The 288,358-nt window shown below is 37.2% G+C and overlaps 6 protein-coding genes across 13 annotated transcripts; 3 read left to right on the top strand and 3 right to left on the bottom strand.

The window, feature by feature from the left end:
- Positions 1-125,126: 125,126 nt before the first annotated feature.
- On the bottom strand, positions 125,127-160,567 carry MMUT (methylmalonyl-CoA mutase). 2 transcript variants are annotated; one of them, XM_028097765.2, is made up of 13 exons: positions 160,433-160,567; positions 156,358-156,781; positions 154,724-155,091; positions 150,994-151,151; positions 148,841-149,012; positions 147,589-147,837; positions 138,904-139,015; positions 137,711-137,826; positions 135,457-135,572; positions 132,961-133,092; positions 131,650-131,797; positions 127,738-127,905; positions 125,127-125,388 (listed from the first exon to the last, which is right to left on the bottom strand). In XM_028097765.2, the coding sequence occupies exons 2-13, from the start codon at positions 156,740-156,742 to the stop codon at positions 125,260-125,262; spliced, it is 2,253 nt and encodes a 750-aa protein (XP_027953566.1). In that variant the 5' UTR covers positions 156,743-156,781; positions 160,433-160,567; the 3' UTR covers positions 125,127-125,259. The 2 variants fall into 2 exon arrangements, with proteins under 2 accessions (XP_027953566.1, XP_027953565.1); XM_028097764.2 differs by having other exon boundaries at positions 160,437-160,564.
- Positions 160,158-181,936, top strand: CENPQ (centromere protein Q). 3 transcript variants are annotated; one of them, XM_088023945.1, is made up of 10 exons: positions 160,325-160,887; positions 161,170-161,244; positions 166,321-166,458; positions 167,422-167,470; positions 168,705-168,831; positions 169,900-169,968; positions 174,797-174,926; positions 180,057-180,176; positions 180,312-180,389; positions 181,468-181,936. In XM_088023945.1, exons 3-10 carry the CDS (start codon positions 166,357-166,359, stop codon positions 181,597-181,599), a joined length of 807 nt encoding a protein of 268 aa, XP_087880071.1. In that variant the 5' UTR covers positions 160,325-160,887; positions 161,170-161,244; positions 166,321-166,356; the 3' UTR covers positions 181,600-181,936. The 3 variants fall into 3 exon arrangements, with proteins under 3 accessions (XP_087880072.1, XP_087880071.1, XP_027953567.1); XM_088023946.1 differs by lacking the exons at positions 160,325-160,887; positions 161,170-161,244 and adding an exon at positions 160,158-160,245; XM_028097766.2 differs by lacking the exon at positions 161,170-161,244.
- A 9,042-nt stretch (positions 181,937-190,978) lies between these two features.
- GLYATL3 (glycine-N-acyltransferase like 3) lies at positions 190,979-204,659 on the top strand. The gene is made up of 5 exons (XM_028097519.1): positions 190,979-191,056; positions 195,379-195,486; positions 196,463-196,589; positions 200,642-200,768; positions 204,245-204,659. Exons 1-5 carry the CDS (start codon positions 190,979-190,981, stop codon positions 204,657-204,659), a joined length of 855 nt encoding a protein of 284 aa, XP_027953320.1.
- A 15,210-nt stretch (positions 204,660-219,869) lies between these two features.
- Positions 219,870-220,944, top strand: CUNH6orf141 (chromosome unknown C6orf141 homolog). Of its 3 annotated transcripts, none has more exons than XM_088024352.1 (2): positions 219,870-220,316; positions 220,374-220,944. In XM_088024352.1, exons 1-2 carry the CDS (start codon positions 219,937-219,939, stop codon positions 220,540-220,542), a joined length of 549 nt encoding a protein of 182 aa, XP_087880478.1. In that variant the 5' UTR covers positions 219,870-219,936; the 3' UTR covers positions 220,543-220,944. The 3 variants fall into 3 exon arrangements, with proteins under 3 accessions (XP_087880478.1, XP_087880477.1, XP_027953246.1); XM_088024351.1 differs by having other exon boundaries at positions 220,353-220,944; XM_028097445.1 differs by having other exon boundaries at positions 219,870-220,944.
- A 9,394-nt stretch (positions 220,945-230,338) lies between these two features.
- Positions 230,339-244,677, bottom strand: LOC114204623 (cytochrome P450 2K6-like). Its single transcript, XM_088024350.1, has 8 exons — positions 244,521-244,677; positions 240,507-240,656; positions 238,795-238,955; positions 236,489-236,662; positions 235,726-235,871; positions 235,187-235,370; positions 233,200-233,341; positions 230,339-230,526 (listed from the first exon to the last, which is right to left on the bottom strand). The coding sequence occupies exons 1-8, from the start codon at positions 244,645-244,647 to the stop codon at positions 230,339-230,341; spliced, it is 1,272 nt and encodes a 423-aa protein (XP_087880476.1). The 5' UTR covers positions 244,648-244,677.
- Positions 244,678-257,200: 12,523 nt separating this feature from the next.
- RHAG (Rh associated glycoprotein) lies at positions 257,201-276,559 on the bottom strand. 3 transcript variants are annotated; one of them, XM_028097680.2, is made up of 10 exons: positions 276,367-276,559; positions 268,302-268,485; positions 267,566-267,716; positions 265,401-265,548; positions 265,130-265,296; positions 263,069-263,206; positions 262,357-262,478; positions 258,984-259,057; positions 258,586-258,659; positions 257,201-257,865 (listed from the first exon to the last, which is right to left on the bottom strand). In XM_028097680.2, exons 1-10 carry the CDS (start codon positions 276,521-276,523, stop codon positions 257,833-257,835), a joined length of 1,248 nt encoding a protein of 415 aa, XP_027953481.1. In that variant the 5' UTR covers positions 276,524-276,559; the 3' UTR covers positions 257,201-257,832. The 3 variants fall into 3 exon arrangements, with proteins under 3 accessions (XP_027953481.1, XP_027953482.1, XP_027953483.1); XM_028097681.2 differs by lacking the exon at positions 258,586-258,659; XM_028097682.2 differs by lacking the exons at positions 258,586-258,659; positions 258,984-259,057.
- Between the last annotated feature and the right edge of the window lie 11,799 nt (positions 276,560-288,358).

Below are 288,358 nucleotides of genomic sequence, written 5' to 3'. Positions count from 1 at the left end.
TTTAATAAGAGCAACAGTGTCTAAAGTAACTTGGCGGAAATAGGTGGCACCCTTGCTTGAAGCCCACCAAGGGAGATTTGGCATGAAATCTCCTTAAAAGCACTTTGACCCTAAAGAGATTGATCTCTTACTTAGGGCCAAAGTAACCATAGGGGAGACACCATTCGCTAAACTATGCCAAAATACCAGAGAGGATTTCTACCTTGCAAACATTTTCAGAACTTTTCTAGGAAGGAACTGTTGTACTGATAAGATTTTCAAGTGTGTCAAGTTTATCTACCCCATTTATTACCACATCCTAATCACCTCTTCCTGTAATTCAATCCTCATTTCTTCCCCTCCCAAGCCCTACTTCTATGTACAGACCTATTGATCCATTATATTTTCTCTATCCCAGTTCCGTAATCCTTTGCTACTCTGACTTTCAATTCTGACATTATTTTCTCATTGTTTGGATATAATGATTCTGGAGTCCTCTTTCTGGGGTCCCAGTCACACATAAAGTGACATTGAATGACAGGTAGAGAGAAAGGACACAAAATTAAGTCCCTTGTCTGTACTAACTTTTTACTAAGGTTGCCTCTTAATTATTTTTAAGAATGCAAAAGCAGGGGGCAGGGATGGATGAAATGGCTGAAGAGGATTATGAAGTCCAAACTTTCAGTTAGAAAAGAAATAAGTCACGGAGATAAGGAGTACAGCATAGGGAATATTGTTAATAATATTGTAATAACTTTATATAGTGACAAACAGTAACTAATCTTATCATGGTGAGCACTGAGTAATGAATATACATGTCCATTCACTATGTTGTATACCTGAAACTAATATAACATTGTATGTTAATTCTTCAATGATAATAATTTTTAAAAAGAATGCAAAAGAATTACAAGTAGCACTTAACTGCAAGGTACACTTAGTTACAAGGGTGTGACGGGGTAGGGGGAGACTGCTAGAGTTGGGGGAGAGATGAGAGTGTGCAGGTTCAAGTTTTTCTTTAGGTTGTATTTATTAGGCCTATGTGTCTTTTTTACCTGGCCTATTGAAAGAGGTATTTTGTTGAAAAGAGAAAATGATGATTGATAAGACATACTTTGATGTTATCTGTCCAAGAAAAATGTCCCCAAGCTAAGAAATGGTTCAAATATGTAGTACAACCTGTGACTTGAGAAAATAGTTGAAAATGACCTGCTTAAAATGACCCCTCGTTACTTCCTTGGGGCTCTGCTTCAGAATTCTATTTGATACTACTTCAACACCTTCCATGGGCCCAAGGGCCAGAAGCTGATCTGAATGTTTTGGTGAGAAGATTTTTTGTTTTGTTTTGTAAGCTGAATATGGGACACAATTTAACCTCAGCTTATTCACACATTTAATACCTTAGCACAGAAACCAAATTATCAATGTTTTGAGAACTTCTAATTCAGAAATCGAGGTCAGAATGTTTTATAACCAAAAGTTATGAAACCCATGATATAGGTAAAAATTGTTTTTGGTGAATTAATTAAAAAGAAATAGAGTATCACTCATTCTATATATTTTCATAGTATAGATTTTCATGACATGTACTTGAACTCTATCAGTTTATTTTACCAGAGTAAAATAAAGTTTTATTAGAAATATATCTATGATGAAATCACCATTTTCTTTTGTAAAAAGAAGTAATTTCCTTGGCATCACATGCTATTTATAAATAGTTTTTTATACAGTCATTAGATGTTTTTGTTTCGTTGGCTTCTGACCCTGAAAAATTTTCTGGTATTAAAACAAATTTACAGTTTTGTTTTATTACTGAAATGAGTTTTTATTAGAGTGCCCTTTCTCTTTCGAGTTTCTGTCAGTCTCAATTTCCTTTGAGCATAGCAGACATTTTTCTCATATTATATATTGATTCCTAGCCAAAGAAATAACAAGAGACAGTAAAATCACAAAAGACGGGTGCACAAAGAATTAGTTCAGCATTTCAAGCAACAGAAACACATATGACACACTGTGTAATAACTGCCACTGACGGTACTAAATAATCTTTATTTTGTGTCTTTAATGGCATACTTGATTTATACTTCTGATTTTGTGTGAGCCCCACGAATCATTTCTATCGCAGACATTATCATCTTTTCTAAAATTAAGGTTATGAATGTAATCATTAGTATTTTAATTAATATCTTATAAAGAATACATTTATGTATATAACATGGTATTAGGCTTTCTTGTGGAACTTTTAGTCTCTAAAACTTCCGAGCATTTCAGACATACACAGGACAATCATAAATGAGGGCATATGTCAATTTATGGGTTGAAAAGTATCTTATTTGCCCTTCATGACACATAGAAGCAATATTGTTAACTCTTGTGGATGTTCATTGTAACAGGTTCTAATGGAGTGTCTAGACTGAGGATCATGAAAGCATAGACTCGAGTCTTTGTTTTGCTATTAAATGGCTCTGGATCTTCAGGCAAAGCAATCTCTGCATGGTGATTTACTCATCTGCAAATAGTGAGGATTGGGCTAACTGACTTGGGGGTTTCTTCCAGCTCTGAAAGCTGTGATTCTGAGTCAAATATTTTTCCCTCATTAGCAATCAAAAGAAATGTTGTGTGTTCACTTTCTTCTTGACTAATAGTCAATGGTAAAACAGAGGGACTTATTTTACAATTGACTGAAGAGGACACAGCAGAGAGCCTCACCAAAATAATTGTAGAATTCTCATGAAAATTAGAGAAAAACAGAACATTTTTGACACTTTGTACATGATGATTGTTTTCTATTCTTTTATACACATGCAGAATTTATAATGTGGAATTTGACTTGAATATGTTCTGTTGCCACTTTGATGCCCTAGACTATCTACGTGAAGCACATGACTTGAATATAATGTTCAGACATTGCACTTGTTACTCTCTGCATTGTAGCAAATAATATAATTCCCAAACATACCTTACTGTCTTATATATTGAAAGTTCTTTAAAAAATGTTTCTTATTAGAGTCTTTACAGCACCAGTGCAGTCAAGAATTATTTTTCCCCCAATATATAGAATGACTAGCTCTTTTGATAAGATTGAACTTAGAAATTCCATTTAAGTTTTATCTGACACGTTAATGAAAATGATGCCAGGATTTTTCTGGGTTAATTGGAAAAATGATATACTATATTTCAACAATATAAATATTGTCAACTTAAGTAGATACTTAATATGTGGGTACTATTAATACATAAAACATTGTCAAATAGTGACGACATTACACACTCCTGCTCTATTTCCATGTTTTTCAGGGCACAAAACTTTGTGATTTAATAAGAAATCATAGTGTGATTTTTTGAAAACATTTTAAATGTCAAACTCAATCAATAGTACACAGAATCCAGTTTTTTCACCTCAGTGATGACAATATGAATACCAATTAACTAAACGTGCGTATGTACTGAATCTGATGACTTTGTCACTACTGCACTTAGCTGATACTGTTAGGTATATCCTGATCTCAGAAGTGCTCAAGTATCAGCATCTTAAATCAACAAATTGTGGTCTATATTTATAAAATATTCCTGCACAGTACTAATTTGAATAAAACAAAAATCACAAATTCAGTATCCACTAATTGTAACATAGTAAGTAGGTTTTTTTAAAAGATTTTATTTTTTTTATTTATTTGACAGAGAGAGGTGGAGAGAGTATGAGTAAGGGGAGCAGTAGAGGGAGAGGGAGAAGCAGGCTCCCCGCTGAGCAGGCAGTCTGACCCGGGGCTTGACCCCAGGACCCTGGCATCATGACCTGAGCCGAAGGCAGACACTTAATAACTGAGACACCCAGACGCCCCAAGTAACATAGTAAGTATTAATATTGCATATGCCCTTCCAAATTTTGGCCAAAGCAAAAATTCTACCCTGCATTCCAGATAACTCTTTTTATATGCAATTGGATATATCCACTCAGAAGTTATTCAAGCACCTCAAATTAAAAGGGTCACAAAGATGGGGCACCTGGGTGGCTCAGTCAGTTAAGCATCCAACTCTTGAGTTAGTCTCAGGTCATTCATCTCAGGGTCCTGGGATCCAGCCCTGCATCTGGCTCTGCACTCGGCAAAGAGCCTGCTTGAGATTTTCTCTCTCTCACTCTCCCTCTGCCTCTCCCCCATGTGCTCTCTCTCTCTCAAATAAATAAATCTTTACCAAAAAAAAAAAAAAAGGTCCCAAAGTGAACTTCCTTCCTTTCAAATCACCTCTCTTCATGTATCTTTCAACTTGGTTAATGATATTACTATTTGCACAGTACTTCTGTTAGAAACTTCAGAAACAACTGTTTATAACGTTTCATCTTTACTCTCAACCTCCCAACGAATCTTTATAACTCCACCCTTCAGCATTATACACAAAATCATTGCATTAATTCATTTTACATGAAGCCTTATGGGATTGCTGTATTATTCCATTGTAAGGCATATTTTCCACACATTGTTTTTGAAATGTGTGCATTTAACAAAGATTTTCCCCCTTCATCCAAGAAGCTGTAATTAAAAGAATAGTGCATTTTACAATAAGTCTGAGAACTGAATAAACATGATTGTGATGGTTGATTTTATGTGTCAACTTGACTGGGCCAAGGGATGCCCAGATAGCTAGTAAAACATTATTCTTGTAGTGTCTGTGAAGGTGTTTCTAGAGGAAATTAGCATTGTCATTAGTGAATGAAGTAGAGCAGGTGGCCCTCTCCAGTTTGTGTGGGCTTCATCCAATCCATTAAGGATGAGAAAAGAATGAAAAGATGGAGGAAGAGTGAATTTACCCTCTCTTTGAGCTGAGACACCCATCTTCTGCTTTATGACACATGATAAAAGGCAAAACTGAAAAAACGGCTTAACTTCAATAAGTGTGTATGTGCTGAATGAAATTACAGCTAATAACATAAACACTATTAAACTTTTTTTTCAGTTTTGCATCTTATCATTGCACAATATTTTTTATCTTGTTTAATATCCTTAAATGTAAATTCTATCATTTCTGATTATATCATCATTCCTGCTTTTTTGTTGTTTATACGGACTGGTTATCCATATTTACCCATCCTATTAGTTTTAACATTTAAAACTAAATGCCACTTTGTATTAAATGTGTGATGTGTGCGTGTGCGTGTGTGTGTGTTTGTGTACATTTGTTTGAACAGCTGAGATTAGCACTTTTTTCTTGAACCCAGTGTTACAACCCTTTTTTTTTTCCACATTGGTTATAAAAATACAGATACGTGATTTTATTCTTCCCTTTTTTATTATTCTCCAGTTCACTTATATTACTTTTTAATAAGAAACTAATGGCTTTAATATTTCATAAACAAGTTACCTACTGTTTCCTGCATTGGTTTTTGTTTTTTTTGTTGTTGTTGTTGTTTTTAAAGATTTTATTTATTATTTGACAGAGAGAGACACAGTGAGAGAGTGAACACAAGCAGGGGGAGTGAGAGAGGTAGAAGCAGGCCTCCCGCCAAGCAGGGAGCCCGATGCGGGGCTCGATCCCAGGACCCTGGGACCATGACCCGAGCCGAAGTCAGACGCTTAACGACTGAGCCACCCAGGCGCCCCTGTTTCCCACATTGGGAATCACTGTTTTCTCCACAACAGTGCAGAATTCTCCCCAGTCTTATTTTTTTCCCAATAAAATTAGATTTTTAGAATATTTTATTCTACCTTCTCTTTTCTTTTGCCCCACTCCCAGCTAAGACGTCTGGAACACTTTTACTTACTTCCTCTTCCTCCCCACCCATAGTCCCCACATACCCAAGTCTTTCTGAGACAATTTAAGATCTACTAGAAATTTTCTCATCTATTTAAATAGCTCTTAATTGGCATTCATATTACACACTCCAAGTGAGTTTATTATTATCTGCAAATTACTTATGTCACCAAGCTTATTTCACAAGATTATTTATTTTTTCTTTATCTTCCCCCACTTTGTTACCTCTATTTATTCGTTTATTTACATAATCATTTCACAGGTGTTCTCTGTACATGAAAATGTGAATAATATAGTTTCAGATTCTTTGCACATTTTTAATGTTTTCCTCATAGAAAGGATGAACAATATTTTGGCTGAGTAAAGGACTTCTGGGTCCTTTTATCTCAGCAGACTTCTGATTTATTCCACTATTTTAGATTCTGGCATTGCAAATAACATGCCCAGCACAATCAGATATTTTTCTCTATGCAAAAGCTTGTAATTTTTTATTTTGAAATGTATAAATTTTCTCTTCATCCTTTGAATTCATGCCCAGATGTCCAATTCATGTGTCAGGCTATAATAATTTTTTTTATTACCCACAATGGAAATTGGTGAAACTATTAAATTTTACATTCAGATCTTTTTTCAGTTTAGGGAAGTTTCTTTCCCTCTAATTGTTTAAATTATTGTACCTTCTTTATCCTTTTTCCTTTTCAATCTGGATCACCTATTTTACTCATATCACATCTCCTATAGTGATCTCCCAAGTACTTCATCTTTTTATTTATGATTTCTTTCTCTTTACCTTTCAACAGTCTGCTAGGAGCTATTTGTTGCCCATGAACTTCTGACAAGTGGTTATCTCCTATGATTTACTAAATGTTATATTTTAAAAATCATGATTTTGAATCCCAGACTTATTTTGCATTATATTTGGCTCTTCTTATGTGATCTTATTTTTCTTTTTTATTTTCAAGTTCATCTCCTTCTTATGGCAGATTTTATTTGATTATTTCCATATTCCAATTATTCAATGTGGATCTCCTTTTTTTGAAGGATGGATCCGTTTAGATGGATGATTGTTTTCTCTGAGTGCCAATTGGATTTATATCTGATAGCTGGGATATCCTTAATAAATAGAATAATGCAGTGGAGAAAGACAACACACACTCTAATCTTGTGCACTATTATTCTATCTTAAGCTGTCTGCTTTTAAGTGTCACACCCTCCCAAGCCTGTAAGGGAGGGGAGACTGATCCCATTGTTCAGTTTCCCACTAGCCATTTGTGCCTCAGGGGCAACTGGCACTCACATCTAGGCCATTATCAAACAACTTCTCTTCCTCCTCCACCCCTCCCCACACACACACATAGATCCAAAGGACAAGAACTTGCTATGGTTAAACTTGTGGTCTGTGCCTTTAGACTTTGCATCTGTCTCCAATCAAGTTTTCAGCACACAGGTGAACAATCCCTAAACCCATTCAACAGAGAAAAGGAGATCATCTAAACATAGAAGTCAGAAGGTCTCTAACTCCTGGGCTCATGAGAGGAAAGTTGTTTGGAATTGAAGATAGAAGGAAAGGATTCCTGTTCAGATTGCTAGTCTGGTTATTAATCACCAGAAAATAAAAAACCCAAAGTCCAAGATAACATTATTCTTTTAAAAACATTGTAGGCTTCCTATGTATCAAACTGTAATTCACACCATCAGACAAAAACCACACCCACATCCTTTCTGAGACATGTTCCTCTATGTCTGGGTTGTGTGTGTGGCTGCTATGAGGAAATGCCCTAAGATTCTTCAGAAGCACAGTAAGGCATGTCCTAAATATAATTAGTGGCCTTATTGTTTACCTGGAGGCTCAAACTTAAATCTTTCTGATGACCTACCAAAGGGTTTTGTAGGTATACCTTATATTTTGATCTTTGCCCTGAAGCTATTTCTCTTTAAGAGCATTTGTGTTTGAAAAACCGTTCTGGCACTTCTGTATTTCCTCTAAGTTCTCGTGGAGCCCGACAATGGGCTGGATCTCATGGCCCTGAGATCATGACCTGAGCTGAAATCAAGAGTCTGATGCTTAACTGACTGTGCTACCCAGGCAAACCTAAGTACTGTTTGAAAACTAAATATTTCATCTTTAGTCCCTCTGGCTCTTCTCATATTCTATCACAGAGAGTTGGCAATCTTAGCATTCTATCTTGAAACATCTTCAGCAAGAACCAGAGATCATTAGATAATATTTTCTCTTTCCTATGGTACTGCAGACAAGAGTTTCACTGTTTTGCCAGTATGTAAGTTTTCTCTGGGCTAAAATAACAGTTTTCTCACTGTCCTTCAAATTTTCACCAGTCTTCTTTTCAAGGCCCTTCTAGCTTTCTCTAATTAACACGTTGTGGCTCTTCCAGATTTTTCTGTCACTGGTCCCCAAACCAATGCCATGTATATTAGTTTTGTGTTATAACAGTGTTCTACTTTATGGCAGCATCCCAAATTCTGTTCCAGTTATCTATTGTTATAGAACAAATTGTTCCAAACTTAGTTAAATCAGAAGCAAATTATTTATTTATTTATTTATTTATTTATTTATTTATTATATCACAAATCTTTAGCTTGGCAGAACTCAGCGAGGAGGACTTGCCTCAGCTGCATGTGAAATGGCCAGGCCACAATTACTTGGGGCCTCCTGGGAATCTCTCTCATCATGTGGTCTCAAGGCCTCTCCATGAGGTCTCTCCACATGTTCTTTCTATCCGCCATTTAGAGTTGTTTAATTCCCTCCATGGCTGTTCAGGGCCCCAAGAACAGGTATTCCAAGGGACCAAGCAGAATGCTGTAAGTTCTTTTAAGAAGTACCCTTTGTGACACAGGGTCAGCACTAATTCAATGAGAAAATGGGACTCCACAGGGGCATAAATACCCAGAGGCAAGGATTATTGGAAGGGAGGGTCAACCTACAAGCTAACCATGACAGTCAGCTTTCTGCTCTTATACCCCACCCACAAGTCTTTAATTTAGAAGTTATTACATAGTATTGTACACATTCATTACTTTAGTTCCTCTTTTATGTTAACAACCTTTAAAGAGACTAAGCCTTTTTTTTAAGTGCCTTTTAAGTGACAATAGTCAGAGTTTACATTTATTATTCAGGTATAATTATTTAGTGTCACTTTCAAAAGGATCTCATTTTGGTGATGAAATATTTGGTCATTCTTCTCAGTATTATTATATCTCTAGCAACTCAAGCAGTATCTGGGACATACTTAATTGGTAAAAAAAAAAAATAGATGTCTGTTGAAATACTCATTTTATCAATCATTAGGTCTGTAATAGAGAATGACATTTGAAATAATAAGTAGTATGTTATAATTGCAGCATTAAAGCAAGAGAGTTTATGCTTCTTTGTGAAGGAATTACTCTAAAGTCCTTTTTGAGGTTACTAATTGCTCAATCTTAAAAGTCACATCAATCTGCATATCTGATGAGTAGGGTCACAATTTTCTAAAATAGGTCTTCACTTATAGCATTCAAAAAGCATTGACATTAAAGTCTCCTAAAATAAATGCACATGAATATTTTCTATTTTTCAAACCACTTCCTCAAGTCACTTACTTTTTTTTCTATTGATCTTTGTTAGATCTTCCTTGCATTTTTCCCTTTAGAGAACACAGGATTGAATGCAAGAGTCAAAAATTTCTAATGACATATTCTCAATTGCCTTTTAATATGCCCATAAAAATGATCTTTTAAAAAATAAGTACTTCACAAATAGAACAAAAACGTTTTGATTTATTTTTGATGACATTTACATTTTCTTATACATTCCTTGAAGAAAAAGGGGAGGGAGTAATCTTCAAAGAACAAAGAGAAAGACAACAAGGTCACCTTTAAGATTCTATCTCATCTATATCTCCAGTAGCAGGAGTTCCTAGTTTATATTTGGCTTCCAAGTATACACAGGAATATAAATTTTAATGTATTTCCTAGTTACAATTCTTGCCATGATGTCTTGGCAGTAGTCACCAATCAATGAGTATTTGTTAAACAATTGCCTAATTTCATCTGCCATCATTTTACCAAGGCTCTAAAATGAATTTTGTTTATCAATTCCTCATATTCTCAGTGTGCCCCAGTTACCCATCAATACCAGCAATGATATTTATTTGTAATACGTTTTGCCATTCCTGACAGTGCTATTAAGTACAAACAAAAATCCAAACAGCTAGAGTTTATAATGCAAACCATGAAACAAGGTCTACTTGATTTACAAGGTCTACATGTTTAATGAGGTTAGACTTTGGGATGATTTAATAAATTAAAGCCACTTTCTTGCCTAATATAATACCTTTGCTGCACTAGTTTTTAGATGTTTCATAGCACACTATCTCTGCCATAGTTCAATGTTAGTAAGACCTCACTACTGACAATATTGCTTCCCTGAATATAGAAGAATACAACAAAAGCAACAATTTAAGATTCAGATTAAAAGAATCAGTGTTTCGGGTGCCTGGTCATGATCCTGGAGTCCTGCGATGGAGTTCCACATCGGGCTCCCTGCTCGGCAGGGGGTCTGCTTCTCCCTCTGGCCCTCTTCCCTCTCATGCTCTCTGTCTCTCATTCTCTCTCTACCAAATAAATAAATAAAATCTTTAAACAAAAAAGAATCAGTGTTTCATTTCCAGTTACAATATAGAAAATTGCAAATAACATTGCTCTTACTGTAAGAACCAGAAATTGTAAGAAATCTTTTTATAAACATAATTTTTATTAAAGTCATTGATGAGAATGATGTGCAGAAAAGAGTAGAACTTTTGTTTCTGGAGTTAAATCCCTGTCTGGATATTAGCACTTAAGAAGCTTAGAAGATTTTGTTGTAACAAGGAAAAATGAGCTGATTTTTAAAAAATAGTGGATCTAGAGAGTATTATGCTAAATGAAATAAGTGTCAGAGAAAGACAAATACCATATGATTTCACTCATACGGGGAATTTAAGAAATAAAAATGATCATAAGGGAAAAAAAGAGAGAGAGAGGCAAACTGAGAAACAGATTCTTAACTATAGAGAACAAACTGATGGTTACCAGAGGTTGGGGGTGGGGGGATGGGATTAAATAAATGATGGGGATTAGGAGGGCACTTGTGATGCACACCAGGTGTTGTATGGAAGTGTTGAATCACTATATTGTACACCTGAAGCTAATATTACATTCTGTGTTAACTAACTGGAATTTAAATAAAAACTTAAAAAATTTTTTGTGTGTGGATTGACATGATGAATTGAATTGAAGAAGCCCTAAACACAAAGCTTATTCTCCTCAATCAACAATTTTCTCCCATAGGACATTTTTGTCGTTGTTGTTGAGAGGTCAAGAACGTCAAGAACATGGGAAACTGAGAACTGGAATGAAAAACAGCAAAGTATTTTTTTGTCTTACAATGCTAAGGATCCAAAGCAATGCTGGGAGAAATGTCCTGATCCCATCCTAAAGATATTTAATATTATTAGAAGTAAACCAAACTAAATAAGGGTACAACCCAAGTCCAACACAGTTCAATACTAATTTGATCAAAGAGATCATCCTTTACCCTGGAATGTCTGACAGTTAAAATAATGAGTACTTTCCTACAGAAAAAGCAATATACATTTCCATCTCTAATAATATCTTATGCACAGTATTTGACATAAAACCTTAAAAAACGCAAGATACCTGAAGCAAAAATATGTTCCCCATAGTCACGGAATAAAGCATTCAGTGGAAGCAGACAGACAAATAAATGACTCAAGTGTCCAAAGCAGCAGATAAGGACTTTAAAATCCTTTATATACAAAAAGATTTAGAGAAAAAAACAAAATGAGGGAGGAGTTGGAGTATTTATAAAAATAAATAGAAACTCTAAGAAAGAACCAAATGGAAATTGTAGAATTGAGAAATACATAATATTTGAAATTAAGAATTTATTGGATGGACTTTACAATAGAATGCTCACAGAAGAATAAAGGACCACTGAGTCAGTCACCTGTTTGAAATGATCAAAATCTAGAGTATGTGTAATAGAATCCAGAGAGAAAGAAGAAATTGTTACAAGAGAAAATGGCTGAAGGTTTTTGCAAAATTCATGAAAGACATCAACCACATGTTCAAGAATCAAGCAGGGTAAGTACAAAGATAATCATAGTTAGGCACATCACAGCTAAGCTGCTGAAAATAAAATAAAATTGGAAAACCTTGAAGGTAACCAGCAACCAGGCATATTACATTAATAAGAAAAAATTTAGATGTCTATTTCTCATCAAAAATAATTGACATAAAAAAAGGTAATTGATTGACAGCTCTGGAGAGTAGAAAGAAAAAAGTGCAACCTATAATTCTAATCTGCTATATCTTTCACAAATAACTATAAAATAGTCACTTTCAAACAAAAAAAAGTTCAGAAAATTTATTAGCAGAAGACCTGAACTACAATAAATATTAATACATATTATAAGTAAATTATATGACAATAAAATAAAGATACTTGGGGAAATAAATGGAATTATATGATTTTAAGATTTTTGCATTGTTAATGAAATGACATAAGGCTAATTAAGTTAGCCTGTCATAAATTAAGTATGTATATTGTAATCTGTAGTTTAACCACTATAAAAAACAGAGGCATAGCTAAAAGGTCAATAAAAAGTTAAAAAGGACACTAATAAATATTACATTAGTTTTTTAAAAGGCAGGAGAGACGAAACAAACAACATTTGGGTTAATTATGGTTAACAAACAGCAAGAACGTGTACTTAATATTGAAATAAAATCAGATACTGGCATCTTGATAGCTTGGTACTCAGCTAAATATTTTCATCAAATCCTTGAAAAACAGGCAATGACACTTTAGAAATATGATTTCAACTCAAGTGATTGGAACTGATTATAGGCAGTGACTAAAATAGCACTGAACATATAGATAACTGATTCAGCTTCTTGTTCAGTACTTATATAATCTGCAAAATGTGAATGATAGACAGATGCTTTCCATTCCCTAACCTAAGAATAATAAACAAATCACACAATAATATGCAATATCTATACAAATATATACAACAATGTAATCTTTTCACTTTAAATATGAGATATATATATATGTTATACATGTATACACACACATATATGTAGTTTTGTGGAATATATTTCAATGTGTCTGACAAGAACTGGTCCTGTGAGCTCGAAAAATAAAATTCTTTAGATTTCTATGGGACGCTATAGCTGTCAGAATTTTCTAAGTTTATGTATAGAGCTATGTCTTTACTATGTATCTTGAATGTATCTACATTAATAATGACAATTATTTCACTTCAGGAGGCAACCAATGATCCACTAACTCTGGAACTTAATGTAAAAAATTATGAAAAAATTGATATAGTGAAGTCGATATTTTCATTTCAGAGTAGTTATGGCCCCTGAAATGAAAGTTTTGGTGCTTATTTCCCCCGTGGATAGGATTATTTATTCATAGGAAGGCATTATATCTTTAATTCTAACCCTCCATAGGCCAAGTGACAGCTGACTTCTTCCTCCTGTTTTTTTTTTTAAAGATTTTATTTATTTATTTGAGAGAGAGAGAATGAGAGATAGAGAGCACGAGAGGGAAGAGGGTCAGAGGGAGAAGCAGACTCCCTGCCGAGCAGGGAGCCTGATGTGGGACTCGATCCCGGGACTCCAGGATCATGACCTGGGCCGAAAGCAGTTGCTTAACCAACTGAGCCACCCAGGCTCCCTTCTTCCTCCTGTTTAAAATTCACTGAATTCTTTCATACCTACCAAATTTCCTATTCTTGAAGATAAATCAATCCTCTCTCTTCCGCCTTTATCATCTTAGATCAGCAAAAATGATTCTTCATGGAAGTGGTATACTAAAAGAGATTTCCATAATAACAGAATTTCTTTTTTCCTTTTCATAAAATTTTCCAGACTGAGTCTTCTAAGTAATCTGGTGTCTTCTATGGAAATGGGAAATAAATTTGAATTATGAAGAGCAACCACTAAAAAAGGTTTTTAAAAAGTATAACTGATATGCTAAAAAAAGAAATGAAATCATATAATATGCTCAATTAAAACTACAAGAGGAAGAAAAAGAGTGGAAGACAAAAACAAGACAAAAGAACAAGGGTAACAAATAGAAAACAGTAACAAATGTGGTAGACATTAATCCAACGATATCAATAATCACTTTGAATGTCAATAGTCTAAACGTACCAAGTAAAAGACAGAAATTGTCAGAGTGCATCAGAAAACATCTCCGGTTTAAATACAAAGACACATATAGTTGAAAAGTAAATGCATGGAGGAAAATATACCATATTAACACTAATCAAAATAAAGTCAGAGTAGATATATTAATTTCAGACAGAGCAGACTTTAAAGTAAGGAAATTACCAGGGATAAAAGAGGTCTTCACATAATCCAGGAGTAAATTCTGGAAGATGGCATAACAATTCTTAATACGTATGTGTCTAACAACACAGCATCAAATTATGTAAGGCAAAAACTAATAGAACTGAATTCCATATGTCAACAGGCTAAAAAAGAAAAATCACATAATCATATCAATAGATGCAGAAAAAGCATTTGACAAAATACAACATTCATTCACAAAGAAACTCTCAGTTAAGCTAGGACTAGAGGGTAATTTTCTCAACTTGATAAAGACTATCCACAGAAAATCTATAGCTAACATTATACTTAATGGTGAGAAATTCAAAGCTTTCCTGCTAAGATCAGGTACAAGGTAAGGATGTCCCTCTTATTTCACCTTTTCACCATCAAACTAGAAGTCCTTTCTAATGCAATAATTCAAGAAAATAAAATGTATACAGATTGGGAAAGAAGACATAAAATTGTCTCTGTTCATGGATGACATAATTTTCTACATAGAAAATCTGAAAGAATTGACAAAAGAATACCTGGAACTAATAAGCATTACAGCAAGTTCGCAGGATACAAGGTTATTGCACAGAAGTCTATTGTTTTCCTAAAGACTAATAACAAACAAGTGGAATCTGAAATTAAAAATACAATTCCATTTACATCAGTACACTGAAAATGAAATACTTAGTGATAAATCTAACAAAATATGTTTAAGTTTTATCTGAGGAAAACTACAAAACTCAATGAATGAAATCAAAGAACAAAATAAATGGAGAGATATCCTATGTATATGGATGAGGAAGATTCAATACTGTCAAGATATCAGTCCTTCCCAACTTGATCTATAGATCTGATACAATCCCAAGTCCCAGCAAGGTATCTTATGGATATGGACAAACTGATTCTAAAGGTGGATAGGCAAAAGACCCAGAATAGTCAATACAGTATTATTAAAGGAGAAGAACAGTCAGAGGACTGACATGACCTGACTTCAAGACTTAATATAAAGCTACAGTTATCAAGAGACTATGATATTAGTGAAAGAATAAACAAATAGATCAATGAAAAAGAATATAAAGCCCAGAAATAGATCACCATAAATATAATCAACTAATCTTTGACAAAAGAGCAAAGGCAATACATTGCTACAAAGATCCTCTTTCACAAAAATTAGTGCCAGAACAACTGGACATCCACATTTCAAAAATGAATCTAGACACAGACGTACACCCTTCATAAAAATGAACTCAAATAGGATTACGGGCCTAACTGTAAAATGCAAAACTACAAAAATCCTAGAAGATAACATAGGAGAAAACCTAGATGACCTTGGCCTTTTTAAATAAAACACCTATCCATGAAGAAACAGTTCATATGCTGGACTTTAATAAAATTAAAAACTTCTGCTCTGTGAAAGACAGTATCAAGAGAATTAGAAGACAAGGCATAAACTGGGAGAAATTTTTCTAAAAGACACATCTGATAGTCTTGTTATCCAAAATATACAAACAAATATGAAACTCAACATAAGAAAACATACAACTCAATTACAAGAAGAGCCAAAGATCTTAACAGACATCTCACTGAAGAAGATATACAGACTGAAAAAAGCATTTGAAAAGATACACAACATTATATATCATCAATGAAATATAAATTAAAACAATAATAAAATACCACTACACACCCATTAGAATGGCCAAAATCTGGAACACTGCCAACACCAAATGCTGGTGAGAGTGTAGAGCAATAGGAACTCTCATTCATTGCTGGTGGGAATACAAAATGTTACAGCCACTTTGGAAAACAGTTTGGCAGTTTCTTACAAAACTAAACATATTCTTACCATATGATTCTTCAATTGTGTTTCTTGTTATTTACCCCAAGAGATTGAAAATACATCCACACAAAAATCAGCACACAGTTATTTATAGCAGCTCTATTTGTAACTGCCAAAACTTGGGAAAAAATAAGATGTCCTTCAGTAAACAAACAGATAAATAAACTATGGGGTATCCAGATAATGGAATTTTATCCAATGCTAAGAAATGGGCTATTAAGCCATAGAAAGACATGGAGAAACTTAAATGCATATTACTAAGTGAAAGAAGCCAATCTGAAAAGACTACATCTTGTATGATCCCAATTATATAAAATTCTGGAAAGGGCAAAATTGTGAAGACACTAAAAAGATGAGTAATTGTCAGGGGTGTGGTGCTGATGGGGGCAGAGATGAATAGGTAGAGCAAGGATGATTTTTAGGACAGTGAAAATACTCTATAATATTTTAATGATGGATATATGTCATTATACTTTTTATCCAAATGCATTGAATGTACAACATCAAGAATGAACCTTAAGGTAAACCATGGACTTCAGATGATTATGTTTCAATATATGTTCATCCTTGATTTTTTTTTAATATTTTATTTATTTATTTGACAGAGAGAGAGACACAACGAGAGAGGGAACGCAAGCAGGGGGAGTGGGAGAGGGAGAAGCATGCCTCCTGCTGAGCAGGGCGCCGGATGCGGGGCTCGATCCCAGGACTCTGGGATGATGACCTGAGCCGAAGTCAGATGCTTAACGACCAGCCACCCAGGTGTCCCTGTTCATCCTTGATTTAAGTAAACAAACAAACAGCATTTTGATTAATGATTTTGATAATAGGGGAGATGATACATGTGTAGGGGCAGAGGATATATGGGAAAACTCTGTATCTTCCTCTCCCAACTGCTCTAAAAAATAAGTCTATTAAAAATGAAATTGTGAAAAATTAATAACAACCAATTTTTTAGGAAATTTTTTCCCATAAATATTTATTTGTAATTTATTTTTTAATTTAAATTCAATTAACTAACATATAGTGTATTATTAGTTTCAGAGTTGGAGGTCAGTGATTCATCAGTCTTATATAATACCCAGTGCTCATTATGTCACATGCCCTCCCCAATGCCCATCACCCAGTTACCCCATCCTCCCCCGCCGCCCTCCCCTCCAGCAACCCTCAGTTTGTTTCCTATGATTAAGAGTCTCTTATGGTTTGTCTCCCTCTCTGATTTCATCTTGTTTTATTTTTCCCTCTCTTCCCCTATGATCCTCTGGGTTTTGTGGGTTTTTTTTTAAAGATTTTATTTGTTTATTTATTTGACGGGGGCGGGGACAAGAAGGGGGAGCAGCAGGTAGAGAGAGAAGAAGTAGGCTCCCCACAGAGCACGGAGCCTGTTAAGGGGCTCCATCCTAGGACCCTGGGATCATGACCTGAGCTGAAGGCAGACGCTTAACTGACTGAGTCACCCAGAGGTCCCTATGATCTTTTGTTTTGTTTCTTAAATTCCACATATCAGTGAGATCATATGATAATTGCCTTTCTCTAATTGACTTATTTCACTTAGCGTAATACCCTCTAGTTCCATCCACATCATTGCAAATGGAAAGATTTCATTTTTTTCAATGGCTGAGTAGTGTTCCATTGTGTGTGTGTGCGTGTGTGTGTGTGTGTATACCGCGTCTTCTTATGGGCTCTTTCCATAGTGTGGCTATTGTGGACATTGCTACTATAATAACAACAAATTTTAGTCTTATCTTTGAACTATTTTGTTTTGAAAGCCTTTCAAGATTTCAGATCTACATTAGTATCTAGGTGACGATTTCAAGCATTGGGTGAAGGCTTTAAAGGAGAGAGAGTTAGAAAAGGGGCAGAGAAGGGTAAATATCATAGCACAGTGCAATCGCTGTAAAGACATAATTGTCTTAATTTTAATCATTTGTTCCTGCTCATTTTTCATCTTGCTGCAGATAATATGCTTTTGCATTTTAACAAGTTATTCATATAAGTGCAAGTTTCTTCATTTTTGCTAAAAATGATGTCATCCTTGGGGCAATGTTAACTTAAATCTTTGTTTTTGACAGTTGATTGATTGCTCTAGCTGGTGTCTTATCTTGATATAGGCAAACTGATAACACTGAGACTCCAGGAAGAAATAGGCAACTACAAAGAAGATTGCTGAAGGAAAAAAGATAAGAGAACAGATCAAAGGCATAAAGATAAATCAGAAATTAATAGTTAAGTTACAGGATATAGGTGGTAATATGGTAGAAAATCAGTGCAGTTAAAATAGGATAGGAAGGATGGCTCTGAGGTTGCCTCTGGTTATACTTAGTACCACAGTAAAGCTTGATTATACACTTGGCAAAAATAATTTTTAAATAATTAAAATTAACACTAAAAATCTAAAAATCCTAATTTTATAATTACTGATCATACTCTGTGACAAGTATGCTAAGAGTAGAATATTTGTATACAGTTCATTTTGTCATTAACGTGTCAGCATGCAGTCAAACAATGTTTTTCTGAGTTAATAGATTAGTTCTTTTACTCCCCACACAGTTTTGTGTGGTTTTGTTATGCATTTGTAATATAGTTAGGTTGCTTTATTACTGCTTGTACCTCATTTTGTGTTCCCCCGTGGGAAACATTTTAAATTCATAGCATATTTGTCACAGAGTATGATCAGTAATTATAAAATTAGGATTTTTAGAAGGGAACAAATATATACGAATAATGAGATGCAGGTTTCTTACTGTAGGAGAAAGGAATTACAAATATGAATGGAGAAAGGCTAGATTGAACCCTTGGGTGTTGAACTATAACTGGATGAATCAGTATGTACTAACAATTCTTAACAAATACATAGAAAAGTACATAAAATCAATATAGATACTGTTCTAGATGTCTGTGTATATCCACTGAGAAGACCAAGCAGAGTAACACCTCAGTAACAATGGACATAACCAGTGCCTGTATTTTGGTTTCTAAACACCATTCTGCAATAAAAATGAAAGAGCTCTGAGGAGATGGTAGATTTCAGGAAAAGTACCAGATGAGAGTGGAACACTTTACGTTGCCAGAAAGGATGGAAACGCTTAAAACAAATTATTGGAGATATAGAAAGGAATAAATCTGAAGGAATTTCCAATGACCAAATCGGGGATAAGTTGAGCCAAAAGATAAATAATAATAATGAACTATAAATCCTAGACTAAAATAGCCATGAGTCCATGCCAATATAGATACACCACTTCCATGTACTAAAGGAAGGAAATGGGCAGTTCTTCCTCATAGTAAAATTCCAATTAATATATGTACAAGGCATGATGGAAATAAGTTACTGTTTGGCAAACACCACAGTAAAAACTGTCGCAGGCAAGATTCATCAATGAACACTAAAATTAGTAGGGAAAAGTATGATCAGAAACAGGATATTTACATAATTTGACAGTATCTTTCCACAAGATAATTATTAATTACAAAGAGAAAACAGTAGCATTACAATGGAGAAATTTTTTAGGCACCACCTAAACCAAGTTGTCAAAGTTAGCATCACCCTTAATAACACGTATCAACATTACAAGACTCCTCTTAGACATAGCATTACATTTGTGGTCCTCTTACAAAGAATGCATAATCTGAATTTAATCATCCAGGAAACAAAAGACAAATCCAAATTGGGAGAGACATTCTACAAAATAATTGGTTATTTCTCTTCAACCATAGGGTCATGAAATACAAAAAAAAAAGGATTGACATGACAACCAAAGGCAATATGGGATCCTGAATTGGACAGTTTGGACAAGTGGCAGTTGAATAAGGTTTATAGATTAGTTAATAGTATTGTTGCATCAGTGTTAATTTTGATTTTCATCCTTGTGTTAATTAAACTATTAATCTTTGTGCAAGAACTTGTAGTTCTATTTTTTCAACTTTTCAGTTCTCTTTCAGTTCCCTCTTGTGTATGTCCAAAATTATTTCAAAATGAAATTTAAAAATAAACAAAAAGCAAATCATTTTTACAATTAATCAAAGCTTTTTTAGCTAAAATAATAGCTACAAAAGAGTGAGAAAGATCTTTTAATAAGCATACCATAAATTACATATTAAATTGTGTTTTAAATTTCACAGAAATATCTTCTTTGGAGACGATTTCAGTAACAATTCTTTTTTTAAAATGCCTCTCAAATACTTTTGCTGGAATTGCCACAAAAGTAGATCCGGTGCCAATGAGAATATTAATTACTTTATTTTAAAAGTTGGGTATTTTTCCACTATTATGCAGCTAGGATAGATAGATAGATGATAGATAAGAGAAAAATAGATGGTAGACGAATAGATGATAGATAGAAACATATACATATATCTTCATATATTCATTCCACCACCTTGCTCCAAAACAATTACATCTGGTTTTAAATATTATGATCACCCACAAAGAAGAGATTCTCTACCCTTGAGGATATTTAAAGCAAGTCCATTGCAATAATTCTTAAAGTCACAAAATATGTTTGGGCAATGAGAGATGTGTTGGAATTGATGCACAGACTTCTAAAGTGACCGCTTCAAGTGTGGTAGCACCCATAATTTCTGCTATGTTTATAAAATTGGTTTCATTCAAGGTTTGGTGATACACACTCTAAGGACCCAGGAGTTCATTTTGAAAGCTGTAATTCAACAGCATCAGGCTAAGAGGGCTTGACTGACTTGTCAAATAGGATTTGCCCTGCTCTAATTGCTATGCTTATGTCATAAATCTTCATAACTGAAAACAATTCACATTTGTTGGTTACATTTTTAAAAGATAGAAGAGTTATGGGTAACAGCAGTAACTCTGAATGTTCCTATAAAAATCTACATTATGGCGTCCTCTACCCAATAAAATGGGAATGACTGGCTTTTGTATTTCAATTATTGCACAAAAGCATTTTTAGGGTATTAACAACCAGCTGATAGTGGCCTTTCCCATTTCATGGCATAATATTTTTAACTGTAAAATAATAATCATGTTTTATTCCACTCTTTGCCATTAGTTTTTCCCCTCTTGCCCTCATCAATCTTTGTAATTACTATGTAAAAATCAACTTGCAAGTTCTTTAATGGCTTAGCTGTGTGAAACATCAATTTAGTATTATTTACATACTGGAGAACATAAATACAATTATCAATTAATTTGATTAATTTTATTAATTCAACATAGCTGCATATTAGGAAAATGTCATTTTCCTTTCTTTTTGTATTAATTTTGCATTAATTATTATATAAAATCTACAATAATTATATTATTCTAAACATCACAATAAGCTTGAGGTGTCATTTGTTCTTCAAAATAAATTTACTCATCATTCTTTACAGTATGAAATAATTTGGAATAGTCTCTCAAAAAGATGTGTTTTTAAACATAAAAAGAAATGGTAAAATTCAATATTCGTTTGAAATAACATTAAGTTAAAAATTCATTATGTCTTTTCTTCATTTAATATTTGGCTTCACATCTCAAGGCTGTTCTAGAACTTAGGACCTAGCCGCTATTTTTGGCTCTGCATATAATTGAAAAGATTTGAGTCCGTTAGCTAATGAAGATCACAGCTCATACTTTAAAAGTGCTTTATGGCTTAGAAAGAATGTATTATTGTGTCATTACATAGATAAGAAAGCTAAGCCTCAGAAAAGTGAATGTTTTATCCAAGGCTATCCAAGTATAAAGTATCTTTTCCCCAACATAACATAGCTACCTTTATAAAAGGGCAATTTGACAACTCTTACAGCTTCTCATGGTTGAGGAAAAAAAGCATCCAAAGAATAATTTGGCTAAAGGAAATATTTTCCTTAAGAAAAAGCATTCTATAGCTAATATAGCCAAGTTATAGGTTTTATACTCCAGGTATACATATCTGTAAGGATCATGATGAGCTAGAGATCAATCCTCACTCCTACATTTCATTTATAATTTTTCTGTGAAGTAATCTAACAACTCCATTCACATTAATTGCTCCTTTCTTAAAAATCCTTGGTGTAGTTTTGGACAACACTAATCTCCTTTATTGTTATCTAATTTTATTTTTTATTTTTTTAATTGTTATCTAATTTTACCATGATCAATTATTTTCTTTCCCCCAGTACATTGTAAATCTTATGAATGGAATGTTCAATACTGGTAATATTGTAATGAATATATTACAGTTCATACCATGATATTATATATAATAGCAAAAAATAAATATTGATTTATTGATAGACTCATTCATTCAGGACAATGAGTATTACATATTTATACTATTTGCAAATTAGTCAAACAGTATGTGACCCATGTCAGTTATTTTATATTTCAAAATAATATAAACTGGATCCAGTTATTTTATATTTCAGGCAGTAGAAGGGATTACCTTCATGGCACATACTAAAAGGGGCTTGTATGCAGGGCTACAAATAAACATTTAAGTGAAGATGAAGTAACTGGAAAAAAGACTAATCCAGCGTCAGAATTATTGTTTTCTAAGCATAAGACAAAGTAAAAGGGTAGTGATTTGTGCTGGTTGTTGGAACTAAGAAATATAATCTAATATATGGGTCTGTCCCCAAAGACAGCCAGAGCATGGTGACAAGGACTACAGTAATGGAAGACAAGGGATGGTGAAAACACCCCCTTGGAGCACAAATACCAATTTTGTAAAGGGAAGAAGGAAGTAAGTCTGGCAAGCCATCAATCAAGGCACAGACAGAGGAGTGTGTTGCCCCCTCTAACAAAGCTGGGAGAGTTCTAGGAAGGGCTTTAGGAAAGACACTGTAGTTAGTGGTTTTTTAAAAATAAAAATTCATATTGAATAATATGGAAATAAAGGAAGATGTAAATAAATCCTAAAGCTTTGTCATTGGGCACAAACTTTTATGGTTACAATGTTTTCCTGTTGAATTGACTCTTTTATCATTATGAAGAGTCCCTCTTTATTTCTGATAATGCACCTAATTTTGAAATGTCTTTCATCTGATATTATATGCAAGCAAAGCTTCATATTTTTACTTTTTGCATTCTATTTTTATATTATTCTATATTTTTCTATCTATTTACTTTCGACCTTTCTATCACTATATTTAAAGAACATTTCTTTTAGATAGCAAATAATTGGATTTTGTTTCGATTTTTATCCATTCCAACAATTTCTGAATTAAATTAGCATGCTCAGTCCATTAATATTTAATACAGTTACCAAATGTATCCCAGAAAGCTCATGAGTGGGCTTCTTGATAGAGTCTGCGGTATGACAAATAGGATCTGCATCCCTTTAAGGCCCTCTGAGAGTCCTATCTGCTGCTCTGCCGGCCTCTTTCCACCCCACAGTCATGCAACTCATGACTCAGTATTCTGGTTAAGAAATGGGCTCTTTGGCAGCACCATGCACAGATAAGGAAGCAGGCACCCACTCACATGCCCTTATTTTCCCCCATAGGAGAAATCACAGGCCAAGAACCCTTGGCACTTAGCTGTGACATCTCGTGGAAGAGGTGATGCAGGTAAAGTCAAATGTTCCTCTTATCCTCTCCCATGCATCCAAATTCACACTTTTTTTTCCTCCAAAGTGTGCAAGAGTTATTCCACTAGACGTGTAGACTGTGGATTTCCACAGAGGTTCCCTCATCTGTGGGTGATTGTCTAAGAAAGTATTCTCCAGGAGCTCCTAGACTATGGCCAGTAGGAGCTAGAGCTAGTTTGCAGGCCCCTGTACAGTTCAGAGATGGGACCGAGGTCTGTATGCCTAATACTTGACTCACTAGTTCATGAGACTTGTCCTGGGTCCCTTGTTATACGGTGCTGAGTCCCATGTCTCCCACAAAGCCACTTTTGTACATGAACAGAGCAAATTGTTATTGTTGAGTGTGGGACATGAGTGACGAAGGTCTCATTTGGCCATATTGCTGATGTCACTCCACAAATTCTCAAATTGGGTTTTAAAAAAATTAATTCAGCCATATACATTTGTGAGACACACCTCAAACATAAATATATTGCAAGTTTGACAATAAAGGAATAAATATTTTAATGAATGAAAACTGGAATCCTATGTATCAGATAAAATAGACTTTATATCAAAAAATATTATATAACGGACACCTGGGTGGCTCAGTCGTTAAGCGTCGGCCTTCGGCTCAGGTCATGATCCCAGGGTCCTGGGATCGAGCCCCACATCGGGTTCCCTGCTCAGCGGGGAGCCTGCTTCTCCCTCTCCCACTCCCCCTGCTTGTGTTCCCTCACTCACTGTGTCTCTCTCTCTGTCAAATAAATAAATAAAATCTTTAAAAAAATATTATGTAATATTTGATGTCAGCCTATATTGAGAAAAGATCTGATTCAGCAAAAGAATATAAGAAATATGAACTTTAAAAAAATCTAAACTTGTGATTAACTAATAAGAGCCTGAAAATATAGAAAGAAAGAAATTACAAAAGTTCAGTTCAGTAAACTGATCCAGCGTCTTTGTAAAAGTTTTGATACACTCCTATAAATAATTGCAGGACAGTAAAAAAGAACATAAAGAATAGAACTAAAAATGTTAACTTGTGTAATTAGTAAATATTTATTCATTCTTCTCAAACACAGATGAATCATTTACAAAAACTAACTACATAAAACAAGTGTCAGTATTTCAAAATGACTCCCATGACAATATATTTCAAACTTAACATTACGGCTCCAACAATTTATCCAGTGACTCAGAAGGGTAACAATTTTTAATGGGGTTCTAAAAGTGACAGGGCTTTGTATCAGATCCAGGCTGAAGAACAAGATGCTCTATCGTTCATTTTGTATGTTCTCATATGTCTAATTGTGCTAGAAATATGTGTGGTAAACATGAACTCCACATGTGGTCTCTGGTAAGCCCCCGGGGAAAAAATCAAAACAAATGAGCATAGGGAGAAAAAGAGAGAGAAAAACAAACCAAGAAACAGACTCTTAACTGTAGAGAACAAACTGATAGTTATCAGAAGGCAGATAGTTATCAGAGGGTGGGGGATGGGTGAAATAGTGACGGGGATGAAGGCGTGCACTTGTAATGAGCACTGGGTGATATGTGGATGTGTTGAATCACTATATTGTACACCTGAAATGAATATTGCACTGTATGTTAGCTACCTGTAATTTAAATAAAAACTTTAAAAAAGTATGTATTTTAGATTGCGTGTTAAAGTCTTATGGGTCTTTTGTCTCCGTTTTTTTCAATTTTTTACTAATATTTCAGATTGGATCATTTCTGTTGATCTATCTTTGATTTCATGGATTCTCACTTCTGCTGTCTCCAGCTGAATTTTAAACCCATTCAGTGGCTTTTCCATTAAAAGTTATTGTACTTTCTAGTTCTAGAATTGCCATTTGGCTCACTATTACAATTTTTAATTATTTGCTGACACTTCCCCAGCTGTTCATTCATTACAGAAATTTTCCTATAAACCTTGAATATATTTATATGCCAAATTAAAAAAATGTAACATCTTAGTTGTGTTGGCATCTAATGACTGCTTCATTCTTAGATAAGAGTCACATTTTTCTCTTTTCATATCTATAACTTTTGGATGAATACAGACATAAAGGAGACTATTGGTAGTCTCTGAGTAGTGATGAACTCAAACTCTAAATCTTCCTTATAGTGGGGCAGCAGTTGACATTTCTGACATTTTTTTCAGCTGCCGGCTGCTACTTTTTCAGGGTCCCCTTGGTATTTCTGTGTAATAATTTAATTTTTAATTTTTAACTGTGTATAATTTAATAGTCAGCTAATTATTTGGGCAGATTTGGGGACTCAGGTTCCCTATGACCCTCTCTCTTTCAAAATTTTTTTACTTAAACTTCTACTTCCTCTAGCCCTTAACTCTTTCACACCTCAAGCTTATACACCTGTGATTTTCTCAATCCCAAGATACGTATGGATCAGGGAGTACTCTCAGGCAGAAGTTCACAAAGTCACAAACCTTTCATCTTCCAATTTCTCTTTCAAGGTTAAACTTCTATACAGCTTCTGTTAGTTTCTTATTGCTCTCCAGTGCCTAGAAATAGTTGGGTTTTATAATTATCTCTAGGAGAATTAGAGAGTACCAAGCTATTCTGAAACTCCCAATATGTTTTTTTTTCTGATTTTCCAATTTTTATTTACATGTGTAGTATTTTTTCTTTAAGTTTTTACCTGAATTCCAGTTAGTTAACATATAGTGTAATATTCATTTCAGATGTACAATTTAGTGATTCAACACTTCCATACAACACTCAGCGCTCATCGCAAGTGGACCCCTTAACCCCCATCACCATTTCACCCATTCCCCCTACCCACCCACATCCCCTATAGTCACCCTCAGTTTGTTCTCCATAGTTAAGAGTCTGTTCCTTGGCTTGCCTCTCTCTCTTTTTTCCTCCTTTGCTCATTTGTTTTGTCTTTAAATTTTACATATGTAAAATTCCAACATGTTTAAATCTAGAGAAATTTTCATGTTAAAAATCAAGATCATAAGGGGCGGAGCAAGATGGCAGAGGAGTAGGAGACCTGGATTTCGTCTGGTCTCAGGAATTCAGCTGAATAGGGATCAAACCATTCTGAACACCTACAAACTCAACAGGAGATCGAAGAGAAGAATAGCAACAACTCTCTGAACAGTAAAGCGACCACTTACTGGAGGTAGGACGTGTGGAGTAGTAAATCCGAGGTGATACTCAGGAGGATAGATGGCGGGGGAGGGGGCCTCTGTTGGCTGCTTCTGGCAGGTGATAGAGCCGTGGAGCACAAAATTGGAACTTTTAGAAGACAGCTCCGCAGAGGGACGTCGCTCCAGTGGCTAAGCGGGGGGTGGAACCCTCATGGGACAGTGTGGTCTCAGGACCCTCGGGGTCACAGAAAGACCGGGGGTGCCTGAGTGCAGCAGAGCTCCCAGGTATCGGAGCGGGGAAGCCGGCTGCAGAGACGGAGCCGAGGCGCGGGCTCTCAGCTCAGGGTTGCCATAAACTGTGATCTGCAGCCCAGTCGGGCCACTGCTCCTCCAGCAGGGACCCAACAAGCGGCAGAGCTGGTGAGACTCCCCTCCCTCCCCAAGGAGGAGCGGCGCGGGAGTGCACCACAGGGATCTGCTGGGTTTGGAGACTCCACATGGGGTCGGGAGCCAGAGATAGAAAGGCTCAGTCACAGGCCGGGTGAGCATGCAGAGCAGCCGGAGACCAGGGAGACGGGAGCGACTGCTTTTGTCTGGAGGCGCACTGAGGAGCGGGGCCCCGAGTTCTCAGCTCCTCCAACTGGAGATTGGGAGGCCACCATTTTCACCCTGGTCCTCCAAAGCTGTACCGAGAGTTGCAGGGAACAAAAGCTCCTGAGATCAAACCCGAGCAGCTTGCTTAGACCGGACCGACAAGGGTGGGGCAATTCCGCCTCCGGCAAAGACATTTGGGAACCACGTCAACAGACCCCTCCCCCACAAGATCAGCACCAACAGCCAGCAAGCCAAGACCAAGTTTACCGATCAAGGAGAATGAGAGAACTCGAGCACTAGGGAAATACTGCACATAGAATTCATGGCTTTTTTTTTAGCATGATTCAATAGTTTTTCAAAGTTAATTTTTTTAAATGTTTTTTTTTTAAATTTTTCTTTTCCCCTTTTTCAACTAACCTCTTATCAATCCCTTTTTTTAAAAAAAACAGTTTTTATTTTTCATTTTTAGAGTCATATTTTATCCCTTCATAATAGTTACCCTTATTTTTGACATATATATATAAGTTGTTCTCTCTTTAAAATTTTGAGATACAGTTTCTTCTAACAGATCAAAATATACCCTAAATCACTAGTATATGGCTTTGTTCTAGTCTCCTGCCTGATCACATTCTCTCCCTTTCTTTTATTTTCTTTTTCTTTCTTTCTCTTTTTTTTAAATCTTCTTTCTTTTTTCAAACAACTTCTTATCGTATCAATTCCTTTTATAAAATCTTTTATAATTTTCATCTTTACAGTCATCTTCCACCCCTTCATTGTATCAAACCTTATTTTGTACATACATAAGTCTTTATTCCTTTAAAATTTTAGGAGGCACTTTTTTCTAACAGACCAAAATATGCCCAAAATCTAGTGTGTGGCACTGATCTATGCACTAGCCTGATCATATTTGATCATATTCGGTTTTTTTCGTATTGTTCTATTTTTGTATTTATCTTTTTCTTTTTGTTTTTTTTTTCTTTCTTTCTTTTCTCTTTCTTTTCTCTTTCTTTCCCTTTCTTTTCTCCTAGTTTCAGGTCTTCTCTGATTTGTATAGAGTATATTTCCTGGGGACGTTGTTAACCTGTTAGCATTTTGTTCTCTCATTCATCTATTCTCCTCTGGACAAAATGACAAGATGAAAAAAAATCACCTCAGCAAAAAGAAAAAGAGGTAGTACCGTCAGCCCGGGACCCACTCAATACGGACATTAGTACGATGTCGGACCTAGAGTTCAGAATCATGACTTTAAAGATACTAGCTGGGCTTGAAAAAAGCGTGGAAGTTATTAGAGAAACCCTTTCTGCAGAAATAAAAGAACTAAAATCTAACCAAGTCGAAATCAAAAACGCTATTAATGAGGTGCAATCAAAAATGGGGGCACTAACTGCTAGGATAAATGAGGCAGAAGAGAGAATCAGCGATATAGAAGACCAAATGATGGAAAATAAAGAGGCTGAGAAAAAGAGAGATAAACAACTACAGGATCACGAGGGCAGAATTCGAGATATAAGTGATACGATAAGACGAAACAACATTAGAATAATTGGGATCCCAGAAGAAGAAGAAAGAGAGAGGGGCAGAAGGTATATTAGAGCAAATAATAGCAGAGAACTTCCCTAATGTGAGGAAGGAAACAGGCATCAAAATCCAGGAGGCACAGAGAACCCCTCTCAAAATCAATAATAATAGGTCAACACCCCGACATCTAATAGTAAAACTTTGAGTCTCAGAGACAAAGAGAAAATCCTGAAAGCAGCTCGGGAGAAGAGATATGTAACCTACAATGCTAGAAATATTAGATTGGCAACAGACCTATCCACAGAGACCTGGCAGGCCAGAAAGGACTGCCATGATATCTTGAGAGCGCTAAACGAGAAAAATATGCAGCCAAGAATACTATATCCAGCTAGGCTGTCATTGAAAATAGAAGGAGAGATCAAAAGCTTCCAGGACAACAAAAACTAAAGGAATTTGCAAACACGAAACCAGCCCTCCAAGAAATATTGAAAGGGGTCCCCTAAGCAAAGAGAGAGCCTAAAAGCAGCATAGATCAGAAAGGAACACAGACAATATACAGTAACAGTCACCTTACAGGCAATACAATGGCACTAAATTCATACCTTTCAATAGTTACCCTGAATGGAAATGGACTAAATGCCCCAATCAAAAGACACAGGCTATCAGATTGGATTAAAAAACAAGACCCATCAATATGCTGTCTGCAAGAGACTCATTTTAGACCCAAAGACACCCCCAGATTGAAAGTGAGGGGGTAGAAAACCATTTACCATGCTAATGGACACCAAAAGAAAGCTGGGGTGGCAATCCTTATATCAGACAAATTAGATTTTAAAACAAAGACTGTAATAAGAGATGAAGAAGGACACTATATCCTACTTAAAGGGTCTATCCAACAAAAAGATCTAACAATTGTAAATATCTATGCCCCTAACATGGGAGCAGCCAATTATAGAAGGCAATTAATAACAAAAATGAAGAGACACACTGAGAACAATACAATAATAGTGGGGGACTTTAACACACCCTGACTGAAATGGATAGATCATCTAAGCAAAAGATCAACAAGGAAATAAAGACTTTAAATGACACACTGGACCAAATGGACTTCACAGACATGTTCAGAACATTCCATCCCAAAGCAACGGAATACACATTCTTCTCTAATGCCCATGGAACATTCTCCAGAATTGATCACATCCTAGGCCACAAATCAGGTCTCAACCAGTACCAAAAGATTGGGATTATTCCCTGCATATTTTCAGACAACAATGCTTTGAAACTAGAACTCAATCACAAGAGGAAAGTCGGAAAGAACTCAAAAACATGGAGGCTAAAGAGCAACCTACTAAAGAATGAATGGGTCAACCAGGAAATTAAAGAATTAAAAAAAATTCATGGAAACCAATGAAAATGAAAACACAACTGTTCAAAATCTTTGGGATATAGCAAAGGAAGTCCTGAGAGGAAAGTATAGAGCAATACAAACCTTTCTCAAGAAACAAGAAAGGTCTCAAATACACAACCTAACCCTACACCTAAAGGAGCTGGAGAAAGAACAGCAAATAAAGCCTAAACCCAGCAGGAGAAGAGAAACAATAAAGATCAGAGCAGAAATCAATGAACTAGAAACCAAAAGAACAGTAGAACAGATCAACAAAACGAGGAGATGGTTCTTTGAAAGAATCGACAAAATTGATAAACCCCTGGCCAGACTTATCAAAAACAAAAAGAGAAATGACCCAAATCAACAAAATCATGAATGTAAGAGGAGAGATCACAACCAACACCAAAGAAATACAAACAATTATAAGAATATATTATGAGCAACTCTATACCAGCAAATTAAATAACCTGGAAGAAACAGATGCATTCCTAGCGATGTATCAACTACCAAAATTGATCCAGGAAGAAATAGAAAACCTGAACAGACCTACAACCACTAAGGAAATTGAAGCAGTCAACAAAAATCTCCCAACAAACAAAAGCCCAGGGCCAGATGGCTTCCAAGGGAAATTCTATCAGACATTTAAAGAAGAATTAATACCTATTCTCCTGAAACTGTTCCAAAAAATAGAAATGGAAGGAAAACTTCCAAACTCATTTTATGAGGCCAGCATTACCTTGATCCCAAAACCAGACAAAGACCCCATCAAAAAGGAGAATTACAGATCAATATCCTTGATGAACATGGATGCAAAAATTCTCACCAAAATACTAGCCAACAGGATCCAACATTACATTAAAAGGATTATTCACCACAACCAAGTGGAATTTATCCCTGGGCTACAAGGATGGTTCAATATCCGCAAATCAATCAACGTGATACAATACATTAACAAAAGAAAGAACAAGAATCATATGATCCTCTCAATAGATGCAGAAAAGCATTTGACAAAATACAGCATCCTTTCTTGATCAAAACTCTTCAGAGTATAGGGATAGAGGGTACGTACCTCAACATCATAAAAGCCATCTATGAAAAACCTACAGCCAATATCATTCTCAATGGGGAAAAGCTGAGAGCTTTTCCCCTAAGGTCAGGAACACGGCAGGGATGTCCACTCTCACCACTGCTATTCAACATAGTATTAGAAGTCCTAGCCACAGCAATCAGACAACAAAAAGAAATCAAAGGCATCCAAATCGGCAAAGAGGAAGTCAAATTCTCACTCTTTGCAGATGATATGATACTGTATGTGGAAAACCCAAAAGGCTCCACCCCAAAACTGCTAGAACTCATACAGGAATTCAGTCAAGTAGCAGGCTATAAAACCAATGCACAGAAATCAGTGGCATTCCTATACACCAACAACAAGACAGAAGAGAGACAAATCAAGGAGTCGATCCCACTTACAACTGCACCCAAAACCATAAGATACCTAGGAATAAATTTAACCAAAGAGGCAAAGGATCTGTACTCAGAAAACTATAAAATACTCATGAAAGAAATTGAAGAAGACACAAAGAAATGGAAAAACGTTCCATGCTCATGGATTGGGAGAACAAACATTGTGAAGATGTCAATGCTACCTAGAGCAATCTACACATTCAGTGCAATCCCCATCAAAATACCATCCACTTTTTTCAAAGAAATGGAACAAATAATCCTAAAATTTGTATGGAACTAGAAGAGACCTCGAATGGCCAGAGAAATCTTGAAAAAGAAAAGCAAAGCTGGCGGCATCACAATTCCGGACTTTCAGCTCTATTACAAAGCTGTCATCATCAAGACAGTATGGTATTGGCACAAAAAACTACACATAGATCAATGGAACAGAATCGGGAGCCCAGAAATGGACCCTCAACTCTATGGTCAACTAATCTTCGACAAAGCAGGAAAGAATGTCCAATGGCAAAAAGACAGTCTCTTCAACAAATGATGTTGGGAAAATTGGACAGCCACATGCAGAAGAATGAAACTGGACCATTTCCTTACACCACACACAAAAATAGACTCCAGATAGTTGAAAGACCTAAACGTGAGACAGGAGTCCATCAAAATCTTAAAGGAGAATGCAGGTATCAACCTCTTCGACCTCAGCTGCAGCAACTTCTTCCTAGGAACATCGCCAAAGGCAAGGGAAGCAAGGGCAAACATGAACTATTGGGATTTCATCAAGATAAAAAGCTTTTGCACAGCAAAAGAAACAGTCCACAAAACCAAAAGACAACCGACAGAATGGGAGAAAATATTTGCCAGTGACATATCAGATAAAGGGCTAGTTTCCAAAATCGATAAAGAACTTATCAAACTCAACACCCAAAGAAGAAATAATCCAATCAAGAAATGGGCAGAAGACATGAACAGACATTTTTCCAAAGAAGACATCCAAATGGCCAACAGACACATGAAAAAGTGCTCAACATCGCTCGGCATCAGGGAAATCCAAATCAAAACCTCAATGAGATACCACCTCACACCAGTCAGAATGGCTAAAATTAACAAGTCAGGAAACGACAGATGTTGGCGAGGATACAGAGAAAAGGGAACACTCCTACACTGTTGGTGGGAATGCAAGCTGGTGCAACCACTCTGGAAAACAGTATGGAGGTTCCTCAAACAGTTGAAAATAGAGCTACCATATGATCCAGCAATTGCACTACTGGGTATTTACCACAAGGATACAAATGTTGGGATCCGAAGGGGTACGTGCACCCCAATGTTTATAGCAGCAATGTCCACAATAGCCAAACTGTGGCAAGAGCCAAGATGTCCATCAACAGATGAATGGATAAAGAAGAGGTGGTATATACACACAATGGAATATTATGCAGCCATCAAAAGGAATGAGATCTTGCCATTTTCAATGACGTGGATGGAACTGGAGGGTGTTATGCTGAGTGAAATAAGTCAATCAGAGAAAGACATGTGTCCTATGACCTCACTGATCTGAGAAATTCTTAATCTCAGGAAACAAGCTGAGTGTTGCTGGAGTGGTGGGGCATGGGAGGGATGGGGTGGCTGGGTGATAGACATTGGGGAGGTTATGTGCTATGGTGAGCGCTGTGAATTGTGCAAGACTGTTGAATCACAGATCTGTACTTCTGAAACAAATAATGCAACATATGTTAAGAAAAAAGAAAAAGAAGAAGATAGCTGGAGGGGAAGAATGAAGGGGAGTAAGTCAGAGGGGGAGACGAACCATGAGAGAGGATGGACTCAAAAAGAAACTGAGGGTTCTAGAGGGGAAGAGGTGGGAGGATGGTTAGCCTGGTGATGGGTATTAAAGAGGGCAGATTCTGCTTGGAGCACTGGGTGTTATGCACAAACAATGAATCATGGAACACTACATCAAGAACGAATGATGTAATGTATGGTGATTAACATAACAATAAAAAAATTAAAAAAATCAAGATCATAAAATAAACTTCATCTTTTTCTTTCAGAAATTTTGTTAGCTAAGATGCTGCACTTTCAAATCTCCCCGGTTGTTCTAGGTTTCACAGCTATTTCATGGGTCTACCAGTTTCAGTCATTTTAACATATTGTATGTTCAAACCATAAAATCATATTTGCTAACACATGGGAAAATCACATTTATTAAATGTCTAATCTGTGACAGACACTGCACTAAGCATTTGGCATGTTATTTCTTTTAACATCTGTCTTGTGCCCAAGTCCATACTTGACTTGAAATACGTGGTGCTCCAACTTACTTCCTGATTGGACATGAATGATAATGGTGACAACTGCTCTTGGATCTGATATCTGCCACATTGCTGGGACACCCGTCACAGCATGGTTCATAAAATCTCTTTTGTATATTTAAAGATTTTTTCCCTGATGCAACTAGTACCTTATATCACATCACCTAATAATGGCCTTAGATGCTACTCTCCTGCTATTTTCAATTTTATGAACTAACCTTAGAGTGACTTTGGATTTTGCCACATTGACATCATTCCTTCTTGTCTTTATATTTTAGAAATGCATGTGCTGCCTGCTCTTTGAGAGCATCGTTTCTCTCCGGTGGTGCTGAAATTATTTTAAGTTTCAAAACACAAAGACATTTTCTATTATATTTCTGTTGGACCTCTAGTATTAGTCGCATTTTACTTGATAAACGCATTCAGTTTGTTGAAAATATTCGGACAAATTCCTTCAGAACTGATAATAAAAATCATCATCTAACTACAAAGCAGCCTCCCCTGAGGAAAATTAATTAATATTGTTAAACAGAAATGAATTGACTTAAGAGTCATCTGCTTCATGAACCTCTGCATTGCAAAGGCATTTCTTGGGGCCTATAGGGAACATATTTTACCCCCTTAGTGTCAGTATCTAGTCTTTGGCAAACGGATTGTTAATTGCAAAACTTGTTCATTTTTTGTTTTTGTTTTTGTTTTTTTCCTGGGGAGGCTATCAGATCCTTAAGCAAACATAACCAGTAGAGACTAAGATGTGCATTCGCTGCTAAGTTTCTTGCAATTGATAGTTCAGGATTCTCCGGATATTTGCTCTAGACTTAAATTTTAAATCAGTAGCTCCAAGGAACGATAGCATCAAATTTTAAGGTAATACGGGTGCTCTACAGAGATGAAATGATCAGGCAAAAAGCTATGCAGCCAAGATTTTCCCCTGAATTACTCCATAACTGATCCAATGCTGTTGATGTCGGCATAGATACCACAACTTGCACCATTGATGTTGGACACTAGATATTAACGCTATAATCCAGACTGCCTCTGAATGGTTCTGAGGCCAGTCCAAAAAGAATGGATTTCAAGGCATCTGCTTCTTCACACTCATTTCTTTTTTTTCTTTAAATTTTTTTATTGTTATGTTAGTCATCATACATTACATCATTAGTTTTTGATGTAGTGTTCCATGATTCATTGTTTGTGCATAACACCCAGTGCTCCACGCAGGACATGCCCTCTTTAATACCCATCACTAGGCAAAGTCTCACATGACTGTGTTTGATGGATATAGCCTGGGCCATACTATACTTGCGCCCTGGCTGCTAAGGAAGCAAGGGAAGTGTTTCTGACTCCCATCTTGGGAAAGCACAAACAAATGACTTATGAAATGTCCCAACAGATTCTTAAGGGTACTGTTCAGCCAAAAGTCTGGCACATTTTGGCTAGATGGTCATCAGCATGTGGGTGAAAATTGGGCCATGGATTTAGGTGCTACCAGCCAGGAAAAGTAGATAACATAATACAACTATTCGCCATACTTATATTTGTTGTAATTTGTTTCTTTTGTTATTCCTGAAAGAGAACTTGTGCCCTATTTTTAGGGCAAAACAGAGTCCATAGAAATATGTGGAGAAGACTTAGATATAAAGATGATTGTCGGTAGAGTTGCTGCCCATGCGGAAAGCAGGGCAAACAAGTATTTTACACAGAAGTTTGCTGGCCTCTATATTCCTAAGAGCATCCTTATAAAATGAAATAATTTATAAGAGGAGATGGAGAGGCACCTCATCTATGGAAACACTAGGAGCTAGAAGAGAAATTTTAATGGAGATTTACACTTACATATTATATAATTATTGGATATATATTTATATATTAAAATGAATTGTTACATATGGCTATATTATATATATATTAATGTAGAGTTTAGTGGTAGTGCCTCTTTTCCTAATTGTTATTCTCTTCCTCAGACAAGTTTCATATTTTGACAGAGTGGGTTTTTTACAAGCAACATAGAAGGAAGTCTAAAGAGCAGTCGTAACAACTCACAGAGAAAGAAGCAGCAACAACAAAATTAGCTTATCTTTTTAAAGATTTTATTTCTTTATTTGAGAGAGAAAGAGAGCACACAAGCAAGGGGGGTGGGGAGGGGCAGAAGCAAACTCCCCACTGAGCAGGGAGACTGATATGGGGCTAGATCCCAGGACCTGGAGATCATGACCTGAGGCGAAGACAGATGCTTAACCAGACTGTCACCCAGGTGCCCCTAGCTTACCTTGTCATGAGTTGAAGCAGTGATGTCTAGATATGCTTGATTAGAATTGGAGGAATGGGATACTTTTTACAGAGGTTTTTTATTTTATAAATCTTAAAGACAAAGCTGCAGTGAATAATGGGCACATTTACTTCTATTATGGAAAATAGGAAAAATCCAACATCTCCAAATAAGGGAGTTCCCAACTTCCCCAAGATCTTCTCCTAGAGATTCCCATAGACACATTTGTTCTTGAAGGAAAAAGAGCATTCATATATAATGTGAGATAAAAATTAAAAGCTCCTAGAATTTTGTTATGATTCTCTTTTAAGTCTTCCACAGAGAGCTTTGTAAAAAGAAGAGAGAGAATGAAAATCAAAACCTGACATGCAGAGTTTATTTTTTCGCTTAATGTTGGTGATGTTTCTTTATTCCGCTTTGTTTGTTTGTGATGTTTAGGTCATTTTGAAGAAACCTGAATGTTGTTATCTCACAGATTTTCTTTAAATAAATAGCAAAAATTGTATCTCTTAACGGGTTTGGTGTATTACTTCTAAGGGTCTTTGCATCTATCCATCCATACGGTCAGATATATCCTTGATCTTTGACCACACCCAGCAATGTAACAGATTTCTTACATTAAATCCTACATATAGAAAATGTATGGCAGATTCAGATCCAAGCATGGCAAACACAGGAAACGGAAACTCAGATTCAGTTACAATGGGGCGCAGAAGGGCAAGGGAGGAAAGTAGTACAGCCTTAGACACTTACTTATATCTATTCATCTCTCTTTGGAAACAGAGTAGGGTTCCTGATTTCTGGATGTCATCACTACCAATGAAATGTTCTTCCATTCAGCAATGTCCACAGATCACTAAAGATCACACGTTGCCTAGCAATGTTGCACATTTTCCTAGTATGCTTGGTTTTCCACTGTCCAGAATGAACATTTCAAACTCTTCTGTTAACAAGTCCACCACGCGTTTCCCCCTCTCCTGCCCCAGCAAATGGCTTTGTCTCTCTTTTCATTAAAAAAATGAAGCACCACAACTAGTAACCACACACCTACCAACCCATCTGTATCTCTCTTCATCTGTAACAGCTCTGCTTCCACACCACACAGATGAGTGCAGTGTGTGCTCCCCTCAAAGTCTCACATATCCTCTCTGATTAAAATCCCATTCCTCTGCCCAGGAACCCCTTTCAATTTTCTTCCTTACATCCTACAATACCAATTTCTCTGTCCCTAGTGGATCCTTCTCAATCACTGCATACATAATTATTAACTTCCTCCTTAAAGAAAAAAAATAAAAACAAGCACAAAAATTATTCTTTTCATAGCACATCCAGCTACCATCTCAATTTTTCAAGATAGCTAGTGAATAAATATAACTGAAAAATACTCTTCTCATGGCAGATTTAAAACCATCTCTGCTGGTTTTTAATATTAACTATTTTGCCTCCTTTACCACCTGTACCCTGCTTGACGTATTAATTTTGGGATGTGTCCAAAGCTGTCCTGGGTCTCTTTCTCTTCTCTCCATAGATTACCCATCTAAGAAAGCCTATCTATTTTTCTTATTTCAAATGCTACCTCCACATCAATGAACCCCAAATTATTCTCTCTAGCACAGATGCTTCATATGTCAGAATCTTTCTAAAACTTCCTATTTCTGACTTACTGTGGTCACAAGACTCCTATCCTCCATCAACAACTAGTCTTTCCTTCTCAATAAATACTTTCACCTTACCTGCATTATTTGAGGCCAAATACGCAGAGATTATTCTTGATTCTTCTTTTTCATTCAACTTAATAGCATTGTAGGAATCTGACTAATTGGACTGGACTGCATAAGAGGTTCATAGACACTTTTTGACCAAATTAGAGGCAGGCATTAACTTAGATAAAAATCAGCCTAACTCATTTGGCCTCTTTTCCAGGCCATTCTTCTAATATAAACCTTCTCAATACTGCCACCATGACATGAGTGAGATTCAGTAAATGAAGGTTGTAAGAGATATCACACTAAGGGGAGGAGAGTCCATTTTTCCCACCATAGGCTTATTCAGTATTATATCTATTGTTGATACGTCAGTATATTATTGATGCTGCAGCTAAAGCTTTATGTGAGTATATGCAGAGCAGATGGCCCTGCCCACGCTGCTTCTTCTGAGAAATAGAATGAAGGAGAGGGTTTGAGATCACATCAGAGAATACAGCGTGCCACTCACTTTACAACTCTCCAGATAAATCAACACATACACACACTCTCTCTTTCTCTTAGTTTTACTTTGTTCACTATTTAATGGGTATTCAGTTTGTTTCCAGGTTGTTTTCTGTTTTGGGTGTTGCTCCAACAGTGATACAATCAACACAAAGTTATAGGTTGTTGGTTTTGGTTTTTCTGAGTTCTTTTTTTTTTTTTTTTTTTTGGTTTCTCTGAGTTCTAAATTGTGCTTACTTTCTGGGCGCTTGTTTTTCATTCTTTTTTTCGTGTTCAAAATTATAGAGCTGTCAACTTTGATTTATAAGATACAGTGTATATACAAACTCTGTATCTCAGAGTAAGGAGGTGGAAAACACACTGGGAGTCAGAAAGTCATATTTCTGCCGCTGTGTGGCAACAACTGCTTTACAGAATGTAATTGTGTTCCCGTGTCTCAATTTTCCCATCTCCCTCTAAACTTCCACAGTGATAATGTGAAAATAAAAAGAAAATATAAGTAAGATGTGCCCACATAAAGATGTGTATTAAGATTGCTATGGGAAAGGGGCAACATTTGTTTCCCTATCCACCCTGACTCCGAAGAGCCTAGACCCGGCCTAATTATTCATGACTTTGGTTTTCTATTTATATTTTAATAAAAATACTGTATAAAAATACACACACCCCCCCACACACATCTTTGACATAAGAGCCATTCTAAAACATTATTATATTTATGGCCAAGGTTTTTTTGATGAACAGAAAACGTATTGTGTGGCTAGTTTCCAGACTGCTTACGTTCCATTTGTTCTCCTTTCATCTAACACAAGGTTCTCAGCCGAAGCACTGTCGACATTTTGGGCAGGATAAATCTTTGTTGTTGGGGGTTATCCTGTGCTTGTGGAAGATTTGGCACCTTTCTTGTCCTCTACCCTCAAGATACCAATAGCACAGATACACTCCCAGTTTTAACAACCAAAAAATGTCTTCAGACACTGCCAAATGTCCTCTGAGGGGGCGCCGTGCACAAAATCGCCCTTGGTTGAGAGCCACTGTTGTAACAGAATTAGAAATGGCCTTCCTTATAGATGACTTTCCTGGGAGTTAAGGCATAAATTATGTTTCATTACCATTTATTTGTGTAAGATGAGGTCAATTTGGGAGACCTGTTTCCAGAGCAGAAGGGATAAGAGGGTGAAAATCATAGAGAATCTAAGTGTCAGTTCATATATATGTTTCCTGTTCACCGTCATATTGAAAATGTATCAAAAACTTCCTGCTGAATATTGATTATGAACTTAGAAAATTCTTAAGACCTGCACATGAGTTAAGAAGGAAAGAACTACATTTATTTACTGAAAATTGGTGGCCCAAACACTGTGTGTGTTTTTCATATATTATTTTTCCTTTCAGTATAGTAGGGAAAAGCATGGGTTCTGTAGAAGACAAACCTGAGCTTGTTCCATTTTAGCCAATATATAGTTGTACAACATTGTACATGTTATCTAACTTCTTTTGAGCTACAACTTCCTCCTTTGTACATATGGTTAATAGTTTCTACCTCGTGGATTATTGGGAGATTTAATTGTGACAATGAATGAGCAAAGTCACAAACTCTCAAGCTGTAAATATTCTCAAATGTGAAATAGGAAAGTCCTTCATCACAGTAAAATAAAATAGAGCAATAGGTCCTTTAAACTTCATGCCTTTTAAATAAAATTTCAATGATTTCTTCTCCTTATCTTTTTAATTTTTTTGGCATACATTGCAATTCTTCAAGTTTTTCAGCCTTAGGAGATAAATGCTATATAGCAGATTCTGCCAGATTAAAAGTAACAATATCCTTTGGCTTATTTGCAGTAACAATTACTGAGCTATTCTGAGACCCAGTGTCATCTGTAAAAACAAAAGTCTGAATATTCAAGAGTGAATGTATTTTTAATGCACTCTATGCATAATAACAATGAATTATAAACTGACAATATGTCAAAGAAGGGAAAGTAAGCATCTCACCATTCCCTTCCTGATGCTGTTTATCTTTGAGATCACCATATTTATATAATTAGTAAAAAGCAGAATTTTAAACACTATGTTTGATTTTATGAGTATAATACAGTCAGTTGAAATGCTCAATTTTTGTCAATTTTGATATCACAGTGACACAGAAATAAGCAATGACCTAGCAACTGTACAGATAACTATTTGATTCTTATTTTCTCTGTCTCCAGAAAAGCTAAATTAAATTGGAAAGCAAGTATAATATCATTAAGTTAACTCTTCATATAGATGATTCTTGGATAACAAATTTTGGTAGGAATTCTAAAAGATGAGTTTGGAAGGGATCTAAATCATAGACCAATGAGGAGCAACTGAGCAAATTACATGCTGCTACATCATGCATGTTGTGTTTCAGTGAAAAGTCCAACGATAATAACTCCTACTTTTGACTTAAATATGTCATTTAGGCTTATACTTTTAATCTCAAATATTAAAGATTTTTAAATATTATACATATTAAAGATCAGCTCATGATCAGATCTATAGAACTACTAACTTTCATTTACATTAAGATAGTATAAATTCCTACAGTATCCCTATAGAAAAAAAAAATGTATCTCTGTAAAAAAAAAAGTGCTTAAAAAATTGAATCACTGTATCAGGAAAATATAGACAAGTTTTAGACAGGAAGTCAACTGCAACCATAGTAGTTAACCATCTCCCACATATAAAGAACTTACTTGATAATGGGGAGTAGTTGCTAGAACAATGTGTTATTGGGGTGTTAACTAAAAAGGTTGAGTTTAGATCACTGTATAATTTCTCCTATCTCTCTGTGAGACCCTTTCAGAATCATCTCCCATCCCATCGCTTGTGCTCTTTCACCTGTAAATACCTGAAAGGGTTGGTTTACTCTCCAAGTGAATATTTATAGTGCCTACTTCTGCCCTTGATTCTTGGTGGTTCATTTCTGCACAGACACTGTAACAGGACCTCACTGCCTCCCAAGGCAGCCCTCTTGGACAATGCTTCTTTAAGATGGGTCCAGGGGTGCTCTAATGCTCCAATCTCTTTAAGTACATGATTTTGTATTCTCCCAGAGAAACTTCCAACTTTGGTCTTAAGCTTTGTAAATAAGCTTAAGCAATCTTGCACCTTGCTTTGAATGTGGGAATTTTTTTTTAATTTTTTATTGTTATGTTAATCACCATATATTACATCATTTGTTTTGGTGTAGTGTTCCATGATTCATTGTTTGTTCATAACACCCAGTGCTCCATGCAGAATGTGCCCTCTTTAATACCTATCACCAGGCTAACCCATCCCCCTACCCTCCTCCCCTCTAGAACCCTCAGTTTCTTTTTCAGAGTCCATCATCTCTCCTGGTTCGTCTCCCCCTCTGACTTACTCCCTTTCATTCTTCCTCTCCTGCTATCTTCTTCTTTTTCTTTTTTCTTAAAATATGTTGCGTTATTTGTTTCAGAAGTATAGATCTGTGATTCAACAGTATTGCACAATTCACAGCGCTCACCGTAGCACATACCCTCCCCAATGTCTATCACCCAGCCACCCCATCCCTCCCACCCCCGACCACTCCAGCAACCCTCAGTTTGTTCCTGAGATTAAGAATTCCTCATATCAGTGAGGTCATATGATACATGTCTTTCTCTGATTGACTTATTTCACTAAGCATAACACCCTCCAGTTCCATCCACGTTGTTGCAAATGGCAAGATCTCATTCCTTTTGATGGCTGCATAATTGAATGTGGGAATTTTTGATATCAGTTGTGTGGTTCTTGGTATTTGGGGTCTTAGCCAAAGTTACACAGTCACAAATTAGCTTCCTTTTTCAAGGGCAATAAAGAATGCATTCATACATCCAACATACATACATCCAACATACCTACATCCAACTTAATTTATTGAAGATCAGCTAGTGTTTGGGATTCAGAGTAGAGGAAGAAGACTTAGCCGTGGTTAAGAAGAGGGCTAATAAGAAGAAAGGAATAAAAGATGATTACAGGGGCCACCTGGGTGGCTCAGTCGTTAAGCGTCTGCCTTCGGCTCAGATCATGGTCCCGGGGTCCTGGGATCGAGCCCCACATCAGGCTCCCTGCTCAGTGGGAATCCTGCTTCTCCCTCTCCAACTCCCCCTTCTTGTGTTCCCGCTCTCTCTGTGTCTTTCTCTGTCAAATAAATAAAAAAAAATCTTTAAAAAAAAGATGATTACAGATGGAGGTAGTTTGTAAGTTTGGTGACAGTTTAGGCTTATTTTTTACTCCTACCCAAATGGTTTGTCTTCGAGCTGCATATAAAATTTTAGATTGAAATATTGAATACACATGTTGAGATCTTGGCAGGGAAGTTTCAGGAAATAGAAACAAAGCTATCATAACAATGTTGATGAAAGATTAAATGTTCTTCATTTAACATTGGATGGAATCAAATATGTTATAAACCTATAAGCACAATCATTGACCAAGTCATTTTATTACTGCAATACAAAAATAAATTAAATTGGAAAAAAATTAAAGGCTACAATTTTCTGTGTTTGCAGAAAAGCCAGCATACCAGGTGCTATTAATTTATTATCCTCAACAAAGAGCATTAAGAGAGCAAACTGTTAAAAGATGCACTCCAATTTTCATTAAAGCCCTCTGAGGAACAATTAAGATAAAACATTTGTAATGTACAATTGATGTCTTTCTTGTGCATTTTACAATTAAAACAGGGAGATCCATTAATTATCTATCACTATCTAGAAGGTATAACTCTCTATGCTTGCTATCCTTTATTTTTGTTTGGCTAGAAATGGGAAGAATAAACTTTACTTCATTTTGTATGCTGCAGAAGGGAATATTTAATATTGTCAGAGCATCGTGTGGTTATGCAGATGCATAAGATATTCCAGTAAGAAAAAAGATTACATTATGTCTCTGGCATGTGAATGACAAAGGGAAAATTGCTTCCTTCTTCAAAGGGAGAGATCACAAAATTATAGAATTTGAAACCTTAAGATATCATTAAAACCATTTTCTTGTCAGAAAGTGTCTAAGACATCAAATTTTAGGAAAGCATTCAGACTTACTCATCTCTTGGTGATGCCTCAATCCCCAACTTCACCACACAGGTATGACTAAATATTCCAGGGCCTGTTGTGACTCATCCTTTTTTGAAAAATCATAGTACCTATTTTTTTGTATCTTTCAGAGGCAGAAATGTGGCAGAAAACACAGACTCAAGAATAGAAGTCCCCGGGTGTACATTCTGGCTCTAGAAACTCTCAGCTATAAAACCTTGAACTTAACCTTTATGTGTCTTAGTTCCTGTATATGTTAAATAAGCATAATAATGCATTTGCTCAGAGGGTCCCGAGGATCAAACAGGAATAGTGACTAATACATAGCAAATGCTTTTTATAAAATTTAACCATATTATTAATCACAATTCATTAATTTCCCTGTGTCAATTTTTGCATTTTCTTATATTTATGTTTTTATATTAAATCATGCCTCACATTCTGAAGTCAGAGATAGTCTTTTTTTTTCAGATATTATCTTTCTTAACCCCATCAAGCTCAATGCTTATAGTAAGTGCTCAGCAAAACTTTTCAAATAAATATAGTTGTATTTAGAAACCTTTATATGTCTTGGTCAAAAGTGGGGAAAAAATACATTTTGCACAAGGGGGTAGATTCACTATAAAATAGACTATAAAACATTACAGTGATATGTTTTAAATCAGTAATAAAATAAACAGCACTTCAAATGGCAAGAGTTAAGGGAAGCAGATCACAGAACAAAGAAACCTGAGTGTGGGAATTTTATATGGACTTACAATGTGAAAATGTAGCATGATATTTAACTTTCTACTTAGTCCCAGGTTCAGGGAAAGGAACTTTACCCTAACAAATTTCTATGTTGAGAATAATCTAATATTTTTGTTAGAAAAATTAAAGAGAATCAGTCAGCTGATTTTAAAGAATTTTTGAAGAAAATTTCCCTAAATCTCTGAAAAATATTATCGTTATAACCAAAGGTAAATATATTTGCTTTTCAAGTTAAGATTTAGAGCCAGTTTGGGGGCTCCTAGCTGGCTCAGTCAGTGGACTGTGCAACTCTTGATCGCAGGGTTGTGAGTTTGAGCCCCATGATGGGTGTAAAGATTACTTAAAAATAAAATCTTCAAAAAAAAAAAAAAGAAAAAAGAAAAAAAGATTTTGAGTCAGGGTGGTAGGAGGGCACAGGATTGCCTGCAGCTTTGTTGTATACAAAACCTGTCCTTTTTTCCTTTCATATAATCTTGAAGTCATCCCTGAATTTCTTCTTTTTCACACCTAATGCACTGAGTACATCAGAAAATCTTGTTGGCTCTATTTTTAAAATATATCCTATTTGCAGTGTTTCCCCCAGCCAACCGTCCACACTCAGACCCCATGCCACTAACACCTCTGCCTGGGTAAGTGCAGCAACCTCCTAAATGATTGTGTTATTTTTTTCTGTCTTTCTTTCTCTTGAGTCTTTTCCATGAGGAAAAGAGAGAGAGAGAGAGAGAGAGAAAGGTTTTGTAAAGAATGCTTGTCGAGCTTCTTATTGAAATTTCTTTTTAGTCCTATCAGACTGATAATTTAATTTAAGAAAATGGAAGTCTGCTTTAAACATTTTTCTCATTTTAGAAATGTCTGTGAGTTTAGAAGGTACTCCTTTTACAAAAATCCCTATTAGAAAATTGAGAGAACCTTATTCTGAGCAGAAGTTTAGAGAACTTGAACACCTTCCTCATAAAACCAACTAAAAGTGCAGATAATGAATATGGAATCCAGAGAGTTAGAAAACAAGCCAGCTGAAGTTTCTGTTTTTATAGCCACATATGACATGGGAAACCACATATAAAGCCTGTGTCCAATATGGTGAGACCTAACTGGAAATCCATAAATAAAGTTGGTAGCCTCAGTGAAGAGTAAATAAGAGTAAACTAGAAATAACCTGACATATATACGGGTACATCAAATAAATTATATTTAAACCTTGCCAGCACTGAGTAGTAAGAGGTAAGTTCTACCTTGAGCCTTAATGCATATTTGTGGCCTAAAATTATTCATAATACTTGTGTAATCCTATGAATCTCAGTCAGAATTTATCATAAAGTAATTCAGAATGGTAGTGCTTCTTTGCTCCTTCAAGCCCTCCACCCCTGTCCCCCACAAAACCGAATTGTGTAAGACTGTTGAATCACAGACCTGTACCTCTGAAACAAATAATACATTATATGTTAAAAAGAAGAAGAAGAAGAAGAAGAAGAAGAAGAAGAAGAAGAAGATAGCAGGAAGGGAAGAATGAAGGGAGAAAAATTGGAGGGGGAGATGAACCATGAGAGACTATGGACTCTGAGAAACAAACTGAGGGTTCTAGAGGGGAGGGGGGTGGGGGGATGGGTTAGCCTGGTGATGGGTATTATAGAGGGCACGTTCTGCATAGAGCACTGGGTGTTATACACAAACAATGAATCATGGAACACTACACCAAAAACTAATGCTGTAATGTATGGTGATTAACATAAAAAAAAGCAATAGTTTTTATTTATTTGAAGGAAATGGAAGTACCTATAGGCACATACCAAAATCCATGTCCTCTGAAGGAATTCATCTTCAAAAACAGCTTCAAAAAATTATCCTTCTAATTCTAAGGACACACAATTTTTAAAAAATCATAAAACATATAAGGAGACATAATATCATGAAAAAGAGCTTTTGAAAATAACAGACAACAGAATTAGATCTGCAACATTTCAGATATTCAAATCACCAAAGAACATAAAGTAAATGTGTCAAATATATTTAAAGAAACAAAAGGAAGAGCTATAAATATGAATGAGAAATACATAACTACAAAAATTGACCAGGGCGCCTGGGTGGCTCAGTTGGTTGAGCGACTGCCTTCGGCTCAGGTCATGATCCTGGAGTCCCGGGATCGAGTCCCACATCGGGCTCCCTGCTTGGCAGGGAGTCTGCTTCTCCCTCTGACCCTCTTCCCTCTCGTGCTATCTCCCATTCTCTCTCTCTCAAGTAAATAAATAAAATCTTTAAAAAAAAATCTTTAAAAAAAAATTGACCAAATATATATATTATTGACCAAACAAATATAATTATTAGAAATTAATACCGAATTTGAAAACACAATGGATAAATACCAATTGGGAGAAAAATGGAAAGGTATTAATGAATAGGAAGTTAGACCTGAAGAGATAATCAGAGATGAGGGACAGAGAAAAGAGGAGGCAGATATGAGAGGCGATGAAACAGGGAAGTGGCATAAAATGTTCTAACGTCTGGGAATGGAAGCGCTGGAAGGTAATAATAGAGAAATGGGGAGATGCAGAATCTGACCAGATAATCGCTGAGAATTTCTGACAATATGAAAACATGGATCTATCAAGCTGTTAAATTCCAAGTAGGATAAATTTTTAATATCTGATAGAGAATTCTATATCCAGCAAAACTATTCTTCAAGAACTAGAATGAAGTAAAAATTCGTGGAGAGACAAAAGCTGATTTGGCCAGCTGAAGGACAATGACATCCTGCACTGGAGGAAAGTGACACATACAATCTGCACTTTCAAATTCCAGAATGAATGTTGAGCAAAAAAAAAAAAAATTTGAAACCTCCCATTTCTGGTCCGATATGTAAAGAGATAAGAAGTTGTCATTATTGCCTCACAACCTGCAAAAGTCTGAACGGACTGAAAATCAACCACTCTGCTTAGATCCATGGAGAATCAAGGTCACAGGGCAAATTGCTGCTTGAAGAGACACAGGCAGATAGAGGATCCCAGTTTACCAGGAAAAGAAGGGAACAGAAACTGCTACTAGAGCCAGCAACTCGTGGAACATTTAAGGAGTCACTGACTAATGCTGGAGGGACAGTATGGACAAGCTTAAAAGATAAAATACTCCAGAGCTCCTAGCCTTAGGGGCCCCCTCACTTTTCCGACTTTTACTCCTTGGAGCCCCACCGCATTCTCAGCGTGGAGATCAGAGAATAATCTGTCTTGATGCCTTAATAAAGGCCTGCTGTCAATGAAACTATTTTACCGGAGCCTAGCTGAACTTGAATTTCACAAGGGCCTAACTCACTGTCCTGCCGGAAGAGAAATACCCAACCTCACGTCCCTCTAGTCTTCCAGTCTCAACTGAGAGGGGAAAAAAAATCTAAGAAGCTCTTGTGAAGGTCACAGCCCAGAAACCCAGGCCCACCACAAGACTGAGACCTAATCATGGGATTATATAACTTCACCCTCTCACACTTTACTATCGTCATATCAATTAGGCTCCTATATAATAAACAGAGAATTACAGCTAAAAGCACTGAAAGGCCCAGGCCCATTTTTAAAAAAATCTCTGGGGAATCAAAGACAACAGAAGAGATAAAAAGAAAGACACTGGAGGAAATTTTAGCCTCTGATACCTACAACTACAGCAAACATCAAGCACAGCCTAACTCCTAGACAGATGAACATAAAAACTTACACTAAAGGCTTATTTACCTCAGTTCCTTATAGCTGATATACCCTCTCCAACTTTCAACAAAAAACTTTTAAGGTATGCTAAAAGGCAAAAAAAAAAAAAACAGAATAAAGAGACAAATCGAACATCAGAACCTGACTCAGATATGGCAGAGATTTTGGAACTATCAAGGCCTAATAAAAAATAACTCTGATTAATAATGTGATAAGGACTCCAATAGACAAAGTGGATGGTATGCAAGAACAGATGGGTAATGTAAGCAGAGAGATGAAAATTTCAAGAAGGAATCAAAATGAAATGCTAGAAATGAAAATAACATAAGAAAAATGAAGAACAACTTTCCTAGGTTCATCAGTAGATCCTGGTAAATAAAATTAAAGCAATATTAATGTCTGTATTCATTTTCTATTGCTGTGCAATAAAGTACCACTAACATGGTCTTAAAACAACATACATTTATTATCACACAGTTTCTATGAGGCAGAAATCTGGGCATAGTTTAGCTGGGTTCTTGGATGCAGGACCTCTTAAGGATATAGTTAAGGTATGAGTCAGAGCTTCAGGCTCATCTGAGGCTCAACTAGATCTGCTCCCAAGCTTATTCTAGTGACTGGAAAATTTCATTTCTTTGCACTGAAATCTTAAAGTTCTTGCTTGCAGCTCCTAGAGACTTCCCACAGTTCCTTGCTGCCTGGCGTTCCCCAGCAAGGAGAACTTTCAAGCCCTCAAGGAGAATCTCTAGAGCAAGTCTGCTGTGAAAACAGGTCTTACAGAACATAAAGTAATCATGGAAGTGACATCTCATTATCTTTGCTATGTTCTATTGACTAGAAATAGGCCACTGGTCCCAACCACACTCAAGGGGAGGGGATTATACAAAGGCATAGATAATGAATCAGGGGCCACTCCAGAGTCTGTCTGCTACAATGTCTAGCTCAAGATGCTGAAGAGGTAGAACTGAAAGATAAGAGCATTATATGCGTTGGCACTGGGGTAATTGGGATTAAATTTTCCTGCACTTACATTGTTTGGGATAAAGATAAATACAGTGATTAATTTTTATACTTTGTGAAGTTAAGGGTGTATGTTAAATTCATAGAAGATCCCAGGATAAGAGTCCTGGGATCGAGCCCTGCATCGGGCTCCCCGCTCGGCGGGAGGCCTGCTTCTCCCTCTCCCACTCCCCCTGCTTGTGTTCCCTCTCTTGCTGTGTCTCTCTCTGTCAAATAAATAAATAAATAAAATCTTAAAAAAAAAGAATAAATGGACTAAACCTCTGCAGTTAATAGAAAATAACCAGAGCAAGTTTCCAAAAACCCCAATAATATAATATGTAGGTTATAAGAAATATACCTAAAATATAAAGGAAAAAAATTGACACTGAAAATATAGAAAATGAGATCAGATGAATCTGATTAAAACAAAACTATATTAACATTAAAGGGAACTTTAAAGTTAAAAAAAACGTTAGACATAATGAAGTTTTCCACAATGAAAAAAAGGTTTAATTCACCAGGAAGATACAAAAATCTAAAGGTTTATACCCCTGTAACATAACTTCAAAACATATAAAGAAAAAAATGGAAAAAAATAACCCGTAAGAATAAATTGGCAAATTACAACCCATCAGAGAATTTTTGAAACTACGTATCAATAATTGATACAGTACTCAGTTTAAAAATCATCAATAATATCAATGAATTGAACTACAAAAATTAGAAAACGCTGAAGTAATTGATGTGACTATGTTACTATCGTGCATATAAGCATCACTCCCAAATATAATAGAATATACATTTACATCAAGTACACATAAAGTGACCACATAACAATGTGTAATAATGGAAATGTAATCGATGGGAGTGAATAGACTCACCCAATATATAGAGATAGGAAAAAAAAAAAGGAAGTTTTAGTCAGAACCCTAAGTATGAACCTGAATGTAAGGGCAAATACTTGATTGCTTCTAAATCTGTTTCCCGAGGTTTGACTACTTTTTTTTCAGCTCCAAGTAAAACATCCATCTGGATTTCTGTAGATGCATCAAGTAAATTATTTCCCAAATTTAATTAATTACCTAATGTACCAAATGAATCATCTTCCTACATGTGCTTAAACCTCTACAAACTACATCACGAAGCCTTTCTTGCCTCTGACTTCCTGCTGGGTTTAATCAATAGGAGTCTCTAAAAGGAGATCAAAGTGGGGGAAGGAAGAAGAGGGGTTGGAGTATCTACTGACCCAAATCCCATCGTGCTCCCAGCTTAATTCTGGCAATGGCCCTGCTGGAGCTCTGGCTGCTTCCTCCTTAAGATTGTAACAGGCTGCGTTACTGATAGGATCTGGCTGCCTTTTGAACCATTGCTGGTTCCCATCACTCTGAAACACCTTTGTATATAGCTTTGTATTAAATTATTTCCAGATAACTGAATGTACCATCTGCTTTCTGTTGCAGACCTGAATGATCCATCACCTATAAACTCCAAACTTAATCCTTAGACAAATGCAAAAGCAATCACGTACCCGTAATAAACAGAAGCTGGCAGCCAATCTTCAAAAACACAAAGATAATATGTGTTGAAAGGCAGGGGTTTTATTCACAGAGAAGCATAAATAATTCAGAAGTCATCATCCATTCCTGAATAAGCAAGTACTCAGCTGCATACTGTGATTTATATTCTCTCGACTTTTCATACCAGCTTCAATAGTATAGTGTTCCTTAACTCTTTTATTTGAAGTCTGTTTAACTAAAAGAGAAAATAGTAAAATAGTCTCCTGGTGTTTACAGTACTCTCATTTTATCTCTAAAAGATGTGTATCTTTGAATAGCAATTGTGAACACCAAAGCTATTTTCTGTGGGGTTTTATTTCTTGTAGGCAACTCCCTCAGTTTATTTTTTATGTTGTCCATTTCTCTTTCTCAGTGGGAAATCCTCAGTGCCACTTCTTTTTGAGAAATAATTTATCTCTAGTCTGCTGTCAGGACCCTTATCATCTATGGATTGAAATCCATGCCTCCCATAAATCAACCTGATTTAAACTTCCCTCTCTCCCTCTGCTTCTTCCCTCATTCTTTCTCTAATCTTACTCTCCCCGCTGTCTTATCTCCTTTTGACTATTAATGGGACACATATTTAGGATGTCCGTAAAGTTATGTGTTAGGAACAATTTTGCCAAGTTGATTTATTTTAGGCTTTCAGTGTTCTAACAAGGCTGCATGCACCTCAAAGGCTCGCTCAACTAGAGAGTAGCCCTATCAATAGAATCCTGATACATCAGTTGTATTTAATCTTTAATATCCTAGAGTGATTTGTTTCTGTTCCTTTGGGAAGTGAAGATAATCAGAGTAGTTTTTGGAAATGCAAGCAGGTTGACTGATTATAACCTGCCAAGAGGAAAATGTTGAAAGACCAGAATTGGTTAGTCCAGTGATCTGACCTCTAGTCCCAGAAAAACAGGAGAAAACTAGAGAAAGACTGGGAGCATCTAGAGATGTCATCCTTCTTCCAAGGAGACAGACTTTTTATATTCTATTGGGCAGTATCCATAATGTGAGTGCACGAAGGTTGCTTTTAAATGCACACATCTGAGGGGCGCCTAGGTGACTCAATCATTAAGTGTATGCCTTCGGCTCAGGTCATGATCTCAGGGTCCTCGGATCGAGCCCCACATCGGGCTCCCTGCTCAGCGGGAAGCCTGCTTCTCCCTCTCCCACTCCCCCTGCTTTTGTTCCCTCTCTTGCTGTGTCTCTCTCTGTCAAATAAATAAATAAAATCCTAAAAATAAATAAATAAATAAATAAATAAATAAATAAATAAATAAATAACTGCACACATCTGAGAATGTAACCTCAAACGGATGAGCATTCTACCAAAACTCAAAATTCTTCCATCAATTTAATATTCCAGGAAGGCAGAATGGATGATTTTTATTTACCTGGGCATTTTACAGTAATGCACTGCATGATCAAAACAAATTCTAGTGCTTTAGAGTTCAAGTCTTTGCTGAAATGATTAGTCGGTTAAAACCATGGAAGAAAAGGAAAAAGATATCATCTTGCAGACCAGACTATTTGTAACAAAATGCTTTGCTATACCCTCAGCCTTAATCACTGACTCTGTAAAAAAAAAAAAAAAAAAAAAAAAAAAATTTAGTTCTAGGTGATTTCTTATCCTGAGATTTCAAAGGAAACTTTTAATAATAAGTGAAATAGAGACTCTCAGCTGAAGAAAAGTCATATTCATAGCATTCAACTAATGGGCTCATATTGCTCCTGTTTTCTGAGTATAATTTGTAATCTTCTCATCTAACCAAACTCAACTGTCCTCTGTCTTTCTAATTTCTATGCAACCTTAGAGAATACAACCCAAACTACATGGATCATATTAATAGTACTTTGATATTTTGGAGGCCCACTAGAGAAATTAATAGAATCAAAGTTTTCTTCATTTCATGCTGCAAAAGCCCCCCTACTCCTGGCAGAATCTCAAGATGGTTCATCTAAGCTCCCGGTTGGCTACTAAAATCTTTCCCTGTTGCTGCACAGGCTGACTTCCTTTCCTTACACCCCTGCACCCTAAGCCCTATTACTCTGTGATGGCTCCAACATGATGTGGACTGACATTGGCATGGTTTTGGTCTATGTAATAACTTTACCCAAGATGTTCGTGTTATTTCTTCAATGTCTTTATTCTGCCATATGCCACTTTCCCCCTTGCCATGGACTTTATTCTAGCTGAGGTATCTTGATAGTATAATGGGTTTGGTTCTAAGTTAACAAAATGGTCTCTCAGTTCTTGAAGGGATAAAGGTACAATTCTTTTTACTCACTCTTCCAGCTCCCAAATAGAAACTCCAGTTCCCAACACTAGCTCTTTTAAAAGTGTCGTTTTCTACTTATAATCATCAAGTCATTCTGGACAGAATTCTTCTCTGTTCCATAGCCTCATGGTGAAGATTAACTAGGAAAAAAATAAAGCACTCAGAACCTAACATACAGTAAATGTATAATAAATATTATTGTCATCATTATATATTATTATACTCATTGTTATAAACAGTCAGCTTATTGTAAAGACAAGAACATTGGATTTCAATCAAGATTTTAACTCTATTCCCTGTGGAATGATATACAAGTCACTTAACCTCTGTTTGGCCACCCTGACTCTAATCAAGCTTCACCTGCATAAATACTTTTATAGCACTCCCCTGCCAACACATTAAAGTCCAAATTCCCATACAAGGTGTGAAAGGTCCTTAATAATATGAGCTTTGACTTTCCACTTTCATACCACTGTGACATACCACCAACAACCCATCTCACACTCTAAACTGTAAACCATTTGCTGTTTCATATTTATGATCCTTCACATGCCATCTTTCACTTAAAATGCCCTTAAACCTTACCCTTTCAAAATAAATTCTTAGTCATGAAGACTCAGATAAAATATCCTGTGACTCTCTCTCAAAATGCTCCCATCAGTTACTACTTCCAATATGCTCATATATAGTATATATGTAGCTCTAGACTTGCTTATTTACTGTTTATATCCTTATCACAGTTAAAGTTTTCATTCAAGGGCAGGAATTTTACCTGCAATCTTAGCAACTGGTGCACAAAATCAGTTCTAATCATTAGTAGAAAAATAAGTAAATGAACAAAATGCATTATTGTAGACCTCAAAACTCTCAATTATAAAATTAGAACATTATGGGTACTGGCCATTTAGGTAAACTCTATGATTTCATTATTCATAAATATTTTCCGTTTAGAGAAATATTTCAATTTTATTAGAATCTATGTTTTATTCAACCTAAAGAAATTTATTACACAATATATTATTTTTTTCCACATTTCACAGTGTTATTGCTGCAGAATAGGTCATATTGAGAACAATTTTCACAAAGGTGTCAGTTTAAATAATATGATTTGGAGAACTTCCTTTTCAAAGTGGGATCAAGTAGTTTGTAGCAAACCAACACTATAGCCAAGGACAACCAAAAACTCCAGATACAACTTTTAAAGTTCATCAGTTTCAAGGCACCATGGAGCTGCAGAAGTAATAAGGAACAGAGGGGCTAAAATTATTAAAAAAAAAAAAAAAAAAAAAAGGAGCCTCAGAGCAATTATCAAATGGACAACCACCTTTTCCCCATGAACATTTACCAGTTCTGAAAATGGGCTAGCGCCGGAAAACTTAGACTTTGCTTGGGAATAGGACTGCCTCTAAAGGACATAAAAACCAACAAAGTTTTGATGATCTTGGGAAGCCAGAATGACGTAACTGTGGAGCTGAGAGATCTTAACATGTGGCAGGCTTCTCAAGAAATTTGCTGAATTACTCAGCTATGCAAAACAAGGGTTTAAAGAAATGAGCTCAAACAAACAGGAAGAAACTCTGAAAAGCAGAATGGAATTTTCCACAGTCTCAGGGCACTAAGACAAAGACCTCCTAAGGAAATGGGCACCAGTAAACACACAGATTATCAACTGGATAAACTGTTATTATCCAGGTTATAACAGGATATATATTCTGTATATATATAAAACAACTGGAGCCCCAGGAGGCTATGCCCTGGGAGCAAGAAATGGAATAGATGTAAGTGGAAGCATATGAAAATGCAGGCAAAGGCACAGCCTGGAAAAAATAAATAAATAAATAAAACAAGGAAACATCAGAACCAAACTCAGATATGCCACACATTTTGGAATTATTGATAGGGACTTTAGATTCACTATGGTTCATGTGTCTGATCTCTAACGGAAAAAGTAAACAACAGCCGAGAACAGCTGGATAATATAAGCAGAGAGACAGAAACCTTATGAAAGAATAGAAAGGAAATGCTACAAATCAAAAACACTAACAGAAATGAAAAGTGCTAGGGCGCCTGGGTGGCTCAGTCAGTTAACCGTCTGCCTTCAGCTCAGGTCATGATCCCGGGGTCCCGGAATCGAGCCCCATGTCCGGCTCTCCTCAGTGAGGAGCCTGCTTCTCCCTCTCCCTCTGTGATCTCTCTCGCTTTCACTCTCTCTCAAATAAATAAATCAAATCTTTAAAAAGAAGAAAGAAAGAAAGAAATGAAAAGTGCTTTGATGCACTATCAGTAGACTGGACATAGCTAAGGAAAGAATCAGAGAGCTTAAAGATATGTCATTAGAAACTTCCCAGACTGATTATCACAGAGATTGCATATCCATAACCAGCAACACCAGTTCATGGGCTCAGACAAAACACTTAGAGGAAATGCACTGGACACAAGTTTAGTGATAGGAAGAAACAAATGAAAAGCAAAATTGGTAATTGAGAGTACAATAAGGTTAAAGCTTTAAAAATAATCTAAAATTAAATCAAATATGTGGAAAATGGTACTCACATGTTTTATAATAAAAATCATATTCACCAGATAATTATACAACATACTGCTTCACTTACTCCTCAGAGAAATGAGGCTAAATTAATCTTTCTTAGGTGATAACTTAAAGACAATTTCACTTTAGCCCATTGAATTACCACAAAACTAAATCTATTAATTCTGTGACAACTCTATGTCTCTCTGTCTCTGTCTCTTTCTCTCCATCTATTTCCTACCACCAGCGGGATCAAGGATTCCTCACAGACCATATTCTTTTCTTCTCCAGAAGGGTCCTTATCTCCTCCTATATTTAACATTTGTTGATATTTCAAATACTCAAAAGCCCTATTCCTAGTTCTTCACTGCCACCAATAAAATCTCCACTCTGCAAATGAAGACACTAAGGAGCAAAGGGGCAAAAATGACCTCTTCTAAGTTCATAGAACCAGTACATTAAAAAGCTAGGACTTGATGCTAGTAAACTTAGTCCAAAATCTGTAATTTTCATCTCACTACATTGCATTTCACATCTCCTATGGAGTTCCTACTGTCACTTTGTCATTCTCAGCACCGTGTACTAAATCTAGATTTTTAAAATGCATGGTTAGCAGAAATGGATTCTTAGTTTTACCTTATGAAATGTCAATCAACCTGTATGGCTGTGAAAGTCAAGAGTATCTTGGCTATTTTGGAAAAAGCCTTTTGAAACCTTACTAAACATATTTAGTTTTACCAATCTTTCATGCACACCAGGAGTGCCTAGATGACTTCTTCCCAATATGAAGGGCTAGACATGTTTAATATTACTAGGACAACTCTATTGGGAGCTCAGGAGAAGCTAGCAGGACACTGCCTTGGTACCATCCACTTTCAAAACACATTCAGTTACTTCCTATAGACAGAAATATAGTTCTAATTGTGACCACATCTTTTGTTCTCCTGAGGCTGAATGGAAGATCCCTGGATCTGAAATACATTTCTACAAACTTTAGTTGGATTCAATGTTCCATCTTCTAATGATAATACTATATATTTTATAATTTTTTACTATTTAAAGGCAATATTTGTTTATTTTGACCCAAGCTCATAAAGAGTTTCCATTATTCATCATTATTTTTAAGTCACTTAATATGGTCTATATATTATATTTAGCAATATAAATAACAGATAAAATATAAACAGATCAGTCCGTACCCAGACAGTTCAAAATCTGGAGAAAATAGAGATATGCGTAAACAATGCTAATATTGGATTATAAATTTCTTAAGAGAGATAGATCAACAACCCAGGGTTCATTTTCCACATATTCTCTCATTTTCTTCATTTCAATATTGACTACTCTTGATGGCACAAACCTTAATTTTACATTTCAAATTTCCTTGTTATTTCAGCATCAAAAATTAGCATAAAATGACAATAAATAAAAACCAAGTGGCATTTTCATTACTTCTTAACCAGACTAGTTAATCTTTATCCCTGTAAAGATATTACTAAAAGGGAGGAAGGGTGTCCCATATACACATCACTTTAAAGCTTCAGGAATAATTATAATTAAGGAAATGCTTTTATCTCCTAAGCATGGCCATTTCAACTCTACCAGAGAGTCTCGACATTGTTTTGCTTAATAAATGCAATTCCTAAAAGATGTACAAATTAATTGAGTGAATTTAGTTCATACATACGTTGTAGCAATAAGATTTCAGAGTGATAAATGCAATTAACAAGAGCATACCAACAAGGCATGGAGTATCTTATAATTTCTGTCCATTTGTTATTATTATCCATAAAAAACACCTCAAAGTTTATTATTTCAAATGTGCATGAAACTGAGTGATTATAATTAGGAGCTCAATGGCTCCTCCATTTGTCCATTAAACAAAATCTCATGGGTCTCCTTGAAGGAGACATGATTTGAGAATTGCGTTCTTGGGAAAAATAACAGGCTGAACATATTTTTATATCACAAATTTCCAGAAAATGCACTCAATCATGCACAAAAGATAATAAAATACAATAAAAGTTTAAAATATGATTTTTTATTTTAATTTCATTAACTACTAATTGCCACTTATAACTAGTATGTTCTGCCCTTTGTTAAATATGAGAGCTATTTTCAAAAGAAATCTGAACTCAGCAAAACATGTGTAATGAATAATATTTGAGTTAATGGACAAAATTTATAAAACTGGAGAATTTACAAGAGAAATATCCAAGGCTGAAAGTCAGCTATAGGACAAGGGCCTTATTGAAGATTCATGACTACTTTTTGGAAATGTACGCAATCTTCCCTCATAACTCATTTTAGGTTTCAAATGCCTATGTTTCTAAGCATTGGTTGGCCTGTTCCCATACTCAGATGCTGCCACTCCTGCCATAATGTGATTGCTATTAGGCCAAGGACAAAAGGGTCAAAGAAAGGACAGATTGGTAGGCAAATATTTTAGAAAGTACATAGCTAGAAATCACAGCTGAGAAACAAAGAGGTAAAAATGACCTCTTTAAGGGCATACGTACGTAAGGGTATAACTAATAAATGAAACCTTAAAACTAGTAATCTTAATCCAACACCTACGTGATAGCCTCCTACAAGATGGACCTAAATAATGCCTGCCTCTTCATAGTCACATCCTTGTATAATCCCTGTCCACATTGTACCATTTTTGTTCTGTGTGATCAATAGCACATGGAAGAATTGATGATATATCACTTCTGATATTAGGCTATAAAAGATATCATGGCTTCCATCTAGGTTCTTCTATATCCTAGGTCATTTGCTTTGGAGGAAGCAGGATGTCATGTCATGAGGAAGCCAATGGAGAGGCCCATGTTGTGAAGAATCATAAGGGATCTTAAAAGAAGATCCTCTAAGAGCTATTTATAAAAGCACCCAAAACTTAAATAGCTGAACATCTAACAATACATTTGAAGGTTCTTTATGCTGAAAATTACAGAACACTGAAGAAAGAAATCAAAGCAGATCTAAATAAATAAAGACATATATAATAGTCATTGAATGGAAATCTCGGTATTATTATGTCAGGTATTGCCACATTGATTTATAGATTTGATATAATCTCAATCAATATCCTACTAAGATTCTTTGTAGATATCTACAAGCTGATTCTAAAATATATGGACAAGAAAAATAACTTGAATACCAAAATAATTCTTTAAGAAAAGAATGCAGTTGGGAGACTAACACTACCTGATTCCAATACATACTATAAAGCTTCAGCAGTTGAGACAGTGTGGTATCGTGGAAAGACAGACATAGATGAATGGAACCAAATGGGGGGTCTAGAAACAGACCACATAAATATGGTCAAATTACTTCTGACAAAGTTACAAAAGCAATTCAATAGAGAAAGAATAATCTTTTCAACAAATGGTGTGCAAACAATGTACATCCCTAAGCATAAAAAGAAAAATGATCTCAATCTATACCTAAAAACTTGTACAAAAATTAACTCGAATCATGGGCTTAAGTATAAAACATAGAAATATAAAACTTTTAGGAAAAAAATATAAAAAATCCTTATGACCTTGGGTTAAGCAAGGTATTCTTAAATACAACAAATCACAACCCATAAAAGAAAAAATTGGTAAGGCGAACTTAATAGAAAAAAAAAACCTTTTGTTCTGTGAAAAACCCTGTTAAGAGCAAAGAAAAGACAAGATTCATAGAAAAATATGTGCAAATCACTTATCTAACAAAGCACTTGTATCCAGAATACATAGAGAACTTTCAAAACTCAAGAAAACAAATAATCCATTTTTGTAAATGAGCAATATCAAATGCCACTTCAGAAAGGAAGATATAGTGATGTTAATAAGGACATAAAAAGATGTTCAACATCATTAATTATGAGGTAAATGAAAATTAACATCAAAATGAGATACCATTATGCATATATTAGAATGCCTAAAATTAAAACAATTATAATACCAAGTTCTGGTGAGAATGAAGGGAAACGGGAACTTTCAGACATTGCTGATGGGAATACAAAATGGAACATCCACTTTGACAAACAGTTGGGCAGTTTCTGATGAAGTTAAACAAGGAAGCTTAGAACTTCTTACCTACTTGAATGGTGAAAGTGAGAAGAGGAAAATATAAGGAAAACTGAGAAATTAAAAACTTAAAAATATTCAGTCACAAGTTATTACTAAGATGTAGCAAGATGTAATGGCGTGAATAAGAATTCCTATCTCGGAGTCCCCCTTTTGCCAATTTCTATCCTTGGTCATGCTCTCTATGCCTAAGGTTTATGTCTGCAAAACAGACATAGTAATTAATATAAGCCACCCAAGAATGTTATAAGATCCAAATCATTTACTAAATTGTAAATACATTTGTAGGTTTTTAGAATCAAAGGTAGACTTATGATTCGTATAGGATCATACTGAAGAAGTTGAAACTGGCTTTCCTAGAGTGTAAAGAAAGTCAGTCTGTGCTCTACAGTAAGAAAATGATTTATTTTAAAATGTACCAATATGCTGAATGGATATGCACTTTGTTGTCTCCAAAAATGTTGCCTAAATATCCATGTCAGCAGAGAAAAATGGACTTCTTCAGAGGAAAAAACTTAAAATGGACCACCAAAAAGCACATTATAGTATTGAAATGAGTTGAATGGAATAACCATTTTGTATGAAATTACTACAGGACAAGGAGGAGAAAAGCATACATTCACTCCCTAACAATTCTAGGTAAAATCATTCCTGTTATTATACCTTAGTTTTTACACCTGTCTGTGGACATTAATGTGCACAGCTAAAACTAAGAAAATATATGAAGCTGTGTGTTATAAAGAAATTCACTGAGATAGTGTAGGGACAAACATTATTTTTCATATCACATAATTATTTAACTGTATTCAATCCCACAGTGTGTTTTTACTTGCTAAGTTTATTAGTTTGGTGCATGTTTCTGTGTATGTGGGGTGTGTGTGTGTGTGTGTGTATTTAAAGGCATCTTTACTCATGGCACCACTGCTGAGAAAAAATTAAGCAACTGAATAATCTGCATGATGTGAAACTGTGAAATGGGTATCTTACACCTCAATCTACTCATTGTAGAAATAAAACAAATTTGTTACATTTAGACTATAGAATAAAATGTAATAAAAACTGAAATTTTCATAGAAACACAGTGCATAAATTGGAGAAAGAAAGAAATGTAGTTCATGTAGATTATGACACTGGCAAAGGAGAGGGAAATGAAAGCAAGGTGGACAGTTGATAAGTCAAAAGAAGAAAGACATTTAGCCACACAGCATAGCTATGGTTTTTTGTTTGTTTTAAGATTTATTTATTTTAGAGAGAGAGAAAGAGAGAGCATGCAAGCAGGGGGAGGAGCAGAAGGGGAGGGTGAGAGAGAGTCTCAAACAGACCCCGAAGTGGGGCTTGATCTCACGACCCTGAGATCATGACCTGAGCCAAAATTACAAGTCAGTTGCTCAACTGACTGAGCCACCAGGCACCCCCAAACAACATAGCTATGAAAAGATATTATACAGAATTATCAAAGAGAAAACTTCATTAAATCTTAATAGTTTTCTAACAAAATTTATGAATAAGCGGTATAATATGTAAAGAAATCTAATTGCTATAACAGAAAACATAAAAATACATTAGACAATAATTGGAGATGAATCATGAAGATAAATCTTACCTTCAGTTGCTAGATTAGAAAACTAAGCTACAACCTTTCCATATCAGTATCTCAATTAACATATGTTCTTGATTTTAGCTTCAATATAAATTAGCAATTTCCTCCCAAAATGTCTTTTAATTTTTCTTAGCTAACCGATAAAACTAATGTTTTATTTCTCATTTCATAGTGATAAATAGCTATTTCTTTTTTTTAAGATTTTATTGATTGATTGATTGATTGATTGATCTGTGTGAGAGAGAGAGCATGCGAGAGCAGGGAAAGGGGCATAGGGAGAGAGAGAATCCCAAGCAGACTCTGTGCTGAGTGTGCAAGCCAAGGCAGGCCCAACATGGGTCCAATAGTGGACTCAGTCTCACAACCCTGAGATCATGACCCCAGTCAAGAGTCAGATGCTTAGTCAACTGAGCCACTCAGGCACCCCAAGAAACAGTTATTTCTTATGGATAAGTTAGTTTCTTGATTTCAAGATTGTTCTCATTTATTTAATACTGAATTAGTTTAAAGTTAATTTACAATATAATGCAAATAAGATGAATTCTACTTAAAAAGCAAATTTAACAAGTTTTCCAACACTAATTTTTTTCATTACAATCCTCAGGCCAGATTTTACACTCTATAAAACTATATAATGGTTTGATTCATGACATTAAAGTAAAACCATGCTTCAGTGTACCAAAAAAAAAAAATAGGGCAATAATAACCCTACTTAATAATAGCAAATATCATAACTTCAAAGTATTTAGACTAGAAGTAAAAGTTCCAATTATTTTACCCCATAAACATTTAATTTAGGTCCAGATTCTACTCTTAATGTTCCCATCCAAGTCCTTCAATCTTTTAACACATGCTATGTGTGTTTTCATTGTTAAAGGCAATGTATGGCATATAAAGAAATAATATGCTTGATTTCCACCCCAAAGGAATTTACAGTCTGTTTGTGAGCTAGACCTGCATGTGAAAATCAAATACCAAGAGTAGAATTGACATTAGAAAAGTAGGAAAGGAACACTACATCAAAAACTAACGATGTAATGTATGGTGATTAACATAACATAATTAAAAAAAAGAAAGTTCAACAAAACAAAAAAAAAAAAAGAAAAGAAGGAAAGGTAGTTCTTAATTGCTAAGTAAGTGGTACAGAAACAAGCACATCTGAGTTCAGGGGGGGTAGATCCATCTGAGCTGGAGTGTTATAGGAGCACCTGCTTGATGCCAAGGATTATGCTGTATGCCAGGAATACAAGAAAAGCTTCCAGTATTCCAGGAGCTTCCAGTCTAGTCCATGGACTGTCAAAATGTAACCACAAAATAATGCGAGCAGAGTCTAAAAGTATATGTGACATTTAAATATATACACAAAAGAGAGAGGAGCATTTCAAGTTCAAGGAACAGTTTGGTGGATAGCAGTTTTTGGTACATCAACTCTGGGCTAGGCACTTTACATATATTACTTTACCCCAAAACAATACTACAAAGTCATTATTACTATTATAATCCCCATTTCCTAATAGAGGGACCAATTTTGAAAAGTTAAAGAACTTGCCCCAAATCATTCGCCCAGCAAATGGCAGAGCCTACCTGGCCACAAATGCCCCGTCACAGGTGCGAACGTTAAGAAAGGAGTCCTTCACAGGTTTTATGTGAGCAGTAAGTCTGTGCTCACCTCTCATTTAGGTACAGATCTACAATCAAATAAAATCCTAGGCCTCTTATATTACTTCTGTATCAGGTTTTTTCTTTGTTTTGTTGTTTGCTTTTTTGTTTGCCAGGACATATAACAAACTACCACAAAATAAGCAGTTTTAGAACATACATTTGTTATCTCAGAGTTTCTGTGAGCCAGGAGTTTGGGAATGGCCTAACTGTGTGTCTTCTGCTGAGGGTCTCACTAGGTGCAATCCAGGTGTCAGTCTCATTTGAGGCTAGGGGTCCTCTTCCAAGCACCTGAAGTTGTTGGCAGAATTCAATTCCTTACGATTGTAGTACGGGGGCTCTCGGCTTCTAGAGGCGACTATCAGTTGCCTGCCACATGGCCCTCTCCACAGTAGTTCATATCTTAGCTGCGTGCTTCTTCAAGACCAGTAGGAGAGTTTGTTGCTCAGTGAAGTCCCAGTCTCATTTTCAAGGGCTTTCCCCTGATTTCACCTGATAATCTCCCTCTTGATTATTTCAAAGTCACTTGTTTCAGACCTTAATCATATATGCAAAATCTCTTCACTTTTGTCATATAACGTAATTTAATCAAGGAGGTAACATCCCACCACTTTTGCCATATTTTATTGATTAGCAGCAAGTCACACTTCCTGCCCCACAGATTATAAAAGGGCATGCATACCAGAAGGCAAGGGTAATGTAGGGTTACTTTAAGGTCTATCGGACCTTATTATTAAGGACCTCTCTTCACAACATCCTGTGTGTCCCCCTTCAACTTTCCTCTTCAGATTAAATACAGGAAGAAGAGCAATTAAGGATAATTTGGGGGTATGTAAACCTTGCCTGTGAACCTCTAGCTAGAGAGCAGCTATGAGAGAAAGAAAAATGAAGCATTTTGGGTATCAAATTTTGAATGCATAGCCTCTGTCAAATTACGGTAAAATTTGGGTCCATACCCCCTTCTTTGTGAAACTCTAGCTTGAGAGTAGGTCTGATGGAAGAAAATAGGAACATTTGGTGAGAGCAGATGTCAAGTGGTAACTGTGTTTTAATTCTTAAACATGAGACTTGGGCAGGAAGGAGATACCAGACACCATTTTATGAAGTTCTGGTCACGCACCTGTAGTAGCATATTAACCGAGCATCATTTGGAACACCAGAAGTTAGGATGCAGCCAGACACAATGCTATGTGGAGTGCAGAAACAGTAATGGTGGAAAACAGTCTGAATGCCCTACATCTACTAGGAGAAATAACAAGTGGGTAACCATTCTCTAGACGACCTTTTTAGTAAAGGCCTGTAGGAGAGAAATTTGTAAAGGTTGCTTGATTTGGGGGGAGGGGGGGAATGCATGTAATGGACAATTGAGTCATATGAAGCTCATATGCTTTGTACAATGTTTAAATCTTTGGTTTGACTAATGAGGAACCCTAGAGGGGATTTTTCAACATTCACTGGCTCACTGCATGTTTATTACCACAGCTTAAGGGAAGCTAAACAAACCAATGAGCCACTGTAGTCCCAATCTGAAATCTTTGTTTCATGGCAACCCATAGACCTCATTCTAAAATGCAAAGCAAAATTCCATCTAAGCCCAAGGCTGGCTGCATCCCCAGATCAAACAAAATTGGGTCAGTGACTGTGTGACATGTCCAGCATAGGCTTGATCATTATTTTAGACCTAAGGACACCTACTTTGTTCCACATGCATATCATTTCTTTGCTCTGATAAATATCTCCAGTTCACACAGCAGAGATGCTGTTGACTTTCACTTTCAACAACTCAGATGAGTTCACTCTGCAAGTATAGGGAGAGCTGGCATTCATCAGGATCAGACATGTTACTTAGGAAGCCAAATGTACCGGGAATTCCAAGTCTTCCTCATGGAGTACCTAAGCTAGAGAAGTTACTGCAATACCTCTAAACTACCTATCTGGACTGGAACATACCCATAAAGTTCAATTTCTCTCTCTAGCCATGTATCTACTGTTGTAATGACTTCTACACTGAAGAGAGACTAGTCTCTACACAGATATTTTAAAGCCACAAACATCAAGTTTGCAGTGCTCAGAGAATACTGGACTAAATTACCCTATAGGCTTTGTTAAACCTAATTTAAAACCCTAAAATTACATCTTATTCAGCACTTGCCCCTTTGGGCCTTCTAGATATACCTAATCCCCTGTCTGGTAGAATCCTCTTATTGAAGAATTATCACGCTCATAAGCCTTTGAAAGAAATTTTGCCATAGGGAGTCATACTGCTATGATGGAGTTGTCCTAAAATATGCTGTCTTTATGTATTTCATGTTCCTGAAATATTCTTGTTGTAAATCTCACTGAGCATCACTGGCTTTTATTAGGGAACTGAAATGTACTGCTAACCTCCAGGCATAAGAGAAAATAACCATCTTTTCCATCTAAAATCCTTCAACAAATCAACCCAAAATTTAAAAATCTGAAAGCCAATCTTTTTGTATTATGCCACAAACATAGCCTTATTTTTAGAGTGAATTTTTTTCTCCAAATCCTGAAATTTGATTATCACAGGTTCATAACTTAAAGCTTCAATCATAGTAAAATGCAAATATTCCTAGTGGAAAAAACACTTTGTTCTAATAGTTCATTTATTTATTTGTTTTGGGTTTTGTTTTGTAGGAGCAGAGAAAAGATTCTGAAAGTCAATACAAGGAGAAAGCATAAGGATATAGGGTACAGGATAAGAAAGCTATTTATAGCAAAGTTGTTACTTCTTAACGGAAGTAACAAATCCCAGGAAATTTATATTAATTATAATCATTTATATGTACATTATATTAAATATATTAATTAAGTTCTTAGAATCAGAAAGGCATTATCCAAGCACTAGGGATGAATTATAACCTAGTGGGGGCACACCCATGTAATAAATGAATACCTGAAATCACGTTAGTTTGACTTTGCTTTGTCTCAAATGTTTACAAAATGTCCCAGAAAAATATACCAGAGACATAAATAAAAAGAGATAGAAATATTAGATCTAGAGATAAAGCTGATGAGTCTTTGATTTATTAATTTATTATAACTGGAGGTTAACATTCCAGAGCAGTTCCCTAGAATAGTACCCACATCATTTCAAAAACAACCATTTTTTTTAAATTAATCAAAACTTCTATAACAACCATAACTGATGAGCTATCAGTACTAAAAAGAAAAATCCTCCACATTGAGAACATTTATAATGCTATGTAAAATATTAAAAACAATCTACCTTTTCTCAGTGCATGGCTGAGTTCACTTTAAAATAAGGAATATCCTCAGGTGAGAAACAGTAAGGAAAAACTGAATCCAGTGAGCTATGTAGAATTGTTGGGGGCTAGTCATCAGGAGGACAAGACGATTGGTTTACCCATGAGCTGGAACCTGGTAATATGAAGCTTCTGAAATCCTCCCCTGTCATTGGAATGTGCCTTCTATTTGCCTTCCCAGTTCCCAGAAGCTGCCCCAAGGACATAGACTTGAAATATGACGTGATGTGAAGACCATGTGGATGGTATACATGAGTAAACCCAATTAAAGCCTCTGTAAAAACTGTTAAGATTCTGGTGGGCAGATACCAAGATCTACTCATCTTGTGGCCACCCCAAGACAAGGCTTGTAAGTTCCCTCGTTTATTAAACCTGACACATACCAATCTGAGTGGCCTGCTTCTTTCTTCAGTATGTACCAGCTTTCTTCATGAAGGCTGGTTCCAGATTACACCCAGGGAGCATCCCAGGAGGTGGTAAACTAAGAGTTGGTGAGCCAGCCTGGAGACTGAAAGAAATGGATCTCAGGGTCTCAGGCATCTCTGGGGAAAATCCAGAGTTGGCCAGTAACCTCTATGTGGGGAGGGATGGCCCATATTTTATGTATTTGTGGACTACTCCATGAGTAAGGGGACACCTCAGAAATGATGGCTGCAGTTACGTGCTTCTTTGAGAAACTGTACATAGTGCACCGTGGCAAAAAGAATCCCTGGAAAAGTGAGGAGAGTGAAGAGGAAGATGTTGTGATGATTGACAGTGAAATGGACAAAACACTCTGACATCCAGTCCCTAATACAAAGGAGAGCAGAAACACAGCACAGTGAGTTCTGGTCCAAGATGGTGACATAAGAAGACCCTGAAATCACCTCCTCCATGGAACACACCAAATTACACCTATCAATAAAAACAATTCCTCCTGAAGAAGAACTGAGGGCTGGCTGAACAACTGTTGAACAACCAAAACTAGAAAGAATGGCAAGAGAACAAGAGGAGAGCTGAAGACACAGTAATAAAAGGAACCCCAACTCCCTGTGCTGCAAATGGCAATGGGCAGGGATACTACTGAGGAACCCAGAACAAATCCCCTGTCCTTGGGCACAGAAAAAAAGCCAGTTTAAAGGAACAACTAGTATGTAAAAGAGACAATACTAGAATTCTGCTAAGAGGCAGAAGAGCTGCAGGAACACTCTCCAGGTCAGAGGGACTGAAGAATGACAGTTTATAGTCCCACTCTACCTTAGAAGCCTAGAATGGAGCAGGGTCTGGATACCATAGCAGACAGATCTGGATGCCATAACTGGCAGGTGCCAGGAATGGCCAGCAATCCCTGTACTGACAGATGAAAGATGACTCCAAACTTTGCCGGGAAAGAGAGGAGAAGGCAAGGGCGGTCAAAGCTCAGAGACAAGACCCTTTGCTCTTCTTTGCTCCCGCTTTTATTGGTCCTTCAGGATATCCTTATCACTGTTTCTCAAGTATGTGATCTTACATATTAGTAATTAGTAATTAGTAATTAGATTACTTCTTAGTATGGGGTCTTACTGAAACTGAGAGGATTTATGGGAAAGATAAGATATGCTAATTTGCATGTTCTCCTAAACATAGCCTAAGGGACAGTGTACACATTTCTTAGATCACAGGGTGACTGTTTGGGCTGAGAGAGCTTTGGGGAAGGTAACTCCCCACAGCATTCCTACGGCAGAGTGGTCAGTCACATGGCCCTGGCATTCCAAAGGCCCATGACCTTCTCCAAAACCTTCCATCACTTCCAGCGGCCTCTGTGTTACATTTTAGCAAGCCAGGTATTATGGCTGATTTCATGCTCTACATTAACCCCAACAGGCAGGTATGGTTATCACAAGGAGCATGCGACCTCAGAAATCCCAGGGTCTGTAAGCCCACAGTAGCCTGGGTCACACTGTGATAGGAAAAAAGCCAGGGTTTAAAAGGACTGAGGAGCTGCAGGGATGCTCTCTTGCTCTCTACCTCAAAAGGTCAAATTGGAACAGGGTCTGGCTCACAGCGAGCTTGTAACTTCAGCAGGCCCAGTGTCCTCAAGCCCACATGAGCATCTATGGTGCTGGGACATGGAAAATAAGCCACAGTTTGCTTATATTTTTTGTTTCCTTATTTATTTATTTATTTATTTGTTTGTTTATTTATTTATTTATTTATAGATGTATTTATAAAATTTTTCTAATTTGTCTTGCCTTTTAATTTTTCTGTTTTGCTCTTCTACCTTCTTTTTTCCTGTTTTCTTCTTTTTTCTTTCTTTTTTTTAATACTAGTATTGTTATTATTTTCTTCTTTCTGAAAATAGCATGGTTTAAAAGAGTAACTAGCATATATAGCCACAGCTCCAACTATCCAGCAAAAGTCACCAAGCACATACAGTCTGCAGAGGAGACATCATACACAAGACCACTCTTTCAAGTTTAGGAGAAGTAGCCATTCTGCCTAATCTATAAAAACAAACACAGAGAAAAAAGAAAAGTGCGGAGACAGAGGAATATACTTCAAAAGAAAGAACAAGAAAAAACTCAGAAAATAAAGAATTTAAAGTAATGATTGCAAAGATACTTACTGGACGGGAGAAATGAATGGAAGATCTCAGTGAGACCTTCAGTAAAGAGATAGAATATATTAAGAAGAACCAATCAGAGTTGGTTGCTTCTCCCTCTGACCTACCCCCTCTCGTGTTCTCTCTCTCCCTCTCTCTCAAATAAATAAATAAAATATTTAAAAGAAAAAACTCAACACCCCAAAAATAAATAATGCAATTAACAAATGGGCAGAACATATGAATAGACATTTTTTCAAAGAAGACGTATAGATGGCCAATAGACACATGAAAAGATGTTCAACATCACTGATCATCAGGGAAATACAAATCAAAACTACAATAAGAGATCACCTCACACCGGTCAGAATGGCTAAAATTAACAACACAAGAAACAACAGATGTTGGTGAGGATGCGGGGAAAGGGGTAGATACCCTCTTACAATGTTGGTGGGAATGTAAACTTGTGCAGCCACTCTGGAAAATAGTATGGAGGTTCCTCAAAAAGTTAAAAATAGAACTACCCTATGACCCAGCAATTGCACTACTAGGTATTTACTGAAAGGGTAAAAAAATGCCGATTCAAAGTTTATGGCAATATTATCTACAATAGCTAAATTATGGAAAGAGCCCAAATGTCCACTGACTGATGAATGGATAAAGAAGATGTGGTATATATACACAATAGAATATTACTCAGTCATAAAAAATAAAAAAGAATGAAATCTTGCCATTTGCAATGATGTGGATGGAGCTAGAGAATATTATGCTAAGCAAAATAAGTCAGTCAGAGAAAGACAATTATCATATAATTTGACTCATATGTGGAATTTAAGAAACAAAACGAATGTTGTTGGGGGGGGAAGAGAGAGAAACCAAGAAACAGCGTCTTAACTACAGAGAACAAACTGATGGTTACTGAGGGGAGATGGGTGGAGGGATGAGTTAAATAGGTGAGGGCACTTGTGATGAGCCCTGGGTGTTGTATGTAAGTGATGAATCACTAAATTCTATACCTAAAACTAATATTGCATGGTACGTTAACTAGCTAGAATTTAAATGAAAAGTTGGAAAAAAGAAAAAAATGAGGCTAGATTAAGAAATCTCTTTGATAACATCAAACAAACAAGTATTAACATTATAGGGGTCCCAGAAGAAGAGAGAGAAAGGTATAGAAAACTTATCTGAAGAAATAATAATTAAAAATTTCCCTAACCTAGGAGAGGAAATTAACACCCCTGTCCAAGAAACAGAGTTCCAAACAAGATGAACCCAAAGCGGTCCACATTATGGCATATAATAATTACAATGTCAATGGTTAAAGATAACAAGCAGTAAGAGAAACAAAAAGTTACCTGCAAAGGAAAACCTATAAGGTTATAAGCTGATTTTTCAGAAGAAACTTTACAAGCCAGAGAGAGTGGCATGATATATTCAAGGTGCTGAAAGGAAAAAAGAAAAAAAAAACAAAAACAAAAACCCTATAATCAAGAATACACTACTTAGCAAGGTTATCATTCAGATTGGAAGGTGAGATAAATGGTTTCCAAGGCAAACAAAAGATAAAGGAGTTTATCACCACTAAACCAGCCATGTGACAAATGTTAAAGGGACTTCTTTAAGGGGAAAAGAAATGGCCATAATTAAAACTGAGAAAATTACAAATAAAAATATGTAAAATATGACAACATAATCATAAAATGTGGAGTAGAGAGTAAAAGGGAAAGAGAAAGAGCAAAAGAAAAACTTATTCATTTTCTGTTTTTTCTTTTTTTCCTAGAATGTGTTTAAATTTAAATGACCATCAAATTAATATGGCTTGATATTTACTTTAGAATGTTATACATAAGTGTCTTGGCAACCACAAACCCAAAACCTAGGATATACACACACACACAAAAAAAGTCAAACATGACACTAGAAGCTCATCAATCACAAAGAAAGGGAGAAAGAGAAGAAGAAAGAAACAAAGAACTACAAAAACAAGAAAACAAATCTAAAAATGGCAAGAAGTACATACCTATCAATAATTACTTTAAATGTAAATGGCTTAAATGCTCCAATCAAAAGACATAGGGTGGCAGAAAGGATAAAAAACATGACCCATCTATATGCTGCCTATAAGAGACTCATCTCAGACCTAAAGACACATACAGATGGAAAATGAAGGGATGGAAAAACAGTCACCATGCAAATGGAAGGGGAAAAAAAGCTGAAGTAACAATACTTATATCAGACAAAATAGACTTTAAAACAAAGACTGTAGCAAGAGACAAAGGACATCACATAATGATAAGGGGACTAATCCATCAAGAGGATGTAACAATTGTAAATATCTACGCACCCAACACCGGAGCACCTAAATACATAAAGCAAATATTAACAGGCATCTGTTAAAGACAGAAACTGATGGTAATAAAATAACAGTAGGGGACTTTAATACTCCACTTACATCAATGGATAGATCACCCAGACAGAAAATCAATAAGGAAACATGTCTTCGAATGACACATTAGACCAGATGGACATAACAGATGTATACAGAACATTCCCCTCAAAAACAACAGAATACACATTCTTTTCAAGTGCACATGGAACATTCCCCAGAATAGATCACAGAGTAGGCCATAAAAGAAGCCTAAAGAAATTCAAGAAGACTGAATTCATACGATGCATATTTTCCAGTCATAACAATATGAAACTAGAAATAAAGCACAAGGAAAAAACTGGAAAAAACACAAACTCATGAGGACTAAATAATATGGTACTAAACAACCAATGGGTCAACAAAGCAAAAAAAAGGAAATAAATAAATACATGAAGACAAGTGAAAATGAAAACACAACAGTCCAAAATCTTTGGGACACAGCAAAACCAGTTTGAAGAGGGCTACCTCAAGAAACACGAAAAAGCTCAAATAAACAATCTAACCTTACACCTAAAGGAACTAGCAAAAGAACAAAGAAAGTCCAAGGAGAATAGAAGAAAGGAAATAATAAAGATGAGAGCAGAAATTTAAAAAAATAAAAGTAGAGAGAGAGAATCAATGAAGAGCTGTTCTTTTTTGAAAAGAATAAAAAATAATTGACAAACCCTTACCCAGATTCATCAAGAAAAAAAGAGAAAGGACCCAAATAAATAAAACCAGAAATGAGAGAGAAGTAACAGCTGACACCACAGAAATACAAAGGATTATAAGAGAATACTATGAAAAATTTAAAAATTATAAGCCAACAAACTGGACAACCTAAAAGAAATGGATAAATTCCTAGAAACACACAATCTCCTGAAACTGAACCAGGAAGAAATAGAAAATCTGAACAGACCAACACAAGTAACAAAATCGAATCAGTAATCAAAAAACTGCCAAAAGTCCAGGACCAGATGGATTCACAAGGGAATTCTACCAGACATTTAAAGACTTAACATCTATTCTCCTCAAACTATTCCAAAGCATAGAAGAGAAAGGAAAGCTTCCAAATACATTCTATGAGTCCAGCATTACCCTGATACCAAAATAAGACACACACAAACACACACACAAACTCCATGCTAATATCCCTGATGAACATAGATGAAAAAATTCTCAACAAAATGTTAGCAAACCACATACAACAATACATTAAGAAGATCATTCACAATGATCAGGTGGGTTTTATTCCAAGGATGCAAGGATAGTTCAAATGCACAAAATCAGTCAACATCAAACACCACACCAACAAAAAAAGAATAAAAATTATATCATCATTGCAATCGATTCAGAAAAAGCATTTGGCAAGATTCAACATCCATATATGTTAAAAAATTCTCAACAAAGTGGGGGCAAAGGAAACACCTCAACATAATAAAGGCCATAAATGAAAATCCCATAGATAACCTCATGCTCATTGGTGAAAACTGAGGTTCCCTCTAAGATCAGGAATAAGACAAGATGTCCAGTCTTGCCACTTTTATTCAAAATAGTACTGGAAGTTCTAGCCTCAGCAATCAGACAAGAAAAAGAAATAAAAGGCATTCACATCAATAAAGAAGAAGTTAAACTATAACTATTTGCAGGTGACATGATGTTACATATCAAAAAACTGTTAGAAGTAATAAATGTATTCAATAAAGTGGCAGGATACAAAAGTAATACCCAGAAATTGGTAGCATTTTTATACACTAATAACAAAGTAGCTGAAAGAAAATTTTTTAAAAAGTATAATTACACAAAAAAAGAATAAAATACCTAGGAATAAACCTGACCAAAGGGGAGAAACACCTATATGCTGAAAACTATAAAACACTGATGAAAGAGATCGAAGATGAAACAAACTGATGGAAATAAAATCCATGCTCATGGATTGGAAGAATTAATATTGGTAAAATAGCCATACTATTCAAAGCAATCTACAGATTCAATGCAATCCCTATCAAAATACCAACAGCATTTTTTACAAAACTAGAATACTAAAATTTGTATGGAACCACAATACCCTGAATAGCCAAAGAAATCCTGAGAAAGAACAAAAAAGCTGGAAGTATCACAATTCCACATTTCAAGATAGGTTACGAACTGTATAATCGAAACAGTATGGTACTAGCACAAAAATAGACACATAATCAATAGAACAAATAGAGACCCCAGAAATAAACCCACAATTATACGGTCAATTAATCTATGGCAAAGGAGGCAAGAATATACAACAGGAAAAAGACAGTGTCTTCAATAAATAATACTGGGAAACTGGACAGTTACATGTAAAAGAATGAAAACAAACTACTTTCTAATACCATACACAAAAATAAACCAAATTAAAGACCTAAATATGAGAGCACTGAAACCATAAAAATCCTAGAAGAGATTATAGGCAGTAATTTCTCTGATATTGGCCATAGTAACATTTTTCTAGATAGGTCTTCTAAGGCAAGGGAAACAAAAGCAAAAATAAACTATTGGAACTTCATCAAAATAAAAAGCTTTATACAGCAAAGGAAACCACCAAGAAAACAAAAAGGCAACCTACTGAGTGGAGAATATATTTGCAAATGACACATCCAATAAAGGGTTAGTATCCAAAATATATAAAGAACCTATATAACTCAACACCAAAACCAAAACTAAGCCAAAAACCCCACAAATAATCCAATTTTAAAATGGGCTGAATACATGAACAGACATTTCTCCAAAGATGACATACGGATGGCCACAGACACATGAAAAGATGCCCAACATCACTTATAATCAGAGAAATACAAATCAAAACCACAATGAGATATCACCTTATACCAGTTAGATTGTCTAAAAACAAAAACACGAGAAAGAACAAGTTTCGGGGAGGATGTGAAGAAAAAGAAATGCTTGTGTACTGTTGGTGGGAATGTAAATTGGTATAGCTACTGTGGAAACAGTATGGAAGTTCCTCAAAAAATTAAAAATAGTATTATTATGTGATCCAATAATTCCACTACTATTTACCCAAAGAAAACAAAAACATTAATTCAAAAAGATATATGCATTCCTATGTTGCTTATTGCAGCATGATTTACAATAACAAAGACATGGAAGTAACCTCAGTGTCCATCAATAGACAAATAGGTAAAGAAAATATATATATAATGCAATATTATGCAACCATAGAAAAGAATAAGATGGTGCCATTTAAGACAACATAGATAGATCTAGAGGGTATTATGCTAAGTGAAACAGTCAGACTGAAAAAGACAAGTATTATGTGATTCTACTCATAACAGGAATCTAAAAAAAAAAGTGAATAAACAAACAAAAAGTAGAATCAGATCTATAAATACAGGAACAAACTGATTACCAGATGGGAGGGGGGTGGTGAGTTGGGCAAAATGGGTGAAGACAAGAGGCAAATACAGGCTTCCAGTTATTGAATAAAAAAGTCACAAATAAAAGGCAGAGTGTAAGGAATACAGCCAATGATATTGTAATAGTGATGTAAGGGGACAGATGATTATGTTCACTTATACTGAACATAAAATAATGCATAAACTCATCAAATCACTAAGTTGTACACCTGAAACTAATGTAACATTGTATACAAACTATACTCAAATAAAAAAAAATACTAAAAAAGGCAAAAAACAAAGTACAACAACAGCAACCCCAGCCAGGAAGGCCACCCCCAGTTCAAAAAATGTTCATGATGAGAGAATATATTCCCACTGAGCTTATTGATATAGTTGCCACATTCTAAGGAAAGGCCAGCAAAAGTATCCATTCATGATTAATGCAGCTATGGGATAAAGGGGGCGATGCCATTTCTCTGACTGGGCAAGAGGCAGAGCAGCAACTACATGGTGCTCAAGGATGGGGGAGTTGGTTCAAGTATTCATTCCCTTATATATTGGAATATTCTAGCCTTCAGGGAGGCTTGGCCCAATAAAGAAGAACTTTCTGAACATGTGGAACCCTAAAAATCTATATAAGAGGTAAAACAAATTCGTAGGGAATTGAATATGAGACAGGGAATCTATGCCCTTGTCTTTAAAGTTCCTGATCAGGCCACATTCACTGCAGAAATGAAAGCCAAGATACTCCAGTGTGCCCTCACTCCTGGTATGGGATGCTGAGATCTATGTGAGCCCAATGGTAGGACAAGACATTTTTGTGTTTGGATAAGCCATTGATTATGTGGGAGAAACTGACAAGTCCCAGGGACAGGGACAGGGAGAGGGACAGGCTATGGGAAAGACCTGAAAGGGAGGAACTTGGAGAGCAAAAATGCTATCCCAATGGGCTATAAATTGTTCAATAAATGTAACCTGGAAGCAAATGTAATTTGATCTCATTGCTCATCAACAGATTGACAACCCAAGACTGTGTTGGTCAACCTGTGGAAAGCCTTAAAATTTGAACAAAAGTTTAGACCTGACCCATCTGTTCCTACCATCCCTGATGCTCCACCGTCTTCAGCAGAGTCCTCAGGGATACAGTCGTATTTGTGGTGGGTATCTCCCACACCCCAGGTATAAGATACAGTCCAATATTGCCTCCAGGTGAAGGCCATTGCAGGTGATCAGAGGCCTCATGTCAACATCACTATTCAATGGTCCTCCAGAAATAAACAAGAGCTCTGGTGGATACTGGACCTGAATATACTCCAAAAATGATAATCCTCCGAGGTTCCCTGGCCCCCTCAGCACCATTGATGATAATGGCAGGCAAGCGGTTATGGTCAGGAAGGTCCTTTTGACATTGCAAAGTGGGCATCCTGCTTCCAAGAATATGAAGTTTTTATCTCTCCAACACCAGAGAACATATTGGACACTGATATCCACAAGGTCAAACTCTGCAAACCTCTATCAGTGAATTCCACCTCTGGGTTAGAGTAGTCAAATAGTGCTGAGGGGAACACCAACTGGGAATTGGTAAGCATGCCACCCCTTGAAAAGCAGTAACTGTCAAACAACATAAATTGCCTGAGGTACAGCAGGAGATAGAAGAAACTATCCAAGAACTGTACCAAGTAGGTATTATACTTCTTGCTCATAATGCCTTCAATAGCCTAATATGAACAGGAAAAAAAAAAAGCCAGATGGCTCATGGCAAATAATGATGGACTACCAAAAACTGAACAAGGTGGTAATTTCATTCATGCAGCTGTGCACAACTCTGCCACCATCTTAGACACCTTTGCCACAATCCTCGGAGTGTACCATGCTGTGCTGGACTTAGCAAATGCTTTTTTCATTATACTTTTGACTACTGAGTCACAAAAGCAGTTTTCTTTCACATGTAAGGGTCAACAACGTAACTTCCAATTGCTTCCCCAAGGTTACCTGCACAGCCCCACCATGTTGTGGGGTGGTAAGCCCAAGCTCCTTCTCTGTTCTTCTCCACATCAGTAAAACAGACTTATTACATTGATAATATTTTGTTAACATATGACTTGTTGTCTGCTGCAGGAAATTCTGCAGGTTTTGCTGGAACATCTGCACGGGAAGAGGATAGGTGCTGAACTCACAGAAAATTCAAGGCCCAGGCACCACCAAAGGGCAATCCAGCATCCTTGGCAATTGCCATCCCACCTGGGCTATACAGTGTCAAAGATTTTTGGGTGTGCCTATAAGAGCCTGAAGCATTCCACTATTTTCCATATCCTGAATTCATAAAGTACTCACCCCCCCCCCCCCGCCGGCAGTCAGGAAGCTGATGCCCTTTCTTGGGTGTAAGATCTAGCAACTGACACTTCAATAAATACAGTAGAGTAGGTGCATAGAAAAAACAACCACTGTATAGCCCAGGTGGGATGACAATTGCCAAGGATGCTGGATTGCCCTTGAAACACTGTGACTTGGTTAATGTAGTAACAACAGGTGTTGTGTATTCTAAACAACACACAAGGTAACTGCCAAAGGAGTCTGGGACCATCCACTGGAGTTTCCAACCAGTTAGGGATCATCAAATTGATGATATTGGCCTCCTGCCTCTAAGTGAGAGTTCTAAATGCTTTGCTTTACATGGACACTATGTTTTGCCTAACCCAAGCTTTATTCTGTCACTGTGCAAACCAGGCTGCCAACAGAATGGAATTAAAGAAGCTGAGTGCCATGTACCCTCATCAACTAGACAATGAGTGGAGGTCACATTTCAAAGGCTATGGTTTGCAAGACTGGGCAAAAGACTGGGCAAAAGAACATGACATTGAATGGAGGTTCCACTTCATCTATAACCTGCAAGGAGCAGGGTTGGAAAGGAAAGGAAAATTGGAATATTAAAGCAGCACTTTAATTTATGAACAGGTAAAATCACCTTGGCCAAGTGGATTAAAGTCCTTTTTTGTGGCTTTCATACATTTGAATGATCAACCAGTAGGGCTTGTTATCCCATATGCCAGACCAGGGACCCCTGCCAAGGCACCTAATACTGTAAAGGTGCCTTGCCCCCAACTCTCACTGTGGATCAATGTGCTAGGCTGCTGAGAACATTGAGCACTATGAGGCCTGAAAAAGGAATTATCTACTGGAATTTGTAATGGAGTGTTCCACTGGAATGGGTGAGTTACTTCACACTGTTGGGTAAGAGGGAACTTCTCAATCTCCCCTGGGATCTCATTGTCCTGCTTCAAGCTGGACCTGTTGAAACACACTGTGCCTGATAGAACACACACCACTGAAAGAGGGGAGAAGGTGGAGGTCCCTTTCTGGCATATCCCAACTCCAGTTCATCTTATGCCTGATGGGGCTGCCTCTTCCAGCCAATATGTATCATATGCTCACCCAGGTCAAGTTCCTATAACTGCCAGCCTCCCTCTCCCCGAGGCCAGGCGGGCATGTTCTGTTTTCTACCGGTATGATCATTTGGCCACCATCTTTGTCACCTCCACCGGCCTGGAGGACATCACAGCACAATAGAATTCACACAGCCACCCTTAAACAATAGCCAACATAGCCTGCCTTTAATGAACACTGTAATATCTCTAATGAGGAAAGTAATCCTCCAAAATAGGATGGCCTTGAACATTATTAATGCCTCTCAAAAAGGCACCTATGCCATTATCCAAACAGAATGTTGTGTTCATACGTGATGAGCCTAATGATTATTTTATTAGATCATATGAGGACACTGGTGAATACCATGAGTGTCCTGATCCCCCACCTAGAGGACTTAGTAAATCAGTGGTTTGAATCATGGGGCTCTTGATAGAAAAAATTGTCACTGACTTTGGGAATCATTGTCTTAATCTGTTTTCTCTTGTGTGCCTATATTGTTACTTGTGGCATCTGCCTCCAAGGCAGCCAAAAAGCCACCAAAGGAACTACTTCCATGCTAGTGAAACCCCCTGCTGACTGCTCAGGGCACATTGTGGAAGAAGGGGATGTGTGAGATTGTAAGAGCTGATCATGAGGGTTGGAGTGTTGGGGGAGGTCATCAAGAAGATGTCACTGCTTATTGACCTGTGAGCTGGATCCTGGGCAGTCAGAAGCTCCTCATCCCTTCCCCTATACTTGAAATGTACATTCTGCTTGTCTTCTCCACTCTTAGAAGCTGGCCTAAGGACATAGCCTTGGCGAGTAAAGTCCTGTCAAGAGCATCTGGCTGGTGTACATGACTGAACCCAGTTAAGGCTTCTGTATAAACTTTTAAGATTCTAGTAGGCAGGTTCTGAGGTCTACTCATCCTGCTGCCATCCAAGACAAGCCTCATAAGCTTTCTTGTTTATTAAAATTGCCACCTACCAATCTGGAGTGGTCTGCCTCTTTCTTTAGTCTCCTGCTTTCCACATATGGGGGTCAGTTTCAGTTTACACCCAGTATGCTGCCAAGAAGGTTTCAAACCAACAAGAACATTGAAACAGTCATTTTCCCATTTAAGTATAGGGGGCAAGAGACAAAGTCTAGAGACAAAGCAGGGGAGAAGATCATGGTGAATACCTTCATATAAATGAAAGATCCCTGAAGGGGAAGGACAATACTTGCACAAGGTCTACTAGCTAAATACGGGCCCATGGAAGAAGAGGAAGGTAAATGTATTTGCCTGTCTAGAACTTCACTCTGGGGTGAGCTGGAAAAATGAGTTCAGCCTGCAGGTTCCAACTCTGGATAAGGAAGAGTAGGCACTCTGTATCCTGTCTTTCACACTGAATGCAGCTATAAAACTTGGACAGAATTCATGGAGTCTGAATAAATAATTAGCAGGTGGATTGGAAAAGAAGACCAGAATATGAAATAACACCAAACTGATGGTGGTTTCTCCTTTTTGTCCTAACGTATCACCCAATCTGGATACAAAGCAGCCTAACACACCAAAGTGCAGGTGCACAGGAGCAACAGAGAGAGTTCAAGAAACTCTCAAATTCGGTCTTGAAGAATGGGAAAAGAAATTCCTAACAGGAGTGCAGGAAGGGGAAAGTGCAGGAAGGGTAAATCTCCCAATCTGTGTTCACTCATATCCCAGCTCCCAGGCAATACCAATGCATTGGTACAAACAAGGGTGCCATTGGCAATAGCCAGAGCCCGTGGGTGCCTAAGATGTGAAAATGGGAAACTCTCTCATTAGAAGGAGTGATGGCCTTAACATGATAAAGCAGGTAAGCCTCCTTGCTTTTCTCCCTTCCTGCCTTCCCAATACTTGGGTCCAGACACAGGCACAGTGGCCAGAGGTGACAACGGAGCAGGATAAGCAAATCCCTAGCTCTAGGCCAGAAGGCCAAAAAGAGAAGTACCAGAGAATCTTTTAGGAAATTAAGAAATAAGGGAACTTCCTTCCTTCCCTTCCTGAGAAAGGGAATCTATGTTTAAAAAGAAAAAGTAGTTACAACAAATATCACAGAAAATTATAAGCTTAAAAAGTCAGGTCTGGGGCACCTGGGTACCTCAGTCCTTAGGCGTCTGCCTTCAGCTCTGGTCGTGATCCCAGGGTCCTAGGATCGAGCCCCTCATTGGACTCCCTGCTCCAAAGGAAGACTTGCTCCTCTCCCATTCCCCCTGCTTGTGTTCTTACTCTTGCTGTGTGTCTCTCTGTCAAAAAAATAAATAAATAAAATCTTAAAAAAAAAAGAAAAGTCAGGTGTGTGGATATCATCACTTGTTTTTAAACTTAATAAATATGTTGGTGTTTGCCTTATTATTATTATTATTACTATATAATGTATACATTGTATTTTGAACACTTCTATGCCTATGATGTATTTTAGCTTAAAAAGTAAAAAATACTTTAAAGCTAATAAAAATGTGTATTCGTTAACTGTATATATAAAGTTCATGTTGTACCTAAGGAAATGATTTACATAGGAAATTTGAAATCAAGGTTTCTAGCCTCTACTGTCATTAACTGCAGGGCTTGTATGAGTAACTTAACATTTCAGAGTCTCAGTTCAGTTTTTAATAAATTAACTCAGTTAGATTCAATATTTTTTAAGATATAGTGGTACATACTATGATTCTTTTAAACCAACTGATGATCATGCTCTAGGTTTTCATTACTTAACCTGAATACCTCCATGTATTTAGGGTACAGTTTTGTATTCTTGCCAAAAATCACAAAATAAAAATTATGTGAAATTCAAACTTCAATGCCCACAAAGTTTTATTGAAGCACAGCCATGCTCATTATTTATGCATTATCTCTGGCTGCCTTTGTACCATAACAGGGGAGCTGAGTGCATGCCACAGAGACCACAGGTGGTACTCATGCTACTTTTCACCGCACCTCAGTGCACAAATCACAATAACATAGTTATAACTTGACAGCTCTTTATATGCCATACATATCACCATGTTGGGATTTTTTTTTTACTACTACTGCATATTTATCATGTAAAAACAAAAAAAGAAAAGCAGGCTTTGTATTTTTAAGGCACAGGTCAAGTGTGCAGTGTTTTAGGTCACCAAGAATTGTATTTATTATGCAATGACACTGTAGCTGTGCCAAAAGATTACAATATATGTTGACATCATCAAACTAAGTTCTTATACATTATTGATTGCATCATTGATTGCAGCAGCAGAAGAAATGTGTCAGGAGAAAATAAACTTCTTTGTGACTATTGGTCTTTCTGTAAAAACACCTGTTCAAAGAGCAGAAGACATTAGGAGCAGAATCAAATAGTCAATGTCTTAAAAAGGAGACATGTTGCCAATACTACTCAGTTGTTTAAGATGTCAATGCTGAGTTTAAAGTGGCTTAAAAAATCAGCTTCTGTGAATAAACTGAGTGGAAAAACTGCCAATGAGACTATTTCAAAAGAAGTTGAGAAAACACTAATTCGGAACAAACTGAAATGGAATCTGCTAAGATGTGTTGCAATTGATGGTAGTAAAAATATGTCTGGAGCCAAAAACATGTTTAGTTGGACAAATTTACAAAGCTTGTAAAAATTTAAAGTGTTAAAAAAATGTGAAGTGTTTAAAATCTATGGTTATTCATTGTATTATTCATCAGCAAGTACTTTGCAGAACACATTTGGATTAGTCATGTTACTGAACCAATAGGTCAACAGTAAACTTTACTCACTTTTGTCAACTTAACAGTCATCAGTTCTATGAATTTTTGTCAGAAATAAAAGCCGAATATTATACAGAATTTGAAGGCCTAAAGTTTTATTGTAATTTTTTTTAAAAAATTCAGGACAAGATGAAATTTTTTTCTAAATGAGAACTAGCCTCAACCATTATTATTGAACACTGAATGGATTTTGCTATAGATTTGATCTTTCTTTTCATGAATTCAACCTAAAATTACAAGGCAAACAATATTTATATGCAAAACTTATGCTATAATAAAATCATTATAATGACAGATAAGGTTTTTGGAATCACATATAATGTCAGGCTATTTTATATACTTCCCATGCTGTCAAAATTTAAAACAAAAAGAGAGATATCCATTTCCACACAAAGTTGCAGTTAGTTTATTTCATGAGGTCACAGTACAGTTGAGCAAATCAAAATCACAATAAGCTATCACCTTATACCTGTCAGAATGGCTAGAATCAAAAAGAGAAGAAATAACAATGTTGGCAAGGATGTGCAAAAAAGGGCACCCTGTGCACTGTTGGTGGGAATGGAAATTGATACAGCCACTGTGGAAAACAGTATGAAGATTGCTCAAAAACATAAAAATAGAAATGCTATATGATCCAGTAATTCCACTATTATTTACCCAAAGCAAATGAAAACACTAATTCGAAAAGATATATGCACCCCTATGTTTATTTCAGCATCATTTACAATAGCCAAGATATGGAAGCAACCTGTATCCATAGATTAATGAATGGATAAAGAAGATATCATGTACATAGACAAAGGAATATTGCTCAGTCATAAAAAAGAATAAGATCTTGATTTTTGCAACAACATGGATAGACCTAGAATGTATCAGGCTAAGTGAATTAAATCAGACAGAGAAAGACAAATGCCATATGATTTCACTTATATGTGGATCTGAAAAATAAAACAAATAAACAAACAAAAACAGAAATAGACTCATAAATACAGAGAACAAACTGGTGGCTGCCAGAAGGGAGAAGGGTAGGGGGATGTGCAAAATAGGTGAAGGAGATTAAGAGGTGCAAACTTCCAGTTATAAAATAAATGTCATTTCATCAATTGAGATATTATGAAAATTTATTTTCTTATTGTATAAGTACCTATCTAATACCCTTGATTTGGTCTCTTGGCCTGCAAAGCCTAAAATATTTTGCTATCTGGTCCTTTAGAGAAAAAAATGCCAACTCTTTGACCGTATTATAAAATTAACCATACCCAACATAGCGTAAGAGGACTTTATACACATCTCCTTTTACATATTTATTTAATCAATTTATCTTGCTATATCTTCCTCACCAGAGAACTATCAACATAATATCATCAACACAATTAATAATATAGCAGATAATTGGAAAGTTGCTCTAAATTTAAGGCAAGATGAAGGCATACTGCTGTGCCAATAAGGTGAATACAAAGTGCTTATTAACTCTGATAAAAAACAATGAATCATGGAACACTACATCAAAAACTAATGATGTAATGTATGGCAATTCACATAACATAATAAAATAAAAAATATTTTAAAAAGTTTCCACCAGAGATCAAGTCACATAGTTACCCCCGGCAATATTTATTTTTCTCACTAAATATACATCTGGACAAGCATATGCAATCGCATTCATCTCTTGATTAAGTTTATTATAATCCACTCTCCTACAGTATCTGTTCTCTGTAAAGGCCAAGTTGTCAATTTAAATGGGTATATAAAAAGATCCTCATCTCTGTACACATCCTTTAAGACTTTGTTGGTGTCACTAACCTAATTCCCACAAGGTTCAGATATTGACTTTTTTTATTATTCCTTATATTCCTTTTATTATTCTTTCCTTACATATGAGCCTTCACCCAGTTCCTTAACTCTGTATTGATAGATAATGTATTATGCCCCCCCAAAGGAAAGAAAAGAAAGGAAAAGAAAGATCAATGTGAACAAAGGTTTATGTGTATGGGTTATTCAATAAATTGATATTGGGGCAGCCATCTGTCAATTTTTAAGGAAATATATTCAGATACCCAACTTATACCATATAGAAAAATTCCATGGAATTTGAGATACAAATGTAAAAAGTAAACTATTAAGGTTTATAAGAAAATACAGGATATCTGTATAACTTCCCTTTGGTTTTCTAAATGTTTATTTTTTATAGCATCCTGTATTTATCTCATGTTTACAATACTTTAGAATTCTGAAAATAATTCTATATTCTGCTCAAAAAAAAAAAAAAGCTTTTGCACAGCAAAGGAAACAGCAAAACTAAAAGGCAACCTACAGAATGGAAGAAGATATTTGCAAATGTCTTATCAGATAAAGGGCTAGTATCCAAAATCTCTAAAGAACTTATCAAACTCAACACCCATAAACCAAAAAATCCAGTCAGGAAATGGACAGAAGACATGAACAGATATTTCTGCAAAGAAAACATATAGGTGGTAAACAGACACATGAAAAAGTGCTCAATATCATTCAGCATCAGGGAAATACAAATCAAAACCACAATAAGATACCACCTCACACCAGTCAGAATGGTTAAAATTAACAACTCAGGATACAACAGATGTTGGTGAGGATGTGGAGAAAGGGGAACCCTTTCACACTGTTGGTGGGAATGCAAACTGGTGCAGCCACTCTGGCAAACAGTATGGAGTTTCCTCAGAAAGTTAAAACTAGAACTACACTATGACCCAGAAATTGGCACTTCTAGGTATTTATCCAAAGAATACAAATATAGTGATTCAAAGGGGCACATGCACCCTAATGTTTATAACAGCAATGTCCACAATAGCCCAAATATGGAAAGAGCCCAGATGTCCATCAATAGATGAATGGATAAAGAAGAGGTGGTATATACACACAGTGGAATATTACTCAGCCATCAAAAAGAATGAAATCTTGTCGTTTGCAGTGACGTGGATGGAACTAGAGGGTATTATGCTAAGCAAAATAAGCCAGAGAAAGACAATTATCATATGATTTCACTCATATGTGGAATTTAAGAAACAAACAGAGGAACAAAGAGGAAGGGAAGGAAAAATAAAATAGGAAAAGAGAAAGGGGGGCAAATCGTAAGAGACTCTTAACTATAGGAAACAAAGTGAGGGTTGCTGGGGGGATGGGGTCATTGGGTGATGGGCATTAAGGAGGGCACTTGATATAATGAGCATTGGGTGTTACACACAACTAATGAATCATTGAATTCTACCCCTGAAACTAGTAATACACTATATGTTAACTAAATTTAATTTAATTTTTTTTTTAAAAGAGCCTTCATTAGTTACACAGTGAGGGGATTCTGTCAGTTGCTGAATATCTTCATTCCTAATATTAACTCAGAAACTGATAAAAATAACCATCAAAAGTTTTCTCAGACTCTAGGCCACTGAGACATGGATTTGGGCCAAAACTCCATTTACCCGAATACCTCAATTTCCCAACTCTGACCAGTAGTACTCAATAGAATTCTGAATCTGTTTCTTTGGCAAAAAAAAAAATGTTAGATCTGTAAAGAAATCTGTAAAAGTTCATAGACCTGGCTCTCATTTTAGTTTGAAGAGAGACCATAATTCAATTTTGGTGACTAAAGTCAGCTTAGAGTACTTTACTTTAAACAGACCAACATAGGAACTTTGTGGATTGTCCCTCTTTTTCAGTCCTCGATACTGCATGATCAATTACTATCTCCAGAAGTCAGTGAAATCCAAGTCATTCTGATTCCTCAGATTATACCCATCAATGTAACCATGTCTGCCTAATCAGTATAAGTTAAGGGTTCTTTAAATCGGGTAATTCATTTTACTGGCAGCAACTCCTACCTTTTCCCCTCTTTCCAGGTCCAACACAACCAGTACAGAATTCTTCAGAGAAGGTGGTATCCTCCTAATCAATGTAGTTCTTGATGTTTTCATGAAGAAAAAGTCTTCTGAGCCTTCTCTTTCTAAACATTTGGATTCCTTCCTCTACATTATGTTAGTAATTTCTGGCATCTCAGACTTAATTAAATCTAAGCTTCTCTTTGGTCTAGTTTTAGTTAACAAACCAAGCTTCTCTCAACTGCTCAAACTAGGGCAGAGTCTCTTTTAAGACCCTCAGATTAATAAATCCAGACTTATTTAAAAAATCATGTTTCCTTCTCCCTCTTCTAGCACTCTCAGCATCTATTGCAACACAAATCTGCTAGATTTTAAAAATTTTACAAATATTTTCTTGTGTAACTCTTTCCTCTGGGGTTTGAATTTACAGTTGACTTTGTTCACTATAGGGATTGTTGGAGGTCATCAAGACGATATGACCGCCTATTGACTCTCAAGCTGAATCCAGGAAATTGGAAGCTCCTCAACCCCTCCCCTGTTCTTGGAATATATGCTCTGCTTACTGTTCCCACAGCTGGAGCCATTTTTAAGGACACAACCCTGAAAAAGCAATGTGGTAGCGAGATCAGCTGGATATTATACATGACTCAGCCCTACTAAGACCTCTGTGTAAAGTTTTAAGATTCTGGCAGGCAGGTGTGGAGATTTACTTATCTTGCAGCTGCCAAGACAAACCTTGTATGTTAAGTTCCTTGCTTATTAAATCTGCCATCTACCAATCTGGAGTGGCCTGCCTCTTTCTTCAGTCTCTCCTTGCCCTCAGTATGGGGGCCAGTTTGCAAAAACAGGCATTCTGACTCTTGTTATAGGAGAAGGCAATAAGGAGTTGATGAGGACTGGAAATGTCAATGGGCATCTGCCTGCCAGATAACAAGCTCATGTGAGTTTAATAGAAGGTCTTCAAGCAATGTAGAACAGGTGCTCAAACAGATGAAGAATAGCTTCTACTGACATGGAAAGTTCTGTGAAATCTTGGAGTTTGAAGTACTCAGATGTATCTGAATCATCCAAAATGCCTTTTTCTGTATCTCATTGTCCCACCCTCCCAATGAATTTTAAGTTCACAAGAGATATGTTGAGACTGTAAAATTAATCTATGTTTAAATTTAGGAAATGACAAAATCAGATTCCATACCTGAGAATTACCTACCTAAACACTATGGCTATGATAAAAGAGATTTTTAGGGTCATCATAGAAAATCTCTGGTTCTTTTATACTGCCTTAAGTGTGGAATTGAAAGCCCTAATTCTATTGTTTTCTCTCTAGCAGAGTTTGTAGGAATTATTTCAGTCTATAGTCCTTGTATATTTTTATGCTTATCACTGGTTGCAATCACTATTTTGTCTCTAATATTTTAATGATGTCATGAATTATTATGTCATATGCCTGCCTTCAAATCCAACTGAGTCAAACAACAAATTTTTATTTCTATCATTTGAGGTCTGTTGCTTAATTTTTTAAAGATTGATTGATTGATTTGAGAAAGTGAGAGAGAGCAGGAGTGGGAGGTGCAGAGGGATGGGAGAGAGAATCTCCAGCAGACTCCATGATGAACATGGAGCCTGATGCGGGGCTCGACCTCATGAACCTCAGACCAGGACCTGAGCTAAAACCAAGAGTCAGCTGCCCAACCCACTGTGCCACCCAGGCGCCCAAGATCTGTTACTTATAATGTCCTCTGCTACCAGAGACTGTATTGGTTCACTGTAACAGATAGCACTCTGGGTATCTTAAACAGCATGGAGTATAATATAGGGAATTAGGTGTTTACAAAATGATTGGGAGGATTAGAAGAGTCGTCTGTGGTACACTTTTAGAAATGACTTCCAGGAAAATAATGCAGAACCAGCTGATGAATAGACTTTTACTCTGCCACAATTAGGCTGCCTCCATCCCAAAGTCTGCCTCAAGATTTCACCGTTCTGCTGTGATGCAAGATCAGGAAGCGACCCCTACAATCATTTATTCAATGAATATTTATGAAGCATCTGCTAGGAAGAAACTCTTCTGTGGGGATCACTGGGCAACTAGCAAGCAGAAGATATGAAACTACAATATGATAGGAACCCCAAAAAAGAATTTGGGGGTATTAATTTAGTAAATAAAAGCATAAGAAAAGCAATGAACACAAACTTTATACAATGTCTAATTTTGTGGGGGAAAGTTCTTATTCTGATTACCTAGTTTACATGGCAGAAAAATGGTTGATAAACCATTAAGTGGGAATGCTTATATCTCTTGAATGAATATAATCACATCAGTTTATTTCATAGTGACATTTTATTTTTTTCATAGATATTGCTACTAAAATTATTCGATTAGACAAAATGGTAAACAGAAATAAAATAAAAATACTGGAAATATTTCATTTTATTTTATTCTTCATAGGCATTTACCCAAGCTCTCAACTTTTTTCACTGAATAGAAAAGGAATATATATAAACAAATATTGCACATAGAAGTTGGGACTCTAAAACCAAAATGAAGAATTAATTTAATTGAATAATTTTGGTAAAAATGAAATCATGACATTCAGAAAGAAGTTTAAAAACACAGTATTTTTTTCTATAAAAGTCAAGTAATTGAGATTAAATGGGATGATATGTATTAAGAGCAGTTCTCCCACAACAAGAGTTTCAGGATAAGTAATTTATTTGTCATGTGATCTTCAGAAGCACCAGGATAGGAGAGGGAAAGGGAAACCAGGAAGGGAAGGAAGTCAATAAAATAATGTACTAACAAACCAGTAACTACTAGTGGCAGCTTGGCCTTGATTATCTTAGGGAAACTCTGGAAGAAAGTGTAAACTGATTAATCACACCCAAGGAGACTGAGGGATTTATCACTGGACTCCCAACATCTACTCAATCACAGGGGCTTAGCATAGGAGGCCAGGAATTTGTCCAGCATCTGCTACTATATGTGTGTGTATGTCTGTGTTAATTATCTCAAGAGCTATTTCAATTACTTACTTTCTTTTGACAATGAAGACTTTACCTCTAGCAAAAAGTCTTAATTGACAAGTTATTTTGATGCTCTCAACTAAAAGATCTATTGGACCACACTATGCATTAAATAGCTGTTCAGGGAGAGAGTAACTAAGTGGATCATTTTATTTAACTCACTGTGTTAATTCTAAGTGCCTGAGGATTTTATAAGTTATTCCTTTTTAAAAATGTTTCCAGTGTCTGTCCCCATATATCAGTCTTTCTCCTCAGTTAAATATATTGCTAATCAACGTCAAGAAATGACTGTAAAAAAACAAAAAGCCGTGTGAATTTAAATTGCTTATTAAGCACAAAGTAAATCAAAATTCACCTAAGATGTCTTTTTTTTCTCTTTTTTCCTTTATCTCCTGCTGCATTTTCTTACATCTACTATTCCTCTGTACTTTTAAATACCACTTTAAAAAAATAAAATAAAAAATAAAAAATAAGTACCACTTTATTTAACAACAGCAAAACAACAGTGCTAATGACTTTCTTTAAAAAAAAAAATCAACATTATAATCTTCTGCTAAAATGTCCATCAGGACACATCCAAAAATTTTCTACTTGATTGATAATAATAAACTAATTTTAAAATTATATTATTTCCATTGCTATAATATTTTGCACCTAGATTTTTTTTTCCTTTGGCAAATAAAAAATCAGTGACAGTCTCATCTTTGGATTTGAAAATGCCATAAGCATCCATTTGATTTTTTTTTAATTTCCATCTGACAGAAGTTGATGATGACAGTAAATAAATATTGAACTTCTTTTCAAGTTGTCTCCTTCCCAGACAACTCTTTTTAATGAAATTTAGCAACCTGGGATGTTTGTCCTTTGTAGCTTTCCTCTTTAGGAAATTCAGCAAGGAACTAGCCATAAAAAAATAATAATAATAAGTCATTCCAAAGATATCATTTTTGTAACTGAACTACAGGGGAGTTAAGACTGCCCAAACCAACATGAGTATTATCAGATGCAAGAAAAAAAAATACATTTCATCTATTTTAAAAAATAGGTATATAATCGGGCACCTGGGTGGCTCAGTTGGTTAAGCGACTGCCTTCGGCTCAGGTCATGATCCTGGAGTCCCGGGATCGAGTCCCGCATCAGGCTCCCTGCTCAGCAGGGAGTCTGCTTCTCCCTCTGACCCTCTTCCCTCTCATGCTCTATATCTCTCATTCTCTCTCTCTCAAATAAATAAATAAAATCTTTAAAAAGAAAATAGGTATATAATCATATATGGTAAGGATGATTTCTCTGGTCCAAGAAAAAAATCATTTACATGGCATTAATCAAAAGGTGACCTCTCAAAGTTAGTTAATCAGGGATCATGCTTAATACAGTAATTTTCTTAGTAGTGAAATATTATTATATATTTGGCAGTACTATTAGGGAGATAATTTGGCAACCTCTTCATTGAAAATGGCTCCTCTCATAAAAATGAGTACCCAGAGAGATTTTTATGCATACTCTAATTCTATTTCATATGCAAAGAATTACTCTAGAGAAATATATCACTAACTCTTTAGTGTTTAAGTAGGCAATTATGCAGGTCAAAAAAAAATCTAGCAATGGTGGGCATAGTTTGGGGAAGAAAGGTAAAGTATCAGTGGAAACCCATTTTGTTAGAACCACCATTTGCCTATCTAATATCCATTTTCCCCTTCATTCTTACTCACAGACTTTGTAGAAACTGGCAATTTGCTAACTAAAATCAGTGTTTTTCAGCCTCCCTTGCAGCAATGATAGCAATGTGACATATTTCTGGTCAATGAGAGATAAGTCATATTCTGCTAGGGGTTTCCAGAAATACTTTGTATTACTGAGATAAACAATTCCCCTACTCTTTCTTGTTCCTTCCTTCTTTATGCCTGGTATATGGTCTGTATCTGAAGCAACCATCATGAAAGCCTAAGTATGAGAGCCACATACCAAGAATGATGGGGCATAAGCCTATAGGAAGACTGAGACATGCGTGTTTTCAAGAAGCCTGGACCACTTGCCTCAATAATTGTCATATTATGCAAAAAATAAATTCTTTTTTGGCTAAAGCACTGTACGCAGATTTCTGTTACGTCATGCCAAATGCAATCCCTAATTGAGAACCACCTTAGTGTAACTACTAAAAAAAATTATAACAAACACCTCAAATGAGGACAGCTATTCATGTGGGCATTTATCCTGGATCTCAAGTCATATTGGTGGAACAAAATGCCATCCATAAGAAAATCATGAGCTTCCGTAATGGTATTCTCCTCTGATTTTTGTGGAGAATGTTATAGAATCTATTATGCAATAAATAAATTAGGATAAGTTAATGTAAAATGAAAATCCCTCCCAGCAGATGCCCAAGGTGCATTTGCTATAGTGCTAAAGTACTGAAGAGACACCCTAATGAAACATCTTAAGTGGTCATGACTTATATTTCTTCCAAACGTTTTCATAAAATGCTTCTTCAGCTAATTACAGACATATATGACAACCATCTGGATCTCAGCAGCTCTGAGAGTCTATGCTAACTGTAATAATACAGGCACTTCTCAGAAGTCCTGGGAATGTTGATCATAGGCAATGACAGTGAAGGGGCAAGTAGCTCTACTTTCCAAATAGTCAGATGGATTTGTTATGATCCCTATTTCTCAGCCAGATTGGAATCAACAATTCTTACTGCATTTACAACAACCTCCTTTAAGATTATTTAAAACTTGGGATGCCTGGGTGGCTCAGTCGGTTAAGCATCTGCCTTCAGCTCAGGTCATGATCCCAGTGCCCTGGGATCGAGTCCCACATCAGGCTCCTTGCTCAGCAGGGAGACTGCTTCTCCCGCTGCCTGCAGCTCCCCCTGCTTGTGCCCTTGCTCACTCTCTCTCACCCACGCTCTCTCTCTCTAACAAATAAATAAAATCTTAAAAAAAAGATTATTTAAAACTTCCCTCGTTTATTTTGCCAACTTTGCAAAATCGATGCTTACAAACTATGTTGCAATTCATAAACTAAAAGCTAAACATTTACAGGTAGACACATCCCTTTTGAACCAATAGATCAGCCCTACCCAAATTATAAGACCCATCTATCCATACTCAATCAAATGGCCAAATATATGTGTTATCTGCTAACTTGATATGAAATAATTAATGCAAACAAAATAAAAAACCTCTTGGGAAAAAATATTTGAATCATTTTATCTGTGGGACCTTTACTTTGATAATTCTGAAGAAAGAAACTACAGTTTAAACAGAGGCCTCAGCAGATTCTACAGGAAACTGTGTATTTGAGAACCGTCAAATTTTTCCTAAATTGAGGTGAAGGGTGAGGCTTTACTACTACATCTACTAGTAATCGGATGCGGTCTACCTTGGAGAGGGTAACTGTTCTTGCATCAGTCCACTCCCATCAACTCAGGTAAATCTGAGAGAAGGAAGAAGCTGTGATCCATCAGCAGCCAGCACTCCGAGTAGTTGGCGGAATGAGTGTCTTGACTTGAAGGAGGGTCTGGACAGTGAACCTGCAATACCCTTCTTATCTGTTGAAGACTTTTGGGAAACATTCATATGAAATATAAGCTCATCATACTCTGTGCCTGTACTATATACCCCTCACCCAGACATCCTCATTGTCAATTTTACAATCTTGTTTTTTCCATATCCTTGGCCATTTGATGAACTGTAAGTCTCTATCCTTGAATCACTATAGATTTGTACCTCAAGTTGTCCTCCTCCTTGGAGTAAATGACTGAAGGCACAACCCAAAGTGCTACCCATTTGAAGGATTTCTTTCACTACTTCCAGGACCAATCCTGTTAATAGATTAATGCAGAAACTGTAAACACTTGACCTTACTTTCCCACAACTGAAGGCAGAGGGAAAAGCAAGGGAGCAGTAGGAAATAGTACAATGTGAGTCTGAATCACCAGTTTTTACTTCTCTACCTTCTGGCTTTGCTCAGATCCAGTCCCATTACATCATTTCTATTTTACACTGGAATACTGCTGTGCATGTTTAGTTGTATGGGTCTGTCAAACAGATAAGTTCCAGTTCAATACAGACATAATCACTTGACTGTGTACCAATCCAAGAGCTGCTTTTTAATTGACTGGAAGAAATAGGAAGGAAAGAAAGGTTGGAGTTACTCTAAACTTGCAGGAGATGATGGTAAAGATGATGACTGGTATCAAACAAGATGAAGAGTGAAAGGAGCTTAATCAAATGAGGCAATGCTGGATGGCAAGCACGGGGATGAGGTTATTTTGAATGCAGTCTTCATGGATCTTTGACAGAAGACCATTTCTCTCTAAGAAGTCCATACTTTTGAAAAGCTACGAAGGAAACAGAAAAGGAGGGAGGGGCAGCTGCAGAGAGAAAACAACCACTCAATGGCGGTTATCCACAGAACATTCATACCATTTACTGAGACTTTTGTGCTGGCCCACTATGCCCTACACACTTGATCTCATCAAATGCATAACAAACCAGTTTTAATTAATTGCCCAGCAGTCACAAATAAATGACTGACATGAATTTGAAACACAGATCTACTAACTCTGAAGTTCACACTGCCCCTGCCATGTCACTTTCCCATTCAATTTTGCTGACTTCACTTCACCTGGGACTGAAATGCATTTCAACCATAAAAGACATTCTTTAAGAATTCTTGTTGTCATGCAGTTATCAAGGCAAACCTGGAATGTCTTAAGTCTAAGAGAGGTCTGGAGAGCTCATTAAAGTAGATATATGCTGAGTTGGAGAAAATTAAATTTTATCCTTGATTCCTCTAGCTAAGGAAAATTTCAAGGCTCATTGACATGAAAAGCACTAGGATACAAGCCAGAAAAAATGTTCGCTGAGATTAGTAACTTGCCCAGTTGTTTTTCTTCATATTCATGGCTTTCAGATATGTCAATATATGTCAACTATATAGTTTAGATTAGGTTTGGGAAAAGAAAGAAAATCTTCCAGGCTGAGAAAATATTTGTGTATTGAAAACATTTTCTTTCTGATTAATCTACAAAACCTGTTCTACTTTTCAATGTTATGACTTCGATCAGTTCATAATGAAAAACACTGTCATTTGAAACTTTATTAAATTATGTTTCTGTGAAACAAAAAGTATTAGAATTCCTTTTTTAAAACCTCACCGGTTTCATAGAGTTTTAGTGTAAGGGTAATTAATTCCTGCTTTTAGCTAATATGTTGGATCTGTACAGAGCACATAGTGTGATTGAAATGTTTCCTTCATTATTGTGCATGAAACTAATAAAATCACAAGAAATTCCTTTAAATATGTTCTATGTTTCTTCTATTATATTGACTGACCATGATGCATGAGGACTGGCTGGTCCTCAAGTGTATGAAGAAAGTCACCACATCCTAACGTGTCAGAGAGTGAAATTCCAACATCTCAGTCCTAAACAAGGAGACTTCATATGTGTGAGTCTAAAAGCCTATTAAGAGACCAAGCCCATTTTCTGTTTATGTGGTGTTGAATAGATAACCAATTAGAATGATTTGGAAGACAAGAACATTGGGAACAAGTATCTTTCCACTGGAGACCCTTTACATTAGCAAATTCAAGCTAGTGGATTCCACTTCAAACCTGAATTTTATCTGCCTGACACAACGTTTTGATTTGAATTTGAATGCTTTCATGCTAGCCAGGCCCTCTCCACTTTGACACAATGCATACCATGTGATATTGTCTTATATCCTGATGCAAATAGTGATATTCCCGACTGTACTCTAAAAGCAATTGATTTTATGTAGAAGATGATACTTCAGATTTCAAGAATTCTCTGCCAAAATTTTAAAGATTAATGAGATCTAGTTTTGGCAAATATGCAGAAAAACAGCTACCTTTGTATATTTTAGCTAAAAGAAAGCCTTTTTGGGAAGGAATGCAGTTTGGTTATAATAGCTCTCAAATTTTAAAAATTTTTACTTTTGACTCTATAATTCTAAATCTAAGAAGGTCACTTGATTCTTTTGAGGCAGAATCCCTCCTCTTGTTCACACACACCTCCCAAGTGCAACTCATCTATACATCTGGAATGTTGAATAATTCTCCTTATTAAAGAAGATGGGCCCCAAGAGACTTGTTTTCACAAAATTATTTTTGCTCAATACTCTAAGTTATGCTGTTCTATGTAATTTGTTGAAAACACAGTAAGTGACAAATATTTCTTTTCTATTACTTTGTAGGTAAAATATTTGCCAATAGTAATCTTTTCTTTTACAGGTTGCCAAACTGATAATGATGGTTTCTCATACTTGCAAAGCCCTTCATAATTTGCAAAACACTTTCACATGTGAATTGTGCCATAACTTTTCACCTCTAATTCCAGTTTGATAATTTAATCACATAAAATAATCATATGATAAGGGACTCCTATGTTTAAGCATTACACCAAGTCTTGAGAGGCTAGCAAGAATGAGATACCATCACTTCACTTCCAAACCCTGAGTAACTGATGAATTTGAAACAGGGAGAGACTGTTATTGAAATATAGGATACTACAATTTAGCGCAATGAAGCAAAATTGATATTGATAATCAGTGCCAACAATGATCAAGGATAGATTTATATTTGGCTGGGATTAATGGTAAAGTCTAGAGAAATGTGAATCTGACTGCTTTGCCTTTGGCTATAGCCCCAACTCTCTTTTTGAATTATGTTTGTGACTGCTATATTTAATTCTTGTCCAATATTCTCCTTCTGCTTGAACATACTCCCTAGCTAAGACCATGATATCAATTCTTAATATCTAACTTTATTTTTTTAAAGATTTTTATTTATTTATTTGAGAGAGTGAGAATGAGAGAGAGAGAGTACATGAGGGGGGGAGGGTCAGAGGGAGAAGCAGACTCCCTGCTGAGCAGGGAGCCTGATGCAGGGCTCAATCCCGGGACTCCAGGATCATGACCTGAGCCGAAGGCAGTCGCTTAACCAACTGAGCCACCCAGGTGCCCCTTAATATCTAACTTTAATATCTCAAATCCGACTTTCTCACTTGGCTCTTAATGTGTGTGATGTATAGTACAAGATTGCAATGCTGGTAATATTTTTCCAGACCATTATCCTTTCTTTACCAACACTTTTGTTGAGCCATCCCAAGGTGCCCAGGATTGTGCTCGACCCCTAGGGTTATAGAACTGATATTCTTAAAGAATTTAAAGTCAATCAGAACGGTTTGCAATCCAGACATACTTAATCAGAAATTATTTTCCTCAACTAAGAAATATATTGGAATTTAAAAATAAATTGGAATTTTCCAGTTCAACTTTCTAACAATCTTTAGCACATAAAAGAAACATACTATTCCTTGTATTAGATCATAACCTGCCAAAATAGTGGATTAGCCAGTTTATTAGGTGTGTGGTAAATAAAAATCCAAATAAAAGTATCTAAGGGGCACCTGGGTGGCTCAGTTAGTTAAGCCTTCCGCTCAGGTCATGATCCCAGGGTCCTGTTGTCAAGCCCAGCATTTGGCTCCCTGCTCAGCAGAAAGCCTGCTTCTCCTTCTCCCTCTGCCCTTCCCCCACCCCAGCTCATGTGTGTGCGTGTTCTCTCTCTCTCTTGCTCTCTCTCGTGCTCACTCTCTCCCTCTCAAATAAATAAATAAAATCTTTAAAAAAATATCTAACGATGATGGTGAAGAAAAAATAAATTTGAAGTTATAGAAAGGTGAAAGTTTATCCAATAGAAAAGTAAAATACACATAGATCAACACTGAAAACACACTAAAAGGAAAATTAATCAGTGGTAGCCACAAAATTTTCAGAAGATTAACGTAATCACTTCTCCAGTGGAACAACAGGAATTCTCATTCATTGCTGGTAGGAATGTAACATAAACTGTAATAAACTAATATGCATATTTCAATCCCTAGCATAGCCATAAAACAGGAAACAGATAAGGAATTATAGTTAAAAAGCCAATATAGAAAAAAATTAAGGGGATTAAAAATTTAACAATCCAGAATAAGAGAGTAAAAAGGAAAAGCAGAAGAAAGAGCAAATGTGACAAAATGAAAACAAATAGCAAAATGCTAAACTTAAAAACTACTTGTATAAGTAATTTAATTAAATTTAAAAGATCTAAATATTCCAATTAAAAGGAAGATACCATAAGACTGGATAAAAAAAGCAAGACCAAACCAAACTCTGTTTACAAGGTATATACTTTGGGGCGTTTGGGTGGCTCAGTCAGTTAAGCGTCTGCTTTGGCTCAGGTCATGATCCCAGGGTCCTGGAATTGAGCCATGCATGGGGGGGCGGGGCGGTCCCTGCTCAATGGGGAGTCTGCTTCTCCCTCTGACTCTGCTTGCTGCTCTGCCTACTTGTGATCCCTCTCTCTCTCTCTCTCAAATAAATAAAATCTTTAAAAAAAATAAAAAATAAAAAATAAGATATATACTTTAAGTGTAAAGACAGAGATGAAATGCAAAAAAAATTAAAAATTAAAAAATGGAGAAAAAGTTATGTCTTATAAATATTAAACATAAAAATATTGTAGTGGCTATGATATCAGGCTATGTAGACTTCAAGAGAAAGAATATTATCAAATATAAAGGGGAATATTTCATAATATTAAAGGGTCAATCCATCAGCAACACATAATAAACCTAAATCAGGTATGAACCTAATAACACAGATTTTAAATCATAAAGTAATAATTATAAAAGTAAAGAGAAAAGCAAAAAATACAATTGTAGTTAGCAATTTTAATATTCCAGCCTTAATAATTTATAGAACAAGTAAATATGAAATATGGAATGTTAAAAAGCAAATTGACCAAATTATTTGACAGTCATAGAATTCTACATCTAATAACTGCAGAGGGCACATTCTTCTCAAAAGCTGATGAAACATTCACCAGAATGACTATAAATTAGGCTTTATGGAAAAAAATCAGTAGATTTCAAAGAATTAAATTCATTACATAAAATTTTCTAACCTAAATGTAAATTTGATATTAATAATAAAAATATTAAACAATACAATTCTAAATCATCATAAATGATTCAAAAATCACAATGGAAACTTTAAAAATTATTCAAAATAAATGATAATGAAATCACAACATATCAAATTTTGTGGTATGCCACTAAAGCAGAGCTTAGAGGGAAACTGATACAGAAAAACTAATATTAGAAAAGAAATATAATTTGAAACCAGCTACACAGTCTTTTATTTTATGAGTAGAAAAAAAGAGTAAGATAAACACAAACTAAGTTGAAAGAAAGTAATAAAAATACAAACGAATGAAAGAAAACAGAAAAATAATAGAGAAAAAAATTAATGGAACGAAATTTGGTTTTTGAAAAGATAAAATTTATAGCCCCTCTGGCTTAATATGTAAGAAAAAAAGAAGCACAGTCTATCAATGTTACAAATGAAAGAGGAAACACTACTATATATAGACAATAGCAGTTAAAAAGTAACACACAATTATTATTAAAAACAGTAATCCACATTTGACAACCAGTAATGTTTATTCATTGAAAGAACTAAATTAACTAAATTTATATAGGAAGAAATAGAAAAATGCCAACAGTTTTATATCAGTTAAAGAAACTGAATATGTAAAAATACAAAATACAAAATACTTCCAGCCCAGATACTTCACCAGTGAATTTTATCAAACGTTTAGGAAAAAAAAAAATTATTCTAAACAAGTGCTTAATAGAAAGATAGGAGAAAAAATACTTCCAAACTCACTTTGTAAAGCCAGAATAATCTTGATCCCAAAACCTGAAATGAATATTACAAGAAAAGAAAATGAACAGCAACATCCCTCATAACAAAAATATTAACAGCAAATTCTAGCAATATTTAAATAATGATCAAAATGGATTAACCCCAAGAAAGTATTGTTTTAACATTTGAAAATCAACCCATGTAACTCATCATATTAACAGAACAAAAAACAAAAATACTACCTTCGCCTCAATAGATGAGAAAAAAGGCTTTGATTATTCAAAATTCATCCAGGATTTTTAAAGATTTGCTTTATCCAGAGGTACTTTTATGAAGAATAAGAAGATCACTTACTTACTTTTTTGAAATAAATCTTCTAAATAATAATCATTATGAACAAACTCCAGAGACCTTTTGCTATTATGTATATGTATCATCAAACCTGGTGTTATGGGCTGAATTGTGTACTCCGAAAATTCATATGTTGAAGTCCTAATCCCTAGTGCCTCAGAATGTGATTGTATTTGGAGATAGTGTCTTCAAAGAGGTAATTAAGTTGAAATGAGGTTATTAGTGTAAACTGTAATCCAATATGGTTTATAAAAAAAAAGATTAGAATATATACAGAGGGAAGACCATGTGAACACACAGGGAGAGGACAGCCATCTGTAAGCGAGGAGAGAGGCCTCAGAAGAAATCTTGCTGACACCTTGGTCTCAGAATTCTAGTCTCTATAACGGTAAGAAAGTTAATTTCTACTCTTCAAGCCACCCAGTCTGTGATACTTTGTTAAGGCAGCCCCAGCAAACTAACACACATGGTGAAACATTTCATATGGACTGATGAATGAAATCTGGGGCTTTTGAAACTCTTTTTTCTGATTTTTAGGAAGTAGCTTAAGCCAAAGAAGTAAAGGGAGGGAAATACTGAAGAACCATGATTTGCTTTTTGGAATATATTTCAACACACATAACTTACTGGGGATTCTGAATATGCAGCCCAAACTGGGAAAAGATTCTGAAGTTTATTTATGAGTCAACATCCTTAATCTTCCAGTTTTTTGTTTGCATTCTTCTCTTGACAGACAGTTATATGCCTTTGCCTGTAAATAAAATACCTGGATTTCAGGGGAGGGAGGGTGGATAGACTATATCTTTTCATCTATTTTGTTTTTTTACCTAATTTCTTTTTTCTTATCTAGGTTCAGGGGAGGGAGGGTGGATTTACTATATCTTTTCATCTATTTTTTTTTTTTACCTAATTTCTTTTTTCTTATCTAGGTCCTCAAAGCCTTTACTCCCTACAAGTAGCACAAAATAAGTAAGTCTGGCAGAATTTAAGTGACCAAATTTGAAAAGTTCTGCCAGAATGAAACAAAGAAAGGTGATTTTCTCCTGAGAAGTCTTTTTGGGAGACAGTATTAAGGGGAATAACTAAACTGATGTTCCAGGCACTCTACTGGACTGCTGAGCTTGGGGTAGACAAAGATGAATAAATAGCTTCTGCTCACAAAGAACCTACCATCTATAGTGAATACAGGCCCATAAATGGACAATTATAAAATTTTTGAGGTAGGTATACTGATGGAGACATACACACATGTTAAATATGCACCAGGGAGAGACTCTGAACCTGGCCATTGGGGTAATGGGAGGGCTTCCTGAATATATACTTGAGCTCAGACCAAGCTGTGTAGGTGCTAACCAGGTAAATGGGTAGGGTGGAGGGAAGTACAGGAGGAAAGAACAAGCTAGGCAAAAGGGGGGATATGAACAGAAGCAAAACAGTGAGAAAATACAGTGGGGAAATATGAGTAGCTTGAAAATAACAGATTGTAAATTATAAAGCAGAGAATAATATGGGGCTATGGAGTTAGGCAGGGAACACACAAACCACAGATGAGAATATTTGTACATGGAGGAGTTTATCCTTGGGGAGTTACTGAAGGATTTAAAGTAATCAAGTAGTATGATCAAACCCAAATTTTAAATGGATTCCTTTGGTGGTCACATGGACAATGTATGTGTAGACTAAGAGCTGTGGGTTGAATGAGACACTCTGGGAAATAGAAAAAAAAAATTAATGCAAAAGAGGCAAAAGGGAAAAGTCAGAAAGTATGTAGAGAAACTACAGACTGTGGTGTTATGACTGTTAAAAAATTAGAACGTCATTTTGAGAAGTCAAAAGAGATTAACAGTAGCAAATGAAACAGGGCTACCCAAGAAAGGCAATTACCAAGAATGTCCCATAGAATTCTAATCAGGAAATCAGTAATGACTTTGAGAAGAGCAGTTCCTTTGAGCAAAAACGGCAGAAGCAGAGTGCCATGGGTATGAAGCAGATGAGGGGTGAGAAAGAACTGGTTTCAGAGAATGATTAAGATTTAGAGAAAGTTGTGTAAGAAGGGAAGAAAAAGAACCCCTTAGCAAGGGTGTGCATAGTGGCCAAGTTAAGGAAAAACTGAAGATATAGAAAAGAGGTGTCTACAAAGGAAATGCCCCAGGGGAGATGTGAAAAGATGAGGTCTTAAAAGGTAGAAGAGTAGAAGGAGCAAACCCTCAGGAATGGGGCAAAAGAGCCACATATTTATATCATCAATGGGAAACAAGCATTTAAGCCTCAATTTCTTAATAAAGAGGTGACATAAGTAAAAGGATTAACCTGATATCAAAACAACTTTACTTTGTTTGTATTGTTTACTCTTTATAGAACAAAACATTAGACTGTCACAAGAAAATTGTGTTAACAGTTTTAAAGAGCATCCATATCATCCTCTTACCAATAACACAACCATTCCTTCAGGTGAAGGGTCTGAATATGCACCTTCTCATGGGAAATATACTTACCAAACTCTATACAAGTACATGCTCTTTATCACTGGCTCTGTACACTGGCTCAAAACGCCTGTGCAATCATATCCCATATTATGGCTTGACAGGCTGTCAATAAGTCTGTGACAAAGGGTAATGTCATGTTTTCCCTCCTCAAGGGTAATACCCTTGAAAGAACACCCTGTTCTTGTTTAATTGGCATTGATTTTCTTGAAACTGACTGTTACTCTCAAGTTGTAATATTTTTTAATTGCTTGAGATGAAAAAGCACTTCATTTGGTGAGTCTTGTAAAAGGAGCACTCTTTCTAATATCTTTTGTTAATTGAAGATTTTGCTACTTGTTTGTATCTCATTGACTTTGTGTTTAGATCTGAATATTTTTCTCATTGTCAGAAAACTTTGATGAGCGATATCCAATTAATAATAGGGTTGAGAGGATGGTACTATTATTAAAACTTGAAGTTTCTCAAACCAGTAGATCAATATATCATGTTGCTCTCATCCCCCAGCTTTAAAGAAAAAAAAAAAAAGATCTCATCTCTAGCACCAAAGGAAAAGGATAGCACCACAGTTACCACAAAGGATGCAGAGAAGATAAATGGATCTAAATCACCTATGATGAAATAGGCCGTTTTTATTTTCTAACATTCTTTCCACGGATGTCCCACCCTGTCATTGCTCTGTCTGGAGCCCATTGCTATGAATACTAACTGTTACATCCTTCATAGGAAGACATCCAACTAAACTTTACTTTGAATGACATTGGGTTCATCCATCGAAGATCAGTAGGGAGGGTGAAGATTATTAGACTTTGGAGTCCTTATTCCTAAGAAGTTTAATAATAAGTCATTTCACATATCTTTTTTCTCACCCCAAAATCACAACTTTGGGGAGATATATAGACTTATCTGAGATCTTTTTTTCTGTGTTCTAGGCACTGTCCTAGAGGATTTACATATATTACTACATTCAATCCTCACAGCAGCTCTGCGATATATTTATCACATTTTGCAGAAAAAGAAACCAAGGAGGTTTAAAAATTTATCCAAGTATCTGTAACTAGTTAGTGGCAAAGAAGGACCCAGGAAGTCTGAATGACCAGCTAATTAATGGCAGATCCAAATACAAAAGCCAAGTTCCTGACTTCCAGACTAGTGCCACACAGGGGGCTCAAATAAATATCTAACCCCTTGATAGACTTACAAATTTAAAGTCTCCAAAGAGCATTCCTATCATTGATTGAAACTGACATTTTCAATACGGAGAAGGCACCATCTTTCTTCTCTGGGGACTGAATGCTCTGAAGTAAGAAAATGATCAACCACAGAGCATGTCTGGTAAACCTGAGTGATTATGCCCCCAAATATACTATCCCAGGCTCTGTCACTGATAGATACCCATATATATATTCTTTCCCTTTTTAGGGTTTTCACTTCCAAAATAGTTTCAGTTGCCACAGGGATGCTTCCATGGATAGCCTGGAAGACACTCATGTCCCAGCAGCTTTGACTGTAGCTAATGGTAACTTCCCTCCAACATTCCCCCATGTTTCCTTCCTCACAGAACAAGGGTTGCAGTCCCTCTGCTACTCCTGCATGGATTGCTTTCATTTCTTCTCAGGACCCAGTCACCTCCATAGCAACAACCTCTGACTATTGACCTTGTCCACCTCCCTGGTTTCTACTCTGCCTCAGTCTCCCTCAGTCTCTGTGGGAGGGAACTTCACAGCAGAATGTAAGGAGCCCTTAGTGAACAGGTTTCACCACTCCACCTTTCTTCCCCCGTGGTTGAAGGGATGGTTCATAAAGCACGCATAGGGGTTAGAGCGTTCTAGTAGAGTCTTACCCATCAAGACAGCAGCATGTATACACAGGCCAGGCATTCTTTTCACTCATGGTGACTTTTATGGTGATTTTTTTTTTCTCATTTTCCCATAATTCACCCTTGTGTTGTGGCTGAATTGGAGGCCAGTGCCATTTCAAAGGGAGACTTATAAATCTTTCAGGTGTAAATAACAAACAAACAAATAAACAAATAGATGTGTATGACAGCCTTCAGCAAACAAAAAAGATTAATTTGTTCAGGTCTGACATCTAACTTCAGGTACCGCCAGCTTGATCTAGGATTCAAAAGACATCTCTAGAATCTACCACATGTTCTCTTCCTCAGATTTGGCTCCATTCTAGGATTCTACCTCATGGCCCCCAACAAATCCAAGCTCTTTCCCTTGAGGCTGTAGCACTTCTAAGATTCTCTCAATACCAGAAGAATCTTATTTTCATCATTTCAAAATAAAATCCCTGAGATTTACTCTCATTGGATCCTTTTTATCTTTCTAATTGGATCCTTTCAAATCACTTGCTCATCCATAACCAATTAATGTGACTATGGAGAGGGCTATCTTGATTTGTTCAGACCAATCAGGATCTACTCTCGAAAACAGAAGTTTGAAGACCAGCATTCTTGGCAGAAGTTGTTCTCCAAAAGAAATCTGAGATATTATTACCAAGAAGTAAGGGGAAAATAACTGGTAGACCACACGGTGTCTGCTACAGAATTCCAAGTGTCCTTAGGCATAATTATACACATCAACCCCTTCAGCGCATCATCTAGGGGAACCCTAGCTTCAATTCAAAAATTTAGATGTGCATCTTCTCTCACTTATTGTTGTTCCTGATTCATTCTGAGGTCAGTTAAATTCCTATATCCTTGATATCAACACTATTCTAGGCTATCTCTATTAAATGCTTATGTAAAGTACGTAACTAGTAGTGATGAGATATCTTTCCATTTTATAACCAACACTTTAAAATTTGTTAAAGGCATATATCTGGCCTAGAAAGAAATAAGTTTCAGAAACTCATTTAACATGTGTTCCCTGGACATGACTGCCTCACTGATTAAACGAATACCAGCAGGGAGACAGGTCACTGCACCAAGAACATTTAAATAGTGACTCACAGTCAATCCTCTCACTCTGTCTCCTGGCACCGTAAAAATCCCTCAGCCAAAGGAACAAATTGACATGAGCAAATTACAGGGCTATTTTCCTCTGAATGTTTCATCAACTGCTCATCAAAATTCTAGATCAAATCTAAGGAAGTTCATCTATTTATGGGGATAGCACATGATATCTAAACATGTTTGCTCACCTCTGCCTTTTCACATTTCATTAGAACTCACCAGCTTCAATTCATAAAGGAGATCCCACTTGAGACTAAATTAGTATGAAGTGTACCTTTAAATTACCAACAAATACCTCCAGGTAAAATATGCATCTGAATCCAATATCAGAGAAGCCACATGTTTCCTCCTCAATTTACCAATTGACATATCACACAACTCCTTTAATTCTATTCAGATAAATCTCAAGCCTAACCAGTGTCAGTAGTGCCCAGTTACAAGGAAGACAAACTGGTATAGTAGAAAGAAAGTAGACTTTAACATCAGACGCCTGAGCCTTCTGAATACTATGTCTATATTTTAAATGCTGGGGTGGGAAAGTTTTTCAGCTTCTCTAAATATCAGTTTCCCCAACTACAAAATAATGATGATGAAAACATAATTCTTAAAGTGATTGTGAACATTAAATAGATAATAAAGAAAATAAGTAAATAAAACAGACCTAGCTAGTCACTCAATGAAAGCTGGTTCTCTTGCAGTCCCCTCAAATGGGTACTTGCTGCCCTCAACAACAGAGATAAATCATGTTGATAGTACGTACCCTTGATATGATGTAATGAAAATGATACTTCTGCAGTATTCCTTCCAAAAACATATAACCCAAATTTAATCATGATAAAAATATCAGACATTGAGGGACATTCTTCAAAATGTCTGAACAGTAGCCCTCAAAAGTGACAAGTTTAACAAAAACAAGGAAAGTTTGGGAAGTTATCACAATCTAGAGGAACATAAGGAGACATGACCAAGAATGTAATGCGGTGTCATGGATGGGATCCCAGAAAATTTTGTAAAAAGGCATTCAGTAAAAGCAAGGAAATATGAATAAAATATGGATTTTAGCTAATAATTATTTATCAATAATAGTTCATGCATTGTAATGAATGGATCATAATAATGAAGGTGTTGATAATAAAGAAAATATGGGAAACCTCTATACTATCATCTCAATTTTTCTATAAATCTATAACTGTTTTAAAATAAAAAATGTGTATAAAAGATGTATTTAAATAAAACACCTGCAATTTTGAAACAGGGATGTTAAGCAATTCGTCTGAAGTCACCTTCTTTCCCTACCTGTTTATTCCTTCTCCTTTCTCATTCTTTCCCCAAATTTAATTCCTGGGACTATTGCACCTTAGAAGCCATAAGACTAAGATGTGAGTTTCCGATGCCCATGGAGAAGGATCCATGAAGAAATGGCATGCGCAGTTCACACGCAAAAAGCAGGACATCACTTAAGGAGGATCGATTCCTAGCAAAGCTCTAAATAGTTACTATACCATGTGCTGGGTACTGTGATAGATACTTGACATAGGTAACCTTGTTATATTTGTACTCATAGCAACCATATTGATGTAGATACTCATCTAAATTTGCACCTGAGGCTTAGTTAATCATAATCCCATGGCTCACAGAAACCATAGTGAAGCTTCATACCTCAAAGACCTCCACACTCTTAACTACTGCACATACTGCCTCCCAAGGTCACAGGATGATCACCTTGCCTTCAGTGACTCCCACTCCCATTTTTGTACCTCTCTGACTCTAGGTACCCAACAACACCTGATGCCCACCTGAAGTCATCCAGTTATGCCTCCTCTTTTTTCCAGAAATAAAAATGAGAGCAAGGAAATGAGGTAAAAGAGAAAGGAGAAAGAAAAAGAGCTAAGATTTATTGAGGAGATATTATACACCAAGACACTTAGTAGGCACTTTACCCACATTCATTAATTAAACCCTCATGATATCCTCATAAGAACATAATTTCCATTTTTAGGCTCATGGTTAGTGATTATACCTCACTGTCATGAGGGAAAAGTTCTTCCTCTGTTTTTTTGTGGGGTATTTTTTATCACTTTCCAGAATATTCCATGTATACTGCTCAGTCCATCAGTACCTGCTTCCCTAGGCTTTCTCATCTCCTATTTCATCTTGCCCTAATCTCTCCAACATCTATACTATACTATACAACTATACTATACAACATCTGTACTATCCTCTGTTTGTTTTTTTTTGTTCCCTCTGCTCTTCTCCTGGTCTTTGTCCAGCTAACTCTTCCTCAATATTGGGTCTTCACTTACATCTCACTTCAGCAGAGAGGCCTTTCCCAACATCCCAGGCTAACTGAAGCCACCTTATTACTCCTATGTAGAGCAGTTTTCTTTATCTGGAGCTAACACACAAAGTGTAGCTATGTATGCATTGATGAACTTATATATTTAATCTCTGTCCCCCATCTGGACTGCAAACTCCATGAAGAAAGAGACTATGCATCTTTTTTTCCATATGTGCCTAGCACATAGTATGGCTCAATAAAAATTTATTGAATAAAGTTTTTAAATTAATAAATGGATATAAGACTAAAGGAAATTTTTCTCCTTTCTTAAATCTACCTTCATTTTGTTCAAGGTATACATTACTGTGTGCCTTATATTAAAGTGATTTATGCACATGTGTTATTTTCTTAACCAGACTTTAAGCTCTAAAGACGAAAAGCTCTAGAATTTGTCTATGTATCCTCTATCTCACATACACACACTACAAAGAAAATACTATGGGGTAGGTGCCAAATAATGTCTTAAATAAATGAGGGGGGAAAAAACGTTTCAAGTTAAGTGGAGAACAGCTGACTATGGTTTCACATGTTTCTTTTCCCAAGAATATTTTAACTTTAAAAGAGAATTACTGAAGAGCTATGCCTGAAACCCACAAAAGGCTCTTAATGATGGTATCAGAGTCATTAATAAAGAGAGCTAATGGGGTTTCACAGAGTTCAGAGACCGTATTTCACTTTTTTTCCAATACCAAACCATGGACAGGCTCCTCCTATTGGCCTGAACATGAACTTGGCTCTGTTTGGCAAAAACTGAAAATTACCATAAAAGGGTTTTTCACAACCTCCCACTTCCCTATTCTTCACTTCAGAATGCGATGATGCCAATAAATCCCACCATCTGTCCCCAGAGGGTAAGTGTCCCGATCATCATCTCTCAGCTGTCACTAGCAACTTCCTGGTTGAGTCATGACCCTGTCCCCTGTTCCATCTTGATGATGAAATCCTCATCTGATGTCCCTCCAGCAAGATTCAGAAGCATTTCCTATGTCAAATAAACATGTACCTGATCATTTTAAATTAATTTCCGAGAAAAAATGCAGGATTTAATTTAAAATGTAAGAGCATGTTTAGCTTGAATTCCCCTACAATCAGAGAATGAGCTCATTCACTCTGAATAGCACACTGGGAGACAGTAGAGTTGTCATCAAGAGATACATGTGTTCAATTATGTGTTCAATATCAGTGATGCCTTGCCCTCAGTAGAGAGTAAACTGAAGGTTGACCGATCTCTTCTCAGAGATCTGGTAGTTCTGTGATCAAAAGTGAGTTCTGCTCAAACACAGTATGCAGTGTCGTGCTCTCTCCTTGGTGCTATGGGAAGGCAGTCCTGTTAAATCATGGACTGTAGATAATCAACTCACAGGCATGCACTGAGCACCTTGATTGGTGATTTCTCACTGTGTGAGAGGGGCCCAGGATTGGCACCTACCTCTCTCTGACTCCTTGGTGAGGGTCTCAGGCCTGCTTTGCCAGTACACTCGGGTATGCGTGCGGGGAGCGGAAGGATGTTGTACGGAGGAAGAACTACACAGAAGCATGGGGCCGAGTGAGGACAGAGGGGACCTCTGACTTTCTTGTAATAGGTTCTTACCTTCTTCACTCAGCAGCAGGAAATAGCTTTAAGAAGAAAAGTAGAGAGAGAGGCTCTTCCGCACTTGAAGTATATTTATTCCACCAAAATCACCCCCTGAGGCTACCGCTGGCGTCTGTAATGTAGGTAGTAAACCTGTCCCTGAGCCTACACCGTTAGCCCAGAGGTACTGAAGAGGCTGCACGTCAAAGTGACAATGCAAAACAATTCACCTTCTCAAACAAAAACCCTGCCCCTTTCATGGTATTTTATGCTGTATGCTTATAAATATAAATATTAATTTATAACACAAAATAGTAACTTCCCACATGTAGATGTTTAGAGGGAATGTTATAAGGAACATTTGTCATTTTTTTGGATGAGCTAGTATAGAAAAAGTTTTTCCTATTTGAAGGGAATCTCAAAGAGGTGGAATTCTAGCTCTTACTCCTAAAAAAAAAAAAAAAAAAAAAAACCTTGTCTTTCCCAAGCTCTCTGGCAGCTGCAGCTTATGTGTCTGACATAGCATCAGCCAACAGACGTTTCAAATGAGAATTTGAGCCTCTGAACCTTGAAAGAGTAATACAAAATATTTCAGAGAAAATTGGGACCTCAATAAAATCCTAGCAAGTAGAATCCACAATATATAAAAGGAATTGTACACCATAACCAAATAGTTTGACACATGAAAATCAATCAATGTAATACACCAAAATCAATAAAGGACAAAAGCCATATGATCATCTCAACAGATGGAGGAAGAGAAAACAAAACAAAACAAACAAAAACAAACTAAACATTTCACAAAGTCCAGTACCTTTTTATGATTAAAAAAAAAATTCAACAAACTAGGAATAGAAGGAAACTGTCTCAAGCTGACAAATGGCATCTATGGAAAAACTAAGTTATTATAATAATTAATTGTGAAAGACTTAATGCTTTTCCCCTAAGAACAGGAATAAGATGAATATGTCCACTCTTGCCACTTCTATTTAATGTTGTATTGGGGGTTCTAGCCAGGATAGCTAAGAAAGAAAAAGGCGGGAAAAGGGGAACCAGATTGGAAAGGAGCAAATAAAACTATCTCCATTTCCAGATAACATGCAGATAGAAACTCCTAATGAAATCGACTAAAAATACAAATGAACTAATAAATGCATTCAGCAACTCTGCAAGGTACAACCAAGATCAATATACAAAAACCAAGTGAGTTTCTATATACTAACAATCTGAAAATTAAATTAAGGAAACAATTCATTTAAGATAGCATCATAAAAATAAAATACTTCAGAGCACATTTAACAGAAGAAGTACAAAACATACACTTTAAAAACTACAGAAACATTGTTAAAAGCAATTAAAGAAAGAATTTGTGTTTACTCAGAGCAGCTGGGGTGAAGTTGAGAGTCAAGAGCAGAGTGTCAAAGGCTGAGGATGCTGGTGATAATAGGGACTGATGTCCTGGAGACCAGTGTCCAGTGGCCTCTCAATAAATTCTGTTTAGTTAGAGCTGGTTTCTTTTTTTGTGTGTGTGACCAGGAACACTCACTGTGTGGGTATTATTGCTGCTTGGTTTTTGTCCTCTTCTAAAGATTTGCTTAGGAAAGGAAAAGTCCTCGTAGTTCTTAGAATATATTTTTTACCACTTTCTAAGTGCCATTGCTTTCTCAAGGTTTAGCTCATTTCTATAATAACCTTATAATCTTACAACTTAATAATAATAACCATATAAACTATATATATTATTAATCCTGTTTTTACATATGAGAAACGTGGTTAAAATAGGTTAAACGATTGTCTAAGAAAAGGTGGAGTATGGATGGAAATACAAATCTGCTAAGCATAGATCCCAGGCAGTTTCCACTATACTAGGTTTCTTCCTCGATCTTGTGTCCTCAAAGTACAGAAAGCATGTTAGCTTCCTTCTCCTTAAGGAAGACGCCACTGAGGTCAAGCAGACCCCACACTGAACAATAGAAAAGCTCAATGATGGAGTAGTTACATGAATTACTTATATCCTGTTAATAGAATAGGGAGCAGTCGTTAACAGATTTTCCAAAAGTATTTAATGGCGTGACAAAGTAACATGATATTAATTGGAAATTTTAGAATAAACACTGTCAGAAAAAAAATCTAATTGTGTTATGTGCTTCTCTGTATGTTTGTCTTATATGTGTGCGTATATGTGTGCCAGAAGACATACATAAATACTATGTAAAGTGCTAGCCATTAATAACAGAAAGATAAGGAAAAGAATATAAATTTCAAGAATTAGAGGTAGCAGGAAATAGCTGATTATAAAGAAAACAAATTTAACTACTCTTGGACCGGGAAGGAAAAGACTGGGCCCACAGCAATCCTACCATGCTGTACTTACAAAAAAAAATTATCTCATGCTCAAATCCGTCAGAGAAAACTACACCTTTTCTTCCTTTGGTCGGTGTCAAAGATACTGACCCTGTCTGAATTGCTTGAGGCTGTCTCAGCTTTCCCAGAGCTGAGTCCTCCCATGTCTTTCTGAATGCTGACCTCTCCTGGCCACTTCTGCTACTGCAATTGCGAGTCTTCCAACATCGGCACACTTCATATCAAGGCAGCAGTCAACCTGTTCTCTTCACTGTCACAGATGAGCTGAAATGACCTGAGGTGCCTGAGAGGCTACCACTACTGGGGACCCACTGCCAGTAACCCCAAATCCCTTGGATGTTAGTCTTTCCATATCCAAATCCAAGTTCACAACTGTAAGAGTTCTCACAAGTTCTCTCAAGAGTTCTCTCACCACCCAGCCCTGGGCACTGAAGATTGCTCTGTTGTGGGCACTGTTAGACTCAAGTCAATGAGTCTTTTCTCACTCTCATCTATGTTCCCTGGTTTCACACCTTTCTGCTTACACCTGTGTCCTCCCTCCACCTAACTGAACAGTAAGACTCGAATGAATAATTGTGAGTCTCCATGTTAGACAATAAAACAACTGAATTTGGCAGCAGTACCAATTATGACAGAAGGAAGCCTGGGCTCTTGGGGCACTGAAATTGCATCAATCACTGCAGGGATTTTCAGCAGATGGGCTCTGTCCTAATATCTGAAAAGAGGCTCCAGAGGTCTCCAGCTGTGGTTAAAAACAGAACCTTCGCTTTGGTCGGTTCTTATGGACCATCACTCCACTAGTAAGCAATTTCATGGGTCATAAAACTGTTGTAGCCACTAATGACCAGCAGGTTCTTTTGCCAGACCAGTAAAATCACTTGATAAGGGCATTTATCAGTCATTCAAGCAATATTTCCTCTTCATGCTGAGAGTAAATCGCTGGCTAGGATAGAATTAGAAAGCAAAGCTTTAACAGCAAAGGTTATCCAACTGGTAAAATGCATTTGATGCCATTTATATTATGGTTGTAGACTGATAAACAATTTTAGATGGATTATTTTGGGTGACACAGGATTTCAATAATAGCCTTGGATTTTTCTAAGGGCAGTTTCCTTAGACAGCATATACACAAATTTGAGTGTTTCTGAGCATATTGGCAGTCAGTCTTTTCTTCAGTTAAATTATTATATAGCTCATGAAATTATATCCATTTGATACACTGGCCCCAGGAATAAGAAAGAGGGGAAGAGAGAAGTAGAGAAGAACTGAGCAATTACCACAATGAAGCAAGAGTGGGGGCTCTTTGAGCAAAAGGCTCTGAAACGTTGCATTGCTAGTCTGCAGAGCCACAGTTGGTAGTAATGGCCTTGATCATAGTTTTCATTTTCAGTGAATCTTTGTATCTTGCCTACAGCACGCCTGCTTTCAATTTAAGTCTCGTTTATTTCAGGCCTTGGGCTTGGGGAGTGCTGCTAATAACGTGGTCAGATAATCTGAACAATCTGTCTTTGTTTTCCTGGGGTGCAATTTCTTTGCCTTTGCAAGGAGTCTAAGAACTTCAGTTCATTAGAACAGCTTATTTCGCAAAAACATGAGATGGAGATAAATAGAATTATAATCAAACAGGGAGTATTTAAGAACCTGAACTTGGTCTTGACAGTGTGAAGGATACAACAGAAGTATATATTACTTAGAATGCTGTGGGAGCAAGGAACAGAATATGCAGTGAAACCAGTTTAATTGTTAAGAATAAGAATGATTCTACCCCATAGCAGAAGTCCTGGAGCGAAGGCAGTGTAGAACGCAAGGTCTGTGTAGTTGCTCAACAACAGAATCAGAGACCCATGCTCCTGACCACTTTCCACTCTGCCACCCTTAGATTACTGGCTCTCATTTTTAGCTTTTCTCCTTGCTGTGGCAAGACAGTCATGGTTCTTCCCAGCAACCACAGCAAGGCAAAGCAGAAAATGGGATTTTATTTTCGTGCTTTTTTTTTTTTTTTAATCAGGGGGTTAAATATTTCCCAGAAATCACAGAGCTGATTTCCATTCAGACCTCATTGCCTGAAATTGTGTCCACTGCCCAAATCCTAGCTGCCAGAGACGTAGCGGAGAGAGTCTTTAGGCATTTTGAACCTCTACAGCAGGGTGAGGATTCTGCTGGCAAGGAAACACAAAAGAGCTTGTAGGGTGTAGAAAGCAGCTGGATGAGCAGTCAGCACAATCCACCATACAGCCATACAGCTGGATAAGATCATTTTACTCTCAAAGAGCTTACAATTGACTGCTACCAATAACATCATTTTGTACGCTGACTGACCATTCACAAAGCACTTTCAAATAAATTATCTCACTTATCTTCACATTACCTAGCAAAGTAAATTAAATTACTCTTTCCATATTTTCCACGAAGAAAGTGAATCTCAGTATGGAAAAAGACTAGTCATATAACACATATTAAGCCTCCTTCAACTTTGCAAATGTAGTAGTATACAAACTTAGAAATCATGGACATCAATTAGAACTGGAATGGATAAGCTAAAACTAGAGACTGAGCCAGGGAAACCAGGCGCTGCACAGTCAGATCACTACCAAAGATTAGCTCATGGTCTGGGAGAAGAGAAAATTAGCAAACAAGAAAAATTAGCAACCAATACATATATAAATTCTAAGACTGGGATCACAAATGTAAGATCAGCCAAGAAGTTTAATTTCACACTATTTACTGGGCATCTACTCTCTGTGCAAATTTTAGACTGTGGAGAAAAACAATGTGAATTAGACTTAATCCCTACACTGTAAGAGCAGAGTCTGATACAATACAAATTAGTAAATGCTCCAAAAGCATATGAAGCTCAATATTCCAGCTCAATATTCCATGAGTGGAATAGGGAAAGATGGAAGAATATTGGCATGTTTTAGAGAGGAAGCAGCATCTTTGTGTAACATTGAAGAAATGATAGAGATCAGGAGAACATGTATTATAGGTAGACACAACACTTATTAGCACAGAAATGATAATAGGAACTAGAGCATTTGGAAGAATAGAAAAGGGAACCTAAGAGAACAGGCAGACTAGACAGGTAGAAACTGATGAGTGAGAGAGGTTGGGGAATGGCATCTTGTGTGTGCCACCATAAACATCAGTTAATGTTCTTGAAAATAAGTGACGCAGACATACAGTCAAGCCCTCTGGCTGAGGGAGGCAATTCCATGGAACAAAAGTTCAGGAACTAAAGAGACAGCCAAACAGGAGTGGGGCATTTAACTATCCCTAACTCTGAGGTCCTGGGAGCTGATGCTGAGGAGTTGGATTCTGCTGGACGGCATTCAACTCTGCCCTAGAGGATTCTGTCAATCCACTTAGATAGTGACTCTCTCCCCTTGCATTTACTCTCTGAATAATGTCTCTGACTTTAGAGTTTGGGTCTCCTTTATGAAATAAAGTCTCTAGCATAAGCTCAAAACATCGTGAGTAAATCATCTTGATGTTTTGGGAAATTCTGGACCAAATATCAGGAATGCTAGACTCCCTTGTTTTTGTCAGTCTTGTTGTTTTACTGATTCTTTCCATAAGGCAGAGAATAAAAGTTGCAGAACTCCAAAAGACAAATATCAGATCAAAGTGTGTTTCCAAAACAATTCCTTTTTGTTTCCAACTCAAGGTATTATGAAAGAATAATCATATTTGGCTTGCACTAGTTTTCTGGTTTTTCAGTCCTCCATAAGTGAAATATCTTGTACTTCCAAGGTCTGGGCAGTAAAGACCCTACCTATCCCAGGAGAGGTGGGCACAGATAAAACCATCTGAAAGAAAGCTCCAAGGAGATGACCTGGCCACGGCTTACCTGAGGCAAGACCATCTCACCCCTCTCCTATGACCAAGATGAATGACCACGCTGGCATGCTATTACAGCTTTTCCTTTCAAATTTAAAGCACTGAGAGGAGGCTTCTATTATTTAGTACAAGAATGAATATTTATGCTGAAAAGCACTGAACTAGCAATTCCAATCCCGAAACTCAATTTGAAATAAACATTAAGATTGGTGCTCATAATGAAACAACCCAAATGCTCATCCATTGAAGAGTTGTTCCATAACCATAGTTCTGAAATGCCATGAACAATGAACAAGAATGGGGTAGATCCACACACACTGACATAAGACATAATCTATTTTTATAAAAAGCAATTCACAAAACCGTAATACAGAATTGTCCCACTTATAAAATATAAAAACATATGTAAGTGGTACACATATAACATTTCAGAGTGAGCACATCTAGAGACTGGAATGAAGTAGGATTTTCACATTTTCTCTACACATTTCCATATTGTTTGCATTTTATGGTGTATAATCATCTGTCTCCTGTGTGACTTCAGAAAGTTTCTGTATCTGTACATAAGTGGTGGCTAGCAAGACTGACCCCGAAGGGCCACATCCAGGAGCCTGGCTTGTCTGAACTCAGATGGGAGAGGCTGAACTGGAAGATTAGGGAGAGGATGGAAGGGGAACAAGGGAGAATTTCCTAGGATGGACAGAAGACACTGAGGTGAGTGAATTCTTGCCCCAGGGCCAAGCAAAGACTGGCAAGTTTGTCTTATTCTACCTTGCCAGCTGAGGGTCTCAGATAGCTGAGAGGCTAATCATTATTTCACCACAACTGGGATGTGAAACTTTCAGGAAGTTACTTTCCCTTTCTAAGTGTCAGTTTTCTCACCTGTTAGGAAACAGGAAAGGATCAACTAAGAGTAAATGTCACATACCTTGGTAAAGTTGAATTCAAGGGAGCTGTGCTTATTCATTTCAGCTCTGTTGCTCCATCTGACCTTGTAGTACCCAATCCACAGCTCCCTGAATAAACAACTGGACTTTCTTTTCTTCTAAGGATATACAGAGTATTGTGGGCTTTCTTCACTGTGTTTTAGTCAGTTCCTTATATCTTCTGAACTATACTCCCGTTGGAGGAAGTCATTGAGAAGACATGACCATCAGTTGATCCATAAAATGGGCCCGGGAAATCAGACTCCTATCCCACTCTCTTGTCCTTGGAATGTACATTTTCACCCACTATTTCCATATTAGGAATCACTTCAAGGATGAAGCCTTGAGAAAATCATGTGTTACTGAGACCACCTGGACTGTGTATGTGACTGAATCCCATTAAGGATTCTCTATAAACTCTTAAGATTTTGATGGCAGATAGTAGAAATCTATTAGTCTTGCTCAGGATAAGATAAGCCTGGGATACCCCATGATAAACCTGGGAACTCCCAAAGTTGCTAACAAACACCCACCTTCTCCTAATTCCTGATGGACAAGAGGAGTCAATTCCATTTTGGCAACTGAATCAGTGACAAATGCTTTTAATTACTTTTTTTTTTTTTTGCCTCTAAATGGACAATAATTTTTAGTTTTGGATGAGAGGTTTTCGGTACCAGGGTCATCTAGAGCAGGGAACAAGAGAACACAGTAGGTGAGGGAGGACAGTCTCTATACACTTCGGGCAAATGGGAGGCAAATCTCAATTGAATCAATACAGCAAAACTAGCTAAGAGACAAGTGTCTCTGGTTCCCGCTGAAATAGCCTGGCTGAGTCCTGAATGGTTCAGCAGGGAGGAGGAGGAGCATGGGGAGACATGGAGAACAGAGCAACAGTCTGCGGAAATGGAGTGGAGTTTGGTGTTGCCACTGGTTTCAAGGCTTGATTCCACCGCTCAGCTGAAAAGCCATTTAAGCACCCTGGGCCCCATTTCTCATCTGTAATTGAGGATCCCAACACATGCTTCTCAGAATGAAATGTCAAGTGGCCCGCAGGACAAGTGCCATTTCTTCCACCTCTGCTCCAGTTCTTCCTCCCTGGGTGTCCTCCATGTCTGTTCTTTCTGATTAAGGGCTTCATCTTTACAGGATACCACAGCCTTTTATTCAGCTATCTTCTCCTTCCACATGAGATGTTCATTGTTAAGGAGAGTTTATTCTCTTACAACAGAACTATTTTTCTATTTTCCGGATCATTTGATGTGAACACCAACCAATCAGCATAGATATCAGTCACTATGCCATAGTCTTAATCCCCAAAGAGTATAAGTTGAGAAAGTCACCCTCCATGGTCTTCTGTAGGCCCCTTAGAGGACTGAATGAGCTGGTCAGAAGAGTCCTTGGCCTCCATTTCATTAGGTACCTTGTTCTTGATGATCTTTAATTCCTCCTATTTAGATTAAGGGCTTACCATAACCTGGCTTTCACATCCTTAATAACCATATAAATCAACACTGTCAGGACTTAGTTTCTATCCAAAAATTTACCTAAAATATATGTATTAAGCCTTCACTCTTCTTTATCTTTCTAGTTTTTATTTTCCTTAAATCTGTACCACTAGGAAACTCTGAATGAATTTGCTCTAAGCAGATCCTTATAGAAGTCATGCAACTAGAAATGTAGAAAAGCACTGGAAAATGGCAGAGAAGTTCATGGAAAGTACAGAAAGATTTTCTGTAAGCTAATGTAAAGTGAAACTAAGAGTTTCCTTTAACCTCGGTATTCTTAATAAAATTAACTTGACCACTGTTACAAAGGAACTTCTAGTTTTAAACAGTTGGGATGTGCTTAGTTGAATAAAGTCTCAATAATTTTTTTTTCCAACTTAAAATTCTTATAAGATACATCCCATTCAATGGGACTCTCATAAGAAAGGTCGAAAGCAGAAATAATTTTTAAAAAACCATACACACGACTGAACAAAAAGGCATGCACTGACATTGTCTGTTGGGTGAGGTCATGGAGAGGATGTAACTGCCAATTGACTTGAGAGCAGGACCTGGGCAATCTGAGGCTCCTCACCCCTCCCCTGTCCTTGGAATGCCTGCCTTCCCATAGCTGGAGCCATTTCAAGGACATAGCCTTGAGATTAAGATGTTATTGAGACCATCTGGACTAATTTCGTGACTTGAACCCAGTTAAGACCTCTATATAAAGTTTTCCACACCTGCCCTCCAAGTATAGGGGCCAATTTCATGTTTCATCCAGGAAGCTCCTTAGATTACAAACCAACACTACCTGACCTTCAAGTAACTAAAGCAAATCCAGATTTGTGGTCATATGAACTATGCCATGCACGTGGCATTTCAAAGTCTATTTCAGGGACCAGTCCTCCATGTGTCATTTAGTGTCTCACACAACAATGATAGCTTATTGCATATAAAGGTGAAAATTGTTGCTGCAATGTGCACAGTTGATAGAGAATAGAAGCAGCCCCCTCAGTAGCTAATAAAAGGCCATCTGGAGATAGCCTTCAACACTGATATTATATTTCATTTTTTTTAATGCACTAGAGATTGCATGGAAAATTAGGTTTTGTGAAAGCTAGCAAAGTGGCATGTCTGTTGCCTTTCCTTAGGACTTTGTCATTTATATTTATGATATTGTTTCTAAACTGACAAGGTGACTCAAATCAAATCCATTTACAGAACTTACTTTGGATGTGCTGCTGTAGATTTCTATACATCACAAATCCACACCTTGGAAACAGACTAAATATCATACCTTATGTACTAGTGTCCTCTGATATCTGTAGTAGGTAAGGTAAAATAAAAAATCTGATTTTTTTTCATTCCTGTCTTAACTGAGTGAAAAATTTGTCCATTGTCTTATTGGATAAACCATACATTTGTTTTCTTTCTCTCTAAGGGAAATAAAACTAACATTCTTCAGTGTGTGTCTCTGTCTGAGACACACATTCATATAAAAAACACTCAAGAAGAGTATTAAAGTATTAAGAAAACTGAGGTTCATTAGGACAAGTAGATAACTTGCCCAGAATCCAACAGGTGGAAGAGGCTGAACTAGAAACTAGGTCAGTCTAAGGCCCAAGTCCATGCTTTTTCCACACCTCCATACGCTTCACTGAGATTGAGCTGAGCTACTACATCCTACGAACACAACCATAAAAGCCTACAGAGGAAGCTTGACCAATGGGACAGAAAGCAAAAAAGGAAAATATATTCATATTGGAATCAGAATCTTAGGAAGCATTATACCCATCAATACCCACAATTAGGTTAGTTCCACAACACCTGCACTTCTTCACCACCATCTAGTGGAACTTCAGCAGACACAAGAAGTGAAAATGTTTTCTTTTAGCCCTGTGCATGCACACATGTGCACACACACACAAATATACACATATGCAGCTGTTAAAAATACTCAAATTATTTAATGAAATAAAGAACTTGACAGAGGAGGGGCACCTGGGTGGCTCAGTTGTTAAGCGTCTGCCTTCGGCTCAGGTCATGATCCCAGGATCCTGGGATCGAGCCCCACATCTGGCTCCCTGCTCAGCGGGGAGGATGCTTCTCCCTCTCCCACTCCCACAGCTTGTGTTCCCTCTCTCGCTGTGTCTCCCTCTATCAAATAAATAAAATCTTAAAAAAAAAAGAACTTGACAGTGGAAATGTATCCATATAGAGAAAGGGTACATGCAGCTGTGTATCTCTCTGTCAAATAAATAAAATCTTTAAAAAGAAAAAAAGATAGTAGGAAGGGAAAAATGAAGGGGGGGGAAATCGGAGGGGGAGACAAACCATGAGAGACTGTGGACTCTGAGAAACAAACTGAGGGTTCTAGAGGGGAGGGGGGTGGGGGGATGGGTTAGTCTGGTGATGGGTATTAAAGAGGGCATGTATTGAATGGAGCACTGGGTGTTATATGCAAACAATGAATCATGGAACATTACATCAAAAACAAATGATGTAAGGTATGGTGATTAACATAACATAAAAAAAAAAAAAGAACTTGACAGAGGAAATGTATCCATATAGAGAAAGGGTACATGCAGCATTCCTTAGCACACTATTTTCTTTCCACTCTTCGTTCCCTATGGAGTGCAGAGTTCCTGTTAACATTCTCTTCAGAAACTGTTCTATCATACACGTGTTGGACTCTCCTGGTTCTTCAACTAAACTTGGTCTCTATAAAGCCATATTTTCATTGGAAATAAGGGTGGGTGGTAGGGTAGATGAGAGCATAAGCTGTGCACTGGTGTCAATAAAATAATTGACAGCTGCCAATTTCCTGTTGTGCAGAAAATCCACTGCAAGAATATACCTCAATCTGCCCTTTTTCTCTGCCCCTCCCCCCTTCTATTACTCACACAAATACCCTTTTTATTCCTTTAGCTTCTTTATATTCTCGTCCAGATCAAAATGCATGTGTGTAAAAAGATCTGATATCGATTGTCAATAACTCTTCCAGAGTTATTTGCAGTTTACTCTCAGTCCTAACTGGAATTAAAGATGCAGTCTACTGTTGGAATTTCTAGTACAAGCACGCAGGAAAGTGTATTTTGGGGCAACATCTTTGGAATCATAGTAGTTATTTCTTCTCTTGCTCTACAAATTTATTGTCCAAATGGATAGCAACTTTGAATGTGTAAAATGCCATCTTTTATCAAGTAAATCATGGTAATCCAAATTAGCCACATCCTCAGGAAAAATATCTTACTGAAAAATTTTTACCCAAGTGAAGAGTGATTCATACTCACAAATTCGCTAAAGAACACTTTTTAAAGAACCCTTAGCTGAGTTCTTAGCAAATGTAAGTCTAGAATTATCTCAAATGTCTTCTATAATAAGCATTTTGGAGGGCAAAAAGGATACTTGGAATTCTGAGACCAAAAAAAAAAAAAAATCTTTTCTATTCCTGGTTCTTTGCCTCGTAACCAAAATAAATATTCTAGTCAAAAAGCCTGGGTTTGGGGGGCGGGGGAAGAACTGTTTTTCTGTTTGGGCAAGCCAGAATAAGAAGTGATTAACTCCTCTCACCTAAAAAGGCAGGGAACACAGCTTGTCTTCCTTTTTTGGCCTCTGAACCATTTTATTTAAATGATGCTGCCAACATACTTATATATAACAGCACATATCTGAAAGTTTTACTTTCTCCCCCAAGCTATGGAATGATTTGCCAGTGATGCCAGATTCCTTTGTGACACATATTTACTACAACGACCCTGGGTTTGAGTGTAAGGTTTACAAAAAGGATTGAAACTAAGGGGTCTATTGTGAGCTAAACTGCATTTTTAGTGAGTAAGCAATAAGGATTCCAAAACAAGAGATATCTCCCTAATCACCGGCTGCCTTGGCCAATCCTAGGCGAAAAGGGAAATGCAAAATGTCTCCTCGCCTTCTATCTCATTGGCATTTGAAAAAGCTATTATCTATCACAAAGGCCTTAGTTATAAAAAGGGATGTGAGAGAAAAAAATTCATATAGCTCAGATAAAAAAATATATAAAATTGTGTGGCTGCTTCAACAATACACAAATTTATCTTCTACCGAAATCAGTGAGCTACCTGGAGGAAATCAATTTTTTTAAAAAGATTTCACGGTAAGATGTTAATAAATGATAAGATCCCAACCTTATCATGAATTGCATGCTTCAACCACATTGACTGTCCCCATTTCCCTGAATAAGCTCTGTTTCCACCTACCTGTTTTACATACTCACACTTCTGCCCACTTAACCTCTCTCATTGTTTTAGGCTCCAGGTGTAGTCTCCTCTTGGAAGCTTTCATTTGCCCCACAGGAGAAAATTGGCAACTTCTTTAGTGTTCTCACAGCACTACATGGGACCTCCTTTACAACACACAGTCACAATCTCCTTAGGAACTCATCTGCTGCAAACTGGCTACCAGCCCCTTGAGAATAAGAAGCATGTCAAATGCATATATTATTTTTATTTCCAATGGCTAGAAGTGACGCTAGCATAAAGTGTAAAAATAATAATTACTATAGAAAACATTTATTGGTCTTTGTCTGCCGCATAGTTCAAAGCAGGTTTCGTGCATTATCTCATTTAATCCTTAAACATTTGACGTGGGCTCTGTCATCATCCCTCTTTTAAGACGGCAGATCACCGCAGAATCCTTCAAAGACTAGGACCGCGTGAGACTACAAAGTAAATGACTCCCCCTGGAGTTCGGCAGTGCACAAGCTGTGCACAATTAGCAATGGCCTCTCAATGTTTTTAGAATCAAATGTAAACGTTTAATTTAATATCAGGCTTTTACCAGATGAATTTGTAATTTTAAAAAATATGTTCAGGGGTCTTGGATGCCTTAAACCCAAGAACGTGTTAGAGGCAAGGAGGGTCATCTGCTTAGTGTCCTTTTAAACTTATTGTCTAAATAACCATTTATTCTGACAGAAAATTGTCACTAAATTGTTCTGATGACCATATGGTCTAATAAAATGACAAAACTAAAGGAGACAATAGGACAGACTGTTTGCAGTCAAGTAAAAACAGTCCAGAAAACCTAAGAATGTCATCTCCGTTACTCTATTCTTCTACCCCCTCCCCCAACCGCCATCCCAAGCAAGCCGTAGGCTAAGCTATTCATTCACAGAAAGATGTCATTTTGCTATAGACATATGTAATGCTTACTGGCCATATGCAGCACTGCTAAAACACAATGAAATCTCTTATGTTTTAATTTTCCAAAAGTAATAGCATGTTAGAATTTAACAAATGGTAACGAACCAATGAAAGTACATATTACATAAATTCATGACATTTATCTTAATTATATTTTGCCCATGATCCCAGAACCAAAAGGGTATTAAATGAATAATCCTGAAAGAAGTTATTAAATTCTGCATTGCTCTTTTTTAAGGGGCTTCAGGGAAATTTGTGTTTTGTGTTGTGTGTAAATACTCTTAATATCACGCCCCGATCTCATGTTAAGTGGTAAGAGGTCACTATAACAAGAGGTTTGAATGCAGAGGGAGGAAATAGGCCATGAAGAATTAGTAACTTAAAATGAGTTAATGAGAATTAGAGACGAATTTACTAAAGAGAATTCAGTAAGAATCTCATATCCAAGGTCATATTCTAGCTTCACTGCTAATGAACAGATCATTTTAGCACAAATGCAGCACAGTTCATGAACAATTATCAACATGTAGTTATATTGACCACAAATCACAATCACAAAGGATGACATTAGGTGCATCTAAGCAGATTATTAAAGAGATGAGCTTTTCCTGACCGTGTTTACAGAGCCTATGGGTCTCTAAGATGGGCATCATTTCAAATATTTTTTAAGGAATAGAATAATCCTGAACTTAGGGAGACATCTACAGGTACAGCAGGAAAAAAAAATAAAAGGAAGATCAGAGAAACAAAACAATAGCATTATGTTTATTCAGGAAAACCAAAATGATTTTTCTTTGAAAATATTTTTGAATGCTGAATTTTTCATAATGTTAGGCACAAGTTTTTGCCTAATGACCTAAAGGATGGTTCATAACTCTTCAGAAATGGAGTCAGGATTTGCCTATTGGTAGAAATAACATTGTTACCAACATCAGCATCATTTTTACTGTGTCTACCAGACAGCAATAAGCATATTTACATATTCATCACTTTGATAAGTTTTTTTTTCCGCATTTAAAATAAAAATATACCTGGTAAAATAAACATCTTCTACGTTAGCAGTGTCTTAACATAAATGGTTTTATTAGATCCATTTTTTTTTTGTAAAGGAAAAGTTTTGAGTATTTCGAAGTGGATAGGAATTTAAAGATGCTAGTGGAGGGCGGCAGGGACCCATGGCATAACCTTTTCTGTGGGTAGATAGACCTAGAGCTATTTAACAACCCCCTCAGCTCTCCCCTCCGTTGTATGAATCCCCCCTCCCTGAAATGGAAATCAGAGGAATAAATCATCCTGTTTCTTTGGTTTTGTTGCTTTAACTCTTCTACTTTCGCGCAGGTTTTGTTTGGAAAGGATGCCTCTTCAAAGCTCTCCTCTACTTCCTATACTATGATAATATTTATATAACACTGACATTTCCATTAAGTTGCAGGGAAAGGATTTTGATGTCTTCATGGTACCCTAAACACATCATCCTAATAGGCTTCCAAAGCCAGAAAAACTCTAGTATTGACAGAAGGATCACTGGAAAACAAATCCCATAATTTTACCTTTTCCCGATTTTGACATTATGCCAGTATATCCAGTCTCAAAATCACTGCCCATCAAAAACGGCCCACAAAAGAACAGCCAAAATAGGTGAGGGGATATAGCAGATTCCACACGGTGAATACCCAAGGATCAGGAGGCTTTTTTTTTTTTTTTAAAGATACAAGACAGATTCTGTCAGTTCAGTCTCCCAAAATAAGATCTGATCCTCTCTTATGTTTGTCATCTCTGAGCAGCACCAGGACAGGTAAGTTTAGATAAGAGAATTTCTCTAATACATTATTCTAACAGTCCTCTCATCGCCAGTCTTGCCCCATTAAAAGGCATGTTCCACACAGCTGTTGTGCTAAATACAAATCTTATCAGATTATTTCCATAGTGAAAACCCTTTTATGATTCTGTCCTTATCTTCAGGATGAAGTCCAAATCCCTTAACTTGCCTCTATACATAACCTGGCTCCTGTCCACCTTCCCAGTTTTCTGCCTTCCCGTTCTTTTTCAACAATTGTAAAAATACAATAACAATATTAATAGCATTTATAAAATACTACCTGTCAAGACTGTCCTAAATACTTTTATTGTGGTGAAATACCTGACATAAAATTTACCTTATTTACCATTTTTAAGTGTGCAGTTCTGCAGCTCTAAGTTCACTCATACTGCTGTACAACCATCACCACCATCCATCTCTGGAACTTTTCATCTTCCCCAACTCAAACGCTATAACCACTCAGCTCCTTAATGTCCCATTCCCTTTCCCCAGGCCCAGGCAACCACTATTCTACTTTCTGTCTCTGTGAATTTTACTATTCTAGGAATCTTGTCCTTTCGCGCCTGGCTGATTTCACTTAGCATATTGTCTTCAAGTTTTACCTATGTTGTTGCATGTGTCAGAATTTCCTTCCTTTTTAAGGCTGAATAGTATTCTAAGTATATACCCCATTTTATTTATCCATTCATCTATCAAAGGACGCTTGGGTTACTTCTCTCTTGGCTTTTGTGAATAAAGCTGCTATGAACATGGGTGCACAAATATCTATGTGAGACCCCACTTTCAGTTCTTTTGGATATAAACCTAGGAGAATTATTGGGCCATTTGGTATCTTCAATTTTTTTGAGGAATCCTACCATTTTCCCCCGCAGCAGCAGTCCTGTACATTCCCACCAGCAATGTACAAGGGCTCTGTGACAATTTTAAGTCATAGGGACCTATGATAGGTAATCAACAGGTAGTCAACTTGACTGGCTACAGGGTGCCCTGATTGTGTATTATTTCCGGGTGTGTCTGTTAGGGTGCTTCTGGATGAGATTAGCATTTGAATCAGTGGATTTAGCGAAGTAGATTCCCCACTCCAGTGTTTGTGAGCCTCATCCTATCTGTTGAGGGTTTGAATGGAACAAAAGGCAGAGGAAAGAGGAATCCAGCCCTTTTATTTCCTGCCTCACTAATTGATCTAGGGCATGTCATATCACCTTTTCCGGCCCTTAGGCTGTGATTTACACTATGGGCTCTCTTGATTCCCAGGCCTGTATTCAGACTTGGACTGAGTTATACCGCTAGCTTTTCCAGGTATCATAGCCCTTCTACACTCCTAACTTACGTCATCATTCTGGAGAAAGCCATATGAACAACCTAAGCACTTTCATTTTAGGTAATATTCATAAACACCCACTCTCCTGGGTCTTGAGCCAAGCCAGCAATAATGAGGTCACATGTTCAGGAAGAAAGTAAAGTCAGATTTGAAGAAATATTCTGCCATTTCTTCCTTATTCCAACCTTTAGGTCTGATTAAATATTCTTATTGAAGTGATTCCAGTAGAATTTGGTTGAAGATCACAACCATAATATATTTCTCTATATAAATACTCTTCGTATTTTTTCCAAGATAGGCATTAGTTATTTTGTTCATATATGGATTTTGTTTTCTGGTACTCAAGTCAATATAATGCTAAATTGAAGAATTGGGACTAGTCAGACTTTTTTTTAGGTAAAGTTTAATTTTTAAAATAGAAATAGTTTTATAAGAAATACTTCAAATAAATACGACTTTTTAAAATAATACCTTTGTCTAGAGTTTCTGATGAAGTATTAAACATGTAAAGTTTTTAAGGGTATATACTTTTTTTAATTTTTAAAGACGGTACATATACAATTAGAGCATCACAAAATTCTTATAAGTCAGGTATTTTAATGTAAAGCTTTCAAGAAAGCATATATCAAGTGTTGAATTAAATTGAAGACATGGTTTTACTCTGTCATTGAAAGACTATTTTAGAAAAAAGCTAACACAAAAACAGGATGTTACATAGACTGCTGCTTCTTTTCCAAACACTTCTCAATATCATCAAGCACTTGAACGGCAGCCTTTGGAATTCGAGTCCCAGGACCAAATACATTGGAAACTCCGACTTCAAACAGAAATTCATAATCCTGTTGAAAGAATTTGTTTAATTAATAGAAGAGGCAATATTTCTAATTTCAAGGAAATGAAACTAGGACAACAAACACTGTCCTTTATTCTTTGTCGCCTATGCCCCCAGCTTTCTCAACTGGTATACCATTCGCATTTGGAGCTGAAAAGAATCCTTCCCCGGGATTGCTAATAATAACCACTAGCACCCATTTTCCAAATACCCCAGTGTGTGATATGTGGTAAGAAGCAGTATGACCTACTGATCAAGAACTTCCAAGCCCAAAACCACATAATTTTCTCTCACCTAAATTATCACTACTTGTCATTATTTGTGTTGAATGTAGTATCACATTATAGGTTTGAGTTTACAAGGCTATTTATTTCCTCTAAGATATTTTGTCTGCAGTTAGTGAATGGTGATACTTTTTCTTTTTTTCTTAATATTTTATTTATTTATTTGACAGAGAGAGACACAGCGAGAGAGGACTCAAGCAGGGGGAGTGGGAGAGGGAGAAGCAGGCTTCCCGCGGAGCAGGCAGCCCAATGCAGGGCTCGATCCCAAGACCCTGGGATCATGACCTGAGCCGAAGGCAGACGCTTAAGGACTAAGCCACCCAGGTGCCGCTGAATGGCGATACTTTTGGGGGGTGTTTTCTTTTACTTTTTTTTTATTCGAATATAGTTGACACACAGTGCTACAGGGTTTCAGGTGTACAACACAGTCATTGAGGTTTATACATTATGCTGTGTACACATCGATGTTGACTGCTACAGTTACATTATGAAGGATACTCATATTAACACACATGTGTGCCATTACAGAAAATAATCTTCAGTCTTTAAACTCACAGGGAAAAAAGTATGGAAAACATCTACAGATGTTCTGAGTAATTCAAATATCCAGAGGGTTAATACAACTTCTGTGAAATATATTTCTTGAAGATGTCAGCTCACTTAGGTAACAGACCTGTGTTTTTTGTCTACTCATATTCAATTCCAATATTTTGTGCAGCCTAATTATTTTGGTTCTTTAAATTTTAACATCACATCTAAGAGCTTAGAGATTATAGACTCTAAAACTGCAATACAGATAAAAGTTTCCATAGATAGACAATAAATAAACGCCCTTTATATTCCCATATAGTAAACGATATTTGTGAAAATAGGCAAGTACATTAACAAAAGCAGTTTTGTGTTGACTATATCACCTTAAGTACTATGTTGTTAGAAAGAATAAATAATATAGTTTGCCTGCTAGCCCCACATTATCAAACTCACAATTTCATACATATATTTTCTGATTTCATAAGTAGTCATAAGTCACTATTTTATATTCTGAGTGGTATGGAGGAAAAAAATTGTAGGCCCAGATATAAGATCACACTCCACTGATTCCTGCTCTAGTGGAGGGGTCATTGTAGCATCTATCAATTATTTTCTTAGAGCAATATCATATACACTTCTATTTTTTCCATTCTCAATATAAAAAGGAAACTTGATATAATTAAAAACTGGACTGGAAGTACACCAAATCTACATCTTAACTAATTATTTTAACTAACAGGTAAGGTAATATGTGGAAGGTATCCCCCCACCCCATTAATAAATTAACTGACATCACTGACTGTTACTTAGCATTCATTTCTCCTTTTCTAAGATGATCCACATTTTTGTTCAAGAATCCACCTCTTCCCCAATCAGGGGAAATTCAAATTATTGAATTTTCAGGACAGGCTGATTCCATTTACTTCTGAATTAGGGTATTTTGGGATCTAAGAAAATTACACCCCAATCAAATCAGCTTTAATGAAAAAGAAGTTTTACAAAACCATGTAACTGATACAGTTCGGAGTTAGGGCAACAGTCATGGATGGAAACATGGAAGGACTGAACAAGGTAGCACTTTCAAACAACGGAAGCAAGTGCTGACTGGTTAACCAAAGGACTCAATTCATTTACCACAAGGAGTGCTCACTGTCTGTGGCTAGGGGTTGATATATGCACTGTGTTTACCATTCTTCTCTATTTATTACTTTTATCCTGTTCCTTTTCCATCATTCTTTACTGAATATGAAGAAAGTAGATCTCTATCTAGGTTACTAGTTTGCAAAGAGGTAATTCCCTCATAGAAGCTTTGTAAATTGTTAAATTACACATAATGAATTACAATATAGCTTGAATAGGAAAGAACATTGCCCACTTTTTTAGTAAAATTTACTTAGTAAAATCACTAGAAAATAATTTAGATCAATATCTACAGCAAATTTATCTTTAGTAAATGTATACAGTAAAGGGAACTACATATAAACTAATATTACTCAGGATTCCCATCATAGTACTAGAAAAATACAGGAGATGAACAATACCTGTGGTGGTATCACCCCTCCACACATGACAAGAATATCTGGCCGTCCCAGGGAGTTGAGCTCTTTGATGAGCTCAGGAACTAGGGTTTTATGACCAGCAGCGAGTGTGCTCACACCCACAGCGTGCACATCTGCATCCACGGCCTGCTGGGCCACTTCACGGGGAGTCTAAGCAATCAGAAAGTAAAGAAACAAATCATCATTTATTCCAAAGAGTATTTTAAAACTGTTATCTACTTGATTGACATTCTGAGGTTTTCCTCATTAAAAATCTTGAAGTGAATATAATTTGATATTTCATCATTCTCAAATCATAAATACCAACTCATCCAATTGATAAGCACCAGTGCTGCATTTGCTTCTAGCCCTAGAATTTATCAATTAGATTTAAGTTACACCAAAATATAGTTCCCCCAAAAAACTTTTAGGATAAGGAATATAGGCAAATGTTATTATCTCTTCACATTATAATTTTTGAAAAATACATCTGTTGTCTTATCAACATTTACTGAGTGGTTGAGAAGTATAAGACAACATGTTATAGTATCTATGAAGAAGTAAAAGACAAAATAAATTCGATGTGAAAAGTGAATCTTAGGTTTTAAAACAGAATGGGAAAGAGCGACATTAGCAAGATGGCACACTAGGAAGCTGAGGCCTCGGTCTCCCATGAAGACACTGAATTGAAAGCAACACATGAATCAAAATAACATGAGAACTCTAGAAACCAGTTAAGGGGCTACAGCATCCTGGCAAATACATAAACAAGAGAAGGAATGGTGTCAAGAAGGCTGTTCTTCATTATTAACTGGATTTAACCAGTATGCTATACAGAATCATAAAGGATATTTTCAAGTATTCAATTATGAACTGAGTTACCCAGGATCATATTCATTCTCTGCAATGACTCTGTGGCATCTGCTTTGATAATCTGCATGTATTTAAATAACTTCATATAAAAGATACCTACAAGTTTCTCATTGTAAATATAATGTAAATTGAGAAATTTGGGGAGGATAAAGTTATCTCAGAAACCACTGAACAATTATAAGCTCAAAAAAATTATTAAAATCTGAAGATTTCCTTAATTTGCAATATTTTAACGCTCATAATTTCAGGGTGAAAACAAAAGATCCTACGCTCTCAGTAATGAAGCCACATTCAAGAAGATCTCTAAGTAAATCAAACAGCATATTGGTAAAACCTTCAGTCTGTGAAAAATATAACCTATGAAATTAAAACCTTTAAGAAAATGTGCATATTCTTAGTATTAATGCATTAAGAAATTTAATTGACTTATGCATGATTGATCATTCATATCACCCATGTTACCAAAATTTATTAGATTAAAATTCCATTTAAACAATTCAGTTCCATGCTTTATGCTTATATATATTAAACTGTATTTTATGTTACCAAATATTGAACATTTTAAAACTTCCAAATCTAATTTTACTTAAATCATACACAGAACTGCAGGAAAGTACCTCCATCCATAGATAAGTGTTTCTTTTCTTTTTTTTAATGACAAAGTATTATGTTAACAAAGTTGGTGGTACTAAATGGCAAATTATATTTTTATAGATGGCATGTAACGGGGAAATGAACTTGCAGCTCTTTGAAAAATTCTTTTAAGTGCCAATGGATGACAACCATTGTTTTTAATTACTTTTATTTTATAAGAAATATTTCCCAAAAGCTAATTACTAAATATCAGGAATGTATTATATTTGGTCATTATTTAAAACAAACAAAGGGGCACCTGGGTGGCTCAGTTGGTTAAGCACTGGACTCTTGATTTCAGCTCAGGTCATGATCTCAAGGTCCTGGGGATCGAGGCCCGCCTGGGGCTCCCCGCTGAGTGGGAAATCTGCTTGTCTCCCTCCCCCTCTGTCCCTCCCTCCTCTCTCTCTCTCCCCCTCTCTAAAACAAACAGAAAGGAAAGTAAAAGGGTAGTAGAATGTAAGTAAAAAACTAGAATGGGAAAGTATTCAACTCAATGGAAGAATGAAAGCAATCTAAATATATATCTTTATTTAATCTAAAATATATGTGAGGTTCTTAACAAAACCTAGCTTAAATGTATTTATGAATTTACCTACCAACACAGTTCAAAGATGTTATCTCCACAAGTTCAGGTTAACTCTTCATAATAAAAACTTCTTCTAGACTCTCTACAGTAATATTTAAAAATTCACTGTTGAACACTACATCAAAAACTAATGATGTACTATATGTTGGCTAACTGAACATAATAAAAAAATTAATTAATTAAAATAAAATTCAAAAAGGGAAAAATCTTACAGATTCCACAGGGCATGGGCCTCTTCAGGAAGGTTTACTTCTGGCTGGTAAAAATGCAACAAATACTCTTAAGTCTTCATCTTAGTTGACCCACCCACAGTGTGGAATAACAGTACTTCCTTTTCCCTGAAACTCTCCTTCTTCCTCAGTTTTTATCTCACTCCTCACCCCATTTCCTCCTTTGCTGCCTCCTTCTCTTTTTCCTTTTAATGTTCAAGTTCTCATCTTGCGATATATATTCGTGATGGGAAGTTAAATCAGTTTTCACAGTTTTAAGTAATGGAGGCCTCTCTTCTATGCCCCAGACATGCATATCCAACTTACAAGGTCATCTTCATCTGAATGTTCCATAAGCTGGTTCTCTTAAGCCTGCCTCCTTATCGTAAATAGTCCCTTCTTTAAATTTTCTTCACAATCTTAGCCGACTTCTGCTAAGACTCTGACACTGCCTTGGGTAAGGCCTGCCCTGTTTCTCACTCAGATTACTGAACATCTTAACTGGATTCCTTACATCTAGTCACAGCTCCTCTCAAACCACTTCAGAAAGTGATTTTCCTGGAAAGTGAGCTTTCTAAAGTATATATTTGATTGTCACTCTGCCTAAACACCTTTGGGATAATGTTCATACTTCTTAGAATGGCACATATAAGGCTATTCATCGCAATCTACATACCATCCCAAGCTCTGTATTCTAATCATACTGAACTTCTTAGTCACCGGAAGGCATCATGCCTTCATGACCCTGTACCTCTGCACCTCTGCTCAAGCCAACTCTTCTTAGCACGCCCTTCCCTGCCTTGCTCTCTAGGCTTCCAAAAGGCACAGTTCAACCATAAGTTCCTAGAATACTTGGACAAGTTCCTTGTTCAAACTTTAATTACATTAACTATTACTCTGATGTGATTACTGGTAAGTAAATCTCTTTCTGATTAGGAGTCTATAACCTCCCTGAAGACAAAATCATACCTTATTCAACTCAGAACCTAGCATTTGGTAGATGATCAATAAGTATATAGTGGATACAGCTTGTAATATGAAAGTTATTACAATGTACTCAACCAAATATATTTTGTAGAGAATGATTATTGTATCACTCTATAGAGAATTTCGCCTTCATTTACTTCCAACAAGTTATTAGCGGGCTGGATCAAATATTCTGTGATTAAATAAAATACTACTAAAGAATAACAGAAGAGAATATCTAATTATGATATTCTCTCACTCTGATGCCTGATTTCCCCTTCAAAACACTTTCCACCAATCCAACGTGGGTTATCTTTCCAACAAATTATTAGTCAAATCTCAATAAATGATATAAAAAGATCATTGAAAGTAACCTTCAGTTTCAGATGCCTAATAACAATTTTAGTTACCGATTTTTACAAAATCTGAGAAACAAGTACATTAACATAAATTACATTACTTTCCTATTTCTGTCATAATTAACTGGATTTATATGCATTCAAAAATAAATTGGGGAATTTGTTGAACTCATTTTCTTCTTTTACAACTTGAAAAACATCATGGTTTATCATCTTATCATTATTTGTTCAAAATATAAGTGATTTATGACAATCTTTTGGAAATTCCCCCCAAAATTTTCAGTACCTGAAAAAGAGGACCTATGTCCACATCAAAACCAAGGTCAGCAAATCCTGTAGCAATAACTTTTGCTCCTCTGTCATGTCCATCTTGTCCCATTTTTGCCACAAGAAGACGAGGTCTGCGACCTTCATGTTCCATGAATTTATTAACCCTAAGAACATTTCAAAACACAGCAGTTGTTAAAAATAATAAAATACAATTTCTATATTAATTGTCCAAAGGTAATACATAAAAACTGTAATTTATTCACACCAAATTTTTCAAGTTTATTTAAAAACACCTTTTTATATCTGTTTACTCATACTTTGTGAGTATCTCTAATTTAAACTGAGAATTCCATTAAAGCCTGGATATGCTTACCATCTTCCCCTTAGAGGAAAATCTGAAAGATGGCACAGCCAATAAGCCCATAACACTTGAGAACACCATAGTGAAGCAAGATGAGGAAATGACAACTTTTCACTTTCATAAGCCAGTCTCCAGAGTATAATATGCACAAATATTTAAATATAAATTAAAAGGTGACTTTCAGAGTTATTTATACAAATGTGACTCACTAGTTGCTTTGAACTATATCTCACCTACTCATCACAAATGTGAACTCCTCCAAGCTGACTGTAATGTGGTGCCTTCTAATGACATATAATCAAAATGTCTGCCAGCTTAAATCAATAAATTTACACCCCACATTAAAAAGTACACTTGTTTTTGTTAAAAGAAAAAAAAAGTTCCATTTTGATGACTTTCAACTTGGATGTTTTGATATTTATCTCATATATAACTAGTGACATAAAAAGAGGGAAATTTATTACAAAGGTTGAGAAAAAAAATCATCAGGAAGCTACATTTACACCTGGGAAGTATGATCAATTTATATTAATTTATATTTCCTAATCATGTTTGACAGTGCTATTTATTGTCAGTTCAGAGAGCCTGATTTTAATTTATGCCTAGATGGCAACCAAATACTTATTTTCAAAGAGGAAATTATTTTAGAATTATTTGAGCAATTAAACAATTTGAATAAACTTAGGAAAATATGAAAGTATACTGTAGTAAGGAGACTGAAATATAACTACCTAGGGGATATGAAACAATATCAGTGTTAGTTAAAAAAACATTTGTTTTAAATGAGAAACTCCTAAGGGAACTATAGTGAAAATTCAAAGTATTATATTAGTAAAACTACAGACTAACAGGAAAGTCAATTCAAATATTTTCCAAATGGTATGTGAGAAAATTAAGCCCACAGTTGATTCACGGGGATTATGTTAACAGAAAAGACATTCTGGTGAAAGAAATCTCACATATTACCTCTTGATAGCATATGATATCTCTTTACTTTCTCCAAATTCCTGGCGATAGGCTCCACTCACCATACGATCATTAGCTTTATGCTCACCAAACACCTTTTTCATAGCATCTGTGATTTCCCCAACTGTACATCTAAAATATTAAAATAATAAAACAGAGGTTCTCTTAACATCATTTGAGATAAAAATATTTACTGACTTTAATATTCAATATAATTAGACATACTTTATTACCTAAGTAAAAACTATGCTATCAAAAATCTTATGGTATTGGGGGTGCCTGGGTGGCTCAGTCATTAAGTGCTTGCCTTCGACTCAGGTCATGATCCCGGGGTCCTGGGATTGACCCCACATCAGGCTCCCTGCTCGGCGGGAAGCCTGCTTCTCCCTCTCCCTCACTTGTGTTCCCTCTCTCGCTGTGTCTCTCTCTGTCAAATAAATAAATAAAATCTTTAAAAGAAAAAATCTTATGGTATTTGTCTTTCTCTGACTGACTTATTTCTCTTAAATAAGAATTTTTTTACTGCATTGATGAAAGCATCTTTCCTCAGAATACTTATGAAAAATGATTCTGGATGCCTTTATACATAGTAAACTTTTTAACATTTGTTAATTTGAAAATAACTGAATGACTTAAAAACTATAAGTAGATAAGCATGTGAAGGTTACTGAATAATTCACCACTTAACAATACAAATAGGCAAAGAGAGCAAGATTCCCACTGATACTTTTTTTTTTTTTGAGAGAGAGAATCTTAAGCAGGCTCCACATCCAGCGTGGAGCCCAAAGCAGGGCCTGATCTCACAGCCCTGAGATCATGACCTGAACTGGAATCAAGAGTTAGACGCTTAACTGCCCGACCCACTCAGGGGCCCCTCCTGCTGATACATTTTGATAAAAAGTAAGTCTTCTAGCATATTCCATCCGTTTGTTCACTAATTCATTCAACAATTATTGAGTGCCTAATATGGGCCAAGAATGGTAAGTGCTAGACATATGATGATAAGACGGCGGGGGAAAGTACCTGCTCTTACAGAGCTTATCATTTAGCAGGGGATACAGACAATACACATGCACACAAATGAATTAATAAGAATTTCATATGATAATAAGCACTACGAACACACTGAAACAGGTGAAATGGGGTCTCTGGGAAAGCTACTCAAAGATATTGAAGATATGAAGATATAACTTTTGAACTAAGACCTAAATGATGAGAAGGAGAAACTCAAGTGAATTTAAGGGGGAAAACTGAAAAAGAAAGTACTAAATGCAAAAAAGTTTGAGAGGTAGAAAAACATGCTCTTTGTTCTACAACTAGGAAGGACACTGGGGACACAGCATTTGAAGGAAGCAGAGTCATATCTCACACAATCTTGCAGGCCATTCTAAGATTAGGTTTTAATTTAGAAAGTATGGGAGACCATTCGAGGACTATAAGCAGAGAAGTTTTCTTATTTAAGAAATTAAAACTGGAAAAAAAAAAAAAAAAAAACAAAAACCCAACCCACATACTGTTTACCCCTTAAGCACTTAAAACAACATGTTTAAAAAAAAGTTAATTAAGCAATAAACAACAAAAGCAAAAATAATTCATTTAGTGACATCATGTATTGGGAGAAAATTTTCTGTGGTTTACAGGATCAGTTTGTTGATTTTTTTAATATACCTTTAATAGCTCCACATGCTTACAGGACAGTGGACCCTAGAGTATCATGAATAAAGCTCTATCTGCTCAAACCCTGGTGATATCCAAGTACTGTACATGAATAAAATGTCTTCGGGAACGCCACCATTTGGCTAGCTGGCCACCAGCTGCACTGTGTCCTGCACTGCATTGCACTGTGGCACATGGGTTCCTGGGGTGCTCAGCATGCTACCTTTCATCCAGTGAAGGAAAGGGAAAAGCTTAAGCATGTTTCCTGCTCAGAAAGGTTTCATGATGCCCTTGGTGAAGAACATACGTGAGTTCATTTATAATTCATTACCATCTACCTGCTAAAATGACCAACCTCTGGCTTTTCCCTGGAGATGGGAAATGAGTACATATACCTGAACAGTTCTCACTACCTTACTTTGCTAGTAACTGAATTTGACAAAAGCAATCACTTTTGCCCTGTTTTGTTCATCTATTTGTAGAAATGTTTAGAGCTACATTAGCTAGTTACTAATGACCTGAAGGTATTTTCCCTCGTAAGATGGACTTTCTCAAAACCTGAGGACTTCATGTTTGGCATATTTTAAATGTTAAAGTTTCATTTTTAAATTTTATTTAAGAAGATTAAAACCTCTTAATGTTTATATGTTTAAAAAAACCATGAATGCTGTTAAGTGCACAGATATTTAAGAAAAATAAAAACTAACTTCATTTGAGTTTCCAATATTTTTGTTTCAGCTCACACGGTTTATATGATCAACCTTTTATTTAAGTACACGTTGAAAAGCTAAACTGGTCAACTTCTGGTATTTGGAAATCTCCAAACTTAAATACCCTCACCTTGCACGAGCTGCATCCACTGCAAGAGCCAGAATGTTCCCATCTCCACTGGCAGCACATTCAGTAAGTGCAGCTAGACACTGTTCAGCCAAATCTTGATCCCTGCTGCATTTGACCTTATGAAAAAGGTTAAGAAAGGGGACAATTTACATGAATAGAGAATAAAACAGAGATCAGGAAATCAGATACTGATATACATCACATAGAAATTGTTCCATAATCCTAAACTCAAAAGCAAAAGGAAAAGAAAGGAGAGAATAATATGTATCCTAGGTCTGATACTCATTCAATTTATTCATTCACTCATTCAACATTTAAGGACTTCCTAAAATAATACTGAATTCAGCATAATCCTGATAAATCAGAAATAAGCATTTATTAACTGTAATAAAATGTTATAAATAACATTTATTTATTAACAATAAATAATAGTGGTGACTCTCCCAAGTAATACGTGATACTTAGGCTTTACTAATGTAACAAGACATCGAAAACAGGTAGATGTTTTACATGAGTAATTTCAAAGGTACACTATAAGAATAATAGTGACAAGGATGAAAAAATAGTAATAGATTACAACTTCAAGAATAGTTCAGTTATATGTTGTTTTCCTTAGCTAATTAACACTATATTGGTAATAATATCTATGTGTATGATTTTTCTTTAGTTAAAATTAATCCAAAGAGGGGCGCCTGGGTGGCTCAGTCAGTTAAGCGTCGGACTCTTGATCTCAGCTCAGGTCTTAATCTCTGGGTTGTGAGTTTAAGCCCCATGTTGGGCTTAAAAAATAAAAATAAAAATAATCCAAAAAGAGAGAAAAAGAGACAAGAGACAATGAGAAATATTTCAACAGAGACAAAAAGACAATGAAAAGCATGGTCAAAAACTTTTCCCCTCAGGTCCTAGCTCTACTCTGCTCTGCCAACAACCTGCCTAAACAAAGTTATCTAAAATCCAATTTTTTACAAGTTTACACCACCTATAAAAGAGTCTAAAATATGATACTGCTCAAGATGCTACTAATATCATCTAATATCTATAAGCAGAAGTGGACCAGAAATCCTATACTAAGGGCAAGGAAAAACCCAATTCCATCATCACTAGTGAATTTCTCTCTTGCCTGAAATAAAGTTTAACAATATTTATGGCAAATGGAACCCCTCCAGCTGTGAGAGTGCAGAGTTAATAAAAGCCTAAAGTATAAGAGAGAAGAAAAGTTTTCCAAATAGAATAAATGTTGAGACTTTTGTGATAACTGAAAATAAAATGCTACATCCTAAATAGGACCTTTTTAAAAAGTGACAAAAATGTGAGAGAGTCGTTATCTCCTGATTGAGGGTGAAAATAGAAATAATGTCATTAAACGTCTGCCATTAAAAAAACGGAAGAGGATAGTTGTGCATTCAGTCTAACTGAACAAGCTCTATTAGAGCCCTGAGAACATCTCAACTGAGGGGGGGAAAAAAGATCTTAAATTATCACAGGGAAAGTAAACCGAGGAAAACCATTAAAGATCGCTGAAGAATGTCAAGTTTCTTGCCTTAAAAATAACAGTAATTATAAAAGCCAGAGATTAAGAGACCGCGGTAAGCATCGTACAATGGAAATATATAACTTACAACTATAAGAATATGTTTTATCTGTCTTGGTATCTCATAAACATTGATTCATCTTGGCAAGAAATTGGAAATAAAGTTAGGATAGTACTCTAGTTTCAATCAAAATAATTATCTTTCACTTATAAACTGTCTTACTAAAGCACCATTAAGATATATTTGACTTAAAAAAAAAAAACGAAAGCAAATGATTCTTTCATAGTAGTATCAGAAACCACGGTCTAGTGGAAACAAATTATAGTGAGAAGCCCTGGGTTCAGATACTCTGAACTTAATTTTGTTTTTAATTTTGAGTGAGTTATATAATCATTTAAGCCTTTGTTTTAATCTGTAAATTATGGGAGGTATTATTATTATTATTGTGGTTTTTAATAATAATATGTAAGTTTCACAAAGGCAGTTATAATGATTTAAAACATGAGTGTTTGGTGTCAACAGACTTAGATTTGAGTCTCAACTATTCAATTATTTATTCCGGGCAAGTTTCTTAATCTCCCTTATCTTTAGTTTCCTTAACTTTAAAATGTTGGGAAATAATACCCAGCTCATATGGTTGTTATAAGGATTAAGAAAGACAATGTAAGGGCTTACAGTGCCCAGAACACAGAAAGCACTCAAAAAATGATAGCTATTATTACCTTCTTGAGTTTTTCAATCTGTTTGTTACGCACTGAAGTATTATCAATTGCCAGAACTTCTACAGATTCTTCTTTATCCAGTTGGTACTTATTTACTCCAACAATTATTTCAGAACCTATTAATTTTCCAAAGGAAAATAATATGTAGATTCTATTCACAAATAATTGCCTAATAGTAATGCTCTCATCATCACATACTTTCCTTATAAGCTTAAAATTTTCAAGTAGTATTCTTAAATCTTAATGAAACTTCAATATAGATCAGCAAAGCAAATCCCAATAAAATGGGGATGAGAGGAGAAAGAACCGGTATGTATCAGAATCTCTGTAAGGGAGGACTTTTATTATTCTCCCAAACTATATGCTTCCCTAGAGTTTCTGATAAACCCTCTTCTAACACCACAAAATTAAAATAATAATAGCAGCTACATCAAGATTTATAAGGAAGAGGATTCACATCCAAAAGCATTTCCAATGTATTTTTGAATTCTCACTTTTAACAAAAAGTACTTTTAAAATTTGTTAAGTAATAAACCAGAATTATAAAGACATTTCCTTAACATAGTAAGAAAATATTTAGCCTCAAAGTACTAGATTATTACTGTATCTAAAGACACCCTGCCACCCACCCCTTCCCCTTATTTCCTTTATAGAACTCATCACAATCTATAATTATCTTGCTTATTTATTTGTTTACTTGTTCATTTTCTCTCTCTCTTACTAAAAATGTAAGCTCTAAGGGTGCAGAGAGCTTACCTGATCTATTCACAGTTGTATATCCAGACATAGTACAGTGCCTCAAATGCTAAATACTAAAAAAGTGTTGACTGGACTGAAAGAATAAATACTCCAATGCAAAACAAAATGACCAATAATAATATCATCTTTAAAATGCTGGAGATACCCACCTATACATGTATATATACACAATGGGCATGCCTCCACACATACTCTACATATGCTTACCTGTGTGCATCCATGCATGCAAAAATGCAAACAGGGAGATGGATAGAAAGACAGAGAGATAGATGGAGAGAGAGATAAGTAGATAGATAGAAATGAGAAACATTTTATCCAAGTTTCATTTTTCCATTATTTTTGTTTTATTAACTATATATGTTATCTTCAAACAGAAATTAGTATTTCTTTTTAAATATTGGATTTCACACATAAACGTTTTCAATTTATCTTACCAGAATCTATTCTTGCTTGCCTTCGGGCAGCACATTCTTCAATTCGAAGTTTAGGTATTCCTTCCGCTACAGCTTTGGCCATTCCACCCATCTCTTCAATTTCATCAATGAGCTAATAAAAAAAAGAGATTAATAAAACTGGAAAAGAATATAAAGATTTTTAATAAACTATACAAATTAGTTACATCACATAATTACTAATATTAATAAAGTCATAACTATTTTAGTTGTAAGTTTAATGTTTCATAAGAAAAGAATTAAGTTGACTTCAAGAACATTAATTAGAAATTCTAGAGGGGCGGAGCAAGATGGCGGAGGAGTAGGAGACCTAGATTTCGTCTGGTCTCAGGAATTCAGCTGAATAGGGATCAAACCATTCTGAACACCTACGAACTCAACAGGAGATCAAAGAGGAGAGTAGCAACAACTATCTGAACAGAGAAGCAACCACTTACTGGAAGAGTCATATTTTATCCCTTCATAGTAGTTACCCTTATTTTTGGCATATTTATATAAGTTGTTCTCTCTTTAAAATTTTGAGATACAATTTCTTCTAACAGATAAAAATATACCCTAAATCACTAGTGTATGGTTCTGTTCTAGTCTCCTGCCTGATCACATTCTCTCCCTTTTTTCTTTTTTTTTTAAATCTTCTTTCTTTTTTCAAACAACTTCTTATCTTATCAAGTCCTTTTATAAAATCTTTTATAATTTTCATCTTTACAGTCATCTCCTATCCCTTCATTGTATCAACCCTTATTTTGTACATATATGTCTTTCTTCCTTTAAAATTTTAGGAGGCACTTTTTTCTAACAGACGAAAATACGCCCAAAATCTAGTGTGTGGCACTGATCTATGCACTAGCCTGATCATATTTGATCACATTCTGCTTTTTTTGTATTGTTCTGTTTTTGTTTTTATCTTTTTTTTTTCTTTTTTTTTCTCTTTCTTTTTTCTTTCTTTCCCTTTCTTTTCCCCTGGTTTCAGGTCTTTTCTGATTTGTATACAGTATATTTGCTGGGGATGTTGTAAACCTGTTAGCATTTTGTTCTCTCATTCATCTCTTCTCCTCTGGACAAAATGACAAGACGAAAGAAATCACCTCAGCAAAAAGAACAAGAGGTAGTACCGTCAGCCAGGGACCTACTCAATACGGACATTAGTACGATGTCGGACCTAGAGTTCGGAATCATGACTTTAAAGATACTAGCTGGGCTTGAAAAAAGCGTGGAAGTTATTAGAGAAACCCTTTCTGGAGAAATAAAAGACCTAAAATCTAACCAAGTCGAAATCAAAAAGGCTATTAATGAGGTGCAATCAAAAATGGGGGCACTAACTGCTAGGATAAATGAGGCAGAAGAGAGAATCAGCGATATAGAAGACCAAATGATGGAAAATAAAGAGGCTAAGAAAAAGAGGGAGAAACAACTACAGGATCACGAGGGCAGAATTCGAGAGATAAGTCATTCGATAAGACGAAACAACATTAGAATAATTGGGATCCCAGAAGAAGAAGAAAGAGAGAGAGGGGCAGAAGGTATATTGGAGCAAATAATAGCAGAGAACTTCCCTAATGTGAAGAAGGAAACAGGCATCAAAATCCAGGAGGCACAGAGAACCCCTCTCAAAATCAATAAAAATAGGTCAACACCCCGACATCTAATAGTAAAACTTACGAGTCTCAGAGACAAAGAGAAAATCCTGAAAGCAGCTCGGGAGAAGAGATATGTAACCTATAATGGTAGAAACTTTAGATTGGCAACAGACCTATCCACAGAGACCTGGCAGGCCAGAAAGGACTGGCAAGATATCTTCAGAGCACTAAACAAGAAAAATATGCAGCCAAGAATACTATATCCAGCTAGGCTGTCATTGAAAATAGAAGGAGAGATAAAAAGCTTCCAGAACAAACAAAAACTAAAGGAATTTGCAAACACGAAACCAGCCCTCCAAGAAATATTGAAAGGGGTCCTCTAAGCAAAGAGAGAGCCTAAAAGCAGCAAAGATCAGAAAGGAACACAGACAACATACAGTAACAGTCACCTTACAGGCAATACAATGGCACTAAATTCATATCTTTCAATAGTTACCCTGAATGGAAATGGGCTCAATGCCCCAATCAAAAGATACAGGCTATCAGATTGGATTAAAAAACAAGACCCATCCATATGCTGTCTGCAAGAGACTCATTTTAGACCCAAAGACACCCCCAGATTGAAAGTGAGGGGGTGGAAAACCATTTACCATGCTAATGGACACCAAAAGAAAGCTGGGGTGGCAATCCTTATATCAGACAAACTAGATTTTAAAACAAAGACTGTAATAAGAGATGAGGAAGGACACTATATCCTACTTAAAGGGTCTATCCAACAAGAAGATCTAACAATTGTAAATATCTATGCCCCGAGCATGGGAGCAGCCAATTATATAAGGCAGTTAATAACAAAAGCAAAGAAACACATTGACAACAATACAATAATAGTGGGGGACTTTAACACCCCCCTGACGGAAATGGACAGATCATCTAAGCAAAAGATCAACAAGGAAATAAAGACTTTAAATGACACACTGGACCAAATGGACTTCACAGACATATTCAGAACATTCCATCCCAAAGCAACAGAATATACATTCTTCTCTAGTGCCCATGGAACATTCTCCAGAATTGATCACATCCTAGGTCACAAATCAGGTCTCAACCGGGACCAAAAGATTGGGATCATTCCCTGCATATTTTCAGACCACAATGCTTTGAAACTAGAACTCAATCACAAGAGGAAAGTCGGAAAGAACTCAAATACATGGAGGCTAAAGAGCATCCTACTAAAGAATGAATGGGTCAACCAGGAAATTAAAGAAGAATTAAAAAAATTCATGGAAACCAATGAAAATGAAAACACAACTGTCCAAAATCTTTGGGATACAGCAAAGGCAGTCCTGAGAGGAAAGTATATAGCAATACAAGCCTTTCTCAAGAAACAAGAAAGGTCTCAACTACACAATCTAACCCTAAACCTAAAGGAGCTGGAGAAAGAACAGCAAAGAAAGCCTAAACCCAGCAGGAGAAGAGAAATAATAAAGATCGGAGCAGAAATCAATGAAATAGAAACCAAAAGAACAGTAGAACAGATCAACGAAACTAGGAGCTGGTTCTTTGAAAGAATTAACAAGATTGATAAACCCCTGGCCAGATTGATCAAAAAGAAAAGAGAAATGACCCAAATCAACATAATCATGAATGAAAGAGGAGAGATCACAACCAACACCAAAGAAATACAAACAATTATAAGAACATATTATGAGCAACTCTATGCCAGCAAATTAGATAACCTGGAAGAAATGGGTGCATTCCTAGAGATGTATCAACTACCAAAACTGAACCAGGAAGAAATAGAAAACCTGAACAGACCTATAACCACTAAGGAAATTGAAGCAGTCATCAAAAATCTCCCAAGAAACAAAAGCCCAGGGCCAGATGGCTTCCCAGGGGAATTCTATCAGACATTTAAAGAAGAATTAATACCTATTCTCCTGAAACTGTTCCAAAAAGTAGAAATGGAAGGAAAACTTCCAAATTCATTTTATGAGGCCACCATTACCTTGATCCCAAAACCAGACAAAGATCCCATCAAAAAGGAGAATTACAGACCAATATCCCTGATGAACATGGATGCAAAAATTCTCACCAAAATACTAGCCAATAGGATCCAACAGTACATTAAAAGGATTATTCACCACGACTAAGTGGGATTTATCCCTGGGCTGCAAGGCTGGTTCAACATCCGCAAATCAATCAACGTGATACAATACATTAACAAAAGAAAGAACAAGAATCATATGACCCTCTCAATAGATGCAGAAAAAGCATTTGACAAAGTACAGCATCCTTTCTTGATCAAAACTCTTCAGAGTATAGGGATAGAGGGTACATACCTCAATATCATAAAAGCCATCTATGAAAAACCTACAGCGAATATCATTCTCAATGGAGAAAAGCTGAGAGCTTTTCCCCTAAGGTCAGGAACGCAGCAGGGATGTCCACTCTCACCACTGCTATTCAACATAGTATTAGAAGTCCTAGCCACAGCAATCAGACAACAAAAAGAAATCAAAGGCATCCAAATCGGCAAAGAGGAAATCAAACTCTCACTCTTTGCAGATGATATGATACTTTATGTGGAAAACCCAAAAGACTCCACCCCAAAACTGCTAGAACTCATACAGGAATTCAGTAAAGTAGCAGGCTATAAAATCAACGCACAGAAATCAGTGGCATTCCTATACACCAACAACAAGACAGAAGAGAGACAAATCAAGGAGTCGATTCCCATTCACAATTGCACCCAAAACCATAAGATACCTAGGAATAAATTTAACCAAAGAGGCAAAGGATCTGTCCTCAGAAAACTATAAAATACTCAGGAAAGAAATTGAAGAAGACACAAAGAAATGGAAAAACGTTCCATGCTCATGGATTGGAAGAACAAACATTGTGAAGATGACAATGCTACCTAGAGCAATCTACACATTCAATGCAATCCCCATCAAAATACCATCCACTTTTTTCAAAGAAATGGAACAAATAATCCTAAAATTTGTATGGAACCAGAAGAGACCCCGAATAGCCAGAGGAATATTGAAAAAGAAAGGCAAAGGTGGCGGCATCACAATTCCGGACTTCCAGCTCTATTACAAAGCTGTCATCATCAAGACAGTATGGTACTGGCACAAAAACAGACACATAGATCAATGGAACAGAATCGAGAGCTCAGAAATGGACCCTCAACTCTACGGTCAACTTATCTTTGACAAAGCAGGAAAGAATGTCCAGTGGAAAAAAGACAGTCTCTTCAACAAATGGTGTTGGGAAAATTGGACAGCCACATGCAGAAGAATGAAACTGGACCATTTCCTTACACCACACACAAAAATAGACTCCAAATGGTTGAAAGACCTAAACGTGAGACAGGAGTCCATCAAAATCCTAAAGGAGAACACAGGTAGCAACCTCTTCGACCTCAGCCACAGCAACTTCTTCCTAGAAACATCACCAAAGGCACAGGAAGCCAGGGCAAAAATGAACTATTGGGATTTCATCAAGATAAAAAGCTTTTGCACAGCAAAAAAAACAGTTCACAAAACCAAAAGACAACCGACAGAATGGGAGAAAATATTTGCAAATGACATATCAGATAAAGGGCTAGTATCCAAAATCTATAAAGAACTTATCAAACTCAACACCCAAAGAACAAATAATCCAATCAAGAAATGGGCAGAAGACATGAACAGACATTTTTCCAAAGAAGACATCCAAATGGCCAACAGGCACATGAAAAAGTGCTCAACATCACTCGGCATCAGGGAAATCCAAATCAAAACCTCAATGAGATACCACCTCACACCCGTCAGAATGGCTAAAATTAACAAGTCAGGGAACGACAGATGTTGGCGGGGATGTGGAGAAAGGGGAACCCTCCTACACTGTTGGTGGGAATGCAAGCTGGTGCAACCCCTCTGGAAAACAGTATGGAGGTTCCTCAAACAGTTGAAATTAGAGCTACCATACGATCCAGCAATTGCACTACTGGGTATTTACCACAAAGATACAAATGTAGGGACCCGAAGGGGTACGTGTACCCCAATGTTTATAGCAGCAATGTCCACCATAGCCAAACTGTGGCAAGAGCCAAGATGTCCATCGACAAATGAATGGATAAAGAAGATGTGGTATATATACACAATGGAATATTATGCAGCCATCAAAAGGAATGAGATCTTGCCATTTGCAGCGACGTGGATGGAACTGGAGGGTGTTATGCTGAGTGAAATAAGTCAATCAGAGAAAGACATGTATCATATGACCTCACTGATATGAGGAATTCTTAATCTCAGGAACAAACTGAGGGTTGCTGGAGTGGTCGGGGGGGGGAGGGATGGGGTGGCTGGGTGATAGACATTGGGGAAGATATATGCTATGGTGAGCGCTGTGAATTGTGTAAGACTGTTGAATCACAGATCTGTACTTCTGAAACAAATAACGCAACATATTTTAAGAAAAAAGAAAAAGAAGATTGCAGGAGAGGAAGAATGAAGGGGAGTAAGTCAGAGGGGGAGACGAACCAGGAGAGATGATGGACTCTGAAAAACAAACTGAGGTTTCTAGAGGGGAGGAGGGTAGGGGGATGGTTTAGCCTGGTGATGGGTATTAAAGAGGGCACATTCTGCATGGAGCACTGGGTGTTATGAACAAACAATGAATCATGGAACACTACACCAAAACAAATTATGTAATATATGGTGATTAACATAACAATAAAAAAATTAGAAAAAAAAAGAAATTCTACAGAGTTAGGGGTGCCTGGCTGGCTCAGTCAAGGGAAGCATGCAACTCTTGATTTTCGGTTGGTGAGTTTGAGCCCTACATTGGGTACAGAGATTACTTAAATGAATAAATAAAACTAAAAAAAAAAAAAAAGAAAGAAAAAGAAATTCTACAGAGTTAACAATACACTATTGTGTATTTGAAAGTTGCTAAGCTAAAAGTTCTTATCACAAGGAAAACAATTTTATAACAGTGAGGTATAGATATTAACTAAACTTATTCTGTTAATCACTTCACAATTCATACATATATCAAAGCAACAATATATGTCAATTATATCTCAATTTAAAAAAGAAATTATGTACTTAAAGTTACTTGAAAACAGAAAAACTGAGATGTAGATTCTGGAAAACACAGAACCTCTCACTCAAGTCTTGGAAGAGAACTAAAAATAACATCAATTCTCTCATCTTTATTTTTAGCTACATTAAGTATTCATGGTCACATAAATAAATATTCTTTAAAATACATTTCAAAATGCAATTTTATTTTTGATTTGAGCAGCAGAGTAATGATATAACTCCAACTTTATTGATACTAGGAAACATCTAAACCTTTAATCACAGCCTCATATATTCATGAGATGGTGGGAAAATGAATGGTGGAAGGGTATATGACTTAGCAGAAAGGAACAAAGTTAAACTTTTTTTTCTGAAGAACTCAAGAAATAAGAATTCATGTTGGATTCAAAAGAAGCCAAAGGTAAGATAGGAAGCTAAAAAGATGAGGGACTACTTTAGAATTTGCAGCTACCCCTCTCCCATTCGGTCAAGAGAACCAAAGTTTACTGCCTGCAGAAAATGGACCAAAGTTTACTTTTGCAGAAAAGCAATGGGCTGTCAAACATCAAGTACAGAGAGAGGCAAGGGCAAGATGTCTTGTTGAAATAAAAACCTGCATTCTGAATAATAACACTAAAGACAAAAGGCACACAGAGAAAACAGACAATACAGGATGTAGGAGAAAACTTCAAAAAATATAATTAATATCCTCAGAAAAAAAACAGATTCTGTATTAATGAAACAAGCAGTATAATATACAAGGGAGAAAATCAGAAAGCAAAACTCAGCTTTTGGAAATTAAAAATATGATATACGAATTTTAAAGTAAGTAGAAATTTAAAGTTGATGACTCTCCAAGAAAACAAAACAGAATCTCATGGATGAGTTATAGAACAGATAAGAACATTAGAGTATCTTTTAAGGAGGTCCTTATCCAATAACTAGGAGTTTTGGAAAGAGGAACCACAAAAAATGGCAGGAAGGAAATTATCAAAAAAGTAATACAAGACAATTTCCCAGGGCTATGAGAACATGAAAAATGGGGGAGATAAAAAATGCCCACCGAAGGTCCAGTACAATGCAGGAAAAAATACACACACCGAAGTCCAGCAACTCAAAAATAAAGAGATCCTAAAACTGTTAGAAAGTTCCTGAGAGTGAAAATAGCATCAGATTTCTAAACAGAAATAGTGGAAGCTAGAATAAAAAGTTAGGATAAAAAGTAGATCAACGCTTACACACTCCCAAATGAAAATAATTTCAAACACAGTCAGACTATCCATCAAATACCAGAGTAGAACGAAGACATTTCAAACATCCAGTTTCATATAAGTCATCTCCCATGTACCACTTTTAGAGGAGGTTCCTGTGCTTCAAAATAACAAGGGATAAATCAACAGAGGTAGACAGAGGATTCAGGATACAGATTCAACATAGCAGAGGTAAAAAGAATTCCCAGGATAATGGCAAAGGGCAGTCAAAGGGCCGCAATGGTCAACACGTCTAAAGAGAAACCAGTCGATATCAAATGAGAGCACTGGAGGACTTCAGAAGGATATATATACTATTCAGATATAATTGTATTGGTAGTATTGAGATAGGAAAAAGCAGAGGTAAGAATCAGCTAAAATACTAAACTACATACCACAAAGCAATAGATAATGCTTAAAATTGATGGAATTAGACCTTGTATATATGTGTAATTCTAAAATATGGAGATAAAAACAAACAAAAAAAGATGGATTGATTCAAGGAGAAGACAGAGAACTGTTTTTTTATGTTATAGCATTTTAACACTCAGTCTTTAACTCTTTGAACAAAATATTTATTACAAATACAAATATATTTTTAAATTATGTTTCCATTTGTATACTCTTAAAGTTGAATCTAAAATTCTTTTTCTCTCATTTTATAAATCTTGATATAAATCTATAAATGATTTGATTTATAAATCGAAATACCTATAAATCTTTATAAATCTGTAAATCTTAAAACCAAAGTTTCAAAGAAGAGAAACTGACCTTCAAGGCAGCATCATAAACATCATTTGTGAGAGATTCCATCATATAGGAACCTCCCCAAGGATCAGCCACTTTAGGAATCCCAGATTCTTCTTGAATAATGATCTGTGTATTCCTCGCAATTCGAGCACTTTTCACAGTTGGCAAACCCAAGGCTTCATCAAAAGAATTTGTGTGCAAAGACTGAGTCCCTCCAAACACTGCTGCCATTGCTTCTACTGTAGTACGAATAATGTTATTGTAAGGATCCTAAAACATTTAGTGAAAAGGAAAAAGTCAAAACAAGGAAACAGTTGATAAAAGATGCTATGATTAAGCGGTGACTTCTGCATACTTATTTTGCCAATGTCTACATTAGGCTTCAGAATATCCAGTAAATTTAGACAAATTAGTAAACAAGCCAGATTTAACAGGCACTCAACAAATGATTTATTAATAGATGATCAAAGAAACAGATGAACAATGTACTATGAGATAAAAAATCTGCAATTCATTCTGTTCCTGATTGTGATTTGGGTAAATCATTGGACCTTTCTGAACTTTAGCTTCATTAGCTGTAAAAAGAGGTTAAGACAAAAATGATTATTAAAGTTTCTTCCAACCCTGAAACTGTACTTCTCCATTTATAAGTACCTGAAGTCATATTTAATATGGCTATATTAGTTTTTATTCACTTTTAGGTGTATAAAAGCAACATAACTTTAAAGTTATAAATTATTTTTAATGTATCAAAATAATTTAGTACGTAAATAAAATGCATGGAAAAAGATTACCACACAATTTTCTAATAGAATGAAATTAAATTACTCAAATGATAATAGTCTTTAAATGCAACTGTTTGCATGCATAAACACATAACTAAAATAAATAATATATATGCACAAAATTTTAATCAATTTTATATTAAGAATTTTAACTCAAAATTATTTAAGATAATATTAACTAAATTATGGTTTTTACTTCTTCCTCATCATCACAGTTTTTTTTTACTTTTAAAAAGGTAAAACAGCATTACAGGTAAGCTGATTTATATGATTTTATATTGTTAACCACTAGAGGGAGCCAGTTTTATTTATTATAATCTGTGTTAAAAAACATAAATATGCATTATGCATCAGAATAATTATAATTTTCAAATATTAACAGATGGGTTCTTAAATCTACTTCCTGACTGCGCTATGTTGCTCGTAAGACAACATATGACTTAACTAAACCTCTATACTTTAAATTATATATATATATATGTATATACCTGCTCAGTAAGTGACCATCCTGATGTCTGACAATGCGCTCTCAGAAGAAGAGATTTAGAGTTTTTAGGCTGAAACATTTTCTCTACTAAGTGAGCCCAGAGTCTTCTCCCAGCTCTCATTTTTGCTATTTCCATATAAAAGTTCATCCCAATTCCCCAGAAGAAAGACAACCTAAAATAGTAATGTTAAGTCCATTATTTGATGAAGCATAACAATATAAAATGGAAAATAAAACTAATTATATCACATACTAAAGAAAATAGTGTCCAGATTTTAATTTCAAACAATAATTTGAATTAAAATCAAAGCATATATACTAACCTAACAGATAAAAGTACAGTTTTAGGCACACAGAAGAAAGAGCTGTGATTATTTGCTTCAGGTAGGAATTATTCACTTTAAAATTGGTTTTTTCGTTCTTAGAAAAGAAGTTCCTCTTGTGCCCTCAAATAAAGAATGAATCACTATCCAAAAATAAAATACTTCAAGAACACCTGGTATGTAAGTCAGGGGTCACCTGTGAAAGGACTAAAACCACCAACTTGTTTTCTTTGGATAGCAAGAAAGTTTTCCTGTTTTTTGTTTTGTTTTGTTTTTAAAGAATAATTATATATTTGGTCTAGGCATTTATCTCTCCAATTGCTCCCAAATCCACTACTCCTTTTTATTTTATATTCTGCAGCTGAGTTACACATTTAGTTTACTTGCCTGTGCCTAAAGGCACAAAGACTGTGTTTCTTTATATAAGACAAGGTGAGCCTTAAGTAAAGAAACTAAAAACTAATAAAAATTCTTGCTATACCCTGGGAAGTTCTTAACACTGCTATTCTCAAATACTGTCTCAGGATACCTTTTCATTCTTAAAAATTACTAAAGACCCCAATAAATCTTTATTTGGATAATATCTATCAATATTTTATATATTAATTCATTTAGAAACAACATATAACATGTTAACATAAGTAACACTTTTATGAAAAATAATTATACTTTGCTAAAATAAAAAACTGTAATAAAACGTCACTGTTTTACACTGTTACAAATCTAATGTGTGGCTTCAGGGAAGACAGCTGGAATCAATATCTGCTTCTACATTCAATCTGTTGCAACATCACATATCATGTAGCTTCTGGAAAACAACACTGTACACTTTTGAAAGAATGGAGGTGAAAAAGGCAGATAAAGTCTTAATACACTCATGAAAACAATTTAACCTGAAAGACCCCAGGAAGGGTAGTGTGACCCTGAAGAGTCCTTGGACCACACTTAGAGAAATGCTGTCATAATACGTATAAAGGTATAAAGGAGCATTCACCAGTCTATAAACAATCTGAGGACAGAAGTCGTGTTTTTCACAAGTTTTTTTTTTTTTTCCCTAGCACATAAGCTGGTACTCAGCCCAGAGCAAAACTTAGCAATTAATTGTTTAACTGACTAATTCTTGATCACCAAATTTAAGCACTTCATAAACTTCAAAGCTTTTCCACATTTTTTAAGATTTATTTATTTATTTGAGAGAGAAAGAGAGCACGAGTGAGAGGTGGAGAGGGAAAGGGAGAGAGAATCTCAAGCTGACTCCACACTAAGCACAGAGCCTGACACAGGGTTCGATCTCAGGACCCCGAGATCATGACCTGAGCCAAAACCAAGAGTTAAATGCTCAACCAATTGCGCCACCCAGGCACCCCAAGCTTTTCTGTATTTTTCATACAACTTTATTAACAAGCTATTTTGAAACAGAAATGTTTTAAATAGCACTGTGCATTCCAAAATATTTATATTATGTAAATGCAGCAGAAAAAAATGAAATAAATGACTTCTTAAAATGGAAAATTAAAAGAATAAAAGCTAATATGCCTGAAATATGATGTTGACATTTTAATTGTCAAAATATGTCAGGTAATTGTATTTTCTGAATAGCTGGAAACAAGATTCTTCTAACTTACCAAAAAGTAGTCAAATTTAATTCTAATTTTTAATTATACACAGTATTGGCTTATTTTCTCATTATTACTCCAATAAAACATACGAGGATCTAGGTATGACATTTATATGTACAGATTTATTTTATCAGTAGATCTACTGTACACTCATAAATTGGTCCTGAAAATTTTCCTAGTATTGAGACAATGTCTGAGGTCAATTTACTCACCTTGGTGCAAATTCATCAATTGTCAGACCTGCTTGGAGTCCAGTTCTACAGTATTCCAACCCATCTGCTATAGTATAGGCCAGTTCCAGAATGGCATCAGCCCCTGCTTCCTGCATATGGTATCCACTAATTGAAATTGAATTAAATTTTGGCATGTGCTACATAAAATAATAAAAAATATAACAGTGAATAAAAATTTTAAAAGGTTCTATTAAACCCATTTTCTAAAAGACTATTATTTTTAAATGATATTCAACTCAGATATACTAAGTAGTCTTTAGTATTAACTGAAAATATTTAATGCTTACTTTGTTACATTTAATTCACTCCTCAATTTAAGTGGTGATTCAACGACCCATCGTAAAAACTGTACCTGTTTTATTTTTCTAGTGAAAAAGAATCTGCACTAAAAATTCTTTAGAGTCAAAGTTTAAACTCTGAAATTAGTTAGTTGAGGTCAGGAATGCAACCTTTAGTCTGAGAACTGAATAACACATCTTTAATTCTAAACCAATGACTATGACCTCATGAGGCCCTAAGATCTCAACTAAAAATATAGGAATTTAAGTTTTACTAGTTATCAATTTCCTTATTTGAGTAAAGTCACGTATACAGTGGGGGGGGGAGAGAAGATGATTCAATCCTTAGTACTATATATTGAAACAAAATGGGATAAAATACATGGCTTAAAAATCAGGTGTCAATTTGATTTACTGTGACTTTTTTTAATTTATTTTTATTTAAATTCAATGAACATATAATGTATTATTGGTTTCAGAGTTGGAGGTCAGTGACTCATCAGTGCTCACTCCATCACGTGCCCTCCCCGATGTCTGTCCCGCAGTTATCCCATGCTCCTAGCCCTTTCCCCTCCAGCAACCCTATTTGTTTCCCATGCTTAAGAATCTCTTATGGTTTGTCTCCCTCTCTGATTTCATCATTTTATTTTCTCCTCTCTTCCCCTATGATGATCCTCTGTTTTGTTTCTTAAATTCTACATATCAGTGAGATCATATAATTGTCTTTCTCTGACTGACTTATTTCGTTTAGCATGACATTTAATGCTAAGCATATCCCAGACAGGTTTTTTTTCTGCCAAAAATCACTAAGAGAATGGCATTTCAGGGTGCACCTGGCTGGCTCAGTGGATGGAGCATGTGACTCTTGATCTTGGGGCTGTGAGTTTCAGCCCCACATTTGGGTGCAGGGATTACTTAAAAAACTAAAATAAAAAGATTAGAAAAAAGATGACATTTCCACCATTCTCCTAAAACTTTTTATTAGGTAGGGTACATATCACACATATTCTGCCAAGCCCCCAAATTATTATCCTTCCCAAGAGTTGGCCAAACATAAAATAATAAAAACTAAATCACTGATATTCAATACAGTAATTAAGAACATGGGCTCTAGATTAAGAGTACTCAGAGTCTAGCTGTGTCACTTAACTAGACATATAATTTTAGGAAAGTTTCTCACCCTTGTTATTCCCTGGTTTTCTAAAGTATAAAATAGAGGTAATAATTATGCCTTCCTCATGGAGTTGTTGTAGGATTAAATGAAATGATTCACCTAAAACACTTAGCATTACGCCAGTATGCAGTAAGCACTCAAAAAGTGTTATTTGTTGTTAACATATGCTATAGATCTGTAATTTACATTTTTGAATATTTTATTTATAATTAACCAAAAGCTCTTGAAAAATGTTCCATTGCAAAAAAATAAGGGGATTGAATTACATGGAATTGAGAGACTACTTGAATATATGTAGAGTTTATAAATAAAAAGTAATAAAACAAACAGGTGCTTCTCTACAAAGAGTAGTTTAGTAGAATTTCTTTAAAAATAATAGAAATACTGGAATATTGGAATATTATTCAGCCTTAACAAAGAGGTTAATTCTGATACATGCTACAACATGGCTGAACCTTGAGGACACTATGCTAAGTGAAATAAGCCAGTCACAAAAAGACAAATATTGTATGATTCCACTCAGATGATGTAGCTAGAGTAGTCAAATTCAGAGATAGGAGGTAGAAAGAGTTTCCAGGAGCTGGAGGGAAAGGAGGATGGGGAGTTATTATTTAACAGATACAGAGTTTCAGTTCTGCAAGACGCAAAGAATTCTGGAGATGGATGGTGGTGATGGCTGCACAACAGGGTAAATGTACTTAATGCCACTGACCTGTACACTTCAAAACAGTGAAGATAGGAGATTTTATGTTATGTGTATTTTGCTACAATTAAAATTTTTTTAAAAATATAGAAGTTGATAATTTTCAAAGTACTTCAGTATAACTTTATTAGATCAGTATATAAAACCAGCATTTTTATCACTTATATTATAAAGCAATTTTGAGCTTAAAGATAACATTAGGAGCTTTCAAAAGGTGAAATGCCCAAGTACATAACAGCACAAACTGTACAAACTGCTACTAGCTACTCAATTCTCCACTCTCCTCCTGTAATACCTGAACCATAAATGCAGAGTGCATAGTACAAGGACTATACTTCCAATCTTCTCTCACTACTATCGGTGTCCACTGAGATACAAATGGTATTAGAGCTTCTTCCTTCTGGAAATTTACCTTATATCAGACGAGCTGGGTCCATTCCCCCTCCAACAAACACATCCAAGCCTACCCACTTCCTCAACCATAAACTGGCATACTAACAATAGAGGACAAGCCAGATTAAAGGAGCCTGGAACCCTAATGACTGTGGAGCTACCATACAACCAAGCTCTTGACAGCCTACTGCCCAACTTTTTTTAGATGAAAGAGAAATCGACTCCTATTTAGTTTAAGCTACTGCTATTTATGTATGTGCATTTGTCATAAGCTGCTAAATGTAATCCTGTGCATATGTTCTTGAAATTGAAAAGGGGGATAAAAATATACAATTCTATACAATACAGTTCACATAGGCAAATAGGATCTATGAAAAGAAATAAAATTGCCAAGTGTAAAGGCTGAATATCAATGAGGAGAGTAGGCAACGCCTGCAAGAGTTCTGAGACAACAGCAATTATGAGAGTAAGAGATTAAAAAAAAAAAGGTTTCACGGTGGAGGAGAGATTGGGCTTTTGCCATGAAATAATATAGTCTGACTTTAAGGTAAGTTAAGAGAAGCAGAGAATTGCCGGCAAGAAGCAAAGTGTGAGTGATGGGGGAAAATACATATTAATTACTCAGAGGAAGATGAAGCTTTATGTTTCCCCGTGGAGGGATTACTACTAACACAGGAACACTATAAGAACCTTCTTTTCCCACCACTCTGTTGGGGAAGATGAACCTAATTCAGGGGTGAAATATGAGGGACCTCACTGTAGATGCAGATACAAGTGATATCTTATTAAGCTGATAATTTGATCCCCAGCTGTCTGACAACAGGGTATACTTCAAAACTGTATATGAATTCTGGAAAGAAATTTAAAAAGTATAAATTATGCACCCTCCTTGATTCTAACAATTATCAAAAGATAAAAATTTTAATAAAGAATACAGTAAATGTCTAATGCCCAGAATTCTATAGATAACAAGAGTATAAAATGAGTACATTAAAAGCAAAAAAATACAAACTAACAACACACATACACATAAAACCCATACTCTGACTTTATACTAAAACTATTATTCAGACTCACTTATCAAATTCAAATTAGGTTATAATACTTTATAAAAATTCCTACATCCAAAGTAAAGCAAAACCCATAAGCAGCAGAAAATACCTGTGCTGTATATTCGAAGATGTCAGCAATAATTCTCATGGATGGTTCTGGAGGAAAAATATAAGTATTTCTGACCATAAACTCCTTTAGTATATCATTCTGGATTGTACCAGTAAGTTTCTCTTTTGGTACACCTTGTTCTTCTCCAGTTACTATAAAAGTTGCAAGAACTGGAATAACTGCTCCATTCATGGTCATGGAAACTGACATTTTTTCTAAAGGAATTCCATCAAAAAGAATTTTGGTATCTTCCACGGTGTCAATAGCAACTCCAGCCATTCCAACATCACCACGAACTCGAGGGTTGTCTGAATCATATCCACGATGTGTTGCCAGATCAAAAGCAACTGATAATCCCTGCTGACCAGCTAAATACATAAAGGAAAACAATGTAGGTTTAAGGAGTCTGGCATCAAAGTAAACTAATTTAAATTAACACTACTAAAGGTGTTGATTCATCTCATCGTTGTATACTTTTACAACAGACATTTTTATGCTCATACATGTCAAAACAAATTAAGATACTTCATTTTCCTAAGTTGTTTCCTACGTGGTAAAATGCACAAAATGAGTTGCAGAACAGAAAGAATAAAACATCTCACTTATCTCATGTCTGAGGATTTTTTTTATCTTAGCTTTTTTTTTAATAACTGAAAGTTTGTACTTCTTAATCCCCTTCACCTATTTTGCCCTTATCTTAACAATTTCAAGTAGAAATATTTTTTAACATTCATGAAAAGATCTGGCTGTTTACAAATAGTTAACATCATTTGTAACTGTATGCTTACTTATTTTCGTTTTTGTATTTAATATGGTTATAACAAGATGTCTTGGCTATTCAAATATTCCGGGAAACAGAATTAGGAACACCATGAAAAAAACTAAAATAGTCTAGACTAAATATAAGGTCAATACTCCATGTGCAATATAAACTTATAATTCCTCAAATTTAGCATTCAAACAATATGATTTTAATACAGACCAGGTAGAAGAAATAGTAGTTAATATAATTTTCAGAGACATGAATGCCAGACTGCACTAAATATATTTGTACATTATCAATTGTTTATTACTTTATTTGGGCATCTTTTAAACCATTTTCCCCTTCAATTCCTATCCTGACAATGTTAATTAAAAGCTTCTCAAAGAAAAAGCCAAGGTCTGTTTTTATCATACAACTTCACCTCATTCCTTTTACATAATGTGCATTTTTTTTAAGATTGATTTATTTATTTGGGGGGGGCACAGAGGGAGAGAGAGAGAGTCTTTTTTAAGTAGACTTTGCGCTGAGCACTGAGCGCAGAGCCCAACACAGGGCTTGATCTCAAGACCCTGAGTTCACGAACTGAGACAAAACCAAGAGTCAGATGCTCAACTGCTGTGCCATCCAGATGCCTCCATAACCTGCATGTTAATTGTCGTTGGCATTCAAGAATTTAGCACCTTAATCTGGCTCACCCATCCTTTTGACCACGGAAGTTGAAAAACATTCATCTTTCAGAGTATAGTCTTGACTATAAAATTATAAAGTGACTATCATCTTTACAGAGATTAACTAGTCTCCCTTCAAAAGAAGCCAAGAACAGGAAATGTCTGTTTGATTATAAATATTATGTGTTGCATTAAAATCTCACCCTTAATATTATCTTTATAGAACTTATTGCTTTCTTCCACAGTACTAAAACCAGCATACTGGCGGATGGTCCAGGGCCTAAAGGTGTACATGGTGGGATATGGTCCACGCGTGAATGGCTTCACTCCTGGAAGTTCTTCAGGGAAATCCTTGGTATCCCTGCTAGAATATAAAGGCTTTATGGAGACCCCTTCTGGAGTGTGCCATATTAAGTCTTCTGGGTTTTTGCCTTTCAACTGCTTTTTAGCCAGGGCAGCCCATTCTGGATGAAGGGGTTGTCGCTGATGCAGAAGTCGCTGCCATATAAGCCTGGATCCTGGTGACTCTTGGAGCTGCTTCAGGTGGTGTGGTGAAAGCAAAAGAAGCCGAGTCTTAGCCCTCAACATGATGGACCATGAAAAACACTCAAAAGGAACAAGACTGGCCTAGAAAAAGAAGCAGAGTATACATGTATTTACAAAAGGCAAAATGGGAACTATTGGTAAGAAGGGAATAAAGGTGGCATTTTAGTATCTCCTCCTTTTCTGGTTCCTATATCTGGTATTTTATAACTTTGACCCCTCTTCTCCACAACCACTATCACTGTTCTAGTCTTTTTCCTCAATACTTTCTTAGCTAGGTTTACCGCCAGTCTTAGACCCTCTAATCCATTCTACATACTGACACCAATGCAAATATGATCATGTCATACTTCACTTAAGATTTTTCAAATGCCCTGAATTATGTAAAGGATAAAATACAACCTCCTAATTTTTTCATTGAAAATATTTTTATACCTACTTTATGACATGCATTGTGTTGGGTGCTGGAGAAAAAAGTGGTGAGCGAGACAAAAAGGCATTCAAGGCCTCTATGACTTGATCTCTGCATACTTCTCAGACTCATCACTGCTTTTGTCCTCTACACATTTTGTTCTAGAAATACTGGATAACCTACAGCTCCCTGCATATATCAAAGTTCTGTGACTTGCTCTTGCTCTTTCATCTACCTAGAATGTTCCTCTTTGGCTAATGTGGCTAAGGCATCATCTCCAATACACAGGGCTTTCTATGTGCCAGGCACTGCTGTAAGGACTTTACACAGAGTAGCATTTTAATCCTCACAACACCACCAAGACAGGTTACTAATATTATCCCCATTTTACAGATGAGGAAACTAAGGCACAGAAGAGCCAGCATTTAAAGCACAGGCAGCACTAGGCTTGAGAGTCCTTGCATTTAAATAATATATTCACAGCCTCTCCCTGAACTCACAAGCTGGGCTAAATGAGCTCTTCAGTAATCCATGCCACAGCACTTTCTCTGTTTACACATCCGTCATCCCCCACACTACAATATATTAGAACACTGTTTTTTATGTTGATATAAAATATATTTAAGATGTATCTTATATTTATACAAATACATGTGTATAAAATTTTATATAAATATATATACATATGCATACATATATTTCTCTGCTAGTTTATAAACTGATTCTACATTAGAGGTGTATATTCCTGATAACTAGCACAGTGTTACACTAAGTGACTAAGTCTGATTTCATTACTTTACAGATGTAGAAATTAAGATCCAGAGAAATAAAGGAATAAATAAGGTTAAACAAAATTCCACTCTTTATTCAAATGCATGTCAGTGTCATACAGCCTCAACATATAGAACCTAGGATTTTAAAAGATTTTGAGATGCAAATTTTATTAATATATTCATCATGCCATATAATGTATAAAGCAACAAGTGAAGTGAGCTTAAAATTGTATTTTCCATACCATCTCCTACCTATCAATTTAATGAAGCTTAAAGGAAAATAAGAATACCCAACATTTGTTAGGGGATTGTGAAACAAAAGACATAAACCACTAGGGGGAATATTTACTGCCTTTACTACTTTGGAAAGCAAATTGGCAGTACATACAAAAAGTGTCAGAACGGATTAGGCCATTCCACTGAGGTACGACACTCCTGGGAAAGTTACTACATAAAAATACATGTTTCCTACAGTTTTACTTGTAATAAAGAAAATTTAGAAACATCTTCAATGTCTAACAATGTAGGAATAAGTAAATAGTACATACAAATGACAGAATTTCATGTAGCTATTAAAATATATTTAGAGGGGGCGCCTGGGTGGCTCAGTCGTTAAGCGTCTGCCTTCAGCTCAGGTCATGATCCCAGGGTTCTGGGATCGAGCCCCACATCGGGCTCCCTGCTCAGCGGGAAGCCTGCTTCTCCCTTTCCCTCTGCCTGCAGCTCCCCCTGCTTGTGCTCTCTCTCTCTCTGTCCAATAAATAAAATCTTAAAATATATATATATATATGTTTGTGTGTGTCTGTGTGTGTGTGTGTGTGTGTGTGTGTGTATGAAATACACAAAACTAATCTTTAATGTTAGAAGTCAGAAGAGTGGTTACTCATTGTGGCTAGTACAGAAAGGGAGTGAGAGGAGCACTGGGGTGATGGTCTTGATCCAAATGCTAATTATAAAGAAGTACTCTGGAAATTCGCCAAACTGTACAATTGTGATATGTGCACTTATCTGGAAATATATTATACACAAGTCAAATTTAAAATATGTTATGTTTAGCTTCTTTAAAAAGGAAATAGTCTCAAAAAAGTATTTAGTGAGGGCGGCCTGGGTGGCTCAATTGGTTAAGCGACTGCCTTCGGCTCAGGTCATGATCCTGGAGTCCCAGGATCGAGTCCCGCATCGGGCTCCCTGCTCGGCAGGGAGTCTGCTTCTCCCTCTGACCCTCTCCCCTCTCATGCTCTCTATCTCATTCTCTCTCTCAAATAAATAAATAAAATCTTAAAAAAAAAGTATTTAGTGAAAGAGTCAGGATAAAACATTGTAAATGCAGTATGTTCAACTGGGTAAAAAGTACATAGAACAAACTCTAAACAGAAATCAACAAAACAATTCCCATTATTCTTTTAAAGCTACTGTGATTTTTATCCTATCATATCCATGGGGTCCTTGTCATCCATCTTCTTACAAGCATAAACTACATGTACTAGCTTAAAAAGTAGGTGAGAAAAATAATTAATTTATGACTGAACCGTTACAGTAGTAAAGATATAAAAGGTAACTTGAAAACTGCCTGAGTCTAGATTTGTAGACAGGACATATCACACTCATTTACATAAAATACTGGTCCCCCAAACCTGGACAAACGATAGGAAAGAGGCCTCTATTAGGTGACTTCCAGAGAATCACATGGCAAATTGGGAAAGGCTGAAAACAGACAGCATTTTTAGATAAGAACACAACTACTGCTGATGGCAACAGGACTTCAATTTTCTCAGATCCGTGAAGATGCTTCAAGCATCCAAGGAAGCAAAATGTAAAACAAATATGTTACTGACGATTAGAATGTGTTAAAGAATAATGATGAAGCCCACCCCCACAGCCCCCCAAAATATGGGTAAAATACCCACAGTTCTGAATCAAATAACTTTTCAAATAATGTGGTTTCACATTAACACTGCAGGAAAGGCTAGCCACCTCCAATCTTGAAGCAATTTGGGTTGGAGATGACGACATCTTGCTCTCCTCAAGATCAAACCGAACAAGTTAGTAATTTACAGTTTTATGTCAATTTAGACCCATCTTTCCTCTTTCACCCTCACCCTTACCGCCACCTGTATACAGAAAGTCACCTTCAGTCCTGTCACCTCTTACAAAAAAACCTACAGTAACAAGAGCCGCAGCCTAGAGGGGAGGCAGCTGTGGAGCCAGAGCACCCCCACGTCATCCTGAAAGCGCCCTCTGCCTAGCGGAACCTTGGGGTGTTGGGGTGGCCAGGGAAGATGGCGACATGGCCTCTGAGGCGAACAAGCACCTTGTTTCCAGCAGTACCTCCTAATTCCCACACACCACGCTGAAAGTGAGAGGTCGGTGGAGAATCTAAACCCAAGGAGAAGGTAGAGGGGAGCAGGGTGCCGTCCTAGTGGGAAGGTAAATAAGGAAGGTGGCAAGAGAAAAAGGACAGGCTCAGAGGACAGGGGTAAGTGGTGAGACAGGAGCCAGAAGAATGGAGGGAACTGAAAGGCTGACGTATCCCGAGGTGCACAGTCTTACTCACTGGCCCGCCTGTCTCTGACCTCTGCTGTGGGAGAGGGCGGCAAGACTTCGGAGCTCCAAGCCCTGAGAGCCAGAGGTCCACACAGCCGAACCCCTCACTGAGCTTGCGCAAAAGCCAGCTGGAGGAGTCAGGGGGCGTAGGCCGACACCGCCCTCCCTGCGGCCAATCTTATCGCGCTCCCGTGGGCGCACTTTTGATGACGTTACGACTGTACCAAGTTGCCCGCCTCTCCCACCGGCATTTCCGGCTTCTGCCCGCCCACTTCCGGGCCTCCTCTGTTTTCAAAGGTTTGGGCGCGAATTGCGCCGACAGTGGCTCCCTGAAGGATTGGAGAGGCGTCGTCGGTGATTAGTGAAAGCTTTTAAACCGCTGGTGGATCCAGCTTGCGGCATGAGTTTTGCGGCCAAAGCGATTGTGGCAGACTCCGCGGCTTGTATCTCAGGAGCGTGAGGTGATTTTCCAAATGTATTTTCCATATCTGCCCTTCGGGGCCAAGGATTGAAATATTTGATTTGCGAGGAGGTAGTGAAGCCGCACCTGGGTCCTGGGTTCTTCCCTCCTTTCCCCGATTCATCTTCATCCTAGTTCTTTTTCCTTAATCTCCCGTGGCCCGTAGTGGTGCGAAGTGCAGCCTTAGAGATTAGTGTCTTTGGGCATTGACGTAACTGCGGCAGCGTTGCTATCCCGAGGCATTTGTCAGGAGGTAAACATTGCGTTATTTGTGTTTCGCCAGACTTGGTGCTTGCCCTGTGTGCTTACACTGAGGCCTAGATTGAGAGACTTGGTTTCCACGAATTTCAGCAAACCGGTAAGAAAAATAAGACAAGTTAGGATGCCTCCCTGTTTCCTACGGAGTAAGGAGTAAATTCTTTACTGTAGTATATAGTCTGGCCGCAAACTACTGTTCCAATCTTGTTTCTGTCCCTTACTCCCATACACGTTCAAGTCTCGCTGAATTTTCCCTGTGCCCGAACAGACCAGTTTCTTTCCAACTGTTCTGCCATCAGGCTTTTGCTGCTTTCTCTCAAATACTTCATTCCCGATACTTCTGGCTAAATATTTCAAAATGTAATTCCCATGTTACTTTTTTTTTCTGAATACTGTATATCATTCCCCCCACACACACACGCATACACATCAATTAGAGAGTCACCCACTCATTTGTCTTTTATAACTTTTGTCACAGGATATATAATTTTATTTTTTTAAGATTTTATTTATTTATTTGAGAGAGAGAATGAGAGAGAGAGAGCACGAGAGGGGGGAGGATCAGAGGGAGAAGCAGACTCCCCGCTGAGCAGGGAGCCCAATGTGGGACTCGATTCCAGGACTCCAGGATCATGACCTGAGCCGAAGGCAGTCGCTTAACCAACTGAGCCACCCAGGCGCCCGCTATATAATTTTATATAGTAATTGTTTTCATATCTGTCTCTACCCACTTTCACTGGGCTATGGTTTCCTGTGGATCTAAAGCAGGGCAAAATTTCTATTCCTTTTACATTTACATTAAAATTTCTATTCTAGTTCCTTTACAACTGGCCCAGTAGTGATAGAAAATTGTGACTTTTATTTATTGAATTCTTACTATGTCCCAAGTATTGTTCTAGGCACTTTACGTATTCTGTACAAAATTTTAGCTTCACAGAAGCCTTTAATGTTGGTGCTTTTAACTTTAACCCATTTTACCAGCGGGGAAATTGAACAAATTTACTTGCCTGAGGTTGTACAGCTAGTTAAATGGCAGAGCCAGGATTTGGAACCAGGCCATTCATCCTTATCCCTGACTTGCTCTTGGCAGTGGTTCTCAATCTGAGGTGCCTTCACACCAGGAGATATTTAATAACGTCTGGGGAGAGTTTTGGTTGTCACACCTTGGGGAAGGGAGGGTACTAGCAACTAAAGACCAGAATACAGTTCATGGGACGGCCTTCACAACAAAGAGTTACCCCATCCAAAATGTTGATAGTAACGAGCTTTAGAAACTTTTTGTGCTATGGTTTATTGGCTTAAGTAGGTATCAATGAAAATGGTGCAGCTCTTATTGCTGCTAGTAAAGGACCAACTTTTTTTAATTTTTAATCAGCTACAACTGATTCTTTTGTACAATACAACCAAAAATGAATTGCTAGTCAAAACCCATAGAGTATCTAACACCAAGAATGAGCCCTACTGTAAACTATAGACTTTGGGTGATAGGATATGTCAGTGGGAGTTAATGAATTATAGCAAATGTTCCACTCTGGTGTGGGATGTTGGTAGTGGAGAAAGCTGGGACTAGTGGGGGGGTACAGGGGGTATATGAGAACTCTATATACTTGCTGCTTGATTTTGCTGTGAACCTAAAACATCTCTAAAAAAGAAGGTGGTGGGTTTTTTTTTTTTAAACAAATTACTGGGAAAATGACATTTAAAAAGAAAAAACAAAGCCGATTATTTTATAATCAGATTCAACATACATAAAATTTTGCCAAATTACAATAAAAGTTTCTAAATGAATACTGTCAGTTTCTGTATTTAAAAGGACTATAGTAGTTTGTGAGTCAAATTTGAAGTAGCACTAAATTACATGTTTTTGAGTAAAGAATATCAAGAAAAACTGATTAATAGAACCAAACTATAAATAAGTGCCAGCTGAGAGTTAGACACCAGAAGCGCCCACAGACTTTTAGAGTGGAGTGGAGTGGTTAGGAGGCATGAAGAGCAGGCGGCTCATGCTCTGGGAGGGTGGGCAGAGAAAGGAGAGGAGAGCAGCTCAGGTAGAGGGCATAGTGTATGCATTACTCAAAGTGTGTTTGGGAAATCATCAAATCTAGTTAGAGAGAGAGTCTTATAAGGAGTAATGGGAGAGAAGTATGGAAAGCTAGGCAGGGCTAGATTGTTAAGAACTATAAATGACATGGTAAAGAGTTGGATGTTGTGTGGTAGGTATTGCGGAAAGATTTTTAAATTTTTTTAATTAAAAAATCATTTATTTTGTTCCAGAATCCGGGATCGGAAACAACTTGGTAGGGCTGACTCATGTCTTTTCCATGCAGGGTCAGCTGCAGCATATTGGCTCAGGTACATGTACCAGGCTGGCAAGTTGGTACTGGCTATTGGTTGGGAGTTCAGCTGGGGCTTTTGCCTGGGCCTTTCAGTTCCTCTCCATGTTGGCCTTCCTCATAGCATGGTAGCTGGGTTCCAAGAGCAAATATTCCAAACATGAGGATGTTGCAGCTGCTGGTCTCTTCATGTTTAGGCCAGTAAACTAGTACAGAATCATTTCCACCATATTCTACTGCTCAAACAGCTACAGAGTCTGCCAAGATTTAAGATAAAGGGACATAGACACCATCTCTCAGTAACAGGAGTAAGAAGGAATTTGCACCATTTTTAGTCTACCAAATGGAGTGAGGACTAAATTTCAGCCCTCACTTGCACCTTTGTTGAAAAACCTGTACTGCTATATGTATCGTAACCCTTCCAGGAGAGGCCCACAAGTGAAACTGTCATGTGGATTGGTTTTTAAGTCGGGGAAGGATAAGGGCATGGATGTCACGTTGAAAGAATTAGGCATCTTGGGAATATAACACTAACTGGGTGTAAAGTACCACATTGTTCAAGACCAGGGTAAAGTGTAATTTACCAGAGCTTTTTGTAACTGATCTTACATGTAGTCCCCAAGTATAGTGGTGATCTTTCAATTAATTATTTCCCACCCTTTTTGTTAATCTTACTGAAAAAAAAGCTTGAAACTTTACCTTTTAAAATTTGAAGAAATAGATTTATCCAAAGTAACTCCTTTATTGTGTCTCAATCTGCATATATAAACTATTAATCTAATTAACTTTGCATTTTTAGAAAAGGAATGGTGACTGGTATGTATCTAGCTATATATGCCTAGAAAACATTTATATATACACATATATATATATGTATATATATATAAATAAGATGTCCATACTACATATGTGTATATGGGCATACCTCATTTTATCGTGCTTCTCAGATACCGTGTTTTTTACAGATTGAAGGTTTGTGGCAATCCCACTTCAGCAAGTCTTTTGGCTCCATGTTTCCAACAGCATTTGCTCACTTTCTGTCTGTTACATTTTGGGAATTCTTGCAAGTTTTCAAACTCTTCCATTATTATTATATTTGTTAGGGTGATCTGTGATCGGTGATTGACTTGCTGAAAGCTCAGATGATAGTTAGCATTTTTCAGCCATAGAGCTGTTTTAATTAAGGTATGTACAGTGTTTTTTTAGATATAATACTACTGCACATTTAATAGACTACAGTATAATGTAAACATAACTTTTACATGCAAATGTGTCAACGTCTAGTGCATTGGGGTCCCTGGGTAAGGGTCGCGAAATCACCGGGACACAGGGGATGCAGAGCAAAGGCAGCACTTGCAACTGCATGCTGTCGTTTATTTTCCACATAGCTATATACTTGTAGCAATCAGGTAAGCATAACAATATGTACTTTCACACATAATGGGATTAAACTAACATCCTTGAAGAAAGATACACAAAATTTATCAAGAACAGTATGTATTCTGTTTATGTTTGCAGAGTTAAAGAATTCTCCCAGCCACCCTTCTTCAAGGAACAGTATGTTCTTGTCCTAAGGAGGGACGCCTCTAATCTAGGCAAGAGCCACTTCTTGCAGATCCAGGCATTCAGAACTTGCAACATGAGATAAGGGGAAGAGAACATTTTCTCCTCCTTGCTCAGGTTTGCCTGGCTTTCCTAACTCTCACTGCAGTCCTTGAATGACCCTGGCTCGCAAGGGGCCTGCAAGCCTATGCCATCTCACAAATGAAACCAAAAATTTCATTTGACTTACTTTGTTGCAATATTTGCTTTAGCTGTCATCTAGAATGGAACCTGCAATATCTCTGAGGTATGCCTGTACACACACACACACACACACACACACACACACACACACACACTCCTCCATGTATACTGTACCTAACTTCTAAGCTATCTACTCCGTATGGCCTAATGCAAGAATAAACATTCTATTCCTCTGTTCCTTTTAACAGTAATGAATTTGGTGATAAAGGACTATTTGGTGATAAAGGACTTAAATCTCCTGTGCCTGTTTTGTAATTTGTGGAAGGACAGAATAATCATTATACTACTGAGCTTTTTTAAAATGCAAATAGCCCAGGCAGAGTTGTAGCTTAAATCCTTATGAGTGACTTTTCCACTTGAATTTCCACAGCATAGATTCATAGTATGGATCCTAAGGATTATCTCCTTTCATCTTTGGCATAAGTCGAATGAGAAATCCATTAGGCTTAAAATAAGAAGACCTGAATATTACTCTTCAAATTGATATTATCTGTGACCAGAGTAAAACAATTTAATACTTTATATTTCCATTTTCTTGGATCTAAACATGGAGATAATGTTATTGTATGGTGGAGTATAAAGTAAGAGATGCAAAAGCACTTTCACATGATTTTTTTAAAGCCATAAAAATAGATGAAATTTCTAGGAATGAAACTGAATTAGATACATACTTTAATAATAATCAGTGTTACTTGTTTTAAAATATGTTTAAATGTTCTAAAAACAATACTTCCCCAAAACTTTCATTATGATTTTTTTTAAAGCAAATATGGAACATTTATAGGTAGTTCTTTTTTTTTTTTTTTTTATCAGAGAGAGTGAGCACAAGCAGGGGGAGTGGCAGGCAGAGGGAGAAGCAGGCTCCCCACCGAGCAAAGAGGCGATGTGGGACTCGATCCCAGGACCCTAGGATCATGACCTGAGCCAAAGGTAGCCGCTTAACCGGCTGAGCTACCCAGGCATCCGTATAGGTAGTTCTTTTTAACAAAATATTCTGCAAGCTTAAGCTTATTTTTGCGTCCTTTTTATCTTCACAGATTTTTTGAAGCACTGTTAGAATTGTTTAGATTAAGATGTCTAGCAAAGCAAGTTCTTCCAAGAAAAGGTCTCAACAGTTAAAAAGAAAACCAAAAAGAAAAAAGGATGATGAGGAAATGGAGTTACCAGAGAAAAAGGTAATGAAAATATCGAGTTTATCATTCAGAGCTTTTTGATTAAAAATGTCATTTGTTCTATGTAAAGGAGTATGTGAAGACTAAAGGTCAGTTTGAGTACAAATTATAATAATTCATATCATTATGTGGGAGCTGTTGCAACATAATTTGTAAAAATTCTCAGATGAAAATTGTTTATTTTAATTTCTAAAGATACTGATCAGAGAATTCTTTGTTGAGGAGGGGGTCATGGGACATTGCTAAGGTGTTTGAATGTGAAGACTAGGAGTAAAGTGTGTATGCTTTACTTAAAATCTGTCAGTTGGTGGAAGAGATTTTTATTAACAGAAAAATTACCTTGGGAGGAATTAGCTTCTTTCTACCATAATTTTGCCCCCTCTTACAGAAGAATATTTAAAATGTAAAAAATTTTGTTGTGATTTATCCTATATTAGGCAATGCCTATGTTTTTTGCAGGTAAAGTATGTAACACTATTTCATAGGCAAAATGACTAATGATTTCTTTAACATATTCTTTGACACAGGGCCCTTGGATGACTCGGTCAGTTAAGCATTCCACTCTTGATTTTGGCTCAGGTCATGATCTCCTGGGTCATGGGATCAAGACCTGAGTAGGGTTCTTTGTTCAGCGGGGAGTCTGCTTGAAAGATTCTCTCTCTCTGCCCCTACCTCCACTTGCAAGCTCTCTCTCTTACTCTCTCTAAAATAAATAAAAATAAATCTTAAAAAAAAATATTTGACACTATATGGAATTCTATTGTACATTATTACCATTGTCCAGGAATTGCTTTAGTATATCCTTTGCCTGGGAGAAATACACACCCCTTCTCTGTAGAAGTAGCAATATACTTTTTCTATCTAGCCAGAAGATATATGAATACTCTTCAACATACATGACAAATAGATTGCAAAGGTAGTGTCTTTTTATCTGATGTTTAATTATGTGTGCGTTTTTCTCTCTAGGTTAGAAACATAGCAAAAAATAAAAATCCAAAGCATCTGCCTTCTGAAGGTATTTATTTTCTATATCTTGTTTAATTTGTCTGTCTCAAGCTGTCTGTATTCATGAAAAAATTCTCAGCATCTTGTTTATGAGTTGTACAAAAGCAAAAGATACTAGGGGCTCCTGGGTGGCATAGTCAGTTGAGTGTCTGACTCTTGGTTTTTGCTCAGAGTCGTGAGATCCAGCCCCATGTCAGCTCTGTGCTCAACGAGGAGTATGCTTGGGACTTTTACCCTCTCCCCCTCCCTCCCCACCCCATGTGTGTTCTCTCTCTCTCTCTCAAATAAATAAGTCTTTTTTTAAAAAAGCAAAGGATAGTAATAAACAGCTGCATTCTCATTTTTGCAAGAATAAGTAGTACTGGTTAGTAATTTTGGTCAACTGAAATTTCACTTATCGCCTCTAGCAAAATATTGTGTAAAGTTCTAAATTGGTAGGAACTAGAGAAAATCAAAGTGTCCCACAATCTGAATTATTACTGATCTAAGATATATAGACACTCTACTGATTTCTCTTTAAAACAGACGTGCTTCTGTCCTACCACCATGGCATAGATTAGTTTGGGGCTACTGTCTAATTTTACTTGTAATAAATAATTTTGGAGTGGTCATCTTTCCTTAGGCATCACTTCATCTAAGAATTCCCTTTCTCTCCTCACCAACACCAAGCTAGGTTCCCTGGTTTTATACTTCCACAGTTCATGGTGCACTTTTTCTTTTGTAATACGTTGCATACCTATAATTAAAATTACTTAGACTCCCTTCTCTCCAAAACTAATCTTCATATGAGCCATTAGTGTATCTCCTTTGTTTATCTCTTGTAAGTAAACAATACCAATAACCAAGTAGACCCTGAATATTTTGTTCCAGTTGCCGTTTAACATTTGGTAGAAATAGCTTTCTAGTCTTCTCAATGAAGCTCTTTAATTTAGGTCATTTCTGGGAATCAGACTTTTATATTGAATCCTAATAATTGTAGCCTGCTTCTTCATTTAGAATTGTCTTGGGTTTGTATCTGCAGTATCAGCTAATAGTATTTTAGTTAACATAATATTAGCATAATCATATTCAATGACTGGCATATTATGTCTGTGCAGTAAAAAGGAAATTAAATAGTTTATGCAGTCTTATAATATTTTGGTTCTCATACTTCTATTAGCTTTTTACAATAAATTTATACTTGAATCACTTTTTAAGTAAAAACATAAAACTTCAAGATTGACCAGAGTCTCTTCTTTCACCAGTAACAGGACAAACAGAGCATACTAATCTAAAACGGGTTAAGATACCATCCAACAAGAAAAAAACCTGGCAGCCTCTTTCAGAGAGTAGTAGAGAGCATTTGCAGAGTATGATGGACTCAGTAATAATGTAAGTATGAAATTTTTCCATTTCACCCTTGATTTCTACTTATATGTTTCCCATAGAAACATATTTCCTTAGAAACATTTCTTTTTAAATGTCATTATTTATTTTATGGTGATAGGGTGTTTTGCAGGAAGTCATTAATTTCAGAAGCTTAGGATTCCATCAGTGAAAGAAAAGTCTGTGTGGCATGACCTGCTATCTGTAAACTTTAAACTTGTTTTATCACTAGGGATACTTTAAGAAGTTGAGTTCCAATTGACACTTTATATGTAAGCTACCATGGTGGGAATACAAAGAAAATAAGACAGGATTCTGCCATCAAGAAGCCGAACTCCTCTAAATTAATTACAATATAGAATGTAATAAGAAGAACTTTGATTGTAACTTTGCTTAAAATCGTATTTCAATAAATGAATGAAACAAACAAAAAATAGTGGCAAACTATTTTCATTTTATAAAATTATAATCCTGATATCAAAACCTGAAAAAATAGAACGTATATACAAGCACATGCCCTGAATACTGTTAAACCCCTTTCACTTATAATATAGATGTAGAATTCCTAAACTAGAAATAAAATCCAAATGTATATCTAAAGAATAATTAACACTAAACAAATAGAGTTTAGTTTAGGAACCTAAAGATTACTTTAGGAAAGTTGTCAAAACAACATAACATTAAATTAGGAAAACATAATATGATGTTTTAATATCTATTCTAAACCATTTGCTGAATTCAATACCAATTCCTTATTTAAGAACAAAACAAAACAAAAAAATAATAAAACTCTTTAAAGAACAGAAATGTAAGGATGCTTCCTTAACATGACAAAGACTATCTACCTGGAACCCACAGCAAGTATTTTACATAATGACAAAATCCTAGAGGCTTTCCCAATAAAATCAGGAATAAAACATGGAAAAAAAAAGTGTATTTGATATAAAGTAAAATGTTATTGGTTCTACCTGGCTAGTGAGGAGGGGCACTTGAAAGAAAGGGAGAAAAAGTAAACACATTATATTCATTGTGTTTCAAACTAGTATTTATTCAATCTTTTTTTTTCTTTTCTAGAGCAGTTTTGAGTAACAATATTAGAGAAAATGAACAAGTTCAGTATCATCTTAACTATCTGAAGAAACGGTAATGTAGTTATGCAATAGAATATTTTTATAAACTATAAAATAAATATAAAAATATATTTAAAATAAAATTAGTAAAAGTCTAATCTGTTCCTAGATTACCAGAATAGACATTTGTGGGATATAAAAGTTTTTCTTTCATTTTTTTTTTTTTTCTGGTTCTCAGCAATACTTCATGTGGCAGAAATCACCAAAGTTCCTGGATCTTACACAGAATGAAATAATTTATCTGACCTAGATAACCAGAAAGTGTTCCATTACAATGTAGGAAATAAATTTTTCCTCATATATGATAGATAAGAAGTAAGAACATAATGGCGAACATTTATTAAACATGTATTCTGTCCCAAGCCCTGTAACACCTTATAAGATAGGCACTATTTTTATCTCTCTCTATATATATATATTTTTTTTTCTTGATGTAGTGTTCCATGATTCATTGTTTGTGCCTAACACCCAGTGCTCCATGCAGAATGTGCCCTCTTTAATACCCATCAGCAGGCTAACCCATCCCCCCACTCTCCTCCCCTTAGAACTCTCAGTTTGTTTTTCAGAGTCCATCGTCTCTCATGGTTCATCTCCCCCTCCGACTTACTCCCCTTCATTCTTCCCCTCCTATCTTCATCTTTTTCTTTTTTCTTAACATATGTTGCATTGTTTCAGAAGTACAGATCTGTGATTCAACAGTCTTGCACAATTCACAGCGCTCACCATAGCACATACCCTCCCCAATGTCTATCACCCAGCCACCCCATCCCTCCCACCCCCCCACCACTCCAGCAACACTCAGTTTGTTTCCTGAGATTAAGAATTCCTCATATCAGTGAGGTCATATGATACATGTCTTTCTCTGATTGACTTATTTCACTCAGCATAACACCCTCCAGTTCCATCCACGTCGTTGCAAATGGCAAGATCTCATTCCTTTTGATGGCTGCATAATATTCCATTGTGTATATATACCACCTCTTCTTTATCCATTCATCTGTCGATGGACATCTTGGCTCTTTCCACAGTTTGGCTATTGTGGACATTGCTGCTATAAACATTGGGGTGCACGTACCCCTTCGGATCCCAACATTTGTATCCTTGTGGTAAATACCCAGTAGTGCAATTGCTGGATCATATGGTAGTTCTATTTTCAACTGTTTGAGGAACCTCCATACTGTTTTCCAGAGTGGTTGCACCAGCTTGCATTCCCACCAACAGTGTAGGAGGGTTCCCTTTTCTCTGCATCCTCGCCAACATCTGTCGTTTCCTGACTTGTTAATTTTAGCCATTCTGACTGGTGTGAGGTGGTATCTCATTGAGGTTTTGATTTGGATTTCCCTGATGCCGAGTGATGTTGAGCACTTTTTCATGTGTCTGTTGGCCATTTGGATGTCTTCTTTGGAAAAATGTCTGTTCATGTCTTCTGCTCATTTTGGGTTTTTTTTTTTGTTTTTGTTTTAAGAAGATGAATGACTTGGAAATGTATATTCTAAACTACTGCATGCAGGTATGAAGTCAGTTAAGAGAATTTATAAAAATAAAGTCTGAAAATCACAAAATGCCAGCTTCTACAGTTCATTTTTTTATAGTGGGATTTGAAAAAATATTTTGTCAACTTTAACTCAAAATCTTCATTTTGAGCAATTTGAAGTTAAGGGTTTACCATTCGTATCTGATTTATTCCGTTACTGTGTTTTCACTTCAGATATTGTATTATATTATTTTCATAAGTAGCAAGTGTAATTTTCAGGGTATTACTGCTCTTCATCTTATGGCAAGTCACAAACGGAAGTTAAAGTCACACCACTGCCAATGCTTTTCAGTAACTACTATTTGCACAACTTTTTCTTTTCTTCTTTTGAAAATTGTATTTATTTATTTGAGAGAGAGCATGAGTGGGGGAAGAGGCAGGAGGAGAGGGACAAGCAGACTCCCCACTGAGTAGATGCCAGGACCCTGAGATCATGACCTGAGCCAAAGGCAAAGCCGCTTAACTGTCAGCCACCCAGGCATCCAACTTTTTCTTTTCATAGAAAAATGTTCTACATCTTAGTTTTGGGTTTGCCTGAAACCAGTAGACTAATTTCTAGTCTAGTCTAGTTTACTAGTTTCTAGTCTAATAAACTAGAGCTAGTAGACTTCTTGGGAAGTCTAAGCAAAAATTCTGCTTACTTTAAGTATAGTTTCAACAACAGTAGCAAAACAGAAAGGGTAGATGGGGGTGGGAGTTTGTAGAGAGGTTGAAGAGATTGAAAAAGGACTGCTACAAGCAGGCCTGTCACCTGCTTACAGGAATGACAGTCTAATATTAAAAGGGAAGGAGTGTACTAAAAAGCCAGTGTATAAGATAATATATAATAAAAGCTATTTATTGCCTTTTAATAGAAAACAAGTAAGTCCTATTTGGTGTGTAAATGAGAATATTTTAGTACAATTAGATTTTCAGGATTCTTAAAAAATCTTATTAAAATAAAAGTGTAACATGAATACACCCTACTATGTCAACACACCTCATCATCGTTCATAAAATTTTTCTATAGGGCAGACCTTCCCAAAGTATGTTCCTCTAAAAACTGTAGTGGCTAACCCATTTTGTTTGACTAGCAACCGTGTTTTGTTTGTCTGATCATGGGTCTGCCCTATAGAAAACTGTTAATGAATGATGATTAGGTGTTTTTGACATAGTAGGGTTTATTTATGTTACACTTTTATTTTAATGAGATTTTTTAAGAACACCACAAATCTAACCACTATTTAAAACATGTGGAATAGTGAGTGACCCTTTCACAGAATTAACTTAATAAACTTTTAGAAGAAATTGTTCATAAATGTATCTTTATTTTAGTTAAGAAATCAAGAACTTATCCCTCTTAGGAATACTTATACACACAGGTTTTTATTCTTTTTTTTAAAGATTTATTTTAGAGAGAAAGAGATCAAGAGCAAACGAGGATAGGGGCAGAGGGAGAGAAACCCAAGCAGACTCTATACTGAGTGCAGAACCAGACATGGGGGCTTGATCCCAGGACCCTGAGATCATGACCTGAACCGAACTCCCGTCTCGGATGCTTAACCAACTGAGCCACCTAGGTGCCCCATAGGTTTTTATTCTTAAATGTGATGTCCTTCCTAATGATTGGATAACTGAAGTTTATCCCAACAGTTTAATGAAAATTGTGATTGGTACAGTTTTATATTGCCTACTTTTTTCTTTACAAAAAGTAATATTTTGAGTAAGATCCTAGGAAGATGAGTTCTATTTTCCACTATTTATGCCTGCAAATCTTAAGTAGTTGGGTTTTTGAGAACCCCAAAATGTTGCTATTAGCAAGAAGTAACCAAATTTAGATTTTCCTCCTTGATCTCTTCCTCCTAGAATCCAAGAATACAAGCTTTTAGGAAAGCTGTATTGCTCCCTGCTACCAGTGAGGGTAGTAATAGGTTAGTTTCCATTGGCGATCTAATCAACCTGGTTTGAAGGAAAATTTTGTAACCTTGTTATGTTTTGTTAACTTTTCTGTTTTTAATTTGGTTTTTTTCTTTTTATTTTTTCTTCTATTCTTTCCTTTTTTTACATATTTAGAGAGGATTTCTTAACTTTAATATTGCACAGTATTCATGTTGATTGTCTTTTTTTTTTTAGTTTGCCTAGTATGCAGTTTTATTTTTTTAATTAACATATAATGTATTTGTTTCAGGAGTACAGGTCTGTGATTCATCAGTCTTCTACAGCACACAGCACTCACCCCAACACATACCCTCCCCAATGTCCATCACCCAGCCACCCTATCCTCCCCCATCACCTCCAGCAACCTTCGGTTTGTTTCCTAAGATTAAGAGTCTCTTATGGTTTGTCTCCCTCTCTGGTTTCTTCTTGTTTCATTTTTTCCTCTCTTCCCCTATGATCCTCTGCCTTCTTTCTTAAATTCCACATATCAGTGAGATCATATGATACTTGTCTTTTTCTGATTGACTTATTTTGTTTAGCATAATGTCCTCTAGTTCCATCCAGGTCTTTGCAAATGGCAAGATTTCAATTCTTGATGGTTGCATAATATTCCATTGTATATAGATACACCCCTTCTTTATCCATTCATCTGTCAATGGACATCTGGGCTCTTTCCATAGTTTGGCTGTTGTGGACATTGCTGCTATAAACAGGGTGCAGGTGCCCCTTTGGTTCACTACATTTGTATCTTTGGGGTAAATACCCAGTAGTGCAATTGCTGGGTCGTAGACATGTTGATTGTACTTTTAAACAAAGCACTTTAATCTTAACATTTTATTTGCCTTAAACTCTATGGGACTCACTTATCTTTAAAACCGTTGTTAGAGTAATTGATACAGAGATTCTTTTCATTGGACACATTGCCTAAGACAACTGAAATATAGAGTCCAGTGTCATTACAGAATAGTGTTTCATCTCTTACGCAGCTATTCACAATAAAGATAGAATTATGTGCTATAATAGTCTAGGAAACACATTCAGAAGATACAAGGAAAGTTTTATTTTAAAATACATATAAATTAAATTGTATAAATATATATGACAAAATTGATAAGTATATAAAATAGTAATTTTTTCTTTCATGAAACAACTTAGGCACCCCATGATTTGAGATAAATCTTAATAAATCGAAAGGCTAAAAGATAATGTATCATGGCTTTTTATGGGTAAGTCACTGCTAAGGTTAGCTACTGTTAATAAAAGAATGTAATAGCCCTTGGAATATGAGGACAGAAAAAAGATGGCAGCAGTATTTCAAACACAACAAAACAAAAAAATAAAATAATGGTTCTAAAAAAGTAAACATAATTATTTTTTTTTTATCCCTAAGATTGCTACAACTGTGTGAAACCCTTCAAGTCCCTCCCAAAAACCTGAAAGATTTAACTAACGTGTCAAGTCTACTGAAAATGGAAAGGGCACAGCACAGAGCTAATGAAGAAGGTCTGGCATTATTGCAGGTATGAAATTTGAACAGGGAGTCCATTAGAGAGTTAGGAGAAAGGGGAAGAGAATAAGAAATTTTTTAAATTATCATGATAGTCTCTGAATAATAAATACTAGATTTTAGAACAGGGTTTTCATTAAATTCTTTTTTTTTTTTGTCAGAGTAAAAACTTTACCTAACTTTGAGCCTCTAAAGTTAAAAGTATTTCTAATATATTAGTGATTAAGTAGCAGTTCTGTTTTTTTTTCACCTGACTTTAACTGAACTACTATTCTTGATTATCAAATTATAGGAACTCATCACTAAATGCTAAAGAATTTCAAAACATATTGACAAGAAGAGCATATAGTCATTATTATTGTTTTTATTATGATATGACTAACATGTAACGAGGGCTTTCTGTGTTCTAGGCACTGCTCTAGGCACTTGTAGCGACATCCCTTAATTCTCAAAACAACTTAAAGAGGTCTGTGCTAGATGATCTCATTATACAAATGTGAAAAAGAGACATTTTTAGCTGAACCTTAGACAAATTGCTTAAAGTTATGATGCAGAGCTTAGTCGAACTGCAGATTCTGATTCTCGATCATTATCTTGTATAAAATAATGGGCGATAACATTAGGTATCATGATTAACTTCAGGCTTTTGATTAGTGGATACTTGAACAGTTAGGAGAAACAAATTTACAGGGCTTATTAAGTAGTTATTAAAACCAAACTAGATTAGACCATGTATCCCTTAGCCATTTCAAAGTAGTTTGTAGATAATGGTCCTTAGGTCTTTGTTAGCAATTTAGAAAATATAGAGTTGGTAGTAGTTTATGCAAGGAATGCATCCCCAAGGATTTCTAATAATTCAAAAATCACAATTTTTTCCAGTTTTTCCATATGATTGAGAATAACTGGGTAGATTAGACTCTGAGCAACAAATTTACATATATTATAAATTAATTACATATATTATAATTTATGTATATTATAAATTAATAAATTACATATATGATAAATAGAAACTTACTTTCTTCCTACTGTGAGGTTATATTGAATTTTTATCCCTGTTACTACTTTTTAAGAGTATATTTTCAGCACTGACACTAGTTCTACCATGTAATGAACAGTTGGATGTCATTGACATAGGTTTTTTTTTTTAATTTCAGCTTTATTGGGCTATAATTATAAGATATTCGAAGTGTACATTGTAGTAATTTGATATATGTACACATTGTGAAGGATTCCCTCATCTGGTAAATTAACGTATCCATCACCTCACATTATTTATTTTTTATTTTGTGTGTGTTAAGAACATTTAAGTTCTCTCTCAGCAAATTTTAAGTATACAATACAGTGTTACCAGTTATAATCACCTTGTTTTTCACATTAGATCATCACACCTTATTCATCTTATAGCTGAAAATTTGTACCTTTTACTAACCTCTCCCTATTTTCTCCACTCCCCAGCCCCTGGTGACCACTTCCTTACTCTTTTTTTGTAAATTTGGCTTTTTTTTTTTTTTAGGTGATTTTAAAAGGTTTTAAAGTGTGAAAATGGCAAAGTTATCTTAATATTTAATACTCATGTAAATCACTTGAAAGTGGTCAAAGATAGTAAATGATAGTGTGATTTTTGTAATACTAAGGGGCATTTCTGTATTCCAGCAAAAAGCATAAATATAGTTAAGTGAAAAAAACCTTTCTCTATCCACAACACTTCTGACACCAAATGTGTGGGTTTTCCACGAAGCACTTTTCCAGTTCTCTGCAGATACCAGCTAGGTGTCCTACAATGTCATCCAATTCTGACACTAACTACCTGGATTTAGTGCAGACCCCACAGGTTAAGGGCTCAGTCCCACAAGACTGCCCCCCACTCCAGATGCCAGTTGTACTTGTACACCTCCTGTACTTCTAACCAACCAAGTATAAATCAGGTGTTGCCATGACCCCTTCCTCATGTTCAATAATTTGCTAGAACAACTCACAGAATTCAGGAAGGCACTTTACTTACTATTTACCAGTTTTTTATAAAGGATACATTCAAGAACAACCAAATGGAAGAGATACATAGGGCAGGGTATAGGGGAAGGGCACAGAGCTTCTGTGCCTCTTCAAGTATGTTGTCCTACCAGCACCCCAAGGTGTTCCACTAACCTGGAAGCTCTCTGAGCCCAGTGTTTAGAATTTTTATGAAAGCTTCATCACGTAGGCAGAATTGATTATTAACTAAATCTCCCCTTCTCAAGACATCAAGGAGTGGGGCTGAAAGTTCCAACCCTGTGATCACATGGTTGATTGCTCTGCCAACCAACCCTCATCCTCTCTGAATCATTCATTAGCATAAACTCAGGTAAGGTTGAAAGAGGCTTACTTTTTTTTTAAGATTTTATTTATTTATTTGACAGAGAGATAACAAGCAGTGGGAGCAGCAGGGAGAGGGAAAAGCAGGCTCCCTGCTGACAAGGAGCCCAACATGGGGCTTGATACCAGGACCCCGAGATCATGACCCATGCTGAAGGCAGACACTTAACTGACTGAGCCACTCAGGTGCCCCAGAAAGAGGCTTATTATGAATAGCAAAACATGCCACTGTCACCCAAATCACTCAACAAATTACAAGGATTTTGGAAGCTCTGTGCCAGAAACCAGGGATGAAGACCAAATACACATTTCTTATATCACAGTATTGCAACTGTCTATGGTTTGCTTGCTTGACAGCCAGTTACTCAACGGAAGCACTGTTTGCATTTTGGGCATAAGAGTTCTTCACTGGCCTACTAGAATCTTTGAACTAGGAGTTTGTATGTCTTGTCTGTATCCATCAGTTTTCTGTTATGTGCCTTACTTAGAACCACTGCCTTTTCCCACAGTAGCCTAGAGTTATTCTTGGTGGTGACTTTTCAAAACCTGTATCAGCTAATAAGTAACAGAAGTTGTATTCATTGAGCTCCCTCAGTGATGGTGCTACAGAAAAGGCAGTGGTGAGCAAAGTCTCTGAGACTGAGAAGATGGTATAGGAACTGCTGGGGCTTAATTTTTTAATCCCTATGGACCTCTGCATAAGAACAGAGCCATAGGATGTCACAACCAGAGTTAGCATAAGAAAATATAAAAATAAGGACAAAAAATAGCAATCCACAGATAACAAAAGCATGCCAAAAATGTGTTCACAAAACAGATGAACACTAACCTAATTCTTAAGCAAACTGAAAGAAATTCAGAAAAACAGTAGAGGGTATGGAAAAAATCATAAATCGGTATTAGAAATACTAAAAACTGAAGCTACAGAATTCAGGAAGAAATTAAAAGTAAAAGAAAAAACTTTTCATATATGAAGACTAAATTAGAAGAATTAAAGCAAATGCAACAGATAAATGCTTAAAATAAATAGTAAAATAAAGGAGAAAATTTTAAGAATCAAAAAGAAACATTTTTTTAAAGTTGAGAAAAAGTGACAAAGTAAAAGCTCAGCATAGAAAATATGGCATAGGTATGGTAGGAATACCCAAAGAAGATAACCAAATCAATGGACCAAAATAATTTTCTTTAACTACAATGGAAATTTTTAGTCCTTATTATATTAACTGTTTTCTTTATTCATTGTTGTTATTCATTCCCTCTATAGTGGGTTGATAGGGGCCCCAAAAATGATATGCCCAAGTCCTAGCCCCGGAACCTGCAAATGTGCCCTTATTTGGAAAGAGAGTCTTCCCAGATATAATTAAGGATCTCAAGATGAGATCATCCTGGATTATCTTGGGTGGGTCCTAAATACAAAGACTAGTGTCCTTAAAGAGAAGAAAATGTCCTTAATAAGAGAAGGAGACATGGAGGAAAAGGCTGTGTGAAAAATGCAGCAATTGGAGTGAGCAGCCACAAGGTATGCTGACAGCCATCAGAAGCTGGAAGAGGCAAGAGAGGATTCTCCCTCAGAGGTTTCAGAGGGAGCACTGCCTTGCCAACACCTTGCTTTGGACATTTGCTCTCCAGAACTGTGAGAGAATAAATTTGTTTTCAGACACCAAGTGTGTGGCAGTTTGTTTTGGCAGGCACAGTAAACTAATACATGTGGTAACACATATTTGTATTGGACAGCACTCTCTAAATCCAAAAACCAAGTCACAGGAAATTCAGGGCCGAGGAACAGGTTAAACCTGACTGGCAAATTCTGCAAAGCAAACTATCTAGTTTCCCTTACAAATCAGTTGGAAAGAACCAAAAAAATTGGAGTGGAAAACTATAGATGAAAGGAGACTTAATATGCACTTACAGAATGGCCGAAATCTAGAACATGGACAACAACAAATGCAGATGAGAATGTGGAACAACAAGAACTCTCATAGCTGGTGGGAATGCTAAATGGTACAGCCAGTTTAGAATACAGTTTGGCAGTGTCTTACAAAATGAAACCTACTCTTACCACACGATACAGCAATCATGCCCCTTGGTATATTATACATGGATGTTTGAATATTGCACATGGATGTTTGTGGCAGCTTTATTCATAATCGCCAAAAGTTGGAATACCAAGATGTCCTTCATTAGGTGAATGGGTAAATAAATGTGGTACCTCAGACAATGGAATATGATTCACCACTAAAAAGAAATGAGCTATCGGGCCCTTAAGAGACATGGAGGAACCTTAAGTGCATATTATAAATCATAAGTGGAAGAAGCCAAACTGAAAAGGCCCCATACTGTATGATTGCAACTATATGATAAGCTAGAAAAGACAGAACTGGAGAATAAAAAGATGAGCGGTTGCCAGGGGTGTGTAGTGATTTAGAGATGGATAGACAAAGCACAGCAGATTTTTAGGCCATCAGTCCTTGGGCTCTGCTACATTCACACGGGTCTTCCAGGATCTCTGATTGTAGCAGTTTTGCTGAGCTTTTGAGGAAATATTCTTGTACATGGGTTGTATCTCCTTGTTCCATGGAAATTAAATTTCCTTATAATGAATTATTATGTTGGTAAATTAGTTTCTTGGAAGTCTGTTTTGCGAAAGAAAAAAAATTACCAGTTTCTTCCAAAAATGTTTCAATATATGTGGTGTTTAAAAAATATGCATATGTATATTAATACCTATTTGGGTTTCATTTAATAATGTATTTAGTTTAAAACATTAACTTTCTGATTTCTCACTCAGGAAGAAATAGATAAAATAGTAGAGACCATAGAGTCAATGACTGGTAATATTCAGAGCCTAAAGAACAAAATTCAAGTTCTGACAAGTGAGGTGGAAGAAGAAGAGGAGAAAGTAAAACAGGTAATTGTTTAATAATGCATTCCTAGAGTCTGGATAAATTTTTTAATGCTTGTCTCTCAGCAAGACAACTTTTGAATGTAAGAAGAGAGAAATCAGCCTTTTGAAATAATCTGTAGCTTTCTTTTTCTACTTTAGATGTTTCACATAGATAGTAGTGGGGTACTCTGTCTTCCAGAACTTTCTCAGAAGAGTCTCAAAGCACCCACACTTCAGGTAAATGCCAATTTGCCATATCAACTATATCATCAGTTATGACACACATATATAAAACCATAATATCCTTTTCCTCTTTTAAAACAAATGAAATCCATGATACAAGATTTTAGGCAACATTGTTTTTCTCACTTGACAGAATAGTTCGAACATCTTTATTTGTGAGCTTCTTTCATGTGGATCTCTCATTCTTGTCAATAACTATAACATTCCATTGATGAAGTTACCATACTATAATTCGTAAATTACTGGTAGAAATAAATGATTGTTGCAGTTACATATAATGCTCCGTATACCCTGGTATATATGTCTTTAGGTATTTGTGTGGTTGTAACTGTAGGATAGATTTCTGGAAGTAAATTCCAATAGTTGAGTTTATTTATGCTTCTAACAGTGGCCTATAACTCTTCATGACGTAATGTTGTGTTATTTGTAGTTGACTGTATACTGGTATCTGTTTTCACAGGTTCCCAGTAGCTGTTATAGTGTAAATACTTACAGTGGTAGAAAGTCTTCAAGTTTCTCAAAAATAATTTAAAATAGTCCTATCTGTAATCCATTTAGGGTAAAAGGAAAGGGAATGGACAGAGGTAAAACAGAATAATACAGTTTGGAAAGAACAAGAATGAGTTGATGATTACTGAAGTTGGGTGATGGGTATTTGAGGTTTATTGTACCATTCTCTCTAAATAACATACATTTGACATTTCTCATAATAAAAGGTTAAGAACTATTTATATGGTTAAATGTGGTCAAAAGGTACAAACTTGCAGTTATAAAATCAAATAGTCTCGGGGATGTAATGTAGAACACAGTGACTGTAGTCAATGACACTGTCTTGTATATTGCAAAATTGTTAAGAGAGTAAATCTTAAAAGTTCGCATCACAAGAAGAATTTGTAACTATGTGTGGTGCTAGATGTTAAGTAGACTTATTGTGGTGGTCATTTTGCAGTATACACAAATATCACATCATTGTGTTGTATGCCTGAAGCTAATATGATGTTATGATGTTATATGTCAATTATATCTCAGTTTTTAAAAAAATTTTAAACTAATTGTACTATTATACCCACAGAAAGAAATTTTGACATTAATTCCAAACCATAACGCTCTTCTGAAGGACTTGGATGTTCTCCATAATTCATCCCAGATGAAGAATATGTTAACTTTCATCGAAGAAGCCTATAAGAGACTGGATGCCTCTTAAAGAGTTTTTTTAGACTGTTCTGTATTAATTTAATGTTTATGAGTTTGTAAAACTGTTAGCCAATGATGATACTGCAGAGGCTGAAGCTTCAGGTTTTATTTCCAACATATACTTAAAATTAGCTTCTGTAGATCTATTAGCATCTAATATAGTCCTAAAAACTGTTTTTAGTAGTTGCCAAATCTAGGAACTCACATTTCTGTTGCTGTGTCTCTGGTTGTTTGAGCCACAGTCTAATGATTTATAATGGCTGAATAGAGTTCATTTATTGGTTAGTGCAGAGGAACTGTGATACTGTAATGTAATATATGTGAAGTGTGTATAGTGCCTGGTACATAAAAACATAATTGTTTGCAATCGTTATTATTCTTTAGTTCATGACTTGCATTTTCATCTAGTCATCTGGAACTTGAGAAATCCCCAAATACCTTTATTTCTTTTACATAACCCTCTAGACTTTTTGTGACATAATTAAGATTTGCCAGGTGTCTTTACCTTTGGAGGTAGCATGAACATTTTATTTCTTTGGTTGGATTATTGACTAGATGTTCAATATTTTCCACTGTCATCAAAGCATACTTTTATTTAAAAGGAACCTAAGCACATTTATTCCCTTAAAAGAAAAATCAAACAAAAAAAAACCCTTTCTATAAACCTTTTCTCACTGTAATAATGTTAGGAGTTAGTTGGACAGTTAGGTAGTCAGGGCCAGGGTCCTCAACAAGAAAACATGGAGTCAGGACAGCTAAGACAAAACAGTACTAACATCCTGTTTTGCAGCTTAGACAAGACTGCACTAGCATTTTGTTTTGTAGCCTTCGTAGAAATGATTCTGCAAAATGTCCTAATGCTCTTGTTAAATCAAACCCTCTCCAAGGCTGAGAAACATAGGGTCCTGGCCACCACTGAAAAATATGGGGATGAACAGTAACTTCATTACCAGGGCATGAGTGAGCCCTTGGGTGGTTTCCAGTTCCCAACTAGAGCCCAAGCTGTCCCTCCCCAAGACTCCAATTGGGACCCTAATGATCCCCTCAGAAACTGGTACCTCAGTCGCTTCCAGGCTTGTGCCCTAGAGGGATTAAAAAGGTCAAAGGTTAAGCCCCTGAATTATTCCAAGTTGCCTACTGTCACCCAAACTCAAGAGGAAAATCCAACAGCCTTCTTAGGTTGAGAGAGGCTCTCATTAAATACAGCTAACTCCCCCAGTTCTCCCGAGGCCGAGATCATTCTCAAAGACAAATCTGTGAACCAGTTGGCCCCAAATACTCGAAAAAAGTTGGCAGTTGGCCCAAGGGGCCCCTAGAAGAGCTCTTACGAGCTGCTAACTGGGTCTCTTACAATGGGACCAAGAGGAGAGTAAGGAACAAGAACAGAGACTAAGAAAGAAGTCCGAGGCCCTAGTTTCTTCCTTATATACTGTTACCAATTCAGCCCCTCAAGGCGCTGATACCAAATGCCACTTCTGTGGCCGCCTGGGGCACTGGAAGCAAGAATGCCCTCAAAGGCAAAAATCAAAGCCCTGCAACCCCTGTCCTACATGTGGAGGAGGACACTGGGAATCTGAATGCCCTTGAGATCTCAATCTCCAAGGGCTCAGACAACCAGCACCCCAGACAGGGACTGATGGGACCCGGGGCTCTTCACAGTGGCTCCCCCAGAACAGTTTGCCATTGGGAACCCAGAGCCTCAGGTAATTCTGGAGGTAGAAGCAAAGCCAGTCAATTTCCTTCTTGATACTGGAGACACCTTTCCTGTTCTACTCTCCACCCCGGGCCAACGGTCTAACCACAATGTTGTTAAGGGCGTCACTGGACAACCCACAACCAGATTTTCTCACCCACTGGGATGCACTAAGATCTAATTTTCTCTCACTCCTTAATAATGCCTGAGAGCCCCACACATGATAACTCTATAGAGATAATATGTCCAATCTGGGAATTCTCATATTGATAGCCCCTGGACAGACTGGCAGTTGCCTCCCCTTAATAGAGGCTTATATTTGTCCCCAGGTCTGGGCAACTCAGGGAGAAGTGGGTCAAGGCTTAACTGCAGCATCTGTCCACATACACCTTAAAGACCCCACAACTTTCCCTTGTTGGAAGCAATACCCTGTAAACCAGAATCAAGGGAGGGCCTAATAAAAATCATAAATAATCTAAAGCAGCGGGGGCTCTTAAAACAATGCATCAGCCCATGTAACACCCCAATTTTGGGAGTAGAGAAACCTAATAAGGGGGCACCTGGGTGGCTCAGTTGGTGGCTCATGTAACACCCCAATTTTGGGAGTAGAGAAACCTAATAAGGGGGCACCTCAGTGGCCTTAGGTTCTCGGGTCATGATCCCAGAGTTCTGGGATTGACCCTCTCATGGGCTCCCCCACTCAGTGGGGAATCTGCTTCTCCCTCTGCCCCTCCCCCTGCTCATGCTCTCAAATAAAATCTTTCAAGGAAAGAAGGGAGGGAGGGAGGGAGGAAGAAAAGAAAAGGAAAGAAAGGAAAGAAAAAGAAACCCGTGGTTCCAAACCCTTTCGCCCTTTTGGCTCAAGTCCCCTCAGACAAACAGTTTTAGACTTAAAAGATGCCTTGTTTTGCATTCCGCTTCATTCAGATTCCGGGTTTGTTTGCATTTGAAAACCCCACTAATCTGACCACCCAATTAACATGGAGAGTTTTACCCGAGGGATTCCGAGACAGTCCCCATTTATTTGGACAAGCCCTGTCCCAAGATCTCTCAGATTTTTCAGCTGAAAACTGCGTCCTACTACAATATGTGGATGATCTAGTACGTGCCTCCTCTGAGCAAAGCATTCAAACTGGCACCCAGAAACTTCTCAACTTCCTGGATATAAGAGGATATAAGGTTTCTCAGCCCAAGGCTCAGTTATGCAAGACATCTGACAACTATCTGGGCTTGGTCCTCACAAAGGGGACAAGGAGACTGGGAGAAGATAGGGTTCGGCCTATTACCACCTACCCTCTCCCTAAAACCCTAAAACAATTAAAGGGTTTTGGGGGCATAACTGGGTACTGTTGCTTGTGGATACCAGGGTATGGAGAAATAGCACACCCTTTCTATCGATTGATCAGGGATACACAGACAGCCAGTACCCACCTATTAATGTGGAACCCAGAGTCAGAAAAAAGCTTTTAAACACCTCAAGGGGGCCTTGCTCAGTGCCCCAGCTTTAAGTCTTCTTATCAGGAGGGCTAACAACTTGTATGTGACAAAAAGAAAGGGAATGGCCTTGGGTATCCTAACCCAGGCAGTGGTGGCAGCACCCTTTTGGAACAGGATCTTACCATACACACCCCCCAAAAAATTCAAGGTCTCCTGTCAACCGATGGCAGTCACTGGCTCACAGACAGCTGCCCCCTTTGGTACCAGGAACTATTGGAGGGTCCAGTCATGCAAATAAAAACCTACCAACCTACCAGGGACCCTCAGACCTCTGGGGATGGTACCCTGGCAGCGCCCCTGACTGGCAAGAAACAGGTAGGTCATCACCCCCTTTCCCTAACGGCAGTTAGGGTCACTTCCTCAGAGGGGGAAATGTTAGGAGTTAGTTGGACAGTTAGGTAGTCTGGGCCAGGGTCCCCAACAAGAAAACATGGAGTCAGGACAGCTAAGACAAAACAATAGTAACATCCTGTTTTGAAACTTAGACAAGACTACACTAGCATTTTGTTTTGCAGCCTTTGCAGAAATGACTTCTGCAAAACATCCTAAAATGAAATAATTAACCACAAAGCATTCGTCACTATCACAAGCTGGGGCAGTTAAGACATAAGTCCCCACATGTCAGCCCAGAAAGACCATCAGCCCGTCGTGATCAAAGCCCTGATTGTCACGTCTAAGTACACCCTGGTTGCTTAAGATAGTTCCGCAAAAGAGTTCATTAAAAACCCCTAGACTTAGAAACTCCAATGCAACCCTCTGGGGCCCCTCTCTCTTTGGGAGCTTTGTACTATATCGCTCAATAAACTTTGCTATGCTGCCCACCACTCTTCATCTGGTCTACCTCTTAATTCTTCAAAGCAGTGTGACCAAGAACCATGCGCACTAAAGGAAAAATCCTGAAACAATAAGTATATACATGTGAATAAATTACCACTTAAATATATTAAAAATCTTTTCTAGTCACTACAGTATATTATCTGGTTTGCTTTTATTTATTTGCAAAATAAAATAACTGCAATTTCTAATTATTTTTCTTTCTAGCCTAGAATATCTTGTCAGTTATGGTAGAAGGTACCATAATTCTGTTGATACCCTCCAGGCAGAAACCACCAAGAACACAGCTTTCGTTAAACAAGTTCAGTGTAATGCTCATTGCAGTGAGGGAGAACACATTATCATGGGGAACCCTGGAGAGCTTAGTAAAAGGGTCAGAAGCAATATTCTCTTAGGAAATAATAGTTAAGGAGAACATTAATGGATTGTAGAGGAAAAGTCTTAAGAAAGGAAACTAGTAGTGCAGCATTTAAAGAAAATATTTTTGTGTACTTTGTACTGCCTGCTATATGCCAGGCAAAGCAAATAAAAATAAAAGATAATACAAAATCTCTATAAAACCCCTCACTTGGAAACTTAGAACTTCTTGTTTTTAGAGTGATGAATAGGGGCGCCTGGGTGGCTCTCAGTCTGTTAAGCGTCTGCCTTTGGCTCGGGTGCTGATCTCAGGGCCCGGGCATCAAACCCCGCATCCGTTTCCCTGCTCAGTGGGGAGTCTGCTTCTCCCTCTGCCTCTGCCCCCTGCTCATGCTCAAGGCACATTTCCCTGTGCCTTGCTCTCTCTCTCTCTCTCAAGTAAATAAATAAAATCTTTAAAAAAAAAGATGAAAATATATAAGAGGTCATTACCTCTCTGTCATTTTCTTATTGTGCCCCATTCACCTGGGGCCCATTCCTTTTTAGTCTCTTTCATGAGATCTTAACAGATAGTGGGTTTGGGGTCTAGAAAATGCCCATCTTTAAATCAAGATTAGTATTCACTGTTTTTTACACCATAAGTCTAAATCTGAGAGAGAGGAAGAGATTCAGTGAAAATACTGGTGCTGTATGCATGATGATTTTCACCTGACACCATAAACTCCTCCCTATCGACAGGTGTGGGCACCTTTTTGTTTTTTTCTCTCCCTCCTCTTTCCACTAAGGACTAATTAGGGAAGTAGGCTCGAAGAATAAGCTCACCGTTTATGCAGAAGGAAGCACTGACCTGATACAAACTGAACTCTCAACAGCAGGTAAGCATTTATTCATTAAAATAATAAATTTCAAATCATTAATTATAATTGCAAGAAGAAATGGGAGAAATAGGAGAGATGAATTTCAGCATTATACAGGAAGGATAAATCATAGTTAGGTTTACGGGGAAAGGTTTGCTTTTTGTTTTTATCCGTTTTAAATTTTGATAGGAGGAAAATAAGCATTACAAAATATAAAATCATCTGCACTGCTAGGAGCACAACTAGAGAAACAGATAAGAGAGGAATCTATCATCTGGAAAATAATTACCAACACTGGGTCACAAGTGCTTTAAAAAAATTTACTTCCTCATGAACAAACGTCCCCCATTGTACTGTAAGTGCTATGTTACCTTATAAAAGCAGAAATCTTATATTAGTTTATTTATAAGAAAGGTCTCTCAGGAGTGTTATGCTTTCATTGTCTGATTAATGTTAATAAAATATTTTAGGTGCTTGTTGTGTGCTGATGGACACTTCAGTGCCCCAAAGAAACTTGAGTTCCTAAAACTTAAATGAGTATAATTAATTATATTCCTTGACAAAGATTTCAGTTAGTGAGTCTGTTGATAACAGTTCAGCCAGAGGAATTACAAATCTTCACCCTCCAATTCTAGAACACATATGAATTACAGGGAATTCATAATTGATTGGTGAGATTATGACACTCTGATCTTGTAGTTCTCAGAATTAATGGTTGTCATTATGACTTTCTAATATAACTTAAAAATCTGTGAAATATATTTTCTGCATCTTTGAGAATTTCTTCATTCTGCTTTGTGGCCTTTAAAACTATCTTTGTATTTCATAAAAGAAAGGTCCTTATGAAATTCATCTTTTGTTTACTAGAAGAACATTGTCCATTGTTGTTCATTAATCATAGTGCCCTCACTCTGTGAACCCATGGGAGAAATGTCTGATTTTAATGTCACCAATATTTGTCACTCTGCATAATTTGTGAATTGAAAGAGCTTCTCAGTCTAGAAAGGTATTTCGAAGCCAGATCAAGGAGGGTTTTGATTATTTAGAAGTTAGAGAATTTCATTTAGAGATAGTACAAGTGAAAAGTCAAGCAAATGCTATGGTAAAGAGCCTAAGAATATTTTTTTTAAAGATTTATTTATTTTAGAGAAAGAGAGAGAGCGTGAGTGAGAGAGCATGAACAGGGGCAGGGGCAGACAGAGAGGGAGAGAAATCCTCAAGGCAGAATCCCCATGGAGCCCAGAGCCTGATGTGGGGCTGGATCCCAGGACCCTGAGATCATGACCTGAGCTGAAATCAAGAGCCAGCGCTCGACACTCGGAGCTACCTGGGCGCCCCAAGAGCATAAGAATAATTTTATGGACAAACTGAATCGTGTAATTAGTCATGTTTGTTTCTCTGATGTTGGCTGCTAGAAAGCTTACAGTACAAAATGTGCTCTCACCTACTGCAAATCGCTTGATTCTCATTGTTTGTGGTGGTTATGTTCAACAAAGTCACAGGGATCACTGCCTGTAGGGAAAACATAAGATTAGGTTTCTGCAAGCCTCTGGTCACAGTGTTTTCGTCAGAAGATCAACACATAACCTTTTCTTTTTTTTTATTTACTTTTAAAGATTTTATTAATTTATTTGAGAGAGAGGGCACGCACAGAAGCAGGGGAAGGGGTGGAGGGAAAGGGAGAAGCAGACTCCCTGCTAAGCAGGGAGCTCAGTGCAGGATTCCATCCCAGGCCCCTGGGATCATGAGCTGAGCTGAAGTCAGCCGCTTGACCCGACGGAGACACCCAGGCGCCCCAACACATAACCTTTTTTATGTATATTTCTGTTTAAAGACACATTATTTAATACATGGGTTTTTTTAAAGATTTTATTTATTTATTTGACAGAGAGAGACATAGCGAGAGAGGGAACACAAGCAGGGGGGGTGGGAGAGGGAGAAGCAGGCTTCCCGCGGAGCAGGGAGCCCGATGCGGGGCTCGATCCCAGGACCCCGGGATCATGACCTGAGCCGAAGGCAGACGCTTAATGACTGAGCCACCCAGGCGCCCCTATTTCATACATGTTGTTGATTTTTTATTATCATTGAACTCACAGTCAAGAGCATTAAAACGTATGCCTGAAGGGAGTTTATGTAACACATGTACCTTCTCAGTACGACACATCACAGTCTTTTTGCACATAGGAACACTAGACAAGCACTTAAGTACTGTGCTTGGGGCCATTTTCAGCAGTGAAATCACCAGCAGAAAGCAAACACTGCAAAAGAGCGTGGCACAAATAGATAGCGTAAAGGGCTTGTTTGGAGGATAAAAGCTGGAACGAGAGGTCAGCTTCCGCAACTTCCGCTGACAACGTTGCCATTAGAGACTCAAAGATGTCCACAAATGACTGCGAAAGCACGGTCAGTATTGATTTGGGGGGTTCCAGGTAAATTTTAGCAAGTAGGTGAATTCACAAATATGGAATCCTACAAATAAAGAGGATCAGCTCTGTATGTAGGACGATAGTCCTTATGCTTTGCCTGCTGGCCTTACTCTTGACCCCATATTACGTTTGCACCTCTGTTTTCCCCTTGCCTGAATTTTAATTTAAACTCAATTTTTCTTCATATATTTTACCTATGTTTATAAGTGGTTTTAGGAACTTTGGGGAACAAACCAGGCAATAAAGCAAATCGCCAGCAAGCACTTAGAATTCCTACTGTTTGTGCTAGCTGCTTTGCTATGTATCAGGACATAACAACATCTCTAGGTACCAAATGTAGTAAGAGATACATGATGAGTTTCTCTATGAAGTAATTTTATCTTATTTTCTCAAAAATATTGAATTAGAATAAATTAATGTATTTAACATGAGGCTCTACTAAAAAGCTAACATTTTATTTAGAGATAGCATGAGTTGAGTGAAATGTCAAGCAGATACAAACGTGAAAAAGTGATGGCTACATCTCTCCTTCCTTTGCTCAACCTGAACTCCGGAAACTCGATCTTTGCAAAGCTTCTCATATTGGCCCAGACTATGAGTACTAGGGTCCAGGAGCCTGATTTTCTGGGGCTGGCCCCTAGTATCTCTTCTGACTCCCGGAGAGAATTAGAGAATTACAAACACCTCGGGTGTACCACTCAGCAAACTGGAAGCCACAGGGCTGGACCACAAGAAATATGCTTTGTAGAAGTTCAGACTCACATAAACCATGTGATGGAGTTTTATGGTGGATTTTAAGCAAATCACAATCAAGCGCTCTGAGTATCTTACAGTCACACAGAGCTGCCACATGGCGAAATCAAGTAGCAGCTTTCTCTATCTGGGAAATGTGCTGTACAGGAACAATACACTACAGTCTCAGAAGCACCAGGTTCTCATATCTGGCTGAATTATCTCTGCCATCCTCATGCCTGGCTGCTGAGAGTAAGTGGATAAACTCTACTGTATCGAATACAGAGAAAAAAAATTTTTTTTTTCACTCAGTCAAGACCTGATGGGAATGTTGGGGAAAAAGTTTTCTTAGGGACAAAAAGCAGGGGATATGCAGCCCCTGAATCTAGAAAACATAACTGCATATGAATGGTTGAATTTGCATACATTATATTAAGTCCCTTTTTCGTTCCTTAATTTTATCTAAATAAAATGAGCCTTCGCCTTTGCTCACATCTGATTCTTCACCTTCAACCTAGGTGTTTCTCTGCAAGTTGTTCCCCATAACCACCTGACACATGACCCACTCACGTCTTTGGCCTTTGCCCCACATTGTAAAAAGAAGTTTCCTTGCTTACCCTAAGACTCTTACTCTGCGCTTCCTCTCATCCATTCAACAACCACTTAGAATGCCCTTTTACCCTGTGCCAGGCTCTGTAGGTGCTGGCGATATAACAGAGCACAAAGACTTAACCCAGTATGGATACTCAGCTCTTTCCAGGATTAGGTCATTAACATTCTCTATTTCCACATGTCCTCTGGTTTACCCACCCCAGTATCTCTCATCTTCCATCTTCTTCCCTCATCAGAGGGAGCAACGGCATTCCGAATTCCACCCAGTGAAAACTGGACCTCAAGGATGTTCCTCAGGAGATTCAAATGTTAGCAAGCAAAAACTAAACCTATCCCTTCAGGTTTTTCATCAGGTGTGGGATTGCTGGAGCTCTGGAGAAGATGCTGGTGCTCAACTGTTCTATCAAATTACTGACCCTGGAAAAAATGCTGAAGAGTCACTTCCCTGAATCACTCAAGGTATTCTACATTTAAGAGCTTTCTTTTATTCCTTTATTTTATTAATCTGTGAAATAATGTCAGACTTGGTGGCTGTTTCCCAAGTTTTTCTGATGTCAGGATTCTCTTATCAAACTTATTAAACTCAGTTTCCCAGTCCCCTCCTGCTGGAGACTGATTCCATGCATCGTAGATACGGCTGTGATAATTATTTTTTTGACAGTCATTCTAGATGACTTCTAGGAAAATTTAGGAGGTGCTGGACTAGATTATTTCTAAGGTAAACTTGAGTTTTAAACATTTTTAATGGCAGAAAGTATGGATTAAGTAGCATTGCTCATAAGAACATAACCTAGGTTCACAATGGAGCTGAGGTCCAGGAGTCATTATAAAATTTTTCTGACTATTTCAACATCTTTATTTTTGAAGTTTTTTTCAATGGCTATGTTGGTCATTAAGCCTCTGTTGAAGTCTCCTCAAAGTCCATGAGGGCCTGCGGACAACTCAGAGCTACTGTGGAAGGAGGACATTAATCAAAGATTACAAATAAATATGAGATTAAAAATATTTTAAGCACTTGGAGAAAAAAATGCAAAATGCAAAGAAATTGTCTTTTAGGGCTGGGATTCTTGACAGAGGAGATAGCCCTACAACAGTGATTTTCAAATGTGAGTGGTGGGGGGTATAGCTCAGTGGTAAGAGCATTTGACTGCAAATGTGAGTGACTGCTAATAACCCAGAAGAGATATAATGAATCATAATTTCTAAAGATGGAGACCAGAGACCTGTGTTTTTAGCACACACCCTGGATAATCCTTATTTACACTAAACCTTAACAAAAGCGATCTAGAGCACTGTACTGGGTTGATTAAATCTAGTCATCTGGCCTTATGGATCATGCTTAAACTATGTGTGGTAGGGAAAATCTGTGTGATAATTTGGGATCATATGGCTAAAAGAGTACCAAATGGACAATCTGACTCGAAATTTCCCATTTTGAATGTGGACACTCAGGTGAATAAATGTTTGGGCCACTCTTTTGCCGGAGAGAGTGAAAAAGGTTTTGGTGACCTTCACAGGGTCGCCTAAGATCTTATAATCATCAAGACAAATGATGGGCTCTTACATTATAAATATTATATTTGGAAAGTACTTTAGCATACAGATAATTTCAATTTATCTTATCCTCCCAACAACTTTGTAAGATGTCTATTAACGCATTTTAGAAATGATTAAGTTGGAGTTCAAAAAAGGTTAAAGCAAGTAAAGAATCAGTTAAATCTCAGTTCCTTTGATTTCATATCTACTGCTTCTCCTACAGCAACTTAGCTACAAGATACCTGGGTGTAGGTGTAGGTGTTGATTTTTCTTTTTCTTTTTCTTTTTTTTTTTTGACACCTCCTATAGTGTTTGCCATTGGGCTTTGCCCATAATTACTCAATAAACTGTTGTTGATTGGTCACTGGCAGTGTTATAAAATAATTACTTATTAACCCTCCCTGTTCAAATCTTATCTTTAAGGATCTCTGAATTCAGATTAATTGAGTTGATCAGAATAGTATGTATCATTGTTTAAAATACCTTTCACACTATCTCATTTGAGCTTTATAAAACCTATTAATCCCTCTGTAATAGTAATACCTCTAAATAGGCAGGTATTTACATTATAATTTTACAGATGATGTTACTAAATCCCTTCCCCATATGTAAGTGCTAGAGTTCAGATTTAAAACCAAGCTATCAGATTCCAAACTGCATGGTTGTGGTTTTTTGGGCTTTTTTTTTTTTTTTGAAAGGTTTGCTTCTCATAACACCACTTGAAGTAAGAGTTAAAGAAATGAAATGTGTAGGCACAAATCAACGCCTTCCTCATATCGTCTTCTCTTTAATAGCTGCTTAGCTTGGCACTCCCAGTTTCTCATTTTCTATACATGGAGTCTTTTTATCTTTGAATCTCTTTATCTTCAATTATTGCATTGTTATATAATGTCTGGCTTGGGTTCTCTGACCGTACTTTCAAAATACCTCTTCAGGTACACTATGCCCTTTAGAGAATAAAAAAATAAAGAAAAAATTGTTTTGTTGTTCACATTTCCTCCATTTTTTTTTTTTTTGGAGGCATGGCTATGTATTTTATAATCCCATTTTTTAAAGCTTTTATTTAAATTCCAGTTAGTTAACATATAGTATAATACTAGTTTCAGGCATACAATTTAGTGATTCAAGGCTTCCATACATGACCCAGTCCTCATCACAACAAGTGAACCCGTTAATTCCGATCACCATTTCACCCATCCCCCCACCTACTTCATCTTTGTATTTCAGTGACTAAATTTCCCTCCAAATTTCCTTCACAAACTCCAACTCCAGCATCCTTACTTCCCCTAGCCACTTCCCATCTCCTCTCAACACTCACCCTTTGAATAAATAGCTGTTAAAAGAGTTTGTTTTGTTGTCTTTAACCAATGCCAAATCTTTCAGTTGGTTGCAAAACTCTTACAAACAAGTCATGTTTTTTTTTTCTTTCACAATCTGAACATTGGAAGGAATTTTTTTCCTTTTAACGTTCTCAACATTCCAATCATATTTAAGCTCCATTTTTTAATAAAGATGTATGGTTTCTTCACGGGAATAAACATTTTAATAAACTTATGACTATGTATATGTAAGATCGGCAGCCCCAAAATTTAATAATTAAACAGAGCAAGCATGACCCATTCAGGTTAATTTAGTTTTCAGATTTTCACTAAGTGTGATCCATGTCACCCATTAGTTTTTCCAGACTAAATTTGGAAAGATACATTCTATAACAAGATTTGAATGAGGTCCCAGATTGGGAAAGAGAGAAGAAAGTTGAATAATGTTCTAGGCATTGAGGTGAGTGATTTGAATCGAGATGTGATAAAAGAGGTAAAATGTAGGTTCCAATGCCCTTAAAATTTAATTGGTTTTCATTGAAGTATAACACATACTAGAAAGTGCACATAACATAATTATGCAGCTCAATGAATTTTCATAGAGCAGATATTTGTATAACCTGCACTCCAATCAAGACAGAACATTACTTCAGACACAGTTTATCCCCAGCCCACCAATGCTCTTTTCCAATCATTACCTTTCCCTGCTCCCCAAAAGTAACCACTGTGCTGACATCTAGAGCCACAATTTGGTTTTGTCTGTTTTTGGATATAATGTCAATTGGATCACAAAGTATATCTTTTTGTTATCTACCTTCTTTTGCTCACCATTAAGTTTCTGTTTTGTAATTCATAGTATGAATATGCCACAATTTATTCATTTTCTCCCCACTGCTGATGGACCCTGAGTTTTCAGTTTCTATCTATTATGAAAATGCTGCTAAGAACACTAGCCTGTAGCTCAGCTCTCCTTGTTACCACCACAACTTTCTCTTCTCTATAAGCACCCATAGCATATGAAAGTTCTTTTATAGGGCAGGCATCTTTTGATTCTTAGTAGAGAAAAAAATATGAAAGGCCACAGATCAGAATTCTAATATTCAATATTGTTTAGTCAACAACCAGTTGATCTGCTACGTCAGACTCCGTGTACATAATAATGAATAAGACATAGTTACGACCCTCAGGGAATGCTTACAGAGCCTTGTTCCAACAAATCTGAAATGCAGAGGGCTTTTTTGGGGAGGGGGTTACCCTCAGTGATGTTTAATTGTAACTCATGGGTGAAGGAGTAGTTGCATTAAACAGGTTATTTTTGGAGAGTCTAATAAACTTCAAAAGCAGCTGGTTGCCAAAATTATCTGTGGAACTTGTAAAAGATATTATGAGCCCTAAATCCATACATCAGATTCTGATTCATTCTGTAAGTATTTATTATTGAGCTGTGTGCCATCTAGTCAGCCTGCTGTTTTGGTACCTCTCACTGTTGTACAGTAAAAACCTAAGTTTGGGGAGAGTTTTCATAGGCTTTCATAGACTTTTTACCAGTTTTCATGTACAGTGATGAAATAACAAGAGAAAACTTTGTGCATGTTGCATATATATAATTTCCCTTCTCATGGCCACAACTATACAGTAGAAGAAGAAGTGAAAACAGTAATATGCAGGGGCGCCTGGGTGGCTCAGTTGGTTGGACATCTGCCTTTCGCTCAGGTCATGATCCCAGGGTCTTGGGATTGAGCCCCGTGTCAGGCTCCTTGCTCAGCCGGGAGCCTGCTTCTCCCTCTCCCTCTGCATCCCCCCCTGCTTGTGATCTCTCTCTCTGTCTGTCAAATAAATAAATACAATCTTAAAAAAAAAAAACAGTAATATGCAACTGAAAGAGTTAGTAATGTGATTGGCTTGCCTCTGGGTTCTCTGGCTCAGGTTTATGGAGCAGTGATGAACATGAATCGTGGGAATCCCTTTCAAAAGGAAGTGGTAGTGGATTCATGGCCAGACTTCAAAGCTGTTATCACCCGGCGACAGAAAGAGGTAATATTTGAAAGGCCAGAAAAACAAAACAAAACAAAAAAACACCCTCCCAAAACCCAAGACTTGGCATCAACTAGAAAGAAAAGATTAGGTAAAGGAGATATTTATAACCATCACAGCCATATATATTAGCTTAAGAAGCTATATATTTCACCATTAGTTTTTTTTTTAAGATTTTTATTTATTTGAGAGAGAGAGAGCATGAGAGAGAAAGCACAAGGGGGGGAGGGGCAGAGGGAGAAGCAGACTCCCTGCTGAGCAGGGAGCCTGACACAGGGCTCCATCCCTGGACCCTGGGATCATGACCTGAGCCGAAGGCAGAGGCTTAACCATTGAGCCATCACGTGCCCTTCACCATTGGTTTCTAATTTGACTCCCTTTGGAGTTTCAGACATATGGAAAAACCGCTAGTCTAAATGTGTTCAAAAAAGTGTTTCTTTAGTGTTTCATAATCTCTAGAAGCATGAAGCTTACATACTTGTTCATTCTCGTTTTTCCTCTGGTTTGCTGATTCCTTGTAACCGATGACTTTGGTCATGTGGGTAAAAACATAAGAAGATTGAAAAGGATGACATCTGTCCCATTCTTCGAGGACAAAGAGAAGCTCACATGATCAAGTGTGCTGCCCAGACCACATTAGGAAAGTTCTGAGAATTCTATTTAATTCTTATAGGTGGCTCCATTAAGTTATACCCTTTTCATTTTTATAAATAAATAAAATCCCAGAAAAATGTGAAATAAATATCTTAAAACTTCTCAAATACCAGAAGAATAATCAAGCAAACATTCCAAAATTTCTGTTCCTTTCCTCACTATAGTATATTAGCCACATTCCCATCTAGCCATTGTTTATAGGTGGCTAAATTTTGGTAATGGGAATGATCTAGACATATGCAGCCAATGTATCTAATCTATCTAGGATTTGAGTTACCTAGAGGATATATTTATGTTTTTACAATTATGTCTTCTGTCCCAGGCTGAGACAGATAACCTGGACCATTATACTAATGCCTATGCTGTGTTCTACAAGGATTTCAGGGCTTACCAACGGCTGTTGGAAGAACATGATGTTATCAACTGGGACCAAGTTTTTCAAATACAAGGTGAGATGAAGTGCAAGACACTAGGCAGTCTTCTTTTTCTCATTTTTGTCATATACATCAGATATATATGATATCTATTTCACATATATGATAATATATACACTTAAGTGCACAAATTCATACATATACGTCTTATATAGTTACAATTTTTGTATTACAGTTTTGTAAGAACTCTTGTTTTACTCCTAATGAGGCTTGGCCTTTGGGGTAAGTAGAGGCCATTTAAATTGGGCTGCTTTTAAAAAAATAAATGAAATAAATAAATAAATAAATTGGGCTGCTTTCAAGTGATATCCCCCCCACACTGTTATTGTAATGTGAATATCAGTGAGTATCACAGCATATTTTTCTTTATTACTCTTAATCATTTCCTGTCACAATCTTTTAAAGTGACTCTAACTTAAGTATAAGCCGATAGGTAGGTCTTTTCTTCTTTCTGAAGCAGGTGATTCTGGAAAAAGGTAATTAGCTGATCTGCATCAGATATCCTGACATGATTTAGTGAGATAAGAGTATATTTGAGATCCAAGGAGATAATTGCGTGGTTTTCAATGCTAGTGGAAGAACTTTTGGCCAAGACCGAATTACATTAAGAGTTTCTGATAGTGTGCATGGACAACTTCAGCTTCAGTGTATCACTTTTTCAACTTTTCGTGATGATTGGTGGGGGGGGGTGATAAAGTCAATGAAGTTTCTATTTTTAACTGTTGCATTGAAAGTGAGTTCCTTGATCATTTGATAGGAAGGCAGGGTCCCCCGTGCTAGAAATACAAAGTCTGGTAATTTTTTTCAGCAGCAAACAGCTGAAGCCCTCTCACCTGCAAATGATGATTAATGCATATTTATAAACTAAAGACTTGGGGTGTTTTATCACATCCATTTGGAAATGCTCACAAAGGTGTTATAGTGGAAGTTCTAAGCTGTCTCTGACTTTTACAGATTTACCCCAGTTATGCTGGTTAGACGTGAGACATGATTCTACCACTCACTTAGCCAAACTAGGAACATTTTCTCACTGTTATTATTACTCTAATGTGGAAATAAGTATATCGCTTCCTTGGTGTGAAAAACCGTGGCAAGAATTGGATAGATTGTGGTGCTAGAGGCCTACTCTCCTCAAATCACCTGCAGCCATCATTAGGAAGAGAACATCCCTGTAATTGCCAGTATTTTTTTTCCCAAGCAGGCTGAGCTGTTAGTCATGAGTCAGTCATAGTCATTGAAATTGACACAGTCATCCTTCCTGAAGTTAGATGGGGACAGATGTGACTTAACAGTGCCTAAAATAGCTGGAGTGGTAAAGACCCCTTATTTAGCATGTAATCAGTTGTAGGCATTACCTTTGGCTTCTGCTGTGGCCTCTTGGCTATAGGCTTCTCTGGTAAGAACTATAATATCCTTGCAATATTGAATAGCTTTTAAGAAGTCATCAGTATCTTTACTCTTTTTAACCAGAGCACCTAAAAAGTGTTATTCCCATAAGATCTCCAAATCATAAACAACTCCAAAAGCCAAATACTGGCATAAAAATGGCCAATCTTTTATCTTGAACCACAGAGCTACTGGTTGGGCTGCCTGGATAGACTAAAAATTAGGCAATGGATCTACTTCAGTGCTGGGTATTCAGAGCAATAGCGCACTCTGCATGGGAAGACTTTGTCATTTTTAATCTAAGAGCCATCCATAAACAATATTAAATCAGGGTTAAACCACTAACCCACTAGGAAGAGCCAAACTCTTTGCGTTGGCCATGAGAGGACAGGGAACGAAAAAGTATACAGCTATCCAGACGGGCCAGGCTCTTTTGTTCACTACTGGTTGCATGGACATGAGAGAGCTTGTTGACATGAGCACTAACCTAAAAATTTCAGAAGCCTGCTTTGCTGGTACTATAGTCCAGTTAGCTGTGGTCCAATAAATGGTCTGAGTTCTGTCTTATCCAATTAGCAACTCCTCCCTTTCTAAGGAGGTACGGTGGACAAAGGTAGGACAATTTTAGTTAGAGTTCCTTCTGTGAGCAAGGAGAAAATCATTTGTTAAAAGGGTAATCTATACAAGGGACGGAAGGACATGGTCGACAAGCCATGGAGAGATCACCCACAAAATCCAAACTATGGAAATTCTGCCCAGCAAACTGGATTCTCTAACAAATAAATGGAAAGAATTTTTAAAAGGGGGGTGAAGGGGGATAGGCATTGAAAGAAAACCTGTAGATTAAAAGATTCACCAGACAAAAAGTGGACAAAATCTAACTATAGTGTTTAAGGACTCACACTTGCATAATGAAACTTAAAACAAGGATGTGATTGTCATAAAAATTATGATAGTGGTTATTTCTAGTGGAGAGTGAGGGAATTGTGATTAGGAGAATGGTAAATAGAAGATGGTTAGTAAATTTCTATTTTTTGGCTTTAGTAGTAGTTAAAATATGTAATAAGTCATGAATTTGGGTTTTTTTTTAATTATTTGATTTATTTGACAGAGAGAGAGAGCACAAGCAGGGGGAGTGGCAGGCAGAGGGAGAGGGAGAAGCAGGTTCCCCGCTGAGCAGGGAGCCCGATGTGGGGCTCGATCCCAGGACCCTGAGATCATGACCTGAGCTGAAGACAGACACTTCACTGACTGAGCCACCCAGGCGCCCCAGTTATGCATTTGTTTTATGCGGTTTTCTCTGCTACATCTTATAATTTAAAAAGTTTTTTTAAGGAGCACCTGGGTGGCTTAGTCGGTTAAGCGTGTCTGCCTTTGGCTCAGGTCATGATCTCAGGGTCCTGAGATCGAGTTCCACATCAGGCTCCTTGCTCAGCAGGGAGTCTGCTTCTCCTTCTCCCTCTGCCCCTCCACCTGCTTATGCTCTCCCTCTCTCTCTCTCTCTCAAATAAATAAAATCTTTTTTAAAAAGTTTTTTTAGAGAAATGTTAGTCTGACTTTTAGAAAGAATTAGTTCAGTCTAATTTAAGAAAAATAAATTTCGTTTGAACTACCATCTATACACTTCAATAGCATGAACTGTTTTTTTTTTCATAGTCTCTTGAATTACTTTGATGTAATTAGGGTTATAATATGGGATTCTAGCCACAGCATTTATATTTTTTAATAGCGTTAACTTGAAGACCTGCTTATCTTTTCTTAGACTTCACTCCCTGAGAAAGGAGCCAAGCCTCAGATATCAGACTCTATTCAACATGACTTCCTACTCATGTATTCATGTATTCTTCAAGAGGAAGTGACTTACTGGAAGGAGGAAACAAGCTTTTAGATATGGATGGAAATGGGAAAGTCAATTTCCAGAGGATTCAATTAATCAGGACCCAGACTGGAAAAGATAGAGCCAATAGGATTTTGGAGAAGCAAAGCAAGTCAGTTCTAACTAAACAGAAGCTAACATGCCATGTGGTGAGCTCTATCAGAGACGGTACCATTCTTGGGTCTCACGGTGATGCAGTGCCCAGCACAGTACTTTACATACAAGAACTGAATAAAGATTTATATATAACACAGTATAGCTGTGATGAATGAGTAGGATCCAAATGAGTCAAGTTTAGGATAAATCTCACCAACACTAAATTTATACCTTGACATTTCTGAAATGGGCATCTAGGCAAGAGGCTGGAAGACTCTTTATGTCAGAATGCCATGCCAAATAAATCTGAGCTCTTTTATGCTTCTAGCTGTATGGTAGATTGTAGACTTTTAGAGTTATAAAATTTCTCTTACTCTAAGGAGTTTAAGATCAGTCTGAGAAGTCAGAAAAATCAAGAAAATCCCACAAGCAATTCCAAATTCCTAAGGGATATTCCCATCAGAAACGTTCATGGAAGATCATGATTATGAGAAACAACATGATGGGGATTTGAAATTCCCACACAACGTTTGAAAATCAGGCCAGGAGTAGCTGTAATAATTCATATATAAATATATAAAGGTTAAGATAATCGAGGTGGTAAACTGGTGGCATTGATGATACTTAGTACAAAAATAGTGCTATGAATTTCCTTTTTGTGCTTTCAAATAAAATACCCACATGTTTCATTATGTATTTCCATATACAGGGCTGCAGAGTGAAGTATGTGATGTTTCCAATGCTGTTGCCAACTCAAAGCAGTTAGGTGTAAAGTTAACTTCCTTCAAGGCTGTTCAATTTTCTCCTCATTCAGCTCTACCGGACACCAATGCTCTGTATGTAGACCAAGTTTCTACATGTGGGATGGGACTTAGTATACAGAAGTACAAATAGCAGTACCTGAAATACTTAGTATTATTAAGGAATATTTGGGTAGCTTGGAGTAGGGCCACAGAGTCGTATGTGTCTGTGGGTTCTGTGTGTTTTTTTCTGCTGCACCCGACTGCTCATAATTTCTCGCAAAATCAAATCAGTGTCTTTGTGCATAGTGATAAATGAGCTCAGGAGTCCTATATTTTCACAGTATACACAGAAAAATCATTCCTTGGTATGCTCCTCCTCCAAATAAGTCTAAATCACCTCTGTTGTCTGAGCCCAAAGTGGTTGGTGTTTTTTCATGTTTCAGGGATGAGGGTAAATAACTGACTTTATAGGGAGCTCTTATATGCCAGGCACTGAATGTTTTAAATATATTGCCTCTTGAACCCTTTCCACAACCCCATAAAGTACTGTATAATTACTTTTTTGAGCAAAGTTGAAGTAACACATAGGAGTAAATTGTAGACCCAAGAAATAATTCCTGATTCTGACTTCAGAATCCAATCTTCAAAAGACTTATTAGTGTATATCTGCATTCTTCTTTTCTTCTTACTGGGGAGTCCCTGCTCTGGCATTTGCTAGTTACCTTCCTGTCTGCTTAATCTTTCTGAGCCTTGATCAATTTCTTTTTTTTTTTTTGAAAATTAACCTTTAATATCTTTCTTACATGAATTTTGTAAACAAATGAAACATGATACTTGAAAAGTACCCACCTCAGTGAAAGTTTATTTTTCTTGGGGCGCCTGGGTGGCTCAGTTGGTTAAGTGACTGCCTTCGGCTCAGGTCATGATCCCAGGGTCCTGGGATCGAGCCCCGCATCGGGCTCCCTGCTCAGCAGGAAGTCTGCTTCTTCCTCTCTCACTCCCCCTGCTTGTGTTCCCTCTCTTCCTGTCTCTCTCTGTCAGTTAAATAAATAAATAAAATCTTTAAAAAAAAAAAAAGAAAGTTTATTTTTCTTCTATGGAATATGTTGAAGGAATTTTTGAGCAACAACAACAACAAAAAAACTAAACCTAAAGAAGAATGGACACTTTAAGTCACATAAAACAACTGGACTTTATTTTTTTTTTCAGTTATTAAAATTTTCAAGCACATACAAAGGCTGAGTGAGAGACTAGAATAATGAACCTCCCCCATCAATATATGGCTAATCTTGTTTCATCCATATCCCTATCTACTAACTATTCTGAAGGAAATATCCCAGACATTATCCCATTATTCTTAAATATCTTAATATATATTTCTAAAAGATAAGGGTTCTTAAAAAAAAAAACAACACTGTACTGATATCACTCCTATACAAGGGGTCCCCAGGACCACCCACAGGCTCATTGATTGGCTAGAAGAACCCACAGAACTCAGCATATACAGGCTATAAAGCAAAATCAGCAAAGAAAAAGGTGCATTGGCAAAGTCCAGAGAAAACCAGACACAAGCTTCCCAGAGTCCTCCCCAATGGAGTCACACAGGACACGCTGAATTTCCCCAGCAATAAATTGTAACAAAACGTTTGGGATTTTTTATTGGAGGCACCCTCTGCCTAGCACATACCAATTTTCTAGACTCGAAGAGGGAAAGCAGGTGTTCATCATAAACCACACTGGCTGTACAAACAGGTAGGCACGGTAAGTGCCAACCTCATATCAGTTCTGGGAACGGCAGGACCCCTGCAGAAATCCAAATTGCCAAAAGCCATCCAAGGGCCAACTTGGCAAGCAGGCTTTTCTAAAGATAGAGGCCTCAAGTCTGTGGCATCAAATCTGTGCTGCAGAATGTCTTATAATTTTGTTAACAGTATTTCCTTAAACCAATTAGTACTTACATTTCCCAAATTAGCATAATATTTTTAGCAGTTGGTTTTGTTTTTTTGTTTTTTTATTAAATATTTTATTTATTTATTCATGAGAGTCAGAGAGAGAGAGAGGCAGAGGCAGAGGGAGAAGCAGGCTCTCTGCCTAGCAGGAAGCCCGACGCGGGCCTCGATTCCAGGACCACGGGATCATGACCTGAGCCGAAGGCAGTCGCTTAACCATCTGAGCCACCCAGGTGCCCCTAGCAGTTGGTTTTGAGTAAGCACCTAAATAAAGTTCACACATTGCAATTGGTTAATATCTCTCTTGAGTTTCTTTTGACATACAGGTTACCCTTTCATATTTTTTATTTCTTACATTACTTTTTGTTGAAGAAACCAGGCTATGTGTCCTTTAGAGTAGTTTCCCAGTCTTTTACTGTCATATCCCTGAGATGTTATTTAAAATTTTTCTCTATCCCCAGTCAGGTCTTTGAAAATCAGATTTTGCTTTAAATTGCCTCCTTCTGCATAGGAAGATACTGCCTTTAACACCTAAGTCACTACCCAAATTTGTATACCCTTTATTTTGGATACCCTGCCCTTCAGATATAAGGTCATAGTCACTAATCTAACTACTCCTGAAACACTTGCCTTAACAATGGTGTTATTTGCAGTGACATTTCTGCTTGAGGCTTCTTTCCCTCGGGCTTCTTAGCCTTTGTTTTAAAATTATTTTCAAAAATTAAATTAAAAATTCTATCAAGATTGTTGTTGCTTATATTTATTTTACCCTGCTTGGTGTTTAGATTATTGGCCCAGTGCTAGAGCCCACAGTAAGCCTAGAATGTGAGTTAACACTGCAGAACCACTAATACAAAGAAAACACAAACTGTACTTTATAAAGATCGTAGCAAGAATGGCATTAGCAGTCACCGGGGATGGTCTTATGACATTGATAATTTCAAGAATGAAAGCAAATTCTGAAGGAACACCGGCACCATAGGTTTTCAACTAAGTAATCCATCTCAGTTCTTAGAAATTGCAGCAATTCTTATCTTTGTCTTTATCTCAAAACAATGAGCTTTTAGACTTTTTCCAGACCTTTTAGGGGAAGGTCTAGAAGGACTAGTATTTCTTGAGCATCTATAATGTGCATAGAATGTTAAGCAATTTGTATTTCTTTTCTGGCCATGGATGCGTAAAGATAGAAGTTCTATCCCAATACTTTTTTTTTTTTTTTTTAACCAAGGAAAAGATTGGGGACCCAAGAATCTGGACTTGTTCAAGGCTTCAGAGAGGGTATCAACAGACTCAGGACTTAATGAGAGCAAGTCTGAGAATTGTTTTACAGAAAAATGAAATACTTGCCCTAATCTATATGAAGGCAATAAGTAATGGGAGTAAAATTAGACAGAAGGACTTAAATTTCATATAATGAGTATTTTGTCCTATCAGAAATGAAACCCTGAAAGATGTTCATAAGTGGGAAGTGATAGATTCTAATTCATTGAAAATATTTATGTATTGGCTAAGTACATCTCTGGGATTGTTTCTCAGTTTGAATCAGTGCAAAAAGAGAAGTAGCTGTTTGTAGTCACATGACCCCGAGTTCACATTTCTTCTCATGTTGTTTTCTTCTAGAAAGGGTTCTTCACCACGACTAACTTACCTGAATATTGCTGATGCTGATCTACTCAACAGGACTTGGTCACGGGGCGGCAATGAACAGTGTCTCCGGTACATCGTGAAACTCATCTCTTGCTTCCCCAGTGTATGTGTCCGTGATGACAAGGGAAACCCGGTCTCTTGGTCTCTCACAGACCAGTTTGCCACCATGTGCCATGGCTATACCCTGCCAGAGCATCGCAGGAAAGGTTATAGCCAGCTGGTGGCCCTCACACTGGCCAGGAAGTTGCGAAGCCGGGGATTCCCCTGTCAGGGCAATGTCCTGGATGACAACACGGCATCCATAAGCCTCCTGAAGAATGTCCGCGCTGAGTTCTTGCCTTGTCGCTTTCATAGGCTTATTCTCACCCCTGCAGCTTTCTCTGGCTAAGTTCGCCTCTAGCCACTGAAACTCCAGGAAGGTTTCTTCCTTTCCCTGAACATACATACACTCCTTAGCTAGCAACGAGGGGAATATTCCAGCTGGAATCAGAAGAATCTCGGGTTGAAAGGGGCCTGGAGAAGACATGTAGGATCAGCCTGAGAAGGCGTCACTGTCCCTGCATCAGGGTTCTACAGTAAGTAACTAGGGGTCAGAGACAGCAATGGCACAGAAGAGGATAATTATCTTCCTTTGGGATCCACTGCAGGAAAAAGGTTCCAAAGCCAGCAGTTCTCAGCCCAGTTGTAGAAATGACTGCATTGAGAACAATGACTTAACAGGTGAGCGTGTGGCTACCTCTTTCTTATTGCTGCTTGGGCTTCTGCTCTGGGTTTTCACAGCCACACCAGCTCCCCACTACCAAAAATAACACTCCCCTGTGCCTGCTGCGATGTCTCTCTAAACTCTTCCTACCCTTTCTGATCCACGTTCTCTGTAGACCATCCTGCTTTTCCCCCTTTAATTACTGGTTTTCCACTTCTGCTTACAACTCTCGCCTACCATTCTTCCCCGGGAATGTTCGAATGCAGTGGTTCTCACCTTTTAGTGCGCTTCTGAATCACCTGGAGGGCAGATTGCAACACAGATGGTGGAGCCTCTTCCCCACAATCCCTGACTCAGCAAGTCTGGGGTAGGGCCTGAGAACTGGCATTTCTAACAAGTTCCCACGGCTCAGTGGTCTTGGATGGAGGAATGAAAATACAGGCATTTGAAATGCTAAAAACAGATGACGTCAGCATAGGACTAGACCTTACCTATCACCTTTTTGTAACCTGCTTTCTCATAAGAAACTATGATACATTTATAAGTGTGAATGTGGGTATGCAGATGCACATATAAATGTGTTTTCATAGATACACAAATATATATACATTCTTTTCATACTTTATATATGCATATGTATAAACTCATAGAATTTTGATAAGATAATAAACTTTAAACCTTTCATTGCATATGAAAAATTTAAGGATCAGGGAAAACAAATGACTTTTTCAAGATACTGTAGATAATCGGTGTTAGACTTTGAGCCAGAATGCTGTCATTTTGATTTCAATCTATTTTTTTGTCACTAAATCATGTATACTTTTTGTAAAGGAAATTTAAATGCTTAAATAATTAAGTAAGTACTCTCATCAGTCTTTTATCCTGAGTTGTTTTTTTTTTTTAATTTGGGCTTCAATTGCTTTTGTGTATATTTATCTTTCAAGGACTACAAAGGAAGAGATAAGCATCACCAGCTGTGTTCTTCCATTTGCAATAAAAGCAGGTGCAGACTCAATGGTCTGATGGGTCTAGTTTGTATAAAGTTGACTTAGCCGTAGAGAAATATTGTTTCCTTAATCCCAATAAAGGCCATAAAATCCCAACTACAAAGATAAGGGAAGATCCAACTTTAGGGATTTATTCTTTTTTTTTTCTTTAAAGATTTTATTTATTTATTTGACAGAGACAGAGACAGCGAGAGAGGGAACACAAGCAGGGGGAAGTGGGAGAGGGAGAAATAGGCCTCCTGCTGAGCAGGGAGCCTGATGCCGGGCTCGATGCGGGGCTCGATCCCAGGCTCCTGGGATCATGACCTGAGCCGAAGGCAGATGCTTAACGACTGAGCCACCCAGGCGTCCCATAGGTATTTATTCTGAGAGAAGTAAACAAACTGACAGAGAGAATCATTTTAATAAAAAAAACAAGACTCCTTGGGAGTGAATATATGCTTAGTTCATTCTGACTACTGGTTACCTGGAAACTTATCCTTGGTTCCAGAGGGAAGAACACCAAGTAATCAGAGTCCATAAAGCTCTTGGGAGAATATGGTCTAGTTTCTGCCCCAGGGATGCTCATTATCTTTAGCATTGATTAAACTTGGCTATTCCTGCCTGCTATATGGCAATAATATTATAGCCTTACTCTATTCTTAATAATAACATGCGTACAGTTTATTTAAAGTTTAACTATGTGCTGATCATTGTGCCAAAGAGTAGATATATATAGCTTAATCCTTATGAAAGATAGGAATTATCTTATCATGGGAATTCTGGCTCAGACGTGTTATATGACTCACCAAAACTTATGCAGGTTTCAAGGGGCCACATCAGGGTCAGAACCAGGTTTCGTCAGATTCTGAAGCCAGTACTGTTACTCATTATGCTAACTGGCCTCTGACGCAGTTTGAAACTCTTTGGGGGCAATTATTCCTTTATCTCATTGCTTTCTGGATTTTTCAACACTACCACCACCCCACAGTGCACTGCATATTTTGAAAGAGATTTTTTTTCCACCAAATTTCCCTATATATATATTTTTTTACTTTTATCTTCCAGATAACCATGTTGGATATAATTCCTGACCCTTTTAAGGAATGTGTGGAGCAATTTCTGGAGAAAGGGGAGAAAAGAGGGGCTTGAGAAATAGGAAGGGACTAGGTCTTTAATGCTGATTTAAGGTGATTTAAGGAACTTCTTCAGTATAATATACAAACTGTTGAAGCGTTGGAAGCAGAGTATTCATCTGTTTGGAAATTAGTCAGGAGGCTATTGCAATAGACTACGCGAGAGATGATCCAAGTTTAGCCTGGATTTAAATGCTGGTAATGATGTTGGTGAGAAGAGCACCATTACCAGAGGTATTTTGGAGGAAACGTTGTCAGGATTTCGTGGCTGCAGGGTACACTGAAAGAGAGATGTCAGGAATGATGCCCAGGTATCCATGTTGTGGAACCTGTGGCGGGCGGTATTTTTCCACTGAGATAAGAAATACTGAAATAGGAGCAGAAGGGATTGTTTGCTCAGTTTGGGGTTGTTGAGTTTTGAGACCTATTAAGTGATGGGGTCAAGTTGGATACCTGAGTCTCAGGGAAATAGTCTTTGAGAGAGGTTTAAATCCAGGAGTCATAGGAACATAAATGGTAACAGAAGCCATGTATTTGGCTGACGTTGCCTGGGACTTCCTTGAGGTCATCAACGATTTAAGGTTGAATGAAGAAAGAAAGCCAGGAGATGATGTCATAGAACAAAAAGGAGGAAGATATCAAAACGGGGATGGTCAGCGGGGTCCAATTACACTGAGAGGCCAAGAATAGGTAAGGAATGAAAACTTTACATTGCACTATCAAATATTTTAAATACGTGTACCAAAAAGAAGCCAGAAAAAGAATATATGCTGTATGATTCTATTTATAGAAAGCTCAAAATGAGGCAAAACTAATCTATAGCCTTAGAAATCAGAAAGCAGTTACCCTTGAAGATAGTAATTAGAAAAGGTTGGAAGTGGCTTCTAGTTCCTGGTAATATTCTGATTCTTGGCCTGGGTAGCTTCTACAAATATGTTCACTTTGGGAAAGCTCAGCAAGCTATAGGATTATGATTTATGCACTCTTCTGTACGGACATTAGACTGCAATATGAAATGTCTCTTAACAAAACAGGCCTGAGATCTGGGGGGAAAAAAGTAAAAGCATATTCCCTTGACCCAAGAACTCCACTTCTAAAAACGCATCTTCTTGGTATAATAGCAAGTATACAGAGATTTCTATGAAGGGATTTAATTACACATTGTTCATAAAGATTAAAAAATCAACTAAATATTTTAAGTAATTCACTGATTAAAGACAGGGCAACCCTTCAGTGAAACTCTACAGAACACCAGAAACCTGCTTGCTGATGTAGAAAAGGTATACGTGATAATACTAAATGCAAAGCAATGCAAAGCAACTACAGTGAAGTCTGCATTACCCATTTAAAATTCAACTGTGAAGAGAGTAAGCATATAGGTAAATAGTTCTGAAGGCAGCATAAAGGCTTTCACTGGGGAGAGAGGAGTCTTTGGTAACTGGCAGCAAGGATTTCATGGTGTGCCCATGGCTACACACAATGATGAAGTGAGTCAGCATGGGTAACATGCTCAGCTCTCTCCTCTGAGGCAGGTTATTTGTCTTGTTTTGCAAGTGTCTGTGAATTTCTGCAAGAACGAATATTCACTCTGCCAAAGACCAACTAGGGGAAAATGTAGAAGGACAATGGAGAATTCAATCTGCTCAAATTTGGGGAGGGGGTATTTACACATCCTTTAAAACAGAATCTCATTTAATATTACAAGTTTTGATTCTATTTATTTTGTATTTTTAATCACTAATTTTTGTTGGGTGATCTGAATTTTTGAGAAAGAACAGGAAGTAACTATGAATTAAATTTCCTTAAGTTGTCTGTGACAAAACTGAAAAGTTTTGTTATCCATTGCCTCTACCCTTAATAAACACTAGGGACAGGGAAAAGAAATGAAACTGAATGTAAGATGGAATAGCATAGCACCACCTACAAAGACGGTTCTTTTCTTCCAGGCTGGCATGTTTGCATTAAAATTATTTCAGTGGGGAAAATGAAAATAGTGGAAGTATCAAATATAGATGGAAGGGTTTGCTATCTCAGTACCGCTAGAAATAACAGCATTGTTCCCTTTTCCCAAGTCTCTAATAGCCCATGTTTCTCAATCTCGCATAGAAACCTTAGCTCCTACTCTAAAACCCAATTACCGATGCCCCCTTTGCTTTATTAACTCATCGTGGCCCTTACTATACCTGAAGAATGAGAGAAAAGAGGGAAAGTAACAGCTCTCAGACCCTGCTTTTTGCTTCACCCCCTCTTCCCTCAGCAGTGCTGGTATCATGTATGTTACCAGACCTGTTGCAATTTCTTTCACTTCTGAAGTGAACTCTTACTTTTTAATGAATTTTTTTTTTTCCACGTCCTCTTATTCCAGCCCTTGCGTGGGGAAAAATCACAAAAAAAGAATAGCTAACATCTGGGTATTCCTCTTACTGACTTATGTTCAGCTTTCTCTTTTGCTAACAGATCGACATTTTTCCAAGGCAAAATAGGCTCTAGGTTTTAAACAGTGTTAAGAAGCATCGCTCCTATTCATAGGAGTATCAGACGTTGGGTTATTATCATGCAGTGATTTCAGCGAACACTAGATGTCAGAGTTTAACTCTCGATGGTTTCCCAAGGAGTGAGCCCTTGAATTGTTTGTAGTTGTCTCATTAGAAGTTTTGTTGCATTTTGCTTTATTTCTTCTCAGCAGGTTCCCTGGATCAGACAAGTTTATTCTAGGGCTTATGTGGAAAATAAATACATGAGAATAGCAATACAAATCCTGAAAAAATAGGGTAAAGGAGGAGATTAACCCCACCAATATTAAAACATACAAAAAGATTATATAATTTATAGTATAGTAATGGTACATGATTACACAGAACAATGAGATAGAAAAAAATTTAAAGGTTCAGAAATAACCACAAGTATCTAGGAAAGTTTAAAACAAGATCAAAAATGGCATTTCAAATCACTGAGCTAAAGATGGAATTTTAAATAAACGGCAATTTATTTAAAGGGACAACTGGATAGCAATTTGAAAAGAAGTAAAGTAGGGCACCTGGGTGGCTCAGTTGGTTAAGCGACTGCCTTCAGCTCAGGTCATGATCCTGGAGTCCCGGGATCGAGTCCTGCATTGGGCTCCCCCCTCAGCAGGGAGTCTGCTTCTCCCTCGGACCCTCCCCCTCTCATGCTCTCTCTCTATCTCATTCTCTCTCTCAAATAAATAAATAAAATCTTTAAAAAAAAGAAAAGAAAAGAAGTAAAATAAAGTTGGATTCATACCTCACACCTTATACTAGGATAAATTCCAAACTGATCTGAAATTAATTAACTAATTAATTAATTAATAGACTTTTTAAAAGTCACACAAATACTAGAGAAAACATGGTTTAGTTTCTTTATGACCTGGTTGTGAGAAAAACCTTCTGAAATTCAGAAACTCCAAATTCAGAAGTAATAAAAGAAAAATGTTTAAGTTTGATAAATAATCAAATACAAATGAGGAGAAACTATTTACAACTTATACCACACAAGCAAGAAAGAATGAGAAAAGTATATATCAACATAGACCTCTGCTTATTTTGCAAACAGAAACACAGGAAAATTAAACCAGAAACTAACTTTTTTTTAAGTGACCTCTAAGTAATGGAGATAGGAATGAAGATAAGACTTCTCTGAATATATCCCATTTATATACTTTTGCCTTTTAAACAATGTATGAAATTGGGACATAAAAAAAATCTAGCTCAGAGAGAGAGATCAAATATGATAAAATATTAGTGAATCGAGGTGAGGGGTACAGTTGTTTATTATACTATTCTTTAAACTATTTTTGTGTTAGAATCAAAACTACAGGTAAAAAGTGGCAGATTTACAGGCAGCTCAAACTGTACAAATGACAAACGAAAGTCACCACAAATTTAAATATCACATTTTATCTTTTTAAAAGATTTTATTTATTAAATATAATATTTTAATGCTAAATATTACATTGAAGATGTTAACTTCTCATTTTTTCTTGACTAGGGATTTCTTCTTTACCTTCTCATTGGTTAAATCCATGACTAGTAATTATTAAGAAATATTGAATTTGCAATGTTTTACTCTACTCAAAAACTTTAAACCCAGAAATAGGTGACAATTTAGGTCAGCGGTAGATGCTGGGAACCTGAGAGGCAAAGAATGTGGAAGTAGAAACAAAGAGTCGTCAATGAGAAAAGAAAGAGGAAGCAGGGCTCCAAAGGGGAGGGGGGGAGAAAGATAAATATGATAGAAATAGAAAACTAGTTAATTCAACAATGATGTCAGGCACCATTCTGGTATTAGGGATAGGGCAGTAATAGTTATATTGCAGTGAACAAAATAAAGGAAAATCCCTACCTGCATTCATTCTAGGGAAAATGGCATTTATTGTGTGGTAGGCACTGTTCCAGGGACTTTACATATGCTAATTCAGTCCCAACAACAACCCCAGGGGATTAGTGCTATTCTTACCCCACTTTTCAGGTGAGTAAAGGAAGGGTAAGTATGTTGCTAAAGTCCCACAGCTAATACATGGCAGGGGTAGGACCTAAATCCAAGGAGGTTAACTCCACCACTCACACTCCTAAATTCTGCTCTATATCACTTTAGAAAGTAAGGAAGGAGCTGCATAAAAGACAAAAAGCAAACAAAAAAGGAAAAGAAAGTGCAGAGAAGAGGTAGAAGAGACACAAAGCATAGAGGAAAGGATAGCTATCAGGAGTATTAAACCGAAAGGGGGCTGGGGCCCCTGGGTGGCACAGTCGGTTGAGGCTGAGCGGCTGACTCTTGGTTTCAGCTCAGGTCATGATCTCAAGGTCATGATCACAGGGTCCTGAGATCGAGCCCCACATCGGGCTCTATGCTCCATGTGGAGTCCGCTTGGGGATCTCTCTCCCTCTCCCCCTGTGTCCTCCCACCCTGCACTCTCTCTCTCTCAAATAAATAAATCCTTAAAAAATAAACAAACAAATAAAATTAAATTGAAAAAAAAACTGAAGGAGGGCTAAATTCCACGCCTTTCTGAATGAATTTATGACATTGAAAATAAGAACATGAAATTGTCCTTAATATAAGAGCTGAGGAAAAGGACAGAGTAGAGCTAGGTGGTGGGATTATTAATGACCAAGTCAACCTACTTTACCATTTTACTCAAGCCTTGCCCTTGAGAGGTGAATTATGAAGTATTTATAACAGAAAAAGATTATTACTAACAGTTACTTTGAGTTCATGAACATTCCAGATCAACCTGTTTGCAGACTTGCTAAGCAAGAGACTGTATTTTCCACCCACTCATTGCTTTGTTGATATAATGTAACACATTATAACAGCTAGACATTTGGGGAATGAAGTCTTTCTGGATGTAAAATATTAAAGATTTCCATAGTTGCCATACCCTTACCCAGAGCACATGTACATTAATAAATATAATAATGTAATGGGAAGAAAAATTGCCTTGTTCCCCCTTAAAAGTTTTTATTATAACCTAATCAAGATTGGGTGTTAAGATCATGACCTTTAATTTACTAACCCAAATGATTATTTTATTTGAAATAATTCATAAATATTAATTCACCCACGTTGAGTCAAAGATTAAATTATCTCTGGAAAACACTACATGTTGCTGTAGAACAGGTCAACTTTTGTTTATGCTCAAGATGGTTATACGGCAAAGAATATGGGTTCTTCATTATCATCATTAAAGACTGACTCAATCACAAATGATTCAATTTCCTGTTTAATAAGTTGCTTAGTCATACTCAATAGGAGGGCTCAGGCTTATATCTTGATCTTTGACAGGAGAGAATGACGATGAATATACTTTAAAACTGTGGGTGATGCAGGCAGCTGACACTGAATTGCAATTTCAAAATTTCTTTTAAGCAGCTACTACTCAGAGCTACATGAGTCAGCCCTTGCAGTTAACTGACAAACCTGGTATGCATCTTTTAACTCCAAATTTCAAAGTACCTGGCCAACATCATTTAGGGGCCACCACCTCTCTATGGAGTGGAAAGATAATAGGCATAAATGTTTCATTTACGTATATATATATATATAAACAATATAAAAATTTTACATATATATATATATATATATATATATATAACAAGTTAGTCTCTGGCTACATATATTAAATAAATGTAAGGCTCTTTTTTCTTCTTCCAAGGACACAAATATTGGTCATTCAAAATTTAAAACAAAGATCTCATTTTTAAAAGTTTGCCTCAGTTTCCATTTTATCTCAGACTCCTGGGCTAAGCTGCTTGATATTCACAGAATTGCCACATCCTCACCGGTCCTCTTCCTCACTCCCCCCACCCCTCATTTATAACTACCAACATTTCCTCCTATCTAGTCCAGGATGATGAGTCTAGTTCTCATTCCCTAGCTCTAGCCTTTGACTTTTCCCTGAGGACCTCATTAAAAACTTTGCTTTAGATTCCCAGTTCTAAAAAAAAAAAAAAGAACTTTAAAAAATTAAATTAAAAATATATTTCAGACTTAAATTTGATATCCGAAACCATACAAATCCTAGAAGAGAGTACAGGCAGTAATTTCTCTGACATTGGCCATAGTAATATTTTTCTAGATATATCTCCTGAGGCAAGGGAAATAAAAGCAAAAATAAACTATTGGGGCTACATCAAAATAAAAACCTTTTGCATAGTGAAGGAAACAATCAACAAAACTCAAGGACAACCTATTGAATGGGAGAAGATATTTGCAAATGACATATTTGATAAAAGTTAGTATCCAAAAAATATAAAGAAATTATACAACTCAATGTCAAAAAAAACCCAACACAAAACAAAAATTAAAAGTGGGCAGAAGACATGAACAGACATTTCTCCAAAGAAGAAAGATGGCCAAAAGACACATGAAAAGATGCTCAAAATCACTAATCATCAGGGAAATGCAAATCAAAACCACAATGAGATACCACATCACACCTGCCAGAATGGCTAAAATCAACAACACAAGAAACAACAAGTGTTGAAAAAGGAACCCTTTATGCACTATTGGTGGGAATGCAAACTGGTACAGCCACTGTGAAAGACAGTATGGATGTTCCTCAAAATATTAAAGAAGAATTACTATATGATGCAGTAATTCCACTACTGGGTATTTACCCAAAGAATATGAAAACACTAGTTGGAAAAGATATATGCACCCCCTATATTTATTGCAGCATTATTTATGCTAGCCAAGATATGGAAGCAACCCAAGTGTCCATCCATAGATGAATGGATGCAGATGTGGTATATATAGATGATGGAATATTACTAAGCCATAAAAAAGAATGAGATCTTGCCATTTGCAGCAACATGGATGGATCTAGAGAGTATAATGCTAAGCGAAACAAGTCAGAGAAAGACAAATACCATATGATTTCACTCATATGTAAAATTTAAGAAACAAAACAAACAAAGGAAAAAAGAGATAAACCAAGAAACAGACTCTTAATTATAGAGAACAAACTGATGGTTACCAGAGGGAAGGTGGGTGGGAGATGGAGGAAATAGGTGAGGGGGATTAAAGCATATATTTATCTTGATGAGCACCGATGAATGTATAGAATTATTGAGTCGAGCCACTATATTGTATTCCTGAAAGTAATACAACACTGTATGTTAACTATACTGGAACTAAAAATTTTTAAATATATTTTTCAGGCTTCATAATTTTCAAAATGTTACCAGAAGAATCCTTTCATTTGATCTTCACAGCAGCCTTGGGAAGCAAGTGGGAACAGACATTATTTATACCTTCAGATGAGAACATAGGATTGGAGATGCTGGGAAACTCACCCAAGAGAACATGACCTGCCAAAGTCTGAGGACTCAGTCCAGTGTGATCTTGGCACAGTCTAAGTTCTCCAGGTCATGAGAACCTCAGCTTTCAAAGGAAATATGATTGAAGTCTCTTTTAAAAGGCTGATAGTTTTCAAGATCCAGGCTGGATTTTATTTATATGGAATAACCTCACATTATTCTCAAACCTGTGCTTTGTGTTCATTTCAGCAGCTTGTTTGTTCCTTCTTGTTTTATTCACTCAACTTGTATACAGTCATAGGCTAGGTAGGATGATGAAGATCTTTTATGCCATGCCTAAGAGTCTGACTTTAGTTTTGTAGCTTCAGGGATTGGAAAGGAAGAGACAGAAAGAAAAAAAAAAGTGGCACCTGCAACACTCGGTTAAATATTAGATACATGGGGTCGGGATAGCTTCTGAGGGAAAATGAAGATAATTGAATCACCAGTCTTACTAATCTTTGAAATAAGGAATAGAGAAAAAGAGGACAGATTTAAGAGACTAAATGAGGAGTTCAATTTTAGGTACTTTGGAACCATGGAACATTCAGAAGGTGTGTCCAGTAGAAACATATTTCATTAGGTTAGACTGTGGTAAGAAACAAATCCCAAATTTGTTTTTTTTTTCAATAACAAAAGTTTGTTTCTTGCTTAGAATATGTATGACTACAGCTCTGTTCTATTTGTTGTCTTCATTCTCTGATCATAGCCAAGATAGCAGCATTCATCAGAGGCATGCCCAGAGCCAACCTTGCAGTGACTCTTCAAGTTTTTGCTCAGATGCATCCGATGTCACATCAGTTTACATCCTATAAGCTGAAGCAAGTCACACGGCCAAAGTCAGCATCAGTGGAGTAAGAAAGTGTACTCCCATAGAGGGAGCATTGCAATTCCTACGGTAAACAAGCCAGGAAATATGAACCTCTTTCAGGAAAATGAAGTAAATAATTTGAGACAATAATACAATCTACCACAAGTTTGGAAGTAAGTGTCATGGTCTATAAAAGAGATAAATTTGAGACTCATTAGTGTACAGGTTGCAGTTGAAGCCATGGGAATAAAGTCACAGAGTATTTTAGACTTGTGAGAAGAGAAATGTCAAGAACAAAACTATTTTCTACATATACCTCCATATATACCATTCCACCATTGTTCATAATGTTGCCTTATGCAGAATGCCCCATTTGTCACTCTCATATCTAAATTCTGTTTATAATAGTGTGGTAGACATTAGTATGATTTTTTTTTTTTTACCTCTTCTTAACAATACTCTGAATTGTTTATTGGAGTATCAGCTCTCCCTACTGCACAGTTTTGTTAGGTGGAAAGACCAGCTGTTTGCTTTTCCACTGTAGAAGCTGAGGGGGCCCCAAAGGCTTCTTTGACTATATCTTCCCTTTTACTGTCCTATATTGTCAAGGGGTAAGTAAGTTGCATAAACTCAGCCAGTTGGGTACTTCTGAGTGAGAATTTGACTCCTGAGTAAATGCCACAAGGACAAGTGAGAGAGTTGTTCATTCAATCCAGCAATGGAATCTGTTCTTATAGCACCAACTTCTATCCCTCTGCAACAGCTTGGATCCCTACCCATTTTAAAGTCGGTCCTTCTGCTTTCCCAGCAAATCTGTGAGCTCTTCTTCTGAACAACAATATCCTTATGATAAAACCTATTTTCCTTAAATCATTTAAAGTTGGTATACTAGCCAGTTTAGGTTTCCATAACAAAATACCACAGACGGAGTGGCTCAACGACAGAAATTTATTTTCTCACAGTTCTGGAGGCTGAAAGTCCAAGATTGGGGTGCCAGCATGGTCAGGTTCTGGCCAGAGTTCTCTTCCCGTCTTGCAGATGGCCACTGTCTTACTGTGTCCTCACATGGGAGGTGGGGAGCGGGGGCAGATCTGTCTTCTTATAAGGCTGGAGTCCTATCAGACCCCACCCTTATGACTTCATTTAACCCTAATTACTTCCAAAAGACCCCATCTCCTGACACAGACACATTAGGGGTTAGACCTGCAAGTGAAGGGTAAAGCTTCTAAAGGCCAAGGTACTAGAATAACTGAGAGGGATACTATATCATTAGTATTTAAAATAACATATGAATCTAATTGGCCAAACAGGAGGGACTGGTCCCTGGGAGACTGGGCTATTAAGGACAAGCTTCTTTTGACCTTAGGAGGGTATAGCATCTGCCATCACTTTTTAGATCCCAGGTATAGAAATTGTTTTACTACTCATCAATGGCTGCATATTTGCCAAGTATTGTAGACAATTCAGAGAGGAAGTTAAATGGGTTCACTTTAGCCTTTTAGGCACTTTGAGATATTAAAGCGGGGGGTGGGGGGCACCTGGGTGGCCCAGTGGTTAAGCGTCTGCCTTCGGCTCAGGTCATGATCTCAGGGTCCTGGTATCGAGCCCTGCATCAGGCTCCCTGCTCCACAGGAAGCCTGCCTCTCCCTCTCCCACTCCCCCTGCTTGTGTTCCCTCTCTCACTGTGTCTCTCTCTGTCAAATAAATAAATAACATCTTTAAAAAAAATAAATAAAGCAGAGCAGACACCACTATCCTGGAGGCACACTGCCTATTTCTCTGTTTCATATTCTTTTTAGACCTTATCTCTTTGAAGTTTAACTTATTCTGCATTTCCTGTGAAAATTCTTTTATGCATTAATACAAACTTTTTGACATCTCAAAATTCGGGTGCTATATGATGGGTGAATCTGTTTCATTTCTCAGCAAATAGGTTTTCCCCATTCCACATTCCCACTCTAATCCCTCACCCAATCTCCAAAGGAAAAAAAATTAAAAGTAATATTTTTTGGTTTACATTATATTTTCCTCAAAATACAAACACTTTCATTGAAATTCTCTCAATAGTCCTGCAAGGATGGAAAATGCAGTGTTATTGCTACTTGAAAGCAGCAAAAACAAAAAAAAAAAGGCTTAGAGTTTATCATGTAGATTTTTGGTGATGTTTCTCCTAATGCTGTCCATGGACCACTACCATCAGAATAACTGGGAGGCTTGTTCAAAATCCATACTCTGAGTGCTACCCCAACTCTATAAGAACAGAATCTTTCAGAGCAGAGTAAGGCATTAATCCTCAGGTGATTTTTGTGTACATTAAAGTTAAGGTATTATATCCTACTTTTGGACAAGGGTTTGAAGAATGAAAACTTCAAGAGGACAAGCAATTTGGCTTATTCTCCCAGATGTCCCCATCATCTAGAATATTGGCTGACATTCATTTATCACACATTCAGTAATTACTGGTTGAGTAAATGAACAGAAAAGAAGGTGAAGTCATAGGCTTAAAATAGGACTAACAGGAAATAGGAGGAACCATTTAAACATGCTAGAATCCCGGCTCCACTGTTTATTGGTGCTTGATCTTGGACAAATACTTAGCCTCCCTGTTCCTCAAAGTTCTCAAGGAGACTATAGTAATAGTACTACTTGCTTAGTTTGTTGTGAAGAATAAATGAAATTAAATACATAGAGTGCTTAGAACAATTCTGGTCTAAAACACTTAAAAACTTTGTCATTTAACAGTAACCAGCCCAAAGCCAGATGGATCTGACCTAGATTTTCTCACTCCTTCAACACTTATGTGAGTGTGTGTGTGTGTGTGTGTGTGTGTGTGTGTGTGTGTATGAATGACTTGGCAAACATCAGAAGGTCCTCTCTTTCCAAAATATCTCTTTCACCACACTACTTGGCTCTTTCATATAGGGGTAGAAATTTCCAACACTGCAGTCATTCTTCTAAAGTAGATAGGGAAACAGTGAGCGTTTGCTAGTAAAACAAACACCTGTTGTTACTAAGGATGGACTGGCGATCCCAAACGAAGCTCCCCTTTTTTCCATTAGCTATAGTTTCCCCCGTTATCCCCAGCCAAAGATTAATGTGTCAATGTGCTCGCCAATGAGCCGATTCCAAAAGTCTACCCAGAAATACACCCTTTTTATTTTCTTCCAGAATTTGAGAGACATACTACTTTTAACCGCTGGGGTTAAAGAGAAAGGGAGTGGAGTAGTGAAGGGGTAAGTTTAAAAAACGACGTGAACACAGAATTTTAAATCCTGAAGACATTCATTTAGCGATTTGTTTTTGTTTTGTTTCTGTTCGATCCAAAGCACTAAACCCCTTCCTGGAGTAAGCATTGATAATAACCGATATGAAGACAGGAGCGACCACTGTCCCAACAGATCCTGCATCCCAAAGGAAGAACAAACCAAAAGCCGTTTTCTCAAAGTCGGCTCCCTAGGGGCGCCTGGGTGGCTCAGTTGGTTAAGCGACAGCCTTCGGCTCAGGTCATGATCCTGGAGTCTCGGGATCGAGTCCCGCATCTGGCTCCCTGCTCAGCGGGGAGTCTGCTTCTCCCTCTGACCCTCCCCCCTCATGTGCGCTCTCTCTCTCTCTCTCTCTCTCATTCTCGCTCTCTCAAATAAATAAATAAATAAAATATTTAAAAAAAAAAAAGTCGGCTCCCTAGATCTACACTGGATAATCTTGGCAGCAAGGTAGGGATGAATTTGGACTGGACACGAAAACTTTTTCACAAGAATTTGATTAAGTCGGATAATTAAAACAAAACCAGAAAACTTCCTTGTTTCTTCACCTGGGAGGCGCGTCCTGGGAAAGAAGAGGGCACTTTGTCGCGGGCATTTCAGGTGGGGGCGCTGTGCGAAGTGTCTTTTGCGCCTCTGTCCGGGAGAAAAACAGAAGGTGAAAATCGAGTAGAGCTGAGACGCAGGAGGGCATAGAATGAGAAATACGACAAAAGCAGCAGAGCCGGGGCGAGGGTAAGAATGAGAAAGAGGCACGACTGCCGGGCTGTCAGGCTCTTTGTCTTTAAAAGGCTAGCAAGGCCGAGGCGGACGGGACTGGGAGGCTCCGAGCGACAGGAGGCGGGGTCAGCACCGAGCTGGTCTCGGGCCGGGCGTGCCTAAGAAAATCCTGCCTGTCCCGCGCTTTCCGAGCTCAGCGGGAGTTTGCTGCGTGAACCGCTTCAAGAACCAACGAATGAATGAGCCTCCTACTGGACTGGGGGCCTCGGGGCCCCGCGGGGCTGCGAATCTCGCGGACGCTCCGGGCATCGTGGGGAGCGCCGAGTCCTTTCCGCGCAAGCTGGGGCGCGGGTCTCCCCTGGCTCCTGGTGCCCGGAATCCCGCGGTGGCGGGGGCGGCAGCGGGGCCGAGGGCGAGCGGAAGCCGAGGTGGCGCTCCGGGGAACCGCCCGGCAGCTGAGAACCTGGACTGTGAGCCGTGGGTCAGAGAGAAAGTGCTCTTTCTTCTGCACCCAGAGAGATGGTTGGGGACTCCAGGGGACCCTGCACGGGAAGAAGTGGCCAGTGGGGAGGACCTTTTCCAGGCGGCCGGAGAGGACCGGAGACCCGACTGCCCGTCTCTCTTAACACGAGAAAAGCGAATTTCTGGCAGCCGTGTAGACGCTCCTTTCAGAGCCCTGCCGCGGGACCCCGCATCCCCACCCAAGTCCGTGCTCGTGCGGATTGTGGACTATCATATGACAGAAGAAGTCCTGTGGACCTCATGGACGAAGGGCCAAATGACCGCACGGACCGAGGAGCACTCCATGAGGGCCATCACTTTTCGCACCAACAGGGAGTGAAGCACCAGGCTGTGGGGCGCCAGGACTCCGGAGAACCCCCGGCTCTCCCTGCGTAAGGAGAGGCGCCCCACGTCCACGCCGCGGGGAGATCACCTCACGGTCCCGAACGACTGGATTGCCCGAGGATATGAAACAGGAAAGAGGAGCCTGAGGAATGTTGCGGGCTGGTGGATGAGCAATAAGTCTTAAGAAAATGCTCTTCCGGGAACGCCAACCTGTAATTAACCAAAGGCAAGGACCTTTTTTGAGGCGGGGGCTGCGCTGCAAGGAGGCAGATGACACCCCAGACAGAATGAAGAACTGTGAGCAACATAATACCTCCTTTGTGTCTTAAATACTGTGACGGTCTCGGGACCTAAGTCATTGGTAAAGGGGAAAGAAAGGTATTTTCAAATTGGTAAATTGTGGGCCATTTGAAATAAGAAAATGTGTTGTTAATTCTCACTTTGCAATACATCTCAACTGATCTCTTTCCCTGCCTCCCCACTCTCTCTTTAAGACCTAAAATCAGAAGTGAAGTTTTGATTCAAAGGGAGTGGGAGTAGATGGGGAGAGAGGCTTGTTTTAAAGCTGAAAAAGAAAGTAAAAAGGAATGGGAAAATTAAAATAAAGCAGCAAGTAAACAAAATCTTTCCTTTTTACTTTCTTCTGATGTGCACATTTTTCTTTTTTTCATTAAGTGTTAGAAAAAAATAATAACTAGAAAAAGAAGAGGGGGAGAACGGAAGACCCAGCTCTGAAGTTTAAATGCCATTTAAAGGGGCTTTACTACCCCCAAAGTATCTAGTAAAAATGCTTTTTATCTGGTTTTTATTTATTTTAACATTTTAAATATGGCAGGTGAGTCTGATCTAAAGGTAGATAATGTATAGTTTGCCATAAAATAATTGTATATCTTACTTCTGTCCATAGTCTCTTATTAATAACATTTGTATTCAGAACCGGATTGAAAATACATCTCTCTTGATGCTGTTGGAAAAAAAAAAAAAAAAGTCTCTTCTGGTGCTATTGAAATAAGGCTTTTTATTTGTTCCTCTTTTTTATTAAACACCATTTTTATTAACTCTGTAGTAGTGTGGTCTAGTTTGGGGATCTGTGGAGTATTTGGTTAATGCAAGAACTAACAAAGTTAAGTGGGCTGCTGGCTTTTGAAAAGTAAACTGTTGAAAGTGCCCCCTACCTCACTCCTCGCTCTGTGCTCTTTATTTTCAGTTTAGAGTTTGAAATGCCCTCAAATATAATCTGATCCACCTCTTGCCTCCTGGCAGACAGGATCGGTAAGATACATCCCTGTTTTACAGATGAGCCAACCTAGGTGTAGAGGTCATGTGGCTTGGGTAAGTCACACAGCTGGTAATTGCATAGGCTTACTAAGTGGGTAAGAATACGATCTTCTCCCTTCTAAAGGTTTGAGAATGGCCTTCAGTGGTACTTGAGTCAAAAGATGACAGGGCATCCTGAGTTTTCTGACTCATGTTTATGGGACGTGCTAGAAATACCTTAATGCCCATGAGTCCTGCGAGGCCTTTTGGCTGGAGGATCACCACTGGCAGTTCTTAGGACTATGAGACCCACACTTGAGGGAGGAATGCAGCACCTGACCTCATCTGTGTTCAAAGCTACTTGGTAGTAGAAAAAGTAATATAGGCCCCATAAAGTGAATTATCTTTTCCTCCAACAACTTTGGCCTCTGTGTGAGGTTAAACTTCTTGGCAGACAGTTTTCAGGCCTGACTTGATGAATTTGGTTGTGAGTCATTATTTGCCCCCAAAACATCATTTGGTTCCCTTCTCTGTGGAGGCCAACTCTGAAGTTCAGCTTCTTGAGTTCAAAACTGTCCCACTTCTTACCAACTGTGACTTTGGGCAAGTGCTTAATCTCTCTGTGCCTCTGTGTCCTTATTTAAGTAGAGATAATATATACTATTAACCTCATAAGGTTTTTTTTTCCTAGGACTAAGTTAAATGAAAAAAAACTCAGAATAATGCTTCACATAATAATGAATGCTCAAAGGTAGCTGTTACTATTAGTGTTGTTGTAATTGTTTAGTTCACTTTCATCCCAAGTAGGCATTAGGTTTTTTTTTAATAAAAAACAGCTGAAGACATATAACAAGGAATCCTGTACAATCCAAACTGGTGATTTTTATTGATTCTTTTCTGCATTCCTGAAAGAAAAAAACTTCTCCCTAGCTTTTCCCAGCATTTAGTGGATCAGTAAATACATCCTTAAATTTCTTAGAAATGACCTCCACGTCCTGTGATATTTATCCTATGATTCAACGGCCTAAGGTACACATTGCTTGACAGGGTCTTTGAGGAGGTTTCAAGTCTACTTAGTTCCTCTTGGGCAGTAGGAGTTTTAAATACTTTCTTTAGGTGTCAGGTTTGTTTTCCCTCTGGGATTTTAAATCTGATGCCCTGTTGTCTCAGAAAAACAGAATAGACGCAGTTTTCATTTTATCTCCTTTCTGTCAAAACTGTATTTCTTCAAGTCAGCTTAACTCTTTTAGTCCAAATATATTTAGGTTAATTTTATCTCAAATAAAAGTTATTTTTATTTTTATTTATTAAAGGTTTTATTTATTTATTTATTTGTCAGAGCACAAGCAAGGGGAGTGGCAGAGGGAGAAGCAGGCTCCCCGCTGAGCAAGGAGCCAGATACAGGACTTGATACCAGGACCCTGAGATCATGACCTGAGCCAAAGGCAGACACTTAACTGACTAAGCCACCCAGGTGCCCCTAAAAGTTATTTTTAAAGCACTCACCAACCTCCCAGTTAACTGCTTACAAGTACTTAACAGATTTCCTTTAAACCATATCTCCCTGATACAAAGTAGTAAGTTGAAGTCCTGTTGAATTTGCTTCACAGGTTTTCCTGATCCAAGCAGAACCCCCTTGTGTGAGGAGCCTGAGGAGTCTTTTTGCATGTACAGTGTCCTGGGAGTGAATCCAGAGTGAAATCCGAGTGTCCCCAATATGAAGAAATCTCCAAGAATGTCTGGGTCTTTGCTCTTAGGTCTTACTTCCACTTTGCAGAAAAATGTGACCATCTGAAATTGCCTTCGGTGGATGAATCATAGCAAGGACTTTTCAAAAGCCACCTGGCCACTCAAGTGACCATAAGGCAAATTTCACACAATCACCATTAGGCAAGTGTTGACCTCTCTGAAAACCTTTGTCCACAACCTCCACCTTTGTCTACAACCTTCACCACCTTTGAGATTCATTACATTTGACTTGCTGTTCTTATTCTTGTTGGTTATCACCACTATTTAATGTGCCTTTTTGCTTATAAAAAAGGAGAAAGACAAATCTTCCTGTTAGAAAAAGTTGTATTCACTGCAGAAAAGTTTGAGGAAATATTTTGCGAGGAAAAAACAAAATTGGGAGTAAAAGAAAAATTCACCCATGACCCAAATCTCTTAATATTTGGTACATTTCCCGTCTTGTTTTATGTATTTTGTCCTATTTTTTATGTGTATTTTATTCTATTTTTTATGTGTATGTGTATACATACCTATATACATACATTTTCTTGGCATAAGCTATATATAAACTCTGAGTATTATAAACTAAGGTATACTGATACTATTCAAGGGGAACCAGGAGCATGGGCAACTCTAAGAATATTGTTTTAGAAATGCAGAATCTCAGACCCCAGTACAGATCTACTGAATCAGAATTTGCATTCTGACAAGATCCCTGGGTGGTTCACATTAAAGTTTGAGAAGCATTGATATATACGTGCCATATTTAGTTCTATAGCCTACTTTGTCACTTACAAAAACTAGAAAGTTTTCATTTTCTCTCTGTGCCCCTATTCATTAACAACCGTTAACAATGCCATGGAAATAGTACTTTGTAGAATTGGGAAAGCATTTAGACATTACAAAAGAGTGAAATAGATACTGGTTTGTGAAGTGGCAAGGAGATCTCTAAATATCTTCAAAAAATTTTTTTAAAGAGTCTTACTATTCTAAAGTTTCATAATGAAACATGGATTATTGGAGTTCAAATTGTTTCTGAAATGTGGTTCTTTTATTATCTCGGAATGTGAGACAATACTTATTTAAAAACCCCCTGAGGGAAGAAGGGCAGGAAGTCGTTAAAGAAAGCACAGTTGCAACACTTCTGCGGCTGAGTCAGGACTCCTCAGCCTTGAGCACTCTCTGCTAATGAATAGTGAGGGGGTGGGGGGAAAGGTGGAGCTTGAATGTGAATAAACTGATTCAGAGGAGAAAACAAAGGCTGTGACTCTTGGACACCCTGATACGTTTATAACTCTAGTCAGTACTTTGCTCTTTAATTAGGGAGGGCAAATCTTTATAACCTTGCTAGATGAAGATAAGAGAAGACAACAAGTGCAGTTTACTTTGGAAAGAGTAGGAAATCACAATCAGTTCTTAGGCACTTGAGCTGCCAATATTTAGCAACAAAATGGTAGACTTGGTCAGCTTCAAGGCATGGAATCAACTTTAAAATCAAATTCAGATTCTAAGTGTAAGACAGAATGGATACTTTTGGGGAGCCTGCAGCCTTCACAAAATTGGGTTCTTGTTTGGTATAGGAAGGGAGGCAGGCAACATCACTGGGCACTTGGCAGGGAAACAAAGGTAGGCAGTGCAGAGGGAAAGTGACCAAGATGACCTAACATTATCCTCAGCTTGAGCAAACTACAGGTTTCTTTCTGACTGCTTCTGACCCTCCCTTTTCTTGGAGCATTTTCTTTAGAAACTTGCAATTGGAAATTCATTCTTTGCCTTTTTGACATGTAAATCTTTCAACTTCTTGTCTGTTTTGCATCGGAGGAATGTCCTTCTCAAGGATCTGGGAGCCATCTCTTGGAAATGTAATCAAGAAAGACAGGGTCCCTAACTTAACAGTCTCTGGGAGAGGGTAAGAGCCTACCTTAATAAGTATCAATTAGCAAACAAGATGGATTAATTGAATTGACCAACCTCCCCCCACAATGTCCTCCAGTACTTTTCCACTAACCTAACCCAGTGCTTAAAAACTCCCCCACCTTTTATTTCAGGAGAGTTGAGTTCCATCTCGCTCTCCTTTGCAATAAATGCTTAAATTTCTTTATAAAGTCTTGAATAAATTCTTCCTGGACTGTTCAATTCTGTCTGGTACAGTTTTTCTTTGACAGTAGTGAAAAAAAGGAAGGGTTCATGCATGCTCTGATTGGAAGCTGTTAGCATGGAGAAGCTGGAGCTGGGCTATCTAGAGAAACTTTTTAGGATTGGCTTAGGGCTTTCTCTGGTGTGTCCTGAGCTGGAAGGGTACAAAAAGAATAGGGAAGCCAGCAGTCACTGACCAAGTTCTGATCTTTCTGGTCTGATGGCAGCAGAAGCTGTGGTTCCCAAATGGCTTGCTCCACAAGTTGTAGGTCAGAATTCTACAACCAGATAAATAATATCAGCCTCGTGGGATTTTTTTCTAAGAGTAAGTTAGAAATACTTGGAATAAAAATAATACTCAAAATTAGCTATTATTATTATTATTCTTATTCTTATCTGTGCTGTTGTTGTTTAGTTCACTTTTCATCCTAACCCAGGCTTTAGTCTTGAATAACAAAGAACAGAACACATATAACACAAGAAGTCATATCAAAACCAAACTAATGGCTTTTACGAAGACGCTTTTCTGTTTTTTTCCGTATAGTATCGTACATATCCTGGCCATTGTCCATTTTTATATTCAGTCTTTCATTAATTTTAGGACTGGCTTGAAGACAAAATCAGAAACCAGAAGACCTAGTCACAGAATTCTGGAAGATCCAGTCACAGAATTCTTTTTTGGAGATAGTCACATTCTATTTATTTCTTAGAAGCATTCAGAGAGCAGCATTGTAAGTAGTTTCTTCATGGGAGTGAGATATGCTTTGGTATAGTTCAGTCCTGACTGTTGGGATCCAAAATGCTACATAATGGCTCAGTGCCACCTTACTGAGGTAAGGGCTGTGTAGGGTCTACCTAGCCATGGGTATTACCCAGTGATCACTGAGGTTGTTGGGTGCATAAGCCTAATCTTAAGGCTGGTTTGTTGGACAATGTGCCCCAGGCCCCAAACCCTGAGTGTTAAAGCTGATTCTACACCCACTGGATTATCCTTAGTCATATGTCCATCTTCCAAAAAAACTCTTGTGGCTTCGAGGTTATTTTAGAGTTTTTTTGTTTGTTTTAAAAGATTTTTATTTTATTCATTATTTTAAAGAAAGTGTGAGAGAGAGAGGGAGAATGAGTAGGGGAGGGACAGAGGGAGAGAATCTCCAGCAGACTCCCTGCAGAGCACAGAGCCTGATGGGGGCTCCATCTCATGACCCTGATATGACTTGAGCTAAAACAAAGGGCCCGATGCTCAACTGACTGAACCACCCAGGCATCCCGACTTTGAGTTAATTTTGAAAGCTGATTAGGTCTATGGAACTGTGGATATAATTGAATTCCCAAATTCAACTTACTTGGGAGAAGGGTAGGTGAGTATAATGGGCACCAAATAATTTTTGCCAAACCAAGAGAGCTTTCAGGGAGGACTTCTGTACATAGTCAACTCCATAAAGATTGATTCTCTGACAGCTGGTCTCCATGTCTCAGAGAAAAGCCTGAGCAGGCCTATGGATTTCCCACGCCAGCCTCGGTATTAATCTGGATCCCTGAGGTTATAAGTTTCGGGCTGTGCAGTCCTTTTCTTTTCTTTTTTTCTTTTCTTGTCTTGTCTTTTTTTTTTTAATTGAAGTATAATTAGCATACAATATTACATGAGGTTATACAGTCTTTCTATCCCCACATAACTGAGTGGGAAAATGTGCAAATGTGTACGTGAAATAATTCTATGATCAAAAGGTTGGAGTGGAAGAAAGGAGATTCTGTGACCCGTGTTGAATGGCACGCCAAGGACTAGGCAGTGGTCAGGGTTTGTCCCAGGAGCAAAACATAAGCCATGTGTCATCTTTAGAGATCCTAAAACTGTGATAAAGCTGGACTAAAAGTCTGCTTTTATCATCCCCAAGTGCTTAGTGATAAAATACTCCTTTCTGAAAAAAATCTGTTGTTGATCTAAATTCTTAAAACTTGCTGCTTACTTTTTGAATTTTAATAATACAGATGTAAGCTTGAAATTAACACTTTAAAATTTTTCTTTTCCAGTTTTTTAATGGGGAGGATAATTTTATTTTGATTTTTTTTTTTTTTAATTTTGGAAAGGGGCAGTATAGAGGCAGAGGGAGAGTGAGAAAGAGAATCCCAAGCAGGCTTCACACCCAGCATGGAGTCCAACAGGGGACTCAGTCTCACAACACTGAGATCATGACCTGAGCCCAAATCAAGAGTTGGACGCTAAACCAGCTAAGCCACCCTGGTGCCCCTGTGGGGAAGATAATTTAAAGATCTTTTCTGTGTTGTCCCCCAACATCTCTCTCACACACATGTGGAATCAACTACATGTGTTCATTTGGAGAGTAAATTCCTAAGGGTTCAGAATCTCTTGAACTTACTCAGAGTGCACTTTTGTGTCTCCATCCTGTATATAGTCCTGCATCCCAAGATTCAGTATAAACATTAACAGCAATGATTAGGAAAATGAAGTTGAGTTACTTCAATTCTGACATTGTATGTGACATTATGTGTAAAATTTAAAATAAGGAAACATTAAATTAAATGTTAATTTAATGTTAATTAAATTTAAACAAGAATTAAAATAAGGAAATATTTTCTGTTTGATAAGTGCAAATTTAGTTCAGACATAAACTATTTTACTGGATTTGGATAATATATTTAACATTAAATTCATTTTTTATGCATTATTTTAAAACTGAAGAGTGAATCAAGAAAATAAAACATTACATGAGTGGTATAATTTAGTAGTTTTGTTTTTGTTGCAGACACTTCAATTTTATTAAAATTTACTTATCAGTTACTTGACAGTTCTTTACATAAATTATTATTATATCAGACTAACCAAAGGATTAGTTATTTGTTTTACTTTATGATTGTTCCTGAACATTCTTGTTTCATACTGGTTTTAAAAATTATCTTCCTTTGGGTGCCAGATTCACCACGCATGCCACTGCCAACGTGTGGTCATAAAGTCTCAAACATACGGGACTAAACAGGTTGGACTTAGAACTCAAGATTTCCTGCTCTCTAACAGGAACAACTGCTTGAGAGAAAGCAGTCCACAAATTCATGTGGACTTTGGATTGAGAATTCGCTGATATGTTATTCAACACCAGTTAGGTACTAAGGGCAACTCGGAAAGTGCAGCTACTCGCATTTGAATGTGTTCAAACAATAAATTAAAATTAGCAGGTTCCATTTCTTTGTCATTGACGGTTTTGTTTATTAGGTGAACAAAGTCAGGGAAGCTGAGTCTCCCCTACCTGACGCATTCTAAAAAGGCTCTGTGGAAAATGCTGCTTTGGGAATGACCAGGAAGAACTTAACATTCCTCTCAGTTTGACTCAACTTTAGACAGGTTTCTTCCTGGCTCTAGCCCTGACTTCCATTTTCTTAGGGCATTTACGTGAGAAAACTTTCACTTACAAATTCTCTCTCTGCCCCTTTGACTTGTAAAGCTTAAAAACAAACAAACAAACAAACAAAAAAAACTCTTACCAGTTTTACAACCCAAGAATGTCTTTCTCAAGGACATGAGACCTCTCCCTTTGAAATGCGGTCATCAAGGAAGTCAGCACCCCATCTCCTTGTCTCTGGAAGAGTAGGAGCTAAACTTCAATGGAGGCTAATTAGCAAACATTAATGGCCTAATCCTAGAGAAAAAAATGTGCAAATTAGGGAGTAACTCAGCATAGGAGATATAGGATATTGATCAACCTCCCCACTCACATCACAAGAGCTTTTCTACTAGCTCACCACACACTTAAAAACCCTTCTCCCCGTGTTTCAGCGGAGTCGAGTTCAGACAAAGTTCTGGCGTCTCTCCCTACGACAATAGCCTCAAAGTCTTGCTTGATGGGTTAACTTTATCCAGTGCCAGTTTTGCTATGACAGGGATCAGATAAGAGCAGAGAGAAACATTTATGTTGATGATGGGGAGATACATTTGACTTCATAAAGGCTGAAGATGCTTTGTGTCTCAGGGGAACTGACAGTGATTTTGTTATTCTGCAGCCGGTGTGTCTTGCATATGCCTTCAGAGCACGGGGCGCAGGGAAGTGGGGTCTGCAAATTCCAGTTATGTCAGGAGCAGAAGCATTCGCTTGCTGACCTCAGCAAACTGGCAGTACTCATGAGTAATTATCCGTTGTTAACCACCCTTTTTTGGTTATTCACAGAATGATCCTATGTCTTATATGTCTTATGTTTAGTGTGATCCTCACTTAAAAGTTGCATTTTCTTCATTGCAGTTTTGAAGATGTTCATGGACATATTAGAACAAAGCATTAATTATATAGTCATCCTGCCCAAACCAATTAAAACTACTGATTCAGTAGTTTTTTTCAGTAGTTTATTCAGTGATACTTAAATGTCTCATAGGCATTGGAGGAAAAGGACAGTTTTGGTTTGAAAGAAAGACCTTAGAGCAGGAAGTAAAGGTTCTAGTTGTCTCATGTTCTGTCTTAGAGAATGACAGCAAGGAGGCTTCCGCTACATTGATTAGCCCAGGAAATCAGTCTGATCTCACATGAGAACGCTCTGCAATGATGTGGCTGACTGTTTAAATAAAGCTGAAGTGCTTGGCAGAATATCACGGTTGGCAAAATGCAGAAAAGGGGAGTTGGTGCTGAGGACCCCATCAAGAACTGGGGCTGCAGCTTGCAATGCAGAGCCTAGGCCCGGAGCAGGGCACGTACCTTGTGAGGCATTGGTTGAGTGGTGAAGCCAATGTCCGGGGTTAGGTCCAGGTCCAGATGGGAGACCCCGGGGGGTGGCTGGAAGGTAAACTTCTGCATGAGGCTGGTGAAGAACAGGAAAAGCTCTATCTTGGCCAGTGACTCACCAGCACACATCCGGCGGCCTAAGGAGATGGACGTGGAGGGTTAGGAGATGTATGAGCACAAAAAACTGAAACACAATCTGGACAAAGAGAAAAGCTGTCCACGTGTGATTTCTCCTACTTTAGAAAGTGTGAATTAGTCGCTTAAACTCTTCTGACTCTCATGGGTTCTGCCGAAGCCCGGGAAATTCAGAATCAAGTACATATGCTAACTCTCCCCACCTGCCCCACCCCCCATGAGGGAAACAAGCAGCTAAAGAAACATTAACATTTTAGTGTGGAAAATGTTACGAAGGGTAAAAGCCAAGTGTGTCGTGAGAACAGATAGTAAATGCACCCAGTGTGATTTAAAGGGTCAGGGAGGACTCCTCCTTTGTATGAGAGCTTTATGTCTCAGCTCGTGTGCCCAGGGTGAGAAGAAATCAGCCAGGCAAAGATGCAGTGAGATGTGGAAGGGATCATGATGTATCTCAGGGCTAAAAACATTTGGCTCTGACGGGAGCATGGAGCATGAGTTATGGAGCCTAAGACCTGAGGCCAGAGGCTAAGTAGACATTAGGTTGTGCCGAAAAGCATTTTAAGAACAGAGACTTGGTTTGTATTACTTTTGGAACATGACTTATTGGGGGAAATGTCAAGATATCTGAAAGGTGGAGTCAGTAAAGTTGAGGAAGGAAGTCTTCTAGGTAAGTTTTTATTGAAACAAGAGGGACTTAATGGTTATATATCTTTTGTAAGATATACTGAGCTGAGCATGGTGCAGTTTTTTGGCTCAAATTTAATGAGTTTTGTGGTTACATTGTAAAACAAAGATAATATATTTGGTTGAGATAGAGCATTATGAAAAGTTTCTGCTTCTAGTCCTTCAGAAGAACCTATCACATCTTTTCATTTCTGTTCCCTGAGTCTGTGAATCCTAAGCCTGTTGCTTTGCTTTTCTGCTTTCCTCTTGTAGACAGTCAAGTTAGATTTCTTTTGTTGTTTGTTTATTTAATTAGGAAGACAACTCTCAAGTGTACTGAGTCACAAAAGACTTCAACGTTCAGAAAAATATTTAAATGTAGATATTTTACAACTCAAGGAAAGTAGCACTTTGATTTATATGGGACTTCCAGGAAACAGATGAACTCCACAAAGGGTAGTGGGGGTATTTTTTCACAATGCCTAGTACCAAGGCAGGACTTTTAGGGGTGAAAGGCAATGTATACTACTTCTCTCTGAAAATGTTTATTAAATAAAAGCTAACAGTTCAAACCATCAATGTATGTGCAATGTCAAGGAGAGACAGGTATTTAATTTAGCTTGGCTCTGAGACTATTGCTTGGGAAGGGTTCACTGCCCAGTAGGTGAGCCCGACAAGGAACTAGGTAAATATTACACAGTGTCACAAGCTACGATAGGGTGTTGAGGGAGCCCATGGAAGGAACATCTAATCTAGCTTTTGGGATTAGATCTTACCACCCGCCCAGGACGAAATGTATGATTGAGTGGTGTCATCTAAATGGATGATAAATAATGCAACTTAGGGTGTGAATTATCTACCCTATATTTAGGTTTATTCAGTTTCAAGGTAAGAGTCTAGCTGCCTAACAAGAAAAAGCATGTATTGTTTTGGTTTACTTTTAAGGTTATATAGGTGAAAATATAGCAAATGATCTTGTTTATCTTAAAAAGAAATGCTGTATGCAAAATTAGTTGCATTAATTAAGGAAACATTAAGAAAAATTCAGTTCATAACAGTATGAATTACATGTGGATTATTTTTCATTTCCTTTAACTCTGGTTCCAGATGTGATATTGCATTTTTATTTAAAGTAGGAGTCATTAATACATGTACTGTTTTCTGGTATATCATCCTATGGGTGTGTTTGTGTGTAAAAATCAGGAGAATGCATTGTACTTTGTATCTCTCTGTATCTCTTAGTTATTAGTAGGTAAGGAAAGTCTATCCTTTGGGTGACTGCTGTTTACCTATCACTGAATGGGTATATGGAGTGAATGCTAACCTATTGTTTGTGTAACGGGAAAGGCACAAGGTGACAAAATGCTTATGGTATAGTTTTGCTAAGATTCTTTTCTAGGAATGGAGAATTCATTTCAAGTTCTTAAGAATCCAGAAAATTTAGAGTAAATTCATTTAGTTCCCTGGATTCCAAAATGTACTCTAGTGGAAAGTTCTCTCTTCCCTATCCCTAAGCCCCCTCCCATCCTCTCCTACCCAAGAAATTCTAAGAAAACACTGGCATTTATACATATTAAAGCAAAGCTTTTCAGGGGTCCTTGGGTGGTTCAGTTGGTTAGGCCATCGACTCTTGGTCCTCAGGGTCCTGAGTTTAAGCCCTGCAGCGGGCTTCACGCTGGGTAGTCTACTTAAAAAAATAAAATAAAAATAAAGCAAAGCTTTTCTGGTTGGAGTGAAGTGGGCTGTCCATTGTGCCCCTGCTTAACTTTCTCCTCAAATTCCCAAGGCTCCACCCTAGCCTCAACTGCAAGGAATCTTTAAGGATTCCCTAAGAAAATGCCATTCCAATGCCTAATGTCTTACTGCCAATTTAAAGCCTGCAGGGGAAAGGCCCTTTCCACTCTCCCATATTTCTGACGTTTAGGAAAAAAATACAAAACCTAAGCACAGTCCTCAGACAAGACCAAATATCTCCAGATTTTTCAAACCTGTCTCAAAGTAGGATACCTTACCCACTGAAAAGGGCATGAAAGCTTCTTTCTTGATAAACTTTCCAGTGAAACTCAGGAAATGCTCAGGATTAAATGTGTCTGGCTTTTCACACTGTGTTTGGTCCCGAAGTACAGAGGTCAGCAAAGTGATGACCTCGGTGCCCTAGAAACAGAAGTGCTATTAATGACAAAGATTACATTCTTTCTTAAAAAGGTGGCTCTTTCAAAATGTGTGAAGGTCTCGGTAATTTTTCAGAAGCAGTGTGTTCTAGAAGAATCTGGAAGGAGGGGAAGTGGAGGGACTTGGGATTGAGTGTGGAAAATTCACTTACTCAACCACATTTTTGTTCAGTACCTCCTAAAAAACATAAGCCTTGGACTCAGAACTGGAAACGGATTCTTAGCCATGTGTTTGCTATGTGATAATGGCATGTTATTTAACTTAATATATCCCAGTTTCTAAATTTATATGAAGGGAGTTAGAGAGCCCTCATGGGGTGACTTGTGAGCCTCAGGTGCAGCGATATGTAGGACCGACCCTGGTGCAGTTCCTGGCAGGTCTGAGGCTCAGTGAGGTTTTGCTCTTTTCCCTCCAGGGACTGAGGTGGTGGACAAGCTAGATCTAACAAGCCCATCAAAGCAAATCCTCAAAAGTCAGCTGCTCCCCCTTCCACAGCTTGCCACATGCTCTGAGACAACCGAGGATGATTGAGGAAAATAATTTTAATTGTGATATGGGAAAGAGTATTCTGAAAACTAAAAATAACAGTAAGAAAAGTCTGCCCCTCCATTAACGACAGTGTTCACTACTTCACCTTAGTTAATCATAGCTTCCTCTTTAAGAAAGCATTGCAAGGGGCACCTGAGTGGCTCAGTTCGTTAAGAGACTGCCTTCGGCTCAGGTCATGATCCTGGAGTCTCTGGATCGAGTCCTGCATTGGGCTCTCCACTCAGCGAGGAGCCTGCTTCTCCCTCTAACCCTCCCCACCTCATGTACTCTCGCTCTCTCAAATAAATAAATAAATCTTTAAAAAAAAAGAAAGCTTTGCAATACTATCATTGTGGTTAGCTGTCTTAGCGCATGAATCTGTATAGTTTTTGAGTCACGAAAAGCAAACAACTACTTTAAAGTATTTTGTTTTACAACTTCCTTTGTGCTCTATTCCTTTGTTTCTTTCTTTTTTATTTATAAGTATATGTACCTGGGCATTGTGGACTTTTCCTCCTCATGACAACTGTGCTAGATTATTTCCATTGGAGCTCAGTGAAACTGAGGGACCTAGAGAAGAGAAACTCCAAAGATGAATGCCCCCCCTGTTTGTAGGGTACACACAGAGTAGCAGGTGATAGTGTGGGGAGGGGGTCCACATAACCAGTGGCCACTGCGGATTCATGCAGAGATGGGCCCAGAAGCAGTGACCAGATGAAGCTTTAAGGAAAAGAATTAGTGCTATGGGCATACTCTGATCCCATGCCGATTCCTGCCTTCAGTGTCCTTTTAGCAAATATCTATGCATACTTCTTCAATTTGCAAGTGGAAAGCACAAGAACGCATCTAGATGTCATAAGATTGAAGAGCAGAGGGCCTGGGCATGTTTCTGTGTGAGGAGGCATGTGAGGCCAGAGGTGCGGCTGTCAGGGGCCCTGCGTGGTGAAAACCGAGCTCTAAAATGGTGGCATGCCTTTCTGGGGATCTGGCTCCCTTACTCACCCACCTCGCTTAAATTCTCTGAACCCCAAGTTCCTCAACTACCACATAGAAATAATAATACCTTATAATACCTTGCATGGAGTAATTACCACCTGTTCTGTGCACACACACACTGACACACTGAGTTACCTTTTTTGGACGGTAGGGAGGGAGATAGGAAGGAAACAGGGAAGGGAGGGAGGGCAGGAAGAAAGGCAGGCTGAGATTGCCTTTGGACAATTCATTTCAGTGCTTCTGTGATTTTGAGCACCTGACATCCTTTCCCTTTCCCCTCATTTCCCCTTCTTAAACCCTTACCTTGGGAATATAGTAATTTTTAAACATCACGTCTGTGGTTGTTGCATGAGGTAAGCTTGAGGGCAGGATATCAGCAAATCTCTGTACTTCGTGAATGACAGCATCTGTGTACGGCATTTGAGTTCGATGTGCAATTCGAGGCTGGGCTGACGTCACAACTTTGGTGATCTCATTACAGACATTTCTGGATAAAACACAGTGATTAGAGGTAGGGGAGGGGATATTGGAACAATCCTCTCAGTTGTCTTTCCATATGAAAATCAAACCAAAGTGCTCTCTGAGTTCTGACCCATCTTTTCTCTGCACTGCTTGCACTCCTAGACCTCTATTCCCGAGGCCCTCTGGGGACCTGCACGGAGTAACACCTGCAGACAGTCTCGGGAAGCTTAGAGAGCAAAATCTACTTTCTTACGTCAAAAGGAACCTAAAAGTACACACTGTCCTCAAGGGTATAAATTAAAGGTATCTAGTGTGGCCATAGAATTCTGCTTTTTTCCAGCCCAATGGAAAAAAGGCAATGCCTTTGAATCTTAAGAGACTTACTCTGGACCTCAGGATATTGCATCATGAGCAGAAGTGCCCGGCAAAGCGTGGAGGCCATGGTTTCTGTACCAGCCACAAACAGGTTACTAACAAGTGCCACCAAATTTTCATTACTGAAATAGGCAGTAGATGTATCTTTTTCCTGAAAGGGGAAAAGGAATTATTAATGATGAAAAAATTTTATACTGGACAATCATAGCAGATAACCTAACATGAATTTAAAAAGCAATGCTTGGCAGTCTTTCCTCAAGTGAGTGGAATTTTTTTATTATGAGGATGTTGTGCAGAATTTTCAAATAAACACAGCCCAGATGCTAATGATGATAAATAATTCTAACAATGGGAAAGGCTGTTGGCCATTTGGAAATTAGTTTTTAACTGAGTGATTAGAATATGCCCAACACTGTTGTGTGTTTTTTTTTTAATTGCATGAAATAATCTTTCTTGGGTTAGTCAACTGACACACATTTTCAAGCCTGCAATAAAAGGAATACTGTACTAATTCTAAAAGCTAACATTTGAGATCTCTATATATCTTGTTTTTTTTTTTCAGAGAGTGATGTGAAAAGCAGTAGGGAATTTTTGAGAATAGAAAATGTAGTAAATAGCATTCTTTGTAGGATACTAATCTACCATTGTTAACCTAATTGAATCCAGTGATCTTTCTTCTTTGCAAGAAATATTTTTCCTCCAGATGCTATTGATTAAACCAAATAATAAACAATAGTTTAAGGTAACCCCTGAGCAAAACACCATTACCTCCTGCTGTCCGACCAAAAAAGCATCAGTAAAGCTTCTTGGATCATTTTTGTCAAATTTATGCTGATGATCTAGGAAAGTCATCCTTATAAAAGCAAATAATTCATCTCTATTCCTGAGTACTGTCTTATGACTTTTTAGGAGGAACCCCAAAACTGGAAACATACTGAAAAGCTGAAAGAATAAAAAACAACAAAGTAAGTTAAATATACATATGTAATGCGTGCAATAGTGGGAATGACACCATTATTTCTGGAAGCATTATAGAAATAACATCTCGTTTAGACTTCAATTTTGTCTCAACTAACTAGCAGACTGACCTGGAAAACAAGATTTCCTCACTTAGTGGAATTAGGTAATTTACAATGAATATTGATATGGTTTATAGTAAGTTCTATGTACCCAAAGTATTTTGTATATTATGCCAGTAGTAACACATCTACTTAGAGGTTAGACAAGACATGAAAACATTATTGGCTTTATGGTTAGGGCTATAAATCTAAGTGTTTTTCCTGCAAACTCCTAGGTGATTCCAGGTTAAACTCTTTTAGTCCTATGTAGCACACTCACTTTACCACTAATGTTTCTTTGCAGGATGAGAATAATTATTTTTGTAATTTAGAACAGGCCTACCATGTATAGGTCCCATAGAGCAGCACCATATAATCTAATATTCTCTAACCCTTAGAAAGTTCAGGAAGTACTTCACTGTTTGCTAAATTTGGTATGTTTCTCAGTATATTCATATATTTGAGAGATAAGCTCTATTATATATTTCATCAGATTCTCAAAGGGGTCCCTAACCACCCAAGTGACCTAATAAATACCAAAGATAAAAGGCCAACCTAAAGTTAGACATAGCTGGGTGCCTGGGTGGCTCAGTTGGTTAAGCATCAGACTCTTGATTTCAGCTCAGGTCATGATCTCTGGGTCCTGGGATCAAGCCCTGCATCGGGCTCCATGCTCGGCATGGAGTCTGCTTGAGATTCTTTCCCCCACCCCGTCCCTGCTCCCACTTGCACACTTGCTCATACTCTCTCCCCTTCAAATAAGTAAATAAATAAAATCTTTTTAAAATTCTATTTAAATATTGAGCTGTTTATTTATTTTTTATTTATTTAAATTCAATTAATTAACATATAATGTATTATTGGTTTCAGAGGTAGAGGTCAGTGATTCATCACTCTTATATAATACCCAGTGCTCATTACATCATGTGCCCTCCTTAATGTCCATCACCCTGTTACCCCAGTCCCCCCACCTCCCCTCCAGAAATCCTCTGTTTCCTATGATTAAGAGTCTCTTATGGTTTGTCTCCCTCTCTGGTTTTGTTTTATTTTATTTTTCTCTCCCCTCCCCTACGCTCTTCTGTTTTGCTTCCTAAATTCCACATGAGTGAAATCATATGATAATTGTCTTAAAAAAATAGACATAGTTGCCTGTTCCAGTGTTCCCCCTTTAAATTACAGGTGTACTTAAAGTAAACCTGTACTTATAATAACAGAACCTAAATTATTACAAAGTGAAATAATACTGTCAGTTGTCAGTTGTGCTATTGCAAATGGGAACTATTTGACAAGGCTCTTAGTTCCTACATTCTAGAAGACAGCAACTTTATTGCTTGCAAATATAAAAAATTGGATTGTAGCACTATTTTGAACCTACATGACGCAGAATAAATATTAAAATTTTATTTAGTACTGTTTTTAGTACTTGATAGTTCTCCTTTGTTTAAATTCACTCTTATAAGTGAATTCTTCTGAATGTTCCTTATTCATTCATGGCTTATCCAGGATAAGCATCGATGCATCACTAGTGGTATGGGTAAAAGATGAATGGCCAAAATTGTGAAAATTTACTGAAGTCATAAACTGAACTATTTATTGATATGATTCACAATCCATGCATTATAAGATATTATTTGATGCAGTAATTTGTTTTTTCTTAATATTTTTATTTACTTACTTGAGAGAGAAAGATCATGAGCGGAGGGGAAGGGTAGAGGGAGAAGCAGACTCCCCGTTGGGCAGAGAGCCCGATGTGGGACTTGATCCCAGCACTCTGGGATCATGACCTGAATCAAAGGGAGATCCATAACTGACTGAGCCACCATCCTGATGCAGTAATTTGTGATGGAAGAATTATCAGATGTGTTAACCAAGCAGGCTTGTCATACCTCTGTACTCATAATGTTCCAGAAAGTGTACATTTTTGAAATGGCAATTCTCTGACAAATACTTTTTCATGGTCTCTTGAACAACCTAGTGTACCTTAGAAGTAAAATTGAATAGGGAAGATACAGTTACCGCAATCCTAGGACCTCCAGTGAGCTTCACATTTTCACCAATCAAGGTTAAGAGTCTCAGGAATTGGGTGTCTTGGTAATCAAACCATTTTCCAAGCAACGCTGACACAATGACATTAGCAACAGAAGCATTCATTACTGTTTTGACCTCAAAGGGCTTTCCTATAAGAGAATTCATTAATCAGATTAGGAATACGGACATAAACAGTATTAAACCAGTTCTGGAATGATGGGGACAGACTGTCAGTAAAAGATTTCATAGAGGAATGAGATTATTGGTGACCATGCCTTTTAAGGAGAAGTGAGACTAGATAAGCCTTGGAAAATATCCAGAATTTGGTTAAAAGATTGCCACAAGGCAAACTAGAAGTATATGCCAAAGAAAATCTACATTTGTCTCAGTTAAAGAAATTAAAATGTGCCAGGTGAGGGCCATTTCAGTGTGTGTGTGTGTGTGTGTGTGCGTGCGTGTGTGTGTGTGTGTGTAGCAAGTGTTAGTGAATAACATCTGAGAAAATATCAACCTAGAAGGCTACAATCAATTCAAAATTTAAAATAGTATATCTAGATGATTAAAATGATTTTACTTGAAAGAACCTCATCTAGATCCTTACTGGGACCTGTTTGCTTCCTCATCATTGAAAACTACTTAAATTATTAAGTACGTATCAGTGGATGTACATTTAATTTTAGCAACCAGAATGCTCAGATTTACTTTTAACATCAGCACCTACCTTAAATGCGGAGGCTGAAGGCCTGGAGGAATTTCTGCAGAGAATATGTTTTCTTTTTAATATGTAAATGTAAGAGTGAGATGCTATGTAAGGGTGTATGAGATGCTGTGTACACAAAGCTCTAGGAAATTAATGTTTGTTAGCAGCTTAACACTGCAGGAGGAATAGATGTTTTCCCATAGGTACTTTCTTCAAACTACTGACGGGCTCTCTGTGTGTACAGGAACTGCTAGTTTAGCACATGGGCCGCTGCGCTGTTTCTTCTCTATATTTATCTCAGGCTTGTCTACCTTTGACCATTTCTCTTCTTATTACTACCTGTATCAGTGAAGATAATACTCAAATGAGCATATTTTTGGTAAGGAATGAGCTCAATTTATTAAGGAAATGAGCAAACTATTAACATGAAGATGTTAAATAATTAAAATATTAAATAGATAAAATATTAAAATGATACGGAATTAACTGTATATCGTTTAAAGAGATCAGAAATATACCTATTACTGAAGAACTGTTCCAGATGGAAGGAGGCAAAAGAGACATGACAACTGAATGTAATGCATATGTCAAGATTATCTTTTGCTATTCAGGACATTAATGGGACAATGGCAAAATCTGGCCAAATAAATTCAGGGGATGGCTGAGTCAATACTAATTTCCTGAGTTTTGAAAATCGTGCTTTGGGTATGTGAGAGAATGTTTTTGTTTATTTTAAGGGAACACATTGAAGTGTTTAGGAATAAAGAGAGTGCATGTCTCCAAAATACTTTCAAACAGTTTAGAAAAAGAGACAGAACAAGAGAGAAGGCAAACGTAAAATGCTGACATTTGGGGAATCTTACAGAAGAGTAGGATTGGGGAATTATTTGTAAATTCTTGGAATTTTCCTACAATACTGGAATTATGCCTAAGTAATAAAATTTAGCGTTTGGCTTCTTTCTCATGAAAAATAGGATGTGGTTTAGTTTATTCTACGCACCTCCGTGAGACTCAAAACTCCGTACGAGATGCTGGCATTCCTCTATGATCCTATCTTCTATGAGCCGCTTGCCCATTCCAAAGTTCCGTAAGGTGGTCAAGCTGAACCTTCTCATAGTTTTCCAGGTTTCAGCATGAGAGAAGATGATTCCTTATAATGAGAAAAATGTTTTAAAATTATTTCCTCAAAGCTTTTAACATTTAATTTGCAAGGACAAGTAAAAATTTAAAAGAGGCTTTATTCTCCCTGTTTAAAATAAGAGACTTCTCTTTCTCTCAAAGCATTAACTTTAGAAGACTTGTATTTTTTCCTCTTTTTCAATCATATATATAATCATATTGTATATATATATGACTTATAGCATGTATAAGTCCTTCTGAAGTTAGAATGTGTCTTTTGTCAGCTTTATGGCCTAGCAATGGCTTTTTCAGGGACCGGGGGGCCATCTATTCAGAATATGAACATCAAGGAAGACAGTGCCCCTTTCTCCCAGTTTCTGTGGGAGGGTAGGAGCCTAACATTGGTGGGTGCCTTGCCCCAGGTTGCAAAACTACCTCCTATCATAAAGATATGAGAACTTCATTATTCTTTTGTATACAGACAATTAACACAGACGGTCACCCCAATTACCGGATGAATCTAGGATGAATGGTGTGTGACAAATGGTGCTGCCAAGCCCTCTTAGGTATTGAGGACTAGTTATATTGTTTCCTTTGAGAATGTTTTTGTAATGGGTTGTGTCTGCTTGGTTATATAACAGGGTGAGATTTGTTTTTGTATTTGCAATTTCTTAGTGGATTGTCTGTGATACACATCGCATTTTGATTTGATGCTTATTCAACAATAAAATTGTTTTCTTTTTCTGTTACCTTTGTGGAGAGGAGGATTTCTGGGTTGGGAGAAGATTTGGGTTTTTGGTTTTAGTTCTATTTCTCTGACAAATTCATTAAACAAATCTTGTCTCTATGCTTATATCATGTTAGGTGTGGTTAAGGGATTGATGAACAATAGAAAACAAAGTCTCTTTTGCCAGGGAAAAATGTAGATTACAGACAAAAGACTTACCCAAGAAAAAAGTTAGGAGTAACTAATTGCCAAGAGGTGTAACGAAGCTTCCACATGTTAGTGCTATACATACTAATTTCTAGGCACACATATTGTTGTAGCATATATTAGTTCCCTGATAAATATTTATTGAATAAAACAGCTATGTAAATTTGTGCATGGCTAAGGGAAATAATAGTCAAATAAGGTTCTTAGAAGAGTCGGGATATATGCTAACTTACAGAAAAATAAGGAGAGAGAGGGTTGCCAAAGCGGCCCACATCTTTCCATGGTCAGTTTGTGGTGACAGTGGCATTACTTTTGGTGTTTCAATCCCTAGCCTCGGCCCTTCTTCCACTGGCATTTTTCTCATTTTTCTATGGAGGCTCAAGAGACAGGGGAGGGTTTTCTGAGTTTGACTGATAACCTGAAATAGGAAAGTAGACTAAACTAAGGCAACCTAGGTGTTGGAAATGGGGCAGCGCCATCCTTGCTAGTGTCAACGTGAAATCCGAGAGCTATCTCTCCTGCGCAGTTGTTGCCACTTCATGTGAGGTTAAACCTTCCTTTGAGAGGATACTGGTGAAGGCTAGATTCTGCTCACGTTCAATTCTTACATTAATATAATGTCATTCTGTCTATGGATCCTGTACTGCATAAAACTCTTTTGTAACAAATATGTGACTCCTCGAACTATCTCATGTTTATATTTAAAAATTTACATTTGAGAACACAGTAGTAGAATATGAAGGGCCCACAGATGTCAGTCACTGTATCTTTCAGGGAATAGCAATAGTCCAGCCATGTAATTGTGGAGAACATTAATTTAGCATTATAAGGAATGGAACTTCTTTTATTATTTATTTATTTATTTATTATTTTAAAAATATTTTATTTATTTACTTGACAGAGAGAGGGAACACAAGCAGGAGAAGTGACAGAGGGAGAAGCAGGCTCCCCGCTGAGCAGGGAGCCCGATGCGGGGCTCGATTCTGGGACCCTGGGATCATGACCTGAGCCGAAGGCAGACTCCCAACCAACTGAGCCACCCAAGCGCCCCTGGAACTTCTTTTAAATACTGGCACCAAAGTTTGAAATATATTTAAGTTACATGGCAAAATAACTTATTAAGATGAAGCACTACTCCAAAATGGCTTAATGGTAATGAAATTATTACATATTTCTTCTGTTTATACAAAATTGGTTTAAAGAATGCTTGTACCCATTTGGGTGGATTACTAGACAGGGTATGGGGCGGAGAAGCAATCATTTTATCTTTGAGCAAAGAGTAGTTTTCCTGTGACCAGTCAAGTCATTTAAAAGGAAAGAGTACTTGATTCTTAAAATGGATTATTTGCTAAGGAAAAAAATGTTAGATTTGATATTGGGACAAATTAAAACAATTTTGCATATAATCATAAAATCAGTGAGTAATGTGAAGTATTGTGAAAAAGAACTGAGATTCCAGAGGCAAGAGATAAAAAGTGTCCCAAATTTTTAGAAGGAATACAAGAAGATGGATCTTGAGAGCTAGAGATCAGGGACTGAATGAACGGTTGCTCCTCAACGCTGATTTTATGAGATGTTAATGGGAATTCCAAGGAAAAGAAATGCCCCAAGGACGGATGTTGTACACACACACACACACACACACACACACACACACACACACAATGTATATATATGTATGTATATATACACACAATGGAATATTACTCAGTATCAAAAGGAATGAAATCTTGCCATTTGCAACAACATGGATGGAGCTACAGACTATTATGCTACGTGAAATAAGTCAGAGAAAGACAACTACCATATGATTTCACTCATATGTGGAATTTAAGAAACAAAACAGATGAACATATGGAAAGGAGGGGAAAGAAAAAAAAAAGAAAGAGGGAAACAAACCATAAGAGACTCAACAGTGGAGAACAAACTGAGGCTTGATGAAAGGAGGTGGGTGGGGGATGGGCTGGATGGGTGATGTGTATCAAGGAGGGCACATGTTATGATGAGCACTGGGTGTTGTAGGTAAGTGATGAATCACTGAATTCTAGTCCTGAAACCAATATTGCACTCTGTGTTAACTAATTAGAATTCATATATATATATATATATATATATATATACATAAAAGAAATGTTCCAAGGACTAATAAGTGTGAAAACCGAATTAAATAAAATTAAGCAGACTTTTGGTGTTTTTCTCAGAGGTTTTAATATCCTAATAGGCACTCCATGAATCCTGAGGGAAGCCTTTAATATGAAGTATTTCTCAAATTCACTTCACTGACACTGACTGATACATAGAACATTTACTAATATCTCAAAGAATAAGATTTTGGAGGAGGATAGTACGAAATGCTTTTTCAAAAAGTTGTTGAAGCATTAAAATGGCTTAGTAGTATTTACTAGACACCAATATTAGTTCACTAAAAATAATTAATGTCAAGATGAAACCATTCCCATTTTTAGTTATTAAATTAGCATTAAAGGTTTAATGTAATAATTTAAAGGGTTATTATATTAGTGGAATGACATAAAAGTATAGCATCTGGATTTCCTCGAGGCATTTATCCAACACACACATAAGCAAGATACAACACCTTTATCCAGGTGAAAATATGGTTCAGTATTATTTGTAACACTACTGTTATCCTATTGTTTGATGGATCAATGTCAACCATTAGAGGGTGACCTCTTAAGCTGATGGCCTCTGTTCTCTTTGTATTTCCCTAGCATTGTACTTTTCACATAGTTTCTGGCTAATAATTATTTGTTTAATAGAATTATCATGTACAATGGGAATAAAACCATAACTCATAAGTTTTCTCCTAAGTAAATTCTATTTGTGTAATGTATATTGATGAAGGGAAAATTAAATCATGAAAGGAATTATTAAAGATACTATGATGCAACTGATTTAATAATTTTAACCATAAGGATATATTTTAAGCTTAGAGTTTGTTACCTTTTCCTTCAAAAAGTCTTTCAAATATAGGCATTTGAGATCGTTCCCCAAATTGATCACCATAATTGACCAGGGCATCGTTCACTGTCTCATATCCAGAGAGTACCACCACCTTCTTTGGACCCATTTGGATGCTGTGAATGGAGCCATATTTCTGGGAAAGCTTGGGTATATAAGAAAAAGAGAAGCAACTAAAACATGGTACTGTAATAAAAAGTGAACTAGATCTTGATCTTTGATAATTTAATTCTGACAAATTAATCAGTTTTATATTCTTGTGAAATGACAATACTGGACTTGTTCACTAAAGATACTCCTTGGTTGCTACACCTGTTTAAGCTACAATTATTATGGTCATCCACTGATTGTCCTTACGCTCCATTTTGTTTGAGATTTCAAGTAGCAGGGCTCTGACATCATGGAATTGACTCATAGTTTCTCTCTATTACATTTTTGTTTGGTCTCAGAAAATGCCCACCATAGACTCTAGGCAGACAAAGCACTTCCTGGCTACCACACTGACTACCTGATTCATGCCCTATCCTTTGTGGGTTGCTATGACCATAATAGATCCAAGTTAGTCCTGCACTACTGTGTCTCACTTCTTACCGCAAAAAAAAATAAATAAATAAATAAAAATTTCAATTTTCTTTGATAATTAAAAATAACAAGAGTGATCATTTATTGCTTCTTAACCCTATTGCCAGTATCTCTTTTAATGCATATTATAAACCAGAAAAGTAGATATTATCATCATTTCCATCATTATAGGCAAGGTACTGTGGCTTCAAGAAGTCACACAGTGAATAGCAATGCTCAAAAAAGGATATACATGCAAGCTTGTTGGCTGCAGAGCCTGTGGTTTTTACCCAACTAAGGTTTAGGTAAAGAATGAAAATTGGACTTCTAATATTTCTTTCTTTAGGAAACTTGACTTTGGAAAATAACATTAGAATTGAAACCCTCGTGCACTGTTGGTGGGAATGTAAATGGGTGCAGTCACTATGGAAAACAGTATGAAGGTTCCTCTAAAAATTAAAAATAGAAATACCATATGATTCAGTAATTCCACTGCTGGGTGTTCACCCAAGGGAAATGAAACATTAGTTTGAAGGTATATGCACCCCTCTGTTTATTGCAGCCTATATAAGAATGAAGACATAGGCATAGAAGCAACCCAAGTATCCATCAATAGACAAATGAATAAGAAAGCTATCTCTCTCTCTCTCTCTCTCTCTCACATACACACACACACACACACACACACACACACACACACACACACACACACACACAGAGGAATATTACTTAGCCATCAAAAAGAATGAATTCTTGTTATTTGCAATTACATGGATGGACCTAGAGGGTATTAAGGTATTATGTTAGGTGAAATAAATTAGATAGAGAAAGACAAATACCATATGACTTCACTTTTATGTGCAATTTAAAAAGCAAAACAAATGAGCAAAGGGAAAAAAAAAGAGAGAGAGACAAACCAAGAAACAGACTCTTAACTATGGACAACACACTGATGGTTACCAGAGGAGAGGTAGCTGGGGGATGGATGAAATAGATAAAAGGGATTAAGAAGTACACACTTCCAGTTATAAATAGTCACAGAGATGAAAAGTATAGCATAGGGAATATAGTCTATGATATTGTAATAATGTTTTTTGGTGACAGATGATGACTACAAAAAAAAAAGAAACTTGAATTTCAAAAATAACATTAGGATTGTAATAGGAATTGTAGAAGGGGTCAATAATTTAGGAAGACAATATAATTAAATTAATGTTACACGTAAGTAAAAATTAAAATAGGAATTTGAGGCTGTGAGGACAGTTTGTCAGGCGTGAACCGCTATATATAAATTTGATAAAGTGGATATGGCAGGTTTCAGAAAAGGAACAAAAATTAGAAAGGTAAATTTTAAGAAAAAAATTGAGACGTAGGCTAGGAAGAAGTGTGGGAAAGACATTTCATAGGTGAAATTAACACAGAAAATTGGACAGAATCAAAAATAAAAAAATGAAGATCTAAATAGTAAAAGGATTAGGCTGGTTAACATGTAAGCAAAAAAGATCCAGGAATGTTAGGAAACAAACAGGATTAGGTATATGGAGTTGGATAAAGGACTTTGTTGAGAGATCTTGTTCTCCGGAAGAATCAACCTGTCATGTGACCTTTGAGTATAGGAGAAAGCCATAAAGTAGCATTAAAAGATCAGAAAAAACAAGTTCTGGCTTTCTAGTTACTAGTAAGTCAATTGCTCTGAGTCACATATCTGTAAAATTGAGACAAAAATATCATCGCTATTTTCGTCTGAGGGTGGTTGTAAGGAATAAGTGAAATCCTTGCAGTCTTTTGTAAAATAAGTACCATACAAATATAAGATGATGATGATAAAGATGATGATGATTATGTTGCCCACAGAGGCAAAGTAATGGTTTTCTCTTCAGTATATCTCCCGTTATGGCTTTCAAACTTAGGATTTATGGAATAGAGCAGAACTCAATTCCAATTATCTGCCCTTTGAACTTAAAAATTGGAATTTATGGCCAAATGCAAACTATGAATATTATGTCTTCTCTCTTTCTTCCTTCCTTCCTTCCTCCCTTCCTTCACCCCTTCCTTCCTTCCTTCCATCTTATTCCTATAACTGTAAAATCTTTGAGGTGGAAATTAGAGAAATTGGTCCAATATTTGGTCTAGCCCCGTAATTGTACAAAGAAAGAGAGACTAAATTCTTATATAAATTCATACAGTTAATTAGTGACAGATCATTCTGAGTCTCAGTTGCTGGGGCCTTTCATACAAACTATTTTATCATTCAAAAAGTATTAAGTAAACTGCTAACATACAATTGTTTGAGGTCTGGACTTTGCTCTCAGCTTCTGGGAGGTAATCTCTAAGCCCTTGGAATGTCCTGCCTGATAGGAGTGTATTTATTTATCTGGGGACCTTGGGCCACCCAGACAGTCTATGCTAACTATGATTAACAGTGTGGTCTTGGGCCATGTGGTAACAGCTCAGCTTCTGGAAGGGTAGAGACTAAGGTAAGCCATGTCAGTGGTCAGTCATGTCTACATGACCAAATCGAAATAAAAACTTTGGAAACCAAGGCTTGGTGATCTTCCTGGTTGGCATTACTTCATATTGCCACCCATCATTGCTAGTAGTTAGCCCTGTTCACTTGACTCCCTTGGGAGAGGCCAACTGGAAGCTTATGTCTGGAACTTTCCTAGACTTGTCCTATGTGCTTCTTTTCTAGCCTGATTTGAATCTCTATCCTTTTGCTATAATAAACAGCAACTGTGAGCATAAGTGCTTTTTCTGATTCCTTTAACAAATTATTGAACCTGAGGGTATTCTTGAGGATCTCCAAACTTTGTATTTTTTAATAAATTCAATGTATAAATTACCTCTCACATTAAGTACACTTAAACATGAGTGAGTATTGAATTGGTTATTTTAGAAAAGCGTCATATTGGCAAGTTGCTAAAATTGGATCAAACAATTATAAAGTAAGCTGGTAACATATAATTGTTTGAAAAATATGATTACAGTAACAGACTAGACAGCTTGTTTAATTCCATGAGTTGAGGAAAATAGAAGTCAGTAAAATAGAACTTCTACTGTATATTAAGAAAATGACGAGGAAGCCATTGTACCTGATTTCACTCACTTCAGAGACATGAATGTTTAGGCAATCATTATGTGTGATACAGTGATATCTGAAAGGGACCTTTTACTGAGGAAATTTTGAAGATATCAAAAGGACTTGCTGAGAATGATTGAATCTACAAACCATAATATGAAATATTTACAATTTACCTAACACACTTATGGCTGATAAACTCAAAAGGGTGTATTGTGAGATCTGATATAAATTCTCATTTCTAGCTCAATAAGGAATCGGGGATAATTATTAGAAAGTGCTTCTAAGAGAACAGTTTTGAACTGAACTAGATTCTTCTTCGATGAGATCCTAGGGATACTTCTGCGGCTCTTAGTTGTCTCATCTTACCCACATTCATATTTTGCTTTAAGGTATCTGGCCTTGAGAGTTTTCATTTTCCCCCATGAATTTAGGCAAAGAATAAGTGGAGAGGTTTTCATCAATTGGCTTATATATGTTTTTGCCTGCCTCTGTAATGAACTGAGTGCTGGCTACTTGTTTTGTTGGTGACGATTGGAAGTGACAGCATCAAAATGCAGCTCACTGCTTGTGTGGTCTGGACCCTGTTCCCCTACACTCCCTCCCCCACAGCATTTGCTCTGTAAGAGGAGTGTATTCCACGTCATCAACATGGGCTGATAAAACTGATTTTAGGCTAAAAAGTCATTCTATGTTTGAAATCAAGGATAAAATAAAATGTCCTTAATGTATAGCAAGCTAAACATCCACCACATATTGAAGCAGCAGCTTATAAAATGGTATTTTTTTCAAATCACTTCATGCTCCATTTTGCTTCATTTTAGAAATTTGGGAGAAGAATGACTGGTAATTTAACCTAGCTCAATATAGATGTAATCCCTGCCTCTTTCTATAAGATTAAAAGGCTTTTTTAAAATGGAATAGAGTTGGGGCGCCTGGGTGGCTCAGTCGGTTAAGCATCTGCCTTCAGCTCAGGTCATGATCTCACGGTCCTGGGATTGAGTCCCACATTGGGCTTCCTGCTCAGCAGGGAGTCTGCTTCTTCCTCTCCCTCTACCCCTCCCCCCCTGCATGTGTGCTCCCTCTCTCTCAAATAAATAAAATCTTAAAATAAAATAAAATAAAATAAAATGGAATAGAGCTAATCCCATAGTGTAAGTCCAGAAGACCGCTATTGCAGGGTGATAGGTCACTATTTTTTATTCCTCTGACAAAAATTTCCGCTCTTTTTCTTCCTCTTCCCCTTTCCAGTTCTCCTTCTAATGGAAAATTCAGTTCTACAGATAAAGGTATGACTGAACAAGGTAGTTGTTCCCATCTGGTGGTGAGGGTGACTCAGTGGCTCAGACCAGCACACATTGTTGGAGCCTGAACAATGGAAGTGGACTGCCCGTGGTGGAGAATTAGAGCCAGGAAGAGTGAAGAGAGTGACCACATGGAAAAGGGGCTCGCTGTGGGTTGTCATAAGCTAAGGAAGGGTAAGCTGGCCTATATGCAGGGAGAACCCTGGTGATGAAGTATGGGTGGTGAGAAGACCATCTGCATGGAGGATGAGGCAGTGGTAGTGATGGGAGATGGGTTATCTACTGAGGCTTGATGAATTAAGTGCCCATATCAAGGATTCGAGGAGTTAGGTTTGTCACTGGGGCTTCCAAAATAGAAGGCAAGAAAATTAAAATGAATCCTGGAATGTTGAATTGGAATTAGAGACGTTTGTGTGAATTTACAGTTTTGAATAGAGTCAACTCTGCTAGAATGCTACATACATGTTCCTAAAAACTGTCATGTCATACAAAATCAGACAAAAAGGACAGGGCTTATGAACGAATTGGGATTGGAGCAAATACTTCATCAGTGACACATTAAAAAAACTGGAACACAGTAAAAATGATAGCATAGTTAACACGTTAAATGGGTAAGAGATACATAAATACGATACTAGATATGGCACTTTATGTTGAAAAGGACCAGAAATTTGCTTGTGGAAGTAGACATCAGAAGGGTTGCAGCTTTGGAGTCATTGCGAAGTGGTAGAAAGGAGAGTTATTTGAAATCAGACAGAAAGTTGTAACATCAGATGGGATGGGTATGGTGCATAGCACATAAAGTGAGTTGTAGATGGTAGATGTTGGATGTGTGTGTGTCTTACATAAGGCAAGGCTTGGTTCAACTGGGTGTAGTTTTCCGTGTTCATCTTGTATTTCTTGCAGAGGAAATCAGGCCTAAGCAAACACAAAAAAATGTGCTATGCTCAAATTGTTCCTTAATATTTCAGTTGCATTGGAACAAAATCACATTATGAAGCAAATGTTAAAGCAGAACTCATTGTATATAGATATACATAGATAGGTATTGAAATATTTATAGATGCAAGTGCACACATTCACACACACACTTATATAGATATTCTCCATCTCCAACCATTGAGAGAGCCTTGGAAAGGCAACATCCCAATTGCAATGAGCACACTTAGATCTCAGAATCTAAACACAAATCTTCCTCGACTTACAATGGGATTGCATCCCAATAAACCCATTGTAAATTGAAAATGTTGTAAATAAAAAATGCACATAAGACACCCAACTTACTTCGCCTAGCCTACCTTACATGTGTTTGAAACACATTAGCCTACAGTTCGGCACAATCATCTAACACAAAGCCTATTTATAATAAAGTGTTGAATATCTCGTAGAATTTGTTTAATTCTGTACTGAAAGTGAAAAACAGAATGGTGGTACGGGGACAGAATGGTTGTAGGTGTACTGGTTGTCCACCCTTGTGACTGCGTGCCTGGTTGGGAGCTGTGCTTCCACTGCCCACACAGGAGAGGCGATCATACTGCGTATCACTAGCTCCAGAAAGATCATAGTTCCAAATTCAAAGTATGGCTCCTACTGAATGTATAGTGCTTCTGCACCATTGTAAAATTGAAAAATTGTAAGACAAACTATCATAAATCGGGGACTGTACCACTGAAAGGAACCAGGACTCGAAAAGACTGATTCCAGAATGGGAACAAGGCAAGTACTAGTGAAGTACATGCCAGAAAGACACGGGAACCAGCCTGAATAGTGTCCCACTGGTCAAATTGGGGACAATTTTATCGTTAGAATAAATAATGACTATAATGTAAACAGTTGGATAAAATAAGAATTCATGAGTCTCTATTGATATAAATTAGTAAATAAATAAGATGGAGGAAGAATGAAACATTTACATGGGGACATGGGACATTTCACATCGCTTTCTGACAAAACAGTATGAAATACAAAACTAAGAACAAGGAACTTTAAGTGGAGAAACAGGCACCACCTCCCTCAGTGATCAAAATGATCATTAGTAATGGAGCAAGTTCAAAAATAAGTTCTACCTGGTAGGATGCAATGAGAAGCATGTAGGGTTCACTTTTGCGACATTGCTGTGAGTTTTGTGACTTGAACCTAACCATTAGGAAACATTAGGCAAACCCACATGGAGGACATTCTACAAAAAAACTGGCCTATAATTTTCAAAAATGACAAGGTCATCAAAGTCCAAGACAGACTGAGGAACTGTTACAGATGAAGGACTGGAGAGAAATAACATGCAAAATGTGATTCTGAACTGGATTTTTTGTGACAAAGGACATCATTAGGACATTTGGTAAAACTTGAATGGGGGTCTCAGGATTTGATAGTTGCTATGGACTGCATTGTGTACCCTCCCCCCGCCACCAAATTTATATGTTGAAGCCCTAACCCCCAATGTGACTGTATTTGGAGATAGAGCTTTGAGCAGGTAATTCAGGTTAAATGAGGTCGTAAGGGCAGGGTCCTAATCTGATAGGATTGGTGGCTTTGTAAGAAGAGAAAGAGATCTCCCTCTCTCTGTACCTCTCTTCTCTCTGTCTCTCTCTCTTTCTCTCCACCCACACCTAGGAAAGGCCACAGGGCCAGAGAGAAGGCAGCTGTCTATAAGCCAGGAAGAGAGTGCTCCCCAGGAACCAAATAGACTGACATTTTGATCTTGGACTTTGCTGCCTCTGGAACTGTGAGAAAATAAACTTCTGCTGTTTAAGCTGCCCAGTGTATTTTGGTATAGCATGGTATAGCAGCTCAAGCTGACCATGTCAGCTTGAAAATAGCAATGCTGTTTTCCTGGTTTTGATGGTTATGTTTTGGTTGAGAGAATATTTGTTTATTGGAACTATATACTAAAATATTCAGGGATAACGAAGCCAGAAACTTACATGGTTCCAGAAAAGACAGTTCTATGTACTGTACTGCTTTTTCTGAGGGCTTGAGATTGTTTGAAAAATATTTCAAAAACTTACAGAAAAAGTCTCATTATTTCAAAGCGGTGTTGAGCAAAATATCCGGTATTTTGTGAGGATTTCTGGAACTACTTTAATAGGATAATAGAAAAATGTGTAGAAAGCTGACATTTGGATTTATGCTGATGAAAAAATTGACAAAAATATCAGCCAATCTTTTTTTTTGTTTTTAACGTATTGACCTGCATATCCAGCAAACTCAGGAGTAGATCAGAGCTTTAATTACTGACAAAAATAAGATGGGACTTGAGACTTTTCCCTCCAGAGCTAACTGCATGAGTGCTGGGTATTATACCAGCTGCTCCCATATGTTAAGCAAGATGCAGCTCTTTGCCTAGTTCATTGCTTTGGAGCAGGGATGTGAAAACTTGACCATAGGAAAAGATCAGGCACTTGTTTGGGTTTTATTTGTTTGTACAGAGCAATATTGTTCTGTTCATCAAAACTTCACCATGTGTAGAAAAGGGAACTTTGCAAGAATGGATCCTTTTCAAGGTAAGTATCTGGTATTCCTTGCAACCAGAAAAGTTATTTCCATTTCATTCATCATTTTATCTACTTCATGTACGGAAATCTGGAAATGAACAAAATTTGAAGGACTATAAATTCTGATGTTTTTTAATTGATGGAAATGGGTTCTTTTTTTTTTTTTTTTTAAGTAGGCTCCATGCCCAGTGTGGAGCCCAACGCAGGGCTTGAACTCACAACCCTGAGATCAAGACCTGAGCTGAGGTCAAGAGTTGGATGTTTAACCTACTGAGCCACCCAGGTGCCCCTGGTAGAAATGGGTTCTTAGGAGAAATATATAAGCATCATAAATCCTGGGGGTTAAAATATCCCCACAGTAATCATGATTCAGGCAGCAGTGACAGAATGCTCACATCTAAGACCTTCTTTCCTAGGTCTGATGGAATCAAGGCTCGAGTAAGCTACTGGTTATGTGGTGCCAAGATCTCTCGCTCAATCTTTTCACTAATAATTGAAATTCCACTAAGAGACACACGTTTTTCTGTGCTTTGTAACTTAATCTTCAGAAGAAGCATTTGGCGTTGGTTGTAAAAAATCAACATTTGATGTTACAAGATCTAAGCTTGAACCCCAGCTCCTTTGGCCAGAATCTCAGCTTCTTCAGTGATAATATCTAACTCAGAGGGCTGTTGCAAGGGTAAATTTGGACAATTTATGGAAAAGCCCCTACTTGATTTAAATACTTTTAAAATTTAAAGAATATTAAAATGCTTTAACTTTCTTCTAATTTTTCTTAAGTGCCCTTCAGTTTCAAAATGTTACCCTTTGTTCTCAAAATAACTCCACAAAGTAGGTACTATCTATTTTTATAGGTGAATAAAGAGACACAGAGAGATAAAGTACTTTTTTCTAAAAACACTTAAATAGTAAAAGACTAAGCAGGAATTAAATTCAAGACCTGGCATACTAATTGTCAACCCACCCCTCCCCAAAAGAAGGACTTTGTCCAAAAGTGGACCTGGCAGATGTATACTTATTGTCCGATGAGGTCTAGGAAGTGTCTATGTCTGATTAACAAGGACAAGATGTGTTTGTTGGAGCTGCTCTCATTTAGGTTGGCTAAAATTGGGGTAGATATTATTCTGAGAGATTTTTGATGAATACCCATTGAAATAAGGCCAGGATAAAAGCTAAGGTCATTAGTTAGAAAAGACTGGATTTTGTGCCCCCCCCCCCCCAAATGGACAGAATATAGATCTAGGGGTAGACAGGATAGAAGTGGGTGATTTAGGAAATAAAATACAGATTAGAGAGATCTGACAGTTCACGAATTTGTTAACTCCTCTCACTTGATAGTCTCCCCAGCTGACCTATTCCACCAAACCACATCCACATAAATACACACACAGCAACAATTTCTTTCTTCAAAAAAAGAAGGGAGAGTGGATTGAGGAGACTTCTAATCTTTCATTTCATGAACAAATGGTCTCTAGGTGAGAGAGTGTTGGCTTTATTTTCAATAGAGTTGAGTTTTGTTTTTATTATTTTTTAAAAGATTTATTGATTTATTTGAGAGAGAGAGAGCAGAGGGAGGGCCAGAGGGACAGAAACTCAAACAGACTTCATGCTGAGTGTGGAGCCCAACTCGGGGCTCAATCCCATGACCTGAGCTGAAACCCGAAGTCAGAAGCTTAACTGACTGAGCCACCCAGGAGTCCCTAGAATTGAGTTTTAAATCACTCTTTACCTAACCGTATGCTCTTTAAAAATTTTTTTTTTCCTGGCAAGTTTTCCTTTAATTTTATTTAGGTTCCCCTCTCCTCTTATCTATGATACTTTGTGTACACTACCATTCTAGCTCTCTCTCTCTCTTTTTTTTTTTTTTAAGTAGGCTCCTCATCTAATGTGGGTCTTGAACTCACAACCTTGAGATCAAGAGTCACATGCTATACCGGCTGAGCCAGACAGGCACTCTTCATCCTACATCTCTAATCAAACTATAGGACCTGTCCTGAGCTGAGCAGTAACCAGACTTGCTGTTTAACTGGAGGATGTTAAGACCTTGGATTCAAAGGGGGAAAGAAAAGCTGATAGAGAACTTCCCTCTTCTGTGTTTGATGAAAATTTGGAGGCAGGTGGCGAAGACCCAAGCGGTAGAGATTTGAGAACTCTTGGTTTGCAGAGGTTTGTGAATTCCCAGGGAATGGTAATTTATCTTCTCTACTGAGCGTTCCTGAGGTGACAGTGGGTCTCCCTTGTCTGCCGTGAGCTGCAGGAATGCTTAGCAGATGCTTTGAGTCCTTTTTGGCCCTGGTTCTAGAAGAACACCAAGCATGGCCTGCTGAAAAGACTGAGGAACAGAGAGGCTTTGTTTAAGCTCTCATTAGGGGAATTCTATTTCCACACTCAGGCAAATATCTGACATACTTCGCCAGATTGCTGTGCCTCCCTTCATTATCAAGATTACTGCCATCCAAGGTTCCTCAGCAACTGGAACGTAACCCCCCCAGGGAAGAGACAAACTAAATCAACAACCAACCGAAACGGTGCCAGAATCCAGAATGAAGAGACTCAAGAGACACACAAAATAAGTGGCTTCTAACAACATAAAGCTATTGCAGAAGTCCTCCCCTAGGTCAGCAGAGCTCTCTTACTTATACAAACAGGCAGTAAAGACTGTGGAAGCAAGGGCTGGGAAGTCTGAAATTATCTCCACTTTCACCACATTGTCTGAAATTGCAGTTAAACATTATAGGCCAGTCTTTCTGATTTAGATAGGAACAAAGAATAACAAAAACTTCCTGAAACTGATCATCCAAGTAGAGCTTAAAAATCAGGCTATTAGTATCAATAGTATTATTTGATATCAGAAATGTTTTTAGGAACAGATAAGGTATAAAAAATGTTATTTAACTATTGACAGAGCTAGGTTAGACTTTGAACTTGATCTTGAACAAAAATGCACCCCATTCCCCAATAAACAAAATTGTAAGAACAATTAAGGAGATTCAAGCATTGCAAGCACAGACACACGCAAAATTTAGCTGCATCTATAAAGATGGACAATGACTTGCAAGCAAACAAATGAATCAACAGATAAATAGAAGGAGCACAGAAATCTCTGTTAAAACCAATGAGATAAAGATGGGCAAGGCCATAGATTTGGATAACAGATCCAGTAGACTTTCCATGTGAATAACAGGACTGCTAGACAAAGAAAAATTAACAGATGAGATGAGGAAGCCACTAAGAAGTAGAAGGAAGTTTATCTGAGCAGAAGAAGACTCAAGTCTTCAAATTAAAATGCTTCATCAAATTCTAGGCAAAACAGATAAAAAAGGACGTATTCTATTGTGAAAAAAAGACCATTAACTCGATTTTAAAATAAGACTACCATTTATAAGAACTGCATTGCAGGAAGGCAGGAGAGAATATTCACAAGCCAAGAGCTAATGGCCATCACAATGCTGTTCCTAAGCACATCACAATTATAGACTTAAAAAAGCAACACCTGTGTATACCCAAGACCCTCTGAGTTTTGCCTTATGGTCAACAGGGAATGAGGGGGTCTCTGGACATCTAGATAGTGAAAATGATTCTTTGTGATGATCAGCAAGACTGGGGATAGTGGATTTTATAACATAAGCACACTTCAAAAACCCATGTAAAAGAGACTCTGACGTACATTTGAAAGAAATCACCTAATGTCTAATTTGTCTAATGAAATACTTAGGATCTATAAATAAATTATATGATTTCTCCAGAGGAATAAAATATTAAATAATTCACTGTTACTTGTAATTTTTAATATCTAGCATCTAGTAACTGAAGTTCTGTTAATTGTACCAGGGCTTATTTCCTCACAGATACAAAGACACATCCTGACAAGATTCCAGGACTCCAGAAATAGAATAAAAATCTTAAAAGGTTCTAGAGAGAAAAAAAAAATCATATTTCTCTAGAAATGGTTTTATATGACTATGTCAATTACATTTTCTAAAATTTAGTTCTTTAAAACTTACCTTATAATGTGAGACATTAACTTGATTATTTTGTAGTTAACACATAGTAACAATTTATTTGGATTGAATATGAACTAAATATGAGGAGTGTATGTGTGTGTGCTTGTTAATAAAATGAATCCCAGGCACCAAAGAAAGGAGAGTCAAAGACAAATGTTTTAATTTATAATAAAATAACATTTAATTTATTGGAATTTTATACAAAATAGACTTTGGTCAGATAGCATTTGAGCTCTTGTTGCAAATAATAAACATGCAAAAAGAATTAAGCATAAGAATATTCAAGTGAAGACACAGCATTACTAACTAGACTATTTTTAAATCAAAAAAGCACCACCAAAAACAATCATGTTCTTGCTCTATACAATACATTTCTTTCATATTTCATATATAGATTTCTTACATATTGTTTTATTGGCTCTAGTTTTATACCTTTGGGATTGAAGACATAGTATGTATATTAAGAAACTGACATAATCAGATGTGTTGATTTCTTTGTAAATTTACCTCTATGGGAAAAAAAAATACAAGAAGAAACATGGAATGTTCACCCTGTACCTACCCACTGGCAAGAGTAGTCTGGGAGTCCTAAAGAGAATCCGTTTGACCATCTGTTTTACAAGTCACATTCCTTCAATTAAGCAGTCATTGAGGGTCAAGAAACAGCATCAGATTGTGTTAAGATTTTTCATACTGGACATTTGGGGCTCAGGACCTATCCATTCTGTTCCATGATCTTGTTGGATGCTGCCGTTTAAAAATTTTAAACATGATTCTAGATAAAGGGAAAGGAAGCTGAAGCACAGGAATGATATTTAATCTTTAGGTTCCGGCTGGTTGTGGCCATCATCTTCATTCATCATCAACTTCTTTCCCCGTGGGGACCTTTAAAGAAAACAGGATTAGGGCACTTTATAGTTTCTTTCACTTGGGCCTGACAGAGGTTAGTATTGAAACACAAAAGGTATTTTCTATAATTATTATCCAAGCTTAGAAAGAACTAGGAATAACAATTGTTTGTCTTGGGGAAAAATAAAAGAACAAGAATATTTACCTCACTCACCCTGACTACATTCTCTTCACCAAACCTGTTTTCCCTGAAAATCCCATTGAACACATCAAAATATCTATCCCTCTTAAGCTTTGCAGGAAATAATCTGGGGAAAATGTCAATGGAGTAAAGAGGTAGAAACTGGAGGTTAGAAAGAAGATGATATTATTCATAAAAACCTCTTGTCAGATTCTTCACTAAGATTTTTTCAACCTTCCATATTCTACCTGTTTTTACCTATTCATATATATGGTATAAAATCTCATGCCACTGCCTGGGATTCCTATTATATTTATGAGGACTTTTTATTACTTTCAGAGGAGCAAGGGACATTTGCCTACTAAATTCTGTCTTTTCTTCATGTCCTTTCTGCTTTGGAAAAGACCTTAACTTCTCATTTTATCTGTCCGGACACATTGTCTCAGTTTTCTCTCTATAATTAGGCAGTTTATCCAATTTTATCACAAGGATGCCAAACAGACATTTAGGCTTTGGGTGAGCAAAACTTTCACTGGTATAGTCCTCATTTACAGTCTTAGAACACTGTACAGTACCTCCCAATAAACAGAATCATCAAAGAAGAATTCCGTAGATGGCTGTACGCGGACAATGAACCTGAGAATTAAACCTACGAGCGTAGGGAGATAACAAGTCACGTTATGATGCTGAAGAGGAAAACTTACTTGCATAGTAATAAAAATACTACTATAAGGGGCGACTCTTGATCTTGGGGTTTGAGTTCAAGCCCCACATTGGGTGTACAGATTACTTAAAAATAAAATATTAAAAAAATACATATAAATATATATAGCTATAAAATCATCCCCTTGAGCTTACACAATTACTTTACTGTCAGAAGTTTAGAATATTTTCAAATTTACCAGGCGATATGTTTATCATCTATTACGCTGACCGCATATGGCACATGGAAGTGTTTACTTTTCATCCTGACCTGTGATCAGCCCTCCAACAATTGCTGTTCCAATCGAAGAACCTAGGGCAGCTGCCTGCATGACCATGCTAGACCTAGGAAGCCAAAAGAAAAGTGTTGTTTTTCCAAGATACCAGCTAACAAATCTCATTTCCTGAGGGAGTGGATGCTTGCCATCTTCAGGCCGGAGAGCAGCATTACACCAGCAAACGAACACTTATTACAATTTTTGTTTTATTTTGTATTTTTATTTTCTTTGAAATTCTTGAGCAATGTTAAAAAGTCCTTATAAGCACTTAAGCAAAAATCACCTTTTTTCTTCAGGAGTGATGAAAAGATCTTCCTTAGAAAGAGTTTAGTATTTTCTAAAAATATGGCATCATGTTCTCATCCCCCATATGATTCATTTAACAAATATTTATTGAGTACTCACTCTGTGCTACCTTCCCTTCTAGGCACTGAGGATGGAGTAATGTACAAAAGAAACATGAGTGGCCATCTTTCCTCACCCCATCCCAAAAGGAACAATTGCAATTTAATTTAAAAAATCAATAAGATCAGAAAAGCTAATTTTAGCACATAGTGTAAAGACAACTTATTGAATATATGAAAAAAAAATCTGTAAGTCATCTTAGACATAGTTACCTTAAAATAAAATTAGTAAAAAAACGTGCCTCATAATATTTGGGAATGGAAGAAGTTCATAAAGAGCTATTGAAAAGCATAAGATTGTTATAGGAGTGACAAAAGGGCTAGGAATGTGAATACCTCCTTAGCACAGCACCTCACTTTTAGCAGGCAGTTTATAAATAGTTGCTCAAGGACTGAAAGTGTGATTATGGGAAGACAAACAGGTGGAAAATGAGAGTGCCTTGGTGTTTCATCTTTGGTGTTTCATCTTCATCATCCAAGGGAAAGAATGCACTAAACTCAGATTTCCGTTTTTTCTTTTTATTTGAAGGGTTAAAAATTTCTTCTACTATGTGAAAAAAATTGTACTGGTAACACATGCTCATTGTAAAAATATGAGAAACGATTAATTCAGAAAATGAAGGGAAAAAGTTTAATTTCCCTCAAATCTTAATCAGTATAAAAATGTAAAATAAAGACATGTATTTTTATAAAAAGGCAATTACATTATAATACTGATTTTCCCCTTAATCCTTAAGTGTCCTTTGATGTCAGTGAATGTAGACCTGGATCATAATTTTAATTGCTATGGAGTGTTACACTGTAAAAATATACTGTAATTATAGTTCTAGAGGTTGGATACTTAGGTTGCTTCCAATGTTTCATATTTTTAAAAATGTTGTGAAAACACATCCTCTTATGAACATGCTTATGAATTTGCCCAATAATTTCCCTAAAATAAAAACCTATCTAGAAATGAAATTATTAGTGAAAGTTTATACACTTTTTAAAGACTTTTTGAAATTCATATCCCTATTTCTCTACGTTAGCCACCATTCAGTATTATTATTCATTTAATCTTTATCAACTTTATAATTGAAAAATTGGTAACTTGTGTTAATTTGCATTTCTTTGATCACGAGTGAGGACGAATATTTAATATATATTTATTCACTTGATATTTTTCTTTTGTCAACGGCCTATTAATTTTACCAGAATTTGCCAAAATCTTTTCCAAAATATTAGAAGATACTTTTGATAAAAAGTATTCCATGATAAAACAGGCTTGGGAAACAGGAGGTTTAACAAAATTAACCGCATTATTAGAATTAGGCTGCCATAATGTGCACAGATGTCCTTTAAGAATCCTTACTTCTCCTTGTTCTATGCTTACCAAGAAACCTGATTTGCATTTTAGTATTCTGAATAGAAACATCTGAGTAAACAGTCTTGGCTCTTGGCCGAAATATTTTGTCTGGTGTGTGAGACGTGTGTGAGTGCCACCCATGTGACTAGGCCTTCCAAAGCTCCTCATCCACCCCACCCCCAAAGCCCTCTGAGCACATTGAGAAGTGGCTGCTCAGCCTGAATACCCAAGGACTAGACTCTCCACCACGGAACCTACCCCAAATCTGGCCACCCAGTGAGACCCAGCCTGTGAGAGCCAGATAGTCTTGTTTTATTGCGTCCATGGAACTGGTGCAGGCATGATGCTCAAGAATTCCTTTATTTCTCATCCTAAGGCACGTCTAAGAGTGTTTACACACCATAGCACTTAGGAACTGAGCTCATGGACTCAGGCTTTTCTCATGCTTGATTTGCATTCAAATATGTTAGTGTTTGGTCTCAACAGCATGTTAGGTCCTGGAGAGAGCTGCAAGAAAGTGTGGCTTTTTCTGGGGTTGTTGTTCAATTTTGCAAAGGGGGCAAAAAAAAGAAAACAGGAGAAATGGGTCAGCTCTTGACATGAAAGTGGAAGCAAACTTTCTATTCAGTAGAAAATACGATTAAACAAATTTTTTCAAATATTTATCGTGACTGATCTCAACAGAGTTGAATTTTAATCTGTGAAAATTAAAGAGATTTTTCTCTTCCAATTATTCAACTCTAGCTAGTAGTCACTTTGAGACATTTTCAAACATATTCACCTTTTCTTCATGCTTTCAAAATTGAGTGTTTTGATTCCTCCTTCCTTAATCCCTGAGTTTATCTGGACTCTCTGCTCTTCCTAGCTGTTTTGCATGGATGATTTTCATATCAAATTGTCCCCATCTTGTTACCTAAAAGTGACAACTGTTGGCCTTTGACATCGCTTTTGTTGTCCTGGATTTGACTGTTAACTGTTGTTCCTCCAGCCATTTAAACACTTAAGCCCCCTCTGGGAAGATTCCAGGTCTGTTAGAGCTTGAAGGGATTTTAGAGAATAAACCTAAGTATCCAACCTCATTTTACAGAAGAGGAAACAGAACCACAGGAGCTAAGTGAGTTGTCAAAGTCCCCATTATTAGTCAATAGCAAAGCTGGAGCTTATGCCGGGCTTCCCGATTCTCCAGATCCAGCTTCACTTCACATTATGCTAACTCATTGTTCGACGTGTTGTTCGTAGGAAATGACTGATCCTCTCATCACAGATGCCCCCTCCTCCGTTTTGGTGATACCAACTAAAGGAGTAAGCCTACTGTTATCTGATTGTGATTATCAAATTGCCCTATCTGCGAGGAGACACTTGCCTGTTAGAAATATTTAAATTAGCACTGTTAATTAAAACAAACAAAAACCAGCCACCATTCATAACATTAGTTAAGACACACCTTCCCATCCAATTCTATTCTCCTAGTTGTATCTCTTTGGCTTCAGTAAGGACCATACTTATGACTGTGGCCTGGACTGCTAAAGAAAAACTTTCTCATTACCAGATTCCTCCAAGAGTGCGATAAAACGTCATCGGACCTTAGGGTGCAGGAAAACCCATTCTTTAACTCACCCCTTAGATGCTCCCAAGACTATCGCCACAATGCTTGCGAGGCCTCCTATCACACCAGGTAAGCCATGCAGGTTATGAACACCACATGTATCATGGATTCTCAGTTTTTCAGTAAGACATGGCTAAAATTGTAAAAAAAGGAAGGTTTATTATTTTGTTAGATATACTGAAGTCAATGACTATGCAGGAAAATTTTATCTGTAGCCCTTTTTGCCATCTATGTCTAAAACCCACTTAAGTCAAAGAATCCGAGTATGTTGGTGGCAAAATTACTCATGTCAGTTTTTAGTAGACGGAATCGAAGGTGAGTGATTTCAAGTCCTCCTCCTTCTGACCTACTGATGATATTCTAAATCCCCTTAAAAGGACACAGAGTCCTTCATTTTACAAAACAAACAAATATCATCAACCACAAAAACTTTAATGAAACTGCCCTGAGGAAAGTAACACCAGTACTTAGCATTCAAGTCAAACTAATTCTTTTAATAATTTAATAATATCAGATTCTTTCCTGGTACACAAAAGAAGCCAAGGAAAAGTAGGAACCACTGAACCCTGAACTGTGAAGGGTAGTTCTGACAAGAAGGGAAATGACCCTCGAACAAGGAGGGGTGTTGATAAAAGGAATTTTCATAGCTTTTCTCTGCTGGTGGGATGTGAGAAGATGATGGTACAGATTCAAAGTTTGACTGAGAGCACCTGTCATACTTACAGTCAGGAACTTGAACCCAAGTACAGAGACAATTCCCGCAATGCCCCCAATGATCATAGCACCATACGGGTGAATCTCCATGTCCGCACAAGTGCCCACAGCAACTCCTCCAGCCAGGGTTGCATTCTGAATGTGAACCTGTGGGGAGCACAGAAACACGAATGAAGTGAGCTGAATGAGGCAGGCTTCAGAAGGAATGAAGCAATCTATCTAGGGTTCCATGGACTCTATGGCATATTCTTCAGTTCAAAGGGCTACTGATTCTTTATTTATTTATTTATTTTTAAAGATTTTATTTATTTATTTGAGAGAGAGAGAGAAACAACATGAGAGGGGAGACGGTCAGAGGGAGAAGCAGGCTCCCCGCTGAGCCAGGAGCCCAATGTGGGACTCGATCCCAGGACTCCGGGATCATGACCTGAGCTGAAGGCAGTCGCTTAACCAACTGAGCCACCCAGGCGCCCCTGATTCTTTTTTTAAAAAGAAGATTCTTTGTAATGAAAGAAGGCCTTTTTTCCAAGCAGTTGACATTTGATATCTTTCTTACTGGGGTTCCTTGGTAGTGACTGAGTGATCAGGTTAATGAGACCAGTTTGGCGACGGATGAGAGGAAAACCAAAGAAGTTGTAATGGAAGGCCTGGGTGCATATAATGTAGTTATTCTAGTAATGGTATGTCTATTTATTCAGTTTGGAAATGCATTTGTGGTTATCATGAACCAAAAGAGGTCTGTGGCTGCTGTGTCCTTTGTGGAGTCCATGACATTCCAATATTCAAAGAGGGAATGTAGAGATACCAAAATGTGCACATTATACATGAAATTATACATTATACAGCTTTCACAAGTGTCACTGTATTAAGAACATTTGAAGATGGTGGAAAGAATACCCAATTGCCATTTGTCAGAATTCCTCAGAAGAATCATGTTCTGGCTGTTCTGCTTGAGGAGGAAAGTTCATCACTATTTTTAAGAGAGGACTGAGCTGTACATGAATTTTTTTTTCTTTTCTTGTTTTTAATTTTCTTGCATTAAGCAAATTGTACAGCATTGAAATCCATGTCCATAGCTATGCTTGAAGAAATTACAATATCATTTTTCTCCCTCAGGCTGGAAAAGAAGAACAGCTGATGTGTGGATTATTCCTTCACAGACATTTCTCTAGTTCATAGGCAAGAAACTCAAAAGACCAACTTGGGAGGATTAAAAAAAAATGCTTTGTTTTGAAATAATTTTAGACATGTAATAGTTACAAAAATACTGCAGAGTTTCCATATATCCCTCATCCAGTTTCCCCCAAGGTTAAAATCTTATGTTGTCATAGAACCAGGAAATTAGCATTGATAGAATACTATTAAAGGTCTTATTTGATTTTATCGGTATTCCCACTAATGCCCTTTCTCTTTTCCAGAGTTTTATTCAGGATCTGACGTTGCCTTTAGTTGTAATTTCTTTGAGAGGAATTTTTGCAGTTACGAAAACAGAATCAACTTGCACCCTCCCCCATTCTCTTTTTTCCTATGCTTTGCAAGTCCTGTTTTTTTTTTTTTAAGATTTTATTTATTTATCTGACAGAAAGAGAGAGAGAGAGAGACAGTGAGAGCAGGAACACAAGCAGGGGGAGTGGGAGAGGGAGAAGCACGCTTTCCGAGGAGCAGGGAGCCTGATGAGGGCCTCGATCCCAGGACCCTGGGATCATGACCTGAGCCAAAGGCAGACGCTTAACGACTGAGCCACCCTGGTGCCCTGCAAGTCCTGTTTCTAAGGAAGATTTTCTAAGACCTTGGAGACAGCTCCATCATTAAAGAAATATTCCTCAAATCTTTGATTTTTGCATGACTATGTTCTCTAGTGCTGTAAATTCCTTGAGAACACTTTTTTGATTAGCCACAATACCAGTTTGATGAAGAAACAAATGAACGTTATTTACAAAATATTCTGCAAGGTTTGCAGTGTTGTGATTTTTTTGTGGCAGCTCAGCAGTGATGCAGAAATGACCTACTCATCTGGGTAACCATCAGTGTCACTTAGTGAAGCTTTCATGGTGGTTAATATGTACTGACCATATCGAGCTTGCCTCTCTTCCCCACGAAGCTGGAAAATGCATAGGCTGTGAGAACGCAGGCAACAAGGGAGAAGTACGTATTTACGATGGCAGTGTACTGTTGCTCTGTAGTTTCAGCAATGGCTGAATTAAAGCTGGGCCAAAACATCCATAGGAAAAGAGTCCCTGCGGTAAATCACAGAAAGGGATATTAGTGCTGGATATGGAAGACAGACCAGAGGAGGCAGTTTGCCTTGGGTACTGAATCAGGCAAGTTCATCTCTACTCACCAATCATTGCAAACAAATCTGAGTGGTACACAGACTCCTCCTTCTCATGCCCCCTTCTCAAGCCTGGCCGATATAGGACACCTGCTACCGCCAAGCCAAAGTAGGCCCCAAAAGCATGGATTGTCATTGATGCTCCGATGTCAGAGGCCTGAGGGGCAAAACATTCATGTTATAACAGGTGAAACTGAGTCTCACCACAAGAGGAAAGTCAATGAAAGAACTGTTTCATTGGTTAAACAATAAAAGAAATTAAAAGAAAGAAAGGATATGTCAGAGAAAGAATGAAACAGGATAGTGAAGTTAAAAAAAAAATACAGGCTTTGGAGACACACAGAACTGACTTCCAATGCTAGGTCAGGTACTTCCTTGCAATGTGACTTTAGACAAATTACTATACTTCTTTGGATCTCTGCTTCTGTAAAGTAGGAAATATAGTTGTGTTGAGGCCATGTTTGTAAAGTGCTAGGTCTTTGTGGACATTCAATTCATTTTAGGTTACTTCTCTAGGTTAGAGAAATTCTTAGTGAAATATTATGCACTGCACTTGTTTCAAAAGAAAGATGCTCTTTGCATTCATTTGACGTTACAGTAAAGGTGCATTTAATTACAATTCAAAGACTGGAAACTTTAAAAAGCCCGGGTCTTTCCCATATTTTTTCACTGTGTTATATGATGACGTGAAAACCAGCTGAGGTCCAAGAGTCATTTGAAGCAATATAGTTAGGTCCCTCTTTAGGTCACTGTATCAATTTGATCCAGTTTCTACAGTCTCCTACCCCAAGAGGGAATGTTTGGAGTGCCAAACCTGAGGCATAGCTCCTATTATACTTACTAAGGTAGGAAAATGATACAGACTTATTAATTTATTTAAGAGTTTCATACTTGATAAACTCCTATGTACCTTTCAGGTCCAGCTAAACTGTCACTTCCTCAGAGAGGCCTTCCTTGATTCTACAATCTAAGTGAGGTTTTCCAGTTATGCTCTCCCATAGCCCCCATACTTATTTTTCATAGCATGTATTGCAATTTATAATAATATTTGTGTGTGCATCTGCATGCACGTGCTTACGGGTGGATAGGTGATATATAATTCTCTATTCGATGTCTGGCTTCTTTCACTGGACTGTAAACTCTACAAATACAGGGACATTAACTATTTTGTCTGTCAGAATCACCATCACATGACACCTAGAAAGTTTTCAAAAACATTTTCTGCTGAGAGAGCAGGAGGTGGGTGGGGGAATGGGTGAAATAGGTGATGGGGATGAAGGAGGGCACTTGTCATGATGAGCACTGGGTGATGTATGGAAGTGTTGAATCATGACACTGCACACCTGAAACTAATATTACACTTTATTACAAGTAATAAACTAATATATCGCATGTTAACTAATTGGAATTTAAGTAAAACTTAAAAAATATTTGCTGTGGAATTAAATGTTCAATAGAAACAAGCAAAATACTGGGAAGTACCCAGAAATATTCAATTGATTATCCTCAGGGGAATCAATGAGATTTTCATGGGAGAGAAGAAATTTGATCTAGGCTTCAACAAAAGCCTTAGATTGGGCTAGTCAGGGGCGCCTGAATGACTCAGTCAGTTAAGCATCTGCCTTCATCTCAAGTCATGATCCCCAGGGTCCTGGGATCCAGCCCTGTGAGCCCTGCACCAGGCTCCCTGCTCCTCCCCCGCTCCTGCTAGGGCTCTCTGTCTTGCACTCTCTTGTGCTCTCTGTCTGTCTCTCTCTGTCAAATAAATAAATAAAATATTTAAAAAAAAGAAAGGGCTAGTCATCTAATAGTTGAAATTTAATAGGAATTGATCATTGATAGGAAATATAATGTAATAAAAAGAGTTGTGAAGTTAGAAAAATCTAGGTTTGAATCGAGATTTGGGCTGGTCTTTCAGCATCTGTGATCATTAGTTGTAATTTGTGTAACAGAAACAACATAATACCTGAGTTATAGTGTGGCGGTGACAATGAAATGAGGTAATGTTGATAAGACTCCTGGTTTACCAAAGGCACTCAAATAAGTGATGGGTGTAATTACACTTGCTATGCTCTCATGCTCACCAACGTTTGTCCCTAGGTAGAGTGGGCATCCTTTAGGTGTAACCAGAACTGATGTCCAAAGCTAGTAAGTATAAACCCTCTAATCCTTACCTTAAATATCTCACCAACCACATATTCATTGCCAGCAAAGACAGTGATTTCTATTATTGTCATGATCAGCATTTGGGCTGGGCTTACTTTTCCCAGGACAGCTCCAAAAGAAATCAGGACTGTGGCTGTACTGAAGTCTGCATTTATCATGCTGAGGGAAAAAAGAAAGAATACGTCCAAGAATAATGCACACCCAACATACAACTGTGAGCATCATTTTATCCAGTGTGCAAGGGCCCCTCCCCATCAGGTGTTCATCCCAGGTACCCTTTCACACACTCTCACTTCCTTCCCCTTCCTCTTTGCCATCTGCCATACATTCTGGTTGCTCCAGCATTTCCTTTATTTTGGCCCACCTGTTCTTGATCTCATTTAGGTTTTTCTTTATTTTTCTTGATCTGATAAATGAATTACTTTCTACAGTGTTTACATTTCAAAATGTAAATATAGACCTGTAGAAAAAAAGCTATTGGAGGATTTTTGTTCCCTGTAGCTGGAAGGAATAACCTTTAATGAAAGTTCTCGTGTCCTTAAAGTCAAACCAGAGAGGATAGAGACATGAAAGTATGACCCAGCTCAGTAGAGCAAAGTGTTGATTCACATCCTGGGATCCCAACAATCTTTTATTGTCCTAGGGAGACAGTGTGCCGGCTAGTTCGGAGGCTGACTAACAAGAGACCAAGCAGAGAAACAACTGCTCTGAAAACACAATGGTTGAAAAATAAGGATTGCTCACTTTTTGATTCCAATGTAAATTGTCTGTCCATGGTGGTGCACAATCCCCTGAATAAAAGTGCCCCATTGGAGGCCCAAAGCAGCAATGAGTAGATTGATGCCCACACTACTGAAGCCATATTTTTTCAGGAAGGTCATGAGGAAGCCAATCCCAACAAATATCATTACATGCACATCTTGGAATACTGAAAAAAGAAAAAAAAAGAAGAAGAAGGAAAAAAAAATTCTGTGTTAGGGAAGAACATGGAAGTGTTGCATCATAGTATATCCCATTTATTAAATGTTACATCCTTTATATAAAACACTGCAAAGGGAGAGCATTAACTGAGCAGCCAAAGACTAGGCCCCAGTGCCAACCTGACTGCCTACCAGCCGTGAGACTCTGAGCAAGTTGTTCAATATTTGAGCCTTTTCTTGGGGTACCATGTGCTCTCATACCTCAAGAGTTTTCCATTACTTTCCACCTGAGGAAAACTTTTGCAAAGCACAGTGCAAACATCACCCGCTCTTGCAGACTTTCTCAGTTCTCCCAGGGAAACTTAGTATTTCCTCTTGTCTTTTACACAGCATTCTACATATACTTCAACTTTAGCATTTGCCACACTGTATTAGCATTTATTTAGTGTGCACAATATTGTAATAGTTCCTTGATGAGGTGTTCATCTCCCGCACTCAACTGTGAGTTCCTTGTTTGAAGGGATTAGGACATAGTCATCTTTTGCTCCCCAGGATTTGACATAAAAAGTCTGCATGTAAGATAAGAGGCAATAACGACTAAATTAGTGAGCTACAGTCTTCATTTGTTATACAGATACAAATCTGTATAACAGCACCGGCCCTGGAAATCTTACCAGATCAGTATTCAAGTCCAATAGGATAATGTCTTTGTTAGCACATTCTAAGCCACTGTAAAAAAAAAAAAAAAAAAAAAAAAGGCCATATCCTCTTGGAGAACAAATATTTTACTTGGTGTCTGGAAATGTAAGTTAAGGTCCCCCAGTTCTAGTACATGATCGTGTGATTTTGGGCAAGGGATTTATTCTCTCTGAGCTCCAGTATTTTCATCTGCAATATTGAAAAGACCCTGTTTCACAGAGGTACTTTGCATGGGATAACCTCTGTGGGAGGGAGTATGCAGTAAAGCACTATAAATAAAACATATGATCAAAAATAAATAAAGAAAGAAAACATATGCTCAAATATGAGATAGTGGGAACACAGGCTTTTCCCTCAAGAAAGGTATAGCTTCATTAGTGAGACATGTATTTGGTTGAATCATATGAAATGGAAATTTTTGCATTGAAATTATCAATGAAAATGAGTCAACTATTGGCAACTTCTTGTGGTTCAACCTAACAGATACACAAAGCAAACCGAGATCAGACTGAGCACAAATATAAAGCCAGAGAGAAAAAATAAAACATTTAAAGTCAAATTACTATTAACCATTGTGGCCAGGGGTTTAGGTGGATATAGGCATGAGGAAGAACATGCCCCCAGAATATATCTCAGAGGAAACTGATGTTGGAATCCAATTAATTTGTCTAAAGGGTGGGGTTAGGATTTGAATTCAGGCCGGACTCCACCAATTCCTCCATGCATTGAGCACAGTAGGGATGGATGTAAAAATAACCAAGGCAGAGTGTTGGCTTCGCAGGCACTCAAAGACATGTTACTACCCCTTGGTTCTTTCTCCCTCTGTTCTACCATCAGGCTTTGGAGACAGTGTGTTTGAGTTTGGGAGACCACACCACTCGGGTTTGTCTACTGTAAGAGATGCTGTCATACACTTCCCAGATACCCCTTTTAGAAAGGAGAAACTTATTCTATTTCCCCTGGTTGTAGGGAGTGTTGCCAGTTGATAGCCCTAAGCTCTCAATTCTCTCTGGGAAATGCTCTTGCCTTTCCCTGGGGTAGCCTGTACCCAGTGACTGATTCACAAGAGCATCCCCTGGCCTCAGGGAAGGACCACGTGAAGCTAGACAATCCCAGTCTCAGGATACCCTGTGGGGTTTCTCCCTGCAAACCTTCTTGCTATAGGTGTTGATCTTTAAGGCACTCCCTACTAAACTTCTTTCAGGCTAATGTCTGTCTTAAAGTCTGATTCTCGGGGATCCTAACCTGTAGCACCTTCTTTATGGGCTTCATTCCTCTCTGCAGAACTTTCCTGACCTTCTCTCCTGACACAACTTGCAGACCACATTAATTTCAAACTTCGCAAATTAAATTTGATAAGCTAATCTGTGACAGTGATCCCACCCAGAAGCGGATGAAGATGTTGACTTTCCAAAGGTACCCAGCATTTCAAAGGCTTTTTGCAGGCATTTGAAGAGCTTTTGGAGGCATGGGGATTTATCCTAAGGTATTACTCTATGACAAATAACAAGACAGATAGATATTGTTGGCATCGTAGAGTGAGTCAGTAGGGTCCTTTGGTGGCCTAGAAGCCAATCTAACTTTGGATGAAGGCAGCAAATGAAAAGAATAAAAAGAATGAGAACAGTCCAAACCTACCGTGATTCAGGCACACACTAGTGTCATTCACTCTTTCAACCCTATCCATGCAATGAGACTTTTGGCCATTTTATTGTGCATTGGAGCTACTTCCCCAAAAAGGCAGTATGAGGAGGACGAGAAAGGAAAGAACAGATTTCTGAAAATTGTCCCTTGTCAGTGCCTTTGAGGGAAGTAGCAGAGAGCAGAATGCTGCACACAGTCTTCTGGTTCAGATCGGTGACAGTCTCACTTATGCCAGCATTCTGGACACCCACCCTCATCTCATTATCTACCCAGGGAGCTTTGGGTTTGGGGACTGGGATTCTATGTGACCTGTTGATGGGCAATGGTCAACCAGTGAACCTGTTTGGGTTTTGAAATATAAGTGATGATGTTATGGTTATGTAGGAGAATGTCCCTTTCCTTAGGAAACTCATGCTAAACTGGTGGGGGCAAAATGTCATACTACTTTCAAATGGCTTAGGGAATATATACGTATATATCTGAAGAGAGAGAGAACAAACATGGAAAATATTAACAACTGTTAAATCTAGGTGAATAGTACATATATTCATTGTGCTATATTAACTGTGCTCTGATGGTTTTTTTCCCTCAAAGATTGTTACTGCTTTTCGCCACAAGGGGGCTTAAGAACCTCATCATTTCAATCGCTAGAGAGTTTATAAGTTGTGAAAGCTCTTAACAGATAATGATTCTGTATAAAAAGTGTGGATAAGAAAGATCTATAAACAATTAGAATTCTGTATCACCTTTTATCCTGCTCTAAGAATTTGTGGGTGGGGACTAGAGAGAGGGCCATGAGTTTAGTTCTATAGTGTGAGACTGCCATTCAAGGAATGAAGTGAGTGTCCTCTCTGGAAGGGAAGGGGGTTGAACTTTTGTGAAGTCTTCCAACAGGTTTTACGAATTACCAAGACTTGTCTAAATCAGATATTCTCAAGAGAGAATTTTAGTCTCCAGAGAAAATGTGACAATAGCTGGTATCTTCTGTTTTATTTCCATCTCTATCTTGCGGGAGGGTATCTCCTAAACCCTGATAACTTAACACACTTAAAATGCAGGTGATGGATTCCGACTCACTTTCCACCACCACCACCATCAAACGAATGAAACAGACCCGTCCTTTCCCTCTATTTCCTGTATATGTCTGCTGCCCCCAATGTCCTCTCCATCCCAAACCCAACACTTCTTGACCTGGCAAACTTCTGTACGCCCTTCCAGAATCAGGTCTTCTGCACAGTATTCCCGGTCATAGCTGTAACATCGTGCATATTCCCCTTATTTTATTTCATTTGCTTCCGTGCTTGTTTTTTTATTACTCTGTGTGCTCGCTTGTCATTTATTCAAATATTGAGCAAGCACTGCCAGTAAGGCACTCTTTCAGGAGAAAGTGAATTCAAGTGTGAAAATGGGAATCCAGACGTGGCTTGTCCCTCACAGGACCCTGGCAGAAAGTCTAGCACCTGTAGCTTTTTAGGAGATGTCTCAGTTATGCATGAATAAATGGGTCACTGAGGAGGGTCCCCGAGGATTCGTCTAATTAGGACTGTCAGGCTCTTATTTAGAAAAATTGTTTTTCTGGATCAAGTAGTAAAATTTGTTCAGCTGGCTAAGGAGAAATTATTCAACTTTTCTTTCTTTTCTTTTCTTTCTTTCTTTCTTTCTTTCTTTCTTTCTTTCTTTCTTTCTTTCTTTCTTGTGGTTTGTTTTTGCTTTTTAAAAGACTATTTCTTTCACAGCGAGAGAGAGAGAGAGAGAGAGAGAGAGGAGAACCAGTGGGGGTGGGGGTGGGGCTGAGAAGCAGAGATAGACTCTGCTGAGCAGGGACACCTGACTCAGGGCTCCATCCCAAGACTCTGGGACCATGACCTGAGCCGACGGCAGACCTTTAACCAACTGAGTCACCCAGGCGCCCCTTTTGTTTTTTTTTTAATGGTTAAGGACTGGCAAGGTGTTTGCCGGGCACATAGCTTATTGCTCTTAGAGAATTCCAGTCCTTTGAACCACTGAGATTATGTTCTGAACTCATCCTCCCTGAGAGAAAAGTATCCTTAGGGTGGTTTCTTTCCTCTCCCACTTCCCAAATATTTTAACTGCAGGTATTTCAAATATTTAGAAAAATAGCACAATGAATATATGTACTATTCACCTAGATTTAACAGTTGTTAATATTTTCCATGTTTGTTCTCTCTCTCTTCAGATATATACGTATATATTCCCTAAGCCATTTGAAAGTAGTATGACATTTTGCCTCCACCAGTTTAGCATGAGTTTCCTAAGGAAAGGGACATTCTCCTACATAACCATAACATCATCATCACATCCAAGAAATATGACATTGATACAGTAGTATTATCTAATATAGAAGCTATGTTGACATTTCTCCAACTGTCCCCAAATTGTTCTTTTATAGGATTTTTAACCCATTAACCACTCAACTTTCATGCATTTTTTGGTTTGTCATATGTCTTTTATTTAGATAGGCTCTCGCACATGCTTTTCATTGTTGTTGGTGTTTTGTCGTTTATGTAGAATGTCCTACAATTTGGATGTGCTTGTTTCACCATAGTTAGAATGAGACTAAATATTCTGGGAAGAATATTCTTTGGGTGGTGTTGTGTACTTCCTATTGCACCACACCAGGTGGCACATAATTTGTTTGTCCTATTACTGGTGATGGTAAATTTGAGCATGTGGTTAAGACTGTTCTGCCAGACCTCTTCACCATAAATGTACCTTTTGCCCTGTAAACTATAAGCAGTCTGTAGGGCAATTCTTTCAGACATGTGTTCTCCAGTAACTTTACCTAATAGTTCTTGCTTTCATTGAAGAACCTTGCTGAAATCAATTATTACATTTTTAATTTCAAAATTCTAATTTTTTATATCTATTATTCCTTTTATATTAATTAGTTGGCATTCTTCTATAAGGAAGAGCTTCCTCTTTCTCCCCTTCCCCCCTCTTTGGGGAATATTTCTATGAGTTCACTATATCTTTTATCTTTATTTCAATGGGTTACTATCCATCATATCATTAAAGACCTTTTGTCTTTAAAAAAAGAAAAATCAGTATTTTAGAAAGTTTGTGTCCTTCACTGTGAGCTTATCAGCTTCCTGATACTTCTCAAGGGTTTTCTGGTGAGATGGTTGGTGGTATTAACAAGTACCTCTTTCATTATTATATGATGAGGTATGTCAATGTTTGGAATATTTGCATAACTGTGAATTAATATTTGTCAAATGATTGATGTATAACATAACAAGATCTCACACAGGTAACAACTACTCAAAGTGTGACACCAGTGGATTGTAATGTAACAGAGTATAACAAGATCATGGCTATGGCTTTAACGTCCCGTAGATATTAAAGATGTGTGTCTGTAGAATTTCTAATAAAATGTTGACGGGCCTCAAATGGCCTTCTCCCTAAACTCTCCTTTTCTCTGTCTACAGGTTAGCAAGAATTAGCTGACTGTCACAGTCACACTTCATTCCTTGTCAAACCATCTGCCTCAGGACACCTGGGTGGCTCAGTGGGTTAAGCATCTGCCTTCGGCTCAGGTCATGATCCCCAGGTCCTGGGATTGAGTCCCGCATCCGGCACCCTGCTCAGCGGGGAGCCTGCTTCTCCGTCTGTCTGCCATTCGCCCTGCTTGTGCTCTCTCTCTCTCTGACAAATAAATGAAACCTTAACAAACAAAACAAAACAAAACTATCTGCCTCAGCAGAGTGACCAGTACTTTGCTAAGTGCCGTGAGGGCCCAAAACCAACAGAGTATATCTTGTTTCTCAAATGAGTGGCTACGGAGTCATTCATGGCATGAAACATAATACTCAGGCATACCACACACTTCCATGGTTATACCTGGGGATGGTCTGTGTGACGGCATGCATTGCTCTGCTATTCAGAAAAGCATAGCAGAGTGCAAGCAAGAGGGATGAATAAACCTATATCTAACTGACTTTACTTAAAATATAAATTAATATTCTGCCTTGCTTATTTGTGAAAAACTCATAACTTCCACCACCCTGCAGTTGAGAACTGCTATAACAGGCCGTGGTTTTTCTTAAGCAGGAGCAGAACCTTCCCTGTACTTGACTCCTGCACTTGGTACAACACATGGCACTAGGCAGGCACCCCCACGTGTTGGACTTGAGCACTTCTTCTTAACCAGCAAATATTTAATAATCTTCTCTCTAATGATTTAGGCTGTCACATAAGTTTTAGGTAAGTCGATTTGAAATGTAGGGGAAAATGTAGAAAATGTAGGAAAAATGTGTATGTGTAACCACAATCAGGTAGCTTCTGGGCTATTCTACAAAATATTTTGGCCAGGGATAACATGGTTGAGTCATTTAGTGGCTCTGGGGTCATCATGTCTGCATGAGAATACTTCCCATTATATAAACCCCCTCAAAAAATGGAGGAATGGGAGAACAAATGTCATATGGTTTTTTAAAAACTTAGACCTATGCTATAGAACTGTCATAAATATTGCTACTATTTTAAATGATTTAATCAATTAATAAATAATAAAATTATGTGTGCCTTATTTAAAAAAAAAAACAATGTCTATAATAGGGATGCATTGTGGGGCGTCTGGGTGGCTCAGTCGTTAAGTGTCTGCCTTCAGCTCAGGTCATGATCCCAGGCTCCTGGGATTTAGCCCCACATCGGGCTCCCTGCTCCGCGGGAAGCCTGCTTCTCCCTCTCCCACTCCCCCTGCTTGTGTTCCCTCTCTTGCTGTGGCTCTCTCTGTCAAATAAATAAATAAAATCTTTAAAAAAAATAAGGATGCATTATCATTTCCCTCCCTGGTTAATGATGCAATGAATATGCCTGGCTCCAAATAGGCAATCAGTTAATGGTAGTTATTATTGTTTTATTAACTATTTCACCGCCTTCCCTATCAAACTTGAAACTAAATCCTTTCTTTTCTTCAGTTACCATTCCCAGGGAAGGATTCTGCTTTTAAAATACATTAGGTGCTTACACTTTTCTTCCCATTGCAGGGGCACAAACTGCTTTCCTTGTAGAATGTTATAAAAAAAGTACATCCATTTACTTCCAATATCATCTTTAATACCACTTCTTATACCTTAGGGCCCCCACGAAATCCAGGCTCCGTTCTCAGTATTCCACTCTCTTTCTACTCTCTTAGATTCTTTGTTGTTGTTGTTGTTTGGGGGGTGATATGTTTATACCTTGCAGAACTAAGGATCAATTTAAGGGAAAATTAAATCATTTAGCAGATGTAGGTAACACAAAAGATTAATCAATTATTTTAATTTTTGTCTTCTTATGCTGATATTTTAATAGACACAGATTCTATCCAAACACATTAACTACAGAAACCAGATGCCGTAGACCAGATACCTCAGCACAAACTTATAATACCCTTAGTACTCATAAGTATCACAAATTCTGTAAGGTATTCGAGTGTGGAGGTCAAGGGGTTACAGAATTCAAAGATTTCACATTCTAAGTCCCCCAAATGGGTTCACATTCTGAAAAGCCCAAAATGTATAATAAGTAGATTGTTTACTCACGAGGATGTAACTCAAGGGATCTGTCCACTTTTGTTGTGTTGGTGTTGTTGAGCGGTTGGATAGCGTTCTGCTCCGTTTCGTATTTGACAAAGAATCCAAATAAAACAATCATGGAAGCCTCCAGTACAATGGCCATGAGAGGGAATAAGAGCTTCATGTTTGTGGCAAAGGACAGAGGCACACTGAAGGCTTCACAAGCTGTGGGAGGTTGATAAGAATAGTAGGACTGCTCTGTGTGTGGAATTAGGCTGCATGTTCAACTCCAATGACATTGCAAGAAAAAAAAATGGGCAAGACTGATGAAAACACCCCACCTCTTGGGGAGAATTATGCTCTGTAATCAAATCATTCAAAATGCTAGTTTGAAGAATATACAACATAGATTTGAAGAAGTCAGGCTATAGAAATGATCTATTGCACAAAATTGTCTAGAATCTTATTTAACATAGTTCAACAGACACTTCTCGAGTGTTTATTGTATGGCAGGCACTGAGCTAGGCTCTATAGGAGACATGAAACAAAATATAGAAGTTAAGAATCTAGCTGGGAAGACAGACATATACACAAATGATTGTATAAAAACAGGTAATATAATAGTGGTTATAAGAGTATTAGAGAACATATATAAGGCAACAATTTATTTTGTCTCGGGCTAAGAACACTAGCACATAAAATGATATTGATGGGGACATTAAAAAATAAATAGGCTTTATTAGTAAGACAGAAGGACTAGCATAAGTCTTTGAAGAACATGGCATATTTGAGGAATAGCAATTAGTTATGCAAAGCTAGAATGTAGGACAGATGGGGAGGGAAGAAGAAAGTGTCTGGGGATAAAGCTGTAATGGTAGCTGGGCTGAGTTGTAAAAGGCCTTGCATTCAATATTAAAGATACTAGATGTTGAATATTAGCCAAAGGGCTATGAGGAAAATACAGCCCTGTAAGAAGTGGTTTTGCTTGTTTAGGATAATGCTTTTCTTGAATCCATACTCAGCTTTACACAAATTTAAGTATATGAATGCACAAATATGTTGAAATATATATTTTAGTCTTAAAAAAGAGAGTGAACTTAAACAGGGACATAGTAAATCCACACTTTTGACAAATAGTCACCTGTAAATAAAATGCGAAACACTTAAAAAATACCGTGACAGTTCTTGCTTCCATCCTACAATTGTTCTCATAGTCGAATAGAGAACTTTGAGAACTTATAGCTAACAGTTAAATAAAATTATTTTATTTTATTTTTTTAGAGATTTTATTTATCTATTTGTCAGAGAGAGAGAGAGAGAGACAGTGCACTAAAGCAGGGGGAGTGGTGGGCAGAGGGAGAAGCAAGCTCCCCACTGAGCAAGGAGCCCAAAGTGGGACTTGATCCCAGGACCCTGGGATTATTACCTGAACCGAAGGCAGACACTTAAGTAACTGAGCTACCCAGGTGCCCCTAAATAAAATTATTTTAGTAAGTCCCATTTCCAAAAGATTCTATTCAGAATATAAGTGTGAATGACTGCTGGGCCAAATTCTGTATCACAACAAATGTTTACAAAAGAAAGCAGCAAGTTTGTTTTGTTTTGTTTTTGTCTTTCTGCTGTATTTGTCCACAATAGAATATACGATATTAGGACTAAGTAATCTTTGACATTTTCTAAATTTACAATCCAAAGATTTTGGAAATGGCTATTTCCATCGTTCCTCACAGGATAGCACAGCAGGAGTGGGTTCACATGCTTAGCTAGGGGAATACACGTATCCATTCCACACTTTGATTTCTGGTTTTGCAGTGGCCCAAAGATTGTTTGTGAGAATTCCATGGATCATAAATGCCAAAGTGTTTATCTTGGTAAACTATACACCAGGCTGAAAAAAAAGTAATAAAGTATATATTGCAAGAAGATCTAAACAATACCTACCATTTTCATCTACATAGATGGAACTGGAGGGCATTATGTTAAGTGAAATAAGTCAAATAGAGAAAGACAATTATCATATGGTTTCACTCATATGTGGAACATAAGGAATAGCATGGAGGATCATGGGAGAAGGGAGGGAAAACTGAATGGGAAGAAATCAGAGAGGGAGACAAACCATGAGAGACTCTGGACTCTGGGAAACAAACTGAGGGTTTCAGAGGGTAGGGGCTGGGGTAGCTGGGTGATGGGTATTAAGGAGGGCACGTGATGTGATGAGCACTGGGTGTTATATGCAACTAATGAATCGTTGAACACTACATCAAAAACTAATGATGTACTACATGTTGGCTAGTTGAACATAATAAAATAAAATAAAAACAATATCATAAATCAATTTGGCTTTAAACTATTTAAAAATGATAAAATATAGTAGATATATCGGAGTATTCAACACTGAGGAGTTCAGATCTGTTGCCCGTCTTCTGAACATTTACATTGAAATAAGCTGAATCATGTACAATCTGGGAAGATAGTTATTTATTTTCTTTTAGACCTTCACTCAAACTGTTCTAAATGCGACACCCTTTCCACACATTTCTTCCCCCCATACTTTATACACATCAGCCTTCAGTTCTCAGGTAAAAAGTCACTTCCTCAGCAAAGCCTTCTTTGACTTCCCTTTTGAACCCAGGTTCTTGCTAGTATCTCTCATTGGATTGTCATCTTCTCTTTCATAAGACTTCTCATAGTGGGTTATATGTGCTATGTTTCTGTGGTGTTTGTTGTTTTTATGACATTTAAGAAATGGTTATTTCCCCCACTGCCCTGTTGCTCCCCGAGGACGATCCCGTATCCTTTAGCAATCACTCCCTTATCCCCACACTCTCTAAGCAACCACTAATCTGCTTTCTGTCTCTATTGATTTCTCCATTCTGGACTTGGACATGAATGGAACCATATAGCATGAAGTCTTTTGTGACTGGTTTCTTTTACTTAGCACACTTTTTCAAGCTTCATCCATGCTATAGTATATTTCAGTACTTCATTCCTTCCCATTACCAATTAATATTCCATTGTATGGTTATACCATATTTTATCTGTTTGTCCATTGATGAACATTATGATTGTTTCCAACTTTTGGCTATCATGAATAATGCTGCTATGAATAGTTACGTACAAATTTTTGGTGTCGACATGTTTTCATTTCATACATTGAGAGGTGGAATTTCTAAGTCATATGATAATTCCATGATTAATTGTTTGAGGATATGCCAGACTGTTTTCCAAAGTGGCTGCACCATTTTTTATTTCCATCAGCAGAGTATGAGCATTCTGATTTCTCCACATACTCAGCAACACCTGCTGTTACCTGACTTTTTGATCTAGCCATTCTAGCGGGTGCAAAGTAGTATGTCATTGTGGTTTTGATTTGCATTTCCCTGATGACAAATGATGTAGAACATCTTTGCATGTGCCTTTTTGACCTTTTGTAATTCTTACTCCAAGTAATGTCTATTCACATTCTTTGCTCATGAGGTAATTTTTTTTTAAGTGTTGTTGAATTGCTCTGATCCAGGTTCTTGACAAGACTCTGTCACTAACTCATATACCATAAAGTGAATCTCTTAAACTGTCTCTGTTATCATTTTTTTTTCATCCTTCATGTAGCAGTGAGGATTCCTATCCATCTCAAGCAGTTGTTTGAAAGACCAGGCAAGAGAGTATATATGGAAGTACTTTATAAATCATAAAGAGATGAGAAATCTAGGCTATTAAAGAGCTATCAAAGTGACACATAGGGAGCAGGGATTTTTCCTTGGAAAAATTTGAAACTTCTGTATCAAAGTACAATAAATTATAAAAATGAAGACACACTATTTAAATAATAAAGTCATCAAAATGGTTATGTCCTATCAACATTAGGAATCAGAGAAGATTTTTAAATGGTTTATTTTGAATGATTTTATGTTTACAAAAGTTGCAAAGATAACAGAGTTCTTTATTTCCTTTCCTCCAGGTTCTTTCTAGTGTTAATATCTAACATAATCATAGTACAATGACCAAAACCAGGAAATGAACACTGGTACAATATTAACTAAATTCAAGACATTTACCCTAGTATCCTGCCCTGTTCCAGGGTTTGATCCAGGATCCATGTTGCATTAAGTCATCATGCTTTCTTGGTCTCCTGTAACCTGTGACAGTTTTTCAGTCTCTCCTTGTCTTACACAACCTTGATGGTTTTGAGGAGTACCAGTTAGATGTTCTGTAGAAAGCCCCTCAATTTGGATTTGTCTGATGCTTGTACATGATTAGTCTGGAGTTAGGGATTTTAGGGTTAAATACTACAGAGATGAAACGCGCTTCCCCTCCTATTATATCAGAGTTTACGTGATATCAGTATGTTTCATTACTGATGATGTTAACCGTGGTTACTTGGTTAAGGTAGAGAAGAGTTTTAATGTTTAAAAATATTCACTCTCCACAGTCTTGCCAAGAAAAGATTATATCCCAAATATATTTTCCTAAACTTACTAATAAAATGAGTGCAGGAGCTGCTATCCCCTTGTACAAAATTAAAATAAGGAACAAAAGAGAAAGAGGAGATAGTAGAGGGGGAAGGCAGGGGACAGAAACTTGGATCTGGGTTCCAGGGAGATCCCACCCCAGTAGTATGCTGGTCGTTGGGCCCAAGGGAGTGCACAGCTCAAATCAAAGGGAAGTCATGTAGAGCAGGCATAGTTTTGAGCAAGCTGCTTTTCAAAGATAAGGTTGGAACTAAAGGTCTTCCTGGAAAATAAAACAGGCCTTTAATTTTTTTTCCCTTCCAGACCCTGGTCTCTTTCCCCACCACATTTTATCAGTGTGTGTCAGCTTGCTGAGCTTTAGGCACTAATGTGTCTTTAGAGCAAGTATTTGATGCCCTTTTTAACATCTACTGGCACCTGATACCTGCCAGGCTCTCTACACATGCTAATTATAATCCTTAAAACAGTCCAGCAAGGTAAGTTTGTTTCTTATTGTCATTGTACACAAATAGGAAAACCAAGAAACGAAATGACTTCCAAAGTCTTATATCATTTAGAAAATTCCAGGACCCAAATTAAAATGCAAATCTGTCTGACTCTGAAACTGTTGTTCTTTTTCTTTGGCTAACCGATTTTGGTTCTCCGCTACTTACTCTCTCAGGTATTACTCACATCCTAGAAAAAATGCTTCCCTTCATAGAAATAGAAACAATTGTATATGTATATATGCATATGTATGTATATTTATGTTCGTTTTTAGTTTCTAAATTATAAAGGCTATAAACAAATTTATCCTTTTAAAAATGATTCATCCCACATGGAACCACGTAAAATAAATATGAGCATCTACCCATTCACTTCCACTCCCATATCAATAGCTTGGTGCTCATCTTTCTGGTTTCCTTCTATACATTTATATATCAATATGTTTTTATATACACATATCTTATTTTTTAAATGTCAGCATCACAATATAATATACTTTTACTAAAAACTTAACCGTCTGTCCTGGAGTATGAGTTTTACCTCTTTTTTTTAAATTTATTTTTATTTTTTTAGCTTGAAGCATAGTCGACACACAATGGTACCTTAGTTTCAGGTGTACAACATAGTGATTCGACAACTCTGTGTGTTATGTGGTGCTCACCCCAAGTGTAGCTCCCATCTGTCACCACACAACACTATTACATACCATTGACTATTTTCTCTTATCTCTTTATTTCTTAAGATGGTAAAAAATATTTCATAGTATAGATGAACCACGTTTTGATATTTTAACAGAGGATTGCTAAAGATTCTTATTAAAAGATTACAAGTCTAAGGATAAAAACTATACTCTGAAACTTCAGCGTTATAACCAGCTGGGAAAGGAGATGCTTGAAAGCTTTTTGGAGAGTGTAGTATCTAGAACAGTTCCCAGTACCTCAGGCCTTGAGTCCAGCCTGCCTGGCTTCTTATTCCAGCTGCAATGTTTACTTGGTATGTGCACTTGGGTAAGTCTAATTCTGTGATTGGTTTTGTTCTCTGGAAAATGTGGATTAATAATTACTTCACAGAGTCATAATAAAGTTATAGTGAGCGTTCTAAAAGTAGTGTCATAATGAAGTTATAGTGAGGGTTCTAAAAGTGGTGCATATGAAAGACTTAGAACAAAGCCTGGGGGGCATCCAGGTGGCTCAGTCGGTTAAGTGTCCAGCTCTTGGTTTCCCCTCATGCCATGATCTCAGGGTTGTGAGATTGAGCTCTGTCTCGGGCTCCGTGCTCTGGGTGGAGTCTGCTTAAGATTCTCTCTCCCTCTCCCTCTGCCACTCTCCCCACCTCCCTCTCAAAAAAATAAAACAAAAAGCAAAACAAAACAAAAAACCCCAAAAACAAAGCCTTGGACATAACATGGGCACAATAAATGTAACTATGGCTCTTATTAACTATTTCTTCCCACTGTGGAAACTCAAGTTGGGATGGATACTTCCGATTCTTCCCAACCCCACTTTGGCAATTTAAGGCTGTGGTCTGGGCTTTGTCAATTTGTTCCTCATATCTGGAATTAGATAATTTGGTGACAGTTAGGCAAAATGCACAGGAATTGACACCCTGGAGGCTGGTTGTGAAGAGCAAAAATGGTGGCTTTTGAACTAGAATAAATTAGAATGTTCCTGTGCTGTCCTCTGCCTGTGAATCAGCTTGCCTTGGTGGGGCTTGTTTTCTGACCTTTAGTCTCCAGCCTTCAGTTAGTTTTGTGAGCTGCTCAGTACTCTTCCAATGAATCCCATTTTCTCCTTAAAAAAGATTTAGTTTCAGTATTTGCAACTAAGAAACTTGATGTTTCCACATCCTCTTTATACCCTTCTTTAATCTCATTACATTTACTCAAAACATTTACTGAAGACTTCTTATGTATTGACAGTAAAGCTAGAACTTGTGATATTGCTCCTCCTTGATAAGTTCAAGAATGTATCTAGCAAATACACATTCACATTAGGATACCCTGACCAAAGTGCAATGGGTTTTTGGATCTGTCACTGGATTTAGGGCATTTTTACAAGTCTGAATCATGAGATTGTTTATCTACAAACACACACACTTCTAGAGGGAAAAAGTCACTTTAAGCTAACCAAGAAATTAAGTGGCTACTTATCAACGTTTCTAAGAGTTTTTTGAATTCAACATTTTTTTTTCTCAACTGTTTTTCATGTGGGAAAAATTGTATCAGCCGGTGTTGTCTGGGTGTAATAACTTGGCAATTTCTGTTCATGTTCGAATTTTTATGGGCAGCCCTTATCAAACTGGCACTGGATTATTCTTTTGGCTAAGGCAATCTCTTTATTTACAATGACTGCCTTCTGCCTGATGCCATACCATCAGCCTAAGACTCTGACCCTCTGATCCAATGCAAACCCAACTTCTCATCTACTAAAAGGAAGCTTCAGGTTCCTTATATGATTTTACTTTTTTATGTCAGCTCCCAGCTTTAAAGATTAGCTCACTTAACATCTGGCCTTCCAGGAACTATTTGACCCATTTATTAGGACCCTTTGTGGTCTGAAGCTCTTAACTGCCATGACTTTTAGATTCTTGGCTTTGCTGTATTTTGTTTCTTTTTCAGATCAGTGAATCTGTAAAATGCTGCTGCTATGGAGATGATATGACACACTGACCAACAAAAAATGATTGCACTGAAGGTGTTCTGGTACCAGCCTCTAGTTTACAGCCGCTATACTTCTGCCCATCAGGAACTAGCCAGCCAGCTTAATAAAAGATGTTTTAAGCAACATATTTCCCGATGTTGAATATACACGATAAATATAGGGTTCTTTTTTTTGTTTAAAGATTTATTTATTTATTTATTTAAGAAAGAGAAAGAGCATGAGCAGGGGGAGGTACAGAGCGAGAGAATCCATTGAGCACGGAGCCCAATGTAGGGGCTCAGTCCCACAACCTATGAGATCATGACCTGAGCTGAAACTGAGAGTCAGACACTCAATAGACTGAGCCATGCAGGCACTCCCGCAATAAACATAGTTTTTAAAGAATATTGTGGCTTATGATGACTACTTTTTATGAGGGAGCCAATGGATAAAGGCAGGCAGCAGGAAGAAATGAGGAAGTTTACAAATATATAGCATAAAAAAGGGGACTCATGGGCACTAAATTAATCTAAAACAATGTTCCTTTTATTGACTTTTCACCCATAAGGATTGTTTGCCTTTGGGAGGTTTATTCCTCCTTGAGAGCTTTGGGGCACTCTAAAATTGTGTATATATCATATATATATAATTATAATTACACCATATATAATTATATGATTATAAATTATAATTATAATATAACTGATATATACTATACAATATAAAGTATAGTTATAAATGTGATTCTTATATTTTTCTATTTTCCAAAGTTTCTAAGACTACTATGCATTTTTACAGTAATAAAAAACTAAAAACAGTATTTTAAAATATTGATAGGTTATAGAGATAAGAAGGGATATAAGTTAAAATCTTTGCAAACTGTAGCTCAAAATGATTTTTTATTTATCATTAGTGGAAAAGATAAAAGGCCTGGAATTTAAATCTTGAAGCTAAGTAAAAATATTTAAAAACCTTGATGTACCTTATCTAGCTCGGGGATACTTCTAACTTTGAAACAATTCTGTGCCTTAAAGTGTAACTTGACTCTATCTAATTTCTAGTCCTATAACAAAATTCACTTGCTATACATGGGGCGCCTGGGTGGCTCAGTTGGTTAAGCGACTGCCTTCGGCTCAGGTCATGATCCCAGGGTCCTGGGATCGAGCCCTGCATCGGGCTCCCCGCTCGGCGGGAAGCCTGCCTCTCCCTCTCCCACTCCCCCTGCTTGTGTTCTCTCTCTGTCAAATAAATAAATAAAATCTTTTAAAAAAATTCACTTGTTATACAAATAAGTAAACCATGAACTTCGTCTTTAATATTTAGACGGAGAAATAAAGAAATTGTTTTCAGTTCATTAATACATTGATGACGGACTTTTCAGTTGCAATGTAACTAAATCATCATTAATAAAACGATAGATGGTATTGTCTCAGAAAAATAGATCTATATCATCCTCTGTACTATTATGTAGGCAAATGGGAATATCAACCTAATGGAAAGATTTTTCAGGTTTTGAGCAAATCTCTGTTTGGCTTGTAGCTGTTATTAAAGGGACAGTCAAGTATTTGGGAAAAAGAATAGAAGAGTAATGTGGAAAAGTGAAATGTTCCTAAATAATTTATAAGTCAGATAAAAATCAGACCTTGAACACGGACTTAGCGTATAAAGAAGAGACTGTTCTTATATGTACTATTCGAGCATATTTTAAAAGTCCATTTTGTGAGACTTATGCCTAGTAAATGGATATTCATGAAATGACCCTTTCTTGACCATGGAAGATCTACAGTTATCCCCAATTTAAGTTGAAAATTAAGAGGTTAAATATATCGTTATCACACAATCCAGGAATTCCACTTCTACATATAAACCCCAAAGAAATGAAAGCAGTGACTAGAACAAATATTTGCATATTAATGTTCATAGCAGCATTATTCACAGTACCAAAAAGTAGAAGCAACCAAATATCCACTCATGGATGAATGGATAAACAAAGTGAATATTACCTTAAGAAAGAGCCAAATTCTGACAGATGCTACATGGATGAACCTTGAGCACATCATGCTTAGTGAAATAAACCAGACACAAAAGGACCAATACTGTATGATTCCAGTTGTAATATATATTAATCTGCTTTGGAGATCCAGAATTAATATTGGATTGATATGTCAATGGATAATGGAAACTGGAATAATGGAAATGGGATCCATTTTCATTAATTCATTCATATGTGGGTGCTGTGACTGTTTTGATTGGAAACAAACAACAGAACCAAAAATTGGTCAGTGTGGCATTTTCAGCTACATTAATGTTGAAACAAAAACAAACAAAAATCATGTGGATGGGGGACTTGGTTGAACAATAATTTAGCTGCTTATTGTTTATTCATACGACTTCACTGCATGGTATCTAAAAATACAAATCATTAGTTGCTTACCACCGTTCTGTGTGAGGATCTGTACTTAGTATAAAATATTCACCAAACTATATACAATCTGGCAGCTTTAGGATGTATTGATCGAGAAGATGCATAAGAAAAAAGCTAGTGAGGGGGCGCCTGGGTGGCTCAGTTGTTAAGCGTCTGCCTTCGGCTCAGGTCATGATCTCAGGGTCCTGGGATCGAGCCCTGCATTGGGCTCCTTGCTCCGCGGGAAGCCTGCTTCTCCCTCTCCCACTCCCCCCGCTTGTGTTCCCTCTCTCACTCTCTTTCTGTCAAATAAATGAAATCTAAAAAAAAAAAAAAGCTAGTGAGACTTCCATTCCATTTTCCTGTGCACCTGTTTTTAATTATTTTATCATAGGAGTATATGCACACGTCCTGTATTTCAGTTCATATTTACTAAAGCTGGGGCTTGTTATTGAACTTATCTAAAGGCAACTTAAAGGCAAAATGAGGAGAGAACTCTTTTTGTTAGTTATCGTGCACATATAAACCTACTTCTTCCATGGTCTTTAAGAAAGTCATGGAGGGAGAAGCTTTGAAGTTAAAATGCAATAAATGTATTCATTCATTCATTCCCTCATTCATTCTTTCCAACTGCTTATAAGCCAAGGATCTAGGGATACAATATGAAATAAAACAGAGATGTTCTCCTCATGGTACTTTGGTGGGAAAGACAATTAACAAACAAAACATTTTATTGTATTATTTTAGCAATAATAGTAATAGCAAGTGGGTAAGTGTGTTTACATGTGTGCGTGCATGTGTGCGTGCTTGTGTGTGTTGGGGGGAGAGGGAGGGAGAGAGAGGGAGAGAGCTGGAGAGAGAGAGAGAGAGCGATTGGTGGGGTTGGGAGAAGAGATATTGGGGAAAATCTGGTGAGGTGACCAACATTTGAGCAAGTTTATATTCTACACCCGATTCCAATATGTGGTGGGTTTTTCACACCAATAAGCAATTCTTGAATACCAGCTGGTGTCCTATAATTCAATTCAGTTCTGTTACTGTCTAGGGGAACTAGCACCAGAGTCTACAGATTAAGGGCTCAGTGCCACTGGACTGACCACCTGTCACTTAGGATGCTGATCACAAGCCCAGGTTATCACCTGTTTCTGACCACCAGTTATACATTGAAGGCTCCAAGGACTCCCTCCTTGGATTCAATTAATATGCTACAGCAGCTCACAGAATTCAGAGAAATATTTTACCCACCTAAATCACGGGTTTATTAGAAAAGGACATATAAGTCAGGAACAGCCATATGGAAGAGCTGCATAGGGTAACATATGGGGAAAGGACAGGGAGCTTCCAAGCTTCTCTGTGTGTGCCACATGCTTAACAACCTAGAAGCTCTCGGAACTCTGTCCTTTTAGGGTTCTATGGAGCCTTCGTTACATAGGGATGGTTGATCAAATCAATGACCATTCGCTAGCCTCTGTCCCCTCCTGGAGGTTGGGGGTGAGACTGCAAATTCCTACCCTCTAATCACATGACTCCACTGGCAGCCAGCCCCTATTCTTAGGGGCAGTCCAAAAGTCACCTCATTTGTATAACAAGATACATTGATGTCTCTCATCACTTAGGAAATTCCAAGGGTTTTAGGAGGTCTGTGCCAGGAAGGGGCTGAATATCAAATACGTATTTCTTATTAGAAGTCGCAATACCACAGTCCATCCCCTTGTCTTTGAGAAAAGATCCCTTATAGCAAAACAGTCATAAAAGTTAAAAGATACTGGCACATTACTAGAATCTCATTCAGCCATTAATAACTATTCCAGTTCATCATCATATCATATGAAAATGCTGCCCAGGGCAGGGCCACTCAGGTTTGCAGGCTTCCATTCGATCTTGTCACCTTCCAAAAGCAAAAGTGGTCTCAGCAATAATACGGCTTACCATTTCAGGCATCTGGTATAACGAGTTAAGGGACAATAGTGTAATATTGAATGTCCCTCATTACATAACCCATATATTCATTTCTTCCTAAT

This window comes from Eumetopias jubatus, unplaced genomic scaffold (genome assembly GCF_037043125.1).
Source record: "Eumetopias jubatus isolate StellerSeaLion01/CBP00866 unplaced genomic scaffold, mEumJub1_p1.0 scaffold_6, whole genome shotgun sequence".
Classification (NCBI taxonomy): domain Eukaryota; kingdom Metazoa; phylum Chordata; class Mammalia; order Carnivora; family Otariidae; genus Eumetopias; species Eumetopias jubatus.
The sequence above is the reverse complement of the archived record's forward strand: the minus strand, read 5'-3'. Positions and strand labels throughout refer to the sequence as shown.

Excerpts from the sequence above, each read along its gene's own strand:
- MMUT (XM_028097765.2), bottom strand. The coding sequence starts at position 156,742 with ATGTTGAGGGCTAAGACTCGGCTTCTTTTGCTTTCACCACACCACCTG. Across the intron at positions 127,906-131,649 it reads ACATAGGTCCTCTTTTTCAG|ACTCCCCGTGAAGTGGCCCA; the intron begins GTACTGAAAATT and ends CTGATTGCTTAG. Across the intron at positions 125,389-127,737 it reads GAGGGGTGATACCACCACAG|GATTATGAATTTCTGTTTGA; the intron begins GTATTGTTCATC and ends TTCTTTCAACAG.
- CENPQ (XM_088023946.1), top strand. The coding sequence starts at position 166,357 with ATGTCTAGCAAAGCAAGTTCTTCCAAGAAAAGGTCTCAACAGTTAAAA. Across the intron at positions 166,459-167,421 it reads TGGAGTTACCAGAGAAAAAG|GTTAGAAACATAGCAAAAAA; the intron begins GTAATGAAAATA and ends TTTTCTCTCTAG. Across the intron at positions 168,832-169,899 it reads ATGATGGACTCAGTAATAAT|AGCAGTTTTGAGTAACAATA; the intron begins GTAAGTATGAAA and ends TTTCTTTTCTAG.
- GLYATL3 (XM_028097519.1), top strand. The coding sequence starts at position 190,979 with ATGCTGGTGCTCAACTGTTCTATCAAATTACTGACCCTGGAAAAAATG. Across the intron at positions 196,590-200,641 it reads CCAAGTTTTTCAAATACAAG|GGCTGCAGAGTGAAGTATGT; the intron begins GTGAGATGAAGT and ends TTCCATATACAG. Across the intron at positions 200,769-204,244 it reads CTACCGGACACCAATGCTCT|AAAGGGTTCTTCACCACGAC; the intron begins GTATGTAGACCA and ends GTTTTCTTCTAG.
- CUNH6orf141 (XM_028097445.1), top strand. The coding sequence starts at position 219,937 with ATGAATGAGCCTCCTACTGGACTGGGGGCCTCGGGGCCCCGCGGGGCT.
- LOC114204623 (XM_088024350.1), bottom strand. The coding sequence starts at position 244,647 with ATGGGTCCAAAGAAGGTGGTGGTACTCTCTGGATATGAGACAGTGAAC. Across the intron at positions 235,872-236,488 it reads TTTTGGTCGGACAGCAGGAG|GAAAAAGATACATCTACTGC; the intron begins GTAATGGTGTTT and ends TTCCCCTTTCAG. Across the intron at positions 233,342-235,186 it reads AAAATTACTATATTCCCAAG|GGCACCGAGGTCATCACTTT; the intron begins GTAAGGGTTTAA and ends TTCTGTTTCTAG.
- RHAG (XM_028097680.2), bottom strand. The coding sequence starts at position 276,523 with ATGAAGCTCTTATTCCCTCTCATGGCCATTGTACTGGAGGCTTCCATG. Across the intron at positions 263,207-265,129 it reads AGAGAGGCAAGCTCGATATG|GTTCACATTCAGAATGCAAC; the intron begins GTCAGTACATAT and ends TGCTCCCCACAG. Across the intron at positions 259,058-262,356 it reads GTCTTGGGAGCATCTAAGGG|GTCTAGCATGGTCATGCAGG; the intron begins GTGAGTTAAAGA and ends TTGGCTTCCTAG.